Source organism: Salmo salar, chromosome 27, assembly GCF_965601325.2.
Source record: "Salmo salar chromosome 27, fSalSal1, whole genome shotgun sequence".
Taxonomy (NCBI): Eukaryota; Metazoa; Chordata; class Actinopteri; order Salmoniformes; family Salmonidae; genus Salmo; species Salmo salar.
Window position 1 is genome coordinate 23,676,924 of NC_138317.1, and position 288,358 is coordinate 23,965,281.

Below are 288,358 nucleotides of genomic sequence, written 5' to 3' on the forward strand. Positions count from 1 at the left end.
TGGGCTAACTGGAGAGGAGAAGCACAGCCAGTTTGTCAACTTTTTACTGCTAAGCTAAGAAACCTTTCACCCAGTTGTTTCTGCAAGAAGTGTATTAATGACAGGCAAATAAGAAGGATAACAAAGGATCTAAAACCTGAAATACTATTTCTATATTGTAGCATTTTGTTATAATCATAAATCAGCACATCAACTTAAGCAGCCCTGTAGTCTATAAGCTGTTCAAGTTAAGAGAACATCAAGAGAACGTCCCTTCATAAAGAGGACATATACAGTATAAAGAAACAGGGCGTAGGATCACATCTCCTTGGCCCTGTGTATGGCCTCAATAAGATCTCCTAGTTTCCCTTCGAAATTCAACGTAATAAGGATGAGCATCTATTTTTGACACATTAACTCCGCCTGGTTACAGGGTTAAAACAGAAACAACTCAAATGGTTATCATTAGGTATTAACTCCTAGTGGTTAAGGTTAGGGCTATGGTTTGGGGAAGGCTTAAAACAAAATAATTAAAAACAAAGTCCATCAACTATCATCAAGTATTCTCACGGCTTGCTAGAGCATTGTGAATTGTGGTGGTGCAGTGGTCTAAGTAGTGCCCTCTTACTCTGAACATCACGAGTTTGTGCCCAGTGTTGGGCAATCATTTATTCTATTCTTTGTGAGCACCGAGGAAGGCATATATCCAGGGGCGTAACTTTGGTTTTAGAAATAGCGGGGACATAATTATACATTTTATTTTAATTTAATTTTTATCCAGTCCGATAAACACCCGACTGCTCGGAGGTGTCCGCATGGTCCTAAACCACACTGTTGTGTTGTTTTGTATCACATTCCAATGATAAAACTGGGGGGACAAAAATGCAATTTTAGAATGTGGCGGGGAGGGGGCATTTCCCCCCCGTTCCCAGTGAAAGTTGCGCCCCTGCATACAGTGAGGGAAAAAGTATTTGACCCCCTGCTGATTTTGTACGTTTGCCCACTGACAAAGAAATGATCAGTCTATAATTTTAATGGTAGGTTTATTTGAACAGTGAGAGACAAAATAACAACAAAAAAATCCAGACAAACGCATGTCAAAAATGTTATAAAATGATTTGCATTTTAATGAGGGAAATAAGTATTTCACCCCTTTGCAAAACATGACTTAGTACTTGGTGGCAAAACCCTTGTTGGCAATCACAGAGGTCAGACGTATCTTGTAGTTGGCCACCAGGTTTGCACACATCTCAGGAGGGATTTTGTCCCACTCCTCTTTGCAGATCTTCTCCAAGTCATTAAGGTTTCAAGGCTGACGTTTGGCAACTCGAACCTTCAGCTCCCTCCACAGATTTTCTATGGGATTAAGGTCTGGAGACTGGCTAGGCCATTCCAGGACCTTAATGTGCTTCTTCTTGAGCCACTCCTTTGTTGCCTTGGCAGTGTGTTTTGGGTCATTGTCATGCTGGAATACCTATCCACGACCCATTTTCAATGCCCTGGCTGAGGGAAGGAGGTTCTCACCCAAGATTTGACGGTACATGGCCCCGTCCATCGTCCCTTTGATGCGGTGAAATTGTCCTGTCCCCTTAGCAGAAAAACACCCCCAAAGCATAATGTTTCCACCTCCATGTTTGACGGTGGGGATGGTGTTCTTGGGGTCATAGGCAGCATTCCTCCTCCTCCAAACACGGCAAGTTGAGTTGATGCCAAAGAGCTCCATTATGGTTTCATCTGACCACAACACTTTCACCCAGTTGTCCTCTGAATCATTCAGATGTTCATTGGTAAATTTCAGACAGGCATGTATATGTGGTTTCTTGAGCAGGTGGACCTTGCGGACGCTGCAGGATTTCAGTCCTTCACGGCGTAGCGTGTTACCAATTGTTTTCTTGATGACTATGGTACCAGCTGCCTTGAGATCATTGACAAGATCCTCCCGTGTAGTTCTGGGCTGATTCCTCACCGTTCTCATGATCATTGCAACTCCACAAGGTGAGATCTTGCATGGAGCCTCAGGCCGAGGGAGATTGACAGTTCTTTTGTGTTTCTTCCATTTGCGAATAATCGCACCAAATGTTGTCATCTTCTCACCAAGCTGCTTGGCGATGGTCTTGTAGCCCATTCCAGCCTTGTGTAGGTCTACAGTCTTGTCCCTGACATCCTTGGAGAGCTCTTTGGTCTTGGCCATGGTGGAGAGTTTAGAATCTGATTGATTGATTGCTTCTGTGGACAGGTGTCTTTTATACAGGTAACAAACTGAGATTAGGAGCACTCCCTTTAAGAGTGTGCTCCTAATCTCAGCTCGTTACCTGTATAAAAGACACCTGGGAGCCAGAAATCTTTCTGATTTAGAGGGGGTCAAATACTTATTTCCCTCATTAAAATGCAAATCAATTTATAACATTTTTGACATGCGTTTTTCTGGATTTTTTATTCTTTATTCTTATTCTTCTTATGTTGTTATTCTGTCTCTCACTGTTCAAATAAACCTACCATTAAAATTATAGACTGATCATTTCTTTGTCAGTGGGCAAACATACAAAATCAGCAGGGGATCAAATACTTTTTTCCCTCTCTGTATATCGATGTTCTCAGGACCTTTTCAAATGTCTGAAATCCGTCATCTATGTATGGCCACACATAAAGAAACATTAATACCTGAGTGCTTTGTTCATTCTTCTCTTTTGCTCTAGACAGCTGGCTGTTGATCTGTATAAGGTCTTTTAAGACCTGTGCTACGACTGCAGATAGGGGTGTAGACAGGAGATTGGCCGGGCACACACACAGATTGGCGGAGCAAGGGGTGACAGAGCGGGCCACTCTGTCATTAACGTGCCCATCGCTGTTATTGCAGGCCTAATGACATCCTTCTCAGACGGCATGCTGGGAAAACGGAGGCGGGAGGCCCGGCTCTATCGTCTGCCGGCACCAGCCACCCCTCCCATCAAAGAGCATTGTAACGTGTCTCTTCCTTTTCCTGAACGAGGGACACACACACACACACACACACTCTTCTCTCTCTTTTCCTCCCCCATAAATGAGAGACACAGGCCCTCCAGATAATGTCTTTCACGGTTCAGCGGCTGAACAGGGGTTCCCTCCTGCCTCCCTGACATGGGAAAATGAATAGTTCCTCTTTGAAACAAATTGGCATTACACCCCTCAATGAATGAATGCCTGGATGCTTCTCCCCGCCTTGACATGGGGGATGGGGACAGGGGTTTGTGAGGCAATGAAATATAAAGATTCATCTGACAGCGTTTCATTTTTCAATCCTTTTGTATATGAATGTGTGTGAGAGAGACAGAAACAGAGAGAAATGAGAAAAGAAAGAGAGTGAAGGAAGGAAGAGGGGGGAGGAAGAGTGTATACCTGTTTGGAGGATTGTAAAGATAAGCATGAGTGTGTGTGGAGCAACGCCCCCTACTAGTGCTGGCACATGACTGCAGTTTAAATGGGGCTGAGAGTCCTTTGTGAGGATAAATAATATAGAGCAACATATTATGACCCAAGGAACACAGAGGAGTCACTGCTGTCTCTGGTCCTACTCAACACTCCATTACTGTAGGCTAGGATCTAGGATGAATCCCAAATGGCACCCTATTCCCTATATATATTTAATGTCAAATGATCAAGCAGAATGGTTGCAATTTCCTTTCTGATTTTTATGACTGAAGTTGACCCAAAGCTTTGTATAAGGAGGGTTCTTTTTTTGATGCTGACAAAGTCAAATTGAATGAATGTCAGAGACGGAAACAATATTAAAACCATAATATATTTGTGGAAATTAAGTTTATTGGCATTTAAACATTTTCGAAGTATCTAAATACTCTTAGCAAATGCATATCCCCCCAGGAAAAAGCTAAAAAAAACATGACATTTTCCTTGTTGCATTAATGTTAAATCAAAACATAGAACATTGGTAGCACTTAAACAGGCAAATCAAAGGCAAAACGTGTTGACTTGGACTGTAGTTGCTAGACAGCCTGTGTTAAAAGCCTAAGAAATCCTACTAAATAGAAATTGTGTTTGTTTCCTTTGACTTGTAGTGCTGCCACAAACAAAGAGGATCGCTGACGTCAAATGGATTGTGCTACCAACAGGCCACATCATGTGTATAAGGTTACTGACAGTATGTCAGACAGTATGAACATAAATGCATACAAATATAAAACTAAAGTCATTAAAAAGAGGTCATGACAATTGATAGAGAGAAGACCAAATAGCACAACAAAAAGTGATACAAGATCTGTACGACAAATAGTGTTTCAATTCAACTGTGATGAGAGATTGTAGAAGAAATACTCAACACCACTGAATACTTAACATACGGTGTATGTAAACCGGGCATTGAAGATATAGCAAGATCCCAGATCTGTTTGTGCTGTGCAGCCAACTCTAATAGTTCTTGTTTGTGACAGCACAAACAGATCTGGGACCAGACTTCAGAGAACATCATACTGTATTCTGATTAGTGTATGAAAATAGATCTGAGGGAAAATGTTTGGTTGGTCAAGTTTATAAAAACATCAAGCAGGTACATATCCTTTAACAGTCTGACTGGTCTGGTCCAACCAGGCACTTTCCCTGGGTTTTATATTTATTTGATTTCATCTCTGCTGCAAATTAAATCCACGACGGATGCCCCTGAAAACATAAATCTATCACTGGGCCCCACTGAATGAAAACCTTCTCTGTCAGAATACATTGATGTGCTTTTTCATTAAGTTCTTATATACAAACCATAGAAATACATTTTAGAATATATATCCTAGAATAGATTCTAGATTGTATATTTATATGATAAAACCTACATGTCAGTGACATCTCCAGTTACCATAGTGAGTGTGAGGGTTCAGCCCTGTCCCTTTCGTAAATACATACTATTCCCTCTAAAAGATAACCAAATACATTCTGTTCTCTAAAATATACTGTTCCTCTGGCTACAAAACTAACGTGGGTAGGAACTCTGTCCCATATCTTACTGAAGAGAAAAGATGAGTTAGCCTGGTCCCAGATCTGTTTGGGCCGTCTTGTGGTTGTGTAGTCATTAGCTGCAAGAAAGCACAAACAGATCTGGGACCAGGCTAGAGATGAGCAGTATGGGCAGTAAAACTGAGACACTACAGACTGTCCTGTTACCTACAGAGCTTTCAAGTGGAGTTGATGACACTGACCATCCGGTGACCACTAGCATTTGATCATTGTGCTCAAGATAAAAACTGTTGTTTTTGTTTCAGTCGGGAATTTAGATTGGGAACTCGTTCTCTGTCGTTTCCTCTTTGACAGAATCGTCCTCTTCGTCCTCTTCATGTTCCTCCTGAAACATAAAACAACATAATCGGGTCAACACAGAATATTCAGGCATGGTATTTTCCTCACCTGGGTCCCCAAAATGGGTCTCTGGAAGGTGAAACATCAAAGTCCTTTAGACCACAGTTGGACAAATCACATCCTAACTCACAACCACAAATGAGATTTTTAGAAAGGTCTGTCACAATACCAACAGGGATAAGTAGTTAGTGTTGGTAGGTTAGTGTTGTGCTGGTGTTAGTTAGTGGTGACTTCCCTGCTAACAGCATTGCTCAGCAGCCATTTCCTATTAAAACATACAGCTGTAGAGAGGCTGGGCCCAGAGGGGGCAGGCGACAGCGGCAACAGTGACTAAACGACTCTGACAGATGCAATTATCTCCATCTCTAGAGGTTAATATACACACTGAGTTAGAACCACATATACACACTGTTAGAAACATCCACACCAAGAATCTACACTAGGCCTACACCTCACGTAGGTCTGTCCATCTGCACGTTCGTGTGTATGTACACACACACTCCTTAAAGCAGTCGTTACATTTTCAGTTTCCTCTCCCAGTATCCTTATAGTATCCTCTATATCTAACCACGTAGCAAGGTGGCTATGGTACATTCCTAAGTGCTGCTTAACACCAGTGTAGACTCTCCATTAGGGCTGTGATGGTCATGGAATTATGGATGATGCTTATTGGTCAGCCAAATGACATGGTCACCATAATACCTGTTACGGTGACCACATTTTGTTACGTTACAGCCTCAATCTAAAATTGATACAATTTTTCCCTCATCAATCTACACGCAATACCTCACAATGACAAAGCGAAAATAGGTTTTTAGAAATATTATTTATATAACTATTCAAACCCTTTGCTATGAGACTCGAAATTGAGCTCAGGTGCATCCTGTTTCCATTGATCATCCTTGAGATGTTTCTACAACTTGATTGGAGTCCACATGTGGTAAATTCAATTGATTGGACATGATTTGGAAAGGCACACACCTGTCTATATAAGGTCCCACAGTCGACAGTTCATGTCAGAGCAAAACCCAAGCCATGAGGTCTAAGGAATTGTCCGTAGAGCTCTGGGACAGGATTGTGTCAAGGCACAAATCTGAGGAAGGGTATCAAAAAATGTCTGCAGCATTGAAAGTCCCCAAGAATACAGTGGCCTCCATCATTCTAAAAACTTTGGAACCGCCAATACCCTTCCTAGAGCTGGCTGCCCGGCCAAACTGAGCAATCGGGGGAGAAGGGCCTTTGTCAGGGAGGTGACCAAAAACCTGATGGTCACTGACAGAGCTCCAGAGTACCTCTGTGGAGATGGGAGAACCTTCCAGAAGGACAACCATCTCTGCAACACTCCACCAATCATGCCTTTATGGTAGAGTGGCTAGATGGAGGCCACTCAGTAAAAGGCACATGACTCTCAGACCATGAGAAACAAGATTCTCAGGTCTGATGAAACCAAGATGGAACTCTTTGGTCTGAATGCCAAGCGTCACATCTGGAGGAAACCTGGCACCATCCCTAAGGTGAAGCATGGTGGTGACAGCACTATGTTGTGGGGATGTCTTTCCGCGGCGGAGACTGGGAGACTAGTCAGGATCGAGGGAAAGATGAACAGAGTTAAGTATAGAGAGATCCTCAGGACCTCAGACTGGGGCAAAGGTTCACCTTCCAACAGGACAATTACCCTAAGCACACAGCCAAGACAACGCAGGAGGGCTTCGGGACAAGTCTCTGAATGTCCTTGAGTGGCCCAGCCAGAGCCCGGACTTGAACCTGAAAATAGCTGTGCAGCGACGCTCCCCATCCAACCTGACAGAGCTTGAGAGGATCTGCAGAGAAGAATACAGGTGTGCCAAGCTTGTAGTGTCATACCCAAGAAGACTCAAGGCTGTAATCTCTGCCAAAGGTGCTTCAACAAAGTACTGATTAAAGGTTCTGAATACTTATGTAAATGTGAATTATTTTATTCTAAAAACCTGTTTTTGCTTTGTAATTATGGGGTATTGTGTGTAGATTGATGAGGGGAAAAAAACGATTTAATGCATTTTAGAATAAGGCTGTAATGTAACAATGTGGAAAAAGTCAATGGGTCTGAATACTTTCCGAATGCACTGTATATTTACAGTACCAGTAAAAGGTTTGGACACACCTACTAATTCAAGGGCTTTTCTTAAATAGTACTATTTTCTACATTGTAGAATAATAGTGAAGACATCAAAACTATGAAATAACATATGGAATTATGAAGTAACCAAAAATAATTAAACAAATCAAAGTATATTTTATATTTGAGATTCTTCAAAGTAGCCACCCGTTGCCTTGATGACAGCTTTGCACACTCTTGGCATTCTCTCAACCAGCTCCATGAGGAATGCTTTTCCAACAGTCTTGAAGGAGTTCCCACAGATGCTGAGCACTTGTTGGCTGCTTTTCCTTCACTCTGCGGTCCAACTCATCCCAAACCATCTCAATTGGGTTGAGGTCGGGTGATTGTGGAGGCCAGGTCATCTGATGAAGCACCATCACTCTCCTTCTTGGACTAATAGCCCTTACACAGCCTGGAGGTGCAAACCAGATGGGATGGAGTATCGATGCAGAATTCTGTGGTAGCCATGCTGGTTAACTGTGCCTTGAATTCTAAATAAATCACAGACAGTGTCACCAGCAAAGCACCCCCACACCATCACACCTCCTCCTCCATGCTTCACGGTGGGAACCACACATGCGGAGATAATCCGTTCACCTTCTCTGCATCTCACAAAGACACGGCGGTTGGAACCAAAAATGTCATATTTGGACTCATCAGAGCAAAGGACAGTTTTCCACCAGTCTAATGTCCATTGCTCGTGTTTCTTGGCCCAAGCAAGTCTCTTATTATTATTATTGGTGTCCTTTTTAGTAGTGGTTTCTTTGCACCAATTCAACCATGAAGGCCTGATTCACGCAGTCTCCTCTGAACAGTTGATGTTGAGATGTGTCTGATACTTGAACTCTGTGAAGCATTTATTTGGGCTGCAATCTGAGGTGCAATTAACTCTAATGAACTTATCCTCTGCAGCAGAGGTAACTCTGGGTTTTCCTTTCCTGTGGCAGTCCTCATGAGAGCCTGTTTCATCATAGCGCTTGATGGTTTTTGCGACTGCACTTGAAGAAACTTTCAAAGTTCATTACATTTTCTAGATTGACTGACCTTCATGTCTTAAAGTAATGATGGACTGTCATTTCTCTTTGCTTATTTGAGCTGTTCTTGCTATAATATGGACTTGGTATTTTACCAAATAGGGCTATCTTCTGTATACCACCCCTACCTTGTCACAACACAACTGATTGGCTCAAACGCATTATGAAGGAAAGACATTCCACAAATTAACTTTTAACAAGGCACACCTGTTAATTGAAATGCATTCCAGGTGACTACCTCATGAAGTCGGTTGAGAGAATGCCAAGAGTGTGCAAAGCTGTCATCAAGGCAAAGGGTGGCTACTTTGAAGAATCTCAAATATAAAATATATTTAGATTTATTTAACACTTTTTTGCTTACTACTTGATTCCATATGCGTTATGTCATAGTTTTGATGTATTCACTATTATTCTACTATGTAGAAAATAGTAAAAATAAAGAAAACCCCTGAATGAGAAGGTATGTCCAAACTTTTGACTGGTACTGGATATATATATTTTCTTTCTAAGATGCACATTCTCTCCTCTCCTCAGTTCCTGAATTCATGTGCTGCTGCTGCAGGGAGGGGGGCATTGCCTAGGCAACTGAAGACTTGTTTGCTACAACACCATGCTTGTTTCAGCAAGGAGCAACAAGGTTTGGACTCAACCTCACGAATGCCCGGCCGTTCAGTCATCTGTTCGTTCCACAAAAAAACAAAACATTTATGATGGTTATTTTATTTTCATGACAGTCTTCATCCATAACCCTATTCCCTATGGTATTTATTATAACACGAGAGCAAATCTCCCGAACCTCCCAAGTGCACTTCAACAGCAGCTAATTGGGCGAATTGAGTATCTAAACATCAAGCCCCCTCCCAGGTATTCAGAGTATCTCTCGCCTCATACAGTATCTAAGGATGCGTCCCAAATGGCACCTTTTCACCTATCCCTATTGGCCCTGTGAATAGGGTGCACTGGGACTAGGGTGCCAATCGGGACGCAGCCTAACTACGTAGCAGGATCCCCCAGGCTTGTTAACTATAAGACAGTAACTGTGGAGTCGTAAATCAACCAGGGGCCAGAGTTTAGTTCTGGTTCATATATCACCCTGTAACTCACACAAACCTTGTCTGTGTCTGCACCTCTCTGGACACACTTTGATATGCAGCCTGCCCCTGGTGAAAAATGCCTTCCTTTTTCCTGAACTCAGGATACTTCTCTACTTCCCTCCTCCGCCCGGTCCTTGTGGGCCGATATAAATCTATCGTTGCCGGGGATGACATGTCGAACACCAGCCGCCGTACGTATCGGCCTGTGCCATCCACCAAATCTCTCTGACAAGCCTGCCAATTTTCCAATTACCTGTGGTACCATTCACTATCACATCCCCAGGCAGATCTCTCCCCCTCTCTCTCCCTCCCTCCCTCTCGCTCGCTCTCCCTCTTTCTCCTTCCTTGATGTAGTGTCTGTCCCTGGAGAGAAGGGGGAGGGGAGACACCCCTGTTCCTGGCCTCTTGGGGACTGATTTGCAGGGCCTGCTGCTGATCTCCTCCTCTCCCCTCCATCCACCTCCCTCTCAGGAGAATGACGGCACTACACAATACACACTGAAGGACCTAAGGAGAGAGACGGCCAATAGAAACATGGAAACGTGCTGATATGATCATTACTGCACTGCTGTGGGATTCATTAGACAAGCCATTGGATTGGAGGACATGAACAATGACAAGTAACTAACCACAACTCTATGCTGTGGTGTACCCTTTCCATTATGACCACGGCCATTCGACCTGGCACCAGGCTAGGAGAAACCCTGGGCCTGTTCCGCAACAGAAACAAGAGAGTGAGATAGTGGGTCCAGCCTAGTGTCAGGGTCCCTGACAGACAGAGTGATATTTGCTCTGTGAGGAGCGGAGCAGAATGGAGAGGCAGAGAGCCACCAGAAAGATCTCCCCTCAGAGGGCCTGGCGAAAGGGAGAGAGCAGTGGAGGAAGAGGGGATAAGAGGGAGAAACTGACAGGCTCTGGCATATCTCCATCCCTCCCCTCTGGAAGAGAGGTAGGGGGAGAGGGGGATGGAGGGGATGGGGGAAAGAGAGAGACAGAAAGGGAGAGCTCTCCATGGGTCCCCAGCCCTCTGGCACTAGCAGCATATACATGTATGATAATGAAATGCCATACTTTTTATTCTAATTGAGTTTGGTGTTCTTAAAGGGCATGCAGAGCCTGTCGTTCACCGCGCTCCTGCTTTCTCACACACCGCGCTCCTGCTTTCTCACACACCACTACTGCTGCTCTCAACATGTGAGTCTGGAAGGAGAGGAGGAGGAGAGGAAAGGAGGAGGGGAGAAAGGAGGGAAGAGAGAGAAACAGGGAAACTACTCCTCCCACACAGGAGAAGGAGAGCAAGGAGGAGAGGGGGAGGAGGATGAGGAGAGCGAAGAGAGGACAGAAGTGAACCCTAGGTGGCAACAAAGGCTCATGGAGCTGCTAATGTGCGTGAGGCTGAGACCCCCGCTGCCTGGTAGGAAGAACGCAATTGCTCTAAAAGACGAGTGAAGCACCCCCTCCCTCCCTCCCTCCCGCCCACACACGCCATGCAGGCAACTTCATAAAGCGGGATTAAAAATAATGCTGTAAAAGAAAATGTAAATGTCCAACGCTGCATGTCTCATTCTTTAATGAGCTTTAGCACCGGTCCTTTATCAAGCCGGCGCAGTCCTCAAAAGAATTAGCAGCTAATTAGTATGACTTATTTTCCTTATCGTGTTTTCTGCTTTTATTGTATTTAGTAGTGTGGTTGTCTGCGGTGCACTGTGTGTGTGTGGTGGAGGAAGCAGTGCTATGGAACTGGGTTTCTTTGATCGGTGCTGCTGGGTGGTTCTGAGGGGGTTACAACATCCCAGCAAGGTATTGATGCTCCTAGAGCCACATGAAAACACCCACAGTGTGAACAACATTAAAGCATACAAATAATTACCGATCAAAACAACTCATGTGACCCAAACTAAAGTCCAAAAGAGAGCATACACACACAGACACTGGTGTGAAGCCCTGTGTGTATTCATAGTCATCAAACACCATTTTTTCACAAAGACGTTTAGTCATTTTGAAAGGGACAGATTAAATTCTAATGGCACAAAACAAATTGATTAAGCCAATGAAGAGTCGTGTGTCTGTGTGTGAAGAGCTGTGTGTCTGTGTGTGAAGCGTCGTGTGTCTGAAGAGCTGTGTGTCTGTGTGTGAAGCGCTGTGTGTCTGTGTGTGAAGCGCTGTGTGTCTGTGTGTGAAGAGTCGTGTGTCTGTGTGTGAAGAGTCGTGTGTCTGTGTGTGAAGCGCTGTGTGTCTGAAGAGTCGTGTGTCTGTGTGTGAAGCGTCGTGTGTCTGAAGAGCTGTGTGTCTGTGTGTGAAGCGTCGTGTGTCTGAAGAGCTGTGTGTCTGTGTGTGAAGCGTCGTGTGTCTTAAGAGCTGTGTGTCTGTGTGTGAAGGGTCGTGTGTCTGTGTGTGAAGGGTCGTGTGTCTGAAGGGTCGTGTGTCTGAAGAGTCGTGTGTCTGAAGGGTTGTGTGTCTGTGTGTGAAGGTTCGTGTGTCTGTGTGTGAAGGGTCGTGTGTCTGTGTGAAGAGCTGTGTGTCTGTGTGTGAAGGGTCGTGTGTCTGTGTGTGAAGAGCTGTGTGTCTGTGTGTGAAGAGTTGTGTGTCTGAAGAGCTGTGTGTCTGTGTGTGTGAAGACTCGTGTGTCTGTGTGTGAAGACTTGTGTGTCTGTGTGTGAAGAGTTGTGTGTGAAGGGCTGTGTGTCTGTGTGTGAAGTGTCGTGTGTCTGTGTGTGTGAGTGAAGGGTCGTGTGTCTGTGTGAAGGGCTGTGTGTCTGTGTGTGAAGACTTGTGTGTCTGTGTGTGAAGAGTTGTGTGTGAAGGGCTGTGTGTCTGTGTGTGAAGAGTCGTGTGTCTGTGTGTGTGAGTGAAGGGTCGTGTGTGTGAAGAGTCGTGTGTCTGTGTGAAGAGCTGTGTGTCTGTGTGTGAAGGGCTGTGTGTCTGTGTGTGAAGGGTCGTGTGTCTGTGTGTGAAGAGCTGTGTGTCTGTGTGTGAAGTGCTGTGTGTCTGTGTGTGAAGAGCTGTGTGTCTGTGTGTAAAGGGCTGTGTGTCTGTGTGAAGAGCTGTGTGTCTGTGTGTGAAGAGTCGTGTGTCTGAAGAGCTGTGTGTCTGAAGAGCTGTGTGTCTGTGTGTGAAGGGCTGTGTGTCTGTGTGTGAAGAGCTGTGTGTCTGTGTGTGAAGAGCTGTGTGTCTGTGTGTGAAGAGCTGTGTGTCTGTGTGTGAAGGGCTGTGTGTCTGTGTGTGAAGAGTCGTGTGTCTGATGAGTCGTGTGTTTGAGTGTGTGCATGTGTGTCAGTGTTTGAGCATGAATGTGTGTGAATATGTGTATAAGTGTGTGTGTGTGTGTGTGTGTGTGTGTGTATGAGAGTGGGAGGTTATGAGCGTGAATGTGTGTATGTGTGTGCACTGGTGTGTTTTAAAGCCTCTGTTGCCATTCAGGTGAGGACACAATAGCATTGGTTGGGTCATAAACAGTCGCTTCATTAGCTTGTTCAGACTGTGCGTTACGCGCTACATTTAACCCCCTCTCACTCACACACTCTGCCTCTTCTCCTCTACCTCGCTCTTCTCTTCTCCGGTCCTCTTCTCCCTCACTTTTTCCTCCCCTCTCCTCTCTTCCCTACTCTTCTCCCTCTCCTAATGTTTTCCTCTCCATTGCTCCCTACATCCCACCGCCCAGCCAAACCAGTCACCAGAAAGCAGCGCAATTACATTTCATGACTGGGCATATTTGTGATTCCCATTTCATTTATTACAAAGGGCATTCATTAATCTCCCTTCTTTTCCGAGAAGTGGAATTTCATTTTAGTGAGGCATGACAGATACTGAGGTGAGCCTACCAGGCCAGGTCTAATTTAATCAGAGGTAAAATGCACAAGCGGGAGGTTTTTTATCCTCTGTTTGATAAGCGCTGATGCTCACAGGGAAAGTATATGGTGGTGGTGGGAAGAGAAGTCATTTCTCTCTGTTTCCAATTTGAACCATTTAAAAAGTGGCACGGAATCATAAATAGCGACTAAAGTGCTTGGAAGGAATCGGCGGGCCAAATTGGCTCAAGTGCCTCCTCCATTATCTCTGAGTGCTGGAGAGGAGAAACAAATCAGGAACAAATAAAAACAACAGAAATGTCAAAGAAGTGGAACATGAGGGACCAGAGGACAAGTCAATGAGAAGCCTGGCAGCTTGAGCGATTGTTGACTGCTGAATGTGGCTACCAAGGACTGGAAAGAGCACTAAGATGCATTCCAATAATCTCTTCTTTCTCTTGTGCACTTGTTCACTTCCCTCCACGGATTTGACAGAAAATGAGTGGCGCAAGTAGTGAACGAGTGCACACTTTAGGATGAATAATTCATTACTGGGAAATACCCCTAGAGAGGTAGTATATGGTGATTAAACTACAGGACTCTACACTAAAGAGGTATTGTACTGTTGACTGGTCATCTAACTACACTAGAGAGAGGTACTGTACTGTTGACTGGTCATCTAACTACACTAGAGAGAGGTACTATACTGTTGACTGGTCATCTAACTACACTAGAGAGAGGTACTGTACTGTGGACTGGTCATCTAACTACACTAGAGAGAGGTACTGTACTGTTGACTGGTTCTAACTACACTAGAGAGAGGTACTATACTGTTGACTGGTCATCTAACTACACTAGAGAGAGGTACTGTACTGTTGACTGGTCTACTCGGCCTACACTACACGGACACTACACACTAGAGAGAGGTACTGTACTGTTGACTGGTCATCTAACTACAGGACACTACATAGAGAGAGGTACTGTACTGTGGACTGGTCATCTAACTACAGGACACTACAATAGAGAGAGGTACTGTACTGTGGACTGGTCATCTAACTACAGAACAGTAGAGGTGTACTGTACTGTGGACTGGTCATCTAACTACAGGACACTACACTAGAGAGAGGTACTGTACTGTGGACTGGTCATCTAACTACAGGACACTACACTAGAGAGAGGTACTGTACTGTGGACTGGTCATCTAACTACATGACACTACACTAGAGAGAGGTACTGTACTGTGGACTGGTCATCTAACTACAGGACACTACAATAGAGAGAGGTACTGTACTGTGGACTGGTTATCTAACTACATGACACTACAATAGAGAGAGGTACTGTACTGTGGACTGGTCATCTAACTACAGGACACTACACTAGAGAGAGGTACTGTACTGTTGACTGGTCACTACACTAGAGAGGCTACTGTGACTGGTATCTAACTACAGACACTAGAGAGAGGTACTGTACTGTTGACTGGTCATCTAACTACAGGACACTACACTAGAGAGAGGTACTGTACTGTGGACTGGTCATCTAACTACAGGACACTACAATAGAGAGAGGTACTGTACTGTGGACTGGTCATCTAACTACAGGACACTACAATAGAGAGAGGTACTGTACTGTGGACTGGTCATCTAACTACAGGACACTACAATAGAGAGAGGTACTGTACTGTGGACTGGTCATCTAACTACAGGACACTACAATAGAGAGAGGTACTGTACTGTGGACTGGTCATCTAACTACAGGACACTACAATAGAGAGAGGTACTGTACTGTGGACTGGTCATCTAACTACAGGACACTACACTAGAGAGAGGTACTGTACTGTGGACTGGTCATCTAACTACAGGACACTACACTAGAGAGAGGTACTGTACTGTGGACTGGTCATCTAACTACAGGACACTACACTAGAGAGAGGTACTGTACTGTGGACTGGTCATCTAACTACAGGACACTACAATAGAGAGAGGTACTGTACTGTGGACTGGTCATCTAACTACAGGACACTACAATAGAGAGAGGTACTGTACTGTGGACTGGTCATCTAACTACAGGACACTACACTAGAGAGAGGTACTGTACTGTGGACTGGTCATCTAACTACATGACACTACAATAGAGAGAGGTACTGTACTGTGGACTGGTCATCTAACTACATGACACTACACTAGAGAGAGGTACTGTGGACTGGTCATCTAACTACAGGACACTACACTAGAGAGAGGTACTGTACTGTTGACTGGTCATCTAACTACAGGACACTACAATAGAGAGAGGTACTGTACTGTGGACTGGTCATCTAACTACATGACACTACAATAGAGAGAGGTACTGTACTGTGGACTGGTCATCTAACTACAGGACACTACACTAGAGAGAGGTACTGTACTGTTGACTGGTCATCTAACTACACTAGAGAGAGGTACTGTACTGTTGACTGGTCATCTAACTACAGGACACTACACTAGAGAGAGGTACTGTACTGTGGACTGGTCATCTAACTACAGGACACTACAATAGAGAGAGGTACTGTACTGTGGACTGGTCATCTAACTACAGAACACTAGAGAGGTACTGTACTGTTGACTGGTCATCTAACTACAGGACACTACAATAGAGAGAGGTACTGTACTGTTGACTGGTCATCTAACTACACTAGAGAGAGGTACTGTACTGTGGACTGGTCATCTAACTACAGGACACTACAATAGAGAGAGGTACTGTACTGTGGACTGGTCATCTAACTACAGGACACTACAATAGAGAGAGGTACTGTACTGTGGACTGGTCATCTAACTACAGGACACTACAATAGAGAGAGGTACTGTACTGTGGACTGGTCATCTAACTACACTAGAGAGAGGTACTGTACTGTGACTGGTACTAACTACAGAGAGAGGTACTGTACTGTGGACTGGTCATCTAACTACAGGACACTACAATAGAGAGAGGTACTGTACTGTGGACTGGTCATCTAACTACAGGACACTACAATAGAGAGAGGTACTGTACTGTGGACTGGTCATCTAACTACAGGACACTACACTAGAGAGAGGTACTGTACTGTGGACTGGTCATCTAACTACAGGACACTACAATAGAGAGAGGTACTGTACTGTTGACTGGTCATCTAACTACACTAGAGAGAGGTACTGTACTGTGGACTGGTCATCTAACTACACTAGAGAGAGGTACTGTACTGTTGACTGGTCATCTAACTACAGGACACTACACTAGAGAGAGGTACTGTACTGTGGACTGGTCATCTAACTACAGGACACTACACTAGAGAGAGGTACTGTACTGTGGACTGGTCATCTAACTACAGGACACTACACTAGAGAGAGGTACTGTGGACTGGTCATCTAACTACAGACACTACATAGAGAGAGGTACTGTACTGTGGACTGGTCATCTAACTACATAGAGAGAGGTACTGTACTGTGACTGGTATCTAACTACACGAGAGAGGTACTGTACTGTGGACTGGTCATCTAACTACAGGACACTACATAGAGAGAGGTACTGTACTGTTGACTGGTTCTAACTAGACTAGAGAGGTACTGTACTGTGGACTGGTCATCTAACTACAGACACTAGAGAGAGGTACTGTACTGTGGACTGGTCATCTAACTACACTAGAGAGAGGTACTGTACTGTGGACTGGTCATCTAACTACAGGACACTACAATAGAGAGAGGTACTGTACTGTGGACTGGTCATCTAACTACAGGACACTACACTAGAGAGAGGTACTGTACTGTGGACTGGTCATCTAACTACAGGACACTACAATAGAGAGAGGTACTGTACTGTGGACTGGTCATCTAACTACAGGACACTACAATAGAGAGAGGTACTGTACTGTGGACTGGTCATCTAACTACAGGACACTACAATAGAGAGAGGTACTGTACTGTGGACTGGTCATCTAACTACAGGACACTACAATAGAGAGAGGTACTGTACTGTGGACTGGTCATCTAACTACAGGACACTACACTAGAGAGAGGTACTGTACTGTGGACTGGTCATCTAACTACAGAACAGAGAGGGTACTGTACTGTGACTGGTCATCTAACTACGACAGAGAGGGTACTGTACTGTGGACTGGTCATCTAACTACAGGACACTACAATAGAGAGAGGTACTGTACTGTGGACTGGTCATCTAACTACAGAACTAGTAGAGAGTGTACTGTACTGTGGACTGGTCATCTAACTACAGACACTACACTAGAGAGAGGTACTGTACTGTGGACTGGTCATCTAACTACAGGACACTACACTAGAGAGAGGTACTGTACTGTGGACTGGTCATCTAACTACAGGACACTACAATAGAGAGAGGTACTGTACTGTGGACTGGTCATCTAACTACAGGACACTACAATAGAGAGAGGTACTGTACTGTGGACTGGTCATCTAACTACAGGACACTACAATAGAGAGAGGTACTGTACTGTGGACTGGTCATCTAACTACACTAGAGAGGGTACTGTACTGTGACTGGTTCTAACTACACTAGAGAGAGGTACTGTGGACTGGTCATCTAACTACAGACACTACACTAGAGAGAGGTACTGTACTGTGGACTGGTCATCTAACTACAGGACACTACACTAGAGAGAGGTACTGTACTGTGGACTGGTCATCTAACTACAGGACACTACAATAGAGAGAGGTACTGTACTGTGGACTGGTCATCTAACTACAGGACACTACACTAGAGAGAGGTACTGTACTGTGGACTGGTCATCTAACTACAGGACACTACAATAGAGAGAGGTACTGTACTGTGGACTGGTCATCTAACTACAGGAACACTAGAGAGGTACTGTACTGTGGACTGGTCATCTAACTACAGACACTACACTAGAGAGAGGTACTGTACTGTGGACTGGTCATCTAACTACAGGACACTACACTAGAGAGAGGTACTGTACTGTGGACTGGTCATCTAACTACAGGACACTACAATAGAGAGAGGTACTGTACTGTGGACTGGTCATCTAACTACAGGACACTACACTAGAGAGAGGTACTGTACTGTGGACTGGTCATCTAACTACAGGACACTACACTAGAGAGAGGTACTGTACTGTGGACTGGTCATCTAACTACAGGACACTACAATAGAGAGAGGTACTGTACTGTGGACTGGTCATCTAACTACATGACACTACACTAGAGAGAGGTACTGTACTGTGGACTGGTCATCTAACTACAGGACACTACACTAGAGAGAGGTACTGTACTGTGGACTGGTCATCTAACTACAGGACACTACACTAGAGAGAGGTACTGTACTGTGGACTGGTCATCTAACTACAGGACACTACACTAGAGAGAGGTACTGTACTGTGGACTGGTTATCTAACTACAGGACACTACAATAGAGAGAGGTACTGTACTGTGGACTGGTCATCTAACTACAGGACACTACAATAGAGAGAGGTACTGTACTGTGGACTGGTCATCTAACTACAGGACACTACAATAGAGAGAGGTACTGTACTGTGGACTGGTCATCTAACTACAGGACACTACAATAGAGAGAGGTACTGTACTGTTGACTGGTCATCTAACTACAGGACACTACAATAGAGAGAGGTACTGTACTGTTGACTGGTCATCTAACTACAGGACACTACACTAGAGAGAGGTACTGTACTGTGGACTGGTCATCTAACTACAGGACACTACACTAGAGAGAGGTACTGTACTGTGGACTGGTCATCTAACTACAGGACACTACACTAGAGAGAGGTACTGTACTGTGGACTGGTCATCTAACTACAGGACACTACAATAGAGAGAGGTACTGTACTGTGGACTGGTCATCTAACTACAGGACACTACACTAGAGAGAGGTACTGTACTGTGGACTGGTCATCTAACTACAGGACACTACACTAGAGAGAGGTACTGTACTGTGGACTGGTCATCTAACTACAGGACACTACACTAGAGAGAGGTACTGTACTGTGGACTGGTCATCTAACTACAGGACACTACACTAGAGAGAGGTACTGTACTGTGGACTGGTCATCTAACTACAGGACACTACAATAGAGAGAGGTACTGTACTGTGGACTGGTCATCTAACTACAGGAAACTAGAGAGAGGTACTGTACTGTTGACTGGTCATCTAACTACACTAGAGAGAGGTACTGTACTGTTGACTGGTCATCTAACTACAGGACACTACAATAGAGAGAGGTACTGTACTGTGGACTGGTCATCTAACTACAGGACACTACACTAGAGAGAGGTACTGTACTGTTGACTGGTCATCTAACTACACTAGAGAGAGGTACTGTACTGTTGACTGGTCATCTAACTACACTAGAGAGAGGTACTGTACTGTGGACTGGTCATCTAACTACAGGACACTACAATAGAGAGAGGTACTGTACTGTTGACTGGTCATCTAACTACAGAACTAGAGAGAGGTACTGTACTGTTGACTGGTCATCTAACTACACTAGAGAGAGGTACTGTACTGTGGACTGGTCATCTAACTACAGGACACTACATAGAGAGAGGTACTGTACTGTGGACTGGTCATCTAACTACAGGACACTACAATAGAGAGAGGTACTGTACTGTGGACTGGTCATCTAACTACATGACACTACAATAGAGAGAGGTACTGTACTGTGGACTGGTCATCTAACTACAGGACACTACACTAGAGAGAGGTACTGTACTGTGGACTGGTCATCTAACTACAGGACACTACAATAGAGAGAGGTACTGTACTGTGGACTGGTCATCTAACTACAGGACACTACAATAGAGAGAGGTACTGTACTGTGGACTGGTCATCTAACTACAGGACACTACAATAGAGAGAGGTACTGTACTGTGGACTGGTCATCTAACTACAGGAACACTAGAGAGGTACTATACTGTTGACTGGTCATCTAACTACAGACACTACACTAGAGAGAGGTACTGTACTGTGGACTGGTCATCTAACTACAGGACACTACACTAGAGAGAGGTACTGTACTGTGGACTGGTCATCTAACTACAGGACACTACACTAGAGAGAGGTACTGTACTGTTGACTGGTATCTAACTACATGACACTACACTAGAGAGAGGTACTGTACTGTGGACTGGTCATCTAACTACAGACACTACATAGAGAGAGGTACTGTACTGTGGACTGGTCATCTAACTACACTAGAGAGAGGTACTGTACTGTTGACTGGTCATCTAACTACACTAGAGAGAGGTACTGTACTGTTGACTGGTCATCTAACTACAGGACACTACAATAGAGAGAGGTACTGTACTGTTGACTGGTCATCTAACTACACTAGAGAGAGGTACTGTACTGTGGACTGGTCATCTAACTACACTAGAGAGAGGTACTGTACTGTGGACTGGTTATCTAACTACAGGACACTACAATAGAGAGAGGTACTGTACTGTGGACTGGTCATCTAACTACATGACACTACACTAGAGAGAGGTACTGTACTGTTGACTGGTCATCTAACTACAGGACACTAGAGAGAGGTACTGTACTGTGGACTGGTCATCTAACTACATGACACTAGAGAGAGGTACTGTACTGTGGACTGGTCATCTAACTACAGGACACTACACTAGAGAGAGGTACTGTACTGTGGACTGGTCATCTAACTACAGGACACTACAATAGAGAGAGGTACTGTACTGTGGACTGGTCATCTAACTACAGGACACTACAATAGAGAGAGGTACTGTACTGTGGACTGGTCATCTAACTACAGGACACTACAATAGAGAGAGGTACTGTACTGTGGACTGGTCATCTAACTACATGACACTACAATAGAGAGAGGTACTGTACTGTGGACTGGTCATCTAACTACATGACACTACACTAGAGAGAGGTACTGTACTGTTGACTGGTCATCTAACTACAGGACACTACACTAGAGAGAGGTACTGTACTGTTGACTGGTCATCTAACTACAGGACACTACAATAGAGAGAGGTACTGTACTGTTGACTGGTCATCTAACTACAGAACTAGAGAGAGGTACTGTACTGTTGACTGGTCATCTAACTACAGACACTACATAGAGAGAGGTACTGTACTGTTGACTGGTCATCTAACTACAGGACACTACACTAGAGAGAGGTACTGTACTGTTGACTGGTCATCTAACTACAGGAAGATACAGTACAAAGTAATTCCTGCCCAATTGAAGCGGGGCCTGTTGGTCTAGTTGGGGTGTCATTTCCTTATAGGCTACGTCTCGGTGCTCATTATAATGATTCCCCTCATGTGGTGGACGACTGGTGCTCATCAAGGTTCCAGGAAGGTATAGTCTATGAACTAACTCTCAAGACCATAATATTATGGACATGAGATCTCTCTCTCTCTCTCTAGACTATTATATTATGGACAGGAGAGTACAGTCTCTCTCTCTAGACTATTATATTATGGACAGGAGAGTACAGTCTCTCTCTCTAGACTATTATATTATGGACAGGAGAGTACAGTCTCTCTCTCTCTCTAGACTATTATATTATGGACAGGAGAGTACAGTCTCTCTCTCTCTCTAGACTATTATATTATGGACAGGAGAGTACAGTCTCTCTCTCTAGACTATTATATTATGGACAGGAGAGTACAGTCTCTCTCTCTCTCTAGACTATTATATTATGGACAGGAGAGTACAGTCTCTCTCTAGACTATTATATTATGGACAGGAGAGTACAGTCTCTCTCTCTAGACTATTATATTATGGACAGGAGAGTACAGTCTCTCTCTAGACTATTATATTATGGACAGGAGGGTACAGTCTCTCTCTCTCTCTAGACTATTATATTATGGACAGGAGAGTACAGTCTCTCTCTCTCTCTAGACTATTATATTATGGACAGGAGAGTACAGTCTCTCTCTAGACTATTATATTATGGACAGGAGAGTACAGTCTCTCTCTCTAGACTATTATATTATGGACAGGAGAGTACAGTCTCTCTCTCTCTAGACTATTATATTATGGACAGGAGAGTACAGTCTCTCTCTCTAGACTATTATATTATGGACAGGAGAGTACAGTCTCTCTCTCTCTCTAGACTATTATATTATGGACAGGAGAGTACAGTCTCTCTCTCTCTAGACTATTATATTATGGACAGGAGAGTACAGTCTCTCTCTCTAGACTATTATATTATGGACAGGAGAGTACAGTCTCTCTCTCTCTCTAGACTATTATATTATGGACAGGAGAGTACAGTCTCTCTCTCTCTAGACTATTATATTATGGACAGGAGAGTACAGTCTCTCTCTCTAGACTATTATATTATGGACAGGAGAGTACAGTCTCTCTCTCTAGACTATTATATTATGGACAGGAGGGTACAGTGTCTCTCTCTCTCTAGACTATTATATTATGGACAGGAGAGTACAGTCTCTCTCTCTAGACTATTATATTATGGACAGGAGAGTACAGTCTCTCTCTCTCTAGACTATTATATTATGGACAGGAGAGTACAGTCTCTCTCTCTAGACTATTATATTATGGACAGGAGAGTACAGTCTCTCTCTAGACTATTATATTATGGACAGGAGAGTACAGTCTCTCTCTAGACTATTATATTATGGACAGGAGAGTACAGTCTCTCTCTCTAAACTATTATATTATGGACAGGAGAGTACAGTCTCTCTCTCTCTAGACTATTATATTATGGACAGGAGAGTACAGTCTCTCTCTCTAGACTATTATATTATGGACAGGAGAGTACAGTCTCTCTCTAGACTATTATATTATGGACAGGAGAGTACAGTCTCTCTCTAGACTATTATATTATGGACAGGAGAGTACAGTCTCTCTCTCTAAACTATTATATTATGGACAGGAGGGTACAGTCTCTCTCTCTAAACTATTATATTATGGACATGAGAGTACAGTCTCTCTCTAGACTATTATATTATGGACAGGAGAGTACAGTCTCTCTCTAGACTATTATATTATGGACAGGACAGTACAGTCTCTCTCTAGACTATTATATTATGGACAGGAGAGTACAGTCTCTCTCTAGACTATTATATTATGGACAGGAGAGTACAGTCTCTCTCTCTCTCTAGACTATTATATTATGGACAGGAGAGTACAGTCTCTCTCTCTAGACTATTATATTATGGACAGGAGAGTACAGTCTCTCTCTAGACTATTATATTATGGACAGGAGAGTACAGTCTCTCTCTCTCTCTAGACTATTATATTATGGACAGGACAGTACAGTCTCTCTCTCTCTCTCTAGACTATTTTATTATGGACAGGAGAGTACAGTCTCTCTCTAGACTATTATATTATGGACATGAGAGTACAGTCTCTCTCTCTCTCTAGACTATTATATTATGGACAGGAGAGTACAGTCTCTCTCTCTAGACTATTATATTATGGACAGGAGAGTACAGTCTCTCTCTCTAGACTATTATATTATGGACAGGAGAGTACAGTCTCTCTCTAGACTATTATATTATGGACAGGAGAGTACAGTCTCTCTCTAGACTATTATATTATGGACAGGAGAGTACAGTCTCTCTCTAGACTATTATATTATGGACAGGAGAGTACAGTCTCTCTCTAGACTATTATATTATGGACAGGAGAGTACAGTCTCTCTCTCTCTCTAGACTATTATATTATGGACAGGAGAGTACAGTCTCTCTCTCTCTCTAGACTATTATATTATGGACAGGAGAGTACAGTCTCTCTCTCTAGACTATTATATTATGGACAGGACAGTACAGTCTCTCTCTCTCTCTCTAGACTATTTTATTATGGACAGGAGAGTACAGTCTCTCTCTAGACTATTATATTATGGACAGGAGAGTACAGTCTCTCTCTCTCTCTAGACTATTATATTATGGACAGGAGAGTACAGTCTCTCTCTAGACTATTATATTATGGACAGGAGAGTACAGTCTCTCTCTCTCTAGACTATTATATTATGGACAGGAGAGTACAGTCTCTCTCTCTCTCTAGACTATTATATTATGGACAGGAGAGTACAGTCTCTCTCTCTCTCTAGACTATTATATTATGGACAGGAGAGTACAGTCTCTCTCTCTAGACTATTATATTATGGACAGGAGAGTACAGTCTCTCTCTCTCTCTAGACTATTATATTATGGACAGGAGAGTACAGTCTCTCTCTAGACTATTATATTATGGACAGGAGAGTACAGTCTCTCTCTAGACTATTATATTATGGACAGGAGAGTACAGTCTCTCTCTAGACTATTATATTATGGACAGGAGGGTACAGTCTCTCTCTCTCTCTAGACTATTATATTATGGACAGGAGAGTACAGTCTCTCTCTAGACTATTATATTATGGACAGGAGGGTACAGTCTCTCTCTCTCTCTAGACTATTATATTATGGACAGGAGAGTACAGTCTCTCTCTCTCTAGACTATTATATTATGGACAGGAGAGTACAGTCTCTCTCTCTAGACTATTATATTATGGACAGGAGAGTACAGTCTCTCTCTCTCTCTAGACTATTATATTATGGACAGGAGAGTACAGTCTCTCTCTCTAGACTATTATATTATGGACAGGAGAGTACAGTCTCTCTCTAGACTATTATATTATGGACAGGAGAGTACAGTCTCTCTCTCTCTCTAGACTATTATATTATGGACAGGAGAGTACAGTCTCTCTCTAGACTATTATATTATGGACAGGAGAGTACAGTCTCTCTCTAGACTATTATATTATGGACAGGAGAGTACAGTCTCTCTCTCTCTCTAGACTATTATATTATGGACAGGAGAGTACAGTCTCTCTCTCTAGACTATTATATTATGGACAGGAGGGTACAGTGTCTCTCTCTCTCTAGACTATTATATTATGGACAGGAGAGTACAGTCTCTCTCTCTCTAGACTATTATATTATGGACAGGAGAGTACAGTCTCTCTCTCTAGACTATTATATTATGGACAGGAGAGTACAGTCTCTCTCTCTAGACTATTATATTATGGACAGGAGAGTACAGTCTCTCTCTCTAGACTATTATATTATGGACAGGAGAGTACAGTCTCTCTCTCTCTCTAGACTATTATATTATGGACAGGAGAGTACAGTCTCTCTCTCTAGACTATTATATTATGGACAGGAGAGTACAGTCTCTCTCTCTCTAGACTATTATATTATGGACAGGAGAGTACAGTCTCTCTCTAGACTATTATATTATGGACAGGAGAGTACAGTCTCTCTCTAGACTATTATATTATGGACAGGAGAGTACAGTCTCTCTCTCTCTCTAGACTATTATATTATGGACAGGAGAGTACAGTCTCTCTCTCTCTCTAGACTATTATATTATGGACAGGAGAGTACAGTCTCTCTCTCTCTCTAGACTATTATATTATGGACAGGAGAGTACAGTCTCTCTCTCTAGACTATTATATTATGGACAGGAGAGTACAGTCTCTCTCTCTCTAGACTATTATATTATGGACAGGAGAGTACAGTCTCTCGCTCTCTCTAGACTATTATATTATGGACAGGAGAGTACAGTCTCTCTCTCTCTCTCTAGACTATTATATTATGGACAGGAGAGTACAGTCTCTCTCTAGACTATTATATTATGGACAGGAGAGTACAGTCTCTCTCTAGACTATTATATTATGGACAGGAGAGTACAGTCTCTCTCTAGACTATTATATTATGGACAGGAGGGTACAGTGTCTCTCTCTCTCTAGACTATTATATTATGGACAGGAGAGTACAGTCTCTCTCTCTAGACTATTATATTATGGACAGGAGAGTACAGTCTCTCTCTCTAGACTATTATATTATGGACAGGAGAGTACAGTCTCTCTCTCTAGACTATTATATTATGGACAGGAGAGTACAGTCTCTCTCTCTAGAATATTATATTATGGACAGGAGAGTACAGTCTCTCTCTCTCTCTAGACTATTATATTATGGACAGGAGAGTACAGTCTCTCTCTCTCTCTAGACTATTATATTATGGACAGGAGAGTACAGTCTCTCTCTAGACTATTATATTATGGACAGGAGAGTACAGTCTCTCTCTCTAGACTATTATATTATGGACAGGAGAGTACAGTCTCTCTCTAGACTATTATATTATGGACAGGAGAGTACAGTCTCTCTCTAGACTATTATATTATGGACAGGAGAGTACAGTCTCTCTCTCTAGACTATTATATTATGGACAGGAGAGTACAGTCTCTCTCTCTCTCTAGACTATTATATTATGGACAGGAGAGTACAGTCTCTCTCTAGACTATTATATTATGGACAGGAGAGTACAGTCTCTCTCTCTAGACTATTATATTATGGACAGGAGAGTACAGTCTCTCTCTCTCTAGACTATTATATTATGGACAGGAGAGTACAGTCTCTCTCTCTAGACTATTATATTATGGACAGGAGAGTACAGTCTCTCTCTCTAGACTATTATATTATGGACAGGAGAGTACAGTCTCTCTCTCTCTAGACTATTATATTATGGACAGGAGAGTACAGTCTCTCTCTCTCTAGACTATTATATTATGGACAGGAGAGTACAGTTTCTCTCTAGACTATTATATTATGGACATGAAAGTACAATACAGACTTTTATAAAGAGGAAGATATAGTATACAGGAGGCCCTTTCTCTCTCTCCCCTGATCCCCCTTAGTGTGATTTATGGCATCGATGAGACACCCAAGGTAGACCCCCTCCCCTTTTAAAACGATTCAATCTAAACCACGTTGGACAAACAGCCATCAAGCTCAAAGTAATTTCAAGAAATGTAATGAAATACACAAGAGGCCCAGTTAGATCGGGCCAATGGACCTTAGTTGCATCAAAATCTCAATTAGCTGCAGTCAGGTGTGTGTACATAGGGAGAAAACTCCCTACATACTCAATGTCACCTTTGGGTTGCTGATAAGGTATCTCTATTAATAATGTATTGTCTGTCTGGGAAGTTACAGATGCTTGGAGGAAGGGAGGGAGAGAAGGAGAGCGCGAGATGCTTGGAGGAAGCGAGGGAGAGAAGGAGAGTGCGAGAGAGAAGGGGGAGAGAGATAGAGAGACAGAGGGAGAGACAGAGAGATGCTGGGAGGAAGGGAGGGTGAGAAGTAGGGAGAGACTCTAGCTATTCTCCTGCAGTCTTCCTGTCATCTGGAGGGTTGACATAACTTTTACTCCAAACTAAAACTTTGTCTTTTATTTTAGTTTTTAACCCCTTTTCTCCCCAATTTCGTGATATCCAATTGGTAGCGGCAACTCTCGTACGGACTCGGGAGAGGCGAAGGTCGAGAGCCGTGCGTCCTCCGAAACATGACCCCGCCACACTGCTTCTTGACACACTGCTTGCTTAACCCGGAGGTCAGCCGCACCAATGTGTCAGAGGAAACACTGTACATCTGGCGACCGTGTCAGCGTACACTGCGCCCGGCCCACCACAGTCGCTAGAGCGCGATGGGACAAGGACAACCCAGCCAATTGTGCACCTCCTCAGCTGCGCCACTCGGGAGGCCCTCACACTTTGCCTTCTTAATGTATTGTATAGGCCTATATTTACTCAGCCACATCCAAGATGCTGCGCCCATACACTGGTGTTTGTTCCTACTTCACCTTTGCGTAGCCTGGTCATAGATGTTGTAGCCACAAAATGTTTTGGACTTTCACTTGCATATAGATCTGGCCACATTTGAAAAAGGGCATTATCAAAAGATCAGCTGAACTCACCTAATGTCCTAAGACCATTGCTTTACTTTCACTAACAACAAAACAGCATCGCAAAGAGGTTATAAGCTGTATCAGCAGGTCTCAGAGAGTGGTGGCATGTGCAATCTTTTGCGTTTTTGTGTCTGCTGCTCCCACAGTCTTCATAGAGTATACATCCAGTATGTAATGGAGGGGGTCCTGGGAGCTGAGTATACATCCAGTATGTAGTGGAGGTGGTCCTGGGAGCTGAGTATACATCCAGTATGTAATGGAGGTGGTCCTGGGAGCTGAGTATACATCCAGTATGTAATGGAGGTGGTCCTGGGAGCTGAGTATACATCCAGTATGTAATGGAGGGGGTCCTGGGAGCTGAGTATACATCCACTATGTAATGGAGGGGGTCCTGGGAGCTGAGTATACATCCAGTATGTAATGGAGGTGGTCCTGGGAGCTGAGTATACATCCAGTATGTAATGGAGGGGGTCCTGGGAGCTGAGTATACATCCAGTATGTAGTAGAGCTGGTCCTGGGAGCTGAGTATACATCCAGTATGTAATGTAGGGGGTCCTGGGAGCTGAGTATACATCCAGTATGTAGTAGAGCTGGTCCTGGGAGCTGAGTATACATCCAGTATGTAATGGAGGGGGTCCTGGGAGCTGAGTATACATCCATTATGTAGTAGAGCTGGTCCTGGGAGCTGAGTATACATCCAGTATGTAATGGAGGGGGTCCTGGGAGCTGAGTATACATCCAGTATGTAGTAGAGCTGGTCCTGGGAGCTGAGTATACATCCAGTATGTAATGGAGGTGGTCCTGGGAGCTGAGTATACATCCAGTATGTAGTGGAGGGGGTCCTGGGAGCTGAGTATACATCCAGTATGTAGTGGAGGGGGTCCTGGGAGCTGAGTATACATCCAGTATGTAGTAGAGCTGGTCGTGGGAGCTGAGTATACATCCAGTATGTAATGGAGGGGGTACTGGGAGCTGAGTATACATCCAGTATGTAATGGAGGTGGTCCTGGGAGCTGAGTATACATCCAGTATGTAGTGGAGGGGGTCCTGGGAGCTGAGTATACATCCAGTATGTAATGGAGGTGGTCCTGGGAGCTGAGTATACATCCAGTATGTAGTGGAGGGGTCCTGGGAGCTGAGTATACATCCAGTATGTAATGGAGGGCGTCCTGGGAGCTGAGTATACATCCAGTATGTAATGGAGGTGGTCCTGGGAGCTGAGTATACATCCAGTATGTAATGGAGGGGGTCCTGGGAGCTGAGTATACATCCAGTATGTAATGGAGGTGGTCCTGGGAGCTGAGTATACATCCAGTATGTAATGGAGGTGGTCCTGGGAGCTGAGTATACATCCAGTATGTAATGGAGGTGGTCCTGGGAGCTGAGTATACATTCAGTATGTAATGGAGGTGGTCCTGGGAGCTGAGTATACATCCAGTATGTAATGGAGCTGGTCCTGGGAGCTGAGTATACATCCAGTATGTAGTGGAGGGGGTCCTGGGAGCTGAGTATACATCCAGTATGTAGTGGAGCTGGTCCTGGGAGCTGAGTATACATCCAGTATGTAGTGGAGGGGGTCCTGGGAGCTGAGTATACATCCAGTATGTTATGGAGGTGGTCCTGGGAGCTGAGTATACATCCAGTATGTAGTGGAGGGGGTCCTGGGAGCTGAGTATACATCCAGTATGTAGTGGAGCTGGTCCTGGGAGCTGAGTATACATCCAGTATGTAGTGGAGGGGGTCCTGGGAGCTGAGTATACATCCAGTATGTATTGGAGCTGGTCCTGGGAGCTGAGTATACATCCAGTATGTAATGGAGGTGGTCCTGGGAGCTGAGTATACATCCAGTATGTAATGGAGGGGGTCCTGGGAGCTGAGTATACATCCATTATGTAGTAGAGCTGGTCCTGGGAGCTGAGTATACATCCAGTATGTAGTGGAGGTGGTCCTGGGAGCTGAGTATACATCCAGTATGTAATGGAGGTGGTCATGGGAGCTGAGTATTCATCCAGTATGTAGTAGAGCTGGTCCTGGGAGCTGAGTATACATCCAGTATGTAGTGGAGCTGGTCCTGGGAGCTGAGTATACATCCAGTATGTAATGGAGGGGGTCCTGGGAGCTGAGTATACATCCAGTATGTAGTGGAGGTGGTCTTGGGAGCTGAGTATACATCCAGTATGTAATGGAGGTGGTCCTGGGAGCTGAGTATACATCCAGTATGTAGTGGAGGTGGTCCTGGGAGCTGAGTATACATCCAGTATGTAGTGGAGGTGGTCCTGGGAGCTGAGTATACATCCAGTATGTAGTGGAGCTGGTCCTGGGAGCTGAGTATACATCCAGTATGTAGTGGAGGGGGTCCTGGGAGCTGAGTATACATCCAGTATGTAGTGGAGCTGGTCCTGGGAGCTGAGTATACATCCAGTATGTAGTGGAGCTGGTCCTGGGAGCTGAGTATACATACAGTATGTAGTGGAGGGGGTCCTGGGAGCTGAGTATACATCCAGTATGTAATGGAGGTGGTCCTGGGAGCTGAGTATACATCCAGTATGTAGTGGAGGGGGTCCTGGGAGCTGAGTATACATCCAGTATGTAGTGGAGGTGGTCCTGGGTGCTCAGTATACATCCAGTATGTAATGGAGGGGGTCCTGGGAGCTGAGTATACATCCAGTATGTAATGGAGGGGGTCCTGGGAGCTGAGTATACATCCAGTATGTAATGGAGGGGGTCCTGGGAGCTGAGTATACATCCATTATGTAGTAGAGCTGGTCGTGGGAGCTGAGTATACATCCAGTATGTAATGGAGGGGGTCCTGGGAGCTGAGTATACATCCAGTATGTAGTGGAGGGGGTCCTGGGAGCTGAGTATACATCCAGTATGTAGTGGAGGGGGTCCTGGGAGCTGAGTATACATCCAGTATGTAATGGAGGTGGTCCTGGGAGCTGAGTATACATCCAGTATGTAATGGAGGGGGTCCTGGGTGCTGAGTATACATCCAGTATGTAGTGGAGGGGGTCCTGGGAGCTGAGTATACATCCAGTATGTAATGGAGGTGGTCCTGGGAGCTGAGTATACATCCAGTATGTAATGGAGGGGGTCCTGGGAGCTGAGTATACATCCAGTATGTAGTGGAGGGGGTCCTGGGAGCTGAGTATACATCCAGTATGTAATGGAGGGGGTCCTGGGAGCTGAGTATACATCCATTATGTAGTAGAGCTGGTCCTGGGAGCTGAGTATACATCCAGTATGTAATGGAGGGGGTCCTGGGAGCTGAGTATACATCCATTATGTAGTAGAGCTGGTCCTGGGAGCTGAGTATACATCCAGTATGTAATGGAGGGGGTCCTGGGAGCTGAGTATACATCCAGTATGTAGTAGAGCTGGTCCTGGGAGCTGAGTATACATCCAGTATGTAATGGAGGTGGTCCTGGGAGCTGTGTATACATCCAGTATGTAGTGGAGGTGGTCCTGGGAGCTGAGTATACATTCAGTATGTAATGGAGGTGGTCCTGTGAGCTGAGTATACATCCAGTATGTAATGGAGCTGGTCCTGGGAGCTGAGTATACATCCAGTATGTAGTGGAGGGGGTCCTGGGAGCTGAGTATACATCCAGTATGTAGTGGAGCTGGTCCTGGGAGCTGAGTATACATCCAGTATGTAGTGGAGGGGGTCCTGGGAGCTGAGTATACATCCAGTATGTTATGGAGGTGGTCCTGGGAGCTGAGTATACATCCAGTATGTAGTAGAGGGGGTCCTGGGAGCTGAGTATACATCCAGTATGTAGTGGAGCTGGTCCTGGGAGCTGAGTATACATCCAGTATGTAGTGGAGCTGGTCCTGGGAGCTGAGTATACATCCAGTATGTAGTGGAGGGGGTCCTGGGAGCTGAGTATACATCCAGTATGTAGTGGAGCTGGTCCTGGGAGCTGAGTATACATCCAGTATGTAATGGAGGTGGTCCTGGGAGCTGAGTATACATCCAGTATGTAATGGAGGGGGTCCTGGGAGCTGAGTATACATCCATTATGTAGTAGAGCTGGTCCTGGGAGCTGAGTATACATCCAGTATGTAGTGGAGGTGGTCCTGGGAGCTGAGTATACATCCAGTATGTAATGGAGGTGGTCCTGGGAGCTGAGTATTCATCCAGTATGTAGTAGAGCTGGTCCTGGGAGCTGAGTATACATCCAGTATGTAGTGGAGCTGGTCCTGGGAGCTGAGTATACATCCAGTATGTAATGGAGGGGGTCCTGGGAGCTGAGTATACATCCAGTATGTAGTGGAGGTGGTCTTGGGAGCTGAGTATACATCCAGTATGTAATGGAGGTGGTCCTGGGAGCTGAGTATACATCCAGTATGTAGTGGAGGTGGTCCTGGGAGCTGAGTATACATCCAGTATGTAGTGGAGGTGGTCCTGGGAGCTGAGTATACATCCAGTATGTAGTGGAGCTGGTCCTGGGAGCTGAGTATACATCCAGTATGTAGTGGAGGGGGTCCTGGGAGCTGAGTATACATCCAGTATGTAGTGGAGCTGGTCCTGGGAGCTGAGTATACATCCAGTATGTAGTGGAGCTGGTCCTGGGAGCTGAGTATACATCCAGTATGTAGTGGAGGGGGTCCTGGGAGCTGAGTATACATCCAGTATGTAATGGAGGTGGTCCTGGGAGCTGAGTATACATCCAGTATGTAGTGGAGGGGGTCCTGGGAGCTGAGTATACATCCAGTATGTAGTGGAGGTGGTCCTGGGAGCTGAGTATACATGGTCCTGGGAGCTGAGTATACATCCAGTATGTAGTGGAGCTGGTCCTGGGAGCTGAGTATACATCCAGTATGTAATGGAGGGGGTCCTGGGAGCTGAGTATACATCCAGTATGTAGTGGAGGTGGTCTTGGGAGCTGAGTATACATCCAGTATGTAATGGAGGTGGTCCTGGGAGCTGAGTATACATCCAGTATGTAGTGGAGGTGGTCCTGGGAGCTGAGTATACATCCAGTATGTAGTGGAGGTGGTCCTGGGAGCTGAGTATACATCCAGTATGTAGTGGAGCTGGTCCTGGGAGCTGAGTATACATCCAGTATGTAGTGGAGGGGGTCCTGGGAGCTGAGTATACATCCAGTATGTAGTGGAGCTGGTCCTGGGAGCTGAGTATACATCCAGTATGTAGTGGAGCTGGTCCTGGGAGCTGAGTATACATCCAGTATGTAGTGGAGGGGGTCCTGGGAGCTGAGTATACATCCAGTATGTAATGGAGGTGGTCCTGGGAGCTGAGTATACATCCAGTATGTAGTGGAGGGGGTCCTGGGAGCTGAGTATACATCCAGTATGTAGTGGAGGTGGTCCTGGGAGCTGAGTATACATCCAGTATGTAATGGAGGGGGTCCTGGGAGCTGAGTATACATCCAGTATGTAATGGAGGGGGTCCTGGGAGCTGAGTATACATCCAGTATGTAATGGAGGGGGTCCTGGGAGCTGAGTATACATCCATTATGTAGTAGAGCTGGTCGTGGGAGCTGAGTATACATCCAGTATGTAATGGAGGGGGTCCTGGGAGCTGAGTATACATCCAGTATGTAGTGGAGGGGGTCCTGGGAGCTGAGTATACATCCAGTATGTAGTGGAGGGGGTCCTGGGAGCTGAGTATACATCCAGTATGTAATGGAGGTGGTCCTGGGAGCTGAGTATACATCCAGTATGTAATGGAGGGGGTCCTGGGAGCTGAGTATACATCCAGTATGTAGTGGAGGGGGTCCTGGGAGCTGAGTATACATCCAGTATGTAATGGAGGGGGTCCTGGGAGCTGAGTATACATCCAGTATGTAATGGAGGGGGTCCTGGGAGCTGAGTATACATCCAGTATGTAGTGGAGGGGGTCCTGGGAGCTGATTTTACATCCAGTATGTAATGGAGGGGGTCCTGGGAGCTGAGTATACATCCAGTATGTAATGGAGGGGGTCCTGGGAGCTGAGTATACATCCAGTATGTAATGGAGGGGGTCCTGGGAGCTGAGTATACATCCAGTATGTAATGGAGGGGGTCCTGGGAGCTGAGTATACATCCAGTATGTAATGGAGGGGGTCCTGGGAGCTGAGTATACATCCAGTATGTAATGGAGGGGGTCCTGGGAGCTGAGTATACATCCAGTATGTAATGGAGGGGGTCCTGGGAGCTGAGTATACATCCAGTATGTAATGGAGGGGGTCCTGGGAGCTGAGTATACATCCAGTATGTAGTGGAGGTGGTCCTGGCAGCTGAGTATACATCCAGTATGTAATGGAGGTGGTCCTGGGAGCTGAGTATACAGTGGGGGAAAAAAGTATTTGATCCCCTGCTGATTTTGTATGTTTTCCCACTGACAAAGAAATGATCAGTCTATAATTTTAATGGTAGGTTTATTTGAACAGTGAGAGACAGAATAACAACAACAAAAATCCAGAAAATCGCATGTCAAAAATGTAAAAAAATGATTTGCATTTTAATGAGGGAAATAAGTATTTGACCCCTCTGCAAAACATGACTTAGTACTTGGTGGCAAAACCCTTGTTGGCAATCACAGAGGTCAGACGTTTCTTGTAGTTGGCCACCAGGTTTGCACACATCTCAGGAGGGATTTTGTCCCACTCCTCTTTGCAGATCTTCTCCAAGTCATTAAGGTTTCGAGGCTGACGTTTGGCAACTCGAACCTTCAGCTCCCTCCACAGATTTTCTATGGGATTAAGGTCTGGAGACTGGCTTGGCCACTCCAGGACCTTAATGTGCTTCTTTTTGAGCCACTCCTTTGTTGCCTTGGCCATGTGTTTTGGGTCATTGTCATGCTGGAATACCCATCCACGACCCATTTTCAATGCCCTGGCTAAGGGAAGGAGATTCTCATCCAAGATTTAACGGTACATGGCCCCGTCCATCGTCCCTTTGATGCGGTGAAGTTGTCATGTCCCCTTAGCAGAAAAACACCCCCAAAGCATAATGTTTCCACCTCCATGTTTGACGGTGGAGATGGTGTTCTTGGGGTCATAGGCAACATTCCTCCTCCTCCAAACACGACGAGTTGAGTTGATGTCAAAGAGCTCCATTTTGGTCTCATCTGACCACAACACTTTCACCAGTTGTCCTCTGAGTCATTCAGATGTTCATTGGCAAACTTCAGACGGGCATGTATATGTATTCTTGAGCAGGGGGACCTTGCGGGCGCTGCAGGATTTCAGTCCTTCACGGCGTAGTGTGTTACCAATTGTTTTCTTGGTGACTATGGTCCCAGCTGCCTTGAGATCATTGACAAGATCCTCCCGTGTAGTTCTGGGCTGATTCCTCACCGTTCTCATGATCATTGCAACTCCACGAGGTGAGATCTTGCATGGAGCCCCAGGCCGAGGGAGATTGACAGTTCTTTTGTGTTTCTTCCATTTGCGAATAATCGCACCAAATGTTGTTACCTTCTCACCAAGCTGCTTGGCAGTGGTCTTGTAGCCTATTCCAGCCTTTGTGTAGGTCTACAATCTTGTCCCTTACATCCTTGGAGAGCTCTTTGGTCTTGTCCATGGTGGAGAGTTTGGAATCTGATTGATTGCTTCTGTGGACAGGTGTCTTTTTTACACACTCCCTTTAAGAGTGTGCTCCTAATCTCAGCTCGTTACCTGTATAAAAGACACCTGGGAGCCAGAAATCTTTCTGATTGAGAGGGGGTCAAATACTTATTTCCCTCATTAAAATGCAAATCAATTTAGAACATTTCTGACATGCGTTTTTCTGGATATTTTTGTTGTTATTCTGTCTCTCACTGTTCAAATAAACCTACCATTAAAATTATAGACTGATCCTTTCTTTGTCAGTGGGCAAACGTACAAAATCAGCAGGGGATCAAATACTTTCCCCCCCCACTGTACATCCAGTATGTAGTGGAGCTGGTCCTGGGAGCTGAGTATGCATCCAGTATGTAGTGGAGCTGGTCCTGGGAGCTGAGTATGCATCCAGTATGTAGTGGAGCTGGTCCTGAGTTGCCACCATGTAACAGGGTTAATATGCCGCCTCAGCACATTTCAGGGAGTGGTGGCGTAGTCCCATTTTCATCACATCTTCATGGTCTGCTCCAGTCTGAGAGTCTATTAATTCATGGCCGTACAGCAGGTATTGTACTGTAGGGGTCCCAGTAGTGAAGTGGCCACCATGTAACAGGGTTATTAAACTTGGCTCCTGAGTAATGCTCCTATGGCGGTGGTCACAGGGGACCCCAGCAGAGCAGCAATCACAGATCACACAATGCTGTTTACTTTCTGCAAATTGGCCACTGAGAGGGGCAGCCGGGGGCCCGTGGCGGCTTAGTTAAAGTGATGGAGGTGACGTCTGGTCATTGATTTTCCCTCCGTCTTCAGTTCAGCCTCTCTCCCAGCCTACTCGGCCACCCTGGGCTGCGGACCGCTGTTACGGCAGTCCCCACGGTCGAGTTCAGCCGTCCCCTCTAGCCTTTAAATCACACTAAACTGTGGTTAAACTTGGGCCGTATGTGAAATACAACATCCGTTTATGAGTTTATCATGCTTTGGTTGGATTGAGAACGAGTTGCTTGTTATTGATCTGGTCAGTCTTTAAGGCATGCAGGTGTCCTTATGGAGGGAGTATTGAATAGTGTAGGGATCACGCAGTAGTACAGGGCTTCTTGCTTTAAACTGTGCTGGACCAAACTAACAGGTTGAAATTCAAACTAAGTGGGAAAGGATTGTCAATAGAAAAATCAGTACAATACTAACTGAAATGTTTTTATTTTTCGGAGCTAAAACCTGATCTGATATTAGTTGGTGAAACACTGTCTCCCCCATCTCTCATATGAGACGTGAGCGTTATAAATGTCATTCCATCCGATGAGTAATGATTCCTATTTTTCTTTCAATTTCCTCTCCTCTAGTAAAGCCAGTGGAGTGTGACAAGTCATTAAGTTAATTAGGCTAACTTAATTAGCTACCTTCACAGGTCAAGCGCAAAGCCTCCTGATTGATGGCGCTGCGTGTAAAAGGTAATCGTCCCCCGAATCGGGTAGGACATCAAAACAACATCCAAACGCACATTAACTGCAACCCTGTAAACAATTACAAAACACTTAGTGTGCATCCCAAATGGTACCCTATTCTCTACAGATGAATCTGTTCGACCAGGACCCACATAGAGAATAGGGCGCCATTTAGAATTCCTGAGAAACTGAATCAAAAAGCGCTTTAATTGTAAACCCCAGTTAACAAGGACAAAACACTAGAGTAGGTCTGACTCATTAACGGCTCATACCATCACATGAAACACAAACACAGTAACGCACGCACACCAAACCACCAACGTTGACTACTTTAAACACACAAGTAGTGTTGAACTTCAAGGTCACGCTACAAAGAAATGCCATTTTGAACTTGGTCATTTCTTGGTAAAAAAAAAAAGACAAAATCATCACTCTTTCATGGACAGTTAGAAGTCTTTTGATGACAAGAAAAGTCCCAAGTGTATCTAAAGAAGCTCTGCCCACACACTAACCCTCGGTCCATCCGCTGCAGAGCGTTTCAAATGCTTTAACTGCTGCCTGGGCAACTTGAAGATGCTGGCATTTCAAAGCCCTCAACCCCCTCTCCTCTCCACATCTCCAGGCCCAATACATTACAGAGGCGTCTAGATAGAGAGCAGGCAGGCAGGCCGGTAGAGACGCGGCCACGATGCAGGGTGGAAATAAAGCTTTAAACAAGCCCCTCTCGGCACCGCGGCTGCCGAGTAACTGGCGCTGGAATTAAAGGCCATCTGTATGTTACGGTAAGACTGTCAGTTTATTACTGGGATCTATTGGGCCAGGACCTGGAGTGACGGGGGAGGCAGGGATGTGGCCTTGGTCAGGCCACAGGTTTATCTAAGCCAGGCAGGCAGGGAGAAACAGAGCCTCTGTAATGAACTCCTGGCTGTCTAATAAAGACTTTTATTACCCTGTCCTAGCCGCGCTCGCTCCACACACACACACACACACACACACACACACACACACACACACACACACACACACACACACACACACACACACAGAAATGTGTGCGACTGCTGACACCAACGAGTGCATTCCTACATACAACCGTAAAGCGATGGCGACGCGGGGAAAGACGATTCATAATGCATACCATCTTATAATAGAAACAGACAAATCATCCTTGGAGAGAGATTTCAGTATTAATCAAGAGCTCCGAGGCAGAATCGTATTTACTGTGACCTTTAGAGAGAGAGAGAAACACTCTGATACACAGAGGGAGGATGGATGGATGGAAGGTAGAGAGGGTGACTAAATGTGGGGTCCACAACATCATGGACCAAACTCATCATCAAGTGAAATCCAGCTACTGTACTACTTCAACCCAATGTTTGGATCAGACAAACGGTTCACAGGCATATCTGTGTGCTTTATTCAAAGGACAGTGAAGACATGAACAGGGCACACTGCACTGTAACACAAATATTTGTGCAAAACAAAAGGAGTTCATTGACTATTTCAAGCTTAATCAAGTTTAATATTGTGTTACCTCAACTTACATCCAATTGAAACTTGCTGGCACCTGTGTCCTCGCTCCCAACCTACCTACCAACTATCTTTCCTTCTGTTCCATTCTTTCTTCCTTAACTAAGTTCCTTCCACTCAGCTACCAGTCAGCCAGGACTGGGACGGATACAAATCCTCTTCCACTTTGCAGCACGTTCTGTTCATCTAGCTCAAGCTACGTCTTCCACCCCCACTGTCAGACCAACAGGCTGACACAGCTCTGTGTGACCCACCCACCCACCCACACCCACTAGTTCCTCTCCTCTCACAGGTAAATCACCGTTGAGACGTTCAGTCAGGTACGATTCAGTTGCACTTAAAGTTGGCATTTAAAGCAACATTGCTATCCCACAGGCACAAGCGATTTCGCAGCAGGCAGCAACGGCTTGGCATTTACAAGCTCCATATTATAGAAGAACTTTCCTTAAATACGGCTCTCATCTCCCAGAGTGCAAAGTCGAGGAAATTATCTCCAACACTCACTTCCACCTATTACTGATGTAATACCTTAAAACACAGTGGAAGCTTTTCGAACCGTTTGTGTACCATTTATCAAAAATAGGAAATTGTGGTATTCGCACAAACAAGTTGAATGTACGTAATGATTGGGAGTGTTTTGACAAGCACTAACTCCACTACTGTCTGCTGAAGAGGAGCAGAGTAAAAGTCCCCTCTACTAACTCCACTACTGTCTGCTGAAGAGGAGCAGAGTAAAAGTCCCCTCTACTAACTCCACTACTGTCTGCTGAAGAGGAGCAGAGTAAAAGTCCCCTCTACTAACTCCACTACTGTCTGCTGAAGAGGAGCAGAGTAAAAGTCCCCTCTACTAACTCCACTACTGTCTGCTGAAGAGGAGCAGAGTAAAAGTCCCCTCTACTAACTCCACTACTGTCTGCTGAAGAGGAGCAGAGTAAAAGTCCCCTCTACTAACTCAACCCTGCTGTTGTCTGCCTTGGGGCAGGTTTACACAGTGATGTAGAGAGAAGTGGGAGGGAGGGAAGGATAAGGAAAGAGGGGAGCATCTTCACAGGGACAAGATACTCCGAGGGGATGAAACGATTTTAGAAGTGTGTGTAACGAGAGAGAGGGAAAGTGTGTATGTGTGTGTGTGTGTGTGTGTGTGTGTGTGTGTGCGCGCTGTGTGTCTATATCAGATGGATGTGTGTGTGTGTGTGTGTGTGTGTGTGTGTGTGTGTGTGTGTGTGTGTGTGTGTGTGTGCGCGCTGTGTGTCTATATCAGATGGAGGGGGTGTGTGTGTGTGTGTGCACGCGGGGGGGGGGGGGGGGGGGTGTGTGTGTGTGTGTGTGTGTGTGTGTGTGTGTGTGTGTGTGTGTGTGTGTGTGTGTGTGTGTCTATATCAAATGGATGTGTCTGTGTGTGACAGTATGTTCATATAAGAGATTCTGAGTGTGTGCAGGCCAAGTATTCTAGTGTGTGTTTGCCTGGTTGTGTATGTGTTTGTGTTTGTTCCAGTGTGTGTTGCACGGGGGTGATTAAAGAGGATTGGGTTTGGTCCTGGGGGTCTCTGGGGGACTCTCTGCTCTCTCTCTCTCAGCAGGCTGCCAACAGCAGCACTTTTAATAAGAGACTTGTTTAATCCCTGTGTGCCCCCCCTTCCCTTTCCATTACCTTCTCTCCCACCTACCAACCTTGAAAATCTCCTTTCCATTGTGTGTGTTTGTGTGTGTGTGTGTGTTTGTGTGTGTTTGTGTGTGTTTGTGTGCTTATTCCAGTGAGTGTGTGTCCTCCCACAGCCTCTGTTCAGATCAACACACTCCACACACACTAACAGCAGGAGTCTGTCTTCTCCCCTTTCAAAAATACTATTTACACAGAGCAGTAGACACAAAGCAGTAGACACAGAGCAGAGCAGTAGACACAGAGCAGAGCAGTAGACACAAAGCAGTAGACACAGAGCAGAGCAGTAGACACAGAGCAGAGCAGTAGACACAGACAGAGCAGTAGACACAGACAGAGCAGTAGACACAAAGCAGTAGACACAGACAGAGCAGTAGACACAGACAGAGCAGTAGACACAGAGCAGAGCAGTAGACACAGAGCAGAGCAGTAGACACAGAGCAGAGCAGTAGACACAAAGCAGTAGACACAGAGCAGAGCAGTAGACACAGAGCAGAGCAGTAGACACAGACAGAGCAGTAGACACGACAGAGCAGTAGACACAAAGCAGTAGACACAGACAGAGCAGTAGACACAGAGCAGAGCAGTAGACACAGAGCAGAGCAGTAGACACAGAGCAGAGCAGTAGACACAGACAGAGCAGTAGACACAAAGCAGTACACACAGACAGAGCAGTAGACACAGGCAGAGCAGTAGACAGAGCAGCAGACACAAAGCAGTAGACACAGACAGAGCAGTAGACACAGAGCAGAGCAGTAGACACAAACAGAGCAGTAGACACAGGCAGAGCAGTAGACACAGACAGAGCAGTAGACACAGGCAGAGCAGTAGACACAGGCAGAGCAGTAGACACAGGCAGAGCAGTAGACAGAGCAGTAGACACAGACAGAGCAGTAGACACAGACAGAGCAGTAGACACAGGCAGAGCAGTAGACACAGGCAGAGCAGCAGACACAGGCAGAGCAGCAGACAGAGCAGTAGACACAGGCAGAGCAGTAGACACAGGCAGAGCAGTAGACAGACAGAGCAGCAGACACAGAGCAGCAGACACAGACAGAGCTGTAGACACAGGCAGAGCAGTAGACACAGGCAAAGCAGTAGACACTGAGCAGTAGACACAGGCAGAGCAGTAGACACAGGCAGAGCAGTAGACACAGAGCAGTAGACACAGACAGAGCAGTAGACACAGGCAGAGCAGTAGACACAGGCAGAGCAATAGACACAGGCAGAGCAGTAGACACAGGCAGAGCAGTAGACACAGAGCAGTAGACACAGGCAGAGCAGTAGACACTGAGCAGTAGACACAGGCAGAGCAGTAGACACAGGCAGAGCAGTAGACACGGAGCAGTAGACACAGACAGAGCAGTAGACACAGGCAGAGCAGTAGACACTGAGCAGTAGACACAGGCAGAGCAGTAGACACAGGCAGAGCAGTAGACACGGAGCAGTAGACACAGACAGAGCAGTAGACACAGGCAGAGCAGTAGACACAGGCAGAGCAATAGACACAGAGCAGTAAACACAGACAGAGCAATAGACACAGGCAGAGCAGTAGACAGACACAGAGCAGAGCAGTAGACACAGGCAGAGCAATAGACACAGGCAAAGCAATAGACACAGACAGAGCAGTAGACACAGAGCAGTAGACACAGGCAGAGCAGTAGACACAGACAGAGCAGTAGACACAGACAGAGCAGTAGACACAGACAGAGCAGTAGACACAGGCAGAGCAATAGACACAGAGCAGTAAACACAGACAGAGCAATAGACACAGGCAGAGCAGTAGACAGACACAGAGCAGAGCAGTAGACACAGGCAAAGCAAGACACAGACAGAGCAGTAGACACAGACAGAGCAGTAGACACAGACAGAGCAGTAGACACAGGCAGAGCAGTAGACACAGACAGAGCAGTAGACACAGAGCAGAGCAGTAGACACAGAGCAGAGCAGTAGACACAGAGCAGAGCAGTAGACACAGAGCAGAGCAGTAGACACAGGCAGAGCAGTAGACACAGACAGAGCAGTAGACACAGACAGAGCAGTAGACACAGGCAGAGCAGTAGACACAGACAGAGCAGTAGACACAGGCAGAGCAGTAGACACAGACAGAGCAGTAGACACAGAGCAGAGCAGTAGACACAGAGCAGAGCAGTAGACACAGGCAGAGCAGTAGACACAGACAGAGCAGTAGACACAGGCAGAGCAGTAGACACTGAGCAGTAGACACAGGCAGAGCAGTAGACACAGGCAGAGCAGTAGACACGGAGCAGTAGACACAGACAGAGCAGTAGACACAGGCAGAGCAGTAGACACAGGCAGAGCAATAGACACAGAGCAGTAAACACAGACAGAGCAATAGACACAGGCAGAGCAGTAGACAGACACAGAGCAGAGCAGTAGACACAGGCAGAGCAATAGACACAGGCAAAGCAATAGACACAGACAGAGCAGTAGACACAGAGCAGTAGACACAGGCAGAGCAGTAGACACAGACAGAGCAGTAGACACAGACAGAGCAGTAGACACAGACAGAGCAGTAGACACAGGCAGAGCAATAGACACAGAGCAGTAAACACAGACAGAGCAATAGACACAGGCAGAGCAGTAGACAGACACAGAGCAGAGCAGTAGACACAGGCAAAGCAAGACACAGACAGAGCAGTAGACACAGACAGAGCAGTAGACACAGGCAGAGCAGTAGACACAGGCAGAGCAGTAGACACAGACAGAGCAGTAGACACAGAGCAGAGCAGTAGACACAGAGCAGAGCAGTAGACACAGGCAGAGCAGTAGACACAGACAGAGCAGTAGACACAGACAGAGCAGTAGACACAGGCAGAGCAGTAGACACAGACAGAGCAGTAGACACAGAGCAGAGCAGTAGACACAGAGCAGAGCAGTAGACACAGAGCAGAGCAGTAGACACAGACAGAGCAGTAGACACAGACAGAGCAGTAGACACAGACAGTATATTATAGTGACTAATGTTCTCAACAAAGCTGTTTATTATCAGTGTTCAGCTCTATGTATGGAAATAAGCTTAATCTCCATCTATGCTTGGTAAAAACTATTTGGGTTATATGAATGTGTATTATCTCTTGTGAAACAGCATGGCACTGGTTGAACAAGACAGCTATGAGAACAATATAAATATGCAAACATACAGGACTATAATGTTGGGCAGAAACAACGACAGTTCAATCTGTTGCTGCAGAAATCCAAGGATAGTTGTTGATCATGTACACCGATGCATCTTCATGAACCCTTCCCAACAGCGCTATAGCAACACGCTTTACAACAACCACAAGTCTCCAGTCAACTATCTAACATTTTACATTTACAGTCCGCAAACATTTTAACCCTCCACTAACTCTGCTATCTAACATTTTAACTGAGCTTTAACCTTTACATTTTGCCTGTAATTTAACGTATCATTCCCAGCATGCAGCGTTTTCAGTATGCCTCAGGCTTTTATTTTTCTCTTCCTCCTTCTGCAACATCAATTAACCCCCATTTTCCACGCACATAGAGCCAATAGGACAGGCTGACCTTTCCCAGACAAATTCAAATGTGCTTTACATTTATCAACTTAATTAGGTTCACAAGCTGCCGCACGCTACCCTTGATTACACTGTAATTCAATAAGAAAAACATTATTTCAAATGCAAACAGAGGAAAATAATAAAAAGCCCTTCTGGTGGGACTTGCCATTTCCAGTTAGGGACATTTCAAATGAAAATGTATGACAATGGAGCAGCTATGAGGACACTGGTGATGGTAGCGGCCATTTTGGCTCGCTGTCAGGTTGGGTTTCAAGGTAAAAAGACACATAGACGCGTGCTTCTGCTGCAGCTGCTGGAGCTGTCATGTCATACTAACGTCACCCTGTCGCTCACAGAGACACCACAGCCCGGGAAGCAGACCGGGGAATTTAAGCGAAGCCGTGGCTGTTGTCAACGCTAGTCTCTTACCACTTCAAACACGTGCTTCTCTCCCATCCATCCTTAATACTCATATAACTATAGATTTCCTTGTAAGATGTGTTGTATGTTAATATTCAGCTGTTTAACTGCTGCTTCAATAATGTGATGGCGTCAGAATAAGCCAAAAGAAGAAGTCATCACCACCAGTCTGTGTGCCCACACACACACACACACACACACACACACACACCTTGGAGGAGGAAGTGTCACACTCCTGGCAGATCCAGCCATATCCTGTCTGCTTGGGAGACTTCTTCAGGGGAGGGTCCAGACAGCCAAAGTGGTAGCACAGGCAACACTCATCACACCTACAGGAGAGAGGAGGCAGGTGTCACATACAGTGGAACACACACACACACACACACACACACACACACACACACACACACACACACACACACACACACACACACACACACACACACACACACACACACACACACACACACACACACACACACACACACACACACACACACACACACACACACAGTTCCATTAGAACTCAGAGTATTCTTCAATGGAAGCTTGTTTAACATCAGATAAGTGCAGTGCGGTGTCCATCAGGGCAGTTGCCTTGGGCCGCTGCTCTTTTCTATTTTTACAAATGATTTGCCACTTGTCTTACAAGAAGCTAAAATGACTATGTACGCTGATGATTGCACACTCTACACATCAGCACCTACAGCCAGTAAGTTCACTGAGAGTCTTAGGAATGAGTTAAGGTCAGTGTCAGAATGGGTAATTAACAATAAACTGGTCTGAAATACCTCTAAAACCAAAAGCATTGCATTTGGTTCAAAGCGTTCTCGTAGACCTAAACCTCTACTGGAGATATGGGTAAAGGGTGTGACCATTGAAAAAGTTGAAGCAGCTGACCTCCTAGGAGTAACATTGGATGGTCAGTTATCATGGTCAAGCCATATTGACATATTGTTGTGAAGATGAGGAAGGGCATGTCTGTTTTGTTTTTGACACAAGAAACAACTGTACAAGATATTCAGACTCTGATCATTTCCCATCTTGATTACTGACTGGTAATATAGTCAGGTGCAGTAAAGAAAGACCTAGCAAAGCTGCAGCTGGCTCAAAACAGAGCAGCACGCCTTTAACCGCACACACAGAACTAACATCAACAACATACATCATAGTCTTTCATGGTTGAGGAGAAATTGACTACTTCTCTTCTAAAGAAACATTTGTGTGTTGAAAATGCCTAACCTCTTGTATAATCTATTTGCATACACTTCAAACAAACATCCATACCCCACCAGACAGGCCACTACGGGTTTCTTCAGTGTACCCAAACCAAAAACAGATTGAGGTTATACAGGCAAAAAGCAAGGTCAGCAAAAAGCAAAGTCCTCAAGATCTACTTTAATATAGATATGAATAGTGTGTATAGTATTTTTCTTTTTCTCTTTGTTTCCAATATATAACTCTTATTTGAATTGAATGTAATATCTTATGTTGTTCTTGTCTATAACTGTTCTGTACTTTGTCATGTATTTGTAAGTTTTGTGTGGACCCCAGGAAGAGTAGCTGCTGCATGTGCAGTATCTAATGGGGATCCTAATAAACTAAACACACTAAGAATGACAGATGATGACAGGGCAGGTAGTTGTCAGAGATGAGATGATTATGAAATCAAACCACACTGTTACTACTCCTTCCCTTGACCTTACACATGTCATATTATGAGCACAGCTTTTTGTATAGTTTGGCTAGCCAGACAGCTTTATCATTACTCAAGCCAGTTAACCGTCCTATCATGGTGTCCTTGGGTCGGGCAACGGGGTTTTGCAACCTTACAGTACAGGCAGTAAAAAACTAAATATGAATATCGACTATCACACACATCAAAATGGTGTGTGTGGTGTGTGCAGGAGTGTGCGTGTGCGCGGCTGTGTACCTGAGGGAGTTTTTCTGTGTTGGAAACAGAATGAGACTACTAAAAGTCAATTTAGCATTCATGAGATTCCATTGGTTGAGCCTGAATGCCCTTCAGTCCATCCATCCTTCTCTCCCTCCAGTCCATGATCAACTAATTATGTCCTAATCAATGTATTCATCTCTATTACGGGAGGGGAAGAGGAGAGGAGGGGGGAGGAGGGGAGAGGGACTTGGGGAAGGTGAACCACATAGGATGCAAATGTCTCATGGATATCTATGCATGATTTAGGCTACGTGAAAGTCCAATAGACATGACTGTACTCGTCTAGGATAGAGAGACTGCAACACAACAACATATAGAAACATAGCCAGACGTGTATTTAAGTCCCAGTGAAGTTGTGATGACAACTGGTGAAGTTCCGGACGGTTGAACTCAGCACCTCCTGTCAGAGGAGCCCTTTTCACAGCAACAACTACCAGGAACCCCTATTCTAATTAAAGAACCTATTATAAATAAAGGCCTTAGTCTACTTCCCAGACTAATGAGGAAGTAACCCAACCACATGGACATCTCCCCTTGACCCCGTCACACAGGACTGTAGGTGACTGTTGAAAGTGTTGTTGTCACAACACATATCGCCACAGCGGAGCCACTGTGTTTCTTGAACACATACAGTGGCCTATCTCTTCCAGACAGGCGAGGCTATTTCCATTCCCACTATTCCCACAGGATCAACCACCACTGGGGATCGTTCTGAACTAAGCCTCCCAGCATAATCTATCTGTTCCAATTCTCTGTCAATATACTGAGCAGGGGTTTATTGTGAAATCTATGGGTGTTCAGTCACCGCTCCTACAAATTAATTCTGCTTCATGCAGTCGAACAAGAAGGAAATAGAGAAGGCAACCTTCTCACGTTGATGTGAATATCTGAATATGAATGTACACAGTATGACAAAAAAAGGCTACTGCCAATAACGCAAAGAAGCAACGTCTGTTGAAAGACTGCATGCTGTAGTGTACAAAAAGCAAGTATCGATTAATAAAGTCTACCAACTGTCCTGTGTGGGAAGTCATAGTACAAGCAACAAGATACTAGGGCAGCAGCCATACCATGAACGCTGATAACTAAAAGGCAAGGCATCTAAAATCCCTGTGCCTTCACTGATACAGACAGTAAATAAAAAAATACATTACGACTAGAAGATAAAATGTAAAACATCCAACTCCAACACCGCTTCCCGGAAAGCGTAGCCAGAGGACGTCTTTTTGCTACCATGGTGTTCACCTCAAGTAAAATAGGTCATCTATATTTCATAACCCTGAGGTATTAAACATTAAAACAACCGTGTCCATATATCAATGTGAATTCATTCCACGGCAGGCACATATTTTACATACTACAGTAGTTGTGTCTGTATTGGTCTATTGCCTCTCCTCTGTCCCCATCTCCTCCATATATTCACTGTGACAGGGCAATGTAGAAACGTGTTGCCGTCGGCAGCAGACTGTCAGCACAGAACAGCCTCTCTTACATGATCTGCAGTTAAAGGGGAGACCATCAGTGGAACCCGGTAACCACTGCTTTGTTCACATCCTATTAAACCTATTCAATCGGTAGTGGAATAGCTAATGGGTGTTAAAGTCCGTTCAGTTCATCAACCTCTTTAACTAATGAAGTGTAAATCATTTAGTTTAGGGTCTGGAATTAAGTACATTAACATCACATGCATTAACCCTGAGAGAGTGTGACTGGTGATTGGGTATAGGGAATGTGCAGTAGGGGAAGTTTTAGGGTTGAGAATGGGGTGTGGATGACATGTCTTCCTTCTATTTGCACATGAAGAGCTGGTTTCCTGGACTTATTCCATGTTGTTAGTCCAGGACCAAGCATATTATGTGTCAGCCCCTAAACCTGTTAGATTGACTAAAACCAGAGTAACAATTTAATTCATAGATCATTTGTATCTTACTAAGTCAGTGTTTCCCAACCCTGGTCCTCCAGCACCCCCAACATTACACATGTTTGTTGTAGCCCTGGACAAAAACAGCTCATTGAGGGCTTGATGATTAGTTGACGAGATGAATCAGGTGAGCGTGTCCAGGGTTCCAATAAAAATTTGTAATGTTGGGGGTGCTGGAGGACCACGGTTGGGAAACACCGTACTAAGTTGTAGAAGCAGAGACGAACAGCTGGTGCACATCAGCAGGGAACCTGCAGAGGCAGGTGGTCCACACACACACACGGACGCAGACACACACACCACACCACACTAGATGGGCTGAGCAGGCATATCTGTCTAGGAAACAAGGGGGAATTTAAAGCACCCTCTGGCCTCATCAGTGAAAAGAAGACAAATGACCACAAGTGTGTCTGCGGCGCTAATGAGTTATCCTCCTATTGTGGCACACAATCACCAATTGATTAACCATGAATCTCCTCTACAGGGCCAAGAGAGGAGGAGGAAGACTCCTCTGCCTGAGACATGCACACGCGCGCGCACACACACACACACACACACACACACACACACACACACACACACACACACACACACACACACACACACACACACACACACACACACACACACACACACACACACACACACACACACACACACACACACACACACACTTTCAACACCTCCCAAAACTTTTATTAGGCGAGTGTGTGTTTATTTGTGTGTGTGTGCACACGACACTTAGCCCTGTTTACTTATTTTAATTACTTGACCTTAAAACCTCTTAAATGTAACATCCCCATATTTGGGGACACTATTTGATTTTTCACATTTCAATTCAATCTGGTATGAGAACGGTAGCCCATATCTACAAAAGCAGGGTGTGTTGCGGAAAGCTGAGTATCTTGGCTTTTGATCTGTGCCTTAAATTCTTTGGTCTGACTTACTACCATACAAATGTATACGGTCAGGCCGAGCCGATGACCTCATTTCAAGATGGCTGCCATCTACATTCTGATTAGCGTTGTAAAGCATAAACGAAAAAAACACGAAATACGTATAGACACACCAAAATCCGGGACTCCACAGATCATGAGGATGTCTTATTTTTCTGCCTGTGACCTACCGTTATTGACCACCAGCCCTGAGAGTCAACATTTTTATTTTACATAACGTTTTCACCAAACAGCAAACTTACAAGGTAAGCTTCAATTTGGTCTGTGTTTGAGCTATAGCTACACGGAGGATATTAAATTCATCCTTAGGTTGGTAAGAACAAATCTAGCCTGTTGTCAATGTTATCTGATGATGTATGACTTCATGGCATCATCGAATGTAGACCGAGTGACTATATCTTTGCGCACTTGGATATCCCGTATCCCCCAACACCACAATGTTTGAGAGAGGTTGGTGTTGTAGAAATGTAGCTTTTATAGTGAACAATAACTTTTAGGCGCATCAAGTGTGCAAAAACAGTGCAATTACCACATTTGGACACTTTGGAGAGGTTGAAAGGACACTTGAATGTACCCTGGATACCCCATAACATCACCACAATGTTTGAGTGAGGTTGATATGGTAGAAATTGTGTTTTTATGAGAACAAATAGCATTTAGGGATTGAAAATATGTAATAGCACGGTAATTATCTAATTTACAGTCATATGCCACTTTGGAGGGGTTCACATATATATACTGCTCAAAAAAATAAAGGGAACACTTAAACAACACATCCTAGATCTGAATGAAAGAAATAATCTTATTAAATACTTTTTTCTTTACATAGTTGAATGTGCTGACAACAAAATCACACAAAGATAATCAATGGAAATCATATTTATCAATACATGGAGGTCTGGATTTGGAGTCACACTCAAAATTAAAGTGGACAACCACACTACAGGCTGATCCAACTTTGATGTAATGTCCTTAAAACAAGTCAAAATGAGGCTCAGTAGTGTGTGTGGCCTCCACGTGCCTGTATGACCTCCCTACAACACCTGGGCATGCTCCTGATGAGGTGGCGGATGGTCTCCTGGGGATCTCCTCCCAGACCTGGACTAAAGCATCCGCCAACTCCTGGACAGTCTGTGGTGCAACGTGGCGTTGGTGGATGGAGCGAGACATGGTGTCCCAGATGTGCTCAATTGGATTCAGGTCTGGGGAACGGGCGGGCCAGTCCATAGCATCAATGCCTTCCTCTTGCAGGAACTGCTGACACACTCCAGCCACATGAGGTCTAGCATTGTCTTGCATTAGGAGGAACCCAGGGCCAACCGCACCAGCATATGGTCTCACAAGGGGTCTGAGGATCTCATCTCGGTACCTAATGGCAGTCAGGCTACCTCTGGCGAGCACATGGAGGGCTGTGCGGCCCCCCAAAGAAATGCCACCCCACACCATGACTGACCCACCGCCAAACCGGTCATGCTGGAGGATGTTGCAGGCAGCAGAACGTTCTCCACGGTGTCTCCAGACTCTGTCACGTGCTCAGTGTGAACCTGCTTTCATCTGTGAAGAGCACAGGGTGCCAGTGGCGAATTTGCCAATCTTGGTGTTCTCTGGCAAATGCCAAACGTCCTGCACGGTGTTGGGCTGTAAGCACAACCCCCACCTGTGGACGTCGGGCCCTCATACCACCCTCATGGAGTCTGTTTCTGACCGTTTGAGCAGACACATGGCCTGTAGACACAGACACGTGGCCTGCTGGAGGTCATTTTGCAGGGCTCTGGCAGTGCTTCTCCTGCTCCTCCTTGCACAAAGGCGGAGGTAGCGGTCCCGCTGCTGGGTTGTTGCCCTCCTACGGCCTCCTCCACGTCTCCTGATGTACTGGCCTGTCTCCTGGTAGCGCCTCCATGCTCTGGACACTACGCTGACAGACACAGCAAACCTTCTTGCCACAGCTCGCATTGATGTGCCATCCTGGATGAGCTGCACTACCTGAGCCACTTGTGTGGGTTGTAGACTCCGTCTCATGCTACCACTAGAGTGAAAGCACCGCCAGCATTCAAAAGTGACCAAAACATCAGCCAGGAAGCATAGGATCTGAGAAGTGGTCTGTGGTCCCCACCTGCAGAACCACTCCTTTATTGGGGGTGTCTTGCTAATTGCCTATAATTTCCACCTGTTGTCTATTCCATTTGCACAACAGCATGTGAAATGTATTGTCAATCAGTGTTGCTTCCTAAGTGGACAGTTTGATTTCACAGAAGTGTGATTGACTTGGAGTTACATTGTGTTGTTTAAGTGTTCCCTTTATTTTTTTGAGCAGTGTACATCAATCACATTTTTTCCCTGATATTGTTCACATATTGCGGAAGCCAAATGATGTGTTTCCAACTCTAGGCATCAATAATTCACTTCTATCTTGTCAATGAAAGACCATTTCAAAATACATTTAAAAAAAAAGTTATTTTGTGTGTGCTTGACCTTGTGTATTCTGAACTATGTAACTCCTATCTTCTGATCATTTCCTCATAATCTCCCAGATGTCCCCGTTCCAAATATACCAAGTTTTGACATGTAATCACACATGAATAGCAGTTACTTTTGGGTATGTATATTTAGGTGGAAATCTACATTTTGCCATTACATCTGTTTTAATGAACCTATTCTATTGTTTGTATTGTATCTCGGTGAGCATCTTTGAATTAAAACACTGCTCATGATGCTGACCCAGCCACCTGGCTGCTGGTTGATGAGTAGATGATTATTAGTTCATTGAAATTCAAAATGACGAGTCCTGCATTTTGCAATAAGTTCAAGAGGAAGAAACATTTCCTTTCTGTCCTTCTGGATCACTTTATGTTTTCCACTTCTTTCAATTTCAGTCAGAATCTTTTATCAAATGCATTTATATTTAGGAGTATTTCTTTAACATTGTACAACACAAACATTCTAATGTTCTTTTCACAATTTGTACATTAGAAAGTGCCTTCAGAAAGTATTCACACCCCTTGACTTTTTCCTCATTTTATTGTGTTAGAAAGTGGGATTAAAGTGGATTTAATCGTAATTTTTTTGTTGTCAACAACTTACACAATATACTCTAATATCAAAGTGGAAGAAAATTGTTTCTTTTTATTTTTTATTAATGGAAAATAAAACAGTTATATATCTTGATTAGATAAGTATTCAACCCCCTGAGTCAATACATGTTAGAATCACCTTTGGCAGTGATTACAGCTCTGAGTCTTTCTGGGTAAGTCTCTAAGAGCTTTGCAAACCTAGATTGAACAATATTGCCCATTATTCTTTTAAATTCTTCAAGCTCTGTAAAGGTGGTTTTTGATCATTGCTAGACAGATATTTTCATGTCTTGCCATAGATTTTCAAGCCAAAACTAACTAGGCCACACAGGAACATTCAATTTTGTCTGACAAGCAACTCCAGTGTATATTTGGCAGTGTTTTAGGTAACTGTCTTTCTGAAAGGTGAATGTCTCCTAGTGTCTGGTGGAAAGCAGACTGAATCAAGTTTCCTCTAGGATTTTGACTCTACTTAGCTCTATTCCTTTTCTTTTTATCCTAAAAGAAACTCATACCCATAACATGATGCAGCCACCACCATGCTTGAAAATATGAAGAGTTGTACTCAGTGATGTGTTGCGTTTTCCGTATTTGCAGTATTACTTTAGTGCCTTGTTGCAAACAGGATGCATGCTTTGGAATATTTATATTATGTACAGGCTTCCTTCTTTTCACTCTGTCAATTAGGTTAGTATTGTGGAGTAACTACAATGTTGTTGATCCATCCTCAGTTTTCTCCTATGACAACAGTTAAAACTCTAACAGTTTATTTATTTTGGGGAAATTTTACTCCTCCCTTCTCCCCAATTTCATGATATCATTGGTAGTTACGATCCTGTCTCATCTCCGAAACTCTCCAACGGGCTCGGGAGAGGTGAAGGTCAAGTCATGCGTCCTCCCAAACATGACCCGCCAAGACGTGCTGCTTCTTAATACCTGCTCACTTAACCCGGAAGCCACCCGCACTAATGTGTCGGAGGAAACACTGTCCAACTGACGACTGAGGTCAGCTTGCAGGCACCCGGCCCACCACAAGGAGTCACTAGAGCACAATGTGACTAGGAAAGCCTCCCTGGCCAAACCCTCCCCTAACCCGGACGACGCTGGGCCAATTATGTGCCGCCCTATGGGACTCCCGGTCACACCAGCTGTGACACAGCCTGGGATCGAACCCCAGGCTCTAGTGACCGTTGCGCTACTCGGGAGGCAACTCTAACTGTTTTAGTCACCATTGGCCTTATGGAAATCCCTGAGCGTTTTCCTTTCTCTCTGGTAACTGAGTTAGGAAGGACGCCTGTATCTTTGTAGTGACTGGGTGTATTGATATAACATCCAAAGTGTTATTTTTACCCATCTACCAATAGGTGCCCTTCTTTGAGAGGCATTGGAAAACCTCCCTGGTCTTTCTGGTTGAATCTGTGCTTGAAATGTACTGCTTGACTGAAGGACCTTACAGATAATTGTATGTATGGGGTACAAAGATGGGGTAGTCATAAAAAAAAAAAACACTTATTGCACAGAGTCCATGCAACTTATGTGACTTGTTAAGCACATGTTTACTCCTGAACTTATTTTACAAAAGGGTTGAATACTTATTGACAATACATTTTAGCTTTACATTTTTTAGTATTGTGTGTAGATCAGTGACACAAAATCTAAATATCATCCATTTTAAAATCAGACTAACACAACAAAATGTGGAAAAAGTCAAGGGGTGTAAATACTTTCTGAAGACAATGACAACAGGTACTGTATGACAATAGTTATCTATGGTGTCCCTCAAGGATCAGCTTTAGGCGCACTACTCCTTCATTGTATATGCTACCACTTGTTTTCCACTTCTTCCTCACTGAGCTTATATACATTATCAGTGGCGCAGGCCAGTCCTTGGCTAGCTGGTCTGAGAGTTAGGTGATGCAGTAGCCCCACCATCCTCTTCACGTACTGTGTCCGCCGTACGTGGTCACTCAACCTCTATCAGCGCTGAACACTGCCCTTATAGACCCCGCCACAGCAAGGTCCTTGATGTTATCAAACCAATTTGTCTCCGCTTTAATCATTGGGAAGATGTAGACGCTCACTCCCCCCCCCCCCCCCCCCCCCCCCCTCCATCCCTCATCAAACCTCCTCTGGAAGGAGACAGAATCCAATCACTCAAACGTGCAGTTATTGATTGATGTAATCTTATTGGGCATGAGGTAGGCGATTGATTGGTTTTGTCTACTACACATGTTGCTCTCGGCGGGCGACTAATATCCCCTTTCATCTGCTGTTTAATCTCTGACGAGTTCTTAGTGGCCCTCCTCTCTGCCACATCCTCCCCTGTACCCTCTCTCTCTTTTCCTTTCCCCATTCCCCTCTCTCCATCTCCCTCTCTCCGTCTCCCTCTCAGTGGGATGGCAAGCAGGTGGCTTAGCCGTGGTTTGATCTGCTCTCATCACAGGTCTCACAACTTCACATTACATTTCCCCTCTTCAAAGGGTGTGCTCTGGAGTGTGTGGCCTCTATAGGTGTCCTCCTAGACTTGTTCCCTTGTTCCTCCTCCCCTACAGGCAATCACAGCCGATGCCTCACACACACACACGACTCAATGTAATCAAAGGGCATTTTAGAGATTATACAGATATAAAACAAAGTAAGAAAAAGGATTCATAGGGTTTAAAGTTAAAAGGATGTGTTTAAGCCAGAAGGCAGTACATGGGCTAGCGTGTAGATATAGCCTAGATCAATGTTCATTTCGTTTAATCAGCAGTTTTTTACCATAGATACATTGGGAGGGAGTCAGATCCGATTGATTCCCGAGGTTCTTAAGCCAAGTGAGTTATAAATTGGATATTAAAAGGAATCGGAGCAATTAGAGTTGTTTAATCACAATGAGATCAGAATGAAACTGAAGGCAACTTTTCATCAGTACTACTGCTTTAAGCATCTGCAAACCCTACCTCAATTGAGGTAATACCATTGGATTAGATAACAAGGTTGGAGCTGGGATCCAAAATGTAAGTATTTAATCTACAGTATACGTAAATGTACACACATACAAGGTCATAAGATGATTTGAGAAAAAGGGAATACACTTACAGTACATACACGGAGGGGTTCTGCTCTGGGGAGAGTGATACTAGTGGTTTGATACTAGTGGTTTGATACTAGTGGTTTGATACTAGTGGTACAGCTGCTGGACAACCAAAGTGCAAGATAACGGGCTGTAGTGTAAATCAGATGAAAAACACTTCAATGAGTCAAGTGAAGAAAAGATACATTTTCTACATGTTTGTTAGTGGTAAATAAATGTTGTTTACTTGTTTGGGGATTAATCCTCATGCAGTACTTTGATCAGCCTCTTTGTAGATGAACTAAATGGAAAACAACGCGGCGTCGGTTGGCCTTGAATAACACACTCCAAGATCATCATCAACAACAACATTGTCATCATCACAAGCATCACTATTGTCAAACATATTGACAAAGTCATCCTTTGGTTAAAAGAATGTCAAACAGGCAACAAAGAACCCCATGAACACATCAAATCCGGGCCGGGGATCCTTTGATATGGGATTTCTTTACAACGTCTTTGTTGCACCACATGTAAAGAGAAAGAGTCGTCCATTTATGGAACAGTCGAAGCCCAGGCCTCCCAACTCTCTCTTCTTCCCGGGCCAGCACAGGCCTTGCGGTGTGGCGCCTTGGGAGTGTCCGAAACAACGGTGGTGAATTTATCACACGAGGGCAGTGCAATTACATGGAGGGTGTTCACGTGATGGGAGATCAATACGCCACAAAGCACTCAGCCATTGACTCCCGCATCCCGCCCCGTGACAAAGTAGTTCTGTGAAATTTCTCTATAGAAATGGAGGGAGCGGATTATGGGAATTCTCCAATAGCCTCCCACTTTTTGATTTAGTGTCGGGCGGTAGAACGGTACTGAGACATTATTAAAGAGGCATTGTTTTACAAGGTGGGCAGGAGGAGGTAATGAATGGGGAGAGACAGAGAAAGAAAGAGAGAAAGAGAGAGCATTGCACGGCATTTACAAGCTCATTAGGACAACTCACTCACTACAAGGAGACAGGATACTATAGCATAGTACTAGAACATAGGATACTGTAGCATAGTACTAGAACATAGGATACTATAGTACTAGAACATAGGATACTATAGCATAGTACTAGAACATAGGATACTATAGTACTAGAACATAGGATACTGTAGCATAGTACTAGAACATAGGATACTGTAACATAGTACTAGACCATAGGATACTATAGCATAGTACTAGAACATAGGATACTATAGCATAGTACTAGAACATAGGATACTATAGCATAGTACTAGAACATAGGATACTATAGCATAGTACTAGACCATAGGATACTGTAGCATAGTACTAGACCATAGGATACTATAGCATAGTACTAGAACATAGGATACTATAGCATAGTACTAGAACATAGGATACTGTAGCATAGTACTAGAACATAGGATACTATAGTACTAGAACATAGGATACTATAGTACTAGAACATAGGATACTGTAGCATAGTACTAGAACATAGGATACTATAGTACTAGAACATAGGATACTATAGCATAGTACTAGAACATAGGATACTATAGCATAGTACTAGAACATAGGATACTGTAGCATAGTACTAGAACATAGGATACTATAGCATAGTACTAGAACATAGGATACTATAGCATAGTACTAGAACATAGGATACTATCGCATAGTTCTAGAACATAGGATACTATAGTACTAGAACATAGGATACTGTTGTACTAGAACATAGAATACTGTAGCATAGTACTAGAACATAGGATACTGTAGCATAGTACTAGAACATAGGATACTATAGCATAGTACTAGACCATAGAATACTGTAGCATAGTACTAGAACATAGGATACTATAGCATAGTACTAGAACATAGGATACTATCGCATAGTACTAGAACATAGGATACTATCGCATAGTACTAGAACATAGGATACTGTAGCATAGTACTAGAACATAGGATACTATAGCATAGTACTAGAACATAGGATACTATAGCATAGTACTAGAACATAGGATACTGTAGCATAGTACTAGAACATAGGATACTGTAGCATAGTACTAGAACATAGGATACTGTAGCATAGTACTAGAACATAGGATACTATAGCATAGTACTAGAACATAGGATACTATAGCATAGTACTAGAACATAGGATACTATCGCATAGTTCTAGAACATAGGATACTGTAGTACTAGAACATAGGATACTGTAGTACTAGAACATAGGATACTATAGCATAGTACTAGAACATAGGATACTATCGCATAGTTCTAGAACATAGGATACTATAGTACTAGAACATAGGATACTGTAGTACTAGAACATAGGATACTGTAGCATAGTACTAGAACATAGGATACTGTAGCATAGTACTAGAACATAGGATACTATAGCATAGTACTAGAACATAGGATACTGTAGCATAGTACTAGAACATAGGATACTATAGCATAGTACTAGAACATAGGATACTGTAGTACTAGACCATAGGATACTGTAGCATAGTACTAGAACATAGGATACTATCGCATAGTACTAGAACATAGGATACTATCGCATAGTACTAGAACATAGGATACTATCGCATAGTACTAGAACATAGGATACTGTAGCATAGGACTAGAACATAGGATACTATAGCATAGTACTAGAACATAGGATACTGTAGCATAGTACTAGAACATAGGATACTGTAGCATAGTACTAGAACATAGGATACTGTAGCATAGTACTAGAACATAGGATACTGTAGCATAGTACTAGAACATAGGATACTGTAGCATAGTACTAGAACATAGGATACTATAGCATAGTACTAGACCATAGGATACTGTAGCATAGTACTAGAACATAGGATACTATCGCATAGTACTAGAACATAGGATACTATCGCATAGTACTAGAACATAGGATACTATCGCATAGTACTAGAACATAGGATACTGTAGCATAGTACTAGAACATAGGATACTATAGCATAGTACTAGAACATAGGATACTGTAGCATAGTACTAGAACATAGGATACTGTAGCATAGTACTAGAACATAGGATACTGTAGCATAGTACTAGAACATAGGATACTGTAGCATAGTACTAGAACATAGGATACTATAGCATAGTACTAGAACATAGGATACTATAGCATAGTACTAGAACATAGGATACTGTAGTACTAGACCATAGGATACTGTAGCATAGTACTAGAACATAGGATACTATTGCATAGTACTAGAACATAGGATACTATCGCATAGTACTAGAACATAGGATACTATCGCATAGTACTAGAACATAGGATACTGTAGCATAGTACTAGAACATAGGATACTATAGCATAGTACTAGAACATAGGATACTATAGCATAGTACTAGAACATAGGATACTGTAGCATAGTACTAGAACATAGGATACTGTAGCATAGTACTAGAACATAGGATACTGTAGCATAGTACTAGAACATAGGATACTGTAGCATAGTACTAGAACATAGGATACTGTAGCATAGTACTAGAACATAGGATACTATAGCATAGTACTAGAACATAGGATACTGTAGTACTAGACCATAGGATACTGTAGCATAGTACTAGAACATAGGATACTATTGCATAGTACTAGAACATAGGATACTATCGCATAGTACTAGAACATAGGATACTATCGCATAGTACTAGAACATAGGATACTGTAGCATAGTACTAGAACATAGGATACTATAGCATAGTACTAGAACATAGGATACTGTAGCATAGTACTAGAACATAGGATACTGTAGCATAGTACTAGAACATAGGATACTGTAGCATAGTACTAGAACATAGGATACTGTAGCATAGTACTAGAACATAGGATACTGTAGCATAGTACTAGAACATAGGATACTGTAGCATAGTACTAGAACATAGGATACTATAGCATAGTACTAGAACATAGGATACTATAGCATAGTACTAGAACATAGGATACTGTAGCATAGTACTAGAACATAGGATACTGTAGCATAGTACTAGAACATAGGATACTATAGCATAGTACTAGAACATAGGATACTGTAGCATAGTACTAGAACATAGGATACTATAGCATAGTACTAGAACATAGGATACTATAGCATAGTACTAGAACATAGGATACTATAGCATAGTACTAGAACATAGGATACTGTAGCATAGCTGCCTACACCCTGGTTCAAATTAGGGCTGTCCCTGACAAAATAAAATACTGGTCGACCAAGAGTCGTCGGTTCTTTCAACCAACTGATGTTTAACCAAAATGTTTTACCGAGTATTTTTCCATATATAGACACATCCTATGTGTTTTAATCAAATCCACTATATGCACTGAGCTTGTCTGATGCTTTAAGCAAACCTTTTGATGAAATAATTAAGACACACAAATGACTAGAGGGAGTCCGACCGCAATTGATTTGATTGTGCCGCCTGGCTCAGACTTGTGTTACTAGCACCCGTTGTCTCGCTCTCCTCCCTGCTGCAGTGACCACCACATAACAGTGTGTATAGCCCTGTCCTCCCTGCTGCAGTGACCACCACATAACAGTGTGTATAGCCCTGTCCTCCCTGCTGCAGTGACCACCACATAACAGTGTGTATAGCCCTGTCCTCCCTGCTGCAGTGACCACCACATAACAGTGTGTATAGCCCTGTCCTCCCTGCTGCAGTGACCACCACATAACAGTGTGTATAGCCCTGTCCTCCCTGCTGCAGTGACCACCACATAACAGTGTGTACAGCCCTGTCCTCCCTGCTGCAGTGACCACCACATAACAGTGTGTATAGCCCTGTCCTCCCTGCTGCAGTGACCACCACATAACAGTGTGTATAGCCCTGTCCTCCCTGCTGCAGTGACCACCACATAACAGTGTGTATAGCCCTGTCCTCCCTGCTGCAGTGACCACCACATAACAGTGTGTATAGCCCTGTCCTCCCTGCTGCAGTGACCACCACATAACAGTGTGTATAGCCCTGTCCTCCCTGCTGCAGTGACCACCACATAACAGTGTGTATAGCCCTGTCCTCCCTGCTGCAGTGACCACCACATAACAGTGTGTATAGCCCTGTCCTCCCTGCTGCAGTGACCACCACATAACAGTGTGTATAGCCCTGTCCTCCCTTCTGCAGTGACCACCACATAACAGTGTGTACAGCCCTCTCCTCCCTGCTGCAGTGACCACCACATAACAGTGTGTATAGCCCTGTCCTCCCTGCTGCAGTGACCACCACATAACAGTGTGTATAGCCCTGTCCTCCCTGCTGCAGTGACCACCACATAAGAGTGTGTATAGCCCTGTCCTCCCTGCTGCAGTGACCACCACATAACAGTGTGTACAGCCCTGTCCTCCCTGCTGCAGTGACCACCACATAACAGTGTGTATAGCCCTGTCCTCCCTGCTGCAGTGACCACCACATAACAGTGTGTATAGCCCTGTCCTCCCTGCTGCAGTGACCACCACATAACAGTGTGTACAGCCCTGTCCTCCCTGCTGCAGTGACCACCACATAACAGTGTGTACAGCCCTGTCCTCCCTGCTGCAGTGACCACCACATAACAGTGTGTATAGCCCTGTCCTCCCTGCTGCAGTGACCACCACATAACAGTGTGTATAGCCCTGTCCTCCCTGCTGCAGTGACCACCACATAACAGTGTGTATAGCCCTGTCCTCCCTGCTGCAGTGACCACCACATAACAGTGTGTATAGCCCTGTCCTCCCTGCTGCAGTGACCACCACATAACAGTGTGTACAGCCCTGTCCTCCCTGCTGCAGTGACCACCACATAACAGTGTGTATAGCCCTGTCCTCCCTGCTGCAGTGACCACCACATAAGTGTGTATAGCCCTGTCCTCCCTGCTGCAGTGACCACCACATAACAGTGTGTATAGCCCTGTCCTCCCTGCTGCAGTGACCACCACATAACAGTGTGTATAGCCCTGTCCTCCCTGCTGCAGTGACCACCACATAACAGTGTGTATAGCCCTGTCCTCCCTGCTGCAGCTGCAACATGATTACAGCCATTTTTGACTGAAAAGTTACGTCACTGAAATCCCTTCCCTATTCCCTCAACCCTTGCTCTCTTTACGTGACATGTATGCTTCGAATGCACGTGACCAATAGGGCCTGACCTACAGCATATCCGAATCACATCAATAAATTGGTTATAACAAACTCTGAACACCGTAACACGCGACAGCAAAATGGATGCAGAGGACGTGACAAAAAAAATTAAAAGAAGGAATGGACAAGCACTGCGTGAATATTAGCCCTATGCGTCCCAAACAGGTGCTGTTAGATTACAATATCATTTTTCTGACCGTTTGGAACAGCGTAAACAACACAAAATATATTATAAGCGTTTTTTTTTGCAAAGCCTTTATTACAGCAAAGACTAAAAATAGTCACATTCGTGAATGCACTTTCCGAAATGGAATTGTTTAGGCCTATTCATTGTTTAATCGAACTAAATAAATCTCGGTTGACCAACAGGCTATCGACCCCCCCCCAAAAAAACATCAACCAGCCGACTAAATGGGGTCAGCCCTAGCTCAAATACTTTGCCTGGAGCAATGTAACCAATAGAATAGTGTAAACCCCACCCAGCTGTCACTCTAGGCACACAAGCAAATGCTGAATGTAACTGTGAGACAGGTCTGGAGCTGTTCCCCTAGTTCACCAGTAGGGGGCCCCAGTGGGCCAAGCTCAGACATACAGATACAGAGCCAGGCAGAGAGAGAGTGTGTGTGTGGTGTGTGGTGTGTGTGTGTGTGTGTGTGTGGTGTGTGGTACTTGAGTAGTAGCACCAGGTAGAGCCTGACCCCTCTAGCCCCTGACTGACGTAACTAAGGCCCCAGCCTGCTCACTGAGGGCCTCTCCATGTGCTGTCTCCCCTTGGCCTTATGTTATGTTACAGGAAGGAAAGATATTGTCTATGACACACACACACCCCTTAACAGTGTACATCTGTCTGTGTGCTGGGGCAAACCCCACACTAATTAGGATATAAGGCACCTCTGGGGGTTGGGTGATTCATCTTAGTGTGTAGTCACTGAGCCATAGGTGGGGAGGTGGGAGGGGCCGAGGGGGCACAACTGCACTGCAGAGGAAAAAGGGAATAAAAAAGGAGAGAAGAGGAGGAAGAAAGTGCAATCAGGAAGTGAGCGTAGCGGACACACACACACTGCGGCGGATTCAGTGGGATAAGAGAAGGGAAGGAAGAAGCTAGCTGCCTGGCTGGCTAGCAGGGGAGTAATAGACTGGAGCTGCATGGCTTCTCTACCCACACAGCAGCACAGCTCAGCCCTAGCCTGGCATGCCTTTTCTCTTCTCGTTTAATGGTAGTAGAGAGAAGAAAAAAAAGGAGTGAAGTCAGCAAAAACAAAATGCCGCCATTAAATCATCTCAGTGGATCCTGTGTCAGGACAGTAATGGGAAACACACTCATCATCCCAAAGGTTACTGCTCTTCCAGAACCTCCCTCCTTTCTCTCCATCCTTCCCCTCTCTCCCTCCATCACCCAGTGCCTGTCTCAAATTCACTCATCCCCATGGTCGGAACACAGCTGTAGCATCCCTTCCTCACTCAATCCCTCTGCCAAGGCCTGCTCCCCCTGTGTCTCTGTGGACCCTGGGCTGAGAGGGGCTGAGAGAAGGCTGCAGGAATGAGAGATTGGGGCACTTACAGTTCTCCACGCTGTGCTGATTCCATCTCTCTGAGTCTCAACCTCGACGTGAGACAGCTGCCTGTCTGTCTCTGCCTGCCTGGCCGTCTTTCTACTGGGCCCAACACAGAGTACTTCTCCTCCAGTCCTGGGTTCAAATACCATTGAAAATGTTTGAAATACTTCAGCGTTTGCTCTAGCCTTCCTAGAGTGCCAGATGGGCGGGGTTTGCACTTTTGGAACTATTCTATTGGTCCAATATGCCAGGCAAGCTCAATCAAACCCAGCTAAATTGAATCCAGGTCTGGGCCTAGCATTGAGAGTGTCTCTCTGACTATTTTCTGTTGCTGCTGCCTATCCGTCTAGTGCCAGACACATTGAAGGCTTTTGTTAACCAGATTGTACATAAAAGCCTCTATTCTCCCTCTCTATCTGGCACTGTGTGAGAGGGAGAAAGAGAGAAGAGAGAGCGGTGAATTAGTGCAGGAACAGGAGAGGCCACAGAATCGGGGCTTAGCTGAAATAAACAGATCAACTTTGTCGCGAAGAGAAGGAGAGAAAGAGAGAACACCGCCCATTCTCCTCTTCTCACCAGCTCTACTGGCCTGTTAACGGTCAGCAGCCGACAAGGGGGCACTTCCCCCGTGATAAATCAAGAGATGGCAGAGGGCGTTAGACGCACAAACGGACCGCTGCCCGCCATCTACATGGCTGCCGACACACCTTTACAACAATTAATTAGCTGTCTAACTCTCATTTATCACTATGGCAATAAGGTGAAAAAGTCAAGAGTTTATTAAAGCTCTGCTGTAATGCTGAGAGCCATAGGGGCTGGGAGTTCGGGATACTTCACATTCACACATATCATGAGAGCAGCAACATTCTTACTCCATACAGTACATCACAGTTACTGTATGAACTTCTACCAAATGTGGTAATACCACAACATGTTAGAAATAATGACATATAGAAATATATTTATACAAATAATACTAATCACACATAGGCATGTGTGGAAACAAATAGTAGCATAAAGGCATGTATTGAAAAACAAATATATAAACAATTAATATGTCTAGCAAGGAGTCCTTTAAGGTTCCTACACAAAAGTGAGCTTAACTCAATTTCTTCACAATACAGTAATAACAAAAGGCGTATTACGATATAAAATCAAGAATGAATGCACAAATAAAAGACACAAAGCATGGACTTCAATCAATCAATAAATACTGTACACACCGATCACACAACACAGCTACCAGGTGTTCATTCACACACTCTAAACTGATGGAACACACCACCTATCGCCATGTTAACACACACACACACACACACACACACACACACCACACACACACACACACACACACAGAGCCATGCACGGTTAAGTGGAGTAAGGTTAGTAGAAGTAGGGTTGGCTGGAGTAGGGTTAGCTGGAGTAGGGTTAGCTGGTTAGCTGTAGTAGGGTAGGTTAGTAGAAGTAGGGTTAGCTGGAGTAGGGTTAGCTGGTTAGCTGTAGTAGGGTTAGTAGAAGTAGGGCTAGTTGGAGTAGGGTTAGCTGGAGTAAGGTTAGCTGGAGTAAGGTTAGCTGAAAGTAGGGTTAGCTGCAGTAGGGTTAGCTGGTTAACTGGAGTAGGGTTATCTGTAGTAGGGTTAGCTGGTTAGCTGTAGTAGGGTAGGGTTAGTTGGAGTAGGGTTAGCTGTAGTAGGGTTGGCTGGGTTTAGTAGGGTTTAGTAGGGTTAACTGGAATAGGGTTAGCTGGAGTAGGGTTAGCTGGTTAGCTGGAGTAAGGTTAGCTGAAAGTAGGGTTAGCTGAAAGTAGGGTTAGCTGCAGTAGGGTTAGCTGGAGTAGGGTTAGCTGGAGTAGGGTTAGCTGGTTAGCTGGAGTAGGGTTAGCTAGTTAGCTGTAGTAGGGTTAGCTGGTTAGCTGGAGTAGGGTTAGCTGGTTAGCTGGAGTAGGGTTAGCTGGAGTAGGGTTAGCTGTAGTAGGGTTATCTGGAGTAGGGTTAGCTGGAGTAGGGTTAGCTGGTTAGCTGGAGTAGGGTTAGCTGGAGTAGGGTTAGCTGTAGTAGAGTTAGCTGGTTAGCTGTAGTAGGGTTAGCTGTAGTAGGGTTAGCTGGAGTAGGGTTAGCTGGAGTAGGGTTAGCTGGAGTAGGGTTAGCTGGTTAGCTGGAGTAGGGTTAGCTGGAGTAGGGTTAGCTGGAGTAGAGTTAGCTGGAGTAGAGTTAGCTGGAGTAGAGTTAGCTGGAGTAGAGTTAGCTGGTTAGCTGGAGTAGAGTTAGCTGGTTAGCTGCAGTAGGGTTAGCTGCAGTAGGGTTAGCTGGTTAGCTGGAGTAGAGTTAGCTGGTTAGCTGCAGTAGGGTTAACTAGAGGATGTAGCTCATGGACAGTCCTCTAAGTATTTTGCGGAGGAGGAGACAGAAGAGGATGAGAGGGATGAGGAGGGCTCGTGGGGGTGACATGACGTGGTGAGTGACCAGGTCATCCTGTACAGGCATCTCTAATCTCCACAGGAAAACTAACAAACCACCATCTTTATTTCCTCAGAAGATTTTCCAGTGGACCTAAGCATTATGTGAGGTTTGGCAGCTCCCAGAGCCATAGAGCCATGGATATAGGGTCCCCAGACATATGGGCAGAAGAGAGGAGTAGTGACATAGAGGGTCCTGGGATGGGGGGGATGAGCGGAGGAGTGACATGTGAGGGCAAACTGTGACACTTCTGTCAAGGACCCTGACAGACGGACCATATGGCAGCTGCTCAGTTGACAGCACTCACTATGGGGCACTGGGGAGGCGCGTCCACACACACACTTCCAATAGAACTCAGAGTTAAACTGTCACTTTAAAAATATTAAAGAGAGGAAGGGAGACTAAAAACCTACTGTGTACACACACACACACACACACACACACAAACACACACACACACACTAGAAGTCACAATAACCATTACTATAAATGTTGCTATTTTCAATATGTTAAACCTTATCTAAGCAGCTACTTACAGTACTTCTCAAACACCAGAAAGGGAAATCATTCTACTAAAAATCACTACTTTTCCTCTACTCTAGAAAGTTCTACTTGACAACAACACAACACTAGAAGAAGTTGATGAGAGCATCTCCAGTTAAAGGCCTTTACTGAGGAAAACACTATGTGATTGGACCACAAATGACTAGAGTCAATACAACTGATTGGATGTGGTGATAGGATGCTTAGGGAGGTCAAAGGAGTGAAGTGCCAACATAGAATGGATGAGAGAGGGAAAAGACAGGGGGAGAGAAACAGAGAAGGGAACAAGGGAGACAAAAAAGGGGAAGAGAAGAAGCACCATTGTTAGAGGAATAGAGAGGAGCAGACAGACAGGTAACCAATGAGATGCTTCTAGTAATATTGTTCCGTTTCAGAATCACTCCTTAGTCCAGATAGACCTTAGTCCTTATAGATGGACTCTTAGAGTTGGCAGTGATGACCACAAAAGGCCTGTTGTTTCTTCCAAGAATGACCAGTTCAGTAATACTGAACCTTCCAAAACTTAATTTGCTAATTTCAACAAGTATTTTAGAATTCATCCAAGTTAAATTTACATTTCTGCCTCTCTCCCTCAATTTTAATTGGACGGCCAGTAGAAGGTCCAATTTGGGTCACGAAGAAGACCGTGGTTGGAAGGTCAAAGATGGCCATCTGATCCCTCACCGCCGCTGTCATTCTTCCACGTAATTAAGTCCCTCACTGCCTCTAAGCAAAAGGTCTGCTTCTCTCTCTCTCATCTGTCCAGCTGTGTCTAGGTGTGGGGAGGTGAGGAGAGGTGTCTGCCCCGGCTCTCACAACCTGTGCAATGCAAAGATAGAAAGAGTCAGGGCAGGCAGCACACCTCACAGCCCCCGACCTCCTTAACCTATAAAACACTGACAGAACCACACAATATTAGCTCAACCTTACATACACTAATAATACCAAATACAGCTCACATAAGAACCATACGTTAACTGGATAAATGACGTCAATTCTAACAAATTATTAAGTGAATAAAGCATACAGTTTCAGTTGAAATGAGCCAATGACAGTCCCAGTTTGTAGGCCAAATATAACACAAATAAGGGTGGTCTACCTCATAATAAATACACTCTGATAAATCAGTCAGTCTACAGTGTGCAAATGCTGACTGCTGTAATTCACACACTACTGAGGGATCTAGTAGAGTTACGGTCCTGTTTAAGCAGCGTGAGACTGCTGAATCTCTGATGGGAGATCAGGGCATATCAGACTGTTCAACACATCTTGATGAAGTGTGTAAAAGTAGGTGGTTGTTCAATACAGGTGTTCTACAGAGCTGCTGGCCTCAGCCCCCCTCATTGTGGCCTTCTGCCTACGCAAGGCAACCAAGGCCTACTAATGAAGACTGAACCTTAAATCATCAGGAGGATATGGTTCCCACACACACACACTCATGCACCCTTCCAACCTCCCATTCCATGGCGACACCCACATTATCCCACACACCACCCTTTTCACATACAGTACCAGTCAAAAGTTGACACAGCTACTCATTCAAGGGTTTTTCTTTATTTTTACAATTTTCAACATTGTAGAATAAAAGACATTAACACTATGGAATCATGTAGTAACAAAAAAAGTGTTAAACAAATCAAAATATATTTATAGATTCTTCAAAGTAGCCACCCTTTGCCTTGATGACAGCTTTGCACACTCTTGGCATTCTCTCAACCGGCTTCATGAGGAATATTTTCCAACAGTCTTGAAGGAGTTCCCACATATGCTGAGCACTTGCTGGCTGCTTTTTCTTCACTCTGCGGTCCAACTCATCCCAAACCATCTCAATTGGGTTGAGGTTGGGTGATTGTGGAGGCCAGGTCATCTGATGCAGCACCATCACCCTCCTTCATGTTCAAATAGCCCTTACACAGCCTGGAGGTGTGTTTTGGGTCATTGTTCTGTTGAAAAACAAATTATAGTCCCACAAACCATATGGGATGGCCTATTGCTACAGAATGCTGTGGTAGCCATGCTGGTTAAGTGTGCCTTGAATTCTAAATAAATCCCACACAGTGTCACCAGCAAAGCCCCCCCCTCACAATCACACCTCCTCCTCCATGCTTCACAGTGGGAACCACACATGCAGTGATCATCTGTTCACCTACTCTGCGTCTCACAAAGACACGGGGTTGGAACCAAAATCTCAAATTTGGCCTCATCAGACCAAAGGACAGTTTTCCACCAGTCTAATGTCCATTGCTCGTGTTTCTTGGCCAATACAAGTCTCTTCTTCTTATTATTGGTGTCCTTTAGTAGTGGTTTCTTTGCAGCAATTCAACCATGAAGGCCTGATTCACGCAGTCTCCTCTGAACAGTTGATGTTGAGATGTGTCGGTTACTTGAACTCTGAAGCATGCTTTTGGGCTGCAATCTGAGGTGCAGTTAACTCTAATGAACTTATCCGCTGCAGCAGAGGTAACTCTGGGTCTTCCTTTCCTGTGGCGGTCCTCATGAGAGCCAGTTTCATCATAGCGCTTGATGGTTTTTGTGACTGCACTTGAAGAAACTTTCTTGAAATGTTACGTATTGACTGACCTTCATGTCTTAAAGTAATGATGGACTGTCGTTTCTTTTTGCTTATTTGAGCTGTTCTTGCCATAATATGGACTTGGTCTTTTACCAAATAGGGCTATCTTCGGTATACCACCCCTACCTTGTCACAACACAACTGATTGGCTCAAACGCATTAAGAAAGAAAGAAATTCCACAAATTAACTTTTAACGAGGCACACCTGTTAATTGAAATGGATTCCAGGTGACTACCTCATGAAGCTGGTTGAGAGAACGCCAAGAGTATGCAAAGCTGTCATCAAGGCAAAGGGTGGCTACTTTGGAGAATCTCATATATAAAATATATTTAGATTTATTTAACACTTTTTTGGTTACTACATGATTCCATATGTGTTATTTCATAGTTTTGATGTCTTCACTATTATTCTACAATGTAGAAAATAGTAAAAATAAAGAAAAACCCTTGAATGAGTAGGTGTGTCCAAACTTTTGACTGGTACACACAAACACACACAGTGACCCACCTGACGAGGTTCTCGTTGTCCCCGGGTCCTTTGCAGGATGTACAGTCGGTCCTAGTGTCGTCTGCTTTAGGTGTCTTCTTCTGCATCGCAGACTGACGCTGACGCCGCTCCCTTAGAGCCGGTTCCTATGGAAAAACACAGGCTGATTAGACCCAACACTGCCGTGTGTGTGGTAATGGCGTAGAAGAAAGAGTACCTTGCAGGCTAATAGAGTGAATAGAGTAGTCCGTAAATAACACAGGGGATGTGTATGTATTAGTTGTGAGTGTGTTAGGGAGGTTAGGGGGTGTAGGAATGTTTAGTAACAAATTTAGACCAATTACATACCTGCACCTCAAACTTCTCTTCTTCACAGATGGACACCCTCTTCCTCTTCTGCCCTCTGGTTCGCTGTGGAATACAGAACAGCATGTTAGGTTCATTTCGGACCCTTTTAACAAAGCTAGATTTTTGTGCTAATTGATTGATCTGTGTGAATTGATGAGAGATAATTGACCTGAGCTCTGGTCAGTCTCATGATCCTTGTGAAAGATTATCAGCTAGCCATGCAAGGCACAAGGTCACAACAAGGTCACAATATTTCTCTACTTTGAGTTGTTGAGTGGTCAGCAAATCTTTAGTTCTTGGTATTTTGTCTGTGAGAATCTGTCAAAATAATAATTTGACTTAGAGATATGCTCCACAAGGTATTAGCAGCATCAGAAAAATCTACTTTATTTGTAGCTTTCCTGTTCTCGAAAAGATTCTGGAGCCAGTGGAAGTTTGTTTATGACGCCGTCTGCTCCCTCAGCTGTTTAACCAGATTATCAAACAAAGAGAACCCACAGTGGTCTCTGCCTTTTGCTACAATACAACAGAAAGCATAAACTGTTTCCAAATAAATTTTTTGTTTGTTTGTCCTGTATTTAATCCTCTACTGCCCAGTGAGGCTGGTGTTTTGTTTTACCTCTGGACATACAAGACAAGAGAGCCACACAGTGCTGTCTGTGGACTAGGTTCTATTCAACTGCACGAGAGAGAGAGAGTGAGAAAGAGAGGGGCGGGATAGACAGAGCGATAGAGAGAAAGAGAAGGGAGAGAAAGAGCTGTGGAGATATGGCTGCTCCCTCCCTCCCTGCCTGCCTGCCTTTCTCCCTCCACCTCTTCATGGATCCCACTTATCTACAGCCACCATACCCTGATCCTCCTCCGATATACCACCCCAGCCCTGCTTCCCCCCCACCTCCCTATTCACCCACCCAGTCTCAGCTCCCCGAAAAAACACAACAGATATTCATCAGAGAAGAGGGGAGAAAAACACTCTCCAGTCCTCTTCCATTTTATTTCCCCCCAGTCTTTTGTTTTTAGACTGTCAATAACCAACCCCCTCCACACCTGGAAGGAGAGGAGGAACACTCATTCTCTGTGGCCACTCACTGCCTGGCAAGAGTCAGAGAATAGCCCAGCGTCTGTCTGGTTGGCTGGCTGGCTGGCTGTCGCCGTCTTTTATAACACCCAAAAACACCCTGCTATTCCTTATTCCAAAAAAAAGTTCAAAAGGAAAAGAACAAACAACCATAGATGTCTTCTATTCCTTCTGCAGGTTTTCGCTCTCTGTATATTCTATCAGAGAGGGATGGAGAAAGGCAGGAGGGATAGAGGGGAGTGGGAGGATAGAGAGAGGAAGGTGGTGTAGAGGGAGGTGGTGTAGAGTGCTGTGGCGGTGAGTCTGGGTTAATGAGTTTTTCTGTTAGCGCGTCTAAAGCAGAGTGCCCAGAAGTACGCTGGCCTGAGGACCCTGCTGCTGGAAGTACTCAGGGATTAAGCCGGCTTTTTCTGATTTCCTCTCGCCGCGTCCGCTCCAGTCGAGGAGCTTCAATGCTGCATTTATCTTCAAATGCGAGGGCAGCTGCTGAAAGGGCCCTGCTTTGCATTTTTAATGCTTTTACCAGGGCACCCTAGCGCTGGCACCGCTCTAAAGCCCTGTTTCAATTTATCAGGGCTGGCTAATCGACCTCCCGCTGGCCCCTGCATGGGGACGAGTGTGTGTGTGTGTGTGTGTGTGCGGGGCCACAGGGGTAAGATGGCCCACTGCCACTCTGTGGTGCAGCTCAGCCTCCTCTGGCCCTTGTTCAGGACCTGCTGACTGAGTACACTGCCTACTGCAGGGTAGTGCCCTCTTCTATCTCAACATGTGCCCTCAAGGTCACAGATTGTCGAGGATATCTGTTAGACATCCTACACACAGCCTGACAGCTATACTTCATAACGCATCACTACTTTCACCACTCATTGAATGATTACATCTCAGAACCATCAGTTCCCGGACCCAAACTGTACCTAATTTTCAAGGAAGGTTGGTATTTGCTTCTTCTAGTAGAATCTACTGCCAATATCTCTAATTATTAGGCCAATATCTCTAATTATTATCTCCAAAAAGAATAATTGCAGACCAAAACCATCCTGCATTTTCAAGGAGGCTTGGTTATCATTGCTTCTTCTTCTAGAATCTTCTGTGTGACAGTGTGTGTAATGGGGTGGTGATTAAACATGGCCCTGCTGTAACACCCCTCCATGATTACACAGGAACATCCTGTATGAACATATGCCATTAGTCTAGTGAGAATGATGATGAGAATGAAGTTACTACATCTAGTTACTGCTGGGTCCTCTGCTCCGTTAACTTCTCTAATCCTGCATGGTGCTGTGACATGATTCATGGCTGTTAAAGATGCAATGATGTACTTAATTAAAAGATTGATTTAACTCAGTCGTACAAACTGCCCCCAGTTTTAATTTCCTCACTTGAGCAGAGACCTTGATGAGGTATGGTGTGTGTGTGTGTGTGTTTGCACATTTTACCTTATATCTTATTTATTTTTAACCTTAGTCTGCATTGCACTGAACTCCGCATTGGATGTGTTGATCTTTCCCTGGCCAATCATAGATTACCTTAATGGAGTCCACTATAGAAACCAAACAGTTAAATAAACTCATACTCTGGGCCCTTTTGTAAGGTGGTGCCACCCGCCCACCCGTCGCAGGCAGGCAGAAGTGGCTTAGAAGGGAGCGAGGAAGGAAGAGAGGGAGGGATGGAGGGAGCTAGGGAAGGAGGGAGGGCTGAAGTGAAGGAGCCAAGTAGCTGTGGTTCTAGCATTTAGCAGTTAGCATTTCTAATGATACGCGTTCCATCTGCCAAGTGGTGGCGGAGGAGCCAAAGGCAACAGATGGAATTGTTTTCACAATCTGTTTAAATATGTTGTTGATTTTCTTCCTCCTTTAAAAAAAAACATACAACCCGGCTCCATCATTCATTCGCTCGTGTCAGGAACAACAAGGAGATGTTTGATTCCCCCTTTGTTAATATTCCAACTTCCTCTTACATGATTGTAGATTGGAAGTAGTTCAGTCCATTTGGATCAGTTTGAATCTGATGGCGGACCTGAAACAATAGCCAGCGGGGGGTGTTTGGGGCTGAACACCAGAGGAAGTGTGTTTTTGGATCCACCAGCTCTAGTTTACTGGCATGTCTACTAGCAATCCTGTTTAGTACAGCCGCGTGACCTATGTGTGCTGAATGGCCAGCCATTAGCCCGTGAGTCTGGTCTGTTATGATCTGGTCTGTTGGGCTCTATTAGTCTGGCCAATCTGTTGGGTTCAGTTAGTCTGGCCTGGGCTATCTGTTGGGCTCTATTAGTCTGACCAATCTGTTGGGCTCTATTAGTCTGACCAATCTGTTGGGCTCTATTAGTCTGGCCAATCTGTTGGGCTCTATTAGTCTGGCCAATCTGTTGGGCTCTATTAGTCTGGCCAATCTGTTGGGCTCTATTAGCCTGGGCTATCTGTTGGGCTCTATTAGTCTGACCAATCTGTTGGGTTCAGTTAGTCAGGCCTGGTATATCTGTTGGGCTCTGTTAATCTTGCCTGATATACACTTCCTATGATGGAGTACTTTTAACCCCAGGTATAGGTTGACAGATTACTGCCTGTTTCTCCAAATCTGGAGTATGCAGTAGATGGCAGGACAATTCAAAAGGCTACCCCAGAAATATCAACCCAATCAACCCCTAAACTAGCAAAGTGGTGGCATTTAAAACCCATTTTGTCAGACCACCACTTAAAGGGATACTTCAGGATTAATGCCTTTATCTACTTCCCGAGTCAGATGAACTTCTGGATACAATGTGTATGTCTCTGTGTCCAGTATGAAGGAAGTTAGAGGTCATTTCACAAACAAATGCTAACTAGCGTTAGCGCAATGACTGAAAGTCTATGGGTATCTACTAGCATGCTTTTTGCAATTATATGGGCTTGTGTAAACAAAATAAATAACATTTTTTATAATAATACAGTGCCTTCAGAAAGTATTCACACCCCTTGACTTTGTCCACATTTTGTTGTGTTACAGCCTGAATTTAAAATGGATTACATTTTGATTTTGTGTCACTAATCTACACACAACACCCCATAATGTCAAAGTGGAATTATGTTTTTAGGAATTTTTACAAATTAATAAAAAAAGTAAAGCTGAAATGTCTTAAGTAAATAACTACTCAAACCCTTTGTTATGGCAAGCCTAATGAACTGCAGGAGTAAAAATGTGCTTAACAAGTCACATAATAAGTTGCATGGGGTAACTGTGTGCATTAACGGTGTTTAACATGATTACTTAATGACTACCCCATCTCTGTACCCCACACATACAAGGTCCTTCTGTCCAGCAGTGAATTTCAAGCACAGATTCAATGGTTTTCCGATGCCTCTCAAAGAAGATTGGTAAAAAATAAACAAGAATAAAAAGCAGACATTGAATACCTGACTCACTCTGCTTTCCAATAGACACTGGGAGACAAATCCACCATTCAGCGGGACAATAACCTAAAACGCAAGGCCAAATATACACTGGAGTTACTTACCAAGACAACATTGAATGTTTCTGAGTGGCTTAGTTACAGTTTTGACTTAAATTGGCTTGAAAATGTCTAGCAATGATCAACAACCAACTTGACAGAGCTTGAAGAATTAAAAAAATATTCTACAATCTAGGTTTGCAAAGCTCTTAGAGATTTACCCAGAAAGACTCACAGCTGTAATCACTGCCAAAGGTGATTCTAACATGTATTGACTCAGGGGGTTGAATACTTATCTAATCAAACTATATTAGTGTTTTATTTTCCATTAATAAAAAAATAAAAAATAAAGCTTTCTTCCACTTTGACAGAGTATTCTCTCTCGATCATTGACAAAAAATGACAAATCTACTTTAATTACACTTTGAAACAACAAAATGTGTAAAAAGTGAAGGGGTGTGAATACTTTCTGAAGGCACTGTAAATAATAATAATATATATTTTTAAAGTGTGTGTTATTACACACCGTGCCCCTCACATCTCGTTTCTTGGGCTCTGGGGACATCTCCTGAGGGATGAATTTGATTGGTCCTTTAATCTGTCTCCGAGACCTTTTGGTGCCGTCGGGCAGTGTCTCCATGGCGATGTCGGCATCATCGCTACTGGCCTGGTCACACTCTGAACATTGCCTGAGGAGATGGAGGGAGGTAGAGAGAGAGATAGGAGGGAGGGAGAGATAAAAATAAAGGGCAAGAAAAAGAAAGGGAGAGAGAGTAAGAAATAGATGTTTCAGGGCCCAGAAAAAGTTCTCTCCTCTATGCAGGGGTATTGATTTTACTATCTGTGAACATCTTATGCATGGAAAAAAGGTTTCGGAAGCCTTTTGCTCTGATTACTATCAATGTCTGAACAACAGAACCTATATGCTGCTAATTATGTTGGGGAGAAAAACAAAGCACTGACACTAAGACTTTAGTCTCTAATGTCTGTGTTGAAATTTACAAAAATAATATCTTTTGTTAAAAAAATACCTTTTTTCCCAAAGCACTGAAATCTGAGCCTGGAGGTCCGACACTGGATTTGAGGAAAGGGGTTTCTGCTGACCCAGGCAAAGCATAAGACTGTGACATGGGTTTCTATCAGTATTATAAGTTAGACAATGCTAATCGGTCTTAAAAGGTTAATATCAGTATTATAAGTTAAGACAAAGTGAACTTGTGGATCCTGTATGCGTTTCTGATTCTGACCGAGAAGCCCTGTCTGCACCTTCCTTTCTGCCTCTGTGAAATTCCTGCCGTGCAGATCCTGATAATAAGGTAGGCTATGACTTGGCCTCGGCTCCACACAATTTCATCCATCCAAATGCTTTCTAATTTCCGCCCGCTGGAGCAGAACGCCACCACCCTCTCTTTTTCATGGTTAAATGAATTACTCCCAATCACAGACAAGAGAAACGTGCAGGTTGAGGTGCCACAGAAACAAACAATACACACACACCTAAGATGTGCACGCTCACACACACACGTGCATAAACACACGCGTATATGCAAACGCATGTACACACATTACAATCCCCCATCCTCCTTCACTTCAGAAGTAAAAAGATTAGACTAGCTGCTCTATGGAGATAACTCACTGTGGAAGTATCTCACTAAGTGACAGAGATGGAATACTATTGAAACTATTGAGACAGACACACAAAAGAGCTCCTCTATCTATCTATCTATCTATCCAGATAAGGACATCTAGCTCTGTGTGAAGTGGGACATTTCCACCATATCTGCATTCTCTATCTGATAAATCTACTGCCACTAAGCTGAAATGTCACACTTTATATAAATAAATAGTGGACATTAATGCATCTCCTACTACAAGTTATTATAAAACGGGTTGATTGGATCCTGATTGGTTGATATGCGAAAGTTGTGGGACAACTTTCGCAAAATACCATGATGTGTTAAGCTCATCAATCCACTGTCCCGCAGCCCAGGCAGGAAATTCCTAAACTTCATCTCCCTCGGGGAAGAAAGCGTCTACACATTATTTTCCCGTGCTACTAAATGGTTTGCAACAGTTGGGGAAACTAATAATTCACCATGGAAACCGTAAACACTCAGAATTCCATTCATTCATTAACCAACGCAGAGCGGCCTGTGTAGGCCTATTTGATTTATTGAAGTTCTTGTCTCTCATCATCATTGAATTTCTGCTAGCTAGCTACATGCCAATGATTTGTTTAGCGTAGCAACATCGGATGAACAGAATGCAAAAGTTATCCAATGCGGGCCTGGAGGCATGGGAAATAATGGCTGTGAGTGGCCATCGATGTGAGAGCTCACTCAAGAGTTATTGGCACCCTCTAACATGGAGAACAGAAAGTGCTGGCGTGCCATTTTAGCTGGCAAAAATGTGAGTGGGACGTCCCATTCTCCGCCAAAGAAGAGGCCAGCACTGGCTGTCAACAGGTCGACGGACAGTCCTACCATCGAAGTTACTATTAACATCAACTAGCTTGGTTAGTTTGGACTCGCCAACCATGATAGTTGTTGCCGACGTAGGACTATTGGATATTTCTTTAATCATTATTTATTGATCATTATTCTCATCATCACTGAATCTCTGCTAGCTACAAGCCAATGATTTGTTTAGCGTAGCCACGTCAAATGAATAGAACTAATGACTGGAAGCATGAGAGAAGAACTAACGACCAGCCCGCTTCGGTAGCAACTTCAGAATGCAAAAACAAATGAAAACATTTCATTAATATTTTTATAAATATGTTGACAACCGTTTTATAAAAGCAAAAAGGCCCTCTAACCGGGAGATTATTTTGTGATAACTCCCTCCTAAGGGCTGTTCACAGCTCTTGGCTTCACCTCGGTCCTAAGAACAGCCCTAAGTCAGGAGTTATCACACAATAATCCCCGGGTTCTCATGCCTTATTGCTTAAATGACATGTTTTTATACAACAATGGTAAAACAATGTCATACCAGATGTACAGTGCAGCATGTCATTGCGATGGGTTGTGTGTTTGTGCTATGGACAGCACTTGATCAAACTTTTGCAACTCTTGTACCACCGAGTCCTCTAGCACCCATTTACATGTTCTCTCTCTCTTCCCCATCTCCCACCCTCTCTTTCTTCCCCATCTACCTCCCCCTCTCTTTCTTCCCCATCCACTTCCCCCAGTCCCTCTCTTTCTTCCCCATCTACCTCTCCCAGTCCCTCAGTCGCTCTCTCTTTCTTCCCCATCTACCTCCCTCAGTCTCTCTCCCTCCCTCACCAGTAGCTGTTCTTGGTCTTCTTGGGCATGCGTGTCAGCGGAGGCTCCAGACAGCCCAGATGGTAGTAGAGCTTGCAGGTGTCACACAGGAGCAGGAGATGCTGGTCCTGGTTTTTCTTACAGATCCCACAGCTAAATAGGAACACACATACAGTACCAGTCAAAAGTGTTAAAATAAATCTAAATATATTTAATATTTTAGATTCTTCAAAGTAACCATCCTTTGCCTTGATGACAGCTTTGCACACTCTTGGCATTCTCTCAACCAGCTTCATGAGGTAGTCACCTGGAATGCATTTCAATTCACAGGTGTGCCTTGTTAAAAGTTAATTTGTGGAATTTCTTTCCTTCTTAATGTGTTTGAGTCAATCAGTTGTGTTGTGACAAGGTATGGGTGGTATACAGAAGATAGCCCTATTTGGTAAAATACCAAGTCCATATTATGGTATGAACAGCTCAAATAAGCAAAGAGAAACGACAGTCCATCATTACTTTAAGACATGAATGTAAGCCATTCCGGAAAATTTCAAGAACTTTGAAAGTTTCTTCAAGTGCAGTCGCAAAAACCATCAAGCGCTATGATGAAACTGGCTCTCATGAGGACTGCCACAGGAAAGGAAGACCCAGAATTACATCTGCTGCAGCGGATAAGTGAATTAGAGTTAACTGCACCTCATATTGCAGCCCAAATAAATGCTTCATAGAGTTCAAGTAACAGACACATCTCAACATCAACTGTTCAGAGGAGACCGTGTGAATCAGGCCTTCATGGTAGAATTGCTGCAAAGAAACCACTACTAAAGGACATGAATAAGAAGAGACTTAATTGGGACAAGAAACACGAGCAATGGACAGTAGACCGTGAAAATCTGTCCTTTGGTCTGATGAGGCCAAATTTGAGATGTTTGGTTCCAACCGCCGTGTCTTTGTGAGACGGATGATCTCTGCATGTGTGGTTCCCACCGTGAAGTACAGTATGGAGGACGAGGTGTGATGGTGCTTTTTTGGTGACACTGTCTGAGATTGATTTAGAATTCAAGGCAGACTTAACCAGCATGGCTACCACAGCATTCTGCAGCGATATGCCATCCCATCTGGTTTTCTTAGTAGGACTATCATTTGTTTTACAACAGGACAATGACCCAACACACCTCCAGGCTATGTAAGGGCTATTTGATCAAGAAGGCCTCCACAATCACCCGACCTCAAACCAATTGAGATGGTTTGGGATGAGTTGGGCCGCAGAGTGAAGGAAAAGCAGTCAACAAGTGCTCAGCATATGTGGGAACTCTTTCAAGACTGTTGGAAAAGCATTCCTCATGAAGCTGTTTGAGAGAATGCCAAGAGTGTGCAAAGCTGTCATCAAGGGTGGCTACTTTGAAGAATGTAAAATCTAAAATATATTTTGATTTGTTTAACACTTTTTTGGTTACTAGATGATTCCATATGTGTTATTTCATAGTTTTGATGTCTTCACTATTATTCTACAATGTAGAAAATAGTAAAAATAAAGAAAAACCCTTGAGTATCTGTGTCCAAACTGTTGACTAGTACTGTACATACAGGAAATACATCAACATCAACTCTAAGAAGATAGTTCTCAGATAAGAAGCTAGATATAAAGAGCATATAAAGAAAACAGGTATGATAATACATAGTCCTCAGGAATAGTGATGGTTGTAGAGTGTTGGAGTGCCCCAGGGTTGAATACTGGGACCTCTCTGATTGCCCGGCCACTCAATGAGACTTTTACTTGTTTGTAATGCCTGTTGTTTGAATGTTTGTGTGTTTGTTTGTTTACCTGTAGAGGACAGCTGGTAGGTTGGAGGACTTCCCAGGAGCTCCTCCCTCCTTCTTGCTGGGCTTCCTCTCTTTAGGGGCTTTCAGGACCGACGGGGAGTTCAGTTTCTGTCACAGAGAGAGACACATCACACAATCAACTCATAGGTGTAGTGGAGACTTCAGAGAGAAGCAGTGAAGGACAGAGAGATCAAAGGTGTCCACAGAGAGGAGGGAGAGTGACGGAGGGATGGGGAGAGCGAGAGATAGAGTGGGAACCTATTGTTGGTCAGAGACAGACAGACAGACAGACAGACAGACAGACAGACAGACAGACAGACAGACAGACAGACAGACAGACAGACAGACAGACAGACAGACAGACAGACAGACAGACAGACAGACAGACAGACAGACAGACAGACAGACAGACAGACAGACAGACAGACAGACAGACAGACAGACAGACAGACAGACAGACAGACAGACAGACAGACAGACAGACAGACAGACAGACAGACAGACAGACAGACAGACAGACAGACAGACAGACAGACAGACAGACAGACAGACAGACAGACAGACAGACAGACAGACAGACAGACAGACAGACAGACAGACAGACAGACAGACAGACAGACAGACAGACAGACAGACAGACAGACAGACAGACAGACAGACAGACAGACAGACAGACAGACAGACAGACAGACAGACAGACAGACAGACAGACAGACAGACAGACAGACAGACAGACAGACAGACAGACAGACAGACAGACAGACAGACAGACAGACAGACAGACAGACAGACAGACAGACAGACAGACAGACAGACAGACAGACAGACAGACAGACAGACAGACAGACAGACAGACAGACAGACAGACAGACAGACAGACAGACAGACAGACAGACAGACAGACAGACAGACAGACAGACAGACAGACAGACAGACAGACAGACAGACAGACAGACAGACAGACAGACAGACGTCTATTTCTCCCCAGCATCTCGTTGGCTGCATGGTGGCTACTGTCTGTCGCAGGTTAATTAGAAAACCTATCTGCTAGGGAGCTACTGGGGAGCTGGTGGGCCACTAAACAGACAGGCTTCTCACTGGGGCAGTTCTAATCTGAGCACGCTCAGTACGCCGTCGCCCACGGCTCTCAGGGACGAGTCCTATGGGGGGACCTAAGAGAGAGGGGCCAGGGCCACAGGACCCCAGGGTGTGTGTGTGTGTTTGTCTGGGGTGTGTTATCTACTAATTGTGGACCAGTCTCCTGGTGCAATAGCTCAGTGAGTAAAAAATCCCTCCACTACTGATAGAGGGAAGTCCCCTGTCAGTTAGAGTTAATATCAAAGAGATGTGTGTGTATGTGTGTGAAGGTATCTGCTAAAATAAGAATCGGAGACAGGCAGTGAGAACCAGCCCAGCCTCAGGCCATCTGTCTGGTTCATACTGGGAGTCAGACAGGCTCTGAGGCAGTGGGGGACTGAGCGGCGAGCACACACACTAACACAGCATAAACACACACAGCACACACACAAATGGTACCCTGGGAAGGGTCATCTGATTGGCACGCCTTTAAGGAAGAGTCTCGGTGTGTGACACACACGTGCACAGCATTTCGAATTGGATGCTTTACCTCCGTGCCAAACGGAACACTGCCAGACAATGTTAATGAAGTATCTCATTGGTTAAAAAGCTGTGACCGAGGTGTTTTAACTTTCACAATGTCTTCACTTTTACAGAGTACCTCCCTCTCTCCCTGAGGCGTCCCCCACAACGACAACACTGAGTCAGTGTCTGGGATGAGGGATGGGGCTGCGGTTGGGGACAGCAGTCATTTCTGGTAATGTAAGGGATGGGACGGGCGGAAGGAGGTGAAATAGGAAATGAAAAGGTATCAGATAGATGACACAAAGCAACGCGGGGACGTGACTGATGTAGCCACTTAAGCCTTTCTACGTTTCTAATTATGGGATTTATGGAGATCGTTGCAGATTCACGTTGTTCGTTCAGTCGTTCTTTCCTTCCAGTCTTTCTTTCTTCACATCCTCTAGCTATATCGCTCCATCCATTTATCTGAAGACAGCCCCCATCACAAGCCATACTTTTAATCAAGCATCATGCATTCAGTTAGCCACTTATGTAGATTTCTAAAGGGCTGATTACATATGCAGTCTACGGGCAACTGTATGTTGTATTATCTAGGACTACCCCCTAACCTTAGAGAGACTGGGTGTAACCAGTGTGTGTGTGTATGTGTCTTGCTATAGCATCCTGTCAGAGCCCCAGCTCTCTGCAGGCCTCTCCGCCTCAGTTCTCATTCTCACGTAAACACAGCACAACACACACACCTCACACACACGCAAACCTCGCACAGACACACACACACACCTCGTGCACACACACACACTTCGCACAGACACCTTACACACACACACCTCACACAAACCTTGTCGTTTCCATAGTGTCATGTGAAAGAGGCTGTCTGAGACTGCGTCAGTGTCAGTGCATTACCCTGGCTGTCTCCCCTCTCACAGCACAGAGCCTGTCTGGTTTATAATCTCTTCAGTGTCAGTGCATTACCCTGGCTGTCTCCCCTCTCACAGCACAGAGCCTGTCTGGTTTATAATCTCTTCAGTGTCAGTGCATTACCCTGGCTGTCTCCCCTCTCACAGCACAGAGCCTGTCTGGTTTATAATCTCTTCAGTGTCAGTGCATTACCCTGGCTGTCTCCCCTCTCACAGCACAGAGCCTGTCTGGTTTATAATCTCTTCAGTGTCAGTGCATTACCCTGGCTGTCTCCCCTCTCACAGCACAGAGCCTGTCTGGTTTATAATCTCTTCAGTGTCAGTGCATTACCCTGGCTGTCTCCCCTCTCACAGCACAGAGCCTGTCTGGTTTATAATCTCTTCAGTGTCAGTGCATTACCCTGGCTGTCTCCCCTCTCACAGCACAGAGCCTGTCTGGTTTATAATCTCTTCAGTGTCAGTGCATTACCCTGGCTGTCTCCCCTCTCACAGCACAGAGCCTGTCTGGTTTATAATCTCTTCAGTGTCAGTGCATTACCCTGGCTGTCTCCCCTCTCACAGCACAGAGCCTGTCTGGTTTATAATCTCTTCAGTGTCAGTGCATTACCCTGGCTGTCTCCCCTCTCACAGCACAGAGCCTGTCTGGTTTATAATCTCTTCAGTGTCAGTGCATTACCAAGATTAGATTAGATCAGGATTTACACACATTATCAGTATATCATCTCTCAAGCTAATTCTGTCCCTGTTTATATCTGTACGTTTAAATTCAAGTTATCACATAACATGGTTGACTTGTGCACCGTTTCAATTTCGATCATCTTGGATTCAGTAATTTCACACACTACCTAAGTGTGAATAATGTTTCACTGGTTGTTGCCTTGGACAGAATTTCTGAATAAAATATTTTTTAAATGGCACTTCCAAACAGGCTCTGTTACTTAAAAAAGTATAAAGGTCTCACAGAGCAATTTCTGTAGAGCCGCATTTCGCACTCATTAAACGACCCATCACCCGTGGCGACGCACCTTGGCGATTTGGTTGCCATGGCAAGTGGGAACGTGATAGAAAGCAAGCGGACCGTGTCTAGCTTCATTTAGAGTGGAGCAGAGCCAGGTCTGGTCTGCCTTTATGTTTAGAGTGGAGCAGAGCCAGGTCTGGTCTGCCTTTATGTTTAGAGTGGAGCAGAGCCAGGTCTGGTCTGCCTTTATGTTTAGAGTGGAGCAGAGCCAGGTCTGGTCTGCCTTTATGTTTAGAGTGGAGCAGAGCCAGGTCTGGTCTGCCTTTATGTTTAGAGTGGAGCAGAGCCAGGTCTGGTCTGCCTTTATGTTTAGAGTGGAGCAGAGCCAGGTCTGGTCTGCCTTTATGTTTAGAGTGGAGCAGAGCCAGGTCTGGTCTGCCTTTATGTTTAGAGTGGAGCAGAGCCAGGTCTGGTCTGCCTTTATGTTTAGAGTGGAGCAGAGCCAGGTCTGGTCTGCCTTTATGTTTAGAGTGGAGCAGAGCCAGGTCTGGTCTGCCTTTATGTTTAGAGTGGAGCAGAGCCAGGTCTGGTCTGCCTTTATGTTTAGAGTGGAGCAGAGCCAGGTCTGGTCTGCCTTTATGTTTAGAGTGGAGCAGAGCCAGGTCTGGTCTGCCTTTATGTTTAGAGTGGAGCAGAGCCAGGTCTGGTCTGCCTTTATGTTTAGAGTGGAGCAGAGCCAGGTCTGGTCTGCCTTTATGTTTAGAGTGGAGCAGAGCCAGGTCTGGTCTGCCTTTATGTTTAGAGTGGAGCAGAGCCAGGTCTGGTCTGCCTTTATGTTTAGAATGGAGCAGAGCCAGGTCTGGTCTGCCTTTATGTTTAGAGTGGAGCAGAGCCAGGTCTGGTCTGCCTTTATGTTTAGAATGGAGCAGAGCCAGGTCTGGTCTGCCTTTATGGCAAATGACAGGTCAATCACTTAGTGTAAATGAAAGATGTTGTTTTTTACAGGAGCCTATTACGGGCTGCAGAATTACCCCACCGTAACTCTGTGGGTTGCTACGGCGGGTTGCTATGGCCAATCTAGATTCCTCTCAATCCCTCATCATCACCAGGTCCTGGGCATGTAGCAGGGAGACCTGTCTGGTTGGAGTTTAATCCTCTGACTTTCTAACCAACTTTTCTGTTCTGTTTCTGTTCTGTTTCTGTTCTGCCGAGGCGTGATGAAACAACAAACGAAGGACTGGTGCTGGAGCTTGGTTTAGTGGGAGTGTTGCCAACTCAGGAATAAACATAAAAAAGAAAGATAGGAGGAGAATGGATGAGAAAGAAAGGAGGATGAGAAAGTGGACAGAGGAGGAAGAGGGAAGGAGGATAAGAGGAGGAGAAAGTGGTGTGATATTAACATACCTGTCCTAGGATTCCTCCCAGCATGGTCCATATGACCTGGCCCTCACTCCTCAGAACACCGTTGACATTCTGCAGGTCCTCCAGAGACTCACACATCTACAGAAAGGGAGAGACAGACAGGTTATGTTGTGTGAGTGTGTGAGTGTGAGAGAGATGCACACACATACCCTTGTACTCCCCCTTACATACTCATACAAAGAGAAACATCAAAGGACACACACACACGCACACACACACACACACACACAGGTAAAAACACCTGTCATGTCTATATTTGAAGACAGACAATAGATAAGATGTGAAGCTCCTCAAAGAGAGAGATGAGAGGAGGAAAAGAGGTGAGCATTATTAACTGGATGTGAATCTCAAGTACTGTACGCCATCTCTCTGTAATTCTGTCTCCTTCTCCCTCTATCTCTCTGTAATTCTCTGTCTGTCTCCTTCTGTCTCTTCCTCCCCCTCTCTTTCTCCAGCTCTCCGTAATTCTCTGTCTGTCTCCTTCTCCCTCTTCCTCCCTCTCTTTCTCCATCGCTCTGTAACTGTCTGTTTCCTCTGTCTTCCTCCCCCTCTCTTTCTCCATCTCTCTGTAACTCTGTCTTCTCTTCCTCCCCTTCTCTTTCTCCATTACTCTGTCTGGCTCCTTCCCTCTCTTTCTCCATCTCTCTCTGGGCTTTACTTAATCAGCTCTGCCAGAGGAGGTGAAAGGGAAACGTTCACTAACACCTCACATTATCTCCCAGAGATGACTGAGTCTACCTCCTCCTCCACCCCCCACCCCCCCTGTCAGGGACTTTATAGCTGTATCAGTAGCTAGACTTCTAATCTTAATTATCCTTCTCTCTCTTTCCCTCTCTGTGTTTCTCCATCTCTCCCAGGGCCGTTTCTCCCTCTTTCCCTCTCTGTGTTTCTCCATCTCTCCCAGGGCCGTTTCTCTCTCTTTCCCTCTCTGTGTTTCTCCATCTCTCCCAGGGCCGTTTCTCTCTCTTTCCCTCTCTGTGTTTCTCCATCTCTCCCAGGGCCGTTTCTCTCTCTTTCCCTCTCTGTGTTTCTCCATCTCTCCCAGGGCCGTTTCTCTCTCTTTCCCTCTCTGTGTTTCTCCATCTCTCCCAGGGCCGTTTCTCCCTCTTTCCCTCTCTGTGTTTCTCCATCTCTCCCAGGGCCGTTTCTCTCTCTTCATCGCTCCTTCTCTGTTTTTCTCTTTCCATCTCCATGTAAAAGCAAGTCGAGCGGTGCAATTAGCAACACACACTCCATTAATAACGCCTAATACGTGTGGCAGAAAGACTGAACGCAACATTAACTCCTCTGACTTTTACTCCGCTGTTTTATTCCCTTCTTCATCGGGCCTGATGGAGCGAAGCTGCCCTGCGCCACCGTACCCAGGTCACATGGGGAGGACAGATGAAAGGAGATAGATAGATGGAGAGAGAGAGAAAAGGCAAGGGACACAGAGAGATTGAGGGAGAACGAGAGAGATGAGAGATGGCGAGAGCTAGACGGAGGAACAAGAACGCTCTTAAAATGGCATTTTTCACGGTATGTAGTAAAACAGTGGTTAATGTGTCATTGTAGGTTTATGAATGACGCACTGTCTGTGTTTCTGAACACTAGAGGCCATGAAGTGCAAAGACATAGCACAGCTTCAGTGTGAGGACTCAGAGCAATGCTACTGGAGAATCACTGGTAAACCTCTAGTGACTGGTTGATAACAGTGTGGATTAACATTTTGTCCACCATCTCCCTGGCCGTGTCTACTACCACAGAGCAGTCAAGCAAACATTTTTTTTGTTGGTTTTAGGGCTTGTACCCCTACTAACCTTGTTGTAGTCAACGTGCAGCTTCTCCTGCTCACTCTCCAGCTTGTCTTTGAGGCTCTTCTGCTCAGAGATATTGTCCTGGATCTGCACCATCTTCATGTTCCTCTCTGCATAGCAATAAGGACACCAATCAATAAACCACCATCCCAATCTATACACACACACCAATAGGACCGATCCCAATCTATCTCCATCTATATACAGGAAAAGGCACATGAGAAAACAGGGTGTACTGATCTGAAGGGAGATAGCTGGGGGATGTTGTTCAAGGTTACTGGCACGCTGTGTCGTCACACAAACACGTGCGAGTGCACACACCTTTACACACACATGCGAGCGCACACATTCACGCACAAACACATCTGGCAATGGCATCATCATCATTCATTTTGGGGAAGAAAATGTATTTTTTCAAAGGCTGCATGCTGAGAGCCTATAGAACTCTGGCACAGACTCTCAAAGACAGTTGACATTTAGTAACAACATTAACTATAATCATGTATTAGGTTGGTAATGTAAGTCTATGTAGCCATCAGTCAGATGGTTTTTGTTTCCCTGCTCACCCAGGTAATAGTTGACGAAGTCTGCAGTGAGGGCGGGCTGCTTGTGTTTCCTGCGTCCGTCCACACTGGCGCTGATGTCTGACGTGTCTACGGGGAAGATGTCCGTGCTGAAGAAGAAAAGAACAGGGCAGACCCGGGATTTGAACCGACAACCCCCTGGTTGCTAGTCCACCTCTCTAACCTCTAAGCCCCTCCCTGATGAGGGGAAAAAGGTGCAGCTCTCGCACTTCCAGCTAAAACTAATAATTTATGAATTCTAGGGGTGTGCCGAGTAGTCGGACAAAACGAGGATTGTAACTGATTTGGCCAATTTATGGATACGATTATGATCTGAGTATTTTTTGTAATTATCCGTGATTGGAAAAACAGTTATTTTCGGGTGCCAGCAAGCATCTTTCTCATGTCATTCAGATACTGTCTTTGAGTCAGTCATGTGTGTAGTCTAAATAACTCAACTGGCTAGTTTTCCTGTCTGTAAAGAGAAGGGCAGGCTGATCCTGCTATGTTGATCCTGCTGCTCTGATTGGATAATTTCACCGGATTACTTTATTTTATTTTTTTATTTAACGTTTATTTTAATTTCACTTTACCTCGCACGTTTTCGGTCTGATCATTTAGATTGCTGCTGCCTGCTACTATGATAAATCACATGGTGAGAACATTTGCTATCAAGCTATCAATGTGCATAATATCTAAAAATTGGGGCAAGGGTGGGGAAAAAATATGAAACTGATGCACATTCTGACTGAGTGACAGCAAACTTGACGGCCTGCTGCATGTTGAGGACACAGACACACACACAGACACACAAACCCCTCCGCGCGCTGCTCCTAATTTGCAGCTTTTTTGCAGTGAGAAAATGTAGGGAGGTATTTTGCCAATACGTACAATGAGGGAAAACAGTATTTGATCCCCTGTTGATTTTGTACGTTTGCCCACTGACAAAGAAATGATCAATCTATAATTTTAATGGTAGGTTTATTTGAACAGTGAGAGACAGAATAACAACAACAACAATCCAGAAAAACACATGTCAAAAATGTTATAAAATGATTTGCATTTTAATGTGGGAAATAAGTATTTGACCCCTCTGCAAAACATGACTTAGTACTTGGTGGCAAAACCCTTGTTGGCAATCACAGAGGTCAGACGTTTCTTGTAGTTGGCCACCAGGTTTGCACACATCTCAGGAGGGATTTTGTCCCACTCCTCTTTGCAGATCTTCTCCAAGTCATTAAGGTTTCGAGGCTGACGTTTGGCAACTCGAACCTTCAGCTCCCTCCACAGATTTTCTATGGGATTAAGGACTGGAGACTGGCTAGGCCACTCCAGGACCTTAATGTGCTTCTTCTTGAGCCACTCCTTTGTGTGTTTTGGATCATTGTCATGCTGGAATACCCATCCACGACCCATTTTCAATGCCCTGGCTGAGGGAAGGAGGTTCTCACCCAAGATTTGACGGTACATGGCCCCGTCCATCGTCCCTTTGATGTGGTGAAGTTGTCCTGTCCCCTTAGCAGAAAAACACCCCCAAAGCATAATGTTTCCACCTCCATGTTTGACGGTGGGGATGGTGTTCTTGGGGTCATAGGCAGCATTCCTCCTCCTCTAAACATGGCGAGTTGAGTTGATTCCAAAGAGCTCCATTTTGGTCTCATCTAACCACAACACTTTCACCCAGTTGTCCTCTGAATCATTCAGATGTTCATTGGCAAACTTCAGATGGGCATGTTTAAGTGCTTTCTTGAGCAGGGGGACCTTGCGGGCACTGCAGGAATTCAGTCCTTCACGGCGTAGTGTGTTACCAATTGTTATCTTGGTGGCTATGGTACCAGCTGCCTTGAGATCATTGACAAGATCCTCCCGTGTAGTTCTGGGCTGATTCCTCACCGTTCTCATGATCATTGCAACTCCACGAGGTGAGATCTTGCATGGAGCCTCAGGCCGAGGGAGATTGACAGTCATTTTGTGTTTCTTCCATTTGCGAATAATCCCACCAACTGTTGTCACCTTCTCACCAAGCTGCTTGGCGATGGTCTTGTAGCCCATTCCAGCCTTGTGTAGGTCTACAATCTTGTCCCTGACATCCTTGGAGAGCTCTTTGGTCTTGGCCATGGTGGAGAGTTTGGAATCTGATTGATTGCTTCTGTGGACAGGTGTCTTTTATACAGGTAACAACCTGAGATTAGGAGCACTCCCTTTAAGAGTGTGCTCCTAATCTCAGCTCGTTACCTGTATAAAAGACACCTGTGAGCCAGAAATCTTTCTGATTGAGAGGGGGTCAAATACTTATTTCCCTCATTAAAATGCAAATCAATTTATAACATTTTTGAAATGCGTTTTTCTGGATTTCTTTGTTGTTATTCTGTCTCTCACTGTTCAAATAAACCTACCATTAAAGTTATAGACTGATCATTTCTTTGTCAGTGGGCAAAAGTACAAAATCAGCAGGGGATCAAATACTTTTTTCCCTCACTGTATTTAGGCATAATAAAACACATTTTTTCCTATCACGAGTATCATCTGACCCGAATATCAACTGTCAATTTATGGATACGATTACGAATATGAGTACTGCCATGTTGGCACAACCCTAGTAAATTCTACATTTGGGCTACACCTCAACTATCGGTCGATCTGAACACTGTCTTTTCCCACAGACTTAAAACCTCTTAATTGATCCAACACTTTTATTAAAATGTTCGCCTAAAATGTCATACCCAAATCTAACTTCCTTTAGCTCAGGACCTGAAGCAAGGATATGCATATTATTGATACCATTTCAAAGGAAACACTTTGACGTTTGTGGAAATGTGAAATTAATATAGGAGAACATAACACATTAGATCTGGTAAAAGATAAAACCATTATCTTTCAAATGCAAGAGAAAGGCCATAATGTATTATTCCAGCCCAGGCGCAATTTAGATGTTGGCCAATAGATGGCAGCAGTGTATGTGCAAAGTTTAAGACTGATCCAATGCACCATTGTATAACTGTTCAAAATGTTGTGTCAAGACTTCCCAAATGTGCCTAATTGGTTTATTTATACATTTTCAAGTTCATAATTGTGCCCTCTCCTCAAACAATAGCATGGTATTATTTCACTGTAATAGCTACTGTGAATTGGACAGTGCAGTTAGATTAACAAGAATTTAAGCTTTCTGACCCATGTCCTGGGTAATTTTAATGTTACTTACAACCTCATGCTAATCACATTAGCCTATGTTAGCTTAACTGTCTAGTGGGGGGGACATCGTTCCTGTAGAGGATAACTCCTACCTGATGCCCATGAGCTCAGCCTTCCTCATGAGTTTCCTGATGGCGGAGGCGCTGGAGGTCAGGGGTCGCGGTAGCTTTTCCCTGGGGACCCAGGCCTGGGGCCGGGTGTTACGGGACAGCTCTGCCCTGGACCGGTACTGCTGCAGCCGGGTGGTGATACGGGCCTGCCAGGGGTTCAACACAACACAAAGAAACACACACTTCATTATCTAATGACAGTTTGACTGCGTCCCAAATGGTACTCTATTCCCTATAGGTCCTGGTCAAAAGGAGTGCACTATATAGGGAATAGGATGCCATTTTGGACGCAGCATTACAACTTAAAACCTCCCCCGGTTGTTGCTGCTGGGTTCTCCTTCAACTCACTCCTGCCTGGCTCAGTTGGTAGAGCATGGAGCTTGCAACGCCAGGGTTATGGGTTCAATTCCCACGAGGGACCAGTATGAAAAAGTACCAAAATGTATGCACTCCCTACTGTAAGTCGCTCTGCATAAGAGCATCTGATAAATGATTAAAATGTCAAATGTAAAATAAAAGTAAATAAGTAAAACATGGATAACTTACTGTCGAAGACAGTTCATTGTTCTATGTACAATAATCAATGACGCAAACACTGACAAGCATTTCTATTCATTTACATTTTGCAGTCCTAACAGCGGAGAGCCAGTGTGAGTCTGAGCCAGTCTTGACCTCTCACCTGTGCCTCGGGGGCCAGCTGCTTCTCTTTGTCCTGTAGAGACGCCTTGCAGTAGGACTGGAGAGCCAGGTAGTTCTTCCTCTTCCACTTCCTGTCATAGCGGTCCGCATGTTGCTTACAGTACGCAAAGAAGGGATCGGCTATGTCCTGGGGAAACACACACACACACACACACACACACACACACACACACACACACACGTGTTCAAAACACGATCGACCACAGGTCAACATTGTTCCTTGTGTACCGTGTATGCCTTTCAGCACTCTTAAGTCAAGAGATCAATTTCCCTGTGTAAAATACAGTCACTTACATCATTCAAAATATTATGATAGATTCTGGGTTAAACATGGAACATTGTTATACTAGAGACATGATACATCAGAAGTAATACTATAGTATCTGAGGAGTGATAGAGACTGGTTTTTACATCAGAGGTTAATGGTTATCTGTAGGAGACAGATGGCTTTGGAATGTGCTGGGTGGACGGGAGGCAGTTAAGGGAGTGCTATAGGTGAAACGGGTGGAGAGCTTTGGATTAGACATCAAGGGGGTTGAGGTCAGGTCACCTTAAGGGAGAAGGAATGGTTTATTACTCCATCACTGCATCTTCCTGGCGAACCATAACAGATGTCAGGGTTGGAGAGGAGGAGGAGTGCATCTTAATTGGAGTATATATACTTGTGTTGGTGGAAACATGTTTTGTCTAATGCAGCTGTATTGATCCTCTGGGAAGAATTCAACTTGGTTAAGCTTTCATAATGTCCTTAGAGTTTTTACTCTGAGAATTAGAACCTAACAAATAGTAATGGTTTCTTGGTTATCCGAGATCAAAATAACATCAATGTAGTGCTCCCACAGAATGATGAACTGTGCTCACTGGTGAAGAAGAGTGCATCTTACTCCTACAACGCAGTATGGCGATGGGGATTTTTTTTCTCAGAAATGGTCTTCCAAATTCAAGGTAAGAAAACAGTGAATTACAATAAAAGCCTGTATTTCTTAATTATATTCCATATCCACAACAACCATACAGCTCATCTTCAAGGTCCTAAAACATGCATCTCCCTCTTTCCTCTTCCTCCTCCGTCATAGGGATAAAACACACTACAAAACCCGCCAGCCATTTCCCAGGCAGGCCCCTGGCTCCCCTAGAACCGTTTAGGCTTAAGGTGTTTAAGTTGATTTTATCAGAGGCTTCACCTGTTGATAGGGGCCCTTTGCCACAGCTCACTGGATTAAGTGGATAACAGTGAGTATGCACTTTCTGGGCTGGGTTTATCGGTGCGCCGGCCACCTTCATGCCGCAGAAATAAGTGAGGCAAGGCGCATATGAGCTGCACTGCACAAGGATCCTGAATACTAACTATAACCAGACCGTTATAGTGTCAATATTATACAGACTTAGATTTGTTATTACAATTTCCATATAAGCAGGAGGTTGGTGTAGAGCCAGGACCGGTTTTAGAGACTGTTTTAAAGCACTACTCGTTTGGGACCAGAGGAACTTACAGTAAATTAATACATTATTGTCTCATTGACAAACTGATCCCAGGTAAGGAAGTCAATCAATTGATCAGATGAATTAAGGCTATTGATGGGAGGTCTTGAAACTGGGATCTGACGGATATCCTGCTCTAAGAACATCCCACCGCCGCTATGTTGTTGAAACGCATTACAGGGTCTTTAAAAACAGACTGCGATTTAATAAAATCCCACTTCTGACACCATATGTGAGGAATTTTACAGAAACAAAAAAACCACAGGGTCACATGATTCATGTCCTGTTTTCTTCTCTTACCTCCTCCGCAGCTGCCTCGGAGAGAAGCCCCTCCCTCTGAGCACAGGTCACATGGAAGTAGGATCGGCACATGCCAGCATCACAACTGATACACACGCCTGTCCGGGCGAACCGGGTGTCCTCGCAGAAACTGCACTCCTGGACAAAGAGGAGGCAAAAACATTGGTCAGAAACCCCACTTATGCAATAGAGAGCTCAGAAACTGCACTCAGGGACAAAGGAGACCATAAAAGGTTTAGAAACCGTCGACATTGACTTCGCTCAGTTCAATCAAACAAACAAAGTGACCACATGGAGAAACTTGCAAATGCTTTAATTATTCTCCTCTCAAATATAGTAACACCCGTATTCCAGCAGCAATTTATTTTCCGTTTGAAAAGGCCCTGAACCACAGCAGGAAGCCTTTTCAAGTGCTTCTAAAAATCATTCTCCTCCACAAAAGTCTTCTATTGGCTTAGTGACCCTCAAAAGGGTTCCATCTAGAATGAATGTCAGAGTGACTCCACTGATTGATCACTGTGTTTAGTTGGATGTAAAGTTTAACAGTAACCAACCACACAAGAGTCATTTTATTAGTCTTAACGTGCTGCTCCTCATAAACCAGACTAATTCATCACAGACAACGGAAGTCTATTGTCTGTGTTGACAAAAACAGGGAGTCCAAAAATCTAAAACCCATTCCTCAGTCTTCCACTGTGATAAAGCATGTTGGAAGTAATATGGATTGATTTTGTTCCACACGATTTACATCATCTTTATTCTTTGAAACATATAAAAGCATGTTATTTGTACTTGCCTTGGCCCCATACTTGGAGTAATTCATCTCTGTGAGAGTCACTGGTCGTAGTTTATCAATGTCCCCAAACGCTACTCCAGGGACGTAGAGTGCACAAACCACATGGACCCATCTAAAAAATACACATGAAAAGAAACAAGGATACATTAGCAAAGGCGCTATTTGAAGCATTTTCCTACTACACCTACTCATTCAAGGGTTTTTCTTTGTTTTTACTATTTTCTACATTGTAGAATAATAATGAAGACATCAAAACTATGAAATAACACATATGGAATCATGTAGTAACCAAAAACGACAGCTTTGCATGCTCTTGGCATTCTCTCAACCAGCTTCATGAGGTAGTCAGTCACCTGGAATGCATTTCAATTAACTTCTTGATGACAGGGGGCAGTATTCAGAAATTCAGATGAATAACGTGCCCAAATTAAATTGCCTGCTACTCGGGCCCAGAAGTTAGGATATGCATATTATTAGTAGATTTGGATAGAAACACTCTGAAGTTTCTAAAACTGTTTGAATGATGTCTGTGAGTATAACAGAACTCATATGGCAGGTTAAAAACCTGAGAATAAATCCAACCAGGAAGTGACTTGTACATTTTACATTTACATTTTAGTCATTTAGCAGACGCTCTTATCCAGAGCGACTTACAGTAGTGAATGCAAACATTTCATTTCATGCATTTTTTTTTTTTTGTACTGGCCCCCCGTGGGAATCGAACCCACAACCCTGGCGTTGCACACACCATGCTGGCGTTGCAAACACCATGCTCTACCATCCCTATTCAAACTACAGTGTCTGTGGGGTCATTTTGCACTTCCTAAGGCTTCCACTAGATGTCAACAGTCTTCAGAACCTTGTTTTATGCTTCTACTGTTGCTGGGCAGAGAATAGGAGCTGACTCAAGCCTGGGACCAAAGAGTTGTTTACTGCGCAGGCACGCAAGCACGCCCTTCCTTCTTTTTCCTCTGTAATGAATACGCTATTGTCTGGTTGGAATATTATCGAAGATTTATGTTAAAAAGACCCTAAGGATTGATTGTAAACATCGTTTGACATGTTTCTACGAGCGGTAATGGAACTATTTGACTTTTCGTCTCTGGTTTTCCGCTCTCACGTTATGCCTTTGGATTAGTGATCTGAACGCGCAAACAAAACGGAGGTATTTGGACATAAATATGGAGTTTATCGAACACAACAAACATTTCTTGTGGAAGTGGGAGTCCTGGGAGTGCATTCCAACGAAGATCAGCAAAGGTAAGTGAAGATTTATAATACTAATTCTGAGTTTAGTTGACTCGGATAACTGTATAGCTTGCTTTGATGGCTGAGCTCTGTACTAAGAATATTGAAAAATGTGCTTTCGCCGTAAAGCTATTTTAAAATCTGACACAGCGGTTGCATTAAGGAGAAGTGTATCTATAATTCTTTCAATAACTGTTGTAAATTTTCTCAACGTTTATGATGAGTATTTTTGTAAATTGATCTGCTCATTCACCGGTGGTTTTGGAGGGAATACATTTTCTGAACATCACGCGCCAATGTAAAATGGGGTTCATGGATATAAATATGAACTTTATCAAGCAAAACATACATGTATTGTATAACATTGAGTCCTGGGAGTGTCATCTGATGAAGATCATCAAAGTTTAGTGATTCATTTTAGCTGTATTTCTGGTTTTTGTGACGCCTCTCCTTGCTTGGAAAATGGCTGTGTAGTTTTACTTGTTTAGGCGCTGTCCTAACATGATCTAATGTTATGCTTTCGCCGTAAAGCCTTTTGGAAATCAGACACTGTGGCTGGATTAAGGAGAATCTTATCTTTAAAAATGGTGTATAATACTTGTATGTTTGAGAAATTTGAATTATGAGATTGTTGTTGTTTTGAATTTGCCGCCCTGCTATTTCACTGGCTGTTGATAGTGGACGCTAGCGTCCCAGATGTCCCAGTGAGGTTTTAACAGGTGTGCCTTGTTAACAGTTAATTTGTGGAATTTCTTTCCTTCTTAATGCGTTTGAGCCAATCAGTTGTGTTGTGACAAGGTAGGGGTGGTAAACAGAAGATAGCCCTATTTGGTAAAAGACCAAGTCCATATTATAGCAAGAACAGCTCAAATAAGCAAAAGAGAAACGACAGTCCATCATTACTTTAAGACATGAAGGTCAGTCAATCTGGAAAATTTCAAGAACTTGGAATGTTTTTGTGACTGCACTTGAAGAAACTATCAAGAACTATGATGAAACTGGCTCTCATGAGGAACGCCACAGGAAAGGAAGACCCAGAGTTAACTCTAATGAACTTATCCGCTGCAGCAGAGGTAACTGCACCTCATCTTGCAGCACAAATAAATGCTTCATAGAGTTCAAGTAACAGACACATCTCAACATCAACTGTTCAGAGGAGACTGTGTGAATCAGGCCTTCATGGTTGAATTGCTGCAAAGAAACCACTACTAAAGGACCCCAATAAGAAGAAGAAACTTGCTTGGGCCAAGAAACACGAGCAATAGACATTAGACCAGTGGAAATCTGTCCTTTTGTCTGATTTGCCATGTCTTTGTGAGATGTTGAGTAGGAGAACAGATGATCTCTGCATGTGTGGTTCCCACCGTGAAGCATGAAGATGGTGGTGTGATGGTGCTTTGTTGGTGACACTGTCTGTGATTTATTTAAAATTCAAGGAACAATTAACCAGCATGGCTACCACAGCATTCTGCAGTGATAAGCTATCCCATCTGGTTTGCGCTTAGTGAGACTATCATATGTTTTTCAACAGGACAATGACCCAAAACACACCTCCAGCCTGTGTAAGGGGTATTTGACCATGAATTTGACAATCACCCGACCTCAACCCAACTGAGATGGTTTGGGATGAGTTGGACTGCAGAGTGAAGGAAAAGCAGCCAACAGGTGTTCAGCATTTGTGGGAACTCCTTCACGACTGTTGGAAAAGCATTCCTCGTGAAGGTGGTTGAGAGAATGTCAAGTGTGTGCAAAGCCATCATCAAGACAAAGGGTGGCTACTTTGAAGAACATAAAATCTATTTTGATTTGTTTAACACTTCTTTGGTTACTACATGATTTCATAAGTTTTATTTCATAGTTTTGATGTCTTTAATATTATTCTACAATGTAGAAATTAGTAAAAAATAAAGAAAAACCCTTGAATGAGTAGGTGTGTCCAAACTTTTGACTGGTACTGTATATATATATTTTTTTTAGGACGTAACATATAATATGAAATGGATGACATTGTACACTACTGGCTAAAATTATACAAAACCTTTATAATGCATCTTTAAGTTATATAAGTAAATGTGTGCTGACAAAGCTCTATTAAATTAGGTACTGCAAAATTTGAAAATGTAAACATTGCAAAATATGAAAACTTCACTCAGATAATTAACAGAAATGAATCACTTAAAAAGCTTTTAAAACTTCACTAGTTGATTTCAGCAGCCCAAGCCACATTCTCTGACTGAGCATCAGTTGGTGTGACACATTTTCACATGCGGACTTTGGGGACGAGAATTCGAAGTCCAATATAAAGATATCCATCTCCAGCAAGCAAGCGAGCGCTCCACAGTTTAATTTGCTGTGTTTTTCATGCTCTAGTGAAGTAGTAAATTCGGGTGCAGGCTGGCTGAGGAGCCTTATCAGCGACAGCGTGGCTGGAGTCTCCACGCTTCACATAACACACTTCCTCTCTCTCTATATCCCTCACTGTCTCTCCTCTCTTTTTCTCCCCCCTCCTATCTTTCTCTCCTTCCCTCACTTGCCTTCTTTCCCCTCTCTCCATTCCCTACCCTGCTCTCTTTTTCTTCCCCTTCCTTTCTTTCCCTCACCCTCCCTCTCATTCTCTCTCCCGGTCTTCCCTCTCTTCTCTTTCCCTCTCTCCACCTGCTATACTTTCTCCAAAGCTGAATGCATGCACAATTTAAATGGAGAGAGGCTTTAGGTCGCCTACAGTGAGTTACCATTAACGGCCAACTACTTTTGTTGATGTGGTTAAAGGCAATTCCTATAGTGTAGGCAATTCTTAGTGTGTTGATTGCAATTTCAAGAGTGTGTGTGATTGGTCCAATGTAATTTGCCCAAATGAGCAAATTAAATCATGTTAAAAATCATAAAATCACTGTGTAGAATCATGGCCCACCTCCCAGCATCAGTCTCTTTGAAGATCCCGTCCTGATTGGGGCAGAGCTCACAGCTGGGCGTGACTCCGTTCTTGCAGGCATCACAGAACCACGGTTCCGTGGAGTTCTCCGAGGCAGAACTCATGATGGAATCACTCTCCCCGTCCACTCCATAGCAACCTGGAACACATGTAGAACGTCTGTCAGTCACATCGTCAGAGGTGCTTTCAATAATGCTGATCGGTAGCTGACAACAGTTAACATATTCCATTAGCTTTTACGTTTGCTGCGGATCCTCTTAAAAGGTGTGAAGGCTGAGTCACACCTACGACCGAGAAGACCAGAGAACAGTGCCCTGACAAGCAAACAACGTGTCAACTTTCTGTTTACTTGTTTCCCCTAAAACCTCCAGAGAGCTTTCAATCTACTCTAAAACTTTTTACTCCAGCGTTCTAAGAGGGAATATTTTATCATATTGTCGAGTCTTCAGAAGCCACACGCAAAGCACGCTAATATTTTTTCCAGGGTTGCCAAAACAATTACTTTCGTTGATGCGGTTTCTATGGCTGCTATTACACTGGCCAAACGTGGTCCGCGCTACAAATGAGGGCAGCAATCAGCCTCTCTGCCTTCCATTGAAGAGATAACACACTGGCTCCTAATTCAGTCAACCAGCCTCCAGGCTCTCTGAGCGATGGGAGACTCACAAATCAAATGCTCAATGTTGTACATGCTCTGCATGCTTGTCACTCTGGACCACACTCGGGAATCAGTCGAGTCTGACGACCAACCGACGGCAAACATTGAGAAGCCACACCAGACGGCAATGTTTATTCAGTTGTATGTTGTTTTTTCTCTGAGTGCATACATGTCCTCTATATGTGCTCTCTGATTTTGACCATTTGCTTTGCATCACGGTGAACAGATAGGTTAGAGTGGCTTGAAAACGATGTTTGTCTGTGTGGAAAACAGGCGTGTTATATAGGGTACTGCTGTATCCAGGTCATCATTGTAAATAAGAATTTGTTCTTAACTGACTTTCCTAGTTAAATAAAGGTTACATTTACAGCAGGTTTATTTATGACCAGGTCAGGAAGTCCAAGTCAGAATTACATCAATCAAGTCAGGATTACATCAATCATGCACTGATTATTTCAATAGGGCAATTAGTACACAGCTGGAGCTTCATCCTGACCTCCAAACCACAATCTCTGCCTCACATTTAACTACAACAAACTACAAAAAATGTCCTTTCTCAATGATTCCCCCCACAGTATGTAGGCAAGGGCAAGAGGCTAAGTCCCCAGGTGCTCCAATATAGCTCAAGGTTTATTTTCTTTAAAAAAAAGATATTACTGAAAATACTGCTGGCAACAGTTGGGTGCTTAATAGTGATTGGTGCTTTGAACCAAGGGGACCGGGAGCTGTGAACGATCACCACGCTGGTTTTACCGACTTACGGCTGAACCGTCGCTGCAAATCTCCGATGTTCCTTTTGAACCGAGATACAAAGCTGGAAGCACTAAGCCATGGGGTGCTGGCTAATGTGAGCTAAGCTGACCAAAAGTGATGACTACGGGGTAGCTTCATAATCCTCCAAGTGAAGATTATCCTTGTCACAAATGACGAGCTTGGCAGTTAAAGAGGTTATATGGGGTAGGGTATAGTGTTGACTAAATCAAGAGAAGAAGTAATTTGAACTGTATTATGATTTTATAAGTGAAAGAAAGATCTCACTGGGTATATGGTGCTGCTGAGGAAGGAAGGACGCGGTAGTGCTTACAAGACATGAAGTGTTAACATATAAGTGTGAATATGAGTGTGTGTGTGGTTCTGCATCTCCATCTGTTCTAATATGAAGATTAGTGTTTTTCTTTTTCCCAGGATCAAACTAATAGGCACACATCATTTTGGTGAGAGAGTAATCAGTTATTTTGACAGTGCATAGATGGGTTCATATTTTCATGTTGGCAGCGATCTCACACTAATCTCTGTACGGTTCTCAACACACCCAACATAATGTCCATCTCTCCCTCCTCCTGAGAGTGAGGTGGAGAGAGTACACAAACACACCTGTCAGAGCAGCGCCATTAAAGGGGAATTCAGTTCATTGTTATCGATGCTGCTTCAGTGTTACCTATTCCATCCTTACATCTCATTTAGATTTCAGACACAAATTATTTCAGATGGAAGTCGAACAAATCAATATTGTTTGAATATTTTGAGAAATGTACATAACAGCTGTCTCTTCATACATGCAGTTAAATAATTGTTTAATCAATTCAATAAACCAATATTTTATGTAAAAACAAGTCAATAAACGAATACCCTATGTAAAAACAAGTCAATAAACTAATACCCTATGTAAAAACAAGTCAATAAACTAATACCCTATGTAAAAACAAGTCAATAAACTAATACCCTATGTAAAAACAAGTCAATAAACTAATACCCTATGTAAAAACAAGTCAATAAACTAATACCCTATGTAAAAACAAGTCAATAAACTAATACCCTATGTAAAAACAAGTCAATAAATGAATACCCTATGTAAAAACAAGTCAATAAACTAATACCCTATGTAAAAACAAGTCAATAAACTAATACCCTATGTAAAAACAAGTCAATAAATGAATACCCTATGTAAAAACAAGTCAATAAACTAATACCCTATGTAAAAACAAGTCAATAAACTAATACCCTATGTAAAAACAAGTCAATAAACTAATACCCTATGTAAAAACAAGTCAATAAACTAATACCCTATGTAAAAACAAGTCAATAAACTAATACCCTATGTAAAAACAAGTCAATAAACTAATACCCTATGTAAAAACAAGTCAATAAACTAATACCCTATGTAAAAACAAGTCAATAAACTAATACCCTATGTAAAAACAAGTCAATAAACTAATACCCTATGTAAAAACAAGTCAATAAACTAATACCCTATGTAAAAACAAGTCAATAAACTAATACCCTATGTAAAAACAACTCAATAAACTAATACCCTATGTAAAAACAACTCAAACTAATACCCTATGTAAAAACAAGTCAATAAACTAATATCCTATGTAAAAACAAGTCAATAAACTAATACCCTATGTAAAAACAAGTCAATAAACTAATATCCTATTTAAAAACAAGTCAATAAACTAATACCCTATGTAAAAACAAGTCAATAAACTAATACCCTATGTAAAAACAAGTCAATAAACTAATACCCTATGTAAAAACAAGTCAATAAACTAATACCCTATGTAAATACAAGTCAATAAACTAATACCCTATGTAAAAACAAGTCAATAAACTAATACCCTATGTAAAAACAGGTCTGAAAAGAGAAACTTTTTGCCATTTAACTCATGAGGTTTTAAGCATCCAAGATGGATGCTCTTAGATTAGTTACATTTCTCCCTCAATGGTAACACTTTCCATTCCAAGGTTAAGTGGACCTATTCAAAAGCACTCATAGAAGCAGAGCCGATGTGCAAAATGGGGCATCACAGAGACAACACCCACACACACAGAGCCCAGATCTCACTAAATAACACCAATTACATATGATGTAATTGACGGTTTTAATGACAGATGTGTGTGTTTTCAGATGGAATGAGCAGAAAACAACTGCCAGCTGTCTTCCTCTAAATCACCGGCACTGAATTAAAACTCCATAATAAGATGGAGACCAATCTCTCAAAACATGACTTTATTCTGCTCCTTTTTAAAAACAATGCAATCATTCTCATGGCCAGTATACCATAGAATAAATCATTTCCTCGTTATAAGGGGGAGAAAAACCACAAGGCTGCTACGGCTTGATAGCGTTTTCACTTCAATTCGACTTTCTAAACCTGTTTTGAAAGGAAGACAGAGAGAGGGAGAGCGAAAGACAGAGGAAGAGAAAGAGTGGAGTAATTCAATAATAAGTATAATTCAATGTTCTCGTCTGACAAAGGCCTGATAATGGATTACAACGCTATTTCTAAAATGAAAATGAACTGTCAATAAGCAGCTTCACAATGCATTGTTTTCTTCTATGGGTCCCATTCATTCACTCATCTGCACTTCTCCTCTAGGCTTGAATTCATCTGAAAACACTGGATATAAACACAATACAAGCTTAATATGTTGTGGATCACTTAAAGGCTCACTCTGTGATATTTACTATGAATTTGAGAGTGGTTTGGCCACATTTCTCCAGCCTCATTATAGAAAATCAAGTGGCAGGGCTGGTGTTTTGTCATTATTTTATTAAGGTGTGGGCCTTTAAATGCATTTCAGGGCTTCGGGAGCTGCCCTTGTGGCACCAAGGTTTCTGCAGTTAGTTGAAACAGCATGAGGGAAAACATGGTTTTTAACCTTGAGCTGAGCTCTTAACCCACATGAATATGATAATTACCCTGGTGTATAACAGGAGATACGGAGGATGTACAGAAGGCATCTCACTGCCATGGATAAGGCCATATGTCTGCTAAGCACTAAGCTCTTCATGAACCTCATCTAAGGCAAGGCTGCCTTCAAATGGCACTACTAAGAGGACTGCGTGACAGAGGAACAACAAGAGTGGGTATTGACAATGCTAAAGCTACTAGGCCTATACTTCAAACAGAACGAAGGGTAGGCTCTTAACAGTTCTGTAACAGACTAAACGATGTCATATGAAATGGACCACGGGTTGAATGTAATGCAAAACATAGGGAATGAGGTGTCATTTCAGACGCAGCCATACACTAGCACCCTTACAGTGAAGGGGGATAGAAGGATTTGTGCCTTGTATTGGATCCGTTTTACAGTAGAAGAGTGTCAGAGAGAGTGTCAGTACTACAGTATGACACACGCCAGACCAGTTAGTCACACATGGACATTGTCCATCCAGCGACAACAAACAACAGCCCTCTTAAACATAGTTTCCGACTGAATATGCATTTAAACAAATGAGCCCAAACAGTAGCGCCTAAATGAATTAAGCACATTTGAGAAAATAATTAACTTTACGGTCCAGAACACGTTAGGGAGCCGAGTGAACTCAATAGCACAGGGATTTAATTGGTGGTAGAATGATGTATGTCCCAAATGGCACCCTATTCCTTATTAGTGCACTACTTTTGACCAGAGCCCTATGTAGGGAATAGGGTGCCATTTGGGATGCAAGCAAGGCCTATTAATGACAATGTCATGTTCTTATATTAGGGGAGAGCATTTTAACAGCCACACTGCTTTAAATTACACTAGATACCAGCACACTGCTGAAACAGGAAAACTGCAAGACAAAAAAGACTAGAAATTGTAAAGAAGGGACATAAAAACAATCAAGAAGTGACTGGCTTCACTACTGAAAAGCTAGAAGGAGCATTTAGGCTTGAGAGAGAGAAAGAGACACAGAGAGAGACAGAGAGACAGACAGAGACAGACAGAGAGAGAGAGAGAGAGAGAGAGAGAATCAGAGCTTTTTTAATGGCGATGCAGTTAATGATGTCTGTGATCATTCAACACACACAGACACACACTAGCCCATGCTAATCAAAAGCAGCTAGTCTGCAGGTTCCAGGGCTGTGACAGATACAGGCTGTGTCTGTACGGACAACTGGCTATCTGAGCCTCTGCTGTGCTCACCAAGGCTTTTGATCTCTCTCTCCCCCTCACTCCCTCCCTCTCTGCACTGGACTTCCTGCATCATCTCCTTTCATCCATCGTTCCTTCCCTCTGGTCCGAGGAGGAGAGTTTCTGTCTGAACGAGGGAATGTGTAGTGCTCCGGAAAGGAGAACAAAGAGTTCTGGAGTCAAGCAGAGACGAACGAGGTGGTCGGACGACTCAACCAAGCTGCAGATAATGACAGCTCATCTCTCATCTCTTCCTCACGATCACTCCCTCGTTTTCTCTCTCTCTTTCCTGTTACAATCCCTTGTTCTCCCTCCACCCTCACCCTCTTATTTTCTCAGAATAGTGAGTCAGGGACATCATAAAGAGCACTGTGCCTCTAAAGCCCAGAGGAGGATGGAGGATAACCCAGCCCCTTTTGACCCCAAAACTATGAGCTAAACATGAGCTGGTTGGAGCCAAAAAGGCTAACAAAACAATCCATGCATAGTTTAAGCATCCAGCATCCTCTCCTCCTCCCACTACAGTTGAAACTCCTGAGTTGGCAAAACGCCAGCTCACTCTCCTCTCATCAGGGTGGGTAGGGCACTGGGCACAGAATCTGTAGAAAGGCCCTGCTATTCCTCTGTTTCCCATTTCATGCCAGCATCATCCCATGCATATGACAGGTTCTGCCTTGACGTGTGTGTGTGTGTGTGTGTGTACGTGGGGGGGGTCAACTTTCTGAGCTGCTGCGCATAGCTGCAGTTGTGACATGGAGGCAACCGTGTGGGCCAACCCTCTCCTGAATCAACCAACCTCCGTCTCCCTCGGGGCGCCTGGCACTGTGGTGCTGCTGGCTCACGAGGGGGGGGGGGGGGGGCGTGTGTGTGTCTAAGAAATGGCTTGCGAGGGAGGGGCAGTGTTCAGTATGGAACAGCTGTCTGTTCAGTCAGGGGGCGGCCACAACACTCCTACCTGCCAGCCTCTCTCCACCACGGGAGGAGAAAATGCCTCAGTGAGGCTAATGAAGGAGAAAGAGAGTTCCTACTTGTCACTTTCTTGCTCTTCTACAGTCCTCCAACCTCTATGCATGTCTTACTGTGCATTTTTTCTACATTCCGTTTGTAGGTGCTTTAAAAATCAGTAAAACATCTGTAAATAAATAAATAAAGTGATCGTAATTGAAAATTAGCGCTGTCACATTGATTCAGTGGTGTGCATGGGCAGCGTTACCACGTCTGTCCAGAGAAGAAGGCCACATCTGAGACACGATTTAAGAAGCCATTGATTTTGTTTCCAACCAGTCAGAGGGAGACACAATGAGCTAATAATGCTAGATGAAGAGGAAGAGGGTTAGTCTGTTAGTTCCCCAGCCAGGGCTGGATGGGGAGAACGCACTTCTGGTTTGCTGGTTTCCCTGCTTATGTTTAGGTGTGGGGTGGACAGTGAAGTGGTGATTATTTAGTGTTTGTTTCTGGTTGTGGGTATATGGAACATGCTACCAAAACCCAACCTGGCACCCAAACACCGGCTCATCTTTAAATCTCTGCCTTACAGAAAAAACACAAACCTTCTGACCCAAACCTGAACAGCTAAGATAGTCCTAGCCCTTCTGAACAGCTGTGTTTCTGACCTGTGCTTACCGTAGAAGTAAAATAGGAAAAAGCTACAGATCTCTTACCTTCGTGTACAGTCACACCACAGTTGTCACACTGGATGATCTCGTCAGCGTCCTCGCTGTTGTCTCCCAGACACACACAGCAGATCAGGATGTGTTCCATCCTCTGGGCCGCCGCGCTCCACGTCTGGGCACGCTCCAGCAGGGCATCCTGGGTAGACAGGAAGTGGGAGACACAGTAAAGTTTCGGTAAAACCATTATCAATGCACCCTTATACACTATATTGCGGCTGTTGCACACATGTTCTGTTTTAAACTAGGTGGAATGTATAGGTCTCTAAAATGTCTTCATCTCCGTGTTTGAATGTAATACACTGTTACATGTGATTCTAATATGCTTGTATACAACGGACCAGAAAAAATTAAGTTTCCGGCCTCTGCAAACAAAGTTCCTCCAAGTCCTGAATCTAAAGCCTCTCACAATCTCTCCTCTCATCTGACCACAGATCATTATTGATAGACAGCAGTAGGCTAAATCTCATTCACACAGATGGACTCTAAACTAAGTCGATTAGCCTAACACAAAGCTGTATCTCTCTAGCAGTCTCTGTGGTTCTCTCACTCTGATACCATCCAATCTCCTCATTGGATTATATGATAACTCTGTGGCACATAGTAACATAGTGTTGGGCTGGTTAACACACTGGATCCAATGAAGGGATCAGAGAGTTATACCAACTTCTCTAACAACTTTCACGACTACATGATACACCTAAATGCTGAGGGTGTGAGGCAGTTTGCCAACAACAAAGTGTGATAGAGGACTTAAAAGTTGTGTTTACCTTGTTGCTCTTTCCCTGTGACAAGCTGTCATTGGTCAGCTCCTTGTCAAAGACACTGCTGCTTATCACTTTCTTCTTGGGTTTCTTCACCTCTTTATCACTGTCGCTACTGCTCCCTTCTTCGTTCTCATCTTCATCATCACCACCATCGTCATCCTCGTTGTCATCATCATCACTACCGCTCCCTCCGTCGCCATCTTCCTCCTCCGGCTCCTCCTCTCCCTCGCTTCCTCCTCTCTGAGCGGCCGCAGCCTTGGCTTTCTTCTTGCCGGCGGCAGGTCTCCAGTCGTTGTCGTCTTCGCTGTCGTAGTCGTCCATCTCGTTGAGCTCTTCCATGGTGGTGAAGTCCAGCATGGGGCGTTTACGACGCAGGTTCCACTTCTTGGGCTCCTGTGTGGCGGCCGTCCTCCGCATTACCACTACTGCATTACCACTACCCACATTACCACGACCTGGATCAAGGGTTTTATTTTTCATGTTTATAAAAATACTATAATTTCAAAACATGAATGTAACAAAAACATTTTAAAACATAGCCTACCTGTGCCACTCCCGCTTCCTCCACTCCCAGCCTCTGTGTCCGAGGCCTTCTCCTCTCTACTCCGTCGGTCCCTGGGCACCCCTGATGGAGCAGGGTCTTTAGTGGTGGTGGTGCTAGTGTCAGAGGACGGCTGCTCTTCCTTGGTCCTCTCCTCTTCCTCTGTGGGGGTGTCGTCACCTGTCAGCTCCTTGGTCTGTTCCTCACCGTCCGTTGCAGAGCCGATGTTGTCCGAGTCACTGTCGTTGTCCTCAGCAGCGCTCTCCTCCTTGGACCCCTCCTCATCACTCCCAATGGCACTACCCTCTGACCCTAGAACAGAGGAGAGAAGGACAGAGGGCATGTTCAACATGGAGTATGAATGAGGGCATGTTCAACATGGAGAATGAATGAGGGCATGTTCAACATGGAGAATGAATGAGGGCATGTTCAACATGGAGTATGAATGAGGGCATGTTCAACATGGAGAATGAATGAGGGCATGTTCAACATGGAGTATGAATGAGGGCATGTTCAACATGGAGAATGAATGAGGGCATGTTCAACATGGAGAATGAATGAGGGCATGTTCAACATGGAGAATGAATGAGGGCATGTTCAACATGGAGAATGAATGAGGGCATGTTCAACATGGAGAATGAATGAGGGCATGTTCAACATGGAGAATGAATGAGGGCATGTTCAACATGGAGTATGAATGAGGGCATGTTCAACATGGAGAATGAATGAGGGCATGTTCAACATGGAGAATGAATGAAGGCATGTTCAACATGGAGAATGAATGAGGGCATGTTCAACATGGAGTATGAATGAAAGCATGTCTGCTGTCTTAATCTCTTGTTTGTATTGAGACACTTTAAATAAAGATGAACATGATCAAATCATGTTGCTAAGTGATAAAAGCAAAGTTGAATTCAGCTCTCTAACATTATATTATGTAGTCTAATCTACAATGCAGATTAACAAGAGTTGTTGGATTTCAAGGTGTCAGGTGACAGGTCCAGAGTCCAACACTCCAACACCACAGAGCCCAGGAGGTTCACGGTACTGTAGAATCTCATTATCAGCTTCTGGCCTCAGTGTGTGTGTTTCAGATAGGGTGGATGAAGACCTCAGGGCCAACAGAGTGATAAATCCAGCCCAGGCAGAGTGGCAGGCCCGATATCGCCTCAGCGGCCACAGCCTCTCTAGATCATGCCGAGTCAGTGAGAAACACCGCTCTACAAGGTCACTACAAGACACAGACAAGCAGGGTGATGAGGATTTCATCTAAACCTTGGAATGCCTGTATCTGAGAGTGGGGCGGCACTGACAGACGCACCGGGCAGAAAGTAATGGTGGAGATAGTCTTCTGAAAGCTGTGTTGACATGGAGAATATCACAGCTAGGAAAATCTCAAAGATGTACATTGAAGTGTCATTTAAAGCTATTCAAGCCACAGCTAAATAGAGCCTTCATGACTACGAGTAGTCCATGATGGCCAACTTCTAAAAGGATACACAACCAAATAGCAACAAACAATAGAAATCCATGCCTTGCTTTTGAGTACATTTCAAGTTGGTTTGAATAATTCATTCTGAGCTCCATCTTTCTCCTCTCCAGTTCTATCTGAACTGACAGAAGAACATAACAGGAATGAACTGAGTGTGTGGGGGAAGAAAGGGTGTAATTTACAGGGGGGGGGGGGGGTGGATGGAAGAGGACCCCCACTGCGGTTGGTTACCTGAGGCATCTGCGTCTCCCACTTCGAAATCACTGTCGTCTGAGCTGTCATAATCTAAGGCGTCCAGCAGAGAGGCAGCCAGAGGCTTCACCTGCCTGCGCTTCGACCCACGGTCCACTGGGAAGAGGAGAAGAACAGAGGAAATTCAGTGCCATGGTAGAGAAGTCCCACCACCTTCATCATTAAAGCCAGGCCTGGGTCACCATTTAATGTACTGAGTGTTGCAAATATAAATCATGATTACAAATAGCTCAACAAACCAAATCAACAATGAATTGTATATTTTGCTGCAAATTTTCAGCTGCCATTGCCTTCCTTTGTTATTTTATACTGATCAAAATTCATATTGCAGTAATTGCCATGATCTCGGTATCAGACATATAATATGAATATAGGCTAGCCTATGCAAGCAGGTGTTGTGGTGTTGATAATCATAGCAATGCACATAACTAACTAGTCACAATGATAGTGGCTGTGTTGGTTGAGACGAGTAAAGCACATGTTGCTATGCAGGCATCACAGCTTGACCAGCAGGGATATGGCTAGCTAAACTAGCTAGCTAGCTGGCTAGCACTATCCATACAATTATTACGGGAACAATGCTAGCTAACGAACGTTAGCTAGCTTTCGGAAAACACGTTTTGACAGATAATGGAAATACATAGCTATTAGTTACAACTGTAACATTAGCGGAATTGCTCGTCCAGTAACAATGTAGCTAACATTAGCTAGCTCAGTAGATAACTATATTGTTTACAAATTGGCTAGTTAGCTAAACAGCATTCAACTGTCAGACTAGCTAGACGGCTAGACAGCTAGCTAGCAATGACTCGACCCGCTAGTAGTATTAATTCCATTATCTTCAGAAAATAAAACGTAAATTGTGGGCTTCTCTGCATAAAAGCATGCTACTTTCTTTTGTCAATTATTCATTATATTGAAAATATCACTCACTTTATCCGTTTTCTCGTTTTTACTTGATTGAACAATGGCACAAAGAACGCCTCCTCAAAACATGTTATGTGCACAACGTTAGCCACAAGAAGTGGTGACGTTCAGCACAAAATGATGTTGTAACCATGGTAACCGTTGAACGGTGTCTCCGATTATGAAGAAGCTTGTGTAAATGATCGAGGATGGAGTATAATGAGATAACACAAATAATAGTTTTTTTTAATGGCATTTCACACAGATAATGACATGACATAAGCCCATGACCCTCAATAGTCATGAAAAAATATGTTCAACATTGTAGGCAGTATTTTCTTTGATAGGATCAAATACACCTCTGAGTCCCAGTGATGTTACTGTAAGCCAAAATCCTGCTAGTATGTCACATTGGCACCATAATTCTTTATCTGGGTTAAGCAGAATGTTGTGTGGAAACAAATACTACAACTCTCATGTCCCCTCATCTTCATTAACCTTATTAACTGACATTCATATTAACTTCTGAATGATTATTTCTGAGTTGATGGTGAGTAGGTAGAGAAACACCTCTCTCAGCAAGTCTTCCTGAAGGTACCAGATGCTTTTCTTTTTGTTGATGTACCATATATGACTGTGTTGGGGATGGTTAGTTAGATGCATATTATACTGAACAAAAATATAAACACACAGTGTTACAGTTCATATAAGGAGTTACAGTTCATATAAGGAAATCAGTCAATTAAAATAAATTCATTAGGCCCTAATTTATGGATTTCACATAACTGTGAATACAGATATGCAGCTGTTGGTCAAAGATACCTTCAAAAAAAGTAGTAGCGTGGATCAGAAAACCAGTCAGTATCTGGTGTGACCACCATTTTCCGCATGAGGTGCGACACACCCCCTTTGCATAGAGTTGATCAGGCTCTTGATTGTGGCCTGTGGAATGTTGTCCCACACCTCTTCAATGGCTGTGAGAAGTTTCTGGATATTGGCAGTAACTGAAATACGCTATCGACACGTCAATCCAGAGCATCCCAAATGTGCACAATGGGTGACATGTCTGGTGAATACACAGGCCATGGAAGAACTAGGATATTTTCAGCTTGCAGGAATTGTGTACAGAACCTTGCAACATGGTATAACGATACAGACCCAGATGCAGACACGGGAGGCATATGGTTCGAGTCTCTGATATTTATTATAATCCAAAGGGCAGGCAAGAGACAGGTCATGGACAGGCAAAATATCTTAAACCAGGTCAGAGTCCAGGAGATACAGAGTGGCAGGCAGGCTCGAGGTCAGGGCAGGCAGAATGGTCAGGCAGGCGGGCTCAGAGTCAGGGCAGGCAAGGGTCAAAACCAGGAGGACTAGAAAAATGCCGATAAGGAAAAAGCAAGAGCACAGAAACCACACTGGTTGACTTGACAAGACAAGATGAACTGGCAACAGACAAACAGAGAACACAGGAATAAATACCCAGGGATTTATCTCTTTCGTATCGTCTGCGATCCCCAAAGATTGGAAAGCTGCCGCGGTCATCCCCCTCTTCAAAGAGGGGAGATACTCTGGACCCAAACTGCTACAGACCTATATCTATCCTATCCCGCCTTTCTAAGGTCTTCGAAAGCCAAGATAACAAACAGATCACCGACTATTTCGAACCCCACCGTACCTTCTCCGCTATGCAATCTGGTTTCTGAGCTGGTCATGGGTGCACCTCAGCCACGCTCAAGGTCCTAAACGATATCATAACAGCCATCGATAAGAGACAATACTGTGCAGCTGTAATCATTGACCTGGCCAAGGCTTTCGACTCTGTCAATCATCACATCCTCATTGGCAGACTCAACAGCCTTGGTTTCTCAAATGACTGCCTAGCCTGGTTCACCAACTACTTCTCTGACAGAGTTCAGTGTGTCAAATCGGAGGGCCTGTTGTCCGGACCTCTGGCAGTCTCTATGGGGGTGCCACAGGGTTCAAGCCTCGGGCCGACTCTTTTCTCTGTATACATCAATGATGTCGCTCTTGCTGCTGGTGATTCTCTGATCCACCTCTACGCAGACGACACCATTCTGTATACTTCTGGCCCTTCTTTGGACAACCTCCAGACGAGCTTCAATGCCATACAACTCTCCTTCCGTGGCCTCCAACTGCTCTTAAATGCAAGTAAAAATAAATTCACTACTCTGGACGGTACTGACTTAGAATATGTGGACAACTACAAATACCTAGGTGTCTGGTTAAACTGTAAACTCTCCTTCCAGACTCACATTAAGCATCTCCAATCCAAAATTAAATCTAGAATCGGTGTCCTATTTCGCAACAAAGCATCCTTCACTCATGCTGCCAAACATACCCTAAAACTGACCATCCTACCAATCCTTGACTTTGGCGATGTCATTTACAAAATAGCCTCCAACACTCTACTCAGCAAATTGGATACAGTCTATCACAGTGCCATCCATTTTGTCACCAAAGCCCCATATACTACCCACCACTGCGACCTGTATGCTCACTTTTGCTGGACTTCGCTTCATATCCGTCGCCAAACCCACTGGCTCCAGGTCATCTATAAGTCGTTGCTAGGTAAAGCCCCGCCTTATCTCAGCTCACTGGTCACAGCACCCACCCGCAGCACCCGCTCCAGCAGGTGTATTTCACTGGCCAACCCCAAAGCCAATTCCTCCTTCAGCCGCCTTTCCTTCCAGTTCTCTGCTGCCAATGATAGGAACAAATTGCAAAATCACTGAAGCTGGAGACTCATATCTCCCTCACTAGCTTTAAGCACCAGCTGTCAGAGCAGCTCACAGATCACTGCACCTGTACACAGCCAATCTGTAAATAGCCCATCCGTCTACCTCATCACCATATTGTTATTTATTTTATTTATTTTGCTCCTTTGCACCCCAGTACCGCTACTTGCACACTCATCTTCTGCACATCTATCACCCCAGTGTTTAATTTGCCATACTGTAATAATTTCGCCACTATGGCCTAGTTATTGCCTCAGTCCCCTTATCCTACCTCATTTGCACACACTGTATATACAGTAGACTTTCTCTATTGTATTATTGACTGTACATTTGTTTATTCCATGTGTAACTCTGTTGTTGTTTGTGTCGGAGTGCTTTGCTTTATCTTGGCCAGGTCGCAGTTGTAAGTGAGAACTTGTTCTCAACAAGCCTATCTGGTTAAATAAAGGTGAAATATATATATATATTTTTTATACCCTCCAATCTATCTCTGAACACCATCCGATTTCTATTTGCCATATATTTTTCAACTACAGTTGAAAAATATATGTGATGTTTCTCAAAAGTTCTTAACTTTTCTATTCTCATAGAATATACATATTATAAATTATTGTAAATTAAATATAAATATATTTTGCTAAGAGTATTATGATATTATTAATCGATTGACTATGACTTTTTAAATCACCCAGCAGTGCTATTTGCAGAGTTAGCTCCAGGTAAATGTTGCAGTTCTTCAAAACTTGAGACATCTGTGGCATGACAAAATGGCACAGTTTAGAGTGGCCTTTTATTTTCCCCAGCACAAGGTGCACCTGTGTAATGATCGTGCTGTTATTTATTTGTACCCCATTTTCATGGTATCCAATTGGTAGTTACAGTCTTGTCTCATCGCTGCAACTCCCGTACGGACTCAGGAGAGGCAAAGGTCAAGAGCCATGCGTCCTCTGAAACACAACCCAACCAAGCCGCACTGCTTCTTGACACAATGCCCACTTAACCCGGAAGCCAGCCGCATCAATGTGTCGGAGGAAACACCATGCACCTAGCTACCGTGTCAGTGTGCACTGCGCCCGGCCCGCCACAGGAGTCACTAGTGTGCGATGGGACAAGGACATCCCTGCCGGCCAAACCCTCCCCTAACCCGAACGATGCTGTGCCAATTGTGCGCCGCCCCATGGGTCTCCCGGTCGCAGCCTGCTGCGACAGAGCCTGGACTCAAACCCAGAATCTCTAGTGGCACAGCTAGCACTGCAATGCAGTGCCTTAGACCACTGTACCACTCGGGAGGCCCATGATCATGCTGTTTAATCAGCTTCTTGATATGCCACACCTGCTAGGTGGATGGATTATCTTGACAAAGGAGAAATGCTCACTAACAGGGATGTAAACAAATTTGTGCACAAGATTTGAGAGAAATACACTTTTTTATGATTTCTGGGATCTTTTATTTCAGCTCATGAAACATGGGACCAACACTTTCCATGTTGCATTTATATTTTTGATGAGTGTACTTTGGATTTGATCTTCACTTTAATTGCTTTTGGCAATCATCTTAAAGAGCAGGTCCTGAGAGTTTTGACGTATCATGATTACTGGCCTTCCGTGTTTGCACAACCTGTCGCCACCACAGTGAGATGTGGGAGTCAATAGGGTCAGCTGGTGATTGCCTTATCTCTCACTCTCTCATTCTCTCCACATGAGTGTCTCTCTTACTGTCAACTGATGAGGGATATTGAAGGATAAATGGCTTGAGATTTAGGCCTGTCACATAATTTCACAGACTTCCAGTAGGCTAGGTCTGCTTTCCAAAATGACACCCTATTCCCTATATACTGCACTACTTTTGACCAAAACACTGTGGGCCCTGGTCAAAAGTAATGCGGTACATAGGGAATAGGGTGCCATTTGGGGAAAGCATGTTGTGTGTTGAGTGATTAATATCAAATATACATTACATTTAAAAGGTTTTTCCTGCCTGCGGGTGGCGAGCTGTCTAATTTAAAAAACTAACATTGGTTATATCATTTCTATTTAAACATGACATTTTTGACAAGTTATCACAACCACAGACACTGTAATAGCTACATTAATTTAAAATATCATTTAACTCTATGTCAGAAATGCCAATAGCAACAACATTAGATTATTTCATGTCTTAGTTCAACCTAAGCCATATTTTTGAAAAAGTTGTCGTCTGAATAGGGGGCTCCCGAGTTGCGCAGCGGTCCAAAGCACTGCATCTCAGTGCTAGAGGCGTCACTACCGACACCCATGCTCAATTCCAGGCTGTGTTGCACCCGGCCGTGATTGGGAGTCCCATAGGGCGGCGCACAATTGGCCCGGGTTTGGCCGTGTAGGCCGTCATTGTAAATAAGAATTTGTTTTTAACTGAGTTGCCTAGTTAAATAACGGTTACGTTTAAAATGTAAAAATAGCAAACACAGGCTAATAAAAGCCTGTTTTGGCTTGTTTGCAGACAGGTTTGTTTCTATTGTCCTCCTTTGACTTTGGCAGTTTAGCAAACAGGAGATGATTAAAATAAATGAGCCTAGATTGATCCTGATATACGGCGAGGGGAAGACTGATGGGGGAGGTGAGCGGAAAGGATGATTATGACTGTCCTTGCCCGCCGATGACAAATGGCACTGTATCGTGTCTCTAAAGCCCTAGATTTGTATCTATTGCCTGGCATCAAAACACTTCTGGGATATCATCATAACCATCAGCGTCATCATCAATGACATCAACATTGTCACCGTTCTCCCTATTTCCAAACTGTTTTGTTTCACTCATACATCTTATGTGCATTTGTTGACTGAGAAAGAAGTGAAAAGAATTCACACTAAACTAGTCAAGGTCAGTACAGTATGATAATACGAACATGCCCAGAACATACCTTTATTCTGACCTCAAAACAGATCTGAAAGATTGTGAGTCATTGCTATAGTTGGTAAAACAACAAGGGAGCCATTTTGGCCTGATTATGTAGTTATTGTGTTGTGTAATTTTTGTTTGTATTATTCCATAAACATTTTCTATTTTCAATATTCATGTTTATATTTGTCAATATTGAACAATTATTGTAAGAAATTAAAAATCGAAACACTACTATTACGGAGCAAGCGGTAAAGTTTCATATGACAGATGGAACATTATGTATGGAGTCTTAAAGGAGGCCTGAGGAAGGGCAATATTTTCCAAATGTTCCAACTACATACAAATGATTTCTCAATTATGCTTTAATATATAAATGTCAAATATATGTGAGCAATCCTTCCTTCAAAAGACCTTCTATGGATTAAACGTCATATAATTCCCCCCAAAATCTTTCCATAACATAAACTGACCAGGTGAATCCAGGTGAAAGCTATGATCCCTTATTGTTGTCACTTGTTAAATCCACTTCAATCAGTGTAGGTAAAGGGGAGGAGACAGCTTAAAGAAGGATTTTTAAGCATTGAGACAATTGAGACATGGATTGTGTATGTGTGCCTGTCGGAGGGTGAATGGGCAAGACAAAAGATTTAAGTACCTTTGAACGGGGTATGGTAGTAGGTGCCAAGCGCATCGTTTTGTGTCAAGAACTGCAACGCTGCTGAGTTTTTCAAGCTCAACGTTTTCCCCTGTGTGCCAAGAATGGTCCACCACCCAAATAACATCCAGCCAACTTGACACAACTGTGGGAAACATTGGAGTCAACATGAGCCAGCATCCCTGTGGAACGCTTGCAACACCTTGTAGAGTCCATGCCCCGACGAATTGAGGCTGTTTTGAAGGCAACTCAATATTAGGAAGGTGTTCAGTGTATGTAGGCCTAGAGAAGGAATCATATGGAATCCTTTACTTTCTGGAAGCTTTGTTTACACGGATTGGGTAAGTTGAATTGTAGGCTCTATATTCAGTCCTAGAAAAGAATCATATGAAAGCCTTGACTTTCTGGATGATGAGAGATAACTGGAATCGTAGGCACTATAGGTAGGCCTAGAGAATGAACAAAGGCCTGAGCCATATAGAGATATATGGCCCTGAAAAGGCAGGCATGTCATATTTGAACATATATTTACGGCTATGGAGAGGAGTTGTAAAGCATGTCTTATTAAATCCTGACTGTGACCACATGCTGCAAGCCTTTCCACAGTACCTCCCTCATAAGTCAGTCAAAGTATAATAAAATACTATACCATTACAAAGATTCTCACCAAGTCAGCACTCTGTAGGCTATATCTCCCCCTCTCTCTCTTAGACAGGACAAACTGCATAAACATCAGAAAGCAGAAATGGTGGAGGCTAGAGGTGGTTGATGTTGATAAACCAGGTTAGAAGATGAGGTGTGGGGCAGAGCGTAGAGGGTGATTTAGGAGTGGAGGAGGAGGAGGAGGTAGAGGGGTTCACAGGCCTCTGGAAGGAAACACACACGCACACACACACACAGGCCCCTTACGTATGAGTGTGTTCCTGCTGGGATCTTGAGAAATTGTCTTGCTGCAGATATCTGTCAACTCGATGAGCCAGAGGACAGAATCAATTACATTAAGAACAAGAATAACACAGGGTTTAGGAAATAAAAACATTACTGTAAAGAACACTGCATGCCACAGAAGGCTTAAACCTAATTTGAATAGGAATAATAATAAATTTATTTATGGATCCTCCAGTAGCATGTAACTGAAATGCAGCAGTTGATATAACCCCCCACTACCACCAGCGCTTTGCATTTAAATTGAAATATTTAACCATTCATACTTTGCAAATCATGTGACAACATGGTCTGTAGCATTTATCTTTACCTCCCTGAGACTCTCTTTGCCTTTCCGCTTCTCTCTCTCTCTTTCTCCCCACCTCCGTAGCTTAGATCTGCAAAGAAATGTGGGGAAATTTGATTACCAACACAGTGACTCGTTGTGAGAGGCGACAGGAGATATTATCAAGTGTTATCTTAATGTTCCTCTCCTCACTACGGACAGATTAATTGTCATTTCAAGTATTATTACAGGTTATTTTCACCTTGGGCAGGAGCAAATCTAAGCTACGAATGCGATTGATGCACACTGGCTCAATTATATGGTTTTTTTTCAGGCTTTTTGCAATTATTATACATTTGTAAGTAGAAAAGTCGCATAGTTCCAACTCTATCATCAAGTTTGCTGACGACACGATAGTAGTAGACCTAATTATCAATAACGACGAGACGGCCTACAGGGAGGAGGCACTCTGACGGTGTGGAGCCGGGTAAACAACATCTCCCTCAACGTCAGCAAAACAAAGGAGCTGATTGTGGACTTCAGAAGAAACCAGGCTGGGCCTGCAACCATCCTCATCAATGGTCCGCCCCGGAGATGGTCAAAAAAGTTAAAGTTCCTCAGTGTACACATCTCCAAGGAGCTGAAATGGTCAAACAGCACGGACAATGTGGTGAGGAAAGCACGACAGCGACGCTTTAACCTCAGGAGGCTGAAGAAATCTGTCCTGTCCCCGAGGGCCCCTTACAGTGTTCTACAGGAGCACCATCGAGAGCATACTGTTGGGCTGCATCACAGCCTGGTATGGCAACTCCACCACCACTGACCGCAAGGCACTAGTCAGCTACAGTGGGGGAAAAAAGTATTTGATCCCGCATTTGAAAGATAATGGTTTTATCTTTTACCAGATCTAATGTGTTATATTCTCCTATATTAATATCACATTTCCACAAACGTCAAAGTGTTTCCTTTCAAATGGTATCAATAATATGCATATCCTTGCTTCAGGTCCTGAGCTAAAGGAAGTTAGATTTGGGTATGACATTTTAGGCGAACATTTTAATAAAAGAGTTGGATCAATTAAGAGGTTTTAAGTCTGTGGGAAAAGACAGTGTTCAGATCGACCGATAGTTGAGGTGTAGCCCAAATGTAGAATTTACTAGGGTTGTGCCAACATGGCAGTACTCATATTCGTAATCGTATCCATAAATTGACAGTTGATATTCGGGTCAGATGATACTCGTGATAGGAAAAAATGTGTTTTATTATGCCTAAATACAGTGAGGGAAAAAAGTATTTGATCCCCTGCTGATTTTGTACTTTTGCCCACTGACAAAGAAATGATCAGTCTATAACTTTAATGGTAGGTTTATTTGAACAGTGAGAGACAGAATAACAACAAAGAAATCCAGAAAAACGCATTTCAAAAATGTTATAAATTGATTTGCATTTTAATGAGGGAAATAAGTATTTGACCCCCTCTCAATCAGAAAGATTTCTGGCTCACAGGTGTCTTTTATACAGGTAACGAGCTGAGATTAGAAGCACACTCTTAAAGGGAGTGCTCCTAACCGCAGCTTGTTACCTGTAAAAAAGACACCTGTCCACAGAAGCAATCAATCAATCAGATTCCAAACTCTCCACCATGGCCAAGACCAAAGAGCTCTCCAAGGATATCAGGGACAAAATTGTAGACCTACACAAGGCTGGAATGGGCTACAAGACCATCGCCAAGCAGCTTGGTGAGAAGGTGACAACATTTGGTGCGATTATTCGCAAATGGAAGAAACACAAAAGAACTGTCAATATCACTCGGCCTGGGGCTCCATGCAAGATCTCACCTCGTGGAGTTGCAATGATCATGAGAACGGTGAGGAATCAGCCCAGAACTACATGGGAGGATCTTGTCAATGATCTCAAGGCAGCTGGGACCATAGTCATCAAGAAAACAATTGGTAACACACTACGCCGTGAAGGACTGAAATCCTGCAGTGCCGCAAGGTCCCGCTGCTCAAGAATACATATACATGCCCGTCTGAAATTTGCCAATGAACATCTGAATGACTCCGAGGACAACTGGTGAAAGTGTTGTGGTTATATGAGACCAAAATGGAGCTCTTTGACATCAACTCAACTCGCCGTCTTTGGAGGAGGAGGAATGCTGCCTATGACCCCAAGAACACCATCTCCACCGTCAAACATGGAGATGGAAACATTATGCTTTGGGGGTGTTTTTCTGCTAAGGGGACATGACAACTTCACTGCATCAAAGGAACGATGGACGGGGCCATGTACCGTCAAATCTTGGGTGAGAACCTCCTTCCCTCAGCCAGGGCATTGAAAATGGGTCGTGGATGGGTATTCCAGTATGACAATGACCCAAAACACATGGCCAAGGCAACAAAGGAGTGGCTCAAGAAGAAGCACATTAAGGTCCTGGAGTGGTCTAGCCAGTCTCCAGACCTAAATCCCATAGAAAATCTGTGGAGGGAGCTGAAGGTTCGAGTTGCCAAACGTCAGCCTCGAAACCTTAATTACTTGGAGAAGATCTGCAAAGAGGAGTGGGACAAAATCCCTCCTGAGATGTGTGCAAACCTGGTGGCCAACTACAAGAAACATCTGACCTCTGTGATCGCCAACAAGGGTTTTGCCACCAAGTACTAAGTCATGTTTTGCAGAGGGGTCAAATACTTATTTCCCTCATTAAAATGCAAATCATTAAAAAAAAAATTTGACATGCGTTTTTCTGGATTTTTTGGTTGTTATTCTGTCTCTCACTGTTCAAATAAACCTACTATTAAAATTATAGACTGATCATTTCTTTGTAAGTGGGCAAACGTACAAAATCAGCAGGGGATCAAATACTTTTTACCCCCACTGTACCTGATCCCCCTGTCTTCCTGCTGCTCCCACTGTCTTCCTGCTGCTCCCCCTGTCTTCCTGCTGCTCCCACTGTCTTCCTGCTGCTCCCCCTGTCTTCCTGCTGCTCCCACTGTCTTCCTGCTGCTCCCACTGTCTTCCTGCTGCTCACCCTGTCTTCCTGCTGCTTTGGACATCATTGTTTCATTCACACCTGCAGTGTTGGAGCTTGAACATGAAGTATTTCACTATACAATGCAACTACATCTGTGACCCTGTATATTTGATTAAAAACATTTTTTTTAATGATAATGGTGATCTCACTCTCACAGATAATTCAATGCAATTTACATTCATAGTATAATTTACAATGATTTATTTGTGTTTTTTTGTGTATGGCAGATGCCCAGTCCACATGACCTAATGAGACACTGAATATCCAGAGACTGTACAATAGGTTGTTCTACTCTGATTCTGAGTGTAAAGGACTTTCTCTCTGTAGGATGTTCCTTGTCTCTGTGTCTGTGGCTTGTTCCACTACACGAGAGATGAAAGGGGAGGAAGGCTACAGATCCATACAGGACATTCTGTCTGAGCCCTCTGGCTATACCTCCTCTCTCCTCTCATCTCTCTCAGCATGAAGGCCACTCATACAGACCACCTGCCATTTCCATGTGCAGCGATAGCCAACTTTAATCAACCACTCCGACCGACATTATGATCTGAATTAGACACAGTGCACTGCCTCTTTGAAGTTCAACATTGGGAGTCCTTCCCGAATTTACCTTCTCAATGACCATTGGTTTTCAGTAACCTAAAGGCATGATGGAATTCAGAATCCATGCTGAAACTATCTCTGGTATGCGTATTTAGACTGATTGTTCACTGCATGTAGTTGTAGCACATTGTGATTGACATGTGTACAGTTGAAGTCGGAAGTTTACATACACTTAGGTTGGAGTCATTAAAACACGTTTTTCAACCACTTGACAAATTTCTTGTTAACAAACTATAGTTTTGGCAAGTTGGTTAGGACATCTACTTTGTGCATGACAAGTAATTTTTCCTACAATTGTTTACAGACAGATTATTTCACTTATAATTCACTGTATCACAATTCCAGTGGGTCAGAAGTTTACATACATAAGTTGACTGTGCCTTTAAACAGCTTGGGAAATTCCAGAAAATGATGTCATGGCTTTAGAAGCTTCTGATAGGCTAATTGACATAATTTGAGTCAATTGGAGGTGTACCTGTGGATGTATTTCAAGGCCTACCTTCAAACTCACTGCCTCTTTGCTTGACATCATGGGAAAATCAAAATAAATCAGCCAAGACCTCAGAAAAACCATTGTAGACTTCCACAAGTTTGGTTCATCCTTGGGAGCAATTTCCAAATGCCTGAAGGTACCACGTTCATCTGAACAAAAAATAGTATGCAAGTATAAACACCATGGGACCACGTAGCTGTCATACCGCTCAGGAAGGAGATGAGTTCTGTCTCCTAGAGATGAACGTACTTTGGTGCAAAAAGTGCAAATCAATCCCAGAACAACAGCAAAGGACCTTGTGAAGATGCTGGAGGAAACAGGTACAAAAGTATCTATATCCACAGTAAAACGAGTCCTATATCGACATAACCTGAAAGGACGCTCAGCAAGGAAGAAGCCACTGCTCCAAACCGCCATAAAAAAGCCAGACTACGGTTTGCAACTGCACATGGGGACAAAGATCGTACTTTTTGGAGAAATGTCCTCTGGTCTGATGAAACAAAAATAGAACTGTTTGGCCATAATGACCATCGTTATGTTTGGAGGAAAAAGGGGGACGCTTGCAAGCCGAAGAACACCATCCCAACCGTGAAGCACGGGGGGTGGCAGCATCATGTTGTGGGGGTGCTTTGCTGCAGGAGGGACTGGTGCACTTCACAAAATAGATGGCATCATGAGGCAGGAAAATTATGTGGATATATTGAAGCAACATCTCAAGACATCAGTCAGGAATTTTAAAGCTTTTTTCGCAAATGGGTCTCCCAAATGGACAATGACCCCAAGCATACTTCTACAGTTGTGGCAAAATGACTTAAGGTCAACAAAATCAAGGTATTTGAGTGGTCATCACAAAGCCCTGACCTCAATCCAATAGAAGATTTGTGGGCAGATCTGAAAAAGCGTGTGAGAGCAAGGAGGCCTACATACCTGACTCAGTTACACCAGCTCTGTCAGGAGGAATCGGCCAAAATTCACCCAACTTATTGTGGGAAGCTTGTGGAAGGCTACCCGAAATGCTACCAAATACGAATTGAGTGTATGTAAACTTCTGGCCCTCTGGGAATGTGATGAAAGAAATAAAAGCTGAAATAAATAATTCTCTCTGCTATTATTCGGACATTTCACATTCTTAAAATTAACTAACTGACCTAAGACAGGGAATTTTTACTCGGACTAAATGTCAGGAATTGTGAAAAATGGAGTTAAAATGTATTTGGCTAAGGTGTACGTAAACTTCCGACTTCAGCTGTACGTAGCAGGAGCACACACACACACACACACACACACACACACACACACACACACACACACACACACACACACACCACACACACACACACACACACACACAATCACACAAACACACACACAATCACACACACACACACACACACACACACACACTTCACCATAATGCAACGAAGATGAAGTTCTGAAAAGGGAGACACTACAATGCAGTAAACTCTATTTTCCAGCCCGACTAGAGTGCCACTCCTTGACATGGTGGCATTGGACCATGAATACACTCATCTTCCTGCTCCAAGGAGAGCGACCTTGCAGGTTAGCCTTTCAAACCCCTGCTACTTGGTATTCTGTGATGTTTCAATCATGTTCCCCCGAGCCGCACGTCAACAAGTCTAGAAGGAGAGATCCTAAAAAAAGAATCTAAGCGGATGGCATATGTCTGACAACTTCCAATTTCCTTTAAAAATGCGCAACTATTTATAAAGCTTGGGGGCCTCTCTCCTTGGTGCCAGAGACAGAGGCTCCATTTCCCCTGATGGATTGGCTGTCATATCCCCACAGAAAGGTGCTTCTTTTACTTTATAGACGCACGTCTCTGCTGTGCTCTTGTCTGCACTGTGGAGTGGATCCCAGCCCAGCTCACCGCTGAGCCACCATCGTTTGTCTCCCCTTATCGCTACCCTGCCGTTTCCTTCCCCAGTCTCCCAGACATAAACACCAACACACAGCAACTAAAAGGGGGAGAATATCATCATTTCTTTCTGTTTTCAACTTTCACTTTGATGTCGTTCAAGTGCAGTGTAGAATAATCATCATTACTCAATTAGTTATAGAGGGGAATTACAGTACATAGGTATGTGTATTATCATGTGTGGATGTAGTGTGTGAGGCTGGAAACGGGAGTCTGTGTGTGTGTTGGGTAGAGCCGTGAGTGTTTGTGTGTGTAGTGCTATGCAGTTCCCATGTTGCCTGGCTACCCAGACTCCTTGCTACGCCACGCCCACAGACGTTAGTTTATTCTCCTCAATGAGTCTGGATCTGAGTACCTCTTCGACCCTTCACCGAATGCGAACACATACTGGGCCGTCTGATTGGTCCAGAAACCGATGGGTTGGGCCAGAGCCAGAACACACGCGGGTAAATCGGCGGTTTGAAAATGTGTCATTGGTTTTGATATGCTGATTGTCACCACAAACGACTTCAACAATAGTAGTCTTAGACTAAAGAATGTAGTGAACGACAGAGCAGCGGAACAATTTTGTGTGAGTTGTCAGGCTAGGGCCTATGTGACGTGCGTATGTGTCTGAACAATTTGGTGTGTGTGTGTGTGTGTGTGCTCGCGCTCACACTCGCCTGCATGTGTGTGTCTGACCTAGTGGACATTGTCTTCCTGGAAAATCTGGTCCCTCCAGCAGGCCCGCTTGTGAGCAGCAGCTTATCAGCTCTGACCAGAGTCCCCCTCTTCCTCTCCCAACCACCTCCATCGCCTTAGAGGACAGTAAATTGCACCCAAGCAGTTAATAAGAATACAAAATATTTTGAGTGAAGTTCGCTCATGCAACCATAAAAAAATACTGCATGGAAACATCTGCAGGGAAAAGTTTGCTATTAAAGAAACTCCATCTTCTCGGCGGTGGCTCTCTACAAGAGGAAACATCACAAATTCCCGCACCAACCAGCCAGCCGTGCAGTCTTGCGTTTGGCTAGCGTTCGACGGACGACCCACATCTCATGATTAACAATGCAGGTGGTTCTCTCCCTCCTCCACACACACAGTAGCAAAACAAACATTTATTTCCATGGCATTACACTAGGAAGTGTCATGGGTGCATATTGAATTCTCTACAACAGCGTGACTGGCTGCTGTGTGTATGGAGAGAAGGAAGGTAATTACATATTGAATGTTCTTTTTGTTCAGTCAGCTCCTGGAGGGGAAAATCCATCTGTTGCACACACTGCAGAGATTGTGTGGAATGTGTGTGTGTGTGTGTGTGTGTGTGTGTGTGTGTGTGTGTGTGTGTGTGTGTGTGTGTGTGTGTGTGTGTGTGTGTGTGTGTGTGTGTGTGTGTGTGTGTGTGTGTGTGTGAGGTGTGTGAGGTGTGCGTGCATAAAAGGCATGTTTCCTCCAGCCTCTCAAACACACACAACACCAACCATTTACTTCAACATTAAAACAGGTATCACTTCTGCCAGATATCTGTACCACGGCAAATGAGGTCCTTGGCACGCCACACATCATACATTTCTATTCCACATGTTCTGTGAAATAAGAGAGAGGGATGATATAAGACACAAGTTTGAAAAAAGAAAATCTGCATGCTTGGGCTTTAGTCTGAACATTACATTTTTGTACTCCGTGAATACAGGTATCCATCGACAATCTGCAAAAGAGCTTGTAGCTATTGTCTTGCTAAAACTAATCTTGGCACCCAGAACAAAATCTCACATGCTTCCTGGCCAGCTATTAGGTTTTGCTGAGCATGTTACAAAAGACTATGCCAACACAGATAAAAACATGATCAAGCATAAGTCCACTCCACACTTTGTCTGGTTTACATGTCCAGTCATTTCGTTACGTTGTTCAAGCACTCAGTTGGAGTATGTCTCATGTATTCAGGTATTCTAATAGTGCTGTATGATCAGTCAACTGGGCCCTTTCTATTGACTAGACAAAGAACCTCCTCCTTTGTAATAACATAGAGACTGTTACTATAGTTGTTCACCGTGGATTATCCCAACTCTCGTAGCACTGTTTGTGTCTATTAGTAGCTAGCTTCTTCTCCCTCACCTCCATTCCTCCCCATGAACCCTCCCTCCCTGCCAACCCCAATGCTGTCTCCACAAATCTGTGTCTGCTGTGCCTGTGCCTCTGTCAGATTTGGGAAGGAGAGCCATTGTTCTCAGATGTAAGATCCCCTGCTTCAGCTTGTGGGATTAGGGCTGGTAATGCGCCGGCTTGGCAGGGCTCTAGCAGGACTCTAGCTGTATATGGACTAGCCTAGCTAGCGCTCTACACTACTCAGAATGTCAGGGGTTTTAGCTGTGGACTAGCCTGGCGGTCTACGCAAAGTGGCTGTCTGGTGCTCTGCACCACCCGCTGCAGAGCCAGGGACCAGGGTGGAGGGGCTATAGCAGAGGGAGACAAGCCTCAAAGAGGTGAGCCTACAGTGGGGAGACTGGCCAAGCTTCACCCTACCATGACCTCAACCACCCCCTCCACTTTTCTTATGATAGCTCTGCTATTTGACTCTATTGCATTTGGTCTTCGTGGGTCATTATCTTATTATATCTTTGCTATTCATAGACTATTCATTTAAAGACATTGATGTTCCTCACTTTAGATTTGTCCTCAACATCAAGGAACTAGACTGATTTGCAGGTGTGCTATTCAGACAGTCAGGGAGTGTACTGTACCGTCAAAATAAAACATTTACCTTATCACACCATCCACAGCCAGACCAATCACTCTCTGAATGTCAACTTTGCTTTGCGTAATGTTCAATGTCCCTCATATTCATATGAATTTCCTCTTCATTATGCCTTACCCATGTCAGTGATTACCCTCAGACAGACAGCACACAGTGGCCGCTCACTACAGAATACATCATCAACAATTTACACGTCATTAGCTTTGTTTTGATCATATTTGTTTGATGAAATGTCTCCTTGCGTCGTGGCGAGAGCGAAGACCGGGTTATTTACCATGTTTAGAGAGACGGGGAAGGCAAACTGGGGTGTGTTGGGTTGATTAATTACCGTGCCTCGAAGGAGGGAGAGTTTCAAAGAGGGGAGTGTGTGTGTGTGTGTGTGTGTGAACATCCATCCGTGTGTGAGTAGTCAGGTGGGTCAGTTGAGTTCAGTGTGTGTTGATTGGTTTATTAATCTCTGCCAGGCCAGTCAGCTGATAGGATAGTAATGCAGGTGATTTAATTAGTGTATATGAGCTGCTGTCCACTCATCCAAACGCAAACACCCTGTAGAGGACATGCATCTAACTCTGTCAGCTAGAAGGGTGAATGTGTGTTTGTGTGTGCGTGCGCCTGATGCATGTGCATGTGTGTTTGTGTGTGCGTGCGCCTGATGCATGTGTGTTTGTGTGTGCGTGCGCCTGATGCATGTGCGTGTGTGTTTGTGTGTGCGTGCAAGTGCGTGTCATGAGATCGATGGAGGGGAAGGCACCACTCCCTGCTTTCCTGCAGAGGGCAATGATGAGACAACACCAACAGCAGAGGAGCTCACATCTGTGTGCAATAGCAGAGCAAACCAACTCCTAACAACAACAGACAGATCTCACAAGAGCACACAACTGGAACACTTACTACTCTCAATTCATTTGAAAGCATATAATGTGTTTCTATGGGCACATATCATGGGAAATAAATGTCAGTATTTACTCATCTCTCATAAAATAGTTTTCTGAAGGACCTTTGAAATGCAATGCAACTGAAATTATATGAATACAACTAAACCTTAGCAACAAAAAAAAAAACGTTTTAATAGTCAAATCAATTATTATCTAGGCCAGTGGTTCCCAAACTCTTTATAGTCTCGTACCCCTTCAAACATTCAACCTCCAGCTGCGTACCCCTTCTAGCACCAAGGTCAGCGCACTCTCAAATGTTGTTTTTTGACATCATTGTAAGCCTGCCACACACACACTATACGATACATTTATTAAACATAAGAATAAGTGTGAGTTTTTGTCACAACCCGGCTCGTGGGAAGTGACAAAGAGCTCTTATAGGACCAGGGCACAAATACTAATACAATAATAATCAAAAATGTTGCTCTTTATTTAACCATCTTACATATAAAACCTAATTTGTTAATAAAAAATTGTGAATAATTCACCACAGGTTAATGAGAAGGGTGTGCTTGAAAGGATGCACATACCTCTGCAATGTTGGGTTGTATTGGAGAGAGTCTCAGTCTTTAAATCATTTTCCACACACAGTCTGGGCCTGTATTTAGTTGTCATGCTAGTGAGGGCCGAGAATCCACAGAGGACCGAGAATCTCACATAGGTACGTGGTTGCAAAGGGCATCAGTGTCTTAACTGCACAATTTACCAAGACAGGATACTCTGAGCGCAGCCCTATCCAGAAATCTGGCAGTGGATTCTGATTAAATACAATTTCACAGAACCACTTGTTGCAATTTCGCTTGTTCAGATATAGGTCAGTGGACTGGAGGCAGGGCATGAAAGGGATAACGAATCCAGTTGTTTGTGTCGTCCATTTCTGGAAAGTACCTGCGCAATTGCGCACCTAGCTCACTCAGGTGCTTCGATATATCACATTTAAAATTGTCCGTAAGCTTGAGTTCATTTGCACACAAAAAATCATACAATTATGGAAAGACCTGTGTGTTGTCCTTGTTAATGCAGACAGAGAAGAGCTCCAACTTCTTGATCATAGCCTCAATCTTGTCCTGGACATTGAATATAGTTGCGAAGAATCCCTGTAATCCTAGATTCAAATCATTCAGGCGAGAAAAAACATCACCCAGATAGTTTCGTCATCATGCAAGTGGTCAGACAAGTGAAAATGATGGTCAGTAAAGAAAACTTGAAGCTCGTCTCTCAATAAAAAAAACAGTCAATACGTTGCCCCTTGATAACCAGAGCACTTCTGTATGTTGTAAAAGCGTTATATGGCCACTGCCCATATCATTGCATAATGCAGAAAATACACGAGAGTTCAGGGGCCTTGCTTTAACAAAGTAAATCATTTTCACTGTAGTGTCCAAAACATCTTTCAAGCTGTCAGGCATTCTCTTGGCAGCAAGAGCCTCTTGGTGGATGCTGCAGTGTACCCAAGTTGTGTCAGGAGCACCTGCTTGCATGCGCGTTACCACTCCACTATGTCTCCCTATCATGGCTTTTGCGCCATCAGTACAGATACCAACACATCTGGACCACCAAAGTCCATTTGATGTCACAAAGCTGTCCAGCAGTAAAATGGCACTAGAAGAAATGGCAGCAGTTTTACGGAGCCTAAACAATTGTGCTATTATGTGGGGGTTTTTGGTTCAAGTTCCTTCCAAGTCAAGGACCAAAAGGCTTCTCAACAGTTTTTACCCACAAGCCATAAGACTCCTGAACAGGTAATCAAATGGCTACCCGGACAATTTGCGTTGTGTCCCCCCCACAACCCCTCTTTTACGCTGCTGCTACTCTTTATTTACATATACTACCTCAATTAGCCTGTCTAACCGGTGCCCCCGCACATTGGCTACCCGGACTATCTGCATTGTGTCCTACCACCCACTGCCCGCCAACCCCTCTTTTACGCTACTGCTACTCTCTGTTTATCGTATATGCATAGTCACCCACAAGAGCGTAACAGTTAATGTGATTGGATGTTAATTATTTGATAAGGCTGCCTGTATTTGACATTGGGTTGTTATGTCGCTGAACACTACATGGTTTCATTTTATTTTTGGCAGTGAAACGAGGCATTTCAGACGAGAAAAAACCTTACCCAAATGTATAGCCCCGTTGGAAAATATAAATGGACTGGTTGTGACGTTCGTCGTTAAAGGTAGACCAAGGCGCAGCGTGAGTTGGGTTCATCATACTTTATTTTCAATGTGAACCAGCAAAAACAATACAACGAACGAAAAGCTATGCGTGCAAACACATGCAACACAAAGACAAGATCCCACAACTGACTGTGGGAAAAAGGGCTGCCTAAGTATGATTCCCAATCAGAGACAACGAATGAGAGCTGCCTCTGATTGGAAACCATACTCGGCCAATTAAAGAAAAAAACAACATAGACATACAACACATAGAATGCCCACCCCATGTCACACCCTGACCTAACCAAACAGAGAAAAACGGCTCTCTCAGGTCAAGGCGTGACACTGGTAGAAAATGTGAAGACATTTTTTTTCACATTTTTATTTGGCGTACCCCCGACGGCATTGCGCGTACCTTTGGGGGTACCTGATCTAGGCTATTGGCAATCACTGTTTCAGTTTAAGGCATTTTCTCCTAGAAAACATCAAGACCGAAGTCTCTGTTCTGGTCAGTTCCCTCTAGCTCCGGCCCCAGCTCACTTCCTGCCTGGCAATCAGTTAATTGGCAGTGTCCAAAAAGCTGCACACTAACAAAGGGGAAGGATTAGATGTTTTTTCCTGTTGACTGATCTGTTCCCAGACCCTGATTCCATTATTCCTCAGGCTTGCAGTAGTGTGTGTGTGTGATTCCTCAGGTTTGCAAAGGGCACAAAGTCATCCTGGGATGAAAGCCCTGTGAGCCATGCTGCGCCCTGATCTCTCCAGCAGCACTGCCCAATCTATTTGCTGACTACCACAGTCACTCAAACAGAACCACCATTCCACCCATCGCTCCCAACCTAGTCCAGATTACTGACACCAGGTTCAGGTACTTTTGGTGAGATTAAATGAGGGAAGGACTGATGTGGTATTGTGTGTGTGTGTGTGCGTGCGTGCGTGTGCAGGTGTGTGTGGATGTGCTTCTTAAGGCTAATATTATCCCATCATTATATATTTGTTTCATCTTAATACCTTGTTTTAAGAATTTCCTTATGGTTTTCAATGCTTCTACTAAACAGAAAAGAGAGATATTCCTCATCCTTCCTCCTCCTTCCTCTTCCTGCCTCACAGAAAGGCGTATTACCTGCATGTTTAGCAGCCCTTCTCCTCTGCTCAGCTCTTATCTCAGATGACATAGCTAGTTCCTCTGTCCCGGTTGAGTTATGATCCTGCTAGAAATGAAATGCAAACCACACCGCCTATCTGGGGGATATCAGCTATTACTCAGACCAGACCGGGGAGGGCTTGAGGTTTGGGTGGCCGCAGGTCTAAGCTCTAGTGCCCCGATTTAGGAGATCAGCGAACATTGTACGCCCCAGAGTAAATTACCAAGCTGGGTTAGAGAGGATGTCGCCTCAAGCGGCTAAGTTGTCTACTGGTGGAAGCGTAGAAGTGGGGAAAACGGACTAAATATCAGGGGAGGGGGAGAGAAACAAGGACAGGTAGAGAGAATCCTTGGAGGCTATTTCAACACTTTCGTTCAATTTATCTCCCTCCCCCTTCCTCCCCCTCTCCACAACATGCCTGCAGGTGAAGAACAGACTTTCACTGAGCAGTTTGGATTTGAATAATTCCTCCCTTCCTCTAGAAAGTAAAAAAATAAATATTAAACCAAAATCAGTGGAGATCAGAGAAAAGGGATTATGGCAGAGTGGAAGCTGGGGAATCAGAGTTTCTCTGCATGCTGCCATTTCTCCCCCTGGTTGTGCCCGCCGGCATGAAAGGAATCAGTCAGTACCGTGCTGTGTGTGGCACAGTGTGTGTGTGTGTGTGTGTGTGTGTGTGTGTGTGTGTGTGTGTGTGTGTGTGTGTGTGTGTGTGTGTGTGTGTGTGTGTGTGTGTGTGTGTGTGTGTGTGTGTGTGCCATGCTGTGGAAAGGAAGACTTCTCCCTGTGGGGGCTGCATGGGCTCAAATAGCTTATTCTACAGAGAAGTGACCCCTAAGGAGATAAGCCGGACAAAACTACAGGAACCCCTGTGATGTCACCAGTCACCTTGACCAGGCCACTCCAGGGTCGTTGTAGCAGTAACGTTGTCTCCAGCGATTTTGTTGTATGTTAGAACCAAATGGGCAACGTAATGGGACAATGAAGTTGTCAGGAAGACAATCGTTCTATTGCATGTTATGTATTATAAACTGGGTGGTTCGAGCCCTAAATGCTGATTGGCTGAATGCCATGGTACATCACGGTTATGACAGAACATGTATTTTTACTCTTCTAAATATGTTACTAAACAGTTTATAATAGCAATAAGGCAGCTCAGGGGTTTGTGGTATATCACCAATATACCACGGCTAAGGGCTGTATCCAGGCACTCTGCGTTGCGTCGTGCTTAAGAACAGCCCTTAGCCTTGGTATATTGGCCATATAACACACCCCTTCAAGCCTTATTGCTTAAATATAGCAATTATTGAGGCAGTAAAACTGGAATTAATATTATGATTGTCACGTCCTGACCATAGATAGCTCTTATTTTTTATGGTAGAGTAGGTCAGGGTGTAACTGGGGGCGTAACTAGTTTATTTAGTTCTATGTAGTTTGGTTCTAGTTTCTTTTTTCTATGTTGGGGTTTTTGTATGATCCACGATTAGAGGCAGCTGGTCATCGTTGTCTCTAATTGGGGATCATATTTAAGTAGTTGTTTTTCCCACCTGTGTTTGTGGGAGATTATTTTGAGTTAGTGCATGTTGCACCTCTGTTTTCACGGTTTGTTATTAGTTTATTGTTTGTCTTGCGAAGTTTCACATTTAAAATAAAGATGTGGAATGGTACTCACGCTGCGCCTTGGTCCATTCCTACACACAAGCGTGACAATGATTGAACAAATCCATACAAATATATTATGTGACTCATTTATAAACAATATATATGCAGTTTAATACTTTAGGCTCTGGATTGTATAAGTCTGTGTTTAACTGTCAGTCACCATGTACAGTACTCCAGACTGGCTAAGTGTGAGCCGGCCGGACCACTGCTCTTCTCCTGTTGGAGATTATAAAGGGCCAGATATATCTAGGATGATCAGATTGATCTATTAGAAGCCCCGGGTTGACATCACATTCACCATGCTGCCCTGTGCTTATGCTGCTAAACTTTCCCCACAAAGCTTTCTGCTGAAATAAGCATTGTACATGCTTCTTGGGGTGGGTGCACCTTCGCTGCTTCGTACACGGATCATCCATAACGGTCTGTGTGTGTGTTTGTGCGTGTGTGTGTTGTGTAGAAATGCATGCAGTGCTGATAAACAACAGCAAAACTTCCCCAGATGCAGGGGTAAAAGAGGAGGTCCCGCTTTGGGCAAACAATGTATGTTTCTTTCACCAACCAGTAATTGATTCAATTAATCACTGTCTTGTCAAAAGCAACGATAATTCCCAAACATTTGTTGGGTTTGATTTTCTAAACTGGCCTTTGATTTGATTGCAGAAGGGAATGGCGTCTGGGTTGTGACCAAGGGAGCTAAAAAACCTTTCAAAATGACTTTCCGCAATTAATCCGTTTTGATTCACTTGGTATTTCCACAGCCTCCTACCTCGTTAGTAGTGATTAATTAGGGGAGTCTTTGTGTCTTGGGGGTTCAGCTTCATTTTGGAATTAATCTGACCACATTCACACATGCACACACACACACACACACACACACACACACACACACACACACACACACACACACACACACACACACACACACACACACACACACACACACACACACACGCGCACACACTCAGATACTGCATAGTATGGGACTTGCATTCAAAATTCAAATTCAAGTCATGGCCTTTAAGCGCTAATGTCATCATATTGTTGATTAGAATGAATGTGTTGTCTGTTGTATGTGGAGGTGGGGAGGTGTGACATATTATAATGTACCTGTGGTTTGGGGGTCATGAGTCATGGCAAGTGTTGATTATCAGCCTTTTTCTCACTTTGAAGTTCACTCATAGAAAATCAATAAGCCTGATTGTATTCAATGTATTGACAAATTGGTCAGGTGAGAAAACAGACAGTCAATTCTGGTTTCAGCTTCTGTGATGGTAAAATGGTACTGGTCTTTGTTGTTTAGAATCTGAATACATGTAGAGATATCAGGTAAGGCCTTTTTCATTTTGGGAGGGAGGATTAAGGTCAAGAATTTGGAGGACATTCAAACACTTGCTCAGTATTCCTGTTGATTAAAATTCACATATTTCCAGAAAATGCTTCTCGGTTGTCACTAGTTAACACAGACAAAGTCAAAATTGGCTATCATATTGTAAAAATTCATGAAAACAAATTTTTTTTGTCTTAATTTAAGGTTAGAGCTAGATATAAGGTTAGCAGTGTTGTTAAGGTTAGGGTTAAGGTTAGGGTTAAGGTTAGGGTTAGATACATTTTAGAAATAGGCAGGGGTTTAGCCATAATTACGACTGTGTTAACTAGTAAGGACCATGCTTCTCACCCCTCTCTCTTCCCACTCCTCCCTCTCTCTTCCCCACTCCTCCCTCTCTCTTCCTACTTCTCCCTCTCTCTTCCTACTTCACCCTCTCTTCCCATTCTCCCCTTTCTCTTCCCACTCCTCCCTCCCCTCTCCCGTCCTACTCCTCCCTCTCTCTTCCCACTCCTCCCTATCTCTTCCCACTTCTCCCTCTCTCTTCACATTCCGCCCTCTCTCTTCCTACTTCTCCCTCTCTCTTCCCACTTCTCCCTCTCTACTTTACTGGGCTCTGCTGAAGGGAAGGCATGAAGGCAGGAGAAGAATAAGTTATCAGCTAATTACAATATCTACAAAGCGCTCTCTGCTTGCCACATACTTCCACTCTTTTGATCTGAGACACATACAGCCTTTCGCCTGGAAAAGTCCTGCCGAGCTCTGTGAAGCCCAGCTTCCAGGGATGACAGCACACCATGGCAGAGAGGAGAGAACGAGAAGGGGACGAGGAGGGAGAGATAAGAAAAAGAGCGGGGGGGAGAAAAAGAGAGACAGGAAGACAGAGAGAGGCAGACCATTTGTTCTTTGGAGTAAACATGCACACAGTGGCTTTATGAAGGGAGTTAAATAGTTGGAGGTTAATTGAAAAATTTGATAAACAAAGCTTGTGAACGAATGGCAGGAGGAGAGAGGAAGAGATGGAGAGAGGGAGGAAGAGATGGAGGGAGAAGGGAAGGATGGAGGGAGGAGGGAGGGAAGGATGGATGGAGGGAGGAGGGAAGGATGGAGGGAGAGATTTGCCTGGTAGTGCAGGCATCGGTTCCAACTCCCGTTGGTGTGCTACTGATCCTCCCTACCTCTTCCAGACTCCACCAGGCCTGACCAAGACTGAGCATCCCTACCTCTTCCAGACTGCACCAGGCCTGACCAGGACTGAGCCTCCCTACCTCTTCCAGACTGCACCAGGCCTGACCAGGACTGAGCCTCCCTACCTCTTCCAGACTCCACCAGGCCTGACCAGGACTGAGCCTCCCTACCTCTTCCAGACTCCACCAGGCCTGACCAGGACTGAGCCTCCCTACCTCTTCCAGACTCCACCAGGCCTGACCAGGACTGAGCCTCCCTACCTCTTCCAGACTCCACCAGGCCTGACCAGGACTGAGCCTCCCTACCTCTTCCAGACTCCACCAGGCCTGACCAGGACTGAGCCTCCCTACCTGCTTCCAGACTGCACCAGGCCTCGACCAGGACTGCAGCCTGCCCTGACCAGGACTGAGCCTCCCTACCTCTTCCAGACTGCACCAGGCCTGACCAGGACTGAGCCTCCCTACCTCTTCCAGACTCCACCAGGCCTGACCAGAACTGAGCCTCCCTACCTCTTCCAGACTGCACCAGGCCTGACCAGGACTGAGCCTCCCTACCTCTTCCAGACTCCACCAGGCCTGACCAGGACTGAGCCTCCCTACCAGGACTGAGCCTCCCTACCTCTTCCAGACTCCACCAGGCCTGACCAGGACTGATCCTCCCTACCTCTTCCAGACTCCACCAGACCTGACCAGGACTGAGCCTCCCTACCAGGACTGAGCCTCCCTACCTCTTCCAGACTGCACCAGGCCTGACCAGGACTGAGCCTCCATACCTCTTCCAGACTGCACCAGGCCTGACCAGGACTGAGCCTCCATACCTCATCCAGACTCCACCAGGCCTGACCAGGACTGAGCCTCCCTACCAGGACTGAGCCTCCCTACCTCTTCCAGACTGCACCAGGCCTGACCAGGACTGAGCCTCCCTACCAGGACTGAGCCTCCCTACCTCTTCCAGACTGCACCAGGCCTGACCAGGACTGAGCCTCCCTACCAGGACTGAGCCTCCCTACCTCTTCCAGACTGCACCAGGCCTGACCAGAACTGAGCCTCCCTACCAGGACTGAGCCTCCCTACCTCTTCCAGACTGCACCAGGCCTGACCAGGACTGAGCCTCCCTACCAGGACGGAGCCTCCCTACCTCTTCCAGACTGCACCAGGCCTGACCAGGACTGAGCCTCCCTACCAGGACGGAGCCTCCCTACCTCTTCCAGACTGCACCAGGCCTGACCAGGACGGAGCCTCCCTACCAGGACGGAGCCTCCCTACCTCTTCCAGACTGCACCAGGCCTGATAAAACACACCAGTTAATTGTCTTGCAGTTCCCTTCCGCCTCATTTCAGTCCAATTAGAAAAAAAAGCAAGGAACTGTCACCTACCTTCCTGTCACGCTGTCATGTTGTTAGTATGCACGCACCTCTGTAGAAATAGATAGAAAAAAGATAGATGCGATCGTTAGCTTTCTTGTGTCACAAGGCGATTTGTCATAATGCCTGAGACAGAAGTCGTTTTTGTACATCTTCCTTCTGCCTTTGCATTATATAGCGAAATATAACTGAAATTGTGGTATAGTCTATTGTCTTATCAGAGACATCACATACGGTACATTAACTACTGCTTTAATTGCTAAGTCTGTTACACTTTTAGGCATGACATTCAGCGGCTTCAAACTGTTCATATGAACCGCAGCTCATTGGGTGGTTAATAACACAATGCTTGAAGCTAATGACATGTTCTCCGTTGACGTCCATTGACTTCACTAAAGGAACCATTCAGTGCTCTCAGCTCCAGTGTTGGGTTGGTTGGGTGGTATTTCTGTGTACCATTGTAGTGGTGGTTGGGTGGTAGTTCTGTGTAACAGTGTAGTTAGTGGTGGTTGGGTGGTATTTCTGTGTAACAGTGTTGGGTGGTTGAGTGGTATTTATGTGTAATAGTGTTGGTTGGTTGGTTAGGTGTTACTTCTGTGTAATAGTGTTGGGGGTGATTGGGTGGTATTTCTGTGTACCAGTGTAGTGGTGGTTGGGAGGTATTTCTGTGTACCAGTGTAGTGGTGGTTGGGAGGTATTTCTGTGTACCAGTGTAGTGGTGGTTGGGTGGTATTTCTGTGTACCAGTGTAGTGGTGGTTGGGAGGTATTTCTGTGTACCAGTGTAGTGGTGGTTGGGAGGTATTTCTGTGTACCAGTGTAGTGGTGGTTGGGTGGTATTTCTGTGTAACAGTGTAGTGGTGGTTGGGTGGTATTTCTGTGTAACAGTGTTGGGTGGTTGAGTGGTATTTCTGCGTAATAGTGTTGGTTGGTTGGTTGGTTAGGTGTTACTTCTGTGTAATAGTGTTGGGGTGATTGGGTGTTACTTCTGTGTACCAGTGTTGGGGTGATTGCGTGGTATTTCTGTGTAACAGTGTTGGGTGGTTGAGTGGTATTTACATGTAATAGTGTTGGTTGGTTGGTTAGGTGTTACTTCTGTGTAATAGTGTGGGGGTGATTGGGTGTTAATTCTGTGTAATAGTGTTGGGGTGGTTGCGTGGTATTTCTGTGTACCAGTGTAGTGGTGGTTTGTGGTATTTCTGTGTTATAGTTTTGGGGTGGTTGGGTGGTATTTCTGTGTAATAGTTTTGAGGTGGTTGGGTGGTGTTTTTGTGAGAATATACAGTATATAAGATATATAGGTTATTATACAACAAATCCATTCCCTATGTGCGTACTGTACCCATATAATTTGTAAGGTAGTACAATCCCTCCACAGTTCTATGGTCAGCACACACAATAGTATAAAAAAAAAACATTTCTATAAAGAATATAAATATACACACACACACACACACACACACACACACACACACACACACACACACACACACACACACACACACACACACACACACACACACACAACTAAGAAAACTTGAGAGGAAAGTTTAGGTTTTAGATCATGAGCCGCTTTAGCTCCAATGCCTCAATCCCTCCTCTTAAAATCAAATAAAAAATAAGAAGAAAAATAACATGTTAGTTTTAGATTTGGGGGGACTAGCAAGCAGCGACTTTGAAGCCTCATTTCTCACGAACAGGGAAATGATTAGCATATGTTTCCAGCCGTCCTGAATTCATCGGCGAGGGATATACATACATTATAAACATACATTATGGAATGGGTCCCATTAGCGGCCTGGCAGAAGGTTCTGATGAATGGCCGCCATCCCATCACCTGACAGGAACATTAGAGTTACAGATGGGGACAGGTGAGGCTGTAACGGTGATCACTTTCTAGGTGATGTCAGCGATGCAGAGTTGCTGAGTGATATCAGAGGTGGATGGAGATGTGTGCGTGTGCGTGTGCGCGCGCGCGTGTGCGTGTGCGTGTGTGTGTGTGTGTGTGCGTGTGTGTGTGTGTGTGTGTGTGTGTGTGTGTGTGTGTGTGTGTGTGTGTGTGTGTGTGTGTGTGTGTGTGTGTGTGTGTGTGTGTGTGTGTGTGCGAATGATGTTGGAACTGGGGGGGGACGAGGTTAGAAATGAGCTTCTCATGCTCAGTGACTTGTGACTTGCTCCCAGATCATCTGGAGTAGTATTCTCTAGTTAAGTGTCACAGGGGACACCCATGTATAGTGACAGAAATGAATCATGACAGTTAATCGTACAAACTGTAAATGAATGGCAAATGAACTAGCAGTATGTTCCCACTGGCAGACCGCCTAATTTCAAAGTGGAAATGTGGGTAATTTTTGGTTGAGACGTTGATCAATGAGATTTCAACCTTTATTCACCCACTTAAAATGACAACCAGAAGTTCGTTAAATTCCCAATGTTATCACTAGGCTTTTAACCATTTAAAAGCACAACCAAATTCCAATGGAAATACAGTGTAATATATTTTGGATTTATACAACAATTTAATGTGTTATCACTGTCCTTCATCTATAAGAGCACAACCGAATGACCTGGATTGCAGTTGAGATTACATTAAAAGTACAAGTGATCAATGCTGTTCAAGATTCTGCACAGATATTTATATTGTGAAGAGCTCCACAGACCTGCGATCTTTTCATGCTATCTTGAACATGTACACTTTCTATGATTACATAGTAAGACTTTTACAGATACCGTAACCTAAAAATGTGGCCATGGATGAGTTACTCATTTTAAGGTGGAATAAAAACTATTACATTAGTTTGTAAGCTATCCTTAACTTAACTAGGCTATTTACTGTATTATAAAAGTAATATTGAATTGTGTTTGGTTGTCAACACAACCAAATATCAACATTTAAACAAAATGTATCTAATGTTTTGAGAGTTTCATCTTAGCCACTGGCTTGATCCTATTTTTGGTTTAGTTGGAAATGTGAATCCAACATATCATTTGTTAACTTGTCGACAACTTAATAGGCTATTTATTGTATTGCAAAAGTGATACTGGATTGTGTTTGGTTGTCAACGCAAGCAAATAACAACCTTTGAAGGAGATGTATATTTTGTGCCACTGACTTAGTCTGACTTTAATTCCAGTTTGTCTACAAATGAATAATTGATATGTGGGGTTCTCTACTCCAAAGTTAAAGAATAGGACTAAATCAAATAAAATTGTAAATGCACTTTAAATAAAGTTTGATTTGATTAAGTCCTATTCTTTAACTTAGATTTTTGGTTGAAATGGAGACATGAATCCAATATATTCATTATTAACTTAAAGATGAAATTTGACATCAACCAAAGATTGAAACCCTAGGTCTATATGTGTTGTTTATTTTTAGTTGAATCCAGGGTTGAATTGAAGCAATAGCTGTTGATGACTTCGTACATGCGCTAATACTATAGGCCTAAATAGTCTCATTGATGATATATGACTTATAGAGTTTAGTTCCATTTCATTTGCTCTGTTAAACCTACCCTATGGAATGACTTCGATTGCAACAGTGAATCTATTTGGTGATTAAGAGATCTCTCACTAATCATTCTCATGATAGCACATTAGTAGTAGTCAGTGACAAATATAAAAGCTAAGCAGGGCTTGGTTAAAACATTGGATGGGAGACCAAATTAATAGCTGTAGATAAATTAACTCTCCAGTAGGCGGTGCTGCCCAGCCTATAGTTTTTTTTCTTATAGTGGATATAACGTTGAAGCTATGACGTATTTTCAAAGGTATGCTGCACTGCTTCGCAGCGCCACTAGAGATTCTGGGTTCGAGTCGAGGCCGGCCGCACCCAGGAGACCCATGGGCCGGCGCACAATTGGCCCAGCATTGTCCGTGTTAGGGGAGGGTTTGGCCGGCAGGGATGTCTTTGTCCCATTGCGCACTAGCGACCCCTGTGGCGGGCCGGGCGCAGTGCACGCTGACACGGTTGCCAGGTGTACGGCGTTTCCTCTGACACATTGGTGCGGCTGACTTCCGGGTTAAGTGTGCGTTGTGTCAAGAAGCAGTGCGGCATTGGTTGGGTTGTGCTTCGGAGGACACACGGCTCTCGACCTTCACCTCCCCCGAGTCCGTACGGGAGTTGCAGCGATGAGACGAGACTGTAACTACCAATTAGATACCACGAAATTGGGGAGAAAACAGGGGTAAAAAAATTAAATAAACATTGGATGGGGATCAAATGAATAGATATAACGTTGAAGTATTTTCAAAGGTACAAATTCAATATCATTTATACAAGGTGTTTTCTATGTTGAAAATTGTTTAGCATGGTGACATAATTCTGTTGTTGAAATGTCACCCTCAAATCTCCAATGTAACATATTTCCCGCACAGATTCCACCTCACAATACATTGACAAATTACATTGAAAGAATTTTGATTCAACCAATTTGTGCCCATTGGGTTTCTCTCTTACATTTCATGAACTGCAATCACACAAACATTGTTCCTCGTATAACATCCTCCTGTAAATGCTGTGTAAATTGGCAACCATTGATGATTATGATTTATTGAATACATGATCCAAATCTGTGGACAATTAATCTTGGCACTGAACAGATATCATACTGTGTATATTGCAGTTTTTCTTGATTGCGAAAACACGTTTAATTAAACTGGGGTCCACTTGATCTCCATCATGACCTAATGAGCATAACAGTATTAATTTGTCATTGCTTTCACACACAACGCAAACGCTAAGCACAGTAAACACAACTCTCTACATAAGACACAAAATTCAGTTGAGTAAATCATGACAAACAAAATTCAAACATTTGGTCACAGCTGATACAAATGACTCCCATGAATGTGAACTTCTTCTGCACTCTTCTACAAACTTCTTTGCACAATTGTTCAATCAGCAATCAGTCCTTATTCCTTCATAAAAGAGGTCACCTCTGAGTTGAAGTGAATGGACTAAGAGGCAAAGCAAGGGCAAGGACAACAGAGAGGTAGAGGGGCCCATAGAGGAAGATCGTTCAAAAGATAAAATAAAGCCTTTTGTTTTTCGATATCAAATCAAATTAAATCAAATTGTATTTGTCAACTGCACCGAATACAAAAGGTGTAGACCTTACAGTGAAATGCTTACTTACAAGCCCTTAAAACCAACAATGCAGCTTTAAAAAAAATACCTGAAAAATAAGAAATAAAAGTTACACATAGTTAAAGAGCAGCAGTAATATAACAATAGCGAGGCTATATAGAGGGGGTACCGGTACAGAGTCAATGTGTGGGGGCACCGGTTAGTCGAGGTAATTGATGTAATATGTACAGTTGAAGTCGGAAGTTTACATTTAAACTGAGTTTTTCACAATAAAAATTCCCTGTCTTAGATCAGTTAGGATCACCACTTCATTTTAAGAATGTGAAATGTCAGAATAATAGTAGAGAGAATGATTTATTTCAGCTTTTATTTCTTTCATCACATTCCCTGTGGGTCAGAAGTTTACATACACTCAATTAGTATTTGGTAGCATTGCCTTTACATTGTTTAACTTGGGTCAAACATTTCGGGTAGCCTTCCACAAGCTTCCCACAATAAGTTGGGTGAATTTTGGCCAATTCCTCCTGACAGAGCTGGTGTAACTGAGTCAGGTTTGTAGGTCTCCTAGCTCGCACACACTTTTTCAGTTCTGCCCACAAATCTTCTATAGGATTGAGGTCAGGGCTTTGTGATGGCCACTCCAATACCTTGACTTTGTTGTCCTTAAGCCATTTTGCCACAACTGTGGAAGTATGCTTGCGGTCATTGTCCATTTGGAAGACACATTAGCAACAAAGCTTTATCTTCCTGACTGATGTCTTGAGATGTTGCTTCGATATATGCACATCATTTTCCTGCCTCATGATGCAATCCAGTTTGTGAAGTGCACCAGACCCTCCTGCAGCAAAGCACCCCCACAACAGGATACTGCCACCCCCGTGCTTCACGGTTGGGATGGTGTTCTTCGGCTTGCATGCCTCCCCCTTTTTCCACCAAACATAACGATGGTCATTATGGCCAAACAGTTCTATTTTTGTTTCATCAGGCCAGATTACATTTCTCCAGAAAGTACGATCTTTGTCCCCATGTGCAGTTGCAAATCGTAGTCTTGCTTTTTTATGGTGGTTTTGGAGCAGTGGCTTCTTCCTTGCTGAGCGGCCTTTCAGGTTATGTCAATATAGGGCTCGTTTTACTGTGGATATAGATACTTTGTACCTGTTCCCTCCAGAATCTTCGCAAGGTCCTTTGCTGTTGTTCTGGGATTGATTTGCACTTTTTGCACCAAAGTACGTTCATCTCTAGGAGACAGAATGCATCTCCTTCCAGAGCGGTATGATGGCTGCATGGTCCCATGGTGTTTATACTTGCGTACTATTGTTTGTACAGATGAATGCGGTACCTTCAGGCATTTGGAAATTGCTCCCACGGATGAACCAGACTTGTGGAAGTCTACAATTTTCTTTCTGGGGTCTTGGCTGATTTCTTTTGATTTTCCCATGATGTCAAGCAAAGAGGCACTGAGTTTGAAGGTAGGCCTTGAAATACATCCACAGGTACACCTCCAATTGACTCAAATGATGTAAATTAGCCTATCAGAAGCTTCTAAAGCCATGACATCATTTTCTGGAATTTTCCAAGCTGTTTAAAGGCACAGTCAGCTTAGTGTATGTAAACTTCTGACCCACTGGAATTGTGATACAGTGAATTATAAGTGAAATAATCTATCTGTAAACAATTGTTTGAAAAATGACTTGTGTCATGCACAAAGTAGATGTCCTAAACATCTTGACAAAACTATAGTTTGTTAACAAGAAATGTGTGGAGTGGTTGAAAAACGAGTTTTAATGACTCCAACCTAAGTGTATGTAAACTTCCGACCTCGACTGTACATGTAGGTAGAGTAATTAAAGTGGCATAGAGACTAAACATAGAGTAGCAGCAGCATAAAAGAGGGGGAGGGGGTAATGCAAATAGTCTGGGTAGCCATTTGATTAGATGTTCAGGAGTCTCATGGCTTGAGGGTTGAAGCTGTTTAAAAGCCTCTTGGACCTAGACTTGGCGCTTCGGTACCGCTTTGACAATTTTTAGGTCCTTCCTCTGACACCGCCTGGTATAGAAGTCCTGGATGGCATCAATTTTGGCCCCAGTGATGTACTGGGCCGTACACACTACCCTCTGTAGTGCCTTGAGGTCGGAGGCCGAGCAGTTACCATACCAGGCAGTGATGCAACCAGTCAGGATGCTCTCGATGGTGCAACTGTAGAACTTTCTGAAGATCTGAGGACCCATGCCAAATCTTTTCAGCCTCCTGAGGGGGATTAGGTTTTGTCGTGCCCTCTTTACGACTGTCTTAGTGTGCTTGGACCATGTTAGTTTATTGGTGATGTGGGCACCAAGGAACTTGAAGCTCTCAACCTGAATATTAATGCTATTGAGTTACATTCTTTCTGAATTGGTCATCTTTGGTAAACTCATTTTAAGGAAAAATAATTCAGCCCATGCTGTGATAATATGTTTACTTACCTTTGATGGTGCATACTATAATGATAGTATCAACAAATGGCCCAGACATATAAAAGAGGGTTAACCATGTTAGGGTATATTGATAGTTATAATTAGTATTTTTTGGGCCACTGTGTAACGATTGATTTAAATACACTTTCATTCGATAACAAGTTGTATGTTTTGATGGAGGTAGTTGATTTTGTGTCATGCATTTAATGTTTTGCAACTTGTTTCAGTTTGGGGTTGTGTGTTAATTGTTTTGAAAAAGTTAATTATGTGTGGATGAATGTGCCCAGGTAATCAATAAAAACTGTAATGACACATGGACAGATCAAGGTTTAAAAAGTGATATACGTCAAAGGTGACTTGCTCCCGTCTTCCCCTTCAGTAGCCTATCAAAAGGACAGACATAATAGAGCATCCTAAGGATAGCTGATTGGCCGATAGAGCATTCTTAGGGTAGCTGATTGGCAGATGCAGTTCTGAAGAGGCTGCCATATTTTAAGTTAACATTCTACCATGGAACTGACTGGAAAACATCAGTTCAGAAAGTTTTGGCACAGTATTCACATACTACAGGAACTTGTAGACATACAGAGATCCATCAAAACATCTTCAAGACTTTCCCCACAAGAATCCTCAAAGTGGACCCCAAATTGAACCCATATTTGGTCCATATAGGAATGCATGTTCTGTCTGTCCTTCCTAGTATAGAAATAAAGCAGTGTGAATTGGCTCTGCCGTTTAATGTTGGTGCCAAAGCAGCAGAGTTCTCAAGATTAGTGTTGCCTTCAGCACAAGAAAACAACATGAGATGCCACACAGACAGTAAACAGATTAAACCTAATGAACAGCAAGACAATGGGCATGCTCCCCTGCCTAACTGCTCCTTGGGAGGAACATAGAGAGTAGTTCTGACACACATACATGTTTAAAGAAGATCTGTGCTTTTGCTTGTTTATTTATTTAGTCGAACATTGCAGTGACATTGAGTCCTGCTTTATTCACTGTGTAATACATTGAGCCTCTGAGAAAGAGACACACATAGAGAGAAAGAGCACGGGCGAGAGAGAGAGAGCAAGCACGAGAGAGAGCAAGGGCGAGAGAGAGAGAGCAAGTGCCCAAGCGCACACGCGGGAGAGAAAAAGAGCAAGTGGGAGAGAGAGAGAGAGAAAGAGAGAGAGAGAGAGAGAGAGAGAGAGAAAGCACGAGAGAGCAAGGGCGAGAGACAGAGAGAGAGAGAGAGAGAAAGCACGAGAGACCAAGGGCGAGAGACAGAGAGAGAGAGAGAGAGAGAGAGAGAGAGAGAGAGAGAGAGAGCAAGCACGAGAGACCATGGGCAAGAGACAGAGAGAGAGAGAGAGAGAGAGAGAGCAAGCACGAGAGACCATGGGCGAGAGACAGAGAGAGAGAGAGAGAGAGAGAGAGAGAGCAAGCACGAGAGACCAAGGGCGAGAGACAGAGAGAGAGTGAGAGAGAGAGAGAGGGAGGGAGGGAGAGAGGGAGGGAGAGAGAGTGAGAGAGAGAGAGGGAGGGAGAAAGAGAAAGAGAGAGAGTGAGAGAGTGAGAGAGAGAGGGAGGGAGAAAGAGAAAGAGAGAGAGTGAGAGAGTGAGAGAGAGAGAGAGAGAGAGAGAGGGAGAGAGAATCAAACGCTGGCTGAATTGGGCCCAAATATCCAAGGTTAATTTTGTGAGAAAGCTGCAGTGCTCAGATAAGCCTGTCCCTGCAAATGAGTTCTGCCAGCCTGGATTAGAGCTAAATTTATGCAGCTTTCCTTATCCTTTCACAAGCTTTCTCTGAAGTGGCATAATTAACTTGCGCACATAAAATGTGCACATTTTCTGCATGGTGGTAACCATTCCTCATTTTACTGCTTTGATTTGACTTTATTGAAAGAAAAAAAAATGTTACATTTATTTTCTCGCTTTTTACTCAAGTTTACTGTAGAGATTTGTATTGACAGGATGAGAAGTAAAATACTTCAGTATTATTATCTTCGATTCATCTAAATCTGTGTCATCATCAATGCCTGTATATGGTAAATAAACCAACATAGCCAACATAAATATGGCTACAATGTGCAGTAAATGTTTTTTACTGCACATTGTAGCCACAGAGGGAACCATCGAAAATGTATTTTCTGCTGAAGTATTGTACGTGTGTTGTGTTTCCGGTGGAAGAAGAAAAAAATGGACACCATTGATGATGGTGATGCATTGCTCAGGATACACAAACGCATACACAAACATGTAAAGACGTGTTTGCATGGACACGTGTACACATTCACCAACAGACACACATTAACCCTCACATGCACGCATGCACACACCTACACTCACTATGAAGCACAATATGGGGACTTATTCCCAACTACAGTGAACAGACTCTCCCAGAGTGCCTTAAGAATGGAGAACGCAACAGCATCGGCCCCAAAATGTCCAGAGCAGGCTATGCAAAGAGAGGAGAGGGAGAGGAACTTTGAATCTTCAAAGCGAATTTGACTAAGATGCAAATACATGGTAAGCCCCACTTGAGGACAGGAGGAGATGTTCTACTATAACAACTCTCTCTCTTTTTCTCTGCTATTCGTTAACCCTCTTTCCCTCTTTTTTTCTGTATACAGTACCTCTCACTGGGTTTCTCTCTCTCTCTCTCCTCTCTCTCTCTCTCATATATATATATATATATATATATATATATATATATATATGTCTAATGTCTGTCTCTCCAGCTCTTTACTCTTTCCTTCTCTCCCTCTCCCCATCCCTTTATCCCTTTATCTCTCCCCCTCTCTCCCCTCTTCTGTCTCCTCTTCTCTCTCCTTACCGAACCTCCACTCACTCCTCAAATCAACATGTTTAGTTTCAGGGCAGAACTGCTTGATTAATGTTTATCCTGCTGAGAACCTATCGCAGAGCGATCTCTCTCCATCTCTCTCTCTCTCTCTTCTCCTTCTCTCATGTCCCTCTCTATCTCTCTCCTCGCCTCCTTTTCTTTTGCTTTAGTTGTTGACTTGAGGTTAGATAAATTAGTTCAGCTTTAAGAAAAGTCCCTTTAGATTTTTCATAAAGCATTTCGAGGCTAAATGAGCTTTGGAATTTACAAAAGGGGAAACGTGCCAGGCACTCTGCGTTGATTCATTCTGTGTAGTGTTTCCTGTTTTGCGTGTCTGCTTTCTTGGACCTCCTTCTGACATCACCTCGGAGAGAGAGAAATGAACTAATGCCAGCTATCGTAGCACCACACGACAGACACAGGGCCTGCGTTCCAAATGGTACCCTACTCTCTTTCAGTGCACTAACACACATAGGGCTCTGGCAAAACAACAGTATATAGGTAATAGGGTCCAGAGTCTCTGCATGGCTCAGGGAAGATCAGAACAAAAACATGGAGAGAAAAGAAAGCAAAATGATCAAATAGCTGGTAGAAGAAATGAAAAAATATGCACTTTTGGTCTTAGGATTGTAGGCGTATTAAACTGAAGGGAGCTTGCTGTTATCCTTATCATTACACCTTTGATGGACCCGTGCTGTGTTAAATTATGCAAACTTTTTAACAACCTTCTTCGACTTTAATTGGGACACATGTAGCTCCTTGGCTAGCATTTAAAATATAGTGTTACCCAAACCGAACAATTTACCTGGACATAAATACAAATATATAGTAATACTTTAATACTAATCATTTGTGCTGATAAGGATGTAAAATATACATTTGACGATCATGCTTTCCTTCCAAATTGAATCTATCATGATTCTGATTTGTTTGGAAAGTAAGGTTTGGTACCTCCAATCTATCGCAGGAGGATTGTTTGATCCAGTCACATAGGGAAACGAGAAAACAATCAGGAATTCACATGGAACGCAAACATTTCCTGGAACACTGTTGATGCAATCTGATTATCTGTTTGGGCCGAAGGACCATGATATGCAGTTTTTTTCAAAGACATGATGGATTGACAGAGTTAACAATCAAATAGTTTGGGCTGTTTCGATTTGACGAGCTAGAAGAGATGCCATGTGGGCTTTCTTTGAGAAAGAGGACCACAGGCCTGAAGCACCAAGCATAAAACATTTCAGCAGCATGCAGATGTTTCCGGTGATAGGGTTTTTCCTCAGCCCTTATCCATGTAATGGAACAGTAGTATTACTGATTGTATGACAGTTCAGGTATGAATGACAGTGGCATGTGAATCAGATTTCCATAGTTGTCCAGTCCACCAGAGAATCCTTTCATAGTTTTCTATGAAAGGATTGCATTCTGAACAACGAGTCTGGACTTTAGTGGAATAGGCAGAACTGTACAGTAAGTATATTTGAGGCATGTGTTGCATCTCTCTACCTCAGAGAGAATCAAGGTTACTGTGGTTGTGTGTAGTGGTCATGGACCACAGGGAGTTTATAATACCATTAATACTCCTGGTCTCGTTGGACCCCCTACGTGACAATGACACATCTTTTCAAAGTCAACATTCTAACAGGCTAATAAATAGATTGAATATATGTAATTGGAAAAATGATTGTTTGGTTGTGTTTATGATGGTCTTAGGTAACATTGGAATACGAAGAAAAAAAGTATTTGAAAGAACTGAATAACATTTGTATTAGTTTATGTTACTAAAGGCTAGATGGAAAAATGTAAAACTAAAAACACAGAATTCCAAGTGTAAAATACATGTTATTCATGGAGCCTTTGTTACATCTATGAAACACAAGAATGTGTGTTAGAACACAATAAAAGCTATTTAGGAAAAGTTAAGGAAAAGTTAAGGACGGGGGCATGGCCTTGAAAATGGTAGCATAATTGGACATTTAAAATAGTTTTGAGTCACTATGATGCTATCAGCTATTCTAGTGTTAAAGAACGATCAACTATTCCTGATATCCCACTGGCATTTTGCTTTAATATTCGGAACATGCTGCTGTGTATAATGCACCTCAAGATTTTGACTATTGCAACACATAGTGAAAATGAATCACATCTTAAAATAAATACGAATTCTTAAATTGTTCAGGATATACCTGCTGTGTCTTGTTCCTTTGCTGTAAAGTCACCATGGAAACATTGATTCCCTGAATATGCAATAATAATACAGGAATGACAGTCAGATTGAACTGAAATTATATAATTTCCACTCCAGTGCTTTAACTCTAACATACAGTGTGTTGTATTGAAGAGAAGATGAAATAGAGAGGATATGATCAGGGCTTGTGCAGACAAAAGGACCCCCCACTGAGTGGACATTCAATCATCTGGTAGACCCTATTCCTCTGTTTTAGCTCAAGGGGACATTCGGCCATAGAAGGATTCTGTTGAAGCTTTTTCCAATCAAAGATTCCAGTGAATAGATTATATTCCGATGTGTTCATCATGCTGTGAGATTAATCTGTGTTTTATGAGCAAAATGTATTTGGATGATTCTGGAACTTGATGGAAAATGCTAGAAATACTCATCAAACGAGAAACAAACCTTAAGATGTCTTTGTAATATGATTGAGCTTTTGTAGCATTTTTTATTTTAATCCTGTGTTATAAAATGTGTCCAAGAATGATGCCTAGTAAAGGACAGATCAAATACTTATTTTGTATTTATTTTATTCTTATTTTACCAGATAAATTGACTGAGAACACATTCTCATTTACAGCAACGACCTGGGGAATAGTTACAGGGGAGAGGAGGGGGGAGGAATAACCCAATTGTAAACTGTGGATTATTAGGTGACCGTGATGGTATGAAGGCCAGATTGGGAATTTAGCCAGGACACCGGGTTTAACACCCCTACTCTTACGATAAGTGCCATGGGATCCTTAGTGACCACAGAGAATCAGGACACTCGTTTAACGTCCCATCCGAAAGACGGCACCCTACACAGGGCAATGTCCCCAATCACTGCATTGGGATATATATATTTTTGGATTATTTGTCAATATTTTATTTTATTTTTATTTGTTTTATACCAGAAGAAAGAGTGCCTCCTACTGGCCCTCCAACACCACTTCCAGCAGCACCTAGTCTCCCATCCAGGGACCGACAGTCCAGTGGAGCGATGAGGTAAGCGGTAAAACTGAATTCTAACGATGGAGTGTTACAGCAGAGTTCATTATCTGGCTACACTCACAGTCACAGGATCATCGTTGACATCAGCTTTATATGGTAGCTACATTACAACAGACCTGCCTTACTTGTCTGAGAAGTTTTAATCTCATCCAACGTGATGATTACTTCTGTAATCCACAGATTTTTGTGATCCGGATTATTGTATCATCTCTGTTTTGATAAACAGACCCAGAATAAAGTCAGATTTCATTTACACTATCCAGGGCAGAATTAATCAAGTGTTACCCTGTAATACTTCTTGTCCCATGTTGTGTATGAACTCACGCCCTGGATTGGGTTCAATCTGATTTCTATCATGATTTCTGGCTTCTAAATCAAACTAAAGGAGCTTTTCCTGGTCAAATGTGCCTTCCCACTCGGCACAGATGTCAACTCAACGTCTATTTCAAAGCAAACCCACTAGGCACCCACTGGTTGAATCAACGTTGTTCAACGTCTATTCCACATTGGTTCCACATCATGACATGGAACAAACGTGGAATAGACGTTGAACAACATTGATTCAACCAGTGTGTGCCCAGTTGGTTTGCTTTTAGGGTTGGTTTACTATGCTTCTGATAAACCCCCAAACTCTTCTTCTTCTTCTTCTTTTAATCCCTCTAAAAAAACGAAAGTATTCTTCTGAATACTTTGCTATCCACGCAATTTGCGACAAATTTTCATGCGAATATTCAAACATCTGCATAAAGAAAATACGCGCATTTTCCCACAAGTGGTGTTTCCACCAAACAGACTATTTGCAGATAAAAAGTGAGTGCGTGATGACCAACTGCATACAGCATTTTATTTTAAGTGTTCATGTACCAAATAAAAATCAAAAATGTAATGTGTTTCCATCGTATTTTCAACTCTATGTCAAAAAAAGTGTTGGGTTGAATGTGCACGCTCTGGTGTTGGCACGTGCTCTCTAGCCAACAGCTTTCAGATACAGTGCAGGTACAGACCTGCCTTAGGCTAGTCTACATGATGAGATTATTATGGATAAGAGTGAGAATATTTGTCAAACAGCAGTCAAGCATCGTTCATCACGTCACCAGACTCAGACACTCGATATTTATTGAAAAGAAGCATCAAGCTCACTGTGCACTCACCATCATGCTATTTAATCTGTAGCCTAATAAACACTGCAATAAACTGCATGGGTTCCGAGTCATAGTGGGAGATCACACGCCATATCATCTCATGACTCCATCACATGATGATTATTATAGAAATATTTGCGCATAAAGGCATTTCCACCGCCATTTCTCGCATAATTAATGTTACCGACACAAAACGATCCCACCATGTCGGACGAACAAATTATATTTTTTTTATACGGTATGACTTTACTGTGGATGGAAACGTGGTTACGGAGAGAGAATGTCATTTTGAGGTTAAAACCCACTGGTACCATCTTCTTTTCCTTTTCATCCGTTGCATCTGCAGCCTCTGACAATCACAGTGTTGATTTGATTGCAGGGATAATGGACGTGTTTGATTGAGACGTAATTCAGACACTTCATTCATTTAACCTCAAAGGGACAATCAGCCACTGGCAGAATGATATGATCATGGTGAAATGACACAGTAGATAAAGGACTGTGTTTTACAGTACATGTCTGTGACCTTTCTGAAGGGGGAGAGCAATCGCTGGCCCTGGAGGTTCATGTCATGCTGTGACAGGGTGACACTAACTTAATATAAAAACCAGATTGACAATGTAGTTTGGGTTATTTTTGTTATGAACCCCATACAGAAAAATAATATATGTCCATATATATCAAAGAAAGTGACATATTTTAAAATATATGATCATATATTTTAATAACATACAGTACCAATCAAAAGTTTGGACACACCTACTCATTCCAGGGATTTTCTTTATTTTTACTATTTTATACACTGTAGAATAATAGTGAAGACATCAAAACTCCTTCAAGACTGTTGGAAAAGCATTCCTTTTTTGGTTACTACATGATTCCATATGTGTTATTTCATAGTTTTAATGTCTTCACTATTGTTCTACAATGTAGAAAATAGTAGAAATAAATAAAAACCCTGGAATGAGTAGGTGTGTCCAAACCCCCATACAAAAAATAATAATATGGTTATGTATTTTCATCATGCAAAATGTACTCAGAACATTCCTTTTTTTGTTCAGTGCATTAATTGCTTTGAAATGTATTCCAGAAGAAAAAAATGTACATGGAGTATATATTTAAAAAACAATTCTCAAATCTCACATGTAGGGATGAATTCTTTTCTAATTGCATTTAGTGTTAGGCAACCTTATGACTACTTGGTTGTTTCATGTCTCTTCTGTAGATGATATTTGCCATCTCATTTGAGATTAGATTGAGATGATGTAGTAGGCCATTGTAGGTTTATAATTCTTGGTTTATAATGTACAAGTTTTGAAAACAAACAGAAACCTGTCTAAGTATGAATTATTATTTGTGTACTCTATAGTTGTGGCTGCCTATAAGGTTATGGAATTGCATTGCATTTATAAAAAATGGTTTAGATATTGTTGTTGCAACCATCACTGTATACGGTTGTAATCCACTTTTATTTTGGGCTGAGTCCTCCAAGGATTTCATTGGGTATAGTTTATGCCTGTTGCCACCATCAGGGGGCGGGAGCACAGTGGTTTGCGTCTCCCCTCCCCCCCCTCCCCTCCCCTCCCCCCCCTCCCCTCCCCCCCCTCCCCTCAACAACACTCGAAGAAGACGCCTGTGACAACTAACTGTTTCTCCTCCTGTGCTTTTGTTCTACCTTGTTATTTTTAGTACTACATTGATTACTGCATTGTTGGGTTTAGAGCTAGCAATAAAGGCATTTCACTGAAATATATCAATTTACATAAGTATGCACACCCCTGAGTCAATACCTTGTAGAAGCACCTTTGGCGGCGATGACAGCTTTGAGTCGTCTCGTGTATGTCTGCATCAGCTTTGTACATCTGGATTTGGGGATTTTCTCCCATTCTTCCTTGCAGGTTTTCTCAAGCTCTGCTAAGTTAGATGGGGAGTGGCGGTGAACAGCAGTCTTTAAGTCTTTCTACAGATTTTCATTGGGATTCCAGTCTGGGCTTTGGCTGGGCCATTCAAGGACTTTCACATTCTTGTTGTGAAGCCATTCCTGTGTTGCTTTAGCTGTATTGCTTGGGATCATTGTCCTGTTGGATCGTTTGCTCTGTGAAGCAGGTTCTCATCAAGGATTTGCCTGTATTTGGCTCCATTCATTGTTCCCTCTACCCTTAACAGTCTCCCAGTCCCTGCCGCTGAATAGCATCCCCATAGCATGATGCTGCCACCACCATGCTTCATGGTAGGGATGGTGTTAGAGTTGAACAGTGCCTGATTTTCTCCAGACATAGCGTTTTGCATTCAGGCCAATGAGTTAAAACAAATTCAGACCACATCATGTTTTGCCTTATTCTCTCATAGTCTCTCACATGCATTTTTGTAAATTCCAAGCAAGCTGTAATGTGCTTTTTTCTCAGGAGTGGCATCTGTCTAGCCACTTTCCCATAAAGCCCAGATTGATGAAGTGCTGTAGAGATTGTTGTCCTTCTGGAAGGTTCTCCGATCTCTGTAGTTCTGTCAGAGTGGTCATTGGGTCACCACCCTGACCAAGGACCTTCTTGGCTGGTTGCACAGTTTGGTTGGACAGCCAGCTCTAGGCAGAGTCTGGGTAGTTCCATAATTTTTCAATTTCCAAATGATGGAGACCACTATGCTCTTGGAAAATGTAAACACTCCAGAAATGTGCCACGCTTGCAGCGTCATACCCAAGAAGACTCAATGCTGTAATCACTGCCAAAGGTGCTTCAACAAAGTACTGAGTAAAGTCTGAATACCTATGTAAATGCAATATTTCAGTTTTTTGTTTTATATACATTTGCTAACATTTCTAAAAACCTGTTTTTGCTTAGTAATTATGGGGTATTGTGTGTAGATTGATGAGGGAAAAACACTATTTAATCAATTTTAGAAAAAGGCTGTAACGTAACAAAATGTGGAAAAAGTCAAGGGGTCTGAATACTTTCCGAATGCACTGTATATCTCTCATCACAGTTTTATCTTGGAGATCTACAGACTTCATGGTAGAGTCTGCTCTGACATGCACTGTCAGCTGTGGGACCTATAGACAGATGTGTTTCTTCATAAGTCATGTCCAAACAATTGAAATGGCCACAGGTGGACTCCAATCAAGTTGTAGTGACATCTCAATGATGATCAAAGGACATTGGATGCACCTCAGCTCAATTTGGAGTGTCATAGCAAAGGGGTGTGAATACATATGTAAATTATATATTTCTATATTTCATTTTCAATAAATTAGCAAAAATGTCATTTTGGGTATTGTGTGTAGACGTGTGAGAACAAAAATGTATTTAATCCATTTTGAATTGAGGCTGTAACACAACACAATGAGGAGTAAGTCAATGGCTATGAATACTTTCTGAAGGCCATGTAGATCTCAACCTGGATACATCATTTTGGAAAGATTCTAATTGGCCTTGAATCAAGGAGCACTTAGCGTTTCCTAATCAGCACTCTCTGTCTGTAACCTCCACAGATTACCTGGCTAATTATCATCTGAAAGCTTTAATTTGTTTCCCAACAATTCCAGGGCTCTGTGCATACAGAAAAGAAGAGGTTCACTTGAGACTACCGTCTCGTTCACAACTTCCTTCGCTCTCTCTCTCCCTCTCTCTGTCTTTCTAGCATTGTTGTGAGTGGAGATTCCCTATGGACCTCTCTATCATACTACCTACAAACACTGTCCTCTCCTCTCCCTTCTCTCCCACCAGCCACAAAATACAGCAACAGCTTGTAGGTAATTGATCAGACAAGTGAACTGTAAAATATTCATTTTCTACTTCAACAGCCAGATAAATCTCAAGGGAGGGTTTGGAGGAGGATGCTGGTGGAAATATTGCTTATGCACCACCCGGCCCCCGGCGTGGCGAGGTAGGAGGGTAGGGGAAGCCTGATTGTGAACCAGGCAGATAAGAGGGGGATAGGGTTGTCTAGCTGCCAGACAGCCAGTGAGGGCCAGCCATGCAACGCTCGGCCTGGCCTCATAGAGCCAGAGCCCAAATCTCTCTCTCTCTCTCTCTCTCTACTCAGGCTGGATCTGAGGCTGCAGACAGTGTTGACGGAGGGGTTGGTTTGCTGCTCCCTTCGTGACTCGCAGACTAAGGACAGGATTCAAGCTGTCATGTTTATGTATAATTTCTTGCTTGGTTAGGAACTATTGCTTGGGCGCACACATGCACATGCTCGCAGGCTTTTCCCTCTGATTACCACAATCATCTACCTGTGACAGGAGTCTTGTACTAAGTATGTTACAGAGCACTACTCAATAATTTTGCAATTTTATGTGGCCATAGAAAAAAAGGTTGACGTAAGCTACCATGTAAATACTGCAATAGGGATTGTGTGGCTCAGTTGGTAGAGCATGGTGTTTCCAATGCCAGGGTTGTGGGTTCGATTCCCACGGGGGACCAGTATGAAAAAAAAAGAAAGTAAATGTTTGTGAAATGTATGCATTCACAACTATAAGTTGTTCTGGATAAGAGCGTCTGCTAAATGACTAAAATGTAAAATTATTAAATTGGGTCCCTTTTCCTCACCGCTAAGCATTCGAAATGTAACAAGTACTTTTGGGTGTCAGGGAAAGTGTATGCAGTAAAAAGTACATTATTTTCTTTAGGAATGTAGTGGAGTAAAAAGTACATACGTATTTTCTTTAACAATGTAGTGGAGTAAAAGCAAAACTTGTCAAAAATATAAATAGCACAGTTCTGATACCCCAAAAAACTACTTAAGTAGTACTTTAAACTATTTTTACTTCAGTATTTTACACTGTTGGTTATTGGATTACAAATATTCAATGAAGTAATGAATGGAACATATGTAATCGATACAATCAGATGGCCAGGAAAGCCATGCAAGTACCAAGGTCGAAAGGTTTAGAGGTGAAAGATGATGGCTGATATAATTAGTTAGATATATTGATGCCTTTGTTGTGGTCTTATTTATTTGATTCTTTAGCACCTCAGAAACCAGAAAGAAGGCCCATAAGGGAAGGCTTGTAGAAAAGGCCTTGATATAAACACTGAACAACACTATAAACTCAACATGCAACCCATCTTTTTCTGGGTTGAGCAGGATGTTGTGGGGGGAAAAAATAACTCTCATGTCCCCTCATCTTCATTATCCTTATTAACTGACATTCATATTAACTTCTGAATGATTATTTCTGATTTGATGGTGAGTAGGTAGAGAAACACCTCTCTCAGCAAGTCTTCCTGAAGGTACCAGATGCTTTTCTTTTTGTTGATGTACCATATATGACTGTGTTGGTGATGGTTAGTTAGATGCATATTATACTGAACAGAAAAAGAAACGCACGACACAACAATTTCAAAGATTTTATAGAGTTACAGTTCACAAAAGGAAATGAAATAAATGAATTAGGCCCTAATCTATGGATTTCACATGACTGGGAATACAGATATGCATCTGTTGGTCCCAGATACCTTAAAAAAAAGGTAGGGGAGTGGATGAGAAAACCAGTCAGTATCTGGTGTGACCACCATTTGCCTCATGCAGCGCAACCCACCTTTTTATTTGTGTAGAGTTGTTCAGGCTGTTGATTTTGGCCTGTGGAATGTTGTCCCACTCCTCTTCAATGGCTGTGCGAAGTTGCTGGATATTGGCGGGAACTGGAATATGCTGTCGTATACGTCGATCCAGAGCATCCCAAACATGCTCAATGTGTAACATGTCTGGTGAGTATGCAGGCCATAGAAGAACTGGGACATTTTCATTTCCCAGGAAATGTGTACAGCTCCTTGCGTCATGACATTGTGCATTATCATGCTGAAACATGAGGTGATAATGCGGTTGAATGGCACGACAATGGGCGTCAGGATGTTGTCACGGTATCTCTGTGCATTCAAATTGCCATCGATAAAATGCAATTGTGTTCGTTGTGCGTAGCTTATGCCTGCCCATACCATAACCCCACCGCCACCATGGGGCACTCTGTTCATAACGTGGACATCAGCAGTCTGCCATCTGCCATCTGCCAGGTACAGTTGTAACCGGGATTAATCCGTGAAGAGCACACTTGTCCAGTGTGCCAGTGGCCATTGAAGGTGAGCATTTGCTCAGTGAAGTCGGTTACGACGCCGAACTGCAGTCAGGTCAACACCCTGGTGAGGACGATGAGCAAGCAGATGAGCTTCCCTGAGATGGTTTCTGACAGTTTGGCTGGGCAAACCCACAGTTTCATCAGCTGTCCAGGTGGCTGGCTCTTAGACGAGCCCGCGGGTGGAGAAGCCGGATGTGGAGGTCCTGGGCTGGCGTGGTTACACGTGGCCTGCGGTTGTGAGGCCGGTTGGACGTACTACCAAATTCTCTAAAACAACGTTTGAGAAATGAACATTAAATTATGTGGCAACAGCTCTGTTGGACATTTCTGCAGTCAGCTTGCCAATTGCAACTCCCTCAAATCTTGAGACATCTGTGGCGTTGTGTTGTGTGACAAAACTTTACAGTGGTCTTTTATTTTCTCCAGCACAAGGTGAACCTGTGTAATGATAATGCTGTTTAATCAGCTTCTTGATATGCCACACCTGTCAGTTGGATGGATTATCTTGGAAAAGGAGAAATGCTCACTAACAGGGATGTGCTGTCTACAAATGTTTGCACACAATTTGAAAGAAATAAGCTTTTTGTGGGTTTGGAACATTTCTTGTATATTTTATTTACATGTTGCGTTTATATTTTTGTTCCGTATAGATTACCCTATGTGTTGCCAATCATGCAACTGCTATAGCTGTGGTATTCCAAACTGTCTCGTCCACCAGTATTTCATGTTATGGCCAACTTTACTTAATTTTTTTGCAGACAGAGAAGGTCAGCCTATGTGTGAGCAGTTTCTACCACTTACAGTACCTGCTTAAATCCCAACAGCCTTGGGTCTGTCCCCCTTAACTTATAGTATCCTTTATGGATGACCCCTTATTTCATTTCTCTCACAAGGACACATCCTATCTTCCTCAAAGGCTCTCTCCATCCCTCTGCACTCTCCATCCCTCTGCTCTCTCCATCCCTCTGCTCTCTCCATCCCCCTGCTCTCTCCATCCCCCTGCTCTCTCCATCCCTCTGCTCTCTCCATCCCCCTGCACTCTCCATCCCTCTGCTCTCTCCATCCCCCTGCTCTCTCCATCCCTCTGCTCTCTCCAACCCCCTGCTCTCTCCATCCCCCTGCTCTCTCCATCCCTCTGCTCTCTCCATCCCCCTGCTCTCTCCATCCCCCTGCTCTCTCATCCCTCTGCTCTCTCTCATCCCTCTGTTCTCTGCATCCCCCCTTTCTCTCTCATCTCTCTGCTCTCTCCATCCCTCTGCTCTCTCCATCCCCCTGCTCTCTCCATCCCTCTGCTCTCTCCATCCCTCTGCTCTCTCCATCCCCCTGCTCTCTCCATCCCCCTGCTCTCTCTCATCCCTCTGTTCTCTCCATCCCCCCTTTCTCTCTCATCCCTCTGCTCTCTCCATCCCCCTGCTCTCTCCATCCCCCTGCTCTCTCCATCCCTCTGCTCTCTCCATCCCCCTGCTCTCTCCATCCCTCTGCTCTCTCCATCCCCCTGCTCTCTCCATCCCAATGCTCTCTCCATCCCTCTGCTCTCTCCATCCCTCTGCTCTCTCTCATCCCTCTGTTCTCTCCATCCCCCCTTTCTCTCTCATCCCTCTGCTCTCTCAATCCCCCTGCTCTCTCCATCCCTCTCCTCTCTCCATCCCTCTGCTCTCTCCATCCCCCCTTTCTCTCTCATCCCTCTGCTCTCTCCATCCCCCTGCTCTCTCCATCCCTCTGCTCTCTCCATCCCCCTGCTCTCTCCATCCCCCTGCTCTCTCCATCCCCCTGCTCTCTCCATCCCCCTGCTCTCTCCATCCCTCTGCTCTCTCCATCCCTCTGCTCTCTCCATCCCCCTGCTCTCTCCATCCCCCTGCTCTCTCCATCCCCCTGCTCTCTCCATCCCCCTGTTCTAGGATACACGTTATACCTCATATGTGTGTGATGTGTGACAGGGTGTAAATAGAGCCTTTTTTCCTTTTTATGAATTTTTTCAGTTCAGTTTTTTTACCCTATTTTCTCCCCAATTGCTAGTTACGGCCTTGTCTCATCGCTGCAACTCCTCAATGGGTTTTGGAGAAGAGAAGGATGAGACATGCGTCCTCTGAAACATGACCCGCCCAGCCGCCTACACATTGCTTAACCCGGAAGTCAGCCGCACCAATATGTCGCAGGAAACCGTTCGACTGACGACCAAAGTCAGCTTGGCCCGCCACACGGAGTCGCTAGAGCGTAATGTGCCAAGCAAAGCTCCCTGCCAAACTCTCCCCTAACCTGGACAGCGCTGGGCCAATTGTGCGCCGCCTTATGGGGCTCCGGGTCACGGAGATTGAACCTCAGGCGGTAGTGATGCCACAGCACCGAAGCAGTGCCTTAGACCGCTGCGCCAATCAGGGACTGTAGAGCCTCTTTTCCATAAATCGGTTATACAATATTCACACTTGGCATCTCAGTAACCATATACCATACATCTAGAGAGAGAGAGAAAGAGAAGGGGAGAGAGAGAGGTAGATAGAGAGGGGGGCAGAAGAGAGAGAGAGAGAGGGGGGACAGACAGAGACACAGAGAAGGAGCGTAAGAAGATAGAGATGGAGGAACAGAAAGAGAGATACCTACCTACCTACCTACCATGTGTTCCTGCTGGACATGCCTGGCACTAATGCTGTTGTTCTTCTTCAGACACATTGACGTTTTTTTCTTTTTTCTGACGGCCTGTCATGAAGTGCTTTGGTAGACACTTAATAGGCTAGCAAAGGAGGGGAGAAGAAAATACCCTAACTCACAACAACACTAGATCAATGTGTAATAATGAAGTAGTTAGAAATCAAAGCAACACGTGGGAATGATTCATATTTAGTAGCATGGACTATTTTACGGTTTGGTTAATTGAATACCTTATCTTTATTATGCAGATGCTTCATAAATATGAGATATTACATATTATAGATAGCTGCTCTCGAAAACCTCACTGAAGCGTTGAGAAATATAATTACGTTTTTTTTCTTCTTACGTCAACAAAATAACAAATAGCTCCGTGGTCAGAGGAGTGGAAATGAATTTAAACCTTCCTTATTCTCATCCTTCTGCCAACTCATTTTCAGAATAGTTTGACCGCATAATGTTTGGGAAACTTGTAATATAGCTATCCTTTTTAATATAAAGATCAATGTAAGCTCCCAGAGAGGGTTGATTAAACTTGACATTACATCTCAGCTCATCTGTTATATTATTACAATATTACAATAATATCAAATGTAATCTTCTCATTGTTTAGTTGGAATAACCACACTGGATTAGGTTTTAAAAGTCTGACAGTTGTAATCTAGTCACGTATTGTTACTCTGTCTGCAGTCGATTACTCAGTCCTCTTAGAGAAAAAGTAACTTTGGCCATCTCGTCTTCCCTGCATCTATAACTTTCATCTAAAACGACAATATTTATACAGATGTAGTGGCCTACTACAGCATGGTACACCCACCTGCTAAGGATAATTACAAGAATTCACAGACTTTCTAAATTCAGGACAGAGCGAATAATTACAGCAAAAGAAAAAGCATGCATTTTTAACTTTAAACTTCATCATAGAAGAAGCAGCACATGCTCTTGATTTGGGGTCCTGGGCAGGTGGCCATCTTGCCTTCCTCAACCAGTGGCAATGGAAATCCCCTTCGCCATGGCTACTGGAGGACCAAGACACACACACACACACACACACACACACACACACACACACACACACACACACACACACACACACACACACACACACACACACACACACACACACACACACACACACACACACACACACACACACACACACACAGAGTTACGGAAAAAATAGGAGAGGCGCCCCCCTGGAGGTCTGTGGCCCACACACACAGACACATACGCACACACACAGCACACACACACGCACGCACACACACCCACAGACACACTCACAAACACAGACACATACACACACACACACACACACAGCGCTACTGAAAAGGTAGGAGAGGGGCACCTCCCTGGAGGTCTGTGGAGGAGGTCCATGTCCACCCGCTCAGTGTTCTCTCTTCGCCCGCCCTCAGATAGCCCTGTGGTGGGTCTGACCTTTGTGTTGGCACCCCCGACCCTGGTTCTCTGTTTGGAGCCTGGTGCTTTGCTGCACTTCACTCTGATACATAAATACCACTCTGAACAGAGGATCAAAGACAAGAAGACCAGAGGGCTCCATTATCTATGACGAAGTGATAAAACTCATCTCTGTCTCTTTGGTCTCTCTCTTTGTCTCTCTGTCTGTCTGTCTGTCTGTCTGTCTGCTCTCTCTCTCTCTCTCTCTCTCTCTCTCTCTCTCTCTCTCTCTCTTCTGCGGCAGTCAAGTGGAACTGTTCAAAGAGATGGCATAGAAACTACCAGCCCAATATAGACACAACATATTATGAGGTGATAGAATGAAACTGAATTTAGTTCCTCAAAAAGCCTCTGTGTGTAAAAGTATATGATATCCAGATGAGCGATCTACCCTAATGTGGTATATTGACAAACCACTTCACAACGAACAGCTTAATGTGGTTTAATGAACAATTCCTCTTCCCTTAACTGCACTGTTCACTGCCCTGCATTTTAACAGTTTTTTATGTAACAAAATGCAAGCGTTTGCATGTTATCCAAGCGTTTAGCATTTTATCCATCTCTGCACTATCTGGTTACACGTTTACCTTTCTCTCTGGTAACTGTGATAACCCTCAGCCCTATTTCCCTCCTATCCCCCTCTCATCTCCATATTGCTGTCATGTCACTCACTCCGCCCCAGGCCCCCTGGTGCTCCCCGGAGTTTCAACCGCCGCTATTTATATGCCATGATGTCAGACATTAGCCTGGAATTAAAACCAGCGCTAGTTACATATGGTGACAGGCAGAGTGGGAGGGACACAATGCTGTCACAGACACACTGACAGCCAGCCATACAGACAGTGTGTGTGTGTGTGTGTGTGTGTGTGTGTGTGTGTGTGTGTGTGTGTGTGTGTGTGTGTGTGTGTGTGTGTGTGTGTGTGTGTGTGTGTACAGTGCATTCGGAAAGTATTCAGAGCCCTTGACTTTTTCCACATTTTGTTATGTAACAGCCTTAATTGTTACAGTGAGGGAAAAAAGTATTTGATCCCCTGCTGATTTTGTACGTTTGCCCACTGACAAAGAAATGATCAGTCTATAATTTTAATGGTAGGTTTATTTGAACAGTGAGAGACAGAATAACAACAAAAAATTCCAGAAAAATGCATGTCAAAAATGATTTGCATTTTAATGAGGGAAATAAGTATTTGACCCCTCTGCACACATCTCAGGAGGGTTTTGTCCCACTCCTCTTTGCAGATCTTCTCCAAGTCATTAAGGTTTCGAGGCTGACGTTTGACAACTCGAACCTTCAGCTCCCTCCACAGATTTTCTATGGGATTAAGGTCTGGAGACTGGCTAGGCCACTCCAAGACCTTAATGTGCTTCTTCTTGAGCCACTCCTTTGTTGCCTTGGCCGTGTGTTTTGGGTCATTGTCATGCTGGAATACCCATCCACGACCCATTTTCAATGCCCTGGCTGAGGGAAGGAGGTTCTCACCCAAGATTTGACGGTACATGGCCCCGTCCATCGCCCCTTTGATGCGGTGAAGTTGTCCTGTCCCCTTAGCAGAAAAACACCCCCAAAGCATAATGTTTCCACCTCCATGTTTGATGGTGGAGATGGTGTTCTTGGGGTCATAGGCAGCATTCCTCCTCCTCAAAACACGGCGAGTTGAGTTGATGCCAAAGAGCTCCATTTTCGTCTCATCTGACCACAACACTTTCACCCAGTTGTCCTCTGAATCATTCAGATGTTCATTGGCAAACTTCAGACGGGCATGTATATGTGCTTTCTTGAGCAGAGGGACCTTGCGGGCGCTGCAGGATTTCAGTCCTTCACGGCGTAGTGTGTTACCAATTGTTTTCTTGGTGACTATGGTCCCAGCTGCCTTGAGATCATTGACAAAATCCTCCCGTGTAGTTCTGGGCTGATTCCTCACCGTTCTCATGATCATTGCAACTCCACGAGGTGAGATCTTGCATGGAGCCCCAGGCCGAGGGAGATTAACAGTTCTTTTGTGTTTCTTCCATTTGCGAATAATCGCACCAACTGTTGTCACCTTCTCACCAAGCTGCTTGGCGATGGTCTTGTAGCCCATTCCAGCCTTGTGTAGGTCTACAGTCTTGTCCCTGACATCCTTGGAGAGCTCTTTGGTCTTGGCCATAGTGGAGAGTTTGGAATCTGATTGATTGATTGCTTCTGTGGACAGGTGTCTTTTATACAGGTAACAAACTGAGATTAGGAGCACTCCCTTTAAGAGTGTGCTCCTAATCTCAGCTCGTTACCTGTATAACAAGCTGAGATTAGGAGCACTCCCTTTAAGAGTGTGCTCCTAATCTCAGCTCGTTACCTGTATAAAAGACACCTGTGAGCCAGAAATCTTTCTGATTGAGAGGGGGTCAAATACTTATTTCCTTCATTAAAATGCAAATCAATTTATAACATTTTTGACATGCATTTTTCTGGATTTCTTTGTTGTTATTCTGTCTCTCACTGTTCAAATAAACCTTCAATTAAAATTATAGACTGATAATTTCTTTGTCAGTGGGCAAACGTACAAAATCAGCAGGGGATCAAATACTTTTTTCCCTCACTGTACGTTACAGCCTTAAAATTGATTCATTTAATGTTTCCTTATCAATCTATACACAATATCCTATAATGACAAAGCAAATATAGATTATTAGAAACGTTTGCAAATGTATAAAAAATAAAATAATGACATATCTCATGTACTTAAGTATTCAGACCCTTTACTCAGTACTTTGTTCAAGCACCTTTGGCAGCGATTACAGCCTCGAGTCTTCTTGGGTATGATGCTACAAGATTGGCACACCTGTATTTGGGGAGTTTCTCCCATTCTTCTCCGCAGATCCTCTCAAGCTCTGTCTGGTTGGATGGGGAGGTCTCTCCAGAGATGGGTTCAAGTCCGGGCTCTGGCTGGGCCACTCAATGACATTCAGTCCCGAAGCCACTCCTGCGTTGACTTGGCTGTGTGCTCTGTTGGAAGGTGAACCTTCGCCCCCAGTCTGAGAAGCAGGTTTTCATCAAGGATCTCTCTGTACTTTGCTCCATTCATCGTTCCCTGGATCCTGACTAGTCTCTCAGTCCCTGCCGCTGAAAAACATCTCCACAGCATGATGCTGCTACCACCATGCTTCACCGTAAGGATGGTGCCAGGTTTCCTCCAGATGTGACAATTGGCATTCAGGCGAAGAGTTCAATCTTGGTTTCATCAGACCAGAGAATCTTGTTTCTCATGGTCTGAGAGTCTTTAAGTGCCTTTTGGCAAACTCCAAGCATGCTGTCATATGCCTTTTACTGAAGAGTGGCTTCCATCTGGCCACTCTACCATAAAGGTCTGATTGGTGGAGTGCTGCAGAGATGGTTGTCCTTCTAGAAGGTTCTCCCATCTCTACATTGGAACTCTGGAGCTCTGTCTGAGTGACCAACAGGTTCTTGGTCACTTCCCTGACCAAGGCCCTTCTCCCCCTGATTGCTCAGTTTGGCCTGGCAGCCATCTCTAGGAAGAATCTTGGTGGTTCTGAACTTCTTCCATTTAAGAATGATGGAGACCACTGTGCTCTTGGGGACCTTCAATGCTGCAGATTTTCTTTGGTACTCTTCCATAGATCTGTGCCTCGACACATTCCTGTCTCGGAGCTCTAAGTCCAATTCCTTCAACCTCATGGCTTGGTTTTTGCTCTTACATGCACTGTCAACTGTGTGACCTTATATAGACAGGTGTGTGGCTTTCCAAATCATGTCCAATCAATTGAATTTTCCACAGGTGGACTCTAGTCAAGTTGTAGAAACATCTAAAAAATGATCAATGGAAACAGGATGCACCTGAGCTCAATTTCGAGTCTCATAGAAAAAGGTCTGAATACTTACGTAAATAAGGTATTTCTGTTTTTTAGAAACATCTGTTTTCGCTTTGTCATTATGGGGTATTGTTTGTAGATTGATGATATATTTTTTTCATTTAATCAATTTTAGAATAAGGCTGCAACATAACTAAATGTAGAAAAAGTCAAGGGGTCTGAGTAGTAGGATTTTTCCATGATGGTGGGGTGACAGAAACAAGAGAAAGAAGAAGGGAATGTAATTAACCATCTCTGGGGGGGATTCTATTCCAAGCAGGTATTCTGCCATGCAGAGTGTGGCGACATACACTGCAGGGCTACAGAATGGAGCGGAGCGGTGGGGAGATCTCACAGGTCATCAAGCAGAAAGCCCAGGTCTGTCTGTATTGTAAACCAAACTTCCAATTTTCTCCCTCTATCTTTCTTCATTCTCACTGAAGCTGGAAATTGAGCATGCCACACATATGTGGAGAGGCTGGAGAGGTAGGGGAATAAAAGGTAAGCTGCGTTTCATGAGTTTCATTGCTGTTTGTTAGATAAAAATGATCTGGCTGTATGTTAATGGGAAACTTCACTGCTAGTCACTATTTGGGGTGCTTTTCCAGTCTCTCTACATAATAATGAGTGGTGAGAGGGTGATTAAGACATAATTATACATTATAGCTGTATGTTAGAATGTTCGCGCCGGGAGAGTTCAACCAATGACGTCATTGGTTGATTGAGCCTGCTATACTTCCTTGTTCCCACACTCAAATGCAAACCTATCAAAACTGGGTGGTACTAGTTTATAGGTTCATGGGAGCTATGTTACCGTGCACTGTCTATCCGAAACCGTTAAATAATTAGCTACAACAACTAGGTTTCCAGCCAAGCATCGATATTCACCAGAATAAGACCTTTGATATTTATTGTAAAGGAACATCAAGCTTGCACTTTCACCACCTTGTGAAGTTCAACATCATTTATTTCATCCGTAGCCTAATAAATGGCTTGCTTTCATCATCCGTCATCGCTTGGCTCCAAGTTTACTTCGATAAGATGGCTAGTATATCAATATTTGGGCATAAAAGCGTTTCCACCAACAGTTCTCACATAATTCATTTTACAGACAGAAAAAGACCTTGTACTTCACTCGTATAAAAAGGTTGGATGGTTATAGGCTGATGATTCCTCTTTCCAAAAAGAGCTGGACGACAATTTTTTTTAAATGTTATTTTATATATGAACATACAGTACATCCCTATTTATTTGAGCCGGAATACACTGAAGAAGAGTTGAGACGCTGAGAAAAATAATTGCGAGACAAGCAAGCAGCGGTGGCAGCCTAGAGAGTGGGTGATCACGCTCTCCGCAGCCGATGTTAAACAGTTCAACATTCACAAGGCTGCTGGGCCAGACGGATTACCAGGACGTGTACACCGAGCATGCCCTGACCAACTGGCAAGTGACATTTTAAACCTCTCCCTGTCTGAGTCTCTAATACCAACACGTTTCAAGCAGACCAGCATAGTCCCTGTGCTCAAGAACACTAAGGTAACCTGCCTAAATGACTACTGACCCGTAGTGCTCATGTCTGTAGCCATGAAGTGCTTTAAAAGGCTGGTCATGGCTCATATCAACACCATTATCCCAGAAACCCTAGACCCACTCCAATTTGCATACCGCACCAACAGATCCACAGATTATGCAATCTCTATTGCAGTCCACACTTCCCTTTCCCACCTGTACAAAAGGAACACCTATGTCAGAATGCTATTCACTGAATACAGCTCAGCGCTCAACACCATAGTGCCCTCAAAGCTCATCACTAAGCTAAGGACACTGGGACTAAACACCTTCCTCTGCAATTGGATCCCGGTCTTCCTGACTGGCCGCCCCCAGGTGGTGAAGGTAGGCAACAACACATCCGCCACGCTGGTCCTCAATACGGGGGCCCCTCAGGGGTGCGTGCACAGTCCCCTCCTGTACTCCCTGTTCACCCATGACTGCACGGCCAGGCACGACTCCAACACCATCATTAAGTTTGCTGATGACACAACAGTGGTAGGCCTGATCACCGACAACGATGAGACAGCCTACAGGGTGGAGGTCAGAGACCTGACCATGTGGTGTAAGGACAACAACCTTTCCCTCAACGTGATCAAGACAAAGGAGATGATTATGGACTACAGGAAAAGGAGGACCAAGCACATCCCCATTCTCATCAATGGGCTGTAGTGGAGCAGGTTGAGAGCTTCAAGTTCCTTAGCCTCCACATCACCATCAAACTAACATTGTCCAAGCACACCAAGACAGTTGTGAAGAGGGCACGACAAAACCTATTCCCCCTCTGGAGACTGAAAAGGTTTGGCATGGGTCCTCAGATCCTCAAAAGGTTTTACAGCTGAACCATCGAGAGCATCCTGACGGGTTGCATCACTGCCTGGTATGGCAACTGCTCGGCCTCCGACCTCAAGGCACTACAGAGGGTAGTGCGTCCGGCACAGTACATCACTGGGGCCAAGCTTCCTCTATCCAGGACTTATATACCAGGCGGTGTCAGAGGAAGGCCCTAAAAATTGTCAAAGACTCCAGCCACCCTCGTCATAGACTGTTCTCTCTGCTACTGCATGGAAAGCGGTACCGGAGCGCCAAGTCTAGGTCCAAGAGGCTTCTAAACAGCTTCTACCCCCAAGCCATAAGATTCCTAAACAGCTAATCAAATAGCTACCCAAACTATCTGCATTGCCCCCCCCCCCCCCACACTCCACGCTGCTGCTACTCTCTGTTATTATCTATGCATAGCCACTTTAAGAACTTTACCTACATGTACATAATTACCTCGACACCGGTGACCCGCACATTGACACATTGACTCTGTACGGTACCGGTACCCCCTGTATATAGCCCCACAATTGCTATTTACTTCTGCTCTTTAATTATTTGTTATTCTTATTTCTTACTTTTTGGGGGGTATTTTATTCAAACTGCATTGTTGGGCTTGTAAGTAAGCATTTTACTGTATGGTCTACACCTGTTGTATTCGGCGCATGTGACAAATACAATTTGATTTGATTTGACCAGCTGGACCAGGACTTAGTAGGGTAAATGACAAACGAGTAAGTTGTTTTGCTGTTGGTAGCTAGCTAGCAATATATGCTCTCTTTTATCCGAGGCTGTGTTGTTCAGTACTGTACAATTTGGTGATTGATTCGGCCATAACGAGGCTTGCTTGAACCACTACAAGCCTAGCTAGCCAAGTTTAGCTAGCTAGCTGTGTTGTTTGCTATACCTAAAATGTACTGTAGTCCAGTGGAGGCTGCTGAGGGGTTTACTCCAGTGGATATTGTGCTTTTATGATACCTTTGGTTGTCTTGGCTTGTTTCAAAGGCAGATGATGTTGAGCTTCAACTTATTACAGGCTGAATGCTTTCATCCAATGGGTCTATATGCTCTGTACTACTAAAGCTGGGGTCAAAGTTATGGTCAGCCGCAACAGGATGAGTCTGTAGGACCCAGAGTAGTCAGTGGTTAGTCTGTAGGACCCAGAGTAGTCAGTGGTTAGTCTGTAGGACCCAGAGCAGTCAGCGATTAGCCAACATTTTACTGCTTTGCCCTCATCAATACACACTCAAACAATGTACTATATCCACCCACCTCCCTCAATAGATCTTGCATACTAACCTTTACACATACCCACCCCAAAAGACAAATAACGGTGCAGTACAACAGTGGTTTGCAGAATGGCATCTCGGAATGCACAACTCGTAGGTGCTTACAGACGACCACACCGAGTTCCACTCCTAACAGCTAAAAACAAGAAGAAGCGGCTCCAGTGGGCCCTGTGATCACAAACACTGGACAATTGAGGAGTGTAAAAACAGCGCCTGGAACATGACAGGGAGTTCAGTTTACTTGAGTGGCCTGCACAGTCCCCAGACCTCAATCCAATAGAGCATCATATGGGATGAGATGGAACGGGTTGTGAGCAGCATGAATGTACACGTCTGTAGATGGGTAAAAAAAGAAAAAGCAGACATTGACTATCCCTTTAAGCATGGTGAAGTTATTAATTACACTATTGATGGTGTATCAATACACCTTGTCACTACAAAGAAACAGGTGTCCTTCCTAACTCAGTTGCAAATCTACACTGGAGTTACTTACCAAGAACACAGTGAATGTTCCTGAGTGGCCGGTTACAGTTTTGACTTAAATATACTTGAAAATCTATGGCAAGGCCTGAAAATGGCTGTCTAGCAATGATCAACAACAATTTTAAAGAGTTTGAAAAATGTTGCAAAGAAAAGTGGGCAAATGTTGCGCAATCCAGGTGTGGAAAGACTCACAGCTGTAATCACTGCCGAAGGTGCTTCTACAAAGTATTGACTCAGGGGTGTGAATACTTATGTAAATGTGATATTTCTATATTTCATGTACGATACATTTGCAAACATTTACAAAAACATGATTTCACTTTGTCTTCATGGGGTATTGTGTGTAAATCGGTAAGAAAAGAAAAACAATTTAATCCATTTTGGCCGTAACATAACATTTGGAATATGTATACTTTCTGAAGGCACTGTAAAGCACAGGGAAATCATGTTTTTGACTGCATTGGGTCTTTAAGCTGAAAACTAATCAGACTGATTGTTGGTCTTTACAGTAGGGTAAAAGCGCTTGTTGACGGTGTGGTGTTATACGGACCGCCGGTGTGTGACTGACGGCAGTCATTTTAGCCCGTTTCTACATGTAGAATCGGTTTGTGCTCAGATTGCTAATTACGGCCAGCACTCTGTTCAGAGGTGCTACGCTTAGTTCTCTTAGCCAGCAGACGCTCAAAAGATCCTACAGGTCCTTTAGGGGAGACAAGCCATGATGCGCTGCTGCAACGTGTGACACTACCGTAGACTTCTCTGTAACACCACAATTGCAACTCTCTCTCTATCTCTCTCTCTTTGTCTCGCAAATGTCACTGACTCCTCCTACCGCCTGGTAACCAAATCCAGAGCATTTCTCACTCAATACCTGACAAGGTGAAAAATAGTCCTCCATCATTTTCTCCTTACAAGGAATCACTCACAGCTGAAAAGGCAAGCAAGCGAATGTACAATCCTATAGAAGGCCACACACATACTCTTATACACACACGCACACACACACACGCACACACACCAGCATTAACCCTTTGCCGAAATTACATAATAAAGCCCACTGAGAGAAATAACACCCATGTTAGCCAGAACATGACAGTGGGGCTAAATTGCATGGCCGTGGAAAGGCTCCCTGTGTGTGTGTGTGTGTGTGTGTGTGTGTGTGTGTGTGTGTGTGTGTGTGTGTGTGTGTGTGTGTGTGTGTGTGTGTGTGTGTGTGTGCGTGTGTGTGTGTGTGTGTGTGTGTGTGGTGTGTGTGTGTGTGTGTGTGTGTGTGTGTGTGTGTGTGTATATGTGCGTATGTGTGTGTATATGTGCGTATGTGTGTCCAGGTCCCCTGGTGCTTTGATTGACAGCTCCATTGGAGGGACTGAGCCTTCTTCCTGCCAGTCTGGAGACAAGAGAACAGCCTTGGCAGAAGGTGTATGGAGGCGCAAAGAGATAAAGAGGAGAGAAAGTGAGGAGTCAGACAAAAAGCTGAGTCTTTGTGCAAAAGCATGGCACCCTAGGACAGATGTCCCATTCACTTTCACCTTGTTGAGGCATGTCACTATTATGTCTTGGACCCCGACCTAGTGTCGAGTCAGAGCAATGGAATACCCATGGGTGCAGTTAACGGAAAACACCTCTGTGAGTTAAGCCACTGTGTGCATGTTGGTGTATGTGGAGATAGAGGCCAGAGCCTCAGTGTGTGTGTGTGTGTGTGTGTGTGTGTGTGTGTGTGTGTGTGTGTGTGTGTGTGTGTGTGTGTGTGTGTGTGTGTGTGTGTGTGTGTGTGTACTTATGTACTGTATGTATATACACTGAACAAAAATATAAATGCAACATGCAACAACATGTAAGGAAATCAGTCAGTTGAAATATATTCATTAGGCCCTAATGACTGGGAATACAGATATGCATCTGTTGGTCACAGGTATCTTTTTTTAAAGTAGGGGAATGGCTCACAAAACCAGTCAGTCAGTATCTGGTGTGAACACCATTTGGCTCATGCAGCGCGACATCTTTTTAACGTAGAGTAGATGAGGCTGTTGATTGTTGCCTGAGGAATGTTGTCCCACTCCTCTTCAATGGCTGAGCGAAGTTCCTGGATATTGGTGGGAACTGGAACACGCTGTTGTAAATGTCAATCCAGAGCATCCCAAACATGCTCAATGGGTGACATGTCTGGTGAGTATGCAGACCATGGAAGAACTTGGACATTTTCAGCTTCCAGGAATTGTGTACAGATCCTTGTGACATGGGGCATTATCATCCTAAAACAAGAGGCGATGTTGATAAAATGCAATTGTGTTCGTTACCATACCATAACCCCACCATGGGGCACTCTGTTCATAACACTGACATCAGCAAACCACTCGCCCACACAAGTCCATACACGCTGTGTGCCATCTGCCCGCTACAGTTGAAACCAGGATTAATCCGTGAATTGCACACTCCAGTGTGCCAGTAGCCATCAAAGGTAAGCATTTTCCCACTGTTACAACGCCAAACTGCAGTCAGGTCAAGACCCTGGTGAGGATGACGAGCATGCAGATGAGCTTCCCTGAGATGGTTTCTAACAGTTTGTGCAGAAATTATTCGGTTGTGTAAACCCACAGTTTCAACAGCAGTCTGGTTGGCAGGTCTCAGACAATCCTGCAGTTGAAGAAGCCGGATGTGGAGGTCCAGTGCTGGTGTGGTTACATGTGGTCTGCGGTTTTGAGGCCGGTTGGAAGTACTGCCAAATGATCTAAAATGACGCTGGAGGCGGCTTATGGTAGAAAAATTAACATATAATTCTCTGTCAACAGCTCTGGTGGACATACCTGCAGTCAGAATACCCATTTCACACTCCCTCAAAACTTGAGACATCTGTGGCATTATGTTGTGTTACAAAACTTCTTGATATGCCACATGTCTCCAGGGGATGGATAATCAGGAGAAATGCTTACTAACAGGGATGTTAGTAAGCATTTGTGCCCAAAATAGAGAGAAATACGATTTTTGGTGTTTATGGATTATTTCTGGGATCTAATATTTCAACTCATGAAACATGGGACCAGCACTTTACATGTTGCATTTATATTTTTGTTCAGTGTTTTGTGTGTGTGTGTGTGTGTGTCTGTGTGTGTATAACAAGGTATCACAGCTTGACTTTGGAATTTGATGTTGGGCCACGTGTTTCCAAACGTCTAAGGGTGAAGTCATGGTAAAAGTTGAGTTTTGACACTATTACCTAAAGGACGACAAACTGAAAGCATTTTTTATGCATATTAGCAAGCGTGTACACCCTGGAATTAGAATGCATGGTATTGAATGAGAGAAAACACACGGGCCGCGGGAGTCAATCTGTCAAATTAGAAAGCAAGTCTATTTTTGATGCATCTATATAGCTACATGAATAATGCTGGTAAAATGAATGGAGAAATTGCCAGAAAATAGACTGTTTGTGCATTGTTACATCTGGGAACGTATAGTTAAAAAGTGTATATTTAGTGTTGATAATAATAATACTGTGAGTGCCAATAATACATATTTGAAAACAATAACGTTATGCCTACTACCTGTGTTGATTTCGATCACAGGTATATAGCCTAGGCAGGCTTCAGCCTCGAGGAACTCTGATTTCAAGAGAAAGTACTGTTAGTAGAAAGAACCAGACTAGCTAAATTCTATATAAACTTCTCAGCCGTATTAGCTACAACTGTCCTCACCTTGGTGAGCTAACATAACAACTGTTTAGAGTAGGCAGGTACGGTGGTTCCCATAGGACATATGTGAGTCAAAAGGAACACAACAATCATTCACAAGGGCCACATAGAGAACATAACAAATACAACTGTTTTATTACAGATTCTCATGACAATTAAGTTGGTATAAGCTAAGCAGTGTGTGAATTGACGCTCTGTACTCGAGCGTCAATTCCGTGTGATTTTGGTTGAACACTGGTGTCGGGCTGGGGATTTCACATCTTGTTAAGTTAAGGGATCAGGTTTGGGATAGGGCAAAAATAGGGTTAAGTTAAGGAATTCCGAGTGGTTAAGGGTTAAAATTTGGGATAGGATTCAAACACAAAAACAGCACTGTGATTGAGCACTCTGCCCTCGGCGACTGAGCAAGGCTTTTACGCCCATCCACAACGCCCTAGCAACCGCCAGCCTACTTTAAAGTAATAGCGCTCACTGCTGCCCGTAGTGGCTGGTTTGCAAGGCAATTCTAGACATTCTTGGGACCTGGATGGATGTCTAACTTCGACTTCAAACTAGAGCCATCTCCCTGGTGTATGTGCTTGTGTGAGTGAATATGTGTATGAAGTAGACCTTCACGTATGTCACAGCCTGGCAGAGAGAGGTTGTGACTAAACTCTGTTCAGTACCATAGATCTGACTACACCACCCAAGGTTTACACCAAGAGCATAGGGAACTCTGAATAACTCATAACATAGGCCAGCCACACAGGTTATTTGAGAATAGGCATGAGTGGAAATACATGAAATTAAGTCAGAGGTAGGTAACAGGTCCAAAATGTATTTATATCTGAACTTCAGCTTCTGAAAACCAAATTAGCTTAAGTTTTGCAAACAAAATGGAAGAAGTATATAACGCAAAACAATCAAAACCATTAAATCAGTCAAAAACAGGTCTCATTGCAGGTGGAAGGAAAGCATAGCGCAACTTTAACTTTGACTTAAGTCATCATTCCATCAAAGTAATACTTCTCTTAGCAAAACCAAGGCAACAAAGGAGCCCTGCCACAGCTTCAAACCTAGCTTCCTTCTCACCTGCCCCTTCCCCTGGGTGGCCGCACCTCAAACAAAGGAATCAAAGATTCTAAAGGGGCAAGTAAAACGGAGCGAATCGCAGTTCTCCATTAATCAATAAATTAGCAAGCACTAAATTAGGATAACGTAAGCTGAAGCATGCACAGTGTGTGTGTTCATGCGTGCATACAGTACATTCATTCTGTGCATGTTTGTTTGTGTCTGTCTGTGTAAATTACTGAGTTAAAGTGAGTCTGGATAGCACCACCTGGCTCTATTTACTCTGTTATGAGACTGGATGTGAACATAAACCATATTAGACTTCACCCCAAGCTGGAAATATACCAGGTGTCACCCTTTATTTTGTCCCGAAGTAGAAAATATACCAGGTGTCACCCTCTATTCTGTCTGAGCTCTCAGTGATTGGTTCCTACGTTTCATTGTGCTAAAAGTGTGGTCTTTTTCCACATCATGCGGGGAGGGGGAGCGCTTTAGAGGGCGGACAGCCAGGAAACCCATCATGGGACCATCTGAGCATGCCGAAACACAAATACAGGATGTGTCCCTAGCCAGCTGCTTAGTTAGTAGGGACATGTTTTTAAAAGCTTGTGACAGACAGGGTGGGCCTATACTGTGTAGCCTGGTGCCAAGTCTCTCTGTCTGTACATTAGAGCCAACTACTATGGTCATTCTCATGCCAAACATAGTAATTTCTGTGCTGTTGCATATAGGTGGCTTCATCCCAGAACTGTTCTTGATGTCTTGCCAAACATTTGGCATGACAATGACCATTGGAGTTGGCTCTACAGTACAAGACAAACAGATCTGGGACCAGGCTACAACACAGACACAGACAGGTTGCCTGTCCTAAGTCCTCTACCTACCCAGCATTCCAGAGGTGTCAACCTGGCTACAGAGACAAAGCCTCTGATATGTGTTTGGCACTTGGTTCTAACACTCACAACACTAAACGTATCTGGCACACACCTATCTAATGCTAATTATATCTGCATCCAAAACCTGGGAGGAAATCCCTGCTTGACAAGATTATTGCCACAAAAAAAACAGACAATGTCGATTCAAAATAAAGTATATCTGCTTATGGTTTGATCTACCGGTATTCCTATTGTCATGACTACCTCATTAGATTTAGAAATGGTGAACATGGGATGAGGACAATTGGTTAACAGTAACAGTACACAAACACCAGTGCTTTGATTATCTTCATGGCTACTGAAAACAGACAGGCCATCTGACTCCTGAGATCTTTGCTTTATCAAATGTCAACACTGAGATGTCCTCGCTCCTCACCACACGCAGCAAGGCTAGCAGGTGTGTGTCTGTGGCTAGCCAGGCTAGCAGGTGTGTGTCTGTGGCTAGCCAGGCTAGCAAGTGTGTGTTTGTGGCTAGCCAGGCTAGCAGGTGTGTGTCTGTGGCTAGCCAGGCTAGCAGGTGTCCAGAGGAAAGGTCATCTGACCCATTACCCAGGGGCGTTGCAGAAACCCTTCAATCGGAACGGGAATTAAAGCTGTCCATGTCCGACCCACCCACACACACACACACACACACACACACACACACACACACACACACACACACACACACACACACACACACACACACACACACACACACACACACACACACACACACACACACACACACACACACACACACACACACACACACACACACACACACATGCCATAGAGGAAGCTGTGGTGGCCAGATCCCTGTCATTATGCAGACTCTCCATCCTAAGCTAGGAGAGGGAGGAGACCGTTCCCTCCCCCAGTAATGTGTTTGCCATTTCCAGCCTGCAGGTCTTGTGTTTGTGCAGAGGGACAGGGAATTGCAAATGGAGCCTCTTCATTCCCCCTTCCTGCTGCTGACATTTTCTGTGGATTCCTGAAGGTCATCATTTGAAAGAAACGTGTCAATATGCTAAATGTATTCCTCTTTGTCTTGTCCTGTCTGTGGTGATAACCTCAGTGGTGATTTTTCCTGGGATTTACAGCAGTAAAAATCAATCCAGAGTTTTAAAAGGGTACAGTACTAAAAACTATGCGAGAGCACATGATGAAGCCCCACATTGAAAAATCCCTGAGAAAATTACTAAACAAAAAATACGTCCCATTTTGAACATAGTCAGCGGCTCCTTCTCACCCTTCTGTATGAATTAGCTATTAATGCTAGCCTGATCTGTTGTTTGTTAGTATGCGGTTAGGTCTAGCTTGCAGCATTTGGGTAAAGGGCTTTAGCCGGATCTATGCAGTTATGGCTAGCCAGATCTATGCAGTTATGGCTAGCCTGATCTATACAGTTATGGCTAGCCTTATCTACAGTATGTGATTATGGCTAATCTGATCTATGCGGTTAGGGTTAGCATAACCTATGCAGTTAGGGCTAACCTGATCTCTACAGTTAGGGCTTGCCTCATCTCTACAGTTAGGGCTAGCCTCATCTCTACAGTTAGGGCTAGCCTCATCGCTACAGTTAGGGCTAGCCTGATCTCTACAGTTATGGCTAGCCTGATCTCTACAGTTATGGCTAGCCAGTTAGGGGTAGCCTCATCTCTACAGTTAGGGATAGCCTGATCTCTACAGTTAGGGATAGCCTGATCTCTACAGTTAGGGCTAGCCTGATCTCTACAGTTAGTGCTAGCCTGATCTCTACAGTTAGGGCTAACCTGATCTCTACAGTTAGGGCTAGCCTGATCTCTACAGTTAGTGCTAGCCTGATCTCTACAGTTAGGGCTAGCCTGATATCTACAGTTAGTGCTAGCCTGATCTATACAGTTATGGCTAGCCTTATCTACAGTATGTGGTTATGGCTAATCTGATCTATGCGGTTAGGCTTAGCATAACCTATGCAGTTAGGGCTAACCTGATCTCTACAGTTAGGGCTAGCCTCATCTCTACAGTTAGGGCTAACCTGATCTCTGCAGTTAGGGCTAGCCTGTAGCCATAACCCTAACCCTCGACCGTTACCCTAACCCTAACCAAATCAATCAAATCAAATTTATTTTTATATAGCCCTTCGTACATCAGCTGATATTCTCAAAGTGCTGTACAGAAACCCAGCCTAAAACCCCAAACAGCAAGCAAAGCATGTGAAAGAAGCACGGTGGCTAGGAAAAACTCCCTAGGAAAAACTCCCTAGAAAGGCCAAAAACCTAGGAAGAAACCTAGAGAGGAACCAGGCTATGAGGGGTGGCCAGTCCTCTTCTGGCTGTGCAGGGTGGATATTAAAACAGAACATGGTCAAAATGTTAAAATGTTAAAATGTTCATAAATGACCAGCATGGTCAAATAATAATAATCATAGTAGTTGTCGAGGGTGCAACAAGCACGTCCGGTGAACAGGTCAGGGTTCCATAGCCGCAGGCAGAACAGTTGAAACTGGAGCAGCAGCACGGCCAGGTGGACTGGGGACAGCAAGGAGTCATCATACCAGGTAGTCCTGAGGCATGGTCCTAGGGCTCAGGTCCTCCGAGAGAAAGACAGAAAGAGAGAAAGAGAGAATTAGAGAGAGCATATTTAAATACACACAGGACACCGGATAAGACAAGAGAAATACTCCAGATGTAACAGACTGACCCTAGCCCCCCGACACATAAACTACTGCAGCATAAATACTGGAGGCTGAGACAGGAGGGATCAGAAGACACTGTGGCCCCATCCGATGATACCCCCGGACAGGGCCAAACAGGCAGGATATAACCCCACCCACTTTGCCAAAGCACAGCCCCCACACCACTAGAGGGATGTCTCCAACCACCAACTTACCGTCCTAAGACAAGGCCGAGTATAGCCCACAACGATCTCCGCCATGGCACAACCCAAGGGGGGGGGGGGGCGCCAACCCAGACAGGAAGACCACGTCAGTGACTCAACCCACTCAAGTGACGCACCCCTCCCATGGACGGCATGGAAGAACACCAGTAGGCCAGTGACTCAGCCTCTGTAAAAGGGTTAGAGGCAGAGAATCCCAGTGGAAAGAGGGGAACCGGCAAGGCAGAGACAGCAAGGGCGGTTCGTTGCTCCAGCCTTTCCGTTCACCTTCACACTCCTGGGCCAGACTATACTTAATCATAGGACCTACTGAAGAGATAAGTCTTCAGTAAAGACTTAAAGGTTGAGACTGAGTCTGCGTCTCTCACATTGGTAGGCAGACCATTCCATAAAAATGGAGCTCTATAGGAGAAAGCCCTACCTCCAGCCGTTTGCTTAGAAATTCTAGGGACAATTAGGAGGCCTGCGTCTTGTGACCGTAGCGTACGTGTAGGTATGTACGGCAGGACCAAATCGGAAAGATAGGTAGGAGCAAGCCCATGTAATGCTTTGTAGGTTAGCAGTAAAACCTTGAAATCAGCCCTTGCCTTAACAGGAAGCCAGTGTAGGGAGGCTAACACTGGAGTAATATGATCAAATTTTTTGGTTCTAGTCAGGATTCTAGCAGCCGTATTTAGCACTAACTGAAGTTTATTTAGTGCTTTATCCGGGTAGCCGGAAAGTAGAGCATTGCAGTAGTCCAGCCTAGAAGTAACAAAAGCATGGATTAATTTTTCTGCGTCATTTTTGGACAGAAAATTTCTGATTTTTGCAATGTTACGTAGATGGAAAAAAGCTGTCCTTGAAACAGTCTTGATATGTTCTTCAAAAGAGAGATCAGGGTCCAGAGTAACGCCGAGGTCCTTCACAGTTTTATTTGAGACGACTGTACAACCATCCAGATTAATTGTCAGATTCAACAGAAGATCTCTTTGTTTCTTGGGACCTAGAACAAGCATCTCTGTTTTGTCCGAGTTTAAAAGTAGAAAGTTTGCAGCCATCCACTTCTTTATGTCTGAAACACAGGCTTCTAGCGAGGGCAATTTTGGGGCTTCACCATGTTTCATTGAAATGTACAGCTGTGTGTCGTCTGCATAGCAGTGAAATTTAACATTATGTTTTCGAATGACATCCCCAAGAGGTAAAATATATAGTGAAAACAATAGTGGTCCTAAAACGGAACCTTGAGGAACACCGAAATTTACAATTGATTTGTCAGAGGACAAACCATTCACAGAGACAAACTGATATCTTTCCGACAGATAAGATCTAAACCAGGCCAGAACTTGTCCATGTAGACCAATTTGGGTTTCCAATCTCTCCAAAAGAATGTGGTGATCGATGGTATCAAAAGCGGCACTAAGATCTAGGAGCACGAGGACAGATGCAGAGCCTCGGTCTGACGTCATTAAAAGGTCATTTACCACCTTCACAAGTGCAGTCTCAGTGCTATGATGGGGTCTAAAACCAGACTGAAGCGTTTCGTATACATTGTTTGTCTTCAGGAAGGCAGTCAGTTGCTGTGCAACAGCTTTTTCAAAAATTTTGGAGAGGAATGGAAGATTCGATATAGGCCGATAGTTTTTTATAATTTCTGGATCAAGATTCGGCTTTTTCAAGAGAGGCTTTATTACTGCCACTTTTAGTGAGCTTGGTACACATCCGGTGGATAGAGAGCCGTTTATTATGTTCAACATAGGAGGGCCAAGCACAGGAAGCAGCTCTTTCAGTAGTTTAGTTGGAATAGGGTCCAGTATGCAGCTTGAGGGTTTGGAGGCCATGATTATTTTCATCATTGCGTCAAGAGATATAGTACTAAAACACTTTAGTATCTCCCTTGATCCTAGGTCCTGGCAGAGTTGTGCAGACTCAGGACAATGGAGCTTTGGAGGAATACCCAGATTTAAAGAGGAGTCTGTAATTTGCTTTCTAATGATCATGATCTTTTCCTCAAAGAAGTTCATAAATGTATTACTGCTGAAGTGAAAGCCATCCTCCATTTGCGAAGGCTGCTTTTTAGTTAGCTTTGCGACAGTATCAAAAAGAAATTTCGGATTGTTCTTATTTTCCTCAATTAAGTTGGAAAAATAGGATGATCGAGCAGCAGTAAGGGCTCTTCGATACTGCACGGTACTGTCTTTCCAAGCTAGTCGGAAGACTTCCAGTTTGGTGTGGCGCCATTTCCGTTCCAATTTTCTGGAAGCTTGCTTCAGAGCTCGTGTATTTTCTGTATACCAGGGAGCTAGTTTCTTATGACAGATGTTTTTAGTTTTTAGGGGTGCAACTGCATCTAGGGTATTGCGCAAGGTTAAATTGAGTTCCTCGGTTAGGTGGTTAACTGATTTTTGTCCTCTGACGTCCTTGGGTAGGCAGAGGCAGTCTGGAAGGGCATCAAGGAATCTTTGGGTTGTCTGAGAATTTATAGCACGACTTTTAATGCTCCTTGGTTGGGGTCTGAGCAGATTATTTGTTGCAATTGCAAACGTAATAAAATGGTGGTCCGATAGTCCAGGATTATGAGGAAAAACATTTAGATCCACAACATTTATTCCATGGGACAAAACTAGGTCCAGAGTATGACTGTGGCAGTGAGTAGGTCCAGAGACATGTTGGACAAAACCCACTGAGTCGATGATGGCTCCGAAAGCCTTTTGGAGTGGGTCTGTGGACTTTTCCATGTGAATGTTAAAGTCACCAAAAATTAGAATATTATCTGCTATGACTACAAGATCCGATAGGAATTCAGGGAACTCAGTGAGGAACACTGCATATGGCCCAGGAGGCCTATAAACAGTAGCTATAAAAAGTGAGTGAGTAGGCTGCATAGATTTCATGACTAGAAGCTCAAAAGACGAAAACGTCATTGTTGTTTTTTTTTTTGTAAATTGAAATTTGCTATCGTAAATGTTAGCAACACCTCCGCCTTTGCCGGATGCACGGGGGGTATGGTCACTAATGTAACCTGGGGGTGAGGCCTCATTTAACACAGTAAATTCATCAGGCTTAAGCCATGTTTCAGTCAGGCCAATCACATCAAGATTATTATCAGTGATTAGTTCATTGACTATAACTGCCTTGGAAGTGAGGGATCTAACATTAAGTAACCCAATTTTGAGATGTGAGGTATCACAATCTCTTTCAATAATGGCAGGAATGGAGGAGGTCTTTATACTAGTGAGATTGCTAAAGCGAACACCGCCATTTTTAATTTTGCCCAACCTAGATCGAGGCACAGACACGGTCTCAATAGGGGAAGCTGAGCTGACTACACTGACTGTGCTAGTGGCAGACTCCACTAAGCTGGCAGGCTGGCTAACAGCCTGCTGCCTGGCCTGCACCCTATTTCATTGTGGAGCTAGAGGAGTTAGAGCCCTGTCTATGTTCGTAGATAAGATGAGAGCACCCCTCCAGCTAGGATGGAGTCCGTCACTCCTCAACAGGCCAGGCTTGGTCCTGTTTGTGGGTGAGTCCCAGAAAGAGGGCCAATTATCTACAAATTCTATCTTTTGGGAGGGGCAGAAAACAGTTTTCAACCAGCGATTGAGTTGTGAGACTCTGCTGTAGAGCTCATCACTCCCCCTAACTGGGAGGGGGCCAGAGACAATTAATCGATGCCGACACATCTTTCTAGCTGTAACCCTAACCCTAACCCTAACCCTTTCTGCGAGTTTAATCCGCCGTGCATGCCATGATAATCTCACCATCGCATTCGTGTGCGCACACACACCCGCATGAATGCATGCACGCACGTACGCACACCAATACCACCACCCCAAACCCTAGCCAAAACATCACACAATCCTTACATTTTACCACGGCAAACTTCTGAATTGCTTCGTTGTGATAGCGAGTGCCCCAATGACAGATCTATCTATCCCCCATCTATCCCTCCATATATCCCCATCTATCCCTTCATCTATCCCTCCATCTATCCCTCCATATATCCGCCATCTATCCCTCAATCTATACCTCAATATATCCCCATCTATCCCTCCATCTATCCCTCCATCTAGCCCCATCTATCCCTCCATCTATACCTCCATATATCCCTTCATATATCCCCATCTTTCCCTCCATCTATTCCTCCAACTATCCCTCCATATATCCACATCTATCCCTCCATCTATCCCACCATATATCCCCATCTATCCCTCCATATATCCCCATCTATCATTCATATATCCCTCCATCTATCCCCATCTATCCCTCCATCTATCCCTCCATCTATCCCTCCATCTATCCCTCCATCTATACCTCCATATATCCCTTCATATATCCCCATCTATCCCTCCAACTATCCCTCCATCTATCCCTCCATATATCCCCATCTATCCTCCATATATCCCTCCATCTATCCCTCCATCTATCCCTTTATATATCCCTCCATATATCCCTCCATATATCCCCATCTATCCTCCATATATCCCCATCTATCCCTCCATATATCCCTCCATCTATCCCTCCATATATCACTCCGTCTATCCCTTCATCTATCCCTTCATATATCCCTCCATCTATCACTCCTTCTATCCCTTCATCTATCCCTTCATCTATCCCTCCATATATCCCTCCATCTATCCCTCCATATATCCCTCATCTATCCCTCCATATATCCCCATTTATCCCTCCATCTATCCCTCCATATATCACTCCTTCTATCCCTTCATCTATCCCTTCATATATCCCTCCATCTATCACTCCTTCTATCCCTTCATCTATCCCTCCATCTATCCCTCCATATATCCCTCCATATATCCCTCCATCTATCCCTCCATATATCCCTCATCTATCCCTCCATATATCCCCATTTATCCCTCCATCTATCCCTCCATGTCACGTCCTGACCAGTAAATGGGTTATTTGTTATTGTAGTTTGGTCAGGACGTGGCAGGGGGGTGTTTGTTTTACGTGGTTCGGGGTTTGTTGGGATATGTGTTTATGTAGAGGGGTGTTTGTTTAGAGTATTCCGGGGTTTTTGGTTATGTTCTATGTTTTGTATTTCTATGCTCTGTCTATGTTGTGTATTTCTTTGTGTTGGCCTGGTATGGCTCTCAATCAAGAACAGCTGTACATCGTTGTTGCTGATTGGGAGTCATACTTAGGTAGCCCTGTTTTCACCTGTCCTTTGTGAGAAGTTGTTTTTGCACTGCTGTGTTTAGCCTGTAATACGGTGCGTTCGTTCGTTTTCTTGTTTTGTTGTTACATGTCTCAAATAAAGTTTAAAATGAGCACTCAACCCGCTGCGCCTTGTTCCACTATATACGACGACCGTTACACTCCATCTATCCCTCGATCTATCCCTCCATCTATCCCCATCTATCCCTCCATTTATCCCCATCTATCCCTCCATCAATCCCCATCTATCCCCATCTATCCCTCCATCTTTCTCTCCATCTGAAACTCCATATATCCCTCATCAATCCCACCATATATCCCGAATCTATACCTCCATATATCCCTCCATCTATCCATCCATCTATCACTCCTTCTATCCCTTCATCTATCCCTCCATCTATCCCTTCATCTATCCCTCCATATATACATCCATCTATCCCTCCATCAATTCCTCCATATATCCCTCCATCTATCCCTTCATATATCCCCATCTATACCTCCATCTACCCCTTCATATATCCCTCCATCTATCCCTCCATCTATCCCTCCACCTATCCCTCCATCTATCCCTCCATCTATACCTCAATCTATCCCTCAATCTATCCCCATCTATCCCTCCATCTACCCCTCCATCTATCCCCATCTATCCCTCCAAATATCCCCATCTACACCTACATATATCCCTCCATCTATCCCTCAAGCTATCCCTCCATCAATCCCCATCTATCCCTCGATCTATCCCTCCATATATCCCCATCTACCCCTCCATCTATCCCCATCTATCCCTCTATCTATACCTCCATCTATCCCTCCATCTATCCCTCCATATGTCCACATCTATCCCTTCATATATCCCCATCTATCCCTCCATCTATCCCTCCAACTATCCCTCCATATATCCCCATATATCCCTCCATATATCCCCATCTATCCCTCCATATATCCCTCCATCTATCCCTCCATATATCCCTCCATCTATCCCCATCTATCCCTCCATATATCCTTCCATATGTCCCCATTTCCCCCTTCATATATCCCATCTATCGCTCCATCTATCCCTCCATCTATCCCTCCATATATTCCCATCTATCCATCCATCTATCCCTACAACTATCCCTCCATATATCCCCATTTATCCCTCCATATATCCCCATCTATCCCTCCATATATCCCCATTTATCCCTCCATATATCCCCATCTATCCCTCCATCTATCCCTCCATATATTCCCATCTATCCCTCCATCTATCCCTCCAACTATCCCTCCATATATCCCCATTTATCCCTCCATATATACCCATCTATCCCTCCATCTATCCCCATCTGTCCCTCCATCTATCCCTTCATCCCCATCTATCCCTCCATCTATCCCTCCATCTATTCCTCCATCTATCCCCATCTATCCCTCCATCTTTCCCTCCATCTATATCTCCATATATCCCTCATCTATCCCTCCATCTATCCCCATCTATCCTTCCATCTATCCCTCCATATATCCATATCTAACCCTCCATATATCCCTCCATCTATCCCTTAATATATCCCCATCTATCCCTCCATCTATCCCTCCATATATCCCCATCTATCCCTCCATATATCCCCATCTATCCCTCCATATATCCCTCCATCTATCCCTCCATATATCCCTCCATCTATCCCCATCTATCCCTCCATATATCCCTCCATATATCCCCATTTATCCCTCCATATATCCCCATCTATCCCTCCATATATCCCCATTTATCCCTCCATATATCCCCATCTATCCCTCCATCTATCCCTCCATATATTCCCATCTATCCCTCCATCTATCCCTCCATATATCCCAATCTGTCCCTCCATCTATCCCTCCATATTTCCCCATCTATCCCTCCATATATCCCCATCAATCACTCCATATATCCCTCCATCTACTCCATATATCCCTCCATCTATCCCTCAATATATCCCCATCTATCCCTCCATATATCCCCATCTATCCCTCCATATATCCCTCCATCTATCCCTCCATATATCCCTCCATCTATCCCCATTTATCCCTCCATCTATCCCTCCATCTATCCCCATCTATCCCTCCATCTATCCCTTCATCTATCCCCATCCATCCCTCCATCTATCCCTCCATCTATCCCCATCTATCCCTCCATCTATCCCTCCATCTATCCCCGCATCTATCCCTCCATCTATCCCTCCATCTATCCCTCCATCTATCCCTCCATCTATCCCTCCATCTATCCCCATCTATCCCTCCATCTATCCCTCCATATATCCCTCCATCTATCCCCATCTATCCCTCCATCTATCCCTCCATCTATCCCCATCTATCCCTCCATCTATCCCTCCATCTATCCCCGCATCTATCCCTCCATCTATCCCTCCATCTATCCCTCCATCTATCCCTTCATATATCCCTCCATCTATCACTCCTTCTATCCCTTCATCTATCCCTCCGTCTATCCCTCCATCTATCCCTACATCTATCCCCATATATCCCTCCATCAGTTCCTCCATATATCCCTCATCTATCCCTCCATCTATCCCCATCTATCCTTCCATCTATCCCTCCATATATCCCCATCTATCCCTCCATATATCCACATCTATCCCTCCATATATTCCTCCATCTATCCCTCAATATATCCCAATCTATCCCTCCATCTATCCCTCCATATTTCCCCATCTATCCCTCCATATATCCCCATCAATCACTCCATATATCCCTCCATCTACTCCATATATCCCTCCATCTATCCCTCAATATATCCCCATCTATCCCTCCATCTATCCCTCCATATATCCCCATCTATCCCTCCATATATCCCCATCTATCCCTCCATATATCCCTCCATCTATCCCTCCATATATCCCTCCATCTATCCCCATTTATCCCTCCATCTATCCCTCCATCTATCCCCATCTATCCCTCCATCTATCCCTTCATCTATCCCCATCTATCCCTCCATCTATCCCTCCATCTATCCCCATCTATCCCTCCATCTATCCCTCCATCTATCCCCGCATCTATCCCTCCATCTATCCCTCCATCTATCCCTCCATCTATCCCTCCATCTTTCCCTCCATCTATCCCCATCTATCCCTCCATCTATCCCTCCATATATCCCTCCATCTATCCCCATCTATCCCTCCATATATCCCTCCATCTATCCCCATCTATCCCTCCATCTATCCCTCCATCTATCCCCATCTATCCCTCCATCTATCCCTCCATCTATCCCCGCATCTATCCCTCCATCTATCCCTCCATCTATCCCTCCATCTATCCCTTCATATATCCCTCCATCTATCACTCCTTCTATCCCTTCATCTATCCCTCCATCTATCCCTACATCTATCCCCATATATCCCTCCATCAGTTCCTCCATATATCCCTCATCTATCCCTTCATATATCTCCATCTATACCTCCATATATCCTCATCTATCCCTCCATCTAACCCTGCATCTATCCCTTCATATGTCCCTCCACCTAAAACTTTATATATCCCTCCATCTATCCCTCCATCTATCCCTTCATATATCACTCCATCTATCCCTCCATCTATCCCTCCGTCTATCCCTTCATCTATTCCTCCACATACACCTCCATCTATACCTCCATCAATTCCTCCATACATCCCTCCATCTATCCTGTCATATATCCCCATCTATACCTCCAACTATCCCTTCATATATCCCTCCATCTATCCCCATGTATCCCTTCAACTATCCCTCCATCTATCCTTTCAACTGTCCCTCCATCTATCCCTCCATCTATCCCTTCATCTATCCCTCCGTCTATCCCTCCATCTATCCCTTCATCTATCCCCATCTTTCCCTCCATCTAACCCTTCATCTATCCCTCCATCTATCCCTCCATCTATCCCTCCATATATCCCTTCATCTATCCCTCCAAATATCCCCATCTATCCCTCCATCTATCCCTCCATCTATCCCTCCATATATCCCTCCATATATCCCTCCATCTATCCCCATCTATCCCTCCATCTATCCCTCCATCTATCCCCATCTATCCTTCCATCTATCCCTCCATCTATCCCCATCTATCCATCCATCTATCCCTCCATCTATCTCCATCTATCCCTCCATCTATCCCTCCATCTATCCCCGCATCTATCCCTCCATCTATCCCTCCATCTATCCCCATCTATCCCTCCATCTTTCCCTCCAACTATATCTCCATATATCCCTCATCTATCCCTCCATATATCCCCATCTATACCGCCATATATACCTCCATCTATCCCTCCATCTATCCCCATCTATCCTTCCATCTATCCCTCCATATATCCCCATCTATCCCTCCATATATCCCCATCTATCCCTCCATATATCCCTCCATCTATCCCTCAATATATCCCCATCTATCCCTCCATCTATCCCTCCATATATCCCCATCTATCCCTCCATATATCCCCATCAATCACTCCATATATCCCTCCATCTATCCCTCCATATATCCCTCCATCTATCCCCATCTATCCCTCCATATATCCCTCCATATATCCCAATCTGTCCCTTCATCTATACCTCCATCTATCCCTCCATCAATCCCTCAATATTTCCTGATCTATCCCTCCATCTATCCCTCCATATATCCCCATCTATCCCTCCATATATACCTCCATCTATCCCCGCATCTATCCCTCCATCTATCCCTCCATCTATCCCCATCTATCCTTCCATCTATCCTTCCATATATCCCCATCTATCCCTCCATATATCCCCATCTATCCCTCCATATATCCCTCCATCTATCCCTCAATATATCCCCATCTATCCCTCCATCTATCCCTCCATATATCCCCATCTATCCTTCCATATATCCCCATCAATCACTCCATATATCCCTCCATCTATCCCTCCATATATCCCTCCATCTATCCCCATCTATCCCTCCATATATCCCTTCATATATCCCAATCTGTCCCTTCATCTATACCTCCATCTATCCCTCCATCAATCCCTCAATATTTCCTGATCTATCCCTCCATCTATCCCTCCATATATCCCCATCTATCCCTCCATATATACCTCCATCTATCCCTCCATATATCCCTCCATCTATCCCTCCATCTATCCCTCCATCTATCCCAATCTATCCCTCCATCTATCCCTCCATCTATCCCCGCATCTATCCCTCCATCTATCCCTCCATCTATCCCTCCATCTATCCCCATCTATCCCTCCATCTTTCCCTCCGTCTATATCTCCATATATCCCACATCTCTCCCTCCATATATCCCCATCTATACCTCCATATATCCCTTCATCTATGCCTCCATCTATCCCCATCTATCCCTCCATCTATCCCCATCTATCCCTCCATCTATCCCCATCTTTCCCTCCATCTATCCCAATCTATCCCTCCATCTATCCCTTCATCTATCCCTCCATATTTACATCCATCTATCCCTCAATCAATTCCTCCATATATCTCTCCATCTATCCCTTCATATATCCCCATCTATACCTCCATCTATCCCTCCATCTATCCCTCCATATATCCCTCCATCTATCCCCATCTATCCCTCCATATATCCCTCCATATATCCCAATCTGTCCCTTCATCTATACCTCCATCTATCCTTACATCTATCCCTCCATATATCCCCATCTATCCCTCCATATATCCCCATCTATCCCTCCATCTATCCCTCAATATATCCCCATCTATCCCTCCATCTATCCCTCCATATATCCCCATCTATCCCTCCATATATCCCCATCAATCACTCCATATATCCCTCCATCTATCCCTCCATATATCCCTCCATCTATCCCCATCTATCCCTCCATATATCCCTCCATATATCCCAATCTGTCCCTTCATCTATACCTCCATCTATCCCTCCATCAATCCCTCAATATTTCCTGATCTATCCCTCCATCTATCCCTCCATATATCCCCGACTATCCCTCCATATATACCTCCATCTATCCCTCCATATATCCCTCCATCTATCCCCATCTATCCCTCCATCTATCCCTCCATCTATCCCAATCTTTCCCTCCATCTATCCCTCCATCTATCCCTGCATCTATCCCTCCATCTATCCCTCCATCTATCCCTCCATCTATCCCCATCTATCCCTCCATCTTTCCCTCCATCTATATCACCATATATCCCTCATCTCTCCCTCCATATATCCCCATCTATACCTCCATATATCCCTTCATCTATGCCTCCATCTATCCCCATCTATCCCTCCATCTATCCCCATCTATCCCTCCATCTATCCCCATCTTTCCCTCCATCTATCCCAATCTATCCCTCCATCTATCCCTTCATCTATCCCTCCATATATACATCCATCTATCCCTCAATCAATTCCTCCATATATCTCTCCATCTATCCCTTCATATATCCCCATCTATACCTCCATCTATCCCTCCATCTATCCCTCCATATATCCCTCCATCTATCCCCATCTATCCCTCCATCTATCCCCCCATCTATTCCTCCATCTATCCCTTCATATATCCCTCCATCAATCCCTCTATCTATCCCTCCATCTATCCCCATCTATCCCTCCATCTTTCCCTCCATCTATATCTCCATATATCCCTCATCTATCCCTCCATATATCCCCACCTATACCCCCATATATCCCTCCATCTATCCCTCCATCTATCCCCATCTATCCGTCCATCTGTCCCCATCTATCCCTCCACCTATCCCTCCATCTATCCCTCCATCTATCCCTTCATATATCCCTCCATCTATCACTCCTTATATTCCTTCATCTATCCCTCCATCTATCCCTCCATCTATCCCTTCATATATCCCTCCATCTATCACTCCTTCTATCCCTTCATCTATCCCTCCGTCTATCCCTCCATCTATCCCTCCATCTAACCCTGCATCTATCCCTTCATATGTCCCTCCACCTAAAACTTTATATATCCCTCCAACTATCCCTCCATCTATCCCTTCATATATCACTCCATCTATCCCTCCATCTATCCCTCCATCTATCCCTCCATCTATCCCTTAATCTATTCCTCCACATACACCTCCATCTATCCCTCCATCAATTCCTCCATACATCCCTCCATCTATCCTGTCATATATCCCCATCTATACCTCCAACTATCCCTTCATATATCCCTCCATCTATCCCCATGTATCCCTTCAACTATCCCTCCATCTATCCTTTCAACTGTCCCTCCATCTATCCCTCCATCTATCCCTTCATCTATCCCTCCGTCTATCCCTCCATCTATCCCTTCATCTATCCCCATCTTTCCCTCCATCTATCCCTTCATCTATCCCTTCATCTATCCCTCCATCTATCCCTCCATATATCCCTCCATCTATCCCTCCATCTATCCCTCCATATATCCCTTCATCTATCCCTCCATATATCCCCATCTATCCCTCCATCTATCCCTCCATCTATCCCTCCATATATCCCTCCATCTATCACTCCATATATCCCCATCTATCTCTCCATCTATCCCTTCATATATCCCCATCTATCCCTCTATATATCCCTCTATATATCCCTTCATATATCCCCATCTATCCCTTCATCTATCCCTCCATCTATCCCTCAATATATCCCCATCTATCCCTCCATCTATCCCTCCATCTATCCCTCCATATATCCCCATCTATCCCTCCATCTATCCCTCCATATATCCCTCCATCTATCCCTCAATATATCCCTACATCTAAACCTCCATATATCCCCATTTATCCCTCCATCTATCCCCATCTATCCCTCCATATATCCCTCCATCTATCCCTCCATCTATCCCTCCATCTATCCCTCCATTTATCCCCATCTATCCCTCAATCTATCTCTCCATCTATCCCTCCATTTATACCGCCATCTATCCCTCCATATATCCCCATCTATCCCTTCATCTATCCTTTCATCTATCCCTCTATCTATCCCCATCTATCCCTCCATCTTTCCCTCCATCTATATCTCCATATATCCCTCATCTATCCCTCCATATATCCCCATCTATACCTCCATATATCCCTCCATCTATCCCTCCATCTATCCCCATCTATCCGTCCATCTATCCCTCAATCTATCCCTTCATATATCCCCATATATCCCTCCATATGTCCCTCCATCTATCCCTCCATCTATCCCTCCATCTATCCCTCCATCTGTCCCCATCTATCCCTCCATCTATCCCTCCATCTATCCCTTCATATATCCCTCCATCTATCACTCCTTCTGAACCTTCATCTATCCCTCCGTCTATCCCTCCATCTATCCCTCCATCTATCCCCATCTATCCCTCCATCAGTTCCTCCATATATCCCTCATCTATCCCTTCATATATCCCCATCTATACCTCCATATATCCCCATCTATCCCTCCATCTAACCCTGCATCTATCCCTTCATATGTCCCTCCACCTAAAACTTTATATATCCCTCCATCTATCCCTCCATCTATCCCTTCATATATCACTCCATCTATCCCTCCATCTATCCCTCCATCTATCCCTCCGTCTATCCCTTAATCTATTCCTCCACATACACCTCCATCTATCCCTCCATCAATTCCTCCATACATCCCTCCATCTATCCTGTCATATATCCCCATCTATACCTCCAACTATCCCTTCATATATCCCTCCATCTATCCCCATGTATCCCTTCAACTATCCCTCCATCTATCCTTTCAACTGTCCCTCCATCTATCCCTCCATCTATCCCTTCATCTATCCCTCCGTCTATCCCTCCATCTATCCCTTCATCTATCCCCATCTTTCCCTCCATCTTTCCCTCCATCTATCCCTTCATCTATCCCTCCATCTATCCCTCCATATATTCCCATCTATCCCTCCATCTATCCCTCCAACTATCCCTCCATATATCCCCATTTATCCCTCCATATATCCCCATCTATCCCTCCATCTATCCCCATCTGTCCCTCCATCTATCCCTTCATCCCCATCTATCCCTCCATCTATCCCTCCATCTATTCCTCCATCTATCCCCATCTATCCCTCCATCTTTCCCTCCATCTATATCTCCATATATCCCTCATCTATCCCTCCATCTATCCCCATCTATCCTTCCATCTATCCCTCCATATATCCATATCTAACACTCCATATATCCCTCCATCTATCCCTTAATATATCCCCATCTATCCCTCCATCTATCCCTCCATATATCCCCATCTATCCCTCTTTATATCCCCATCTATCCCTCCATATATCCCTCCATCTATCCCTCCATATATCCCTCCATCTATCCCCATCTATCCCTCCATATATCCCAATCTGTCCCTTCATCTATACCTCCATCTATCCCTCCATCATCCCTCAATCTATCCCTCAATATTTCCCAATCTATCCCTCCATCTATCCCTCCATCTATCCCCATCTATCCCTCCATATATCCCCATCTATCCCTCCATATATCCCTCCATCTATCCCTCCATATATCCCTCCATCTATCCCCATCTATCCCTCCATCTATCCCTCCATCTATCCCTCCATCTATCCCCATCTATCCCTCCATCTATCCCTCCATCTATCCCCGCATCTATCCCTCCATCTATCCCGATCTATCCCCTTCTATCCCTCCATCTTTCCCTCCAACTATATCTCCATATGTCCCTCATCTATCCCTCCATATATCCCCATCTATACCTCCATCTATCCCTCCATCTATCCTCATCTATCCCCATCTACCCCTCCATCTTTCCCTCCATCTATATCTCCATATATCCCTCATCTATCCCTCCATATATCCCCATCTATACCGCCATATATACCTCCATCCATCTATCCCTCCATCTATCCCCATCTATCCTTCCATCTATCCCTCCATATATCCCCATCTAACCCTCCATCTATCCCTCCATCTATCCCTCCATCTATCCCCATCTATCCTTCCATCTATCCCTCCATATATCCCCATCTATCCCTCCATATATCCCCATCTATCCCTCCATATATTCCTCCATCTATCCCTCAATATATCCCAATCTATCCCTCCATCTATCCCTCCATATTTCCCCATCTATCCCTCCATATATCCCCATCAATCCCTCCATATATCCCTCCATCTACTCCATATATACCTCCATCTATCCATCAATATATCCCCATCTATCCCTCTATATATCCCCATCTATCCCTCCATATATCCCCATTTATCCCTCCATATATTCCCATCTATCCCTCCATCTATCCCTCCAACTATCCCTCCATATATCCCCATTTATCCCTCCATATATCCCCATCTATCCCTCCATCTATCCCCATCTATCCCTCCATCTATCCCTCCATCTATCCCATCTATCCCTCCATCTATCCCTCCATCTATTCCTCCATCTATCCCCATCTATCCCTCCATCTTTCCCTCCATCGATATCTCCATATATCCCTCATCTATCCCTCCATATATCCCCATCTATACTGCCATATATACCTCCATCCATCTATCCCTCCATCTATCCCCATCTATCCTTCCATCTATCCCTCCATATATCCCCATCTAACCCTCCATATATCCCTCCATCTATCCCTCAATATATCCCCATATATCCCCATCTATACCTCCATATATCCCCATCTATCCCTCCATCTATCCCTCCATATATCCCTCCATCTATCCCCATCTATCCCTCCATATATCCCCATCTATCCCTCCATATATCCCTCCATATATCCCAATCTGTCCCTTCATCTATACCTCCATCTATCCCTCCATCATCCCTCAATCTATCCCTCAATATTTCCCGATCTATCCCTCCATCTATCCCTCCATCTATCCCCATCTATCCCTCCATATATCCCCATCTATCCCTCCATATATCCCTCCATCTATCCCTCCATATATCCATCCATCTATTCCCATCTATCCCTCCATCTATCCCTCCATCTATCCCTCAATATATCCCCATCTATCCCTCCATCTTTCCCTCCATCTATATCTCCATATATCCCTCATCTATCCCTCCATATATCCACATCTATACCACCATATATACCTCCATCTATCCCTCCATCTATCCATCCATCTATCCCCATCTATCCTTCCATCTATCCCTCCATATATCCCCATCTATCCCTCCATATATCCACATCTATCCCTCCATATATTCCTCCATCTATCCCTCAATATATCCCAATCTATCCCTCCATCTATCCCTCCATATTTCCCCATCTATCCCTCCATATATCCCCAACAATCACTCCATATATCCCTCCATCTACTCCATATATCCCTCCATCTATCCCTCAATATATCCCCATCTATCCCTCCATCTATCCCTCCATATATCCCCATCTATCCCTCCATATATCCCCATCTATCCCTCCATATATCCCTCCATCTATCCCTCCATATATCCCTCCATCTATCCCCATTTATCCCTCCATCTATCCCTCCATCTATCCCCATCTATCCCTCCATCTATCCCTTCATCTATCCCCATCTATCCCTCCATCTATCGCTCCATCTATCCCCATCTATCCCTCCATCTATCCCTCCATCTATCCCCGCATCTATCCCTCCATCTATCCCTCCATCTATCCCTCCATCTATCCCTCCATCTATCCCTCCATCTTTCCCTCCATCTATCCCCATCTATCCCTCCATCTATCCCTCCATATATCCCTCCATCTATCCCCATCTATCCCTCCATCTATCCCTCCATCTATCCCCATCTATCCCTCCATCTATCCCTCCATCTATCCCCGCATCTATCCCTCCATCTATCCCTCCATCTATCCCTCCATCTATCCCTTCATATATCCCTCCATCTATCACTCCTTCTATCCCTTCATCTATCCCTCCGTCTATCCCTCCATCTATCCCTACATCTATCCCCATATATCCCTCCATCAGTTCCTCCATATATCCCTCATCTATCCCTCCATCTATCCCCATCTATCCTTCCATCTATTCCTCCATATATCCCCATCTATCCCTCCATATATCCACATCTATCCCTCCATATATTCCTCCATCTATCCCTCAATATATCCCAATCTATCCCTCCATCTATCCCTCCATATTTCCCAATCTATCCCTCCATATATCCCCATCAATCACTCCATATATCCCTCCATCTACTCCATATATCCCTCCATCTATCCCTCAATATATCCCCATCTATCCCTCCATCTATCCCTCCATATATCCCCATCTATCCCTCCATATATCCCCATCTATCCCTCCATATATCCCTCCATCTATCCCTCCATATATCCCTCCATCTATCCCCATTTATCCCTCCATCTATCCCTCCATCTATCCCCATCTATCCCTCCATCTATCCCTTCATCTATCCCCATCTATCCCTCCATCTATCCCTCCATCTATCCCCATCTATCCCTCCATCTATCCCTCCATCTATCCCCGCATCTATCCCTCCATCTATCCCTCCATCTATCCCTCCATCTATCCCTCCATCTATCCCTCCATCTTTCCCTCCATCTATCCCCATCTATCCCTCCATCTATCCCTCCATATATCCCTCCATCTATCCCCATCTATCCCTCCATATATCCCTCCATCTATCCCCATCTATCCCTCCATCTATCCCTCCATCTATCCCCATCTATCCCTCCATCTATCCCTCCATCTATCCCCGCATCTATCCCTCCATCTATCCCTCCATCTATCCCTCCATCTATCCCTTCATATATCCCTCCATCTATCACTCCTTCTATCCCTTCATCTATCCCTCCGTCTATCCCTCCATCTATCCCTACATCTATCCCCATATATCCCTCCATCAGTTCCTCCATATATCCCTCATCTATCCCTTCATATATCTCCATCTATACCTCCATATATCCTCATCTATCCCTCCATCTAACCCTGCATCTATCCCTTCATATGTCCCTCCACCTAAAACTTTATATATCCCTCCATCTATCCCTCCATCTATCCCTTCATATATCACTCCATCTATCCCTCCATCTATCCCTCCGTCTATCCCTTCATCTATTCCTCCACATACACCTCCATCTATCCCTCCATCAATTCCTCCATACATCCCTCCATCTATCCTTTCAACTGTCCCTCCATCTATCCCTCCATCTATCCCTTCATCTATCCCTCCGTCTATCCCTCCATCTATCCCTTCATCTATCCCCATCTTTCCCTCCATCTTTCCCTCCATCTAACCCTTCATCTATCCCTCCATCTATCCCTCCATCTATCCCTCCATCTATCCCTCCATCTATCCCTCCAAATATCCCCATCTATCCCTCCATCTATCCCTCCATCTATCCCTCCATATATCCCTCCATATATCCCTCCATCTATCCCCATCTATCCCTCCATCTATCCCTCCATCTATCCCCATCTATCCTTCCATCTATCCCTCCATCTATCCCCATCTATCCCTCCATCTATCCCTCCATCTATCTCCATCTATCCCTCCATCTATCCCTCCATCTATCCCCGCATCTATCCCTCCATCTATCCCTCCATCTATCCCTCCATCTATCCCCATCTATCCCTCCATCTTTCCCTCCAACTATATCTCCATATATCCCTCCATCTATCCCTCAATATATCCCCATCTATCCCTCCATCTATCCCTCCATATATCCCCATCTATCCCTCCATATATCCCCATCAATCACTCCATATATCCCTCCATCTATCCCTCCATATATCCCTCCATCTATCCCCATCTATCCCTCCATATATCCCTCCATATATCCCAATCTGTCCCTTCATCTATACCTCCATCTATCCCTCCATCAATCCCTCAATATTTCCTGATCTATCCCTCCATCTATCCCTCCATATATCCCCATCAATCCCTCCATATATACCTCCATCTATCCCCGCATCTATCCCTCCATCTATCCCTCCATCTATCCCCATCTATCCTTCCATCTATCCTTCCATATATCCCCATCTATCCCTCCATATATCCCCATCTATCCCTCCATATATCCCTCCATCTATCCCTCAATATATCCCCATCTATCCCTCCATCTATCCCTCCATATATCCCCATCTATCCCTCCATATATCCCCATCAATCACTCCATATATCCCTCCATCTATCCCTCCATATATCCCTCCATCTATCCCCATCTATCCCTCCATATATCCCTCTCATATATCCCAATCTGTCCCTTCATCTATACCTCCATCTATCCCTCCATCAATCCCTCAATATTTCCTGATCTATCCCTCCATCTATCCCTCCATATATCCCCATCTATCCCTCCATATATACCTCCATCTATCCCTCCATATATCCCTCCATCTATCCCCATCTATCCCTCCATCTATCCCTCCATCTATCCCAATCTATCCCTCCATCTATCCCTCCATCTATCCCCGCATCTATCCCTCCATCTATCCCTCCATCTATCCCTCCATCTATCCCCATCTATCCCTCCATCTTTCCCTCCGTCTATATCTCCATATATCCCACATCTCTCCCTCCATATATCCCCATCTATACCTCCATATATCCCTTCATCTATGCCTCCATCTATCCCCATCTATCCCTCCATCTATCCCCATCTATCCCTCCATCTATCCCCATCTTTCCCTCCATCTATCCCAATCTATCCCTCCATCTATCCCTTCATCTATCCCTCCATATTTACATCCATCTATCCCTCAATCAATTCCTCCATATATCTCTCCATCTATCCCTTCATATATCCCCATCTATACCTCCATCTATCCCTCCATCTATCCCTCCATATATCCCTCCATCTATCCCCATCTATCCCTCCATATATCCCTCCATATATCCCAATCTGTCCCTTCATCTATACCTCCATCTATCCTTCCATCTATCCCTCCATATATCCCCATCTATCCCTCCATATATCCCCATCTATCCCTCCATATATCCCTCCATCTATCCCTCAATATATCCCCATCTATCCCTCCATCTATCCCTCCATATATCCCCATCTATCCCTCCATATATCCCCATCAATCACTCCATATATCCCTCCATCTATCCCTCCATATATCCCTCCATCTATCCCCATCTATCCCTCCATATATCCCTCCATATATCCCAATCTGTCCCTTCATCTATACCTCCATCTATCCCTCCATCAATCCCTCAATATTTCCTGATCTATCCCTCCATCTATCCCTCCATATATCCCCGACTATCCCTCCATATATACCTCCATCTATCCCTCCATATATCCCTCCATCTATCCCCATCTATCCCTCCATCTATCCCTCCATCTATCCCAATCTTTCCCTCCATCTATCCCTCCATCTATCCCCGCATCTATCCCTCCATCTATCCCTCCATCTATCCCTCCATCTATCCCCATCTATCCCTCCATCTTTCCCTCCATCTATATCTCCATATATCCCTCATCTCTCCCTCCATATATCCCCATCTATACCTCCATATATCCCTTCATCTATGCCTCCATCTATCCCCATCTATCCCTCCATCTATCCCCATCTATCCCTCCATCTATCCCCATCTTTCCCTCCATCTATCCCAATCTATCCCTCCATCTATCCCTTCATCTATCCCTCCATATATACATCCATCTATCCCTCAATCAATTCCTCCATATATCTCTCCATCTATCCCTTCATATATCCCCATCTATACCTCCATCTATCCCTCCATCTATCCCTCCATATATCCCTCCATCTATCCCCATCTATCCCTCCATCTATCCCCCCATCTATTCCTCCATCTATTCCTCCATCTATCCCTTCATATATCCCTCCATCAATCCCTCTATCTATCCCTCCATCTATCCCCATCTATCCCTCCATCTTTCCCTCCATCTATATCTCCATATATCCCTCATCTATCCCTCCATATATCCCCACCTATACCCCCATATATCCCTCCATCTATCCCTCCATCTATCCCCATCTATCCGTCCATCTGTCCCCATCTATCCCTCCACCTATCCCTCCATCTATCCCTCCATCTATCCCTTCATATATCCCTCCATCTATCACTCCTTATATTCCTTCATCTATCCCTCCATCTATCCCTCCATCTATCCCTTCATATATCCCTCCATCTATCACTCCTTCTATCCCTTCATCTATCCCTCCGTCTATCCCTCCATCTATCCCTCCATCTAACCCTGCATCTATCCCTTCATATGTCCCTCCACCTAAAACTTTATATATCCCTCCAACTATCCCTCCATCTATCCCTTCATATATCACTCCATCTATCCCTCCATCTATCCCTCCATCTATCCCTCCGTCTATCCCTTAATCTATTCCTCCACATACACCTCCATCTATCCCTCCATCAATTCCTCCATACATCCCTCCATCTATCCTGTCATATATCCCCATCTATACCTCCAACTATCCCTTCATATATCCCTCCATCTATCCCCATGTATCCCTTCAACTATCCCTCCATCTATCCTTTCAACTGTCCCTCCATCTATCCCTCCATCTATCCCTTCATCTATCCCTCCGTCTATCCCTCCATCTATCCCTTCATCTATCCCCATCTTTCCCTCCATCTATCCCTTCATCTATCCCTTCATCTATCCCTCCATCTATCCCTCCATATATCCCTCCATCTATCCCTCCATCTATCCCTCCATATATCCCTTCATCTATCCCTCCATATATCCCCATCTATCCCTCCATCTATCCCTCCATCTATCCCTCCATATATCCCTCCATCTATCACTCCATATATCCCCATCTATCTCTCCATCTATCCCTTCATATATCCCCATCTATCCCTCTATATATCCCTCTATATATCCCTTCATATATCCCCATCTATCCCTTCATCTATCCCTCCATCTATCCCTCAATATATCCCCATCTATCCCTCCATCTATCCCTCCATCTATCCCTCCATATATCCCCATCTATCCCTCCATCTATCCCTCCATATATCCCTCCATCTATCCCTCAATATATCCCTACATCTAAACCTCCATATATCCCCATTTATCCCTCCATCTATCCCCATCTATCCCTCCATATATCCCTCCATCTATCCCTCCATCTATCCCTCCATTTATCCCCATCTATCCCTCAATCTATCTCTCCATCTATCCCTCCATTTATACCGCCATCTATCCCTCCATATATCCCCATCTATCCCTTCATCTATCCTTTCATCTATCCCTCTATCTATCCCCATCTATCCCTCCATCTTTCCCTCCATCTATATCTCCATATATCCCTCATCTATCCCTCCATATATCCCCATCTATACCTCCATATATCCCTCCATCTATCCCTCCATCTATCCCCATCTATCCGTCCATCTATCCCTCAATCTATCCCTTCATATATCCCCATATATCCCTCCATATGTCCCTCCATCTATCCCTCCATCTATCCCTCCATCTATCCCTCCATCTGTCCCCATCTATCCCTCCATCTATCCCTCCATCTATCCCTTCATATATCCCTCCATCTATCACTCCTTCTGAACCTTCATCTATCCCTCCGTCTATCCCTCCATCTATCCCTCCATCTATCCCCATCTATCCCTCCATCAGTTCCTCCATATATCCCTCATCTATCCCTTCATATATCCCCATCTATACCTCCATATATCCCCATCTATCCCTCCATCTAACCCTGCATCTATCCCTTCATATGTCCCTCCACCTAAAACTTTATATATCCCTCCATCTATCCCTCCATCTATCCCTTCATATATCACTCCATCTATCCCTCCATCTATCCCTCCATCTATCCCTCCGTCTATCCCTTAATCTATTCCTCCACATACACCTCCATCTATCCCTCCATCAATTCCTCCATACATCCCTCCATCTATCCTGTCATATATCCCCATCTATACCTCCATCTATCCCTTCATCTATCCCTCCATCTATCCCTCCATCTTCCCTCATCTATCCCTCCATCTATCCCTCCATATATCCCTCCATCTATCCCTCCATATATCCCTCATCTATCCCTCCATATATCCCTCCATCTATCCCTCAATATATCCCCATCTATCCCTCCATCTATCCCTCCATATATCCCCATCAATCACTCCATATATCCCTCCATCTATCCCTCCATATATCCCTCCATCTATCCCCATCTATCCCTCCATATATCCCTCCATATATCCCAATCTGTCCCTTCATCTATACCTCCATCTATCCCTCCATCAATCCCTCAATATTTCCTGATCTATCCCTCCATCTATCCCTCCATATATCCCCATCTATCCCTCCATATATCCCTCCATCTATCCCTCCATATATCCCTCCATCTATCCCCATCTATCCCTCCATCTATCCCTCCATCTATCCCTCCATCTATCCCCATCTATCCATCCATCTTTCCCTCCGTCTATATCTCCATATATCCCTCATCTCTCCCTCCATATATCCCCATCTATACCTCCATATATCCCTTCATCTATGCCTCCATCTATCCCATCTATCCCTCCATCTATCCCCATCTATCCCTCCATCTATCCCCATCTTTCCCTCCATCTATCCCAATCTATCCCTCCATCTATCCCTTCATCTATCCCTCCATATATACATCCATCTATCCCTCAATCAATTCCTCCATATATCTCTCCATCTATCCCTTCATATATCCCCATCTATACCTCCATCTATCCCTCCATCTATCCCTCCATATATCCCTCCATCTATCCCCATCTATCCCTCCATCTATCCCCCCATCTATTCCTCCATCTATTCCTCCATCTATCCCATCATATATCCCTCCATCTATCCCTCTATCTATCCCTCCATCTATCCCCATCTATCCCTCCATCTTTCCCTCCATCTATATCTCCATATATCACTCATCTATCCCTCCATATATCCCCACCTATACCCCCATATATCCCTCCATCTATCCCTCCATCTATCCCCATCTATCCGTCCATCTGTCCCCATCTATCCCTCCACCTATCCCTCCATCTATCCCTCCATCTATCCCTTCATATATCCCTCCATCTATCACTCCTTCTATCCCTTCATCTATCCCTCCATCTATCCCTCCATCTATCCCTTCATATATCCCTCCATCTATCACTCCTTCTATCCCTTCATCTATCCCTCTGTCTATCCCTCCATCTATCCCTACATCTATCCCCATATATCCCTCCATCAGTTCCTCCATATATCCCTCATCTATCCCTTCATATATCCCCATCTATACCTCCATATATCGCCATCTATCCCTCCATCTAACCCTGCATCTATCCCTTCATATGTCCCTAAACCTAAAACTTTATATATCCCTCCATCTATCCCTCCATCTATCCCTTCATATATCACTCCATCTATCCCTCCATCTATCCCTCCATCTATCCCTCGGTCTATCCCTTAATCTATTCCTCCACATACACCTTCATCTATCCCTCTATCAATTCCTCCATACATCCCTCCATCTATCCTGTCATATATCCCCATCTATACCTCCAACTATCCGTTCATATATCCCTCCCCATGTATCCGTTCGACTATCCATCCATCTATCCTTTCAACTGTCCCTCCATCTATCCCTCCATCTATCCCTCCGTCTATCCCTCCATCTATCCCTCCATCTATCCCTTCATATATCCCTCCATCTATCACTCCTACTATCCCTTCATCTATCCCTCCATCTATCCCTCCATCTATCCCTTCATATATCCCTCCATCTATCACTCCTTCTATCCCTTCATCTATCCCTCCGTCTATCCCTCCATCTATCCCTCCATCTAACCCTGCATCTATCCCTTCATATGTCCCTCCACCTAAAACTTTATATATCCCTCCAACTATCCCTCCATCTATCCCTTCATATATCACTCCATCTATCCCTCCATCTATCCCTCCATCTATCCCTCCGTCTATCCCTTAATCTATTCCTCCACATACACCTCCATCTATCCCTCCATCAATTCCTCCATACATCCCTCCATCTATCCTGTCATATATCCCCATCTGTACCTCCAACTATCCCTTCATATATCCCTCCATCTATCCCCATGTATCCCTTCAACTATCCCTCCATCTATCCTTTCAACTGTCCCTCCATCTATCCCTCCATCTATCCCTTCATCTATCCCTCCGTCTATCCCTCCATCTATCCCTTCATCTATCCCCATCTTTCCCTCCATATATCCCTTCATCTATCCCTTCATCTATCCCTCCATCTATCCCTCCATATATCCCTCCATCTATCCCTCCATCTATCCCTCCATATATCCCTTCATCTATCCCTCCATATATCCCCATCTATCCCTCCATCTATCCCTCCATCTATCCCTCCATATATCCCTCCATCTATCCCTCCATATATCCCCATCTATCTCTCCATCTATCCCTTCATATATCCCCATCTATCCCTCTATATATCCCTCTATATATCCCTTCATATATCCCCATCTATCCCTTCATCTATCCCTCCATCTATCCCTCAATATATCCCCATCTATCCCTCCATCTATCCCTCCATCTATCCCTCCATATATCCCCATCTATCCCTCCATCTATCCCTCCATATATCCCTCCATCTATCCCTCAATATATCCCTACATCTACACCTCCATATATCCCCATTTATCCCTCCATCTATCCCCATCTATCCCTCCATATATCCCTCCATCTATCCCTCCATCTATCCCTCCATCTATCCCTCCATTTATCCCCATCTATCCCTCAATCTATCTCTCCATCTATCCCTCCATTTATACCGCCATCTATCCCTCCATATATCCCCATCTATCCCTTCATCTATCCTTTCATCTATCCCTCTATCTATCCCCATCTATCCCTCCATCTTTCCCTCCATCTATATCTCCATATATCCCTCATCTATCCCTCCATATATCCCCATCTATACCTCCATATATCCCTCCATCTATCCCTCCATCTATCCCCATCTATCCGTCCATCTATCCCTCAATCTATCCCTTCATATATCCCCATATATCCCTCCATATGTCCCTCCATCTATCCCTCCATCTATCCCTCCATCTATCCCTCCATCTGTCCCCATCTATCCCTCCATCTATCCCTCCATCTATCCCTTCATATATCCCTCCATCTATCACTCCTTCTGAACCTTCATCTATCCCTCCGTCTATCCCTCCATCTATCCCTCCATCTGTCCCCATCTATCCCTCCATCAGTTCCTCCATATATCCCTCATCTATCCCTTCATATATCCCCATCTATACCTCCATATATCCCCATCTATACCTCCAACTATCCCTTCATATATCCCTCCATCTATCCCCATGTATCCCTTCAACTATCCCTCCATCTATCCTTTCAACTGTCCCTCCATCTATCCCTCCATCTATCCCTTCATCTATCCCTCCGTCTATCCCTCCATCTATCCCTTCATCTATCCCCATCTTTCCCTCCATCTTTCCCTCCATCTATCCCTTCATCTATCCCTCCATCTATCCCTCCATCTATCCCTCCATCTATCCCTCCATCTATCCCTCCATATATCCCTTCATCTATCCCTCCATATATCCCCATCTATCCCTTCATCTATCCCTCCATCTATCCCTCCATATATCCCTCCATCTATCCCTCCATCTATCCCTCCATATATCCCTTCATCTATCCCTCCATATATCCCCATCTATCCCTTCATCTATCCCTCCATCTATCCCTCCATCTATCCCTCCATATATCCCTCCATATATCCCTCCATCTATCCCCATCTATCCCTCCATCTATCCCTCCATCTATCCCCATCTATCCCTCCATCTATCCCTCCATCTATCTCCATCTATCCCTCCATCTATCCCCGATCTATCCCTCCATCTTCCCTCCATCTATCCCTCCATCTATCCCCATCTATCCCTCCATCTTTCCCTCCAACTATATCTCCATATATCCCTCATCTATCCCTCCATATATCCCCATCTATACCGCCATATATACCTCCATCTATCCCTCCATCTATCCCTCCATCTATCCCCATCTAACCTTCCATCTATCCCTCCATATATCCCCATCTATCCCTCCATATATCCCCATCTATCCCTCCATATATCCCTCCATCTATCCCTCAATATATCCCCATCTATCCCTCCATCTATCCCTCCATATATCCCCATCAATCACTCCATATATCCCTCCATCTATCCCTCCATATATCCCTCCATCTATCCCCATCTATCCCTCCATATATCCCTCCATATATCCCAATCTGTCCCTTCATCTATACCTCCATCTATCCCTCCATCAATCCCTCAATATTTCCTGATCTATCCCTCCATCTATCCCTCCATATATCCCCATCTATCCCTCCATATATCCCTCCATCTATCCCTCCATATATCCCTCCCTCCCCATCTATCCCCCATCTATCCCTCCATCTATCCCTCCATCTATCCCCACATCCTCCACCCCTCCGCCTCCATCCCTCACCTCCCCCTCCCCATCTATCCCCTCCCCATCTAGCCTCCCTCCCATCTACCCTCCCTCCCCATCTATCCCTCCATCTCCCCACTCCCTCCATCTATCCCCACCCTCCATCTATCCCTTCATCTATCCCTCCATATATACATCCATCTATCCCTCAATCAATTCCTCCATATATCTCTCCATCTATCCCTTCATATATCCCCATCTATACCTCCATCTATCCCTCCATCTATCCCTCCATATATCCCTCCATCTATCCCCATCTATCCCTCCATCTATCCCCCCATCTATTCCTCCATCTATTCCTCCATCTATCCCATCATATATCCCTCCATCTATCCCTCTATCTATCCCTCCATCTATCCCCATCTATCCCTCCATCTTTCCCTCCATCTATATCTCCATATATCCCTCATCTATCCCTCCATATATCCCCACCTATACCCCCATATATCCCTCCATCTATCCCTCCATCTATCCCCATCTATCCGTCCATCTGTCCCCATCTATCCCTCCACCTATCCCTCCATCTATCCCTCCATCTATCCCTTCATATATCCCTCCATCTATCACTCCTTCTATCCCTTCATCTATCCCTCCATCTATCCCTCCATCTATCCCTTCATATATCCCTCCATCTATCACTCCTTCTATCCCTTCATCTATCCCTCCGTCTATCCCTCCATCTATCCCTACATCTATCCCCATATATCCCTCCATCAGTTCCTCCATATATCCCTCATCTATCCCTTCATATATCCCCATCTATACCTCCATATATCCCCATCTATCCCTCCATCTAACCCTGCATCTATCCCTTCATATGTCCCTCCACCTAAAACTTTATATATCCCTCCATCTATCCCTCCATCTATCCCTTCATATATCACTCCATCTATCCCTCCATCTATCCCTCCATCTATCCCTCGGTCTATCCCTTAATCTATTCCTCCACATACACCTTCATCTATCCCTCCATCAATTCCTCCATACATCCCTCCATCTATCCTGTCATATATCCCCATCTATACCTCCAACTATCCGTTCATATATCCCTCCCCATGTATCCCTTCGACTATCCATCCATCTATCCTTTCAACTGTCCCTCCATCTATCCCTCCATCTATCCCTCCATCTATCCCTCCATCTATCCCTCCATCTATCCCTTCATATATCCCTCCATCTATCACTCCTATCTATCCCTTCATCTATCCCTCCATCTATCCCTCCATCTATCCCTTCATATATCCCTCCATCTATCCCTCCATCTATCCCTTCATCTATCCCTCCATCTATCCCTCCATCTATCCCTCCATCTAACCCTGCATCTATCCCTTCATATGTCCCTCCACCTAAAACTTTATATATCCCTCCATCTATCCCTCCATCTATCCCTTCATATATCACTCCATCTATCCCTCCATCTATCCCTCCATCTATCCCTCCGTCTATCCCTTAATCTATTCCTCCACATACACCTCCATCTATCCCTCCATCAATTCCTCCATACATCCCTCCATCTATCCTGTCATATATCCCCATCTATACCTCCAACTATCCCTTCATATATCCCTCCATCTATCCCCATGTATCCCTTCAACTATCCCTCCATCTATCCTTTCAACTGTCCCTCCATCTATCCCTCCATCTATCCCTTCATCTATCCCTCCGTCTATCCCTCCATCTATCCCTTCATCTATCCCCATCTTTCCCTCCATCTATCCCTCCATCTATCCCTTCATCTATCCCTCCATCTATCCCTCCATATATCCCTCCATCTATCCCTCCATCTATCCCTCCATATATCCCTTCATCTATCCCTCCATATATCCCCATCTATCCCTCCATCTATCCCTCCATATATCCCTCCATCTATCCCTCCATATATCCCCATCTATCTCTCCATCTATCCCTTCATATATCCCCATCTATCCCTCTATATATCCCTCTATATATCCCTTCATATATCCCCATCTATCCCTTCATCTATCCCTCCATCTATCCCTCAATATATCCCCATCTATCCCTCCATCTATCCCTCCATCTATCCCTCCATATATCCCCATCTATCCCTCCATCTATCCCTCCATATATCCCTCCATCTATCCCTCCATCTATCCCCGCATCTATCCCTCCATCTATCCCTCCATCTATCCCTCCATCTATCCCCATCTATCCCTCCATCTTTCCCTCCAACTATATCTCCATATATCCCTCATCTATCCCTCCATATATCCCCATCTATACCGCCATATATACCTCCATCTATCCCTCCATCTATCCCTCCATCTATCCCCATCTAACCTTCCATCTATCCCTCCATATATCCCCATCTATCCCTCCATATATCCCCATCTATCCCTCCATATATCCCTCCATCTATCCCTCAATATATCCCCATCTATCCCTCCATCTATCCCTCCATCCCCATCTATCCCTCCCATCTATCCCTCCATATATCCCCATCAATCACTCCATATATCCCTCCATTTATCCCTCCATATATCCCTCCATCTATCCCCATCTATCCCTCCATATATCCCTCCATATATCCCAATCTGTCCCTTCATCTATACCTCCATCTATCCCTCCATCAATCCCTCAATATTTCCTGATCTATCCCTCCATCTATCCCTCCATCTATCCCCATCTATCCCTCCATATATCCCTCCATCTATCCCTCCATCTATCCCTCCATCTATCCCTCCATTTATCCCCATCTATCCCTCAATCTATCTCTCCATCTATCCCTCCATTTATACCGCCATCTATCCCTCCATATATCCCCATCTATCCCTTCATCTATCCTTTCATCTATCCCTCTATCTATCCCCATCTATCCCTCCATCTTTCCCTCCATCTATATCTCCATATATCCCTCATCTATCCCTCCATATATCCCCATCTATACCTCCATATATCCCTCCATCTATCCCTCCATCTATCCCCATCTATCCGTCCATCTATCCCTCAATCTATCCCTTCATATATCCCCATATATCCCTCCATATGTCCCTCCATCTATCCCTCCATCTATCCCTCCATCTATCCCTCCATCTGTCCCCATCTATCCCTCCATCTATCCCTCCATCTATCCCTTCATATATCCCTCCATCTATCACTCCTTCTGAACCTTCATCTATCCCTCCGTCTATCCCTCCATCTATCCCTCCATCTGTCCCCATCTATCCCTCCATCAGTTCCTCCATATATCCCTCATCTATCCCTTCATATATCCCCATCTATACCTCCATATATCCCCATCTATACCTCCAACTATCCCTTCATATATCCCTCCATCTATCCCCATGTATCCCTTCAACTATCCCTCCATCTATCCTTTCAACTGTCCCTCCATCTATCCCTCCATCTATCCCTTCATCTATCCCTCCGTCTATCCCTCCATCTATCCCTTCATCTATCCCCATCTTTCCCTCCATCTTTCCCTCCATCTATCCCTTCATCTATCCCTCCATCTATCCCTCCATATATCCCTCCATCTATCCCTCCATCTATCCCTCCATATATCCCTTCATCTATCCCTCCATATATCCCCATCTATCCCTTCATCTATCCCTCCATCTATCCCTCCATCTATCCCTCCATATATCCCTCCATATATCCCTCCATCTATCCCCATCTATCCCTCCATCTATCCCTCCATCTATCCCCATCTATCCCTCCATCTATCCCTCCATCTATCTCCATCTATCCCTCCATCTATCCCCGCATCTATCCCTCCATCTATCCCTCCATCTATCCCTCCATCTATCCCCATCTATCCCTCCATCTTTCCCTCCAACTATATCTCCATATATCCCTCATCTATCCCTCCATATATCCCCATCTATACCTCCATATATACCTCCATCTATCCCTCCATCTATCCCTCCATCTATCCCCATCTAACCTTCCATCTATCCCTCCATATATCCCCATCTATCCCTCCATATATCCCCATCTATCCCTCCATATATCCCTCCATCTATCCCTCAATATATCCCCATCTATCCCTCCATCTATCCCTCCATATATCCCCATCTATCCCTCCATATATCCCCATCAATCACTCCATATATCCCTCCATCTATCCCTCCATATATCCCTCCATCTATCCCCATCTATCCCTCCATATATCCCTCCATATATCCCAATCTGTCCCTTCATCTATACCTCCATCTATCCCTCCATCAATCCCTCAATATTTCCTGATCTATCCCTCCATCTATCCCTCCATATATCCCCATCTATCCCTCCATATATACCTCCATCTATCCCTCCATATATCCCTCCATCTATCCCCATCTATCCCTCCATCTATCCCTCCATCTATCCCAATCTTTCCCTCCATCTATCCCTCCATCTATCCCCGCATCTATCCCTCCATCTATCCCTCCATCTATCCCTCCATCTATCCCCATCTATCCCTCCATCTTTCCCTCCATCTATATCTCCATATATCCCTCATCTCTCCCTCCATATATCCCCATCTATACCTCCATATATCCCTTCATCTATGCCTCCATCTATCCCCATCTATCCCTCCATCTATCCCCATCTATCCCTCCATCTATCCCCATCTTTCCCTCCATCTATCCCAATCTATCCCTCCATCTATCCCTTCATCTATCCCTCCATATATACATCCATCTATCCCTCAATCAATTCCTCCATATATCTCTCCATCTATCCCTTCATATATCCCCATCTATACCTCCATCTATCCCTCCATCTATCCCTCCATATATCCCTCCATCTATCCCCATCTATCCCTCCATCTATCCCCCCATCTATTCCTCCATCTATTCCTCCATCTATCCCTTCATATATCCCTCCATCTATCCCTCTATCTATCCCTCCATCTATCCCCATCTATCCCTCCATCTTTCCCTCCATCTATATCTCCGTATATCCCTCATCTATCCCTCCATATATCCCCACCTATACCCCCATATATCCCTCCATCTATCCCTCCATCTATCCCCATCTATCCGTCCATCTGTCCCCATCTATCCCTCCACCTATCCCTCCATCTATCCCTCCACCTATCCCTCCATCTATCACTCCTTATATCCCTTCATCTACCCTCCTCTATCCCTCCATCTATCCCTTCATATATCCCTCCATCTATCACTCCTTCTATCCCTTCATCTATCCCTCCGTCTATCCCTCCATCTATCCCTCCATCTAACCCTGCATCTATACCTTCATATGTCCCTCCACCTAAAACTTTATATATCCCTCCAACTATCCCTCCATCTATCCCTTCATATATCACTCCATCTATCCCTCCATCTATCCCTCCATCTATCCCTCCGTCTATCCCTTAATCTATTCCTCCACATACACCTCCATCTATCCCTCCATCAATTCCTCCATACATCCCTCCATCTATCCTGTCATATATCCCCATCTATACCTCCAACTATCCCTTCATATATCCCTCCATCTATCCCCATGTATCCCTTCAACTATCCCTCCATCTATCCTTTCAACTGTCCCTCCATCTATCCCTCCATCTATCCCTCCATCTATCCCTCCATATATCCCTTCATCTATCCCTCCGTCTATCCCTCCATCTATCCCTTCATCTATCCCCATCTTTCCCTCCATCTATCCCTTCATCTATCCCTTCATCTATCCCTCCATCTATCCCTCCATCTATCCCTCCATCTATCCCTCCATATATCCCTTCATCTATCCCTCCATATATCCCCATCTATCCCTCCATCTATCCCTCCATCTATCCCTCCATATATCCCTCCATCTATCCCTCCATATATCCCCATCTATCTCTCCATCTATCCCTTCATATATCCCCATCTATCCCTCTATATATCCCTCTATATATCCCTTCATATATCCCCATCTATCCCTTCATCTATCCCTCCATCTATCCCTCAATATATCCCCATCTATCCCTCCATCTATCCCTCCATATATCCCCATCTATCCCTCCATCTATCCCTCCATATATCCCTCCATCTATCCCTCAATATATCCCTACATCTAAACCTCCATATATCCCCATTTATCCCTCCATCTATCCCCATCTATCCCTCCATATATCCCTCCATCTATCCCTCCATCTATCCCTCCATCTATCCCTCCATTTATCCCCATCTATCCCTCAATCTATCTCTCCATCTATCCCTCCATTTATACCGCCATCTATCCCTCCATATATCCCCATCTATCCCTTCATCTATCCTTTCATCTATCCCTCTATCTATCCCCATCTATCCCTCCATCTTTCCCTCCATCTATATCTCCATATATCCCTCATCTATCCCTCCATATATCCCCATCTATACCTCCATATATCCCTCCATCTATCCCTCCATCTATCCCCATCTATCCGTCCATCTATCCCTCAATCTATCCCTTCATATATCCCCATATATCCCTCCATATGTCCCTCCATCTATCCCTCCATCTATCCCTCCATCTATCCCTCCATCTGTCCCCATCTATCCCTCCATCTATCCCTCCATCTATCCCTTCATATATCCCTCCATCTATCACTCCTTCTGAACCTTCATCTATCCCTCCGTCTATCCCTCCATCTATCCCTCCATCTATCCCCATCTATCCCTCCATCAGTTCCTCCATATATCCCTCATCTATCCCTTCATATATCCCCATCTATACCTCCATATATCCCCATCTATCCCTCCATCTAACCCTGCATCTATCCCTTCATATGTCCCTCCACCTAAAACTTTATATATCCCTCCATATATCACTCCATCTATCCCTCCATCTATCCCTCCATCTATCCCTCCGTCTATCCCTTAATCTATTCCTCCACATACACCTCCATCTATCCCTCCATCAATTCCTCCATACATCCCTCCATCTATCCTGTCATATATCCCCATCTATACCTCCATCTATCCCTTCATCTATCCCCATCTTTCCCTCCATCTTTCCCTCCATCTATCCCTTCATCTATCCCTCCATCTATCCCTCCATATATCCCTCCATCTATCCCTCCATATATCCCTTCATCTATCCCTCCATATATCCCCATCTATCCCTTCATCTATCCCTCCATCTATCCCTCCATCTATCCCTCCATATATCCCTCCATATATCCCTCCATCTATCCCCATCTATCCCTCCATCTATCCCTCCATCTATCCCCATCTATCCCTCCATCTATCCCTCCATCTATCTCCATCTATCCCTCCATCTATCCCCGCATCTATCCCTCCATCTATCCCTCCATCTATCCCTCCATCTATCCCCATCTATCCCTCCATCTTTCCCTCCAACTATATCTCCATATATCCCTCATCTATCCCTCCATATATCCCCATCTATACCGCCATATATACCTCCATCTATCCCTCCATCTATCCCTCCATCTATCCCCATCTAACCTTTCATCTATCCCTCCATATATCCCCATCTATCCCTCCATATATCCCCATCTATCCCTCCATATATCCCTCCATCTATCCCTCAATATATCCCCATCTATCCCTCCATCTATCCCTCCATATATCCCCATCTATCCCTCCATATATCCCCATCAATCACTCCATATATCCCTCCATCTATCCCTCCATATATCCCTCCATCTATCCCCATCTATCCCTCCATATATCCCTCCATATATCCCAATCTGTCCCTTCATCTATACCTCCATCAATCCCTCAATATTTCCTGATCTATCCCTCCATCTATCCCTCCATATATCCCTCCATCTATCCCCATCTATCCCTCCATATATCCCTCCATATATCCCAATCTGTCCCTTCATCTATACCTCCATCTATCCCTCCATCAATCCCTCAATATTTCCTGATCTATCCCTCCATCTATCCCTCCATATATCCCTCCATCTATCCCCATCTATCCCTCCATATATCCCTTCATCTATCCCTCCGTCTATCCCTCCATCTATCCCTTCATCTATCCCCATCTTTCCCTCCATCTATCCCTTCATCTATCCCTTCATCTATCCCTCCATCTATCCCTCCATCTATCCCTCCATCTATCCCTCCATATATCCCTTCATCTATCCCTCCATATATCCCCATCTATCCCTCCATCTATCCCTCCATCTATCCCTCCATATATCCCTCCATCTATCCCTCCATATATCCCCATCTATCTCTCCATCTATCCCTTCATATATCCCCATCTATCCCTCTATATATCCCTCTATATATCCCTTCATATATCCCCATCTATCCCTTCATCTATCCCTCCATCTATCCCTCAATATATCCCCATCTATCCCTCCATCTATCCCTCCATATATCCCCATCTATCCCTCCATCTATCCCTCCATATATCCCTCCATCTATCCCTCAATATATCCCTACATCTAAACCTCCATATATCCCCATTTATCCCTCCATCTATCCCCATCTATCCCTCCATATATCCCTCCATCTATCCCTCCATCTATCCCTCCATCTATCCCTCCATTTATCCCCATCTATCCCTCAATCTATCTCTCCATCTATCCCTCCATTTATACCGCCATCTATCCCTCCATATATCCCCATCTATCCCTTCATCTATCCTTTCATCTATCCCTCTATCTATCCCCATCTATCCCTCCATCTTTCCCTCCATCTATATCTCCATATATCCCTCATCTATCCCTCCATATATCCCCATCTATACCTCCATATATCCCTCCATCTATCCCTCCATCTATCCCCATCTATCCGTCCATCTATCCCTCAATCTATCCCTTCATATATCCCCATATATCCCTCCATATGTCCCTCCATCTATCCCTCCATCTATCCCTCCATCTATCCCTCCATCTGTCCCCATCTATCCCTCCATCTATCCCTCCATCTATCCCTTCATATATCCCTCCATCTATCACTCCTTCTGAACCTTCATCTATCCCTCCGTCTATCCCTCCATCTATCCCTCCATCTATCCCCATCTATCCCTCCATCAGTTCCTCCATATATCCCTCATCTATCCCTTCATATATCCCCATCTATACCTCCATATATCCCCATCTATCCCTCCATCTAACCCTGCATCTATCCCTTCATATGTCCCTCCACCTAAAACTTTATATATCCCTCCATATATCACTCCATCTATCCCTCCATCTATCCCTCCATCTATCCCTCCGTCTATCCCTTAATCTATTCCTCCACATACACCTCCATCTATCCCTCCATCAATTCCTCCATACATCCCTCCATCTATCCTGTCATATATCCCCATCTATACCTCCATCTATCCCTTCATCTATCCCCATCTTTCCCTCCATCTTTCCCTCCATCTATCCCTTCATCTATCCCTCCATCTATCCCTCCATATATCCCTCCATCTATCCCTCCATCTATCCCTCCATATATCCCTTCATCTATCCCTCCATATATCCCCATCTATCCCTTCATCTATCCCTCCATCTATCCCTCCATCTATCCCTCCATATATCCCTCCATATATCCCTCCATCTATCCCCATCTATCCCTCCATCTATCCCTCCATCTATCCCCATCTATCCCTCCATCTATCCCTCCATCTATCTCCATCTATCCCTCCATCTATCCCCGCATCTATCCCTCCATCTATCCCTCCATCTATCCCTCCATCTATCCCCATCTATCCCTCCATCTTTCCCTCCAACTATATCTCCATATATCCCTCATCTATCCCTCCATATATCCCCATCTATACCGCCATATATACCTCCATCTATCCCTCCATCTATCCCTCCATCTATCCCCATCTAACCTTTCATCTATCCCTCCATATATCCCCATCTATCCCTCCATATATCCCCATCTATCCCTCCATATATCCCTCCATCTATCCCTCAATATATCCCCATCTATCCCTCCATCTATCCCTCCATATATCCCCATCTATCCCTCCATATATCCCCATCAATCACTCCATATATCCCTCCATCTATCCCTCCATATATCCCTCCATCTATCCCCATCTATCCCTCCATATATCCCTCCATATATCCCAATCTGTCCCTTCATCTATACCTCCATCAATCCCTCAATATTTCCTGATCTATCCCTCCATCTATCCCTCCATATATCCCTCCATCTATCCCCATCTATCCCTCCATATATCCCTCCATATATCCCAATCTGTCCCTTCATCTATACCTCCATCTATCCCTCCATCAATCCCTCAATATTTCCTGATCTATCCCTCCATCTATCCCTCCATATATCCCTCCATCTATCCCCATCTATCCCTCCATCTATCCCTCCATCTATCCCAATCTATCCCTCCATCTATCCCCATCTATCCCTCCATCTATCCCCCCATCTATTCCTCCATCTATTCCTCCATCTATCCCTTCATATATCCCTCCATATATCCCTCATCTATCCCTCCATATATCCCCACCTATACCCCCATATATCCCTCCATCTATCCCTCCATCTATCCCCATCTATCCGTCCATCTGTCCCCATCTATCCCTCCACCTATCCCTCCATCTATCCCTCCATCTATCCCTTCATATATCCCTCCAGCTATCACTCCTTCTATCCCTTCATCTATCCCTCCATCTATCCCTCCATCTATCCCTTCATATATCCCTCCATCTATCACTCCTTATATCCCTTCATCTATCCCTCCGTCTATCCCTCCATCTATCCCTCCATCTATCCCCATCTATCCCTCCATCAGTTCCTCCATATATCCCTCATCTATCCCTTCATATATCCCCATCTATACCTCCATATATCCCCATCTATCCCTCCATCTAACCCTGCATCTATCCCTTCATATGTCCCTCCACCTAAAACTTTATATATCCCTCCATCTATCCCTCCATCTGTCCCTTCATATATCACTCCATCTATCCCTCCATCTATCCCTCCATCTATCCCTCCGTCTATCCCTTAATCTATTCCTCCACATACACCTCCATCTATCCCTCCATCAATTCCTCCATACATCCCTCCATCTATCCTGTCATATATCCCCATCTATACCTCCAACTATCCCTTCATATATCCCTCCCCATGTATCCCTTCAACTATCCATCCATCTATCCTTTCAACTGTCCCTCCATCTATCCCTCCATCTATCCCTTCATCTATCCCTTCATCTATCCCCATCTTTCCCTCCATCTATCCCTCCATCTATCCCTCCATATATCCCTCCATCTATCCCTCCATCTATCCCTCCATATATCCCTTCATCTATCCCTCCATATATCCCCATCTATCCCTCCATCTATCCCTCCATCTATCCCTCCATATATCCCTCCATCTATCCCTCCATATATTCCCATCTATCTCTCCATCTATCCCTTCATATATCCCCATCTATCCCTCTATATATCCCTCTATATATCCCTTCATATATCCCCATCTATCCCTTCATCTATCCCTCCATCTATCCCTCAATATATCCCCATCTATCCCTCCATCTATCCCTCCATCTATCCCTCCATATATCCCTCCATCTATCCCTCCATCTATCCCTCCATCTATCCCTCCATTTATCCCCATCTATCCCTCAATCTATCTCTCCATCTATCCCTCCATCTATACCGCCATCTATCCCTCCATATATCCCCATCTATCCCTTCATCTATCCTTTCATCTATCCCTCTATCTATCCCCATCTATCCCTCCATCTTTCCCTCCATCTATATCTCCATATATCCCTCATCTATCCCTCCATATATCCCCATCTATACCTCCATATATCCCTCCATCTATCCCTCCAGCTATCCCCATCTATCCATCCATCTATCCCTCCATCTATCCCTTCATATATCCCCATATATCGCTCCATATGTCCCTCCATCTATCCCTCCATCTATCCCTCCATCTATCCCTTCATATATCCCCATCTATCCCTCCATGTATCCAACCACATATTCCTCCATCTATCCCTTAATCTATCCCTTCATCTATCCCTCCATTTATCCCTCCATATATCCACATCTATCCTTGACTGGAGAGCCCAGCTTGGGATGTAACTCTGTGGTGGATTTTTTTGCCTGAGAAATTTGTATTGGTAAAAAGTTCCCTTCATCTATGGCTCTATATAAAACTGTGGATTTAAGGTTATTTGTCCTTGGCTAGGGTTGTCTTAGCTGCCTTGAATTTGCCTGTCTGGTTTGGTGATTATGCGTTTTGCTAGTATGTACTAACTGGCCTGAAAAAAAGAAAAAAGAAAAGAAAATCTGTAAGACTGGATAGTAATTTGCTTTCAACATGAAGCCATGAGAGATTCTGATGCATTTGGATAATATTCATACGGTTAGATCAATGAAGAGCTAATCTGGCAGCCCTGTTTTGAGCGATTTTGAGCTTTTTTAAATATATTTCTTTGCTGCAGATGACCATATAACTGGACAGTACTCTAAGTGTGATAGGACCAGGGATTGAATCACCTGATTCAGTGTGCTAGATGTTACATACTCTGAACATGTCCTTGTAACATGAGGCTAGCCCTAACATGTCCCTTACCCATCTTAACAAGGATCCGCCACTTTTTTTCAATTTTCGCCTAAAATGACATACTCAAATCTAACTGCCTGTAGCTCAGGACCTGAAGCAAGGATATGCATATTCTTGATACCATTTGAAAGGAAACACTTTGAAGTTTGTGGAAATGTGATAGGAATGTAGGAGAATATAACACATTAGATCTGGTAAAAGATAATACAAATATATATATTTTTTTAACCATCATTTTTGAGATGCAAGAGAAAGGCCATAATGTATTATTCCAGCCCAGGGGGAATTTATATTTTGGTCACTGGATGACAGTAGCGTATGTGCAAAGTTTTAGACTGATCCAATGAACCATTGCATTTCTGTTAAAAAAATATATATCAAGACTGTCCAAATGTGCCTAATTGGTTTATTAATAACTTTTCAAGTTCATAACTGTGCATTCTCCTCAAACAATAGCTTGGTATTATTTCACTGTAATAGCTACTGTAAATTGGACAGTGCAGTTAGATTAATAAGAATTTAAGCTTTCTGCTAATATCAGATATGTCTATGTCCTGGGAAATGTTCTTGTTACTTACAACCTCATGCTAATCACATTAGCCTACGCTAGCTCAACAGTCCGGTGGGGTACCCACCAATCCTGTAGAGGTTAATAACAATATGATCTATGTGTTCTGACCATGATAAAGCTGCTTCCAACATGATGCCTAGTAGATTCGTTTTTTCACTTGCTCTACATGTGTTCTATTCATCAACACATTCAACTGGGGATCATCAGCAAGCATATATCTTAAACCAAATACAATACATTTCACTTTAGAAATGTTAAACACCAATTTCTTCTTATCAGCCCACTCAGACACCATTCTTAGTTCACTGCTCAGTACACCTGTTAGCTCATTCTGATGCTGCACTATACATTGTAGAGTCATTAGCATACATGACCACTCTTGTTTGTTTATTACTCAAGGTAAATCACTAATAAAGATAGAGTAGAGAAGTGGGCCGAGGCAACTTCCTTAAGGAACACCACAGTGTATATCTTTACTGTTTGAAAAGCTACCATTAAAGAACACTCTTTGCCTTCTCCTGGATAGACAGATTTCCATCCAGGATAGAGCTGCAGACTTAAAACCATAACATTTGAGTTTACCTATTAACAGTTCATGATCAATTGCATCAAAAGAAGCACTGAAATCTAGCAACAGTGCCCAATCTAACTTCCTGTCATCCATACTCTTTAACCAATCATCTGTCATTTGTGCTAAGGCCGTACTCACAGAATGCCCTTCTTTGTATGTATGTTGGAAACCTGTTATCAGACCATTACATGAGAAATAATCCTTGATTTGTACAGATACATTTTTTCCAATAATTGACTTAACAAAGGCAGCAAGTTCATAGGACGACTATTAGGATCAATGAATGCAGATTTTTTATCCTTGGGTAGTGAAATAACCTTTGACTCTGTCCAGACTTCTGGGCACACCCATCAAGCACTTATTCAAAAATATGTTAGATTGGGGTAGATATTTGGTTAGCTGTAACTCTAAGCAGTTTGGCGTCAAGATTATCTGTACCAGGTGACTTGTTATCCGAAAGAGACAACAGAATCCTTTCATCCTCTTCTCTTTCTACTTGATGAAATTTGAACATGCATTGCCTCTCCTTCATGATACAATCTTTTCTGCCCTATGTTCATATAGGAGACCACAGGAAAACACTTTGATCAGAGGTTAGTTTGTTTAGTAAGGATTGCAAGCCGGATTGCAACCCGGAGTATACACTTATAGTAATTTGCAAGTAACATACTCAGTTCAAAAGATGGTGTTTTCCCTTTTTATCCCCTACTGAGATCACCCCGCCCAGGGTGATGTCCCTTAACTTTAATACCATATAAACTCATAATTAATAGTTGCTAACACAAATATGTTTCTGCTAGGCGGGCTTCAGCTTATTGTTATTTGCATTTAGTTTGCCAATCCTTCTTCCTCCTATTGCTATCATGTGCTAGCAGAAGTAAGACTGGAACATAGTGTCAACAGGAACTGAAAGTATAGTTTCAACAAACAGGCATATGACTTTTGTACAGTTGGCCTCTTCATGCACTTACAAAGTCTCTACCTCAAACTAAAACATCATTGCACTTTTGTAATTACAGGTGTTCCTATAATGTACAGATATTATAAAATTCCTTTCAGTATATGACATGGAGCCATCAGTTGGAATCATAGCATTCCTCAACTTGTCCACTTTGCCTGTAAAATATTAATTAAGTAGTTTTCGATGTTGTGTGGTTTTGTAATAAATATACCCTCTGATTCAACAAAAGAGGCAGACATGTTCAAATTCCTACCCATAATAGCGTTCAACGTTCTCCACAGTTTTTTTCCCATCACCCTTTACTTCATCAATTTTGTGCTGATAGAATCCCTTCTTCTTTCCTTTGTTTGTCTTGGTCACAATATTTTTTCATTGACAATAACTTTGCTAATCAAACAGAGTGGCAGATTTATCTGCTACTTTTTTGGCATCATAACATTGAATCATTAAATTTCTCAGCTCATCATAAATCCATGGGGCACCGTTTGACCTCACGGTGCGTTTTCTTAAAGGGGAGTGCTTATCAGCTATACTCATAAATAATTTAATTAACAAACTTAGTGACATTTCAGGATCATCCTTACTACACACTTCTAACCATTGCACATTCTTAATCTCATCCACAAATGAGTCCTGATTGAACCCTCTGTAGGACCTGCGGTAGATTACCTATTTTAGTTTTCCTAGTGAGTGCAACCAAGTTATGATCACTGCAACCTAGTGCCACTGATACAGCTTTAGAACACAGAGCTGCCCGCCAGTCAACAGTCGTCAGAGCTGCCCGCCAGTCAACAGTCGTCAGAGCTGCCCGCCAGTCAACAGTCGCCAGAGAGGTCAGACTGCGCTGAACTGCCGGAGTGGCCAGACTGCGCTGAACTGCCGGAGTGGCCAGACTGCGCTGAACTGCCGGAGTGGCCAGACTGCGCTGAACTGCCGGAGTGGCCAGACTGCGCTGAACTGCCGGAGTGGCCAGACTGCGCTGAACTGCCGGAGTGGCCAGACTGCGCTGAACTGCCGGAGTGGCCAGACTGCGCTGAACTGCCGGAGTGGCCAGACTGCGCTGAACTGCCGGAGTGGCCAGACTGCGCTGAACTGCCGGAGTGGCCAGACTGCGCTGAACTGCCGGAGTGGCCAGACTGCGCTGAACTGCCGGAGTGGCCAGACTGCGCTGAACTGCCGGAGTGGCCAGACTGCGCTGAACTGCCGGAGTGGCCAGACTGCGCTGAACTGCCGGAGTGGCCAGACTGCATGTTCAGCCATGTTAGTAAAAATGTGATGATACAAGTTGATGATGTGATACCGGACCTACTAGTGAACGTTCTGGTTGGTAATGTCATAACTTGGGTCAGGTTACATACATTGGCAACATAAATACGTTTCTCTCTCATTGGACAGTTGGTGTTAAAAAAAAATCAATATTCATATCTCCCCCAAAATATATTTCCTTATTTTCATCAGATACTTTATCCAACATTTCGCAAATTACATCAAGATATTTCACATCAGCACTAGGTGGCTAATAGCAGCAACCAACTAGTACAGGTTTCAAATGTGATAAATACACCTGTACCCATAGCGCCTCTAATCCATTCAACATGAAGTCCTTATGTTGTTTTGCTGGAATATATGTGTGTGTGTGTGTGTGTGTGTGTGTGTGTGTGTGTGTGTGTGTGTGTGTGTGTGTGTGTGTGTGTGTGTGTGTGTGTGTGTGTGTGTGTGTGTGTATATGGGGCTGGAATTACTTGTATCTGTCATTCCTCCTAACGCTTTTGGAGGGAGGGTGAACAATTAGTTTGTCATACTTCAGATATGCTATGTCACCTCGTTCTCTTGCAGCCTTCATAGCTGGTATTAGTTCCTTTCTTCTTTGACAGACTGCAAATGTAATATCGCAAAAGGACGTGGCAGTTTCACTATTAAGGATTCCAGATTGAAATGATAAATACAATAATACAAAATAATTAAAATACATATAAGCATTTATTTACGATTGAGTAATTTCATTAATTTGGTTCTATGGAATGAGCTGGGGTCAATGGCGACTAATGCAGAGGATTGTACAAACATGAGATCAATATAAAATGCTAACTGGCTAAGCCGCTAACTCCTTACCGATTCCTTTCATTTACTGTCTGTGTGATCGTTAAAGGTTACATACTGTATATGGTCCTCTGTAGCTCAGTTGTTAAAGCATGGTACTTGCAATGCCAGGATAGTGGGTTATATTCCCGGGAGCACACATACATCAAAATGCAGTGGTGTAAAGTACTTAAAGAAAAATACTTTAAAGTATCTGTACTTTACTATTTATATTTTTGCCAACTTTTCATTTTACTTCACTACATTCCTAAAGAAAACAATATACTTTTTACTCCATACATGTTCCCTGACACCCAAAAGTACTCGATACATTTTGACAGGAAAATGGTCCAATTCACACACTTATCAAGTGAACTTCCCTGGTCATCCCTGGTTTGCTTAATATAAGCAATTTGAAATAATTTATACTTTTGCTTTTACTTTTGATACTTAAGTACATTTTAGCAATCCCATTTACTTTTGATACTTAAGTACTGTATATTTAAAACCAAATACTTTTAGACTTTTACTCAAGTAGTATTTTACTGGGTGACTTTAAGTTTTAATTGAGTCATGTTCTATTAAGGTATCTTTACTTTTACTCAAGTGTGCCTATTCTGACCTGACTGTCTATGACAGACCCCAGCCATTTCTGTCGAGAGCCCTCCTCTCCTCTCCTCTCCTCTCCTCTCCTCTCCTCTCCTCTCCTCTCCTCTCCTCTCCTCTCCTCTCCTCTCCTCTCCTCTCCTCTCCTCTCCTCTCCTCTCCTCTCCTCTCCTCTCCTCTCTTGTCCCCCTCTCCTCTCTTGTCCCCCTCTCCTCTTCTCACTCTACTGCTTTATTGACTTCTGAGAGAAGCACTTTCTCCTCAACAGTCAGCATCTGTATCTATCTGTCCTCCTCTTTGATTAAAAATGTATTCAAATATTGCCTTTTAATACTCGTTTTTTTCTTCCTCCTCTCCGCACCAGCAAACACGAGATTAAGCGTAAGGTGAATTTTTCCACAAATCCCACAGAGGGTAAGAGGAAGATAAACACACTCCATTAACTTTGCCATTGCAATTACCTTCTAAAGTTTTATATTAGAAGAGTTTATTGCATTATGGACGGGGGGTTCCTTCCAAAAGTGCTTGTTTTGTTTCTCAAGGGCTTCATCTATCGTTGAATTATAGAACATAATCACAAAATAGGTTTTAAATACTATATGCTTTTAGGGATTTACAGTGTCAGGTGTTCTTTCATTTTCTTCTTTCAGAAATATATCATTCAAACATAGAAGTGCTTCATTTGATTGTAAGTTTTACAGTAAGTTCATTTAACAAACACAAACTGTAACACATTGGAAACATTATTTTCTCTTCTGGGACAATAATGGGAACAATAACTTTTCATTTATACATGTACTAGACTCCACTCATAAGGTACTCAATATGAAGAATCATATTTGTTGTTTATAAATTATGTGATGCATTTAGGCCTTATAAAGGATTTACAAAGGCTTCATTAAGCCTTAGAAGTTATGATTCATTTAAAATGTGACCCAGAAATTAAGTACAACTAAGATAAACATACAGTATTCTGTTTGGACCGATTTAGTATGTGGAAATAATGCATTAAATCTCTTCCTCCCTCCCTCCCTCCCTCCCTCCCTCCCTCCCTCCCTCCCTCCCTCCCTCCCTCCCTCCCTCCCTCCCTCCCTCCCTCCCTCCCTCCCTCCCTCCCTCCCTCCCTCCCTCCCTCCCTCCTTCTCAGGTCAACAATAAAACAATCTGAGCCACAGATTGACTTATCTACCTGAATCCAATTTTCATGTTCACTGACTGCAGTGAGCGCCTCCATTCCTCAGTGGATGAATTACGCAGCGTTCTCTATCAGCTCTTGATAAACAGATGGAACATTGCAGCCATGAAGTGAAAATGCAACTGAGAGTACCCGTTATGAATATATGATAGTAGAATCCAACAAAAATAAACATTTTTAGAAACAGGAACCATGATCTAGTGTATATTATGTTGTGCATCCCAATTCTAAAAACATGTCTCAACTTTGCACTTGTATTTACACACCCCACCATGGATTTAAAGACGTCCTCCAGTAATTTTTTTAAATGTCCTGTTGAAAAGCGATATCCCAAGTTTAAATACAGTAAAGTACACACTAAAGGGTCAAAAAATAGGTTTTGAGCAAAAACATTTTTTTTAGACACAACTGCAAAAGGGCATTCAAGGAGTTGGTCTGACGGGAATCTGTGATGTCATCGGCCTCCCCCTTGCTTGAGGAGCAACCACTTGGGCTCTGTAATGACATACCTGGACCACCTATTGAGATCTGCCTTTTGTTAAGTAAATCAGGTGTTAAATGAGGTGAAAGGAGACTGGAGTGCCACTTCAGCACTGGATGGAGGAGGTTTCTACTATTGTTTTATCCGTGACGGCAGAATCGAAGTGCACTGCAGAAAGGGGGAAGGATGGAGAGTTATTTTGCTATCATAGACAATTGTCCTTTAAAATCTTAAATTCTCTGTTTTATAGTTGTATTTTATTTTGGGTATATGTCATCAAAATCTTCTGGGTTTACAGTGGGTTTTGATCTGATTCAGTACATTTGCTTTGCATTCTTTTTGGAGGAGTCTGGTGGTGATACCATCCTTCTCCCTCCCTCCCTCCCTCCCTCCCTCCCTCCCTCCCTCCCTCCCTCCCTCCCTCCCTCCCTCCCTCCCTCCCTCCCTCCCTCCCTCCCTCCCTCCCTCCAGTAGGACATTGTAATGTCGTTAGTAGGAGAAGACATTAGAGAGATGAGGGAGATGAGGGGACTTGGCAGAGGGATAGAGGGATGAAGGAAACAGCAGGGCCTCTGGAAGTCTGGGTAATGCGGTTTATAAACCTCTGATTGACGAGGTGATTTGAAACAGGTGATAAGTAATTTAGAGTTTAATTTGGTGTGAGCTGTGGTACTGTTACGAGTTTTCCGGACTCTAGGAGAAGAGTTTTAAATTCCATCCGGAACTTCCTTTTTGTATCTGCTGTATGTTTGTACATTTGCCGGATCTTGTTTCCATTGAGATTCAGAAGATAATGCTTTTAGGTCATTATACTGTAGGTCATTATAGCATCCTTGGCTATAGAAAGGTAACTGAAATCAAGCTTTGATTTAATTGATTCGTTTTGTTTCATTGTACTTTTCTTTTCATTGAAATTACATAACCAGTCAGAGAAGCCAAAACCTTATTGTGATCGATTATAGAACATGGATCTGGTCCGCTTCATAGAAATAAGAATTAATAGCTTGAGAGCTCTAACCCTGGCACTTGACTGGTAAACTCATGGGTACACTCAAAATGGCTGCCTGCCAACCCATTATGCCACCATTGACTTGAATGGAGACGCCTTTTCTATTCATTCTTATTTCTATGGTCCGCTTCTCCCTCGGACTTCAGCAGAGAATGAAAACCGAATGAAGAACTGATAAGGATCAATAGTATGAAAAAAATAGGGACAAGCCAGACAAATCCTCACAATAAAGGACACAAATAATCTAAATGTCCTCTGAAATAAAATGCTATGCCATGAAAGATGATTATAACAGCAGTAACAAAACCGATTGTGGGATTAGGGAAGAGTGAAACACCAATGGGAACCAGATCTGTGGCTGGTTCCAAGAACTACTAATACCATACTGTATCAAACAGAACATTGTGTTGTCAGGAAAGTAAAAAGTGATTGAACGATATCGTCTTTGCACATCTGGTTTATAAAAGAGGATTATGAGAGTTGTAGTCCTTTGCCTTAAAATGGCATGTGTCCATTCTTGGAACTGTAGAACGTAATATGTTATCTTAGAAAATAATGCTGCGCAGTCATTTCATTTGAGCAATTCAGTCCGAACCAGGTATTTGACATGAGTTAATGTAGGCTAATCCAAGCACAGCTACAGTTCATACATTGTTTCTTTCCTCTAATCTACTGGCAACAGAAGAGTATTTGGGGCTGTAATACTGTGGGAAATTACCTTTAAATTGAATCAAATAAGATTGACGTGGCATGTTAGAAATGGCTCCAAATTGTACAATTTAATTATGATTAGATATGACATCAATATGAATGGCGTCAGACAATGTGGAGAGGACCAGGGTGGTTTCACTCCGCAGATCAATATGAATGGCGTCAGACAATGTGGAGAGGACCAGGGTGGTTTCACTCCGCAGATCAATATGAATGGGGTCAGACAATGTGGAGAGGACCAGGGTGGTTTCACTCCGCAGATCAATATGAATGGCGTCAGACAATGTGGAGAGGACCAGGGTGGTTTCACTCCGCAGATCAATATGAATGGGGTCAGACAATGTGGAGAGGACCAGGGTGGTTTCACTCCGCAGATCAATATGAATGGCGTCAGACAATGTGGAGAGGACCAGGGTGGTTTCACTCCGCAGATCAATATGAATGGGGTCAGACAATGTGGAGAGGACCAGGGTGGTTTCACTCCGCAGATCAATATGAATGGCGTCAGACAATGTGGAGAGGACCAGGGTGGTTTCACTCCGCAGATCAATATGAATGGCGTCAGACAATGTGGAGAGTTCGAGGGTGGTTTCACTCCGCAGCGATAAATGATGACAAAGGTCAGACATTATGTCTCTTTCTTTCTGTTTGCCACTCTGGCTGTGACTGCGGTGCCACAGAGCTCAGATAATACAGAAAGAAACCTCTTTAAAAACACATTCGTTTTGGTGGAATTCTTTGAGGTTCTTAGAGTCAGGTCAAACTTTTTGCAGTAAAGTGCATTGAACTTGACATTGAACTTCAGTTGATTCGCATGGACTGTTCCCTTAAAAATCAGTGCAAACACTGAGTCGAGTGCTGACATTTGACACAAAACAATAACAAAAGACACAACACCTGATGATGGCTGCATTTATCAAAAGTATTGGCTCACTGGGTTGCTAAAATGTTCTGAGTCTATGTGATTTCAGTCTGAGATTTGTGCCAGACTACTGTAATTACATTTCACCTTAGAGTCATGTCATCTAATATCTAGTTTATACTGACGTACATATCTGAAGTGTACTCCTCTCCTCTATAGATACCCTTGCTGTACCTGGTCTTTTGTACAGTACCTTTCCAAGGGACCTGATTTGATTTGTAGCCAAGGACAAAGGATAGCAGCCTCTCTGAATGTCACGCCTGTTTCAACTGCAAAAGGGCTCAATCTTAAGAGTCAGTAAGCTGGAACTGTCTGTAATGCAATGCCATTACACTGGGAACCAGGTCAAGGCAAGCAGAGACACGGTTCAAAATGCCATTCAAGGCTGTGTGTGCGTGTGTGTGTGTAAGAGTGTGTGCATGCGTGCGTGTTTGTGCGCAGAAAAACCAAATGCTGTAGTCCTAAAAATCTGCAACCACAATGTCCATTCAATGACCTTCTTTAGGCAAACAGAAATGTCTCACGTAGGCCATCACACTCTGAGGAACATTTCTCTACAGATTCTTTCCCCAAAATACCACAAGAAAGACATCGTCACTAACTATATCTATCTGAATCCATCCTACCAGGACAAGACATACTGACCTATTCAATAAAGACCCTATGTTTTACAGTCCCTTGTGAATGTGATCTATTCTTTGACCTCTTTTATCTCACGTTTTTGGTCATCTGATTATCAAAGGCTAAACGCAGCAAAAAAAGAAACGTCCCTTTTTCAGGACCCTGTCTTTCATAGATAATTCGTTAAAAACCAAATAACTTTACAGATCATCATTGTAAAGGGTTTAAACACTGTTCCCCATGCTTGTTCAATGAACCATAAACAATTAATGAACATGCAGCTGTGGAACGGTCGTTAAGACACTAACAGCTTACAGACGGTAGGCAATTAAGGTCACGGTTATGAAAACTTAGAACACCAAAGAGGCTTTTCTACTGACTCTGAAAAACACCAAAAGAAAGATGCCCAGTGTCCCTGCTCATCTGCATTAACGTGCCTCAGGCATGCTGCAAGGAGGCATGAGGACTGCAGATGTGGCCAGGGCAATAAATTGCAATGTCCGTACTGTGAGATGCCTACGACTACAGGGAGACAGGACGGACAGCTGATCGTCCTCGCAGTGGCAGACCACGTGTAACAACTCCTGCACAGGATCGGTACATTTGAATATCACACCTGCGGGACAGTTATAGGATGGCAACAACAACTGCCAGAGTTACACCAGGAACACACAATCCCTCCATCAGTGCTCAGACTGTCCGCAATAGGCTGAGAGAGGCTGGACTTGTAGGCCTGTTGTAAGGCAGGTCCTCACCAGACATCACCGGCAACAACGTCGGCTATGGGCACAAACCCACCGTAGCTGGACCAGACAGGACTGGCAAAAAGTGCTCTTCACTGACGAGTCTAGGTTTTGTCTCACCAGGGTTGATGGTTGGATTCACGTTTATCGTCAAAGGAATAAGCGTTACACCGAGGCCTGTACTCTGGAGCAAGATCGATTTGGAGGTGGAGGGTCCGTCATGATCTGGGGCGGTGTGTCACAGCATCATCGGACTGAGCTTGTTGTCATTACAGGCAATCTCAACGCTGTGCATTACAGGGAAGACATCCTCCTCCCTCATGTGGTACCCTTCCTGCAGGCTCATCCTGACATGACCCTCCAGCATGACAATGCCACCAGCCATACTGCTCGTTCTGTGCGTGATTTCCTGCAAGAATGTCAGTGTTCTGCCATGGCCAGCAAAGAGCCCGGATCTCAATCCCATTGAGCACATCTGGGACCTGTTGGATCGGAGGGTGAGGGCTAGGGCCATTCCCCCAGAAATGTCTGGGAACTTGCAGGTGCCTTGGAGGAAGAGTGGGGTATCATCTCACAGCAAGAACTGGCAAGTCTGGTGCAGTCCATGAGGAGGAGATGCACTGCAGTACTTAATGCAGCTGGTGGCCACACCAGATACTGACTGTTACTTTTGATTTTGAGCCCCACTTTGTTCAGGGACACATTATTCCATTTCTGTTAGTCACATGTCTGTGGAACTTGTTCAGTTTATGTTTCAGTTGTTGAATCTTGTTATGTTCATACAAATATTTACACATGTTAAGTTTGCTGAAAATAAACGCAGTTGACAATGAGAGGACGTTTCTTTTTTTGCTAAGTTTATAACCTCAACCTACTATTGACCACAGTACTCAATTGTATGAAGTTACAGCACACCACCATACATATAAAAGAGACCTGCCCTCCCTCCCTCCCTCCCTCCCTCCCTCCCTCCCTCCCTCCCTCCCTCCCTCCCTCCCTCCCTCCCTCCCTCCCTCCCTCCCTCCCTCCCTCCCTCCCTCCCTCCCTCCCTCCCTCCCTCGTCTGTCTCATTCGTTTCCACGGCCTGTTCTCAATGGGAGCTGACACCAGTCTGACTCCGGCCAGTATTCTCTATTCTCGCCTGAATGTTAAAGAGTCCTGAACGATTTCTAACCTTAACTGGGCAGGTGACTGGCGATCCGTGCGACGTGACAGCAGTGGAGAGGAGAGAGCGCTTTTCTCTGACTGGGATAATTAATGAATCTCTGTCAAGCAGCTAGGCTCCTCACAGAAGGAGAGATATATGTGTGTGTGTGTGTTTGTGTGTGCATTCGTGTATGCATGTGTGTGTGAGTGCATGCAAGTTGGGGGATGTGTGTGTGTGTGTGTGTGTGTGTGTGTGTGTGTGTGTGTGTGTGTGGGTGTGTGTGTGTGTGTGTGTGTGTGTGTGTGTGTGTGTGTGTGTGTGTGTGTGTGTGTGTGTGTGTGCGTGCGTGCGTGTGTGTGTGTGCGTGCGTGCGTGCGCCCTGTAAGGGTCCATTTTAGTGGCAAAACTAGTCCGTTCTGACTCAACATTCTGTGACAAAACAGAATAATATTCTGGTTCTGATAAGGGAATTTCCAAAGAAGAACAATAACACAATACAACACAACGTACAAAACAATGTACATCACAATACCAGACATTCAACCTGACCTCTCCACTTGGCATCTATTATCTCTACTCACAACCAGTCTTTTATCATGAGGCTCTCTAACGTCCTGCCATGTCAGGAACGCAGCAGGGATGAGTACGCAGTATTCCAGTTCCGTGTTTAAATGGTGGGATACGTGGGATAACCGCAGGGATGAGTCTTCAGTATTCTATGTACATGCAGTTGTATGGTGGTTAAATGAAATGAATTAAGCCCTCGTTAGGTTTTTTAGAGACTTACTAATGCTGTTCCTGACTTGTATTACGGCATGGGGGGAGGGGGATAGAGAGAGAAATGTGGGATTCGATTCCAGAGTTCACTTCCTGTGGGCCTGGGCCTAAGTCTGCAGAGAGGGTGGGATGGGGTGTTGACAAAGCTTGGGTGGGGGTGACTGGGGGACCTGGGGGGGGTAATGCAGAGCCAGTATGACTGGCAGGGTTAGGGTTAGCGGCCTCAGGTGATGGAGCATGGGGTGATGGGACATGAGGTGATGGGACGTGGAGTGATGGGACATGGGGGACAATGTAAAGCCTGCGGTGATGGGGCATGGGGGGTAATGCAGAATCGATGTATGACTGGCAGGGGGTTCCTCAGGCTCTCTGTGAGGCTCGGGGGTTCAGACCTCACTCTATAATTACACGTCCCCCTCCTGAGCTGCCGTGTCAATCTTTAAGTGAGGCACAAAGAGCACCCGCTGCAGAAATGGAGCCGACTATTAGTTGAAGACTCGGAGCCGGAATCTAGTCTGTGCGGCAATGCTGGGGGTCCACCATAGGGAAGCAGCAGTGTCTCTCTGCCATGTTGGCTCTCAGAGAGAGCTGTTAGCACAGTAAGAATGGGAACCAGCAGCTCTCCCTCTCACACTACACACACTATGTCATCAGGGACAGGAACCAGAGTTCAATAGCATCGACCTCAGACGCCTCCTTTGAACCCTTAGAAAGGAGTATGTCTCTCTTGGTGATTGTGAAAATTTGACACCCAAATTGTGCCTGTGCATCAGAAAATTACAAGGCTTTGTTGACAAGGATGATGTTTCAGCTATACTGTTTCAATCATTTCAGTGGTTCAGTTTAACCTTGAAAGAGTGACATCGAAGTTACAGTTTTTCTCAATTGCTAAAACACAATTTCTGAAACCTTGCTCCATTTCCTGAAAACATTAAACACAAAACCTCATCTTCAAGCACTATTTACATAACCTCTGACTCCTCTCGCAAAATGAAACATTCGCCTCAAAACAGTTTTACCTGTGTTAAAAATCAAACACTGCTCTCAAATCATAAACAAAGTGATCAAAATGATATACACTCTCAAGCAGTCAGTAAACAATAAACCAAAAAATAGAAAACACATTGTTCAAAACATACAATTGTCAGGGAGAAGTACATTTTTAATCTAAAAAAATATTCATATTTTTCCGTCATTGTCTTTTGATGAACAAAACAGGTTCTATCATAGTAGCTCAAAATTGATCAGAAATTACTACTCTGCTTTGCTCTTTGCAATTTTGTTTTTTGTTCTTCCTCCTCCTTGTACCCCTATTTTTACAGTACAGTACCCTGCATCTCACAAACGTGTCCTTTGTCTCTGTGATACTGTAATTCTTGTTCTTTGTTGATATGAACCTGCAACCAGTCAAAATCTATTGTGCAGTCAGTACTGTTAATAAATGGAAAGTACAATGTTCAGGGCCATACAATTTGTCCATTATACAGCCTACAATGCACTGTACTACAGTATACAATACTAAAAGGGACAAAAATCAAAGGAGTAAACATGTGATCAATGTGCTTCTTCTTGTCTTTGGGCTGGGTCAGGCCAGAGCACTTCGTCCACATCACAAGCAATATTGTCCCTCCTGAGGCAACGGGGGAAGAAGCTTCTTGTGTGCCGTATCCAGCCCTGACATGATTCCTCACCTATATCACCACAGGCTAAATCCATGGCTTGCAGCAGATTTACTCTGGTGTAGGGTTGTCTATCATACACTTTCCATCTCCAAGAGGAGAAAAACTCCTCAATCGGATTCAGGAAAGGCGAGTATGGAGGGAGGTACAAGTTCATAAACTGCCCATTGATGTTAAACCATTCCCTTACCTGAGCAGCTCGGTGGAAACTGACATTGTCCCACACTATCACATAGGTGGGAATGGGATTCTCATTTAGCTCTTGACCCTGCTGCTCTTGAACCTTCTGCTCAAATAAAATATCTCTTAGATTGGCAATAAATGTTAGAAGGTGCTGGGTGTTATATGGCCCGAGTGTAACATGGTGATGTAGAACACCATGGTTGCTGATAGCAGCACAGATTGTGACATTGCCACCTCGTTGACCAGGGACTTCAACAATGGCCCGCTGTCCAATCATGTTTCGGCCTCTCCTTCTCCTCTTTGTTAGATTGAGGCCTGCTTCATCGACAAAGATGAACTCATGGGGTCTGTCCAAGGATTCCAAGTCAAATATTGTCTGTGTAGAAATACAATATACTGTATGTAGGATTTTGGAGGTCGTACAGAGACAGTGCTATACTGTAGAGTACAATTAGGCCTACTGTATGCACTTCTGATTCACATACATTGTATGTACTGAAGAGTAATGTCATTCACATAGTATGTGTTAGTCTGTAGACAATCTGGATTACAGTAAATGTTTCTGAATGTACACTTACTTGCACATACTGAGCTCGCAGTTCTTTCACACTTGGTGAGTTGCGCTCAAAAGGTACTCTGTATACTTGTTTCATTCGCATCCTGTTACGATGGAGGACACGGTCAATTGTGGAAATGCTCACACTGTCGATTCCCTGGAAGTGTGTGTTGTCTTGTATCACTCGTTCCTGGATTTCTCTGAGTCGTATTGCATTATCTTGAAGAACCATGCCAACTATAACGGCCTCTTGCTCCCGAGTGAATATAGCTGTCCTTCCACCTGCATGTGGCAGCCTTGAAATTCTACAAAAAGTAGTTGTGCAGTTACAAAACATATTCATGCAGCACAATACATACAGAGATTAACTTTACAAATGTCTATTGAAACAGCTGCATATAGTGTAGTACAGTAAATTTGCAATTACTAAAATACAGTAGTATACTGTACCTGTTCTCTTCTCTGAATGTCCTTACTATGGTGGACACAGAAAATTGTCTCAAATTGGGTTGCACTCTAAGTCCTGCTTCCCTCATTGTCAGTCCATGGACAAGAACATGGTCTATAACTGTTGCTCGAATTTCATCAGATATTTCCACTCTTTGTCTTCCTCTTCCTCTTCGTCCTCCTTTTCCTCTTTCTTGCCCTCCTCCTCCTCTTCCTCCTCGTCGCCCACCTCGCATACGCACTCGTCCTCGTCCTCTTACATTGTTTCTTCTATCCATTCTCAGACTTTCTCCTTCCCACCTTCAACAACCTGTTTGCTCTCTGAACTGGCTTATATTGGTTGTGTCGCATCATTTGAAACAGGTTAAATACATTTTGAGTGGTTGTGTTCAATCAATGACATGTGTTCTCTATTTGTATTTGATTGTTGCCACTTGTGTTTACCAGTATGGATGACATGTGCATTAGAGTGCAGAATGTATTTTGAGAATGAGAATGTGTTTAGAGTTTTGCTGAAAAGTTAAAGTGAGATCTGCAAATTGTGTTTTACCATGTGAAATGGTTTAAGGTATTGACAACAGACTGCATAATTAGCTAAATGAGTCCAGGCAACTGAGAACTTTGTTCAGCCAATGGGTTTTAGTGTTTTAGCAATTGAGAAAAACTGTAAGTATTAGCATTTCACTCATGGATTTGTGTAGAACTTCTTGTATCCTAAGATTGAAAAGAGGAAGTGTGTGTTTGAGTCTTTGCAAGAGAGAGAGAGAGAGAGAGAGAGAGAGAGAGAGAGAGAGAGAGAGAGAGAGAGAGTCAGTCAGTAGGTCTGACAGAAGGACGGAGCTTCCCAGAGTTTTCCCTAAGCAGTGTGATAGGTGAAGTCAGTCAGGAGGTCCTCCCCTCTCTCTCTCTCTCTGTCTCTCTCTCTCTCTCTCTCTCTCTCTCTCTCTCTCTCTCTCTCTCTCTCTCTCTCTCTCTCTCTCTCTCTCTCTCTCTCTCTACCTGCTGCTCCTTTGATTAGCCTCCCCATCTGGGCTCGCTGCATCTGGCCTGCGTGAGCAGCCAGCCAGGCCAGGCAACCAGCCCAGAGTAGCCTGCTAGACGGAGCTCAGAGCTGGAGGTCTTCCCTGCATTCGGCTGTGTGTGTGTGTGTGTGCATGCGTGCATGCCTGTGTGAGGGAGCCAAAAAGGGCAGTTGGAAGACTATATCCTGCCAGCCCAACACACAGGTTACCAAACATACAATTTGTATTCTGTAGAGTAGGTTACAATTCTGGCCTAGATAGAGCTCCTATCTCTCTTGTGTCTTCAGGCCCTTAAAAAGGGCTATATAAACATTATACAGACAATCAACATCATCCCAGTGAATCGTCAGTATAGGTATCATAGGTATTTTTTATTTTACCTTTATTTAACTAGGCAAGTCAGTTAAGAACAAATTCTTATTTTCAATGATGGCCTAGGAACAGTGGGTTAACTGCCTTGTTCAGAGGCAGAACGACAGATTTTTACCTTGTCAGCTCAGGTATTCGATCTCGCAACCTTTCGGTTACTAGTCCAACGCACTAACCACTAGGCTACCTGCCGCTACATGCTGTATCACAGGTATAGTTTATAGGTATCACAGGTATAGGTATAGTTTATAGGTATCATAGGTAAAGGTATAGTTTATAGGTATCACAGGTGTAGATATAGTTTATAGGTATCTGTCACGCCTGCTCCTGCTCTTCCCCCCTGGTGCTCAAGGGTGCCAGGTTCCCCAGCATTACACACTCCTGCCACCATCATTACCCACACCTGGCTTCCCCCTGTCACGTGCGTCAGCGATTATTGGACAAACTGGACTCTATCACATCTGTCATTACCTTCCCTAGATATGTCTGGTTCGCCACTCTGTTCCCTGCTTCAGCATTGATTGTTGTATGTCTTTGTTTACTCATGTGCCAATGCTGTGCCTGTCTTTTTACCTGTTCGTTCCTGATTAAATGTTGACTCTCCATCTCCAGAATCGGTCCCTACAGGTATAGGTTATATGTATCATAGCTATAGTTGAAAGGTATCATAGGTACATGTGTAGTTTATAGGTATCATAGCTATAGCTTATACATTTACATTACGTCATTTAGCAGACGCTCTTATCCAGAGCAACTTACAGTAGTGAATGCATACATTTCATACATTTTTTTCTCCGTACTGGTCCCTCGTGGGAATCGAACCCACAACCCTGGTGTTGCAAACACCATGCTCTACCAACTGAGCCACACAGGACCTTACAGGTATCACAGGTATAGGTATAGTTTAAAGGTATCATAGGTATAGGTATAGGCTATAGGTATCACAGGTATAGGTATATTTTATAGGCATCATATGTATAGGTATAGTTTATAGGTATCATAGGAATAGGTATTGTTTAGAGGTATCATAGGTATAGGTATAGTTTATAGGTATCATAGGAATAGGTATTGTTTAGAGGTATCATAGGTATAGGTATAGTTTATAGGTATCATTGGTGAAGTTATAGTTTATAGGTATCATATGTATCATAGGTATAGGTATAGTTTATAGATATCATAGGTATAGGTATACTTTATAGGTATCACAGGTGTAGGTATAGAGTATAGGTATCACAGGTATAGGTATAGTTTATAGGTATCATAGGTATAGTTTACAGGTATCATAGGTATAAGTATAGCTTATTGGAATCAAGGGTACAGGTATAGTTTAAAGGTATCATAGGTATAGTTTATTGGTATCATAGGTATAGGTATAGTTTATAGGTATCATAGGTATAGTTTATTGGTATCATAGGTATAGGTATAGTTTATATGTATCATAGCTATAAGTATAGCTTATTGGTATCATAGGTATAGGTATAGTTTATAGGTATCATAGCTATAAGTATAGCTTATTGGTATCACAGGTAGAGGTATAGTTTATAGGTATTACAGGTGTAGGTTTATAGGTATAGGTATAGTTTATAGGTGTCATAGGTTGGTATAGTTAAATGGTGTGTTAGGTATAGGTGTAGTTAATAGGTATCAAAGGTAAAAGTATAGCTTATTGGTATCACAGGTATAGTTTATTCTGTAGGTATCACACTCATAGATATAGTTTATAGGTACCATAGGTATACGTATAGTTTATAGATATCTCAGGTATAGGTATAGTTTACAGCCATCACAGGTATATCTATAGTTTATAGGTATCCCAGGTATAGGTATATTTTATAGGTGTCACAGGTGTAGTGTAGTTTATAGATTTCATACGTGTATGTATAGCTTACAAGTATCACAGGTACAGGGATAGTTTATAGATATCAAAGGTATATGTATAGTTCATAGCTATCACAGTTATAGGTATAGCTTATTCTGTAGGTATCATATGCATAGGTACAGTTTATAGGTATTACAGGTATAGGATTAGTTTATATGTGTCACAGGTATGGTATAGTTTATAGTTATCATAGGTATAGGTATAGTTTATAGTTATCATAGGTATAGGTATAGTTTATAGTTATCACATGTATAGGTATAGTTTATAGGTATAATAGGTGTAGTTATGGTACATAGGTATCATAGGTGTAGATATAGTTTATAGGTATGATAGGTATAAGTATGGTTTTTAGGTGTCATAGGTATAGTTTATAGGTATCACAGGTATAGATATAGTTTATAGGTATAGGTTATAGGTATCACAGGTGTAGTTATAGTTTATAAGTATCACAGGTATATGTATGGTTTATAGGTATCATAGGTGTAGCTTTTTTGGTATCACAGGTGCAGGTATAGTTATCACAAGTGTAGGTATAGTTTATAGATATCATAGGTACAGGTGTAGTTTATAGGTATCATAGGTATTTGTATAGTTTATAGGTATAACAGGTATAGGTTGAGTCTATATTTATCACCAGTATAGTATAGTTCATAGGTATCATAGGCGTAGTTATAGTTTATAGGTATCATATGTATAGTTTATAGGTATCACAGGTATAGTTATAATTTATAGATTTCACAGGTATATCTATAGTTTATAGGTATCACATATGTAGGTGGAGTTTATAGATATCTCAGGTATAGGTGTAGTTTAAAGGTATATTTATAGTTTATAGGTGTAATGACTTTATTCGTAAGGAGTGGACCAAAGCGCAGCGTGGTACATGTTCATGATATTTATTACTCAATGAAATACTAAAACAAAGAACCAAAACGAAAAGCCAACAGTTCCGTCAGGTGACGAATACAAAACAGAAAACAACTACCCACAAACACAGGTGGGAAAAGGCTGCCTAAGTGTGATTCCCAATCAGAGACAACGATAGACAGCTGCCTCTGATTGGAAACCATACTCGGCAAAGAAATAGATAGCATAGAATGCCCACCCCACATCACACCCTGACCTAACCAAACAGAGAAAAACGGCTCTCTCAGGTCAGGGCGTGACAATAGGTATCACAGGTAGTTTACACATAATAGTTTATTGGTGTCACAGGTGCAGTAAAGTTGATAGTTTTCATAGGTATAGGTATAGTTTATAAGTATCACAGGTGTAGGTATAGTTTATAGGTTTCATAGGTATATGTGTAGTTTTTAGGTATCACAGGTATAGTTATAGTTTATTCTGTATGTATCATATGCATAGGTATAGTTTATAGGTATCACAGGTATAGGTATTGTTTATATCTATCACAAGTATAGGTATAGTGCATTCTGTATGTATCAAATGCACAGGTATAGTTTATAGGTATCACAGGTATAGGTATTGTTTATAGGTATCATAGGTGTAGTTATAGTTTATCGGTATCATAGGTATAGGTATAGTTTATAGGTATCATAGGTATAGTTTATAGGTATCAAAGGTATAAGTGTAGCTTATTGGTATCACAGGTGTAGGTTTAGTTTATAGGTATTATAGGAACAGGTGTAGTTTATTGGTGTCATAGATATTGGTATAGTTCATAGGTATCACAGGTATAGGTTTAGTCTATATGCATCACAGGTATGGTATAATTTATAGGTATCATAGGTATAGGTATAGTTTATAGTTATCATAGGCTTAGTTATATTTTATAGGTATCACAGGTATAGTTTATTGCTATCACATATATAGGAATAGTTTATAGGTTTCACCGGTATAGGTATAGTTTATAGGTTTCACTGGCATAGGTATAGTTTATTTTGTAGGTATCACAGTTGTAGTATAGTTTATAGTTTTCATAGGTATAGGTATAGTTTATACGTATTACAGGTATAGGTATAGTTTATAGGTATCACAGGTATAGGTGTAGTTTATAGGTGTCATAGGTATAGGTATAGTTTATAGTTTTCATAGGTATAGGTATTGTCACATCCTGACCATAGTAAGCTGTTATTTTCTATAGTAGAGTAGGTCAGGGCGTGATGGGGTGTTTTCTAGTTTAGTTTTTCTATGTTATGTTCTAGTTTTGTATTTCTATGTTGGGTTGTTCTAGTTTTGTATTTCTATGTTGGGCTTTGTGTGAGATGATCTCCAATTAGAGGCAGCTGGTCATCGTTGTCTTTAATTGGAGGTCATATTTAAGTTGGTGTTTGTCCCACCTGGGTTTGTGGGAGATTGTTTTTTGAGTAGTGTAGGTTTCACCTCTGCATCACGGTTTGTTATTTTGTTTTTTAGTTTATTTGTATGTATTGCAAAGTTTCACAGTTCAATAAAATATGTGGAACGATAATCACACTTTTCTTTGGTCCGCTCCTCTCTACGACAACCGTGACAGAATCTCCCACCACCAAAGGACCAAGCAGCGTGCCCAGGAGAAGCAGGACAAATGGACATGGGAGGAAATCCTGGACGGGAGAGGACCCTGGAGGCAGGCCGGGGAATATCGCCGGTCAAGGGAGCAGATGGAGGATGCAAGAGATGAACGGCGAATATATGAGGCACTAGCACAGCAACAATGGAAGCCCGAAAGGCAGCGCCAATAAATATTTTTTGGGGGGCACACGGGGAGATTGGCAGAGTCAGGGTGAAGACCTGAGCCAACTCCCCGTGCTTATCGTGGGGAGCGAGTGAAGAAGCAAGCACCGTGTTATGCGGTGATGCGCACTGTGTCGCCAGTGCGTATTTACAGCCCAGTGCGTCCTGTGCCCGCGCCCCGCGTTTGCCGGGCGAAAGTAAGCATCCAGTCAGGACGGGTTGTGCCAGCTCTACGCTCGAGACCTCCAGTGCGCCTCCACGGCCCAGTATATCCTGTACCTGCCCCACGTACCCGGCCTCCAGTGAGTCTATCCAGCCTGGTACGCCCTGTTCCTGCTCCCCGCACTCGCCCTGAGGTGCGTGTTACCAGTCTGGCGCAACCTGTGCCAGCCCCACGCATCAGGCCTCCACTCCGCCTGCCCAGTCCAGAGCTACTGGCGACAGTTCCCAGTCTAGAGCTTCCGGCGACAGTTCCCAGTCTAGAGCTTCCGGCGACAGTTCCCAGTCTAGAGCTTCCGGCGACAGTTCGCAGCCCAGAGTCTCCGGCGACGGCCCGCAGCCCAGAGTCTCCGGCGGCGGCCCGCAGCCCAGAGTCTCCAGCAGCGGTCTGCAGTCTAGAACCTCCGGTGATGCTCCGCGGTCTGGTGATACAAAAGCGGAGGGATCAGCGGGCGGAGCGGGGGTTACGCCCCGAACCAGAGCCGCCTCCTCTGCTGGAGGATCCGCTGGATGATAAGGTTCTGTGTACTGCACCAGAGCCAAAATTCAAAAGGCACTCGCACATCTGAGCAATCTTATTGCAGGTGCATGGCAACAGTTGAAACAGGATGTAGGAGAAAGGAAACCGCACACTGCTCTTGATAGTATCACTGATATTTAATAAGCTTACATATCGGCCTGACGGCCTTCGTCAGAGCTTTTGTGATTTTTTTTTAAAAGCACCTCTATGTAGACCTAGCCCCACACACATCCGTTCCACGCATGGAAAGGGGTTGGAGGCAAAGGAAAAATAAATAAGTGCTACCAAACATAACAATATGCATTTCCCAAACACTACAAAAGTGTATAAATATGGCACCAGAGCCGCCATAGACACTTGTCACCCTCCCTACCCTCCCTTTTTTTTGTTTTTTGTTGTTTAGTTGCATTCGGAGTCTGCACCTTTGGGGTGGGGGTACTGTCATGTCCTGACCATAGTAAGCTGTTATTTTCTATAGTAGAGTAGGTCAGGGCGTGACAGGGGGGTTTTCTAGTTTAGTTTTTCTATGTTATGTTCTAGTTTTGTATTTCTATGTTGGGTTGTTCTAGTTTTGTATTTCTATGTTGGGCTTGTTTGAGATGATCTCCAATTAGAGGCAGCTGGTCATCGTTGTCTCTAATTGTCGGTCATATTTAAGTTGGTGTTTGTGGGAGATTGTTTTTTGAGTAGTGTATGTTTCACCTCTGAGTCACGGTTTGTTATTTTGTTCTTTAGTTTATTTGTATGTATTGCAAAGTTTCACAGTTCAATAAAATATGTGGAGCGATAATCACGGTGCACTTTGGTCCGCTCCTCTCTACGACAACCTTGACAGGTATAGTTTGTAGGTATCATCAGTATAGTTTATAGTTTTCATAGGTATAGTTTATAGGTGTAATAGGTATAGTTTATAGGTATAGTTTATAGGTGTCATAGGTATAGTTTATAGGTATCATAGGTATAGTTTATAGGTGTCATAGGTATAGTTTATAGGTGTCATAGGTATAGTTTATAGGTATCATAGATATAGTTTATAGGTATAGTTTATAGGTGTCATAGGTATAGTTTATAGGTATCATAGATATAGTTTATAGGTATAGTTTATAGGTGTCATAGGTATAGTTTATAGGTATCATAGATATAGTTTATAGGTGTCATAGGTATAGTTTATAGGTATAGTTTATAGTTTTCATAGGTATAGTTTATAGGTATCATAGGTATAGTTTATAGGTGTCATAGGTATAGTTTATAGGTGTCATAGGTATAGTTTATAGGTGTCATAGGTATAGTTTATAGGTATAGTTTATAGTTTTCATAGGTATAGTTTATAGGTATCATAGGTATAGTTTATAGGTGTCATAGGTATAGTTTATAGGTATCACAGGTATAGGTATAGTTTATAGGTGTCATAGGTATAGTTTATAGGTATAGTTTATAGGTGTCATAGGTATAGTATATAGGTATCATAGGTATAGTTTATAGGTGTCATAGGTATAGTTTATAGGTGTCATAGGTATAGTTTATAGGTATCATAGATATAGTTTATACGTATAGTTTATAGGTGTCATAGGTATAGTTTATAGGTATCATAGATATAGTATATAGGTATAGTTTATAGGTGTCATAGGTATAGTTTATAGGTATAGTTTATAGGTGTCATAGGTATAGTTTATAGGTATAGTTTATAGGTATAGTTTATAGTTTTCATAGGTATAGTTTATAGGTATCATATATATAGTTTATAGGTGTCATAGGTATAGTTTATAGGTATAGTTTATAGTTTTCATAGGTATAGTTTATAGGTATCATAGGTATAGTTTATAGGTGTCATAGGTATAGTTTATAGGTGTCATAGGTATAGTTTATAGGTGTCATAGGTATAGTTTATAGGTATAGTTTATAGTCTTCATAGGTATAGTTTATAGGTGTCATAGGTATAGTTTATAGGTGTCATAGGTATAGTTTATAGGAGTCATAGGTATAGGTATAGTTTATAGGTGTCATAGGTATAGTTTATAGGTATCACAGGTGTAGGTATAGTTTATAGGTGTCATGGGTATAGGTATAGTTTATAGGTGTCATAGGTATAGTTTATATGTTTCACAGGTTTAGGTATAATAGGTATAGTTTATAGGTGTCACAGGTATAGTTTATAGGTATCATAGGTATAGTTTATATGTTTCATAGGTATAGGTATAGTTTATAGGTATCATAGGTATAGTTTATAGGGATCACAGGTATAGGTATAGTTTATAGGTGTCATAGGTATAGTTTATAGGAGTCATAGGTATAGTTTATTGGAGTCATAGGTATAGTTTATAGGTATCATAGATATAGTTTATAGGTATAGTTTATAGGTGTCATAGGTATAGTTTATAGGTTTCATAGATATAGTTTATAGGTGTCATAGGTATAGTTTATTTTACATTTACATTTTAGACATTTAGCAGACGCTCTTATCCAGAGCGACTTACAGTAGTGAATGCATACATTTCATACAATTTCATACTTTTTTTTTTCTGTGCTGGCCCCCCGTGGGAATCGAACCCACAACCCTGGCGTTGCAAACACCATGCTCTACCAACTGAGCTATAGGGAAGGCTGTTTATAGGTATAGTTTATAGTTTTCATAGGTATAGTTTATAGGTATCATAGGTATAGTTTATAGGTGTCATAGGTATAGTTTATAGGTGTCATAGGTATAGTTTATAGGTATAGTTTATAGTTTTCACAGGTATAGTTTATAGGAATCATAGGTATAGTTTATAGGTGTCATAGGTATAGTTTATAGGTGTCATAGGTATAGTTTATAGGAGTCATAGGTATAGGTATAGTTTATAGGTGTCATAGGTATAGTTTATAGGTATCACAGGTATAGGTATAGTTTATAGGTGTCATAGGTATAGTTTATAGGTATAGTTTATAGGTGTCATAGGTATAGTTTATAGGTGTCATAGGTATAGTTTATAGGTATCATAGATATAGTTTATAGGTGTCATAGGTATAGTTTATAGGTGTCATAGGTATAGTTTATAAGTATCATAGATATAGTTTATAGGTATAGTTTATAGGTGTCATAGGTATAGTTTATAGGTATAGTTTATAGGTTTCATAGATATAGTTTATAGGTGTCATAGGTATAGTTTATAGGTATAGTTTATAGTTTTCATAGGTATAGTTTATAGGTATCATAGGTATAGTTTATAGGTGTCATAGGTATAGTTTATAGGTGTCATAGGTATAGTTTATAGGTATAGTTTATAGTTTTCACAGGTATAGTTTATAGGTATCATAGGTATAGTTTAATGGTGTCATAGGTATAGTTTATAGGTGTCATAGGTATAGTTTATAGGAGTCATAGGTATAGGTATAGTTTATAGGTGTCATAGGTATAGTTTATAGGTATAGTTTATAGGTGTCATAGGTATAGTTTATAGGTATCATAGGTATAGTTTATAGGTGTCATAGGTATAGTTTATAGGTGTCATAGGTATAGTTTATAGGTATCATAGATATAGTTTATAGGTATAGTTTATAGGTGTCATAGGTATAGTTTATAGGTATCATAGATATAGTTTATAGGTATAGTTTATAGGTGTCATAGGTATAGTTTATAGGTATAGTTTATAGGTGTCATAGGTATAGTTTATAGGTATAGTTTATAGTTTTCATAGGTGTAGTTTATAGGTATCATAGGTATAGTTTATAGGTGTCATAGGTATAGTTTATAGGTGTCATAGGTATAGTTTATAGGTGTCATAGGTATAGTTTATAGGTATAGTTTATAGTTTTCATAGGTATAGTTTATAGGTATCATAGGTATAGTTTATAGGTGTCATAGGTATAGTTTATAGGTGTCATAGGTATAGTTTATAGGAGTCATAGGTATAGGTATAGTTTATAGGTGTCATAGGTATAGTTTATAGGTATCACAGGTATAGGTATAGTTTATAGGTGTCATAGGTATAGTTTATAGGTGTCATAGGTATAGGTATAGTTTATAGGTGTCATAGGTATAGTTTATAGGTGTCATAGCTATAGTTTATATGTTTCACAGGTTTAGGTATAGTTTATAGGTGTCATAGGTATAGTTTATAGGTGTCATAGGTATAGTTTATAGGTATCATAGGTATAGTTTGTATGTTTCATAGGTATAGGTATAGTTTCTAGGTGTCATAGGTATAGTTTATAGGTATCACAGGTATAGGTATAGTTTATAGGTGTCATAGGTATAGTTTATAGGAGTCATAGGTATAGTTTATAGGTATCATAGATATAGTTTATAGGTATAGTTTATAGGTGTCATAGGTATAGTTTATAGGTGTCATAGGTATAGTTTATAGGAGTCATAGGTATAGTTTATAGGAGTCATAGGTATAGTTTATAGGTATCATAGATATAGTTTATAGGTATAGTTTATAGGTGTCATAGGTATAGTTTATAGTTATCATAGATATAGTTTATAGGTATAGTTTATAGGTGTCATAGGTATAGTTTATAGGTATCATAGATATAGTTTATAGGTATATTTTATAGGTGTCATAGGTATAGTTTATAGGTATCATAGATATAGTTTATAGGTATAGTTTATAGGTGTCATAGGTATAGTTTATAGGTATAGTTTATAGGTGTCATAGGTATAGTTTATAGGTATAGTTTATAGGTACAGTTTATAGTTTTCATAGGTATAGTTTATAGGTATCATATATATAGTTTATAGGTGTCATAGGTATAGTTTATAGGTATAGTTTATAGTTTTCATAGGTATAGTTTATAGGTGTCATAGGTATAGTTTATAAGTATCATAGATATAGTTTATAGGTATAGTTTATAGGTGTCATAGGTATAGTTTATAGGTATAGTTTATAGGTTTCATAGATATAGTTTATAGGTGTCATAGGTATAGTTTATGGGTATAGTTTATAGTTTTCATAGGTATAGTTTATAGGTATCATAGGTATAGTTTATAGGTGTCATAGGTATAGTTTATAGGTGTCATAGGTATAGTTTATAGGTATAGTTTATAGTTTTCATAGGTATAGTTTATAGGTATCATAGGTATAGTTTATAGGTGTCATAGGTATAGTTTATAGGTGTCATAGGTATAGTTTATAGGTATCATAGATATAGTTTATAGGTATAGTTTATAGGTGTCATAGGTATAGTTTATAGGTATCATAGATATAGTTTATAGGTATAGTTTATAGGTGTCATAGGTATAGTTTATAGGTATCATAGATATAGTTTATAGGTGTCATAGGTATAGTTTATAGGTATAGTTTATAGTTTTCATAGGTATAGTTTATAGGTGTCATAGGTATAGTTTATAGGTGTCATAGGTATAGTTTATAGGTGTCATAGGTATAGTTTATAGGTATAGTTTATAGTTTTCATAGGTATAGTTTATAGGTATCATAGGTATAGTTTATAGGTGTCATAGGTATAGTTTATAGGTATCACAGGTATAGGTATAGTTTATAGGTGTCATAGGTATAGTTTATAGGTATAGTTTATAGGTGTCATAGGTATAGTATATAGGTATCATAGGTATAGTTTATAGGTGTCATAGGTATAGTTTATAGGTGTCATAGGTATAGTTTATAGGTATCATAGATATAGTTTATACGTATAGTTTATAGGTGTCATAGGTATAGTTTATAGGTATCATAGATATAGTATATAGGTATAGTTTATAGGTGTCATAGGTATAGTTTATAGGTATAGTTTATAGGTGTCATAGGTATAGTTTATAGGTATAGTTTATAGGTATAGTTTATAGTTTTCATAGGTATAGTTTATAGGTATCATATATATAGTTTATAGGTGTCATAGGTATAGTTTATAGGTATAGTTTATAGTTTTCATAGGTATAGTTTATAGGTATCATAGGTATAGTTTATAGGTGTCATAGGTATAGTTTATAGGTGTCATAGGTATAGTTTATAGGTGTCATAGGTATAGTTTATAGGTATAGTTTATAGTCTTCATAGGTATAGTTTATAGGTGTCATAGGTATAGTTTATAGGTGTCATAGGTATAGTTTATAGGAGTCATAGGTATAGGTATAGTTTATAGGTGTCATAGGTATAGTTTATAGGTATCACAGGTGTAGGTATAGTTTATAGGTGTCATGGGTATAGGTATAGTTTATTGGTGTCATAGGTATAGTTTATATGTTTCACAGGTTTAGGTATAATAGGTATAGTTTATAGGTGTCACAGGTATAGTTTATAGGTATCATAGGTATAGTTTATATGTTTCATAGGTATAGGTATAGTTTATAGGTATCATAGGTATAGTTTATAGGGATCACAGGTATAGGTATAGTTTATAGGTGTCATAGGTATAGTTTATAGGAGTCATAGGTATAGTTTATTGGAGTCATAGGTATAGTTTATAGGTATCATAGATATAGTTTATAGGTATAGTTTATAGGTGTCATAGGTATAGTTTATAGGTTTCATAGATATAGTTTATAGGTGTCATAGGTATAGTTTATTTTACATTTACATTTTAGTCATTTAGCAGACGCTCTTATCCAGAGCGACTTACAGTAGTGAATGCATACATTTCATACAATTTCATACTTTTTTTTTTCTGTGCTGGCCCCCCGTGGGAATCGAACCCACAACCCTGGCGTTGCAAACACCATGCTCTACCAACTGAGCTATAGGGAAGGCTGTTTATAGGTATAGTTTATAGTTTTCATAGGTATAGTTTATAGGTATCATAGGTATAGTTTATAGGTGTCATAGGTATAGTTTATAGGTGTCATAGGTATAGTTTATAGGTATAGTTTATAGTTTTCACAGGTATAGTTTATAGGAATCATAGGTATAGTTTATAGGTGTCATAGGTATAGTTTATAGGTGTCATAGGTATAGTTTATAGGAGTCATAGGTATAGGTATAGTTTATAGGTGTCATAGGTATAGTTTATAGGTATCACAGGTATAGGTATAGTTTATAGGTGTCATAGGTATAGTTTATAGGTATAGTTTATAGGTGTCATAGGTATAGTTTATAGGTGTCATAGGTATAGTTTATAGGTATCATAGATATAGTTTATAGGTGTCATAGGTATAGTTTATAGGTGTCATAGGTATAGTTTATAAGTATCATAGATATAGTTTATAGGTATAGTTTATAGGTGTCATAGGTATAGTTTATAGGTATAGTTTATAGGTTTCATAGATATAGTTTATAGGTGTCATAGGTATAGTTTATAGGTATAGTTTATAGTTTTCATAGGTATAGTTTATAGGTATCATAGGTATAGTTTATAGGTGTCATAGGTATAGTTTATAGGTGTCATAGGTATAGTTTATAGGTATAGTTTATAGTTTTCACAGGTATAGTTTATAGGTATCATAGGTATAGTTTAATGGTGTCATAGGTATAGTTTATAGGTGTCATAGGTATAGTTTATAGGAGTCATAGGTATAGGTATAGTTTATAGGTGTCATAGGTATAGTTTATAGGTATAGTTTATAGGTGTCATAGGTATAGTTTATAGGTATCATAGGTATAGTTTATAGGTGTCATAGGTATAGTTTATAGGTATCATAGATATAGTTTATAGGTATAGTTTATAGGTGTCATAGGTATAGTTTATAGGTATCATAGATATAGTTTATAGGTATAGTTTATAGGTGTCATAGGTATAGTTTATAGGTATAGTTTATAGGTGTCATAGGTATAGTTTATAGGTATAGTTTATAGGTATAGTTTATAGGTATAGTTTATAGTTTTCATAGGTATAGTTTATAGGTATCATATATATAGTTTATAGGTGTCATAGGTATAGTTTATAGGTATAGTTTATAGTTTTCATAGGTGTAGTTTATAGGTATCATAGGTATAGTTTATAGGTGTCATAGGTATAGTTTATAGGTGTCATAGGTATAGTTTATAGGTGTCATAGGTATAGTTTATAGGTATAGTTTATAGTTTTCATAGGTATAGTTTATAGGTATCATAGGTATAGTTTATAGGTGTCATAGGTATAGTTTATAGGTGTCATAGGTATAGTTTATAGGAGTCATAGGTATAGGTATAGTTTATAGGTGTCATAGGTATAGTTTATAGGTATCACAGGTATAGGTATAGTTTATAGGTGTCATAGGTATAGTTTATAGGTGTCATAGGTATAGGTATAGTTTATAGGTGTCATAGGTATAGTTTATAGGTGTCATAGCTATAGTTTATATGTTTCACAGGTTTAGGTATAGTTTATAGGTGTCATAGGTATAGTTTATAGGTGTCATAGGTATAGTTTATAGGTATCATAGGTATAGTTTGTATGTTTCATAGGTATAGGTATAGTTTCTAGGTGTCATAGGTATAGTTTATAGGTATCACAGGTATAGGTATAGTTTATAGGTGTCATAGGTATAGTTTATAGGAGTCATAGGTATAGTTTATAGGTATCATAGATATAGTTTATAGGTATAGTTTATAGGTGTCATAGGTATAGTTTATAGGTGTCATAGGTATAGTTTATAGGAGTCATAGGTATAGTTTATAGGAGTCATAGGTATAGTTTATAGGTATCATAGATATAGTTTATAGGTATAGTTTATAGGTGTCATAGGTATAGTTTATAGTTATCATAGATATAGTTTATAGGTATAGTTTATAGGTGTCATAGGTATAGTTTATAGGTATCATAGATATAGTTTATAGGTATATTTTATAGGTGTCATAGGTATAGTTTATAGGTATCATAGATATAGTTTATAGGTATAGTTTATAGGTGTCATAGGTATAGTTTATAGGTATAGTTTATAGGTGTCATAGGTATAGTTTATAGGTATAGTTTATAGGTACAGTTTATAGTTTTCATAGGTATAGTTTATAGGTATCATATATATAGTTTATAGGTGTCATAGGTATAGTTTATAGGTATAGTTTATAGTTTTCATAGGTATAGTTTATAGGTGTCATAGGTATAGTTTATAAGTATCATAGATATAGTTTATAGGTATAGTTTATAGGTGTCATAGGTATAGTTTATAGGTATAGTTTATAGGTTTCATAGATATAGTTTATAGGTGTCATAGGTATAGTTTATAGGTATAGTTTATAGTTTTCATAGGTATAGTTTATAGGTATCATAGGTATAGTTTATAGGTGTCATAGGTATAGTTTATAGGTGTCATAGGTATAGTTTATAGGTATAGTTTATAGTTTTCATAGGTATAGTTTATAGGTATCATAGGTATAGTTTATAGGTGTCATAGGTATAGTTTATAGGTGTCATAGGTATAGTTTATAGGTATCATAGATATAGTTTATAGGTATAGTTTATAGGTGTCATAGGTATAGTTTATAGGTATCATAGATATAGTTTATAGGTATAGTTTATAGGTGTCATAGGTATAGTTTATAGGTATCATAGATATAGTTTATAGGTGTCATAGGTATAGTTTATAGGTATAGTTTATAGTTTTCATAGGTATAGTTTATAGGTATCATAGGTATAGTTTATAGGTGTCATAGGTATAGTTTATAGGTGTCATAGGTATAGTTTATAGGTGTCATAGGTATAGTTTATAGGTATAGTTTATAGTTTTCATAGGTATAGTTTATAGGTATCATAGGTATAGTTTATAGGTGTCATAGGTATAGTTTATAGGTATCACAGGTATAGGTATAGTTTATAGGTGTCATAGGTATAGTTTATAGGTATAGTTTATAGGTGTCATAGGTATAGTATATAGGTATCATAGGTATAGTTTATAGGTGTCATAGGTATAGTTTATAGGTGTCATAGGTATAGTTTATAGGTATCATAGATATAGTTTATACGTATAGTTTATAGGTGTCATAGGTATAGTTTATAGGTATCATAGATATAGTATATAGGTATAGTTTATAGGTGTCATAGGTATAGTTTATAGGTATAGTTTATAGGTGTCATAGGTATAGTTTATAGGTATAGTTTATAGGTATAGTTTATAGGTATAGTTTATAGTTTTCATAGGTATAGTTTATAGGTATCATATATATAGTTTATAGGTGTCATAGGTATAGTTTATAGGTATAGTTTATAGTTTTCATAGGTATAGTTTATAGGTATCATAGGTATAGTTTATAGGTGTCATAGGTATAGTTTATAGGTGTCATAGGTATAGTTTATAGGTGTCATAGGTATAGTTTATAGGTATAGTTTATAGTCTTCATAGGTATAGTTTATAGGTGTCATAGGTATAGTTTATAGGTGTCATAGGTATAGTTTATAGGAGTCATAGGTATAGGTATAGTTTATAGGTGTCATAGGTATAGTTTATAGGTATCACAGGTGTAGGTATAGTTTATAGGTGTCGGGGGGATGGGTCATAGGTATAGTTTATATGTTTCACAGGTTTAGGTATAATAGGTATAGTTTATAGGTGTCACAGGTATAGTTTATAGGTATCATAGGTATAGTTTATATGTTTCATAGGTATAGGTATAGTTTATAGGTATCATAGGTATAGTTTATAGGGATCACAGGTATAGGTATAGTTTATAGGTGTCATAGGTATAGTTTATAGGAGTCATAGGTATAGTTTATTGGAGTCATAGGTGTAGTTTATAGGTATCATAGATATAGTTTATAGGTATAGTTTATAGGTGTCATAGGTATAGTTTATAGGTTTCATAGATATAGTTTATAGGTGTCATAGGTATAGTTTATTTTACATTTACATTTTAGTCATTTAGCAGACGCTCTTATCCAGAGCGACTTACAGTAGTGAATGCATACATTTCATACAATTTCATACTTTTTTTTTTCTGTGCTGGCCCCCCGTGGGAATCGAACCCACAACCCTGGCGTTGCAAACACCATGCTCTACCAACTGAGCTATAGGGAAGGCTGTTTATAGGTATAGTTTATAGTTTTCATAGGTATAGTTTATAGGTATCATAGGTATAGTTTATAGGTGTCATAGGTATAGTTTATAGGTGTCATAGGTATAGTTTATAGGTATAGTTTATAGTTTTCACAGGTATAGTTTATAGGAATCATAGGTATAGTTTATAGGTGTCATAGGTATAGTTTATAGGTGTCATAGGTATAGTTTATAGGAGTCATAGGTATAGGTATAGTTTATAGGTGTCATAGGTATAGTTTATAGGTATCACAGGTATAGGTATAGTTTATAGGTGTCATAGGTATAGTTTATAGGTATAGTTTATAGGTGTCATAGGTATAGTTTATAGGTGTCATAGGTATAGTTTATAGGTATCATAGATATAGTTTATAGGTGTCATAGGTATAGTTTATAGGTGTCATAGGTATAGTTTATAAGTATCATAGATATAGTTTATAGGTATAGTTTATAGGTGTCATAGGTATAGTTTATATGTATAGTTTATAGGTTTCATAGATATAGTTTATAGGTGTCATAGGTATAGTTTATAGGTATAGTTTATAGTTTTCATAGGTATAGTTTATAGGTATCATAGGTATAGTTTATAGGTGTCATAGGTATAGTTTATAGGTGTCATAGGTATAGTTTATAGGTATAGTTTATAGTTTTCACAGGTATAGTTTATAGGTATCATAGGTATAGTTTAATGGTGTCATAGGTATAGTTTATAGGTGTCATAGGTATAGTTTATAGGAGTCATAGGTATAGGTATAGTTTATAGGTGTCATAGGTATAGTTTATAGGTATAGTTTATAGGTGTCATAGGTATAGTTTATAGGTATCATAGGTATAGTTTATAGGTGTCATAGGTATAGTTTATAGGTGTCATAGGTATAGTTTATAGGTATCATAGATATAGTTTATAGGTATAGTTTATAGGTGTCATAGGTATAGTTTATAGGTATCATAGATATAGTTTATAGGTATAGTTTATAGGTGTCATAGGTATAGTTTATAGGTATAGTTTATAGGTGTCATAGGTATAGTTTATAGGTATAGTTTATAGGTATAGTTTATAGGTATAGTTTATAGGTATCATAGGTATAGTTTATAGGTATCATATGTATAGTTTATAGGTGTCATAGGTATAGTTTATAGGTATAGTTTATAGGTGTCATAGGTATAGTATATAGGTATCATAGGTATAGTTTATAGGTGTCATAGGTATAGTTTATAGGTGTCATAGGTATAGTTTATAGGTATCATAGATATAGTTTATACGTATAGTTTATAGGTGTCATAGGTATAGTTTATAGGTATCATAGATATAGTATATAGGTATAGTTTATAGGTGTCATAGGTATAGTTTATAGGTATAGTTTATAGGTGTCATAGGTATAGTTTATAGGTATAGTTTATAGGTATAGTTTATAGGTATAGTTTATAGTTTTCATAGGTATAGTTTATAGGTATCATATATATAGTTTATAGGTGTCATAGGTATAGTTTATAGGTATAGTTTATAGTTTTCATAGGTATAGTTTATAGGTATCATAGGTATAGTTTATAGGTGTCATAGGTATAGTTTATAGGTGTCATAGGTATAGTTTATAGGTGTCATAGGTATAGTTTATAGGTATAGTTTATAGTCTTCATAGGTATAGTTTATAGGTGTCATAGGTATAGTTTATAGGTGTCATAGGTATAGTTTATAGGAGTCATAGGTATAGGTATAGTTTATAGGTGTCATAGGTATAGTTTATAGGTATCACAGGTGTAGGTATAGTTTATAGGTGTCATAGGTATAGTTTATAGGTGTCATAGGTATAGTTTATATGTTTCACAGGTTTAGGTATAATAGGTATAGTTTATAGGTGTCACAGGTATAGTTTATAGGTATCATAGGTATAGTTTATATGTTTCATAGGTATAGGTATAGTTTATAGGTATCATAGGTATAGTTTATAGGGATCACAGGTATAGGTATAGTTTATAGGTGTCATAGGTATAGTTTATAGGAGTCATAGGTATAGTTTATTGGAGTCATAGGTATAGTTTATAGGTATCATAGATATAGTTTATAGGTATAGTTTATAGGTGTCATAGGTATAGTTTATAGGTATCATAGATATAGTTTATAGGTATAGTTTATAGGTGTCATAGGTATAGTTTATAGGTATCACAGGTATAGGTATAGTTTATAGGTGTCATAGGTATAGTTTATAGGTATAGTTTATAGGTGTCATAGGTATAGTTTATAGGTGTCATAGGTATAGTTTATAGGTATCATAGATATAGTTTATAGGTGTCATAGGTATAGTTTATAGGTGTCATAGGTATAGTTTATAAGTATCATAGATATAGTTTATAGGTATAGTTTATAGGTGTCATAGGTATAGTTTATAGGTATAGTTTATAGGTTTCATAGATATAGTTTATAGGTGTCATAGGTATAGTTTATAGGTATAGTTTATAGTTTTCATAGGTATAGTTTATAGGTATCATAGGTATAGTTTATAGGTGTCATAGGTATAGTTTATAGGTGTCATATGTATAGTTTATAGGTATAGTTTATAGTTTTCACAGGTATAGTTTATAGGTATCATAGGTATAGTTTAATGGTGTCATAGGTATAGTTTATAGGTGTCATAGGTATAGTTTATAGGAGTCATAGGTATAGGTATAGTTTATAGGTGTCATAGGTATAGTTTATAGGTATAGTTTATAGGTGTCATAGGTATAGTTTATAGGTATCATAGGTATAGTTTATAGGTGTCATAGGTATAGTTTATAGGTGTCATAGGTATAGTTTATAGGTATCATAGATATAGTTTATAGGTATAGTTTATAGGTGTCATAGGTATAGTTTATAGGTATCATAGATATAGTTTATAGGTATAGTTTATAGGTGTCATAGGTATAGTTTATAGGTATAGTTTATAGGTGTCATAGGTATAGTTTATAGGTATAGTTTATAGGTACAGTTTATAGTTTTCATAGGTATAGTTTATAGGTATCATAGGTATAGTTTATAGGTGTCATAGTATAGTTTATAGGTGTCATAGGTATAGTTTATAGGTATAGTTTATAGGTGTCATAGGTATAGTTTATAGGTATAGTTTATAGGTCAGGTATAGTTTTCATAGGTATAGTTTATAGGTATCTATATATAGTTTATAGGTGTCATAGGTATAGTTTATAGGTATAGGTATAGTTTTCATAGGTATAGTTTATAGGTGTCATAGGTATAGTTTATAAGTATCATAGATATAGTTTATAGGTATAGTTTATAGGTGTCATAGGTATAGTTTATAGGTATAGTTTATAGGTTTCATAGATATAGTTTATAGGTGTCATAGGTATAGTTTATAGGTATAGTTTATAGTTTTCATAGGTATAGTTTATAGGTATCATAGGTATAGTTTATAGGTGTCATAGGTATAGTTTATAGGTGTCATAGGTATAGTTTATAGGTATAGTTTATAGGTGTCATAGGTATAGTATATAGGTATCATAGGTATAGTTTATAGGTGTCATAGGTATAGTTTATAGGTGTCATAGGTATAGTTTATAGGTATCATAGATATAGTTTATACGTATAGTTTATAGGTGTCATAGGTATAGTTTATAGGTATCATAGATATAGTATATAGGTATAGTTTATAGGTGTCATAGGTATAGTTTATAGGTATAGTTTATAGGTGTCATAGGTATAGTTTATAGGTATAGTTTATAGGTATAGTTTATAGGTATAGTTTATAGTTTTCATAGGTATAGTTTATAGGTATCATATATATAGTTTATAGGTGTCATAGGTATAGTTTATAGGTATAGTTTATAGTTTTCATAGGTATAGTTTATAGGTATCATAGGTATAGTTTATAGGTGTCATAGGTATAGTTTATAGGTGTCATAGGTATAGTTTATAGGTGTCATAGGTATAGTTTATAGGTATAGTTTATAGTCTTCATAGGTATAGTTTATAGGTGTCATAGGTATAGTTTATAGGTGTCATAGGTATAGTTTACAGGAGTCATAGGTATAGGTATAGTTTATAGGTGTCATAGGTATAGTTTATAGGTATCACAGGTGTAGGTATAGTTTATAGGTGTCATAGGTATAGTTTATAGGTATCATAGATATAGTTTATAGGTATAGTTTATAGGTGTCATAGGTATAGTTTATAGGTATCATAGATATAGTTTATAGGTATAGTTTATAGGTGTCATAGGTATAGTTTATAGGTATCACAGGTATAGGTATAGTTTATAGGTGTCATAGGTATAGTTTATAGGTATAGTTTATAGGTGTCATAGGTATAGTTTATAGGTGTCATAGGTATAGTTTATAGGTATCATAGATATAGTTTATAGGTGTCATAGGTATAGTTTATAGGTGTCATAGGTATAGTTTATAAGTATCATAGATATAGTTTATAGGTATAGTTTATAGGTGTCATAGGTATAGTTTATAGGTATAGTTTATAGGTTTCATAGATATAGTTTATAGGTGTCATAGGTATAGTTTATAGGTATAGTTTATAGTTTTCATAGGTATAGTTTATAGGTATCATAGGTATAGTTTATAGGTGTCATAGGTATAGTTTATAGGTGTCATAGGTATAGTTTATAGGTATAGTTTATAGTTTTCACAGGTATAGTTTATAGGTATCATAGGTATAGTTTAATGGTGTCATAGGTATAGTTTATAGGTGTCATAGGTATAGTTTATAGGAGTCATAGGTATAGGTATAGTTTATAGGTGTCATAGGTATAGTTTATAGGTATAGTTTATAGGTGTCATAGGTATAGTTTATAGGTATCATAGGTATAGTTTATAGGTGTCATAGGTATAGTTTATAGGTGTCATAGGTATAGTTTATAGGTATCATAGATATAGTTTATAGGTATAGTTTATAGGTGTCATAGGTATAGTTTATAGGTATCATAGATATAGTTTATAGGTATAGTTTATAGGTGTCATAGGTATAGTTTATAGGTATAGTTTATAGGTGTCATAGGTATAGTTTATAGGTATAGTTTATAGGTATAGTTTATAGGTATAGTTTATAGTTTTCATAGGTATAGTTTATAGGTATCATATATATAGTTTATAGGTGTCATAGGTATAGTTTATAGGTATAGTTTATAGTTTTCATAGGTGTAGTTTATAGGTATCATAGGTATAGTTTATAGGTGTCATAGGTATAGTTTATAGGTGTCATAGGTATAGTTTATAGGTGTCATAGGTATAGTTTATAGGTATAGTTTATAGTTTTCATAGGTATAGTTTATAGGTATCATAGGTATAGTTTATAGGTGTCATAGGTATAGTTTATAGGTGTCATAGGTATAGTTTATAGGAGTCATAGGTATAGGTATAGTTTATAGGTGTCATAGGTATAGTTTATAGGTATCACAGGTATAGGTATAGTTTATAGGTGTCATAGGTATAGTTTATAGGTGTCATAGGTATAGGTATAGTTTATAGGTGTCATAGGTATAGTTTATAGGTGTCATAGCTATAGTTTATATGTTTCACAGGTTTAGGTATAGTTTATAGGTGTCATAGGTATAGTTTATAGGTGTCATAGGTATAGTTTATAGGTATCATAGGTATAGTTTGTATGTTTCATAGGTATAGGTATAGTTTCTAGGTGTCATAGGTATAGTTTATAGGTATCACAGGTATAGGTATAGTTTATAGGTGTCATAGGTATAGTTTATAGGAGTCATAGGTATAGTTTATAGGTATCATAGATATAGTTTATAGGTATAGTTTATAGGTGTCATAGGTATAGTTTATAGGTGTCATAGGTATAGTTTATAGGAGTCATAGGTATAGTTTATAGGAGTCATAGGTATAGTTTATAGGTATCATAGATATAGTTTATAGGTATAGTTTATAGGTGTCATAGGTATAGTTTATAGTTATCATAGATATAGTTTATAGGTATAGTTTATAGGTGTCATAGGTATAGTTTATAGGTATCATAGATATAGTTTATAGGTATATTTTATAGGTGTCATAGGTATAGTTTATAGGTATCATAGATATAGTTTATAGGTATAGTTTATAGGTGTCATAGGTATAGTTTATAGGTATAGTTTATAGGTGTCATAGGTATAGTTTATAGGTATAGTTTATAGGTACAGTTTATAGTTTTCATAGGTATAGTTTATAGGTATCATATATATAGTTTATAGGTGTCATAGGTATAGTTTATAGGTATAGTTTATAGTTTTCATAGGTATAGTTTATAGGTGTCATAGGTATAGTTTATAAGTATCATAGATATAGTTTATAGGTATAGTTTATAGGTGTCATAGGTATAGTTTATAGGTATAGTTTATAGGTTTCATAGATATAGTTTATAGGTGTCATAGGTATAGTTTATAGGTATAGTTTATAGTTTTCATAGGTATAGTTTATAGGTATCATAGGTATAGTTTATAGGTGTCATAGGTATAGTTTATAGGTGTCATAGGTATAGTTTATAGGTATAGTTTATAGTTTTCATAGGTATAGTTTATAGGTATCATAGGTATAGTTTATAGGTGTCATAGGTATAGTTTATAGGTGTCATAGGTATAGTTTATAGGTATCATAGATATAGTTTATAGGTATAGTTTATAGGTGTCATAGGTATAGTTTATAGGTATCATAGATATAGTTTATAGGTATAGTTTATAGGTGTCATAGGTATAGTTTATAGGTATCACAGGTATAGGTATAGTTTATAGGTGTCATAGGTATAGTTTATAGGTATAGTTTATAGGTGTCATAGGTATAGTTTATAGGTGTCATAGGTATAGTTTATAGGTATCATAGATATAGTTTATAGGTGTCATAGGTATAGTTTATAGGTGTCATAGGTATAGTTTATAAGTATCATAGATATAGTTTATAGGTATAGTTTATAGGTGTCATAGGTATAGTTTATAGGTATAGTTTATAGGTTTCATAGATATAGTTTATAGGTGTCATAGGTATAGTTTATAGGTATAGTTTATAGTTTTCATAGGTATAGTTTATAGGTATCATAGGTATAGTTTATAGGTGTCATAGGTATAGTTTATAGGTGTCATAGGTATAGTTTATAGGTATAGTTTATAGTTTTCACAGGTATAGTTTATAGGTATCATAGGTATAGTTTAATGGTGTCATAGGTATAGTTTATAGGTGTCATAGGTATAGTTTATAGGAGTCATAGGTATAGGTATAGTTTATAGGTGTCATAGGTATAGTTTATAGGTATAGTTTATAGGTGTCATAGGTATAGTTTATAGGTATCATAGGTATAGTTTATAGGTGTCATAGGTATAGTTTATAGGTGTCATAGGTATAGTTTATAGGTATCATAGATATAGTTTATAGGTATAGTATATAGGTGTCATAGGTATAGTTTATAGGTATCATAGATATAGTTTATAGGTATAGTTTATAGGTGTCATAGGTATAGTTTATAGGTATAGTTTATAGGTGTCATAGGTATAGTTTATAGGTATAGTTTATAGGTATAGTTTATAGGTATAGTTTATAGTTTTCATAGGTATAGTTTATAGGTATCATATATATAGTTTATAGGTGTCATAGGTATAGTTTATAGGTATAGTTTATAGTTTTCATAGGTGTAGTTTATAGGTATCATAGGTATAGTTTATAGGTGTCATAGGTATAGTTTATAGGTGTCATAGGTATAGTTTATAGGTGTCATAGGTATAGTTTATAGGTATAGTTTATAGTTTTCATAGGTATAGTTTATAGGTATCATAGGTATAGTTTATAGGTGTCATAGGTATAGTTTATAGGTGTCATAGGTATAGTTTATAGGAGTCATAGGTATAGGTATAGTTTATAGGTGTCATAGGTATAGTTTATAGGTATCACAGGTATAGGTATAGTTTATAGGTGTCATAGGTATAGTTTATAGGTGTCATAGGTATAGGTATAGTTTATAGGTGTCATAGGTATAGTTTATAGGTGTCATAGCTATAGTTTATATGTTTCACAGGTTTAGGTATAGTTTATAGGTGTCATAGGTATAGTTTATAGGTGTCATAGGTATAGTTTATAGGTATCATAGGTATAGTTTGTATGTTTCATAGGTATAGGTATAGTTTCTAGGTGTCATAGGTATAGTTTATAGGTATCACAGGTATAGGTATAGTTTATAGGTGTCATAGGTATAGTTTATAGGAGTCATAGGTATAGTTTATAGGTATCATAGATATAGTTTATAGGTATAGTTTATAGGTGTCATAGGTATAGTTTATAGGTGTCATAGGTATAGTTTATAGGAGTCATAGGTATAGTTTATAGGAGTCATAGGTATAGTTTATAGGTATCATAGATATAGTTTATAGGTATAGTTTATAGGTGTCATAGGTATAGTTTATAGTTATCATAGATATAGTTTATAGGTATAGTTTATAGGTGTCATAGGTATAGTTTATAGGTATCATAGATATAGTTTATAGGTATATTTTATAGGTGTCATAGGTATAGTTTATAGGTATCATAGATATAGTTTATAGGTATAGTTTATAGGTGTCATAGGTATAGTTTATAGGTATAGTTTATAGGTGTCATAGGTATAGTTTATAGGTATAGTTTATAGGTACAGTTTATAGTTTTCATAGGTATAGTTTATAGGTATCATATATATAGTTTATAGGTGTCATAGGTATAGTTTATAGGTATAGTTTATAGTTTTCATAGGTATAGTTTATAGGTGTCATAGGTATAGTTTATAAGTATCATAGATATAGTTTATAGGTATAGTTTATAGGTGTCATAGGTATAGTTTATAGGTATAGTTTATAGGTTTCATAGATATAGTTTATAGGTGTCATAGGTATAGTTTATAGGTATAGTTTATAGTTTTCATAGGTATAGTTTATAGGTATCATAGGTATAGTTTATAGGTTTCATAGGTATAGTTTATAGGTGTCATAGGTATAGTTTATAGGTATAGTTTATAGTTTTCATAGGTATAGTTTATAGGTATCATAGGTATAGTTTATAGGTGTCATAGGTATAGTTTATAGGTGTCATAGGTATAGTTTATAGGTATCATAGATATAGTTTATAGGTATAGTTTATAGGTGTCATAGGTATAGTTTATAGGTATCATAGATATAGTTTATAGGTATAGTTTATAGGTGTCATAGGTATAGTTTATAGGTATCATAGATATAGTTTATAGGTGTCATAGGTATAGTTTATAGGTATAGTTTATAGTTTTCATAGGTATAGTTTATAGGTATCATAGGTATAGTTTATAGGTGTCATAGGTATAGTTTATAGGTGTCATAGGTATAGTTTATAGGTGTCATAGGTATAGTTTATAGGTATAGTTTATAGTTTTCATAGGTATAGTTTATAGGTATCATAGGTATAGTTTATAGGTGTCATAGGTATAGTTTATAGGTATCACAGGTATAGGTATAGTTTATAGGTGTCATAGGTATAGTTTATAGGTATAGTTTATAGGTGTCATAGGTATAGTATATAGGTATCATAGGTATAGTTTATAGGTGTCATAGGTATAGTTTATAGGTGTCATAGGTATAGTTTATAGGTATCATAGATATAGTTTATACGTATAGTTTATAGGTGTCATAGGTATAGTTTATAGGTATCATAGATATAGTATATAGGTATAGTTTATAGGTGTCATAGGTATAGTTTATAGGTATAGTTTATAGGTGTCATAGGTATAGTTTATAGGTATAGTTTATAGGTATAGTTTATAGGTATAGTTTATAGTTTTCATAGGTATAGTTTATAGGTATCATATATATAGTTTATAGGTGTCATAGGTATAGTTTATAGGTATAGTTTATAGTTTTCATAGGTATAGTTTATAGGTATCATAGGTATAGTTTATAGGTGTCATAGGTATAGTTTATAGGTGTCATAGGTATAGTTTATAGGTGTCATAGGTATAGTTTATAGGTATAGTTTATAGTCTTCATAGGTATAGTTTATAGGTGTCATAGGTATAGTTTATAGGTGTCATAGGTATAGTTTATAGGAGTCATAGGTATAGGTATAGTTTATAGGTGTCATAGGTATAGTTTATAGGTATCACAGGTGTAGGTATAGTTTATAGGTGTCATGGGTATAGGTATAGTTTATAGGTGTCATAGGTATAGTTTATATGTTTCACAGGTTTAGGTATAATAGGTATAGTTTATAGGTGTCACAGGTATAGTTTATAGGTATCATAGGTATAGTTTATATGTTTCATAGGTATAGGTATAGTTTATAGGTATCATAGGTATAGTTTATAGGGATCACAGGTATAGGTATAGTTTATAGGTCTCATAGGTATAGTTTATAGGAGTCATAGGTATAGTTCATTGGAGTCATAGGTATAGTTTATAGGTATCATAGATATAGTTTATAGGTATAGTTTATAGGTGTCATAGGTATAGTTTATAGGTTTCATAGATATAGTTTATAGGTGTCATAGGTATAGTTTATTTTACATTTACATTTTAGTCATTTAGCAGACGCTCTTATCCAGAGCGACTTACAGTAGTGAATGCATACATTTCATACAATTTCATACATTTTTTTTTCCTGTGCTGGCCCCCCGTGGGAATCGAACCCACAACCCTGGCGTTGCAAACACCATGCTCTACCAACTGAGCTATAGGGAAGGCTGTTTATAGGTATAGTTTATAGTTTTCATAGGTATAGTTTATAGGTATCATAGGTATAGTTTATAGGTGTCATAGGTATAGTTTATAGGTGTCATAGGTATAGTTTATAGGTATAGTTTATAGTTTTCACAGGTATAGTTTATAGGAATCATAGGTATAGTTTATAGGTGTCATAGGTATAGTTTATAGGTGTCATAGGTATAGTTTATAGGAGTCATAGGTATAGGTATAGTTTATAGGTGTCATAGGTATAGTTTATAGGTATCACAGGTATAGGTATAGTTTATAGGTGTCATAGGTATAGTTTATAGGTATAGTTTATAGGTGTCATAGGTATAGTTTATAGGTGTCATAGGTATAGTTTATAGGTATCATAGATATAGTTTATAGGTGTCATAGGTATAGTTTATAGGTGTCATAGGTATAGTTTATAAGTATCATAGATATAGTTTATAGGTATAGTTTATAGGTGTCATAGGTATAGTTTATAGGTATAGTTTATAGGTTTCATAGATATAGTTTATAGGTGTCATAGGTATAGTTTATAGGTATAGTTTATAGTTTTCATAGGTATAGTTTATAGGTATCATAGGTATAGTTTATAGGTGTCATAGGTATAGTTTATAGGTGTCATAGGTATAGTTTATAGGTATAGTTTATAGTTTTCACAGGTATAGTTTATAGGTATCATAGGTATAGTTTAATGGTGTCATAGGTATAGTTTATAGGTGTCATAGGTATAGTTTATAGGAGTCATAGGTATAGGTATAGTTTATAGGTGTCATAGGTATAGTTTATAGGTATAGTTTATAGGTGTCATAGGTATAGTTTATAGGTATCATAGGTATAGTTTATAGGTGTCATAGGTATAGTTTATAGGTGTCATAGGTATAGTTTATAGGTATCATAGATATAGTTTATAGGTATAGTTTATAGGTGTCATAGGTATAGTTTATAGGTATCATAGATATAGTTTATAGGTATAGTTTATAGGTGTCATAGGTATAGTTTATAGGTATAGTTTATAGGTGTCATAGGTATAGTTTATAGGTATAGTTTATAGGTATAGTTTATAGGTATAGTTTATAGTTTTCATAGGTATAGTTTATAGGTATCATATATATAGTTTATAGGTGTCATAGGTATAGTTTATAGGTATAGTTTATAGTTTTCATAGGTGTAGTTTATAGGTATCATAGGTATAGTTTATAGGTGTCATAGGTATAGTTTATAGGTGTCATAGGTATAGTTTATAGGAGTCATTGGTATAGGTATAGTTTATAGGTGTCATAGGTATAGTTTATAGGTATCACAGGTATAGGTATAGTTTATAGGTGTCATAGGTATAGTTTATAGGTGTCATAGGTATAGGTATAGTTTATAGGTGTCATAGGTATAGTTTATAGGTGTCATAGCTATAGTTTATATGTTTCACAGGTTTAGGTATAGTTTATAGGTGTCATAGGTATAGTTTATAGGTGTCATAGGTATAGTTTATAGGTATCATAGGTATAGTTTGTATGTTTCATAGGTATAGGTATAGTTTCTAGGTGTCATAGGTATAGTTTATAGGTATCACAGGTATAGGTATAGTTTATAGGTGTCATAGGTATAGTTTATAGGAGTCATAGGTATAGTTTATAGGTATCATAGATATAGTTTATAGGTATAGTTTATAGGTGTCATAGGTATAGTTTATAGGTGTCATAGGTATAGTTTATAGGAGTCATAGGTATAGTTTATAGGAGTCATAGGTATAGTTTATAGGTATCATAGATATAGTTTATAGGTATAGTTTATAGGTGTCATAGGTATAGTTTATAGTTATCATAGATATAGTTTATAGGTATAGTTTATAGGTGTCATAGGTATAGTTTATAGGTATCATAGATATAGTTTATAGGTATATTTTATAGGTGTCATAGGTATAGTTTATAGGTATCATAGATATAGTTTATAGGTATAGTTTATAGGTGTCATAGGTATAGTTTATAGGTATAGTTTATAGGTGTCATAGGTATAGTTTATAGGTATAGTTTATAGGTACAGTTTATAGTTTTCATAGGTATAGTTTATAGGTATCATATATATAGTTTATAGGTGTCATAGGTATAGTTTATAGGTATAGTTTATAGTTTTCATAGGTATAGTTTATAGGTGTCATAGGTATAGTTTATAAGTATCATAGATATAGTTTATAGGTATAGTTTATAGGTGTCATAGGTATAGTTTATAGGTATAGTTTATAGGTTTCATAGATATAGTTTATAGGTGTCATAGGTATAGTTTATAGGTATAGTTTATAGTTTTCATAGGTATAGTATATAGGTATCATAGGTATAGTTTATAGGTGTCATAGGTATAGTTTATAGGTGTCATAGGTATAGTTTATAGGTATAGTTTATAGTTTTCACAGGTATAGTTTATAGGTATCATAGGTATAGTTTATAGGTGTCATAGGTATAGTTTATAGGTGTCATAGGTATAGTTTATAGGAGTCATAGGTATAGGTATAGTTTATAGGTGTCATAGGTATAGTTTATAGGTATCACAGGTATAGGTATAGTTTATAGGTGTCATAGGTATAGTTTATAGGTATGGTTTATAGGTGTCATAGGTATAGTTTATAGGTATCATAGGTATAGTTTATAGGTGTCATAGGTGTAGTTTATAGGTGTTTATAGGTATAGTTTATAGGTATCATAGATATAGTTTATAGGTGTCATAGGTATAGTTTATAGGTGTCATAGGTATAGTTTATAGGTATAGTTTATAGGTGTCATAGGTATAGTTTATAGGTATAGTTTATAGGTATAGTTTATAGGTATAGTTTATAGTTTTCATAGGTATAGTTTATAGGTATCATATATATAGTTTATAGGTGTCATAGGTATAGTTTATAGGTATAGTTTATAGTTTTCATAGGTGTAGTTTATAGGTATCATAGGTATAGTTTATAGGTGTCATAGGTATAGTTTATAGGTGTCATAGGTATAGTTTATAGGTGTCATACGTATAGTTTATAGGTATAGTTTATAGTTTTCATAGGTATAGTTTATAGGTATCATAGGTATAGTTTATAGGTGTCATAGGTATAGTTTATAGGTATAGTTTATAGGTGTCATAGGTATAGTTTATAGGTATAGTTTATAGGTATAGTTTATAGGTATAGTTTACAGTTTTCATAGGTATAGTTTATAGGTATCATATATATAGTTTATAGGTGTCATAGGTATAGTTTATAGGTATAGTTTATAGTTTTCATAGGAATAGTTTATAGGTATCATAGGTATAGTTTATATGTGTCATAGGTATAGTTTATAGGTGTCATAGGTATAGTTTATAGGTGTCATAGGTATAGTTTATAGGTATAGTTTATAGTTTTCATAGGTATAGTTTATAGGTATCATAGGTATAGTTTATAGGTGTCATAGGTATAGTTTATAGGTGTCATAGGTATAGTTTATAGGAGTCATAGGTATAGGTATAGTTTATAGGTGTCATAGGTATAGTTTATAGGTATCACAGGTATAGGTATAGTTTATAGGTGTCATAGGTATAGGTATAGTTTATAGGTGTCATAGGTATAGTTTATAGGTGTCATAGGTATAGTTTATATGTTTCACAGGTTTAGGTATAGTTTATAGGTGTCATAGGTATAGTGTATATGTGTCACAGGTATAGTTTATAGGTATCATAGGTATAGTTTATATGTTTCATAGGTATAGGTATAGTTTATAGGTGTCATAGGTATAGTTTATAGGTATCACAGGTATAGGTATAGTTTAGAGTTTCATAGGTATAGTTTTTAGGAGTCATAGGTATAGTTTATAGGAGTCATAGGTATAGTTTATAGGTATCATAGATATAGTTTATAGGTGTCATAGGTATAGTTTATAGGTATAGTTTATAGTTTTTATAGGTATAGTTTATAGGTATCATAGGTATAGTTTATAGGTGTCATAGGTATAGTTTATAGGTGTCATAGGTATAGTTTATAGGTATAGTTTATAGTTTTCACAGGTATAGTTTATAGGTATCATAGGTATAGTTTATAGGTGTCATAGGTATAGTTTATAGGTGTCATAGGTATAGTTTATAGGAGTCATAGGTATAGGTATAGTTTATAGGTATCACAGGTATAGGTATAGTTTATAGGTGTCATAGATATAGTTTATAGGTATAGTTTATAGGTGTCATAGGTATAGTTTATAGGTATCATAGATATAGTTTATAGGTATAGTTTATAGGTGTCATAGGTATAGTATATAGGTATCATAGGTATAGTTTATAGGTGTCATAGGTATAGTTTATAGGTGTCATAGGTATAGTTTATAGGTATCATAGATATAGTTTATAGGTATAGTTTATAGGTGTCATAGGTATAGTTTATAGGTATCATAGATATAGTTTATAGGTATAGTTTATAGGTGTCATAGGTATAGTTTATAGGTATAGTTTATAGGTGTCATAGGTATAGTTTATAGGTGTAGTTTATAGGTATAGTTTATAGGTATAGTTTATAGTTTTCATAGGTATAGTTTATAGGTATCATATATATATTTTATAGGTGTCATAGGTATAGTTTATAGGTATAGTTTATAGTTTTCATAGGTGTAGTTTATAGGTATCATAGGTATAGTTTATAGGTGTCATAGGTATAGTTTATAGGTATAGTTTATAGTTTTCATAGGTATAGTTTATAGGTATCATAGGTATAGTTTATAGGTGTCATAGGTATAGTTTATAGGTGTCATAGGTATAGTTTATAGGTATAGTTTATAGTTTTCATAGGTATAGTTTATAGGTATCACAGGTATAGGTATAGTTTATAGGTGTCATAGGTATAGTTTATAGGAGTCATAGGTATAGTTTATAGGTATCATAGATATAGTTCATAGGTATAGTTTATAGGTGTCATAGGTATAGTTTATAGGTGTCATAGGTATAGTTTATAGGAGTCATAGGTATAGTTTATAGGAGTCATAGGTATAGTTTATAGGTATCATAGATATAGTTTATAGGTATAGTTTATAGGTGTCATAGGTATAGTTTATAGTTATCATAGATATAGTTTATAGGTATAGTTTATAGGTGTCATAGGTATAGTTTATAGGTATCATAGATATAGTTTATAGGTATATTTTATAGGTGTCATAGGTATAGTTTATAGGTATCATAGATATAGTTTATAGGTATAGTTTATAGGTGTCATAGGTATAGTTTATAGGTATAGTTTATAGGTGTCATAGGTATAGTTTATAGGTATAGTTTATAGGTACAGTTTATAGTTTTCATAGGTATAGTTTATAGGTATCATATATATAGTTTATAGGTGTCATAGGTATAGTTTATAGGTATAGTTTATAGTTTTCATAGGTATAGTTTATAGGTGTCATAGGTATAGTTTATAGGTATAGTTTATAGGTTTCATAGATATAGTTTATAGGTGTCATAGGTATAGTTTATAGGTATAGTTTATAGTTTTAGTTTATAGGTGTCATAGGTATAGTTTATAGGTGTCATAGGTATAGTTTATAGGTATAGTTTATAGTTTTCATAGGTATAGTTTATAGGTATCATAGGTATAGTTTATAGGTGTCATAGGTATAGTTTATAGGTGTCATAGGTATAGTTTATAGGAGTCATAGGTATAGGTATAGTTTATAGGTGTCATAGGTATAGTTTATAGGTATCACAGGTATAGGTATAGTTTATAGGTGTCATAGGTATAGGTATAGTTTATAGGTGTCATAGGTATAGTTTATAGGTGTCATAGGTATAGTTTATATGTTTCACAGGTTTAGGTATAGTTTATAGGTGTCATAGGTATAGTGTATATGTGTCACAGGTATAGTTTATAGGTATCATAGGTATAGTTTATATGTTTCATAGGTATAGGTATAGTTTATAGGTGTCATAGGTATAGTTTATAGGTGTCATAGGTATAGTTTATAGGTGTCATAGGTATAGTTTATAGGTATAGTTTATAGTTTTCACAGGTATAGTTTATAGGTATCATAGGTATAGTTTATAGCTGTCATAGGTATAGTTTATAGGTGTCATAGGTATAGTTTATAGGAGTCATAGGTATAGGTATAGTTTATAGGTGTCATAGGTATAGTTTATAGGTATCACAGGTATAGGTATAGTTTATAGGTGTCATAGGTATAGTTTATAGGTATGGTTTATAGGTGTCATAGGTATAGTTTATAGGTATCATAGGTATAGTTTATAGGTGTCATAGGTATAGTTTATAGGTGTCATAGGTATAGTTTATAGGTATCATAGATATAGTTTATAGGTGTCATAGGTATAGTTTATAGGTGTCATAGGTATAGTTTATAGGTATAGTTTATAGGTGTCATAGGTATAGTTTATAGGTATAGTTTATAGGTATAGTTTATAGGTATAGTTTATAGTTTTCATAGGTATAGTTTATAGGTATCATATATATAGTTTATAGGTGTCATAGGTATAGTTTATAGGTATAGTTTATAGTTTTCATAGGTGTAGTTTATAGGTATCATAGGTATAGTTTATAGGTGTCATAGGTATAGTTTATAGGTGTCATAGGTATAGTTTATAGGTGTCATACGTATAGTTTATAGGTATAGTTTATAGTTTTCATAGGTATAGTTTATAGGTATCATAGGTATAGTTTATAGGTGTCATAGGTATAGTTTATAGGTATAGTTTATAGGTGTCATAGGTATAGTTTATAGGTATAGTTTATAGGTATAGTTTATAGGTATAGTTTACAGTTTTCATAGGTATAGTTTATAGGTATCATATATATAGTTTATAGGTGTCATAGGTATAGTTTATAGGTATAGTTTATAGTTTTCATAGGAATAGTTTATAGGTATCATAGGTATAGTTTATATGTGTCATAGGTATAGTTTATAGGTGTCATAGGTATAGTTTATAGGTGTCATAGGTATAGTTTATAGGTATAGTTTATAGTTTTCATAGGTATAGTTTATAGGTATCATAGGTATAGTTTATAGGTGTCATAGGTATAGTTTATAGGTGTCATAGGTATAGTTTATAGGAGTCATAGGTATAGGTATAGTTTATAGGTGTCATAGGTATAGTTTATAGGTATCACAGGTATAGGTATAGTTTATAGGTGTCATAGGTATAGGTATAGTTTATAGGTGTCATAGGTATAGTTTATAGGTGTCATAGGTATAGTTTATATGTTTCACAGGTTTAGGTATAGTTTATAGGTGTCATAGGTATAGTGTATATGTGTCACAGGTATAGTTTATAGGTATCATAGGTATAGTTTATATGTTTCATAGGTATAGGTATAGTTTATAGGTGTCATAGGTATAGTTTATAGGTGTCATAGGTATAGTTTATAGGTGTCATAGGTATAGTTTATAGGTATAGTTTATAGTTTTCACAGGTATAGTTTATAGGTATCATAGGTATAGTTTATAGCTGTCATAGGTATAGTTTATAGGTGTCATAGGTATAGTTTATAGGAGTCATAGGTATAGGTATAGTTTATAGGTGTCATAGGTATAGTTTATAGGTATCACAGGTATAGGTATAGTTTATAGGTGTCATAGGTATAGTTTATAGGTATGGTTTATAGGTGTCATAGGTATAGTTTATAGGTATCATAGGTATAGTTTATAGGTGTCATAGGTATAGTTTATAGGTGTCATAGGTATAGTTTATAGGTATCATAGATATAGTTTATAGGTGTCATAGGTATAGTTTATAGGTGTCATAGGTATAGTTTATAGGTATAGTTTATAGGTGTCATAGGTATAGTTTATAGGTATAGTTTATAGGTATAGTTTATAGGTATAGTTTATAGTTTTCATAGGTATAGTTTATAGGTATCATATATATAGTTTATAGGTGTCATAGGTATAGTTTATAGGTATAGTTTATAGTTTTCATAGGTGTAGTTTATAGGTATCATAGGTATAGTTTATAGGTGTCATAGGTATAGTTTATAGGTGTCATAGGTATAGTTTATAGGTGTCATACGTATAGTTTATAGGTATAGTTTATAGTTTTCATAGGTATAGTTTATAGGTATCATAGGTATAGTTTATAGGTGTCATAGGTATAGTTTATAGGTATAGTTTATAGGTGTCATAGGTATAGTTTATAGGTATAGTTTATAGGTATAGTTTATAGGTATAGTTTACAGTTTTCATAGGTATAGTTTATAGGTATCATATATATAGTTTATAGGTGTCATAGGTATAGTTTATAGGTATAGTTTATAGTTTTCATAGGAATAGTTTATAGGTATCATAGGTATAGTTTATATGTGTCATAGGTATAGTTTATAGGTGTCATAGGTATAGTTTATAGGTGTCATAGGTATAGTTTATAGGTATAGTTTATAGTTTTCATAGGTATAGTTTATAGGTATCATAGGTATAGTTTATAGGTGTCATAGGTATAGTTTATAGGTGTCATAGGTATAGTTTATAGGAGTCATAGGTATAGGTATAGTTTATAGGTGTCATAGGTATAGTTTATAGGTATCACAGGTATAGGTATAGTTTATAGGTGTCATAGGTATAGGTATAGTTTATAGGTGTCATAGGTATAGTTTATAGGTGTCATAGGTATAGTTTATATGTTTCACAGGTTTAGGTATAGTTTATAGGTGTCATAGGTATAGTGTATATGTGTCACAGGTATAGTTTATAGGTATCATAGGTATAGTTTATATGTTTCATAGCTATAGGTATAGTTTATAGGTGTCATAGGTATAGTTTATAGGTATCACAGGTATAGGTATAGTTTAGAGTTTCATAGGTATAGTTTTTAGGAGTCATAGGTATAGTTTATAGGAGTCATAGGTATAGTTTATAGGTATCATAGATATAGTTTATAGGTGTCATAGGTATAGTTTATAGGTATAGTTTATAGTTTTCATAGGTATAGTTTATAGGTATCATAGGTATAGTTTATAGGTGTCATAGGTATAGTTTATAGGTGTCATAGGTATAGTTTATAGGTATAGTTTATAGTTTTCACAGGTATAGTTTATAGGTATCATAGGTATAGTTTATAGGTGTCATAGGTATAGTTTATAGGTGTCATAGGTATAGTTTATAGGAGTCATAGGTATAGGTATAGTTTATAGGTGTCATAGGTATAGTTTATAGGTATCACAGGTATAGGTATAGTTTATAGGTGTCATAGATATATTTTATAGGTATAGTTTATAGGTGTCATAGGTATAGTTTATAGGTATCATAGATATAGTTTATAGGTATAGTTTATAGGTGTCATAGGTATAGTTTATAGGTATCATAGGTATAGTTTATAGGTGTCATAGGTATAGTTTATAGGTGTCATAGGTATAGTTTATAGGTATCATAGATATAGTTTATAGGTATAGTTTATAGGTGTCATAGGTATAGTTTATAGGTATCATAGATATAGTTTATAGGTATAGTTTATAGGTGTCATAGGTATAGTTTATAGGTATAGTTTATAGGTGTCATAGGTATAGTTTATAGGTGTAGTTTATAGGTATAGTTTATAGGTATAGTTTATAGTTTTCATAGGTATAGTTTATAGGTATCATATATATAGTTTATAGGTGTCATAGGTATAGTTTATAGGTATAGTTTATAGTTTTCATAGGTATAGTTTATAGGTATCATAGGTATAGTTTATAGGTGTCATAGGTATAGTTTATAGGTGTCATAGGTATAGTTTATAGGTATAGTTTATAGTTTTCATAGGTATAGTTTATAGGTATCATAGGTATAGTTTATAGGTGTCATAGGTATAGTTTATAGGTGTCATAGGTATAGTTTATAGGAGTCATAGGTATAGGTATAGTTTATAGGTGTCATAGGTATAGTTTATAGGTATCACAGGTATAGGTATAGTTTATAGGTGTCATAGGTATAGTTTATAGGTGTCATAGGTATAGGTATAGTTTATAGGTGTCATAGGTATAGTTTACAGGTGTCATAGGTATAGTTTATATGTTTCACAGGTTTAGGTATAGTTTATAGGTGTCATAGGTATAGTTTATAGGTGTCATAGGTATAGTTTATAGGTATCATAGGTATAGTTTGTATGTTTCATAGGTATAGGTATAGTTTCTAGGTGTCATAGGTATAGTTTATAGGTATCACAGGTATAGGTATAGTTTATATGTGTCATAGGTATAGTTTATAGGAGTCATAGGTATAGTTTATAGGTATCATAGATATAGTTTATAGGTATAGTTTATAGGTGTCATAGGTATAGTTTATAGGTGTCATAGGTATAGTTTATAGGAGTCATAGGTATAGTTTATAGGAGTCATAGGTATAGTTTATAGGTATCATAGATATAGTTTATAGGTATAGTTTATAGGTGTCATAGGTATAGTTTATAGTTATCATAGATATAGTTTATAGGTATAGTTTATAGGTGTCATAGCTATAGTTTATAGGTATCATAGATATAGTTTATAGGTGTCATAGGTAGAGTTTATAGGTATAGTTTATAGTTTTCATAGGTATAGTTTATAGGTATCATAGGTATAGTTTATAGGTGTCATAGGTATAGTTTATAGGTGTCATAGGTATAGTTTATAGGTATAGTTTATAGTTTTCATAGGTATAGTTTATAGGTATCATAGGTATAGTTTAATGGTGTCATAGGCATAGTTTATAGGTGTCATAGGAATAGTTTATAGGAGTCATAGGTATAGGTATAGTTTATAGGTGTCATAGGTATAGTTTATAGGTATCACAGGTATAGGTATAGTTTATAGGTGTCATAGGTATAGTTTATAGGTATAGTTTATAGGTGTCATAGGTATAGTTTATAGGTATCATAGGTATAGTTTATAGGTGTCATAGGTATAGTTTATAGGTGTCATAGGTATAGTTTATAGGTATCATAGATATAGTTTATAGGTATCATAGATATAGTTTATAGGTATAGTTTATAGGTGTCATAGGTATAGTTTATAGGTATAGTTTATAGGTGTCATAGGTATAGTTTATAGGTATAGTTTATAGGTACAGTTTATAGTTTTCATAGGTATAGTTTATAGGTATCGAATATATAGTTCATAGGTGTCATAGGTATAGTTTATAGGTATAGTTTATAGTTTTCATAGGTATAGTTTATAGGTATCATAGGTATAGTTTATAGGTGTCATAGGTATAGTTTATAGGTGTCATAGGTATAGTTTATAGGTGTCATAGGTATAGTTTATAGGTATAGTTTATAGTTGTCATAGGTATAGTTTATAGGTATCATAGGTATAGTTTATAGGTGTCATAGGTATAGTTTATAGGTGTCATAGGTATAGTTTATAGGTATAGTTTATAGTTTTCATAGGTATAGTTTATAGGTATCATAGGTATAGTTTATAGGTGTCATAGGTATAGTTTATAGGTGTCATAGGTATAGTTTATAGGAGTCATAGGTATAGGTATAGTTTATAGGTGTCATAGGTATAGTTTATAGGTGTCACAGGTATAGGTATAGTTTATAGGTGTCATAGGTATAGTTTATAGGTATAGTTTATAGGTGTCATAGGTATAGTTTATAGGTATCATAGGTATAGTTTATAGGTGTCATAGGTATAATTTATAGGTGTCATAGGTATAGTTTATAGGTATCATAGATATAGTTTATAGGTATAGTTTATAGGTGTCATAGGTATAGTTTATAGGTATCATAGATATAGTTTATAGGTATAGTTTATAGGTGTCATAGATATAGTTTATAGGTATAGTTTATAGGTGTCATAGGTATAGTTTATAGGTATAGTTCATAGGTATAGTTTATAGTTTTCATAGGTATAGTTTATAGGTATCATATATATAGTTTATAGGTGTCATAGGTATAGTTTATAGGTATAGTTTATAGTTTTCATAGGTATAGTTTATAGGTATCATAGGTATAGTTTATAGGTGTCATAGGTATAGTTTATAGGTGTCATAGGTATAGTTTATAGGTGTCATAGGTATAGTTTATAGGTATAGTTTATAGTTTTCATAGGTATAGTTTATAGGTATCATAGGTATAGTTTATAGGTGTCATAGGTATAGTTTATAGGTGTCATAGGTATAGTTTATAGGAGTCATAGGTATAGGTATAGTTTATAGGTGTCATAGGTATAGTTTATAGGTATCACAGGTATAGGTATAGTTTATAGGTGTCATAGGTATAGTTTATAGGTGTCATAGGTATAGGTATAGTTTATAGGTGTCATAGGTATAGTTTATATGTTTCACAGGTTTAGGTATAGTTTATAGGTGTCATAGGTATAGTTTATAGGTGTCATAGGTATAGTTTATAGGTATCATAGGTATAGTTTATATGTTTCATAGGTATAGGTATAGTTTCTAGGTGTCATAGGTATAGTTTATAGGTATCACAGGTATAGGTATAGTTTATAGGTGTCATAGGTATAGTTTATAGGAGTCATAGGTATAGTTTATAGGAGTCATAGGTATAGTTTATAGGTGTCATAGGTATAGTTTATAGGTGTCATAGGTATAGGTATAGTTTATAGGTGTCATAGGTATAGGTATAGTTTATAGGTGTCATAGGTATAGTTTATAGGTGTCATGGGTATAGTTTATATGTTTCACAGGTTTAGGTGTAGTTTATAGGTGTCATAGGTATAGGTATAGTTTATAGGTGTCATAGGTATAGTTTATAGGTGTCATAGGTATAGTTTATATGTTTCACAGGTTTAGGTGTAGTTTACAGGTATCACATGTATTGTTATAGTTTATAGGTATCATAGGTATAGTTTATAGGTATCATAGGTATAGTTTATAGGTATCATAGGTATAGTTTATACGTATCATAGGTATAGTTTATAGGTGTCATAGGTATAGTTTATAGGTGTCATAGGTATAGTTTATAGGTATAGTTTATAGGTGTCATAGGTATAGTTTATAGGTATAGTTTATAGGTGTCATAGGTATAGTTTTTAGGTATAGGTATAGGTGTCATAGGTATAGGTATAGTTTCTACGTTTCACAGGTTTAGGTGTAGTTTATAGGTATCACATGTATTGTTATAGTTTATAGGTATCACCGGTATAGCATCACTACTCTGGACGATTCTGACTTAGAATATGTGGACAATAACAAATACCTAGGTGTCTGGCTAGACTGTAAACTCTCCCTCCAGACTCATATTAAACATCTCCAATCCAAAATTAAATCTAGAATTGGCTTCCTTTTTCGCAACAAAGCCTCCTTTACTCACGCCGCCAAACATACCCTCGTAAAACTGACTATCCTACCGGTCCTCGACTTCGGTGATGTCATTTACAAAATAGCCTCCAACACTCTACTCAGAAAACTGGATGCAGTCTATCACAGTGCCATCCGTTTTGTCACCAAAGCCCCATATATCACCCACCACTGTGACCTGTATGCTCTCGTCGGCTGGCCCTCGCAACATATTCGTCGCCAGACCCACTGGCTCCAGGTCATCTATAAGGCTTTGCTAGGTAAAGCTCCGCCTTTTCTCAGCTCACTGGTCATGATAACAACACCCACCCGTAGCACACGCTCCAGCAGGTATATCTCACTGGTCATTCCCAAAGCCAACACCTGCTTTGATCGCCTTTCCTTCCAGTTCTCTGCTGCCAATGACTGGAATGAATTGGAAAAATTGCTGAAGTTGGAGACTTATATCTCCCTCACTAACTTTAAACATCAGCTACCTGAGCAGCTAACCGATCACTGCAGCTGTACACAGCCCATCTGTAAATAGCCCATCCAATCTACCTACCTCATCCCCATATTGTTTTTATTTACTTTTTGCTCTTTTGCACACCAGTATTTCTACTTGTACATCATCATCTGCACATCTATCAGTCCAGCGTTAATTTGCTATATTGTAATGACTTTGCTTCTATGGCCTATTTATTGCCTTACCTCCTCACGCCATTTGCACACACTGTATATATAAAACAAATTCTATTGTGTTTTTGACTGTACTTTTGTTTATTCCATGTGTAACTCTGCGTTGTTGTTTGTGTCGCACTGCTTCGCTTTATCTTAGCCAGGTCGCAGTTGTAAATGAGAACTTGTTCTCAACTAGCCTACCTGGTTAAATAAAGGTGAAAAAATATATATACATATATACCTATACCTGTGATACCTATAAACTATAACTACACCAATGATACCTATATACATTTAGCTATGACACTTATAGACTATACCTATACCTATGATACCTATAAACTATACCTATACCTGTGATACATATAAACTAAACCTATACCTGTGATACCTATAACTTACACAGATACCTGTGATACCAATAAATTATACCTGTACCTATGATAACAATAAACTATACCTGTACCTATGATACTTATGAACTATACCTATGATACACATAAACTATACTTATTTTTATTTATTTCTTTATTTTACCTTTATTTAACCAGGTAGGCAAGTTGAGAACAAGTTCTCATTTACAATTGCGACCTGGCCAAGATAAAGCAAAGCAGTTCGACACATACAACAACACGGAGTTACACATGGAGTAAAACAAACATACAGTAGAAACATAAGTCTATATACAATGTGAGCAAATGAGGTGAGATAAGGGAGGTAAAGGCAAAAAAGGCCATGGTGGCAAAGTAAATACAATATAGCAAGTAAAACACTGGATTGGTAGATTTGTAGTGGAAGAAAGTGCAAAGTAGAAATAGAAATAATGGGGTGCAAAGGAGCAAAATAAATAAATACATACAGTAGGGGAAGAGGTAGTTGTTTGGGCTAAATTATAGATGGGCTATGTACAGGTGCAGTGATCTGTGAGCTGCTCTGACAGATGGTACTTAAAGCTAGTGAGGGAGATAAGTGTTTCCAGTTTCAGAGATTTTTGTAGTTCGTTCCAGTCATTGGCAGCAGAGAACTGGAAGGAGAGACGGCCAAAGGAGGAATTGCTTTTGGGGGTGACCAGAGAGATATACCTGCTGGAGCGCGAGCTACAGGTGGGTGCTGCTATGGTGACCAGTGAGCTGAGATAAGGGGGGACTTTACCTAGCAGGGTCTTGTAGATGACCTAGAGCCAGTGGGTTTGGCGACGAGTATGAAGCGAGGGCCAGCCAACGAGAGCGTACAGGTCGCAGTGGTGGGTAGTATATGGGGCTTTGGTGACAAAACGTAGTCGAGGATCGGTAGGATGGTCAGTTTTACGAGGGTATGTTTGGCAGCATGAGTGAAGGATGCCTTGTTGCGAAATAGGAAGCCAATTCTAGATTTAACTTTGGATTGGAGATGTTTGATGTGAGTCTGGAAGGAGAGCTTACAGTCTAACCAGAGACCTAGGTATTTGTAGTTGTCCACATATTCTAAGTCAGAACCGTCCAGAGTAGTGATGCTGGACGGGCAGGCAGGTACGGGCAGCGATCGGTTGAAGAGCATGCATTTAGTTTTACTTGTATTTAAGAGCAGTTGGAGGCCACGGAAGGAGAGTTGTATGGCATTGAAGCTCGTCTGGAGGGTTGTTAACACAGTGTCCAAAGAAGGGCCAGAAGTATACAGAATGGTGTCGTCTGCGTAGAGGTGGATCAGAGACTCACCAGCAGCAAGAGCGACATCATTGATGTATACAGAGAAAAGAGTTGGCCCAAGAATTGAATCCTGTGGCACCCCCATAGAGACTGCCAGAGGCCCGGACAACAGGCCATCTGATTTGACATATTGAACTCTATCAGAGAAGTAGTTGGTGAACCAGGCGAGGCAATCATTTGAGAAACCAAGGCTATTGAGTCTGCCGATGAGGATGTGATGATTGACAGAGTCGAAAACCTTGGCCAGGTCAATGAATACGGCAGCACAGTATTGTTTCTTATTGATGGCGGTTACGATATCGTTTAGGACCTTGAATCTTTTGGAATCTCAGACGACATGAAAGAGAGGTTGAATAGGCTAGTAATAGGGGTTGCAACAATTTCGGCAGATAGTTTTAGAAAGAAAGGGTCCAGATTGTCTAGCCCGGCTGATTTGTAGGGGTCCAGATTTTGCAACTCTTTCAGAACATCAGCTGACTGGATTTGGGAGAAGGAGAAATGCGGAAGGCTTGGGCGAGTAGCTGTGGGGGGTGCAGTGCTGTTGACCGCGGTAGGGGTAGCCAGGTGGAAAGCATGGCCAGCCGTAGAAAAATGCTTATTGAAATTCTCAATTATAGTGGATTTATCAGTGGAGGTGACAGAGTTTCCTATCCTCAGTGCAGTGGGTAGCTGGGAGGAGGTGTTCTTATTCTCCATGGACTTTACAGTGTCCCAGAACTTTTTTGAGTTTGTGTTGCAGGAAGCAAATTTCTGCTTGAAAAAGCTAGCCATGGCTTTTCTAACTGCCTGTGTATATTGGTTTCTAACTTCCCTGAAAAGTTGCATATCACGGGGGCTGTTCGATGCTAATGCAGAACGCCACAGGATGTTTTTGTGTTGGTTAAGGGCAGTCAGGTCTGGAGAGAACCAAGGGCTATATCTGTTCCTGGTTCTAACTTTCTTGAATGGGGCATGCTTATTTAAGATGGTGAGGAAGGCATTGAAAAAAAATAATCAGGCATCCTCTACTGACGGGATGAGGTCAATATCCTTCCAGGATACCCGGGCCAGGTTGATTAGAAAGGCTTGCTCGCTGAAATGTTTCAGGGAGCGTTTGACAGTGATGTGTGGAGGTCGTTTGACCGCTGACCCATTACGGATGCAGGCAATGAGGCAGTGATCGCTGAGATCTTGGTTGAAAACAGCAGAGGTGTATTTAGAGGGCAAGTTGGTTAGGATGATATCTATGAGGGTGCCCGTGTTTAAGGCTTTGTCGTGGTACCTGGTAGGTTCATTGATAATTTGTGTGAGATTGAGGGCATCAAGCTTAGATTGTAGGATGGCTGGGGTGTTAAGCATGTCCCAGTTTAGGTCACCTAGCAGCACGAGCTCTGAAGATAGATGGGGGGCAATCAGTTCACATATAGTGTCCAGAGCACAGCTGGGGGCAGAGGGTGGTCTATAGCAGGCGGCAACGGTGAGAGACTTGTTTTTAGAGAGATGGATTTTTAAAAGCAGAAGTTCAAATTGTTTGGGTACAGACCTGGATAGTATAACAGAACTCTGCAGGCTATCTCTGCAGTAGATTGCAACTCTTCCCACTTTGGCAGTTCTATCTTGTCGGGAAATGTTTTAGTTAGGGATGGAAATTTCAGGATTTTTGGTGGCCTTCCTAAGCCAGGATTCAGACATAGCTAGGACATCCGGGTTGGTGGAGTGTGCTAAAGCAGTGAACAAACTTAGGGAGGAGGCTTCTAATTTTAACATGTATGAAACCAAGGCTATTACGGTTACAGAAGTCATCAAAAGAGAGCGCCTGGGGAATAGGAGTGGAGCTAGGCACTGCAGGGCCTGGATTCACCTCTACATCACCAGAGGAACAGAGGAGGAGTAGGATAAGGGTACGGCTAAAAGCTATGAGAATTGATCGTCTATGACGCCCAGAATATAGAGTAAAAGAAGCAGGTTTCTGGGGGCGATAAAATAGCTTCAAGGTATAATGTACAGACAAAGGTATGGTAGGATGTGAATACAGTGGAGGTAAACCTAGGCATTGAGTGACAATGAGAGAGATATTGTCTCTAGAAACATCATTGAAACCAGAAGATGTCATAGCATGTGTGGGTGGTGGAACTGAAAGGTTGGATAAGGTATAATGAGCAGGGCTAGAGGCTCTACAGTGAAATAAGCCAATAAACACTAACCAGAACAGCAATGGACAAGGCATATTGACATTAAGGAGAGGCATGCTTAGCCGAGTGATCATAAGGGTCCCGTGGGATTCAGACAGCTAGCCGGGCCATAGGTAGAAAGCTGGCAGAAGATGGAGGGAGGTCTGTTTTTAGCCAGCTCATGCGTTTCCGTCTGTAGATTAGTGGGGTTCCGTGTGGTAGGGGGGACCAGTCCAATTGGCCAAATAGTTATAGTTATAGTGGCCCAAGAAAATTGTCCGATAGACCTATTCAGATAGCAGCCGATAAGACAGCTAACGATTAGCAGGCCACAGATGGGTGTTCAGGTTACGTCACGACGGAGAGGCCAGTTGGATAACTCCCTCGGGCAGATAATGTTGGTAGTCCAGTCGTGAAGGCCCGATGGGGCTCCGCATCGGCAGTGAAACGGGTCCGGATAGGTGATAGTAGCCCAGGAGTGGTTGATGGAACTCTTCAGCTGGCTAGCTCCGGAATAATTGATGTTAACTCCGGGACCGATGTTAGCCAATAGTCACTCGGGTAGCAGCTAGCTAGCTGCAAGATCCAGGTGTAAATATCCAGAGCCTGCGGTAGAAATCCGGGGATATGGAGATACCTATGATACCTATAAACAATACCTATACCTATGATTCCTATAAACTATACCTTCACCTAAGACACCTATAAACTATACCAACCTGTGAATCTTATAAACTATACCTATACATGTGAAAGCTATAAACTATACCTATACCTGTGATACCTATAAACTATACCTGTACCTGTGATACCTATAAACTATACCTGTACCTGTGATACCTATAAACTATGCATATGCCTATGATACATGCAGCATGAATTAACTATACCTATACCTGCACATGTTTTCCAGCTCAGCTTAATAAGGATCCGACCCTTTAAAAAAAAAAAAAAATCGCCTAAAATGACATACCCAAATCTAACTGTCTGTAACTCAGGCACCGAAGCAAGGATATGCATATTCTTGGTACCATTTCAAAGGAAACACTTTGAAGTTTGTGGAAATGTGAAAGGTATGTAGGGGAATATAACACAATAGATCTGGTAACATATAAAACAAAGAAAAAAACAACCGTTTTTTTGAATTTTTTTGTACCATCATCTTTGAAATGTAAGAGAAGGGCCATAATGTATTATTCCAGCCCAGCTGTGTAGCAGTGTATGACAGCAGTGTATGTGCAAGATTTTAGACTGATCCAATGAACCATTATGTTTATGTTGAAAATGTTGTACCAAGACTGCCCAAATGTGCCTAATTTGTTAATTAATAACTTTTCTTGTTCAAAACTGTGCACTCTCCTCAAACAATAGTAAGGTATTCTTTCACTGTAATAGCTACTGTAAATTGGACAGTGCAGTTAGATTAAGCTTTCTGCCAGAATCAGATATGTCTACGTCCTGGGAAATTTTCTTGTTACTTACAACCTCATGCTAATCTCATTAACCTAGGTTAGCTCAACCGTCCCGTGGAAGGGACACCGATCCCAAATAAGTTTTTTAACAACCAGCCCGTTGTTACCAGAGGGACTCACAATTTGCCCAATCGAGGTCTTGATGCATTTAATCAGGTAGTACCAGAGGTGGACAGGCTGATCACTCAAGCCTCCAGGCAGGGGCTAACACATCCCATCCACGTGCAGCCACGGTATGTTGGGTGCATTTCATTGGACGTATGGGGCCATATGGTGGTGCTGGTGCTATACGTCAGATCATCAGAGATGGCCTACATGGCCGTAGTGTGTTTAAGATCGGGGAGTGCATGACAGTGGCGGAGATAGGAATGATATTTAGCCTTTAATGACCATCTGACTTCCCTGACTGCAGCCCTTGGGCTTCTCAGAGTCTCCGGAGTTATGAGGCTTTATTAGACAAAGCTACACACAGCTTTAGTAGCAACACACATTGCTATGGTATATTTATTATCTACACACAGCTTTAGTAGCAACACACAGCTATGGTATATTTATTATCTACACACAGCTTTAGTAGCAACACACAGCTATGGTATATTTATTATCTACACACAGCTTTAGTAGCAACACACATTGCTATGGTATATTTATTATCTACACACAGCTTTAGTAGCAACACACAGCTATGGTATATTTATCAGCTACACACAGCTTTAGTAGCAACACACAGCTATGGTATATTTATCAGCTACACACAGCTTTAGTAGCAACACACAGCTATGGTATATTTATTAGCTCCACACAGCTTTAGTAGCAACACACAGCTATGGTATATTTATTAGCTACACACAGCTTTAGTAGCAACACACAGCTATGGTATATTTATTAGCTACACACAGCTATGGTGTATTTAGTAGCAACACACAGCTATGGTATATTTAGTAGCAACACACAGCTATGGTATATTTAGTAGCAACACACAGCTATGGTATATTTAGTAGCAACCCACAGCTATGGTGTATTTAGTAGCAACACACAGCTATGGTGTATTTAGTAGCAACACACAGCTATGGTATATTTAGTAGCAACACACAGCCAAGGTATATTTATTAGCTACACACAGCTATGGTGTATTTAGTGGCAACACACAGCTATTGTATATTTAGTAGCAACACACAGCTATGGTATATTTATTAGCTACACACAGCTATAGTATATTTAGTAGCTACACACAGCTATGGTATATTTAGTAGCAACACACAGCTATGGTATATTTATTAGCTACACACAGCTATGGTGTATTTAGTGGCAACACACAGCTATTGTATATTTAGTAGCAACACACAGCTATGGTATATTAGCTACACACAGCTATAGTATATTTAGTAGCTACACACAGCTATGGTATATTTATTAGCTACACACAGCTATGGTATATTTATTAGCTACACACAGCTACGGTATATTTAGTAGCAACACACAGCTATGGTATATTTAGTAGCAACACACAGCTATGGTCTATTTAGTAGCTACACACAGCTATGGTATATTTAGTAGCAACACACAGCTATAGTATATTTAGTAGCAACACACAGCTATGGTATATTTAGTAGCAACACACAGCTATGGTATATTTAGTAGCAACACACAGCTATGGAATATTTGGTAGCTACACACAGCTATGATATATTTAGTAGCTACACACAGCTATGGTGTATTTAGTAGCAACACACAGCGATGGTATATTTAGTAGCTACACACAGCTATAGTATATTTAGTAGCAACACACAGCTATGGTATATTTATTATCTACACACAGCTTTAGTAGCAACACACAGCTATGGTATATTTATTATCTACACACAGCTTTAGTAGCAACACACATTGCTATGGTATATTTATTATCTACACACAGCTTTAGCAGCAACACACAGCTATGGTATATTTATCAGCTACACACAGCTTTAGTAGCAACACACAGCTATGGTATATTTATCAGCTACACACAGCTTTAGTAGCAACACACAGCTATGGTATATTTAGTAGCAACACACAGCTATGGTATATTTATCAGCTACACACAGCTTTAGTAGCAACACACAGCTATGGTATATTTATTAGCTCCACACAGCTTTAGTAGCAACACACAGCTATGGTATATGTATTAGCTACACACAGCTTTAGTAGCAACACACAGCTATGGTATATTAATTAGCTACACACAGCTATGGTGTATTTAGAAGCAACACACAGCTATGGTATATTTAGTAGCAACACACAGCTATGGTATATTTAGTAGCAACACACAGCTATGGTATATTTAGTAGCAACCCACAGCTATGGTGTATTTAGTAGCAACACACAGCTATGGTGTATTTAGTAGCAACACACAGCTATGGTATATTTAGTAGCAACACACAGCCAAGGTATATTTATTAGCTACACACAGCTATGGTGTATTTAGTGGCAACACACAGCTATTGTATATTTAGTAGCAACACACAGCTATGGTATATTTATTAGCTACACACAGCTATAGTATATTTAGTAGCTACACACAGCTATGGTATATTTAGTAGCAACACACAGCTATGGTATATTTATTAGCTACACACAGCTATGGTGTATTTAGTGGCAACACACAGCTATTGTATATTTAGTAGCAACACACAGCTATGGTATATTAGCTACACACAGCTATAGTATATTTAGTAGCTACACACAGCTATGGTATATTTATTAGCTACACACAGCTATGGTATATTTATTAGCTACACACAGCTACGGTATATTTAGTAGCAACACACAGCTATGGTATATTTAGTAGCAACACACAGCTATGGTCTATTTAGTAGCTACACACAGCTATGGTATATTTAGTAGCAACACACAGCTATAGTATATTTAGTAGCAACACACAGCTATGGTATATTTAGTAGCAACACACAGCTATGGTATATTTAGTAGCAACACACAGCTATGGAATATTTGGTAGCTACACACAGCTATGATATATTTCGTAGCAACACACAGCGATGGTATATTTAGTAGCTACACACAGCTATAGTATATTTAGTAGCTACACACAGCTATGGTATATTTAGTAGCTACACACAGCTATGGTATATTTAGTAGCTACACACAGCTATCGTATATTTAGTAGCTACACACAGCTATGGTATATTTAGTAGCTACACACAGCTATGGTATATTTAGTAGCTACACACAGCTATGGTATATTTATTAGCAACACACAGCTATCGTATATTTATTAGCTACACACAGCTATAGTATATTTAGTAGCTACACACAGCTATGGTATATTTATTAGCTACACACAGCTATGGTATATTTATTAGCTACACACAGCTATAGTATATTTAGTAGCTACACACAGCTATGGTATATTTAGTAGCTACACACAGCTATGGTATATTTATTAGCTACACACAGCTATGGAATATTTAGTAGCTACACACAGCTATAGTATATTTAGTAGCTACACACAGCTATGGTATATTTATTAGCTACACACAGCTATGGAATATTTAGTAGCTACACACAGCTATAGTATATTTAGTAGCTACACACAACCAGTGTTGCACATTGACACAGGATAAAAACTGTGGTCTGCTGCTTTTTCATGCAACATTTTTAACCACAGTAAATAGCCTCTGAAAATATATGTTTTTGTCCTGTACAATGAACCCCTATCCCAAGGGAGAGCAAATGTGGCAGCCTTTTACTTGCTTCAGCGGGCTCTCTACTTTGTTTGCAAGTACAGTACACCCATGCTATCCACAAGACAAAGTACAGTACTGTACATTTCCTTGCAACATTTCTCTCTCCTCTTTCTTTCTCATCCTCTCTCCTCTCTCTCTTTCTCCTGTATTTCTCTCTCTCTCACACACAAACACACACACCCTCACCCCCCCACCATCCCACTCTCCACACACACATTCTCCGCACACACAAACACACCCTCACCCCCCCATCATCCCACTCTCCACACACACACATTCTCCACACACACGCACACACCCACACACACACACACACACACACACACACACACACACACACACACACACACACACACACACACACACACACACACACACACACACACACACACACACACACACACACACACACGCGGACAGACACATACAGACATAGACACAGATAGATTCTCTTGGAGTTTGAACGGAAAGATGGGAGAAGAAAAATGGCACAGGATAATCACAGTGAAGCATTACCAGCCATTACTCCTGGTTGTCACTGGGATTCTGCTATGGCTCCTGGATCCTTCTCTCTCTCTCTTCCTCTCTCCTCGCATGTTTCACTCTCTATCTTTCTCTACTCCCTTTCTCCTCTCTCTCTCTTTATCTCTTTCTCTCTCTCTTTATCTCTTTCTCTCTCTCCCTTTCTCCTCTATCTCTCTCTCCCTTTCTCCCCTCTTTCTTTATCTCTTTATCTCTTTATCTCTCTTTCTCTTTCTCTCTCCCTCTTTCCTTTTTCCTCCCTCTCTTTATCTCTTTATCTCTCTCCCTTTTGCCTCTCTCTCTTTATCTCTTTCTCTCTCTCCCTTTCTCTTCTCTCTATCTCTTTCTCTCTCTCCGTTTCTCCTCTCTTTCTCTCTCCCTTTCTCCTCTCTCTATTTATCTCTTTCTCTCTCTCCCCTTTTCCTCTCTCTCTCTTTCTCTTTCTTTCTCTACCTTTCTCCTCTCTCTATCTCTTTCTCTCTCTCCCCTTCTCCTCTCTCTCTCTTTATTTATTTCTCTCTCTCCCTTTCTCCTCTCTCTCTCTTTATCTCTTTCTCTCTCTACCTTTCTCCTCTCTCTTTTTATCTCTTTCTCTCTCCCTTTCTCCTCTCTCTCTTTATCTCTTTATCTCTCTCCCTTTCTCCTCCCTCTCTTTATCTCTTTTTCTCTCTCCCTTTCTCTTCTCTCTCTTTATCTCTTTTTCTCTCTCCCTTTCTCTTCTCTCTATCTCTTTCTCTCTCTCCATTTCTCCTCTCTTTATCTCTCTCCCTTTCTCTTCTCTCTATTTATCTCTTTCTCTCTCTCCCTTTTTCCTCTCTCTCTCTTTATCTCTTTCTTTCTCTACCTTTCTCCTCTCTCTATCTCTTTCTCTCTCTCCCCTTCTCCTCCCTCTCTCTTTATTTATTTCTCTCTCTCCCTTTCTCATCTCTCTCTCTTTATCTCTTTCTCTCTCTACCTTTCTCTTCTCTCTTTTTATCTCTTTCTCTCTCTTCCTTTCTCCTCTCCCTCTCTTTATCTCTTTCTCTCTCTCCCTTTCTCCTCTCTCTCTCTTTATCTCTTTCTCTCTCTACCTTTCTCCTCTCTCTTTATCTCTTTCTCTCTCTCCCCTCTCTATCTCTTTCTCTGTACTCCCTTTCTCCTCTCTCTCTCTCTCTCTCTCTCTCTCTCTCTCTCTCTCTCTCTCTCTCTCTCCGTTTCAATATTTTTCTGCTCCTCCAGTAAACAAGGAACCTCACATGGATTTCTCCTTTGCTTTCAGCATGGCCGACAGATGGGAGGGAATCCATTCCTAGGATGACCTTGGTACAAAATTAGATTACTCCCTCAAATGGAGGGGTTCAAACACAGTTACAACAGATAAAGCTACGTAACAGTTTGGAGAGCCATGCAACATTTCCGTCTACTGTTCATCAAATTAAGAATCCAGTGAGACAGCATCAGTTAGGAAGAGAGAGGGAGAGAGAGGGAGAGAGAGAGAGGAAGAATGAGAGAGAGGAAGGATTGAAAAACGAAAGGAGAGAAATATAGTCAGAGAGGGTGGGAAAGAGAAGGAAAGGAGTGAAGCCTCCCTTCTTACCCCCCTTCTCTCTCTCTCTTTTTATCTCTCTATCTCTCTCTCTTTCTCTCTCTCTCAATTCGATTCAATTCAAGGGGCTTTATTGACATGGGAAACATATGTTAACATTGCCAACGCAAGTGAAGTAGATAATAAACAAAAGTGAAATAAACAATAAAAATGTTCAGTAAACATTACACTCACGAAAGATCCGAAGAATAAACATTTCAAATGTGATATTATGTGCCAATAGTTAAAGTACAAAAGGGGAAGATAAATAAACCTAAATATTGGTTGTATTTACAATGATATTTGTTCTTCACTGGTTACCCTTTTCTTGTGGCAGCAGGTCACACATCTTGCTGCTGTGATGGCACACTGTGATATTTCACCCAATAGATATGGGACTTCATCGAAATTGGGTTTGTTTTTGAATTCTTTGTGGGTCTGTGTAATCTGCGGGAAATATGTGTCTCTAATATGGTCATACATTTGGCAGGAGGTTAGGAAGTGCAGCTCAGTTTCCTCCTCATTTTGTGGGCAGTGTGCACATAGCCTGTCTTCTCTTGGCCTACGTCTTTCTCTCTCTGCCCCCCCCCCCCCCCCCCCCCCTCAGCTCGGACTCGCTGACCAGAGATAGCCTTCTCCCCTGTAACTTTCTGTCACTATCCTCAAGAGGAGAGCAGAGGGCCTAATCCTTTGAGAGATAACATATATGCTCTCCTCTACATCACACCTGGAACCTGCCGTATTGAAAGTGAAATCGTAAATGACGCTTCGTTCAAGAGGGCGAACCATCTCTTAACCTGTAAGGTGTGTGTGTGTGTGTGTGTGTGTGTGTGTGTGTGTGTGTGTGTGTGTGTGTGTGTGTGTGTGTGTGTGTGTGTGTGTGTGTGTGTGTGTGGACAGATTCGACCTGACAGTCCTCCTCGTTTAGCAGACTGGACACTTTCCTCTCTGTCATCTCCACTCCTCCTCTCTCTCTCCTCTCTTCCTTTCAGCCCAAACACAACAAGACATCTAAACCTGTAATGGTTGTCTGAAAGAAACAGATTTTTTATTTTTAAAAATAATAATAATTGGGGGGGGGGGTAAATGTTATAGGCTTACAGATATGGTACTGTAAGTTAACTATTTCTAGGATATGTCTTGTGATTGCTTTGACATGCCAACCAGCATAAATATGCCTGAATGTAGCAGAACAATATTGCAAAAAGAATCATGTAAAAACGTTGTAATTACACAGGTTGCGAAACCATTTTACTTTGGCAGGCAGGTCAATCATCTCAACAGCTGAAGTCTAGTTATCTGAATAGCTACCAAATCCATCCACAAGGTCCAAACAAAACAGACTGAATGAGGAGCAGGTCTCTCTCGCTCCCTTTTCGTTTCTCTCTCTCTCAATTCAATTCAAAAGGGCTTTATTGGCAAGGGAAACATGTTTACATTGCCAAAGGTAGTGAAATAAACAATAAACAAAACAACAACAACAAAGACAAACAGTCAGACAATAACAGTAAACATTACACACACAAACAGTCAGACATTAACAGTAAACATTACACACACAAACAGTCAGACATTAACAGTAAACATTACACACACAAACAGTCAGACATTAACAGTAAACATTACACACACAAACAGTCAGACATTAACAGTAAACATTACACACACAAACAGTCAGACATTAACAGTAAACATTACACACACAAACAGTCAGACATTAACAGTAAACATTACACACACAAACAGTCAGACATTAACAGTAAACATTACACACACAAACAGTCAGACATTAACAGTAAACATTACACACACAAACAGTCAGACATTAACAGTAAACATTACACACACAAACAGTCAGACATTAACAGTAAACATTACACACACAAACAGTTTTAAGAGAATAACAACTTTGAATATATAATATTTTTAGCGGTAAAAAACGTTTGCATAACATTTAAAATGTTACAAAGAGCTGGGGGGATAAATAGGCAGATAAATATACAGTAGGTTATATTTACATTGGTGTTTCTGACCCCCTGGTTGACTTTTTCTTGTGGCAAGCAGGTCATACATTTTTCTGCTGGGATTGCAGTATTTCGCAGTACACTGCAATATTTTGCCTAACAGATACCTGAATTTGTCAAAATTGGATTTGTGTTGGAATTCTTTGTGGGTTTGTGTAATTTGAGGGAAATATGTGTCTAATATGGTTATACATTTGGCAGTAGGTTGGAAAGTGCAGCTTGGTTTCCACCTCATTTTGTGACAGTGGCCACATATCCTGTCTTCTCTGCCTATGGCGACCTCTCTCAATAGCAAGGCTCTGCTCACCGAGTCTGTACATAGTCAAGCCTTTACTTCATTTTGGGTCAGTCACAGTGGTCAGGTGTTCTGCCACTGTGTACTCTCTGTTTAGGGCCAAATAACATTCCAATTTACTCTGTTTCTTGGTTGATTCTTTCCAATGTGTCAAGTAATTATCTTTTTGTTTTCTCATAATGTCACGTCCTGACCAGTAAAGGGGTTATTTGTTCTTATAGTTTGGTCAGGACGTGGCAGGGGGTATTTGTTTTATGTGGTTCAGGGTGTGTTTGTGTATGTGTTCATGTAGAGGGGGTATTTGGTTTATATGGTTCGGGGTGGTTGTGTATGTAGATGGGTATTTGATTTATGTATTCCGGGGTTTTTGGGTTATCGTTCTATGTTAATTTATGTCTATGTTCTGTCTAGGCGTTTGTATTTCTATGTTTTGGTAATGGGGATTGGGGCCTTCAATTGGAGGCAGCTGTCTATCGTTGCCTCTGATTGAAGGTCCTATATTTAGGAGTGTGTTAGTTTTGGGAATTGTGGGAGATTGTTTCCGTGTATAGCGTCATGCCTTACAGGACTGTTAATCGGCGGTGTGTTTTTGTATATGTGTCTGTTTTGGTTTTCCTTCTTTGTCATAAATAAAAGAAGATGAGTGTACATAGTCTCGCTGCGTTTTGGTCTACACCCTACGACACCCGTGACACATAATTTAGTTGGGTGTCATTGTGTTGCTGTCCAGGGGCTCTGTGGTGTCTGTTTGTATTTGTGAACAGAGCCCCAGAACCAGCTGGCTGATGGGACTCTTCTCTACGTTCATTTCCTTGCAATTTAAGGCTTTGTGATGGAAGGTTAGGGCATCGCTTTCCTTTAGGTGGTTGTGGAATTGAACATCTTTTTTCTGGATTTTGATTATTAGTGGGTATAGTCCTATTTATGCTCTGCATGCATTATTTGGGGTTTTGTGTTTTCTGTGGATATTTTTGCAGAATTCTGCATGCATAGGCTCAAATGGGTGTTTGTCCCTTTTTGTGAAGTCTTGGTTGGTGAGTGGACCTCAGACCTCACGACCATAGAGGGCAATGGGTTCAATAACTGAGTATTTTTTTGCAAGATCCTAATTGGAATGTCAAATGTTATGTTCCTCTCTCTCTCTCTCTCTCTCTCTCTCTCTCTCGATCTCACTCACTCCCTATCCCTCTCCCTCCATCCCTGTGTGTTTGAAGAGTGTGTTGCCCAGATGGTTAGTGGTGCTGCCAGCTCAATTACAAACACCACTGCAGACCAGGAAGCTGCTAGAAAGCAGGGGAAGAAGCAGCCTTATAAAGGCAATTTACCAGATCACTGTTTGAACCTTCACAGAGGTACTGCATGCTGCGTCATACACTACATTATAAAGGCCCCATACCATGTAGAGTAGACCACTGGCTGTCCCTAGGGGGCTATCGCCGTTTCACCCTCCAGCAAAGTTCTTTACTGTTCATTCCAATCAGCCATCATGGCCAGGGCAGAAACAGCTGTGCACGTTGAGAGCCACCCCATGTTAGAGGGGCTGCCAACTGAACACAGAACTGTGAAAGGAAATTAACTGCCCTACAGTCATTTGAAAAATACACTCATGCTCATTATGTATGTGCATGTTAATGTCCATATTCAGTGTACATGGCGTGCAATGTACTCAAATGGCTTGGTTTGTTAGGTTTTTAAAAAATCTATTCGCTCTGTTTACATTGATGAGAGACACTTGAAACCATCACACTCCAGTCTAGCTTCTGTTGGGCAGGGGTTCCTCGCCTCACATATTGTCGGGATATTGCTGTATAGCATGTAGAACAAGATCTTTTTGAATGGGGTATTCCTGTCTCCATAGTCATGACTGTTGTTAAAATAATGCAAGCTGATACTCAAGCTGTCTCCAGTGTTTCAGGGCTGGTGCCTGTCTGTGCTTTGGGGTGTGCTGCTACAGTTACACCTCAGTGTTTTTTCATCACTGAGAAGGAGAGGTAACTTTGAACTTCAACCAGCACCTGTTCTCTTGAGAAT

General features: G+C 42.0%; 1 protein-coding gene across 2 annotated transcripts; it reads right to left on the reverse strand.

The window, feature by feature from the left end:
• Nucleotides 1-3,755: 3,755 nt before the first annotated feature.
• LOC106588686 (PHD finger protein 14) lies at nt 3,756-108,232 on the reverse strand. Of its 2 annotated transcripts, XM_014177923.3 has the most exons (21): nt 108,134-108,232; nt 107,180-107,296; nt 105,460-105,768; nt 104,919-105,370; nt 104,140-104,287; nt 96,895-97,054; nt 92,736-92,847; nt 91,940-92,077; nt 90,138-90,284; nt 89,441-89,604; nt 86,160-86,266; nt 85,597-85,703; nt 83,780-83,875; nt 78,900-79,006; nt 77,099-77,230; nt 74,341-74,503; nt 73,780-73,842; nt 69,313-69,375; nt 68,986-69,110; nt 44,462-44,579; nt 3,756-5,302 (listed from the first exon to the last, which is right to left on the reverse strand). In XM_014177923.3, coding segments are annotated over exons 1-21 (2,901 nt in total). In that variant the 5' UTR covers nt 108,135-108,232; the 3' UTR covers nt 3,756-5,230. The 2 variants fall into 2 exon arrangements, with proteins under 2 accessions (XP_014033398.2, XP_014033402.2); XM_014177927.3 differs by lacking the exon at nt 73,780-73,842.
• Nucleotides 108,233-288,358: the final 180,126 nt, after the last annotated feature.

Excerpts from the sequence above, each read along its gene's own strand:
- LOC106588686 (XM_014177923.3), bottom strand. Across the intron at positions 77,231-78,899 it reads CTACCAGCTGTCCTCTACAG|CTGTGGGATCTGTAAGAAAA; the intron begins GTAAACAAACAA and ends GTTCCTATTTAG. Across the intron at positions 69,111-69,312 it reads AAGAGAAGTTTGAGGTGCAG|GAACCGGCTCTAAGGGAGCG; the intron begins GTATGTAATTGG and ends GTTTTTCCATAG.